The sequence below is a fragment of the Carassius gibelio genome, chromosome A7 (assembly GCF_023724105.1).
Source record: "Carassius gibelio isolate Cgi1373 ecotype wild population from Czech Republic chromosome A7, carGib1.2-hapl.c, whole genome shotgun sequence".
Classification (NCBI taxonomy): Eukaryota; Metazoa; Chordata; class Actinopteri; order Cypriniformes; family Cyprinidae; genus Carassius; species Carassius gibelio.
The window spans coordinates 5864242-6151991 of NC_068377.1; the positions used below are offsets into that span (position 1 = coordinate 5864242).

Genomic DNA, 287750 nt, shown 5'->3' on the forward strand with positions numbered 1-287750 from the left:
GGCCCAGCGTGGCCTCACCGTCCTGGGCATGAGAGTGAGATGGCGCCCCCTACTCTGGTTCTCATTAACCGTAGAGGCTGAGCTCCATGGGCTTTTCTGAGCGACCCAGGCCCAACGTGGCCTCACTGTCCTGGGCATGAGAGTGAGATGGCGCCCCCTACTCCGGTTCTCATTAACCGTGGAGGCTGAGCTCCAGGGGCTTTTCCGAGCGACCGAGGCCCAGCGTGACCTCGCTGTCCTGGGCGTGAGAGTGAGATGGCGCCCCCTACTCCGGTTCTCATTAACCATGGAGGCAGAGCTCCAGGGGCTATTTCTAGAGCCCCTTTCACACTGCCATTCCGGCAAATACAGGGGTAAAGCGTTCCTATAATTGTTCCCTGGTCGCTAGATTTGGCACTTTCACACTGCCAGTGATGACCCGGTATATGTGCGCGCTTTCACACACAACCCTTGAAGATCCTGTAATGACACGTGACATCAGCGCGTGACGTGTAATGTACGAGTCGACAACGCTTGGCACGTTATACTTTAACTGAAGCAAGCAAACGATCTCGGCGTCAGCGCGGAAAGTGAGGAACTAACTGATTTCTGCTTCATTACAGTTTGCACATATGTTTTCGTCGCAAATGTTGATCTTCCTTCAAAACAGCCGGTAAAAGAGTCGCGCGATAACGCGCGTCATCACTTCGATACGGAATTAGATCTGGCTTTTGTTCACACAGCGCTCGCTCCGGATCGATTACCGCAATGTTACTAGGTCCCCGACCCGGGTTCAATTCGGTAATCAATTCCGGGACGTGGTTGCTTTCACACAGAAGGCGACCAGGCAATGTTACGGGAATATTGCGGGTCCGATGTGCAGTGTGAAAGGGGCTTAGCAGTCTGCAGCGAGGGGTGTCTCCAATAGGATGGGAACCGACCCAAACTGGCAACACTGTGCAGGTTACATCTATCCACCAGTAGGGGGCGACAAAGTGACCTTCTTTATGAGTATTTTCAAAATCTTAAGTGTTCATCCATGACACATTATAACAATTGATAGATGTAATAATAAAATGTATATATGATGAAAAATACAGCACTACATAAAACTATCGCTTGACTTTTGATATTTTTTATAAGATTGATATTTATTGTATAATATATTTAATACAGAAAACAACAGTTTTTTTTTTAAATATAGAGATGTTGATTAATATTAGAGCATTATATTATTATTGCAGATAGGCAAGTATTGTGTTTTAGTTAAATATCAGTTTGGCATTTCTTTGTGATCATGGGAAGTGTAGTTCTTCGCTGGTTATTCTGTTATTATACATTATTATTATTATTATTATTATTATTATTATTATTATTATTATTATTATTATTATTATTATTATATAATTGTGAAATAGCAATCACACTTTGGTGACTGCCAGTGAGTTCAGACAGAGCTTTTAAAGGACTTGTTTACACAAAAATGAAACATATGTCATCATTTACACACCCTCGTGTCGTTCCAGACCTACATGACTTACTTCTGGGGAATATTTTTATCCATACATTGAATGGCTGTACAGTGTTGTTTGGCCCCCAGCATTTTTTATATATATATTTAGTAAATCAACTTTTTAAGGCTGTGTTTGTCCAAAATGTTTGTATAGGTCAGTCTGGAGTAAGTCATTGTGCTAGTAATATATTCTGAAGTTTTTGGAAATGAAGCCTACAGTAGCAGAGGCATAATTAAATGTGCTGTATTAGCACATTTATAAAAAAAGAAAAAAAGAAAAAAAATTCACAATATAACAATTTGATAGTTTTTTTTTTAAACAATGTAATAGTTTCAAATATTCATCCCACGTAAATCTCCAGATTCAGATCTAAGTTCATTAATCAAGGCAGTGTGCTGAACTTCCTTTGAACTCCGTTGTTCCAGAAAAGAAACTGAAACTCATTCCATAAATGCTGACAAATTAGAACATTTAAGAAACCAGATTCCCGAAAACATGTCCTTACAGTGAAACATAAGACATGCAATAGACACTAGTCTGCACAAGTGAGTGTCGAAACAAACAGGATTACGTTATGCTGTGTCTTTGTTTCTGGCACTGGGCGGGAAATGACAGCCCACTTGCAGTTTCTAACATATAATACCTGTAGAGATTGTTGCATTAGCTGAGATCATCAGTGGGTTTTAACAAAACAAGTGTTAAAAGCAAATGAAAGGGAACAGTTCACTCATAGGCCAGAGCTGGTAACAGGCCTTGACACGTCAGTAGCTGTAAAAAGTAGCTTTAGAAAGACAATTCTGATTTAATTTTTTTTTATTTTTAGACAAACTGTCCCTTTAATTAGTTCTTTATTTATATGGATTATTATTTTATTTGAATGTAAAGAATATCCATATAGGATAGCTTGAGGGAAAGTAAATCATGGTGTATATGGCTTTCTTCTTTTATATGAATACGAGTTATATTAAAGCATGTCCTGGCTCTTCCAAGCGTTATAAAGCTGTGAATGGGTGGTCGAGATTTTGATGCTTAAAAAAGCACATCCATCCATCATAAAAAGTACTGTTCGTGGCTCCAGGGGGTTAATAAAGGTTAACATTTATTGTATAGTATATTTAATACAAAAACAACTTATACTTAACTATATATATATATATATATATATATATATAGATGTTGATTTATAATCACTATATTATTATTGCATATATGCAAGTATTGTGTATTAGTTAAATATTAGTTTGGCATTTAACCTCCTGATTGGTCAGTTTTTCTTTGTGATTATGGGAAGTGTAGTTCTTCGCTGGTTATTCTGTTATTATACATGATTTATTTATTTATAATTGTGAAATAGCAATCGCACTGCCAGTGAATTCAGACAGTGAAGTTCACGAGTGGCATAATGATACAGTTGTTAGCAAGTGATTTGCACCCACACAGATTCCAGTGAACAGTTTTTAAAGGACTTGTTTACACCAAAATGAAACATATGTCATCATTTACACACCCTCATGTCGTTCCAGACCTACATGACTTACTTCTGGGGAATCTTTTTGTCCATTCACTGAATGTAAATGGCTGTCCAATGGTTTTTGGCCCCCAGCATTCCATGTACCATCGTGGAACGCAAACAATCATATCATCAAATTATGATATGAAAACATTACAATGGGTGTTGTTTCAAGTTAAAACATTAACAATCACCATAACCTTATCCTCATATGAACCTTATCCTAACTAGCGTGCACATACACACACACAAGGACCTGCATGTACACAAGCAAATACATACAATCTCCTTCCTCACTAATGGCACCAGCTGAGGAAGCAATTCCTCTCAACACATTTTGAGCACTGCACTTTTACAATGCCTGAACAACCGGGGTATTTGCATCTCCCCTTTCTTTCAACCCAAACAGTCCAATGATCGGTCCGAACAGTGAGAACCAGCGTTGATAGTCATGGTTCTACATAGGTTTTTGGACGCTTTTCAGGCTGTTCTTCCTCAGTGTGCGGTGATGGTCTCCCTCTTCTCTTCAAGGTCTTCTTCTCCATACAGAAACATCCTGCAACTTCAGCTTTGAATTTTGCAAGGCTGCTCACATCCTTTAAGGGGATGCCACAGTCTCTGCTGTCTCTCCGGTAGAGCAGCCAGGCCTCAACAACAGCAAAATCAAACATGTATCACTCTATGATACCACTTTTTGGATTGAATCTTTGTTCTGTAGAGGACAATGAGGGAGTCTAGTAGATCAACCCCTCCCATACTTTTGTTGTACTTAGTGACAATGCTTGGGCATTTCAACTGGACTGTTGTTTTCTTTTTTTGTCCCATCGCGTCACAGTGGTTGCTGGAGTCTCTGAGGCAAAGGTGGAGAGGAGAGTGACTGCTCGATTATCATGCCATTTCACAGCCCTAAGGGTAACCCCATTATATATGGTCTCCTTTTCCTCAAAAGCCCCCCTTCCTTTCCTTTTCATGTCCTATGTTACCACTAACACCTATGTCAGGCTGCATATTGCAAGGAGAGATACACCCAGTGTACAACTCAAAGTTGTAGACCATGCCACTGCTATCAGCAAGAACAAAGACTTTACATCCCCAGCGTTTTGGCTTCTTGGGAGTGTACTGTTTCATGGGGTGTTTCCCCTTGAATGGCAAAATTTTTTCGTCCACACAAAGATTTTCATCAAATGGGGTTTCTTGGAACTGCTCCAAGAGGGATGTCAGCAGTGGGCACACCATATACAGCTTGTCATAAGCTGGTTCTCCAATATACTTGTATTCAAACCTAGTATGCCTGGTATGGCCTTATGTGATTCCATTATGGTACAATGTTGCCTCAAGGCAACATGCAGTTTTATGTAATTTCCTATTATATATTTGATGATATATGTAAAGTTTTTGAAAATACTTCTTTACTTACCAATGAAGGTGATTCAGATTTTTTGAGAAAATATGGAGCCATGGGACATGTGCATGTGTGCTGAAAGAGGGAACAAAATGGACCCATGTGGGTCATGTGACCACTCTTTTGCATTTTCATTGGTTAAATACGAGTCCCCCCCCCTGCCCCCCCCCCCCCCCCTAGAGAGCATTGACCATTTACATTTTATATATAATGTAAATGTTACATATATATATATATATATATACAATTTATTATTATTTTTTAAAATATAAATTTAGAATACATCTATCTTAGTAATAAATAATAAAAGTCAATGGTGAGTCATGATCTGTTTGTGAAAACGTCCATTTGTAGACTTCACACACAAATGTAAGCATATGCACACTTAGTGAATGAGATCCTTTGTTTGGACATATTGGATGCCAAAAACAAAAGAAATGGGAAATGTGTCCTCAAGCCTATTTATTTTGCCACCTTATGCACAAAACAAAGCAAAACTCTCCAAGTACTTGTTTTCCAAGGGCATCAAAAAAAAAAAAAAAAAAAAAAAGCAATAGTGCCTTTAAAGGGTTTGTTTGCATGACTTGCTGTCGTTTAAATGACATACCTCCAGGCCTAGTCTTACTCAGTGACAGATGAATGAATCTGAGAGCTGCATCCTGGTGGTGCTTAAGTTTTCCATAAACTATCATTCTGTTTTTCTCCTCAGAAACGTGATGACTAAACTGACAGACACGTGTGAAATGACTTCACATGCTTGGGTTTGAAAGCACAGTTTATTTTACAAAGTGTATTCATGAACAAATCTTTTTTTTTTGTTGGATGTTTTCTTGATGACTTCATTGTTTAGTGCTCATCATGGTCTGGGCGGGTGGTAGATTTAACAGTCCATAATCCTGCTGGCTAAATGATATCAACACATGGGCCTTCACAGATGACTGACACTAAGTGAAAGCCAACAGTGTGTGTCTGCTCTAACTGCCTCTCGCAGAGGGAATAGCTCTTCCACAGTATTGTAAATTAACCCCCTTTCTCAGGGGTCCATCAGTTTGTGACTCTATTTAGGTCCTTTCTTATGAATTTAGCATCGCCCAACACTGGCGATTCCAATCTTTTCCAGTTTTGCTGGTGTGTTTTACTCATTCAGTGGTGGCATCAAGCATAACCAAACATCCTTGATTGTTGTTTTTTTTGCTAATGTGCCTTTGTTATGTGGCATGCACAGATGAAAACTAATGTCATTTCCATTCCCCTAACAATAGCAGTAAAGTTTTTTGCACACATTTCTCCAAAACCCTAAAAATTAGACAGGTTTCTGTATAAGTAATCGAAAATTTAAATGCTAATAGAATTGCAGAGTTTTGTCAGGTTATATGCGCGACGCAGAGAGAGTGGAAAAGCAGACGTGGTAATTAATTATTGCTATTTAAATATATGACAGGCTAATAACACGCAAGACATGGGAAACACAGTTGCAAATGGATTATGTCACAATTTTTTGCATCCACATCTGAAAAATCCAATTGAAAATCCAATTTGCGATTCCTTTTGAAAATTGTCTGGAATATCCTTCCATAAGCCTTGCTTTTGAACTGACGAATCAGAGATCTGCAGTGCATTTCCGACTGAAAACTGTGTACTACAAAAAAATAGCTACCAAAAATGTATCTTTAATTTAGGCTATACACTAAAATATGCACTGTTTGTTTACAGTGCTGTACCTGAAAGTTACTGTTAGACAAAATCTGAACTGTTTAAAATGAAGAACTGTTTATTTTACTTAATTTATCTGTGCCTTTGCCTGTAGTTTGATTATTTGTTCTTATTTCTTTATTCTTATTTGACCAGTCCTTTATTCCCTGAACATATCGAACAGAATCCGTGACCCTAAAACAGTGTCCCGAAACAAACTGCAATTTGAACAGTTACACCCCTTAATTCTGACTCAGATTATCAGGGAAAGTGTTTTTGAATAAAGACTGAAAGAGCTGTTGTTAAAGGTGGTGCAGTTTGTTCATAGGCTAAGTTTAGGGTTTTGTTTCTGTCGACTGTATTTAGGCTTCAAAATTAAAGTTTTGTGATTTGTGATTTGTGATTTGTGAAGGTGACCATGATGAACAAAACATGGTAAAGTATCTTTCGTCGGTCACAGAATTTATTTTCTGCAATAATCCAAAAGCCAAGCTACTGGATTTTTGTCGAGGGTGAGGCTAACTTCAGGGTTTGCCTACAAAAACACGTCATAAGCTAGTGTTACCAAACCACGGCTATTTACCAGCTAGCTAGATAGGGTGCTAACATGACGCCATTGAGCATATAATGAGCTGTTGATTCTTTTCTGGTAACAGGAAGTGGAATGACGTGACCGATCTTTGGAGCAGGTGTGATCTCCACATCAGTGCCACCTGCATTCAGCCTACATGTAATCCCCTTTCTGCATGCATTTGTCACACTTGCATTGTTCACATTGTTGATTTGTGAGCACTGTAGTGTTTCGACAAGAACATCTGCCATGTGTGACGGCTGCCAACAAGAATCTGAAGGATCTCAGACAGTCGGATGTGCTCTGAAATTCAAGTTAAACTATGACCAGCCAGTATTAGCGCCCGGAATAAACAACGAGCGCTTGTGATAAATCTACATAGACCTCTAAAAGAGTAAACAGTTTAAAGTATGATTCTTTAAATAAAATGTTGATCTGTTTTAGGGAAAAGGATGTTTAATGTCTATATGAGCTCACAGTTCTAAACAATCTGCATGGGAAGAGGTCACATTTAAAGCATTTATGAAAACGCTATGACTTCAAGTCAACAGATTCACGAGTCTCCTGTGGCGGCCAGTTAACTGCAATTCCTCCAGAGCATCCCACTTGTCCCATTCCAAGCATTCTGGAGGGATTCCCTCTTCCGCTGCTTCCCTCTCTAATCCTCCACTCCAGGAGGCATCTATATTTGGAGGGAATTGTAGAGAGCTCCAGTCCAGATGTTTTGCTAGGCCAACACCTGCTCTCAATACAAGTCAGCTGGGAGCAACTATCCCACATCAAGCACGTCCCCAATGCTCTTGCAAACCTCAGTCCCATTGGCTTTTTTTCTCGGAGCAGAGCGGCGCTGTAGTGTCTCGCCTCAAAGGCGCCTGTGGCCTCTTCTACTCATCCATTACTGCAAGTGAGACCACTTGGCTCTGATGGTTAGATGCGACCCGTTAGGTGTGTCCAACAAGGATTTGTAGACGTTTCATCTTACTCTTCATTAAGTGAGATATCCTGTCCAAAATCCTGGGAGAAAGGCGAAACTTGTTGTTTCCATGTTTTTCCTCAATGAAGGCACATATTACAAATTACTTGGCTGAATCACAATGTGTATCAAATTATACAAGCTGCCAACTGATGACGAACTCGAACTGTCCTGGCCTCTAAAGAGACAAATCTGTCTACTGAGGTCTGAAGAGAGAAGCAATTATTGACACTTAGCATTCCTTTACTCTAACATCTCTTTGTGGCACATGAACAAACAGAGATTGAACAGTATTTTAAAGTTGATTTTAGTAATCTTGTTGATTAGCACAGATCTTCAACTGTGTCTCTTTTGGGATGTATTCTTGTGAATAGAATGTCCTGTTGACCTCATTCACGAATTTCCATGCAAAATGTAATTTACCTCAATCAATTCAATGCGACAATTGATGTAACAAATTATGAATGGTTTACACAAAATTTGGTCTTGTTTTTTTTCAACAGGGTCAAGAAGTTGACAAACAAAATCATAATTCTTAATTATTTACCTTGATTATCTGATCACAGGTATTAATTGTGCATGCTGTAGTCTTCGCCACATCCAAAACAAACCAAGCAAATGTTTTGATGAAATTTTACTTTATTGCTATACATATTTAAATTGACACTAGCATGAACACACATACTGGTAAAATGTATAGCCTGAATGCACTGTAAGTCACTTTGGTTAAAAGCATCTTCTAAATGCATACATTTATGCATTTTTTTATAAAAAGCTAACAATGAAAATCAAAATTTTAATGTGTACGCTGTAAAACATTATTGTGATTTTAACAGTAAAACTAAAAATGCTACAGTAAAAACCTGTTAATTGGTCATCAGTAAGCTCCCATACTATATACAGTGAATAAATTAATTATATTTAATGTAATTTTACGGTAAAAAAAAAAAAAAAAATGTTAAAATTATGGTTTTTAGAAGTTAAAAAGAAAAAGTCAATGTATAATTTACAGTGAAAACCCATAAACTGACACTCCCAGAATTCCCTGCATTACTATATATAGTTGAAATAACGGTTTCTTAGTTTGTTTCTTGCTAATGAGAGCGACAGTGCTAAAATAACTGCAGAGGAACTAAATTTAAAGCCTCTAGTTTCAAGTCTGTGTTTTATCCAGGCTTTATTGCACTTGACAAAAATCATTTGGACAGGGTAAACCAAAATGATTTTGGTACATGAGGGCAAGCCAGATCAAACCCACGATTTGGTCAGCACATTGCAAGCATGCAGTCCTGTCTCATGGCACTTCTGTATTCTTGCATTACTGTGGCTGTGACAATCCACGGCACTCAGATAGAGTTACTTCCACGTGTCAGTGAGGTTTAACCTGAGGTGTCATTATTAAGGTAGTTAACTAAAAGCATACTGACAGTTGAGAAGTGTGTGCTGTTTCTACTGAACTGCTGTTCTGCCTCGACAGCTGTTGACCTGAAAGGACAAAGAGTTTACTCTAATGGCCACTACAATCCTCTTATGGCAGCGCTAAGAGTACAATGGCAAGACTTGATTATAAAGGTGAGTGAGGTTGGGCTAGGAAACAGAACAGACACTTAACAGTATTGATGATAAATCAATTCTATTACAGTCAACATTATGGAATAGAGAAACCTGCTAATTTTAACATACGGTCTTAAATTCACAAAGCTCATGCCACAAGACAATGAAAAACAGAGTGGCCAAAGTTGGCAAATAGCTTGTATTGCTTTCTGTGTGACAGTCTGTAATGCCAAATTTCTATGCCTGGGAAATCCGCTATATCCTTTACAAATTGCTGTAAATCCATGTTGTATCAAAATCAGTATGTTGATTAAACAATCTCGTTTTTGTGACATATTAAAACCCACTATTGCTGTTTTTTTCCCCCTTGTCCATTAATTTTTATTTTTTTTACATTGCAGGATGCAACATGTGCTTTTGTGTTCTTACATACTTTCATTGCATACCTTCAAGGTCTTATTGTTCATGCATAATTTAAGATATATAGTCACAAAATTAAACTTCTCTAGATTTATTTCAAATAACAGCAAATCCCCACATAAAATACAACCAAAAACAGTAAACAAACCAGAAACATTAGTAGCACTAGAAAGGATTGTAAAACATACAGTAAAGTCATTTTAGGTTCAGCAACATCACATCTTGTCTGATATTTTTTTCATGTTTCTTAAAACTTTAGAGATACGCTACCAAAATAAATGGATAAAACCTTAGTGCCTCAAAAAAGCCATCAACATCACATGTAACCTCACAGAGAATGGAATAATATAATGTTCTTCCCTTCATCTCAAACAAAACGGCTGACTGATAACCATCTCAGGCAGGATGTGCTTTGCTTGGTCCGTAAATTGTCTGTAATTAAGTATAAATATGAGTGTTTATTTCAAGTTAGACTAAAAGGTTAGAAAAACATACTTAACAGCATATTCAGCAGAATACAAAAAGCTGGAATTGTAATACATGTACATAAGACTCTCCATTCAACAAAAACACACAGGTGACACTTTCAATGTTTTAAAAATAATTTACAGTATATGAGTATAACATTCAACCTGACAGAAAGTTTATATATCTAAAAAAATACTTTGCACACTAGAGAATGAAGTTGTCTGCTCCAAGCTTTTGTGTGTAGGTAAAACATAACGCCTTTAGCCTAAATGTTCTAGCCATTAAAAATCTATTTTATACGGAGTGCATATCATTAAGTGCAAATCATTTGACTGTTACACATTGTGCATCTTTCTTAATATTTGTCAGTTTGGCAGTTGTTTTGCAACAGCAGCAACAGTATTTTTGTTTTGCAGAACATACCTCTCGTCACTGCTATTTTGAACCCCGAGTTTAAGATGAGAGCTATTGCTTTGTTTAGCAAATGTCAGAGTAGTGCATTGCATCGTTTTCATTAGCACCTGAACATAAGCTCAGGATCAAGTTTTTGAGCGCAGGTAGTGGGACACAGTAAATGCAGCTCCACAGACAAGTGAACAGAGCAGTGTTTTTGTACGTCACTGTTCAGGTGCAGTGTTTCTCAGGAGTCTTTTGGATTTCAGCAGGCACTGAAGGCTTTAATACGGGGTGCTACTAATTACACAGTGAGTCTCCCTGCAGTGAGGTGATGCTGATGAGGCGTGTAGAAGAAAAAGGCTTCATGCATCTGAGATGCAGCTCTGGATCTTATCAATCCATAGCTGGGCACTCTGAGCATCTGCTGCACAGAAGTTGTACACTCGTTTAGTGGTCTTCAGCTGCAGGGACACAGAAAAAGAGAGAAGAGATTTTTGTGTACACTCAAAAAAATTTACTTTCACCTTTGATTACTATTGAAATTACTTAAAAAAGTAATTTTATATTAATAGTTATATTAATAGTTGTGGTCCTGAATGCTGTCTGACATAAATGCTGTTTCTTACGCTCAAATAGCATTAAAAAAACATATAATTCAGGCCAGCCAATGCAATATGAGTGCACCGTCTTGGTATCTCTTATCTCGGACGTCATGCCCACGGTTTTATTTAGTGAAATAAACACATAAATTAAGCAATAATCTACCACAGCCAGCAGTGCAGACTGCTTTAAACACGGGCAGATGGATTTCTAGTACTTGGACAACAAATTTACACTTCTAAAACATTTTATTTGTGAAAAGAATGGTCTGTCTTTAAGGATCAGGGTTTTTGGAAGAACATCAGGACACCCACAGGGTCTGGTAACATAAGACTCAGAGGCACATCTGAAGGTCTTTGTTAAAGCACAGCCTCACGCACTGTGTTGCTTCATTAATACTCACATCAAAGAAAGCCTTTTCGCTGATGTGTTTGGGGGCTCCTATAGTTGGTGTGGCAATCAGGACAGATTCCACTTCGGCCAGGTCAATATAGCCACGACAGCTTGTGTCCACATCCGTCTCATAATACCTCAGCTACAGGGTGTGGCGAGATTGCATGAGAAATAAATGAATAAATGAAGGTAAACACCAAAGTGCAAAAATGTAATAAACCACTCACCTGATGTTTTGTTATGTCCAGAACAAACCACCTAGCTTTCCAAGCCTTTAGTAATGCCCCTCGCTTGTACAAGATTCCCTCAAATGATCTGTGCAAACAAAAGATATGACGGCTTGTTTGCTTTGTCGATAAACTTAGGTGAACCGTATCAATGGTGTTGTCTGTCATTGTTACCTGTTGTCTTCATTCTTTGGGGTAAACTGATTGTAGAGCGTGGCTGCCCTGCGATTAACCCCGTTGACTGCAGTGGGGCTGCTGTCCTGTCCGAGGCCGCTGTCAGGTAGGTGCAGCATGGAGTGTCGCTGATAGGCCTGCAGGTTGGAGGTGGGGACCAAACCAGAGATGGACACTGACTGTTTCCGCAGCTTTGAGATTAACAGAGCAAGAGATGAGGCCAGTTTATCTGGAAAAGACACTTTGGTGCTTGCATAAAGTCTACAAACATGGATGCTGCTTTTTAAGGCATGTTTCCCACCACATCCACAAGGCATGCAACTACAAAAAAAAAAAAACTAAAACAAAAAAGCTTAAAAAAAGTTTTTCATCCATTTTTTTTTTCATCCAAAATTTCATCCAATGTCCCCTTTAAAGCTGCGGCTCTCGTGATATTGGGGTTACTATATATAGTGTTTCTATTAAGAATCCCATCAATAATATGATTTTTGAGAGTTGGTCCATAAGAATCATAATAGATCAGTTCTGGAAATGTAATTTTAAGGGTACATTCAAATTGAAATGTGCACAGAGTAGAATCCAAACCACCAAGAGTAGCTTTAAAACAAATGTTAACCTGGGCTTGAAATAAATATTCGTTGCATACGTGCCACTTGAAATGCCACTCGAGGCAACATTTGTGAAGCACAGCGGTACTAAAATAGCTGGAAAGAGAAACAGCACTCACATTGCCTTCCTGTTTGAGGTCTTCTTGGATGCTGTCTCGCACCTTCTCCAGCGTGGTGTGCCAGGGCTCAGACGGCTGTCCCAGTTCTTCCTCCAGCCTCTCAATGTCCTGCAACCATACACATCCATTTAAAGACTTCCCCTCTTGCAGGTGCCTTTGATCATCCAGGAAACCTTTGGGTTCTGCTTGGACATTTTTGTCCTTCCAAGTAACAGTTAAAGGCACAAGTTTTTTTCACAAATGTTAGTTGTTTATAGTGTCTCGTCTAAATCCTGCTCTTCGCAGATAACATCAAATGTGGATGAGGTGAGACAGATGGCATTTGAGATGTTCAGAAACACTGAATATTAGTCATCCAAAATATCTGACATGGCATAAAAAAGCATGGCATAAATACTAGGTGTGTTTTTTTTTTATTATAAATGTTTTATCTGTTTGGTGCAAACGGAGAAAACTACTAGTCACTGTTTCTGATTGGTTGCAATTTTAATGCATTATGCAGCATTTTCAATTTAATTGTGGGAGGAAAGGTTGCTCTTTTGTCCTGATGAGGGCTTGGTGTGAAACTATTAAAGGACAGAGACATATGGACTCACAGCCAAGAGTTTGGTGATGGCATCAGGCTGGGCCCGGCTGACGCTGCTGTAACACGGCCAGACGATCCTCCTCTTGGTGGTGGAGATGGTGTCTGGCTCTTCCGTGCTCTGAGAGCGCACAGTGGGCATACACCAGTCATAAGACGGGCCTGTGGACAACGTCTCCTCTGTGTAGAACTCCCATGTCGTCAGATTGGGGATAGAAATGAGTGGTTTCAACACTGCCTAAGGGGAAAACAAAGAAACAATCATTTGTTGGATTTTTCGGTTCTGACTTTACATAAAGGTGCTGTAAGCAATATTAGTCACTGTAGAATTTCTGCTAGAATTAGCCACTGAATTAGTCACCCTTGCTCTTTCCAAATTCGTACCGTATGGACCATTAAGTATGTTAACATGCACTCATTATTCATCAGTCGGAATTTATCCGATCCGATTTCAGATTCTGAAAGGTCAGTTTATGTGAATGTTGCAATCTGACTCGCAAAGTCATTTTTATGTGCATTTCAAGTATTCTAAACAAAACGTCAGCGCATGAACGGCGCCCAAGCAAGAAGAGCTTGTTTAGCAAATGTTTAGTAAATATTCTGTCTCCTTAACTGAACAGTTCAGAAGATGCAAATAAACATTCATACATTTGTAAGACTGAAAATGTGTGCAAAACGTTTTTTTTTTTTTTTTTTTTTTTTTTTTTTTTTATCTTTAGAATAAGTTTCCAGTAGTTAATGTTAGTTAATGTATTAATTAACATGAACAAACAATGAATAATACATTTATTACTGTATTTATTAATCTTCGTTAATGTTAGTTAATGAAAATACAGTTATTCATTGTTAGTTCATGGTAATTCACAGTGCATTAACTAATGTTAACAAGCACAACTTTTGATTTAAATAATGCATTAGTAAATGTTGAAATTAACATGAACTAAGACTTATAAATGCTGTAGAAGGATTGTTCTTGCTTAGTTCATGTTAACGAAAGTAGTTAACTAACATTGACTAATGGAACCTTATTCTAAAGTGTTACCTTTTTTTTTTTTCTGTTGATTGGACTATCCCAAATCTAAAATACTTTTAACTTCAAAGAAGCATGATGCTTGTCCGTTCCCAACGTTAAAATATCCCAGTCTCAAGATTATACCGTGCTGCCCTTTCTCCAGTGCTTGGTTGTAAAACAGGAATGTGGAAGAAAGAAGAAACACTTTACTCTCACTAAACTTCATGTTTTTGTTGGGCTATGGCTGACCTGATTCACTCATTTTAAAACAATGTCAGGGGACGACTGCCAGTGAGAAGATCCCCATGTTAAAAACAACATTTGCTGGATTTTTTAGGATGGGGCACTTTCCTATTCTAGCTTTGTTTTTATACAGACCGTCACACCACCCGACTCACTGCTTTATAAGGTCAAAGAGGCTGTTTTGCAATTGTGAGGAACTATTCTTCACTGTGAATGAGATCTGGCAAAAGACATCAGCATGTTTGGGACTGGTAGTCAACATAACCTCTAAGCAGAGTGCTGTAGGGTAAAGGCCATTAGAGCTGTCTGGTACCTCTGCACACACTCAGATAGACTCTTTACCTCCGTCTCTGAGGGACTGTAAAGGTAGTTGAAGAAGAGAGGGCTCTTGTGGTGCATTCGGCTGATACACTCCCAGATACAGATTCCCCTCTTGGACGGCTTTTCTCCTTTGTCCTCAAACAATGTGCCTTTAGTGAGGAGACACAAAGAAGCACTTGTTAATCGCACATTACTCAGAGTAATGTGATAAGGTGTGAAACAAAATATCAGAAGCCAAGTCTGATAAGACTAGCAGCACTTAAAAAAGTGCTTCCAAAGGTCATCAGGGCTGCTACAGGTAGGTACAACTTTTCTGAGTAAGACTGCATGTGTTTGTTGTAATATTTTACAGCTATTCATTGCCTTGTTTATTTGAAGAACACAGCTGAAAAACATTTGCACAATAATGTAATTATGGCAATGAAAAAAGACAAATACTGTGTTGTGGAGGACTGTGAGTTTTGTTTTAAAGGACGACATGAGGAGTTACACACCGTGCTCCAGCCGCTCGTAGTCCGAGTCCAGAAGGAAGTTCTTGAAGCGATTGGAGATGTAGTGGTATGCCAGGAACCTCAGATAGTATTGATTAAACTCAAACTCAAGGGGGTACTGGTTATGAACCTGGAATAAGAAAGTCGACGCGTCACACTGGAGAAGCTGTTTGGCCACATTTCAACAAATTCAACAAATATGAGCAGGATAGCATTGAGACTGCAGTTCAAGAAAACGATTAGTAAACGCCCAGGAAATGATTAGTTAAAGGGAATTTAAAAATAACAGCATCAGGAGAGACGTAATGTGATAATGTACGGCCAACAGGATCTAGACAGAAGAGCTTGCAAAGTTCTCACACTCCAGGCCACCTGCACTTCCTGGCAAAAACAACAGCTGCCTCTAAGATGAGATACTTCTATTTTCAGATGCCTTTTGCTTTATTTCTGTGGCCTGAGAAATTGCCGGACCTCCACTGGGTCATTCAAGCGCTCTACGCCTTCATTTCATCAAATATGCCTAAAGTCAGTTTGTTTCTGTAAACGCATGCGAGCGGTGCACATTGTCTCTAGAGGAAGGAAAAACTCTTCCTGCCCTTAACTTAATGTAGCACAGACTGAACAGAATCCCCGAAATTGCAGTTTTCCACTAAACGTGCCGATGTTGGGAGGTGATGGCGAAACACTCCAGCAAGGACAATGCTGGCTGCAGGTTGAAACACCATCTGTGTGCGATCATTTCAAAGGAAGCTGGGGGTAGGTAGATGTGCCGAAGGAGCAGCTCTGTCTAAATTGCTTGCCCACCATGGGGATTGCAAAAGGAAAGCTAAAGCATGCATTCTGACAGCTGAGTCTTTCTCGGCCTCCTCCTTCTGGCTGGACGCTGCAGGAAAGCTGTGAGCTCATGGACGAAGCACGGTGGGAACAAGAGAGGGGTGGTGTGAGAGACAGAGATTGGGAGTTATGAAGTGATTCTGGGCAGTGTGTGAAAAAGAGAGATGGAGCAATTGGTTATTTGTTATGTAGCAGACACTTCTCCAAAATGAACATGGACAGTCCCATTTGGTGCAGCCTGGGGTTAAGGTATCTTGCTCAAGTGCAAAATGGTCATGTGGTTCAAGAGTTATTCCATCTGTGGTTTTGAACGTTTGGGTTTCCAGCCCAGATCTTTAACCACTATGATTCCACCACCCCAGATAACAGAAAACATCAGACGATAAAGTCATAAAGTCAACTTGCCTGATGAACACAGTCAAGAAACTGGAGGAAGATGGGAGTGAACCCGCTGCCCTGGCTGCTGGGGGTCAGGTTGCCACGTTGGCTGAATTTGTGGCCAAAAGACAGCCACTCTTTCTCCAAAAGCACCTGAAACCCCTCTAAGGTCCTGTAGAATGGATCACTGAGCACTTGCACAAGGGAAACCACCTGCAGGAACAGAATGAGAGAGGGAGAGGGTTACAAAAAGGGGCCGATGCTTGATACGTGCCCAGTGCAGGGGCCAATGTTGGCCCTATTAGATTTGACCCTTGATGATCCAATTCATAAATCGAAAAAAAACATACTGACCATTAGAATTCTGCCTAGGAGTTTTTTTCTCTGCCCAAAAATAAAGCCCCGCATTCAATTCAGCTTTCAATTTCACTCCGAGATGCATCAAAATGCTAAAGTCAAAATTAGTTGCAACATGATTCAAATTTAATTTATAATCAAAAATGCATTGTGAATACCACTTCAAAAAAAAAAGTGTCTGCCAGATAATAAGATGTAAATGTTACATAAAAAGCATTGCCCTAACCAAATGTAGAATTTCTACAGAACCTATTTCCAGGAGTTACAGATATAAATAGAATGATTTAAGAATTATTAGAGCAATATCACAAAAAAAAACAAAAAAACAAGCAATATCACAACACCTCCCAAGACTGAAAGCATGGTCACGTGACAACAACGTGATTCTGTTTTACTCCTGAAGAGCCAAACATATGGAGCCTATTTAGATGAACATATCAGATCAGGCCAACGGAGAGGATGGCAGAATGGACAAGAAGCAGGGAAATGAACAGGAATGGTCTTGTTCAGAAACGTGCCTGATTCTGACCACAGGCTAGATTTAACAACCCCAGCGGACACTCAGAGAACACAATTCTGTCTCTCATAAACAGATCTCATGAAGTGGGCATGGAAAACATAAGCTGTGCCTACAAAAATGTCTCTACTGCACTGGCATAAAATTCAAGTTTCAACGTTTTCAAATATTCTCCAAGCCAACTTTATTGTGCAATGACAACTGTAAGGCATTTGTAGATTTGCGGTGGCACTACCTGCTATAAGATGTTTCTCAGGATATTATTATTATTTCTGTGTTGAACGATGAAAACTGATTGAAGGTGTATTGGGTATCCTGTATAGAAACAATGTTGGCATGTACATGTATTGCCTTGTGATTAATATTTGAATCAGACAACGGCCGAAGACAAGGCTCTAAAACAAGCATCTAATAAGCAAAAGGAGCAGGACTGTTTAATTGTCAACATGCAACAGCACGTGTGTGAGTTTGAGATGATGCTCACCTGAGTGGTAATGTCCCAGCCATCTTCAAGACTAACTAGAACAGATGATCCACAGTCCAGCAACTCCAGCACAACCAGAGCCAGCTGCAGAAGCTTGTGTAGCTGTTAAACACGCACATACAGAGTACAAAACAACACATTCTAAGTTTAGCAGTTCCTGTACATTTACTGTAATGCACACTGCTGACTAAGAGCTCTCGGCGGGTTTTGGCAAGGATCTTTACAGATTATATTGTTTTAGTGTCTGAGACACAGTGGACCATAAGGCCAAAGGGGTTTGTGAGTGCATGGCTTTCAGCATGGTAAGCAACACTGTTTTGCTTTAATTGTGTCGTGCAATTTTCCCATCTTTGTCTTGCACAGTTTCCCATGGGTGACTAGTTTTGAGGAAAGACTTTTCAACAGGGTCAGAGTCACACAGGCCAACCTGTTTCTGGTTTTCTCAAGATATAGGTCACTTTGAGTCACAATAGAGGGAAGGTCCAGGGGTAGTTTTGATACAGAACAGGGATCTGCTGTGTGTGTTAAGAGATCGTGCTAACCTGTAGCATCCATTCGCTCTCCTCCAGAGCCTTAAGGAAGGAGTCCTCTGTGTCCGAGGACATGGAACTGGGCGCACACGCTCTTAGAAGCTTCTTGAAGGAGCCCTTCACCTGCCTTGTATCCGTAAACTCTACTGGCACCACTTCACAGTTCAGCGCTGAGTCCAGTCTTAAGCCCTGTTATTGAAAAGCATTTGGTACAAGCTTTTAATTCTGTTTTGTTTAATTCATGGAAAAAAAAACAGAGCATAGAAACAAACATTTGGATTGTGCCTCTTGGAAAAAAGTTGTGTAGAAGCTTTGCTTGTTTACAGACCAGAGTCACAAATTTTATATCTCAAAAAAGCTTTTATTCTATTCTATCCAAGGCTATAAATTTGAGCAGACCAACTTTACTATTAATATGGATGAAATTAAATTTTCACTTCACAGGCAACCCCGAAATTCAAAACAGACAGTTAATGTAGTGAGAAGGATCCGCCAAATAACTGTCAACCGTACGACTGATTTATTCCAACTGTTAATTTGGAATACAAATTTTACACTGAACGTTAAAGAAAAACATTATCCATAAGGTAAAAAGCAGCAAAAAGTTCCTTCAGGCATCTAAATGTTATACGCTGTATACAGTAAACTACAAAAGCAGTCTTAAGTCGCAATAGCCAACAAAAACATTGTCAGGGTGAAAATTACAGATTTTTCTTTTAAGCCAAAAATCATTAGGATATTAAGTAAAGATCATGTTCCATGAAGATATTTTGTAAATGTCCTACCTTAAATATATCAAAACTTATTTTTTTATTAATAATATGTATTGCTAAGAATTCATCTGGACATCTTAAAAAGCGATATTCTCAGTATTTTGATTTTTTTTTTGCACCCTCAGATTCCAGATTTTCAAATAGTTGTATCTCGGCCAAATATTGTCTGATACTAACAAACCATAAATCAATGGGAAGCTTATTTATTCAGCTTTCAGATGATGTATAAATCTCAATTTTGAAAAAATGACACTTAAGACCAGGATCCAATATCTCTCCAGCCAAAAACAAACCAAATGTGTCAATAAATCAGGGCTTTTATAAACGCTATTAAGAGGTCCTTGTCTAGTCACAAATGTATTGTGTTTTGGAAAGAACACTGTCCAAGTATTTCAGGGTGATATGAACTGGTACACTTCAACACATAAATGTTAGGCCTCCTTTCCTGTAAATGGTTCATCATACAAGGTCTGCATCAAATCCTTAGCTCCTTCTCTCGAAGAACTCATAGTGAGTGACAAAACATCTTTACCCTGAGGTGAGACTTTTCGCCAAAGATGTAGAGAGCTGCTTGATGCTTGAGGAGTTGGGCCTGGAGGTTCTCAATGCCTGTAGGGGGCGCCAGATCCTTGCCAGCCAAGCGCGCGCCCATATCGACAGCGGCGGGATGCTGGCTGAATCTGCTGGTAGAGCGCAGACTAGACCACACACCTTTAGGAGAGAGGGGATACAACAGATGAGTGTGAACATCAGGTTAGGCAGGATTACAAAAATCTCAAACCGACTTAACTAATATCAAGGACGGACAAACTCGGCAATGCTAAATGTGCTAAAAGGAGCTTAGAGTACTATACACTTACTGGTACCTGAAAATAATCAGATTAGCCATATAAACATGTTCAACGTGTAAGGGTTAGGGGATGCGAAGAACTTTAAATGATTTCTGTTCACACACACACACACACACACACACACACACACACACAGTGCTAAACTTTAGTCACAGTAATGCTAAAATATAATTGTTGTTATCCATGAATTTTTTAATTTACTGTTTGACAACAAAGGCAGACAAAAATGGTAAAACACTTTATTATAATGTTTGAATTCAGATGCCCAATTACAGTCAATAAACACAGTCTGACAGCTGTATGTACCTAACAAATTTATTAGACCACCTGTCATCATAAACAGAAAACACAAATATTTTAGCAAATATAAACTGTTACGCATTAATGCCTTGTTGAATATAAGTATTCATTTCCATATATATTTTTATCTTGCTAACTCCAAACCTTTGAACGGTAGTTTATCATGGTTTCCATAAAAATATTAAGCAGCACAACTGACATACAACATTGCTTAATTCTTATAATCAGAAATTATTCTTGAGCACCAAAATTCAGCTTTTTCGTCACAGGAATATATTACATTAAAAAAATAATAATAAAAATAATAATATTAATAATAATATTTAATTTATATATATATATATATATATATATATATATATATATATATATATATATATATATATATATATATATATATATATATATATATATAACGTAATCATGTTATAATGTAATAACATTTCACAAAACTGCTGCTTTTCCTTTATTTTTGAAAATAAAAAAGAAAATAAAATAAAATAAAAACAATATTCCAAACCTTGGTCACTAATATACTGGCCAATGTCCAAAGTAATAGTCTCAATAGTATGCAACATACTACCATGGAAGCACATTATCATATAGTTTACTGACCACTCGCCTAATATTTGTCCTCATGAGTGCTGATTCAGAGCTTTGTCATTAGTTACTACCACATACTAAACATTCACTAACAAACTGTACCACTGAACCTCAAACTGCAGTCACTACAGACCTGCCAGAACAAACTACAACACAAGTGCTCTTGTCACGCTCTAGTTTACTTCAGGAAACCAGAAAAGTCAGAGGTAACCTCATTGTGGTGTGACTTTCAGACACAACAGAAGCATGGAGAGAGGTCAAAGAGATGCTGAGAACACTGATTAAGTCAAGTATGAATTAGCTTAGTAAGAATGAGTAAGACAACAACTATACCTTGATTGTGAATTATTCCCTTAGCTGAAGTTTTTTGGTTTGAGTGAGTGAATAGTTTATACCTATACCCAAGTACTGGTAGATTAAGGGTGCAGGAATTGGTGGTTGGAACAGAAACGGGAAATAAGAACAGAAAACTAAATTCACACACATGCAACAATCACCCCCTTTGATGACAGACAGGACAGTCATTAGCAGCTCATCTTATTGAGACAGACGCGAGAGAAATGCTGCAGGCCTGTATAACATCAGGATTTTAAGATAAGAGGTCGACAGATTTATAGTTTTTAGCCAAATAAACAATATCAATAACTGCTTTTGGAACTGAATATTAGAAAAAATTGTTTCATTATTTGTATTTCAATAGATTGACAGATTACTGGTATTACTGTACATTCATAGTGTGCAAACAGAAAACTGAATAGAGAAGGGTTTTTATTTTAGTGCTCATCTCCATCTCTCACTCATAGCAAACTATATATATATATATATATATATATATGTTACGAAAAATGAGGAAATGAGAAATCGGTAAAAAATTTATGTGAACCGCGCATGATGGGAAATGTCTTAGCTTGCACCTGCTGGAGTATATTTGGCTGTGGTGAGATAAAGACCTAATTTCATTGCATAACAACAAAGAAATGAGTCTTCAGCAGCAGCTGTTATCTCTAACCCAGATTTCCAGAAATATGACAAGAAACATTACTGAATCATGATGTCATCTTAGACCCATCAGCTGGGACTGGCATCTATTAACCAATCTCTGTTCAAATTATGAGCTCTTTTCCAAGAACTCAACCCATCATGACCCGACATGTTTTATACTAAGACATGATGTCCAAAACCAGACAGAACCAACAAATACAATAACAAGATTTTATAATGGGGTTTAAAAAAATAAAAAGATGACTAGTTCATCCAACACTGTCTTTGAAATTCTGAAATTCTGTCTTCAATTACACACACTCAATTTGTTTTCAAACCCTTATGACTTGAGTTCGACCGATGTTTCCGCTTTGCCGATTAATCGGCACCGATAGTTGGTTGCCAAAATCCACGCCGATAGTTTTTCCAGGTTGCATACATTGCTGGAGCAGCTGAGAAGGTCTGCTGTCATTATAAAGTTAGAGAGCGAGAGCAGTCTCTAGAGGTGGAATCACTGACACCACATGCAGTTTGTTTTTACATGTGACACTGTGCACTGCACAGATCGGGACAATTCGGATGCAGATTTAAAAGAGACAACGAAACAGCGTATACAGTACACTATAGTGCAGGGGTCAGCAACCTTTTCAGCATGATATGCCATTTTACATTTTTCTGGTTAAGCACTGGGAAAACACCCCCACTTTCTCTTTTTTTATGCATTCTGTATTATACAGAATACATTAATGTTTTATATAGTACATACAAATTTTTTTTAATGATACGATAAAATAAAACAATATTTGATTTTCATGCAAATAGATTCTGAAGACTTTTTCATCCATTTTTACTTTTCAAAAGTTTTTTAAATAACAGATATACAGTGTGACTGTACTGGACATAAGGCCAATGCATTAAAAACAGCGCTGCTTTAATTGATGCGCGGAAGCAATCTGAAGCGCCTACAACATGCTTTGCTTCTGTGAACAGTAAAACCCCGTCTACTTTGATTTGATTAGCCATTTAAGTCATTTTGATATTAATGAGCGCTGGACGACCGCTGAGGCTTTGATCTGAAGTGCCTAGTATGCACATCCGTAGACTAGCGCAAGTTAATTCTCACACTTTAGTAGTATTTATAGCTCCAACAAGCTGTGCGACTATAATGAGCTATTACCTCAAAATGTATGTCAGTATGCAGTTTTCCCATTATACACAATAACCATATGTATGTAATTTCAGTGCTATAGCCTTTGTGTAGGTATTTAAAGATGGCCAATTAGTTTGAGTGTGTTAATTTCAACTAATACGTTTTGAAGTTGCTTATGTTAACATTTGGTAATGAACTACAGTATGAACTAACGTTAATGATTAATATATAATTAATATTTAAGACTTATGTTTTTATTCATGTACAAAGTATGGCTCAATACGTTTTTTATTTTTTTTTAATAGTAAAGCGTAGTAGTAGTTTTCACTCAGTATCCATTTTAAAAACTATCAGTTGATTAATCAGAATCAGTTTGGTCCGACCTAGCTATTGGTATTGATAAAATCCAATTTTGGTCGACCTCTACATATAACTTTGGATAGTTAGACTTTCGTATGGGGTTGGAAAGACATGATTGAATAAATTACTGTACACAATGTAATTTAACATAAAATCCTCTCGCAGATGTAAATTACTCTACATGTGTCTGAGGTGAGTGTCTGGTAATGGGCCATTTTCAATTCAGAAGATGTGAAAATCTGAATCTTAATCTTTGTAATATTAACTTCCGTGATGTACAAAAAAAAAAAAACTGTTTTAACAGCAAATACCTTCCTGCTTTTAATATCACATTCAATGAAAGTGTGCAGATATTGACCTAACTGGGTAGGTGGACACTTCTGCACCACACACCACAAAATCATTCACAATAGGCGTTCTGAATCTATCTACATGGCTAGCTTTTTAGATTTTATGAAATACTCTCTGTGCTTTGCAGAAATGTGGCAACAAATATCTGCAAGTTCAGCAGAACCATCACCGCAAAAAATGACAGAGCAGTCCAAAGTCAAAGCAGTATGAGCGTGTGTACGTGTGTGGGAAGACATGTGGTCTGTGACAGAACACAGATAATGAGATATCAAGACCGAAGACAGTCAACTAACGATGTCAGATGAAATATGGGGAATTAGTTTGATGCTAAATATCTCCTTGGAGTCGACGGAAATGAAGAATAGAGGCCCACTCACCTCCTCTGGCGAAGCTATTGGTGAAGGAAATGTCCAAATGGACAGGGGCCATCTTTGGTATTCTTGATGCCCTTCTTTCACTAGCTAAACAGATAAAAACACACAATCACACACACCATGCATCACGTGCTAACACAAGCAAATAAGGCATCATAGCTCTTTACAAACCCTAGGTAGCTGCCAAATACCAATATAGATAGCATCCTAACATATTGGCACCAAACACTGATCAGAAATTCTCTTCGTGGGTCTATCAAATCACTCAAGTATCATGCCTCACCTGAAGCACAGACTTAATTCGCAATTTTTATGTAAGAAGCATAATAATATCTATATAAAATACAATTGTTTGATAAATCAACAAGGCACTGCATTCTGCAATGGCCTCATCCAATAAGGAAACGTGAAGGCAGGACACATTTGCTGACTTGTTGTTTGAAAAAGCCTTTGCGTTTGAACATGGCTATGATGCCTAAACGCTTTCTAGACAGGCGGATAACTAGGTTTTGGAACCAAACACAACAGACATTAATGCTTGTAGTTAGTAAACATCTCAACCCAACCACTTCTGCAGGGCATAGCAAACGTGGATTAGTATGAATCAATCTAGCTTATGGATGTTGCGGTGGCCTGTATGCCGAGAAAGATCAGTTTCAGGGTCCAATTACACAATAAATGTTTTGAAGACACAACACTGCTCAAGTCAGATTTGGGTCTGGTCTCTTGCTGTAACGCATCTTGAGTATCAACGTCTGTTTTGAATAGAAAGAACTTGAAGCTGCCATGTAGCACTATGATCAGAACTAAGCTAAGCTATTTGCTGGTGAGAGGAGGCTGCTTTTTACCCAGCAGGTGGGGATAAATGGAACATTATGGTGGCGACACAGCATAGCTTACGGGGCAGGATCTGTGTGGTCTGAGCAATCTGCAATACGGCTGTGGAGAGCAGCGAGTGCAAGGAGAAAGATGGATGGGAGGTGACCTCGACATGTCATGCTCTCCTTACATAACCACACAATTGTTCTCCAGTTCCTTTGGAAATCAGCCCAAAACATAAATAACATTTTGTGCAACCAAGAGGAAACCAGGAGGAGATAAGAGCCTTGAAGAACACAAAAAGGTGCAAAAACAAGTCTAAACAAGAAACCGAAGAATCAGCCATTGAGTGAAGGATGCACCTGATATCTTTGCAGTACCTGGGGACAAGCCGATGAGGGAACGGTTGGTGAGAGTGTTGCTGCCGTTGGGTTTGAAGTAGATGGGGATGGAGCGGAGGATGGCCTGCAGGTATTTCTCTTGCTCCAGACTGCTGGAGGTCTCTGAGGAAGTCGGAGCTGGTAACAGCAAGAGAGCATCTTAAGAACAGTCTTTTCTCTCTTGAAAAGTAATTTAGTGCTTTTCAACCAGGACATCAAAGAAAACATCAAAGGGGAGCACAGGATGAATTAAAATATATATCATTTTTTAATCCCCTTCAGTGACTATTATTTGTATTGAAAAACATACAAAATATTATAGAATCCCAATCCCATCAATACTCCCAGTTCCTGTTAATAAAAAAGTTTTGAAAGCAAGCAGCTTTGTCATAATTAGAGCAGACATCCTAGAGGGAATATCTTATGACGCCAATATTTTGGCAGCATTCTGTAAAAAATGTTGAGAACAGGACTAAGTGGCCAAAGGTCTGGTCCACATTGCAGCTTATTCTGGCCAAAAACCACCTACGACAGGAAGACACTGAAAAAAGACCCACCACAGTTTGTTTACTTTATGTTCCGTTTAGGGGCGAGTATTTCTGAATATAATAGACAGCCATGAAGAAAATGTAACTAATGGTAGTTTCAGAGAAAAGTCTGGCTATCTTTGTCAAATCCAGTGATTATTTCATCTTCAAAAGAGCTTATTGCATCAAACTCGTACTTTGTAAAAAAAAAAAAAAAAGTATGTAAAAAAAAAAAACACCTTCTCAAAGGTTGCATTAAGTCATCCAATCAAGTTGAGTGCTTGCCAGATCAAGTAATCACTGTCCAGTGTTATTTGCAACATGCATTAGATAGTCAGTGGCTGTGGGCATGTTATCTCAAGGCTGGGACTAATATTTACTAATATTTACAGCCCTGTCTGATTGCAAACCATCCCCAAGACTGCTTGATTTAATATGAATATTTTACTGCACAAACATACCTGCTGAAGAAGTGTTCTGAGACTTGAAAAGTCCAACCACACTCTTGCTATGAAAACCACCCGAACGAAGTAAAACAGCTTTGGTGCGAGGGTGTTTCCAACACACCACTGGCAGGCGGTTTTGCCGGTAGCAGCGGGACACCTTATCGAGACTGCTGTCCTGAACGGTTTGAGGCACCACCAGGAGACCAGGGTAACTGTAAACCATGGATATTATCACCATTTAAAAAAAAAAAAAATCATGATTCACAAGTTGTAGCTGAGAGATTACTTTGAAAAATGGTACATTAATTTCTGTCATTGTTTTTCACAGGGCACTCTGTTCCAAAACCTAGCAAGCTACCCTCTTAAAATCTAGACAACTTTTAAAAGTTGCAATGAAAAAGACGTTTCAAAAGAGCTGTTGTTTTCTTATTGAGACGTACAGCCAAGCGAGACAGATTATCCAAAAAAGTAAAATGTAATGTAGAGACTAGGTTTTATGCATTGACTGTTGATTGGGTTTTCAGATGTGGGCATTGCACATAAAAGTGGAGGTAGATGAACGTGAGCTTTTTGATTCAACAATACAAGGCAAAATTTATATATGTAAAACAAAGAAACAGATGAATTGTTCACAATAAAATCTATAAAATGCATTGCCAAAACAGCTAATTATCATTTCATGCTGAGTTTAAAGGAAAACGCCACTATTTTTCCATATTCCACTATGTTCTTCATCAATTTAGAAGAGTTGATACATACCTGTCCCGTCTCAGTGCATGCACACAATCACTGTAGCGCGCGGCACCACTACGCTAGCGTTTAGTTAAGCTTCATTCATTACTTAGGATCCAAACAGGGATGAATTTAGAAGCTATCAAATAAAGCACTACAGCGATTGAGCGCATGCACTGAGACGAGAGAGGTACGTATCAGCTCGTTTAAGTTGAAGGAAGAACATAGTGGAATATGGAGAAATGGTGGCATTTTCCCTTTAAGGCATCACAGTGTGTCTTGACACAAAGGCTATTCCAAATATATGCAGCAAATCAAGGGGCTGTTTAAACTACAACATTTTCAGCCAAAAACAGGAAACCTTTTATGCACTTTGTTTACATAACGCTGTTTTGGGCACTGACAACACATATTTTTGAAAACGTGTTTCAAAGTGCAAGTTTTTGAAAATGGCACCATTATCTTTTCCGTGTAAACACCCAATAAGGGAATCTTTGAAAATGGTGACGTAATGCACGTGCATAGTGCATGTTAAGTATGTGGAAATGCGCAGTACGTATCGCTTTTAAAGGCAAGCGCAAAAAACATACACAACAATGGCGGAGTAAACGGTACTGTTGTTGCTGCTTAAGAGTTTCTTATGAAGCTGGTGAAGAGCAATATTTATGCAGCTTGCAGAGTTGCCATCTAGGTAGGCAGTAGGCAAGGCTGCTCACTAGGTTTTCAAACAAAAATCTAGGAGTTGGGTTGCTTCTTGCCTGCGACACAATGAGTAGAGTCTGTTGACTGCAGTAACACGGAACTGCTCTCCGCTTTTAGACCGTGTGAAACTAGTGCTGACAGTACCCAGACCCAGCCTCTGATAGTCACGGAAACAGGCTTGCTCCACTAACTGCTCCATAGTGGACTTCTCTGAGGTCTTCAGTGTGCTGCTGGCGGGGGGCTCACCATCATCTGAGACTGAAACATCAATATCACACAACTGAAGGGCAATGACTGCTGACATAAGACATTTTTCTAACATTGTGAATTGTGAACTTACTTGAGATCTCATCATCCTCATGCCAGGTCATGCGACTGCCCTTTTCGTTTTTCTTCAGAGTAGACTGGCGACCCATTGTGATCTTGCCTGCCCTTTTAGCCCCTTTCACAATGGACTTAGATAGTGTTCTACAAGAAACAGATTTTCATTTAATTGAACAGTACACCCAAAATTTGGTCATTATTTGCTCACCCTCATGTTGTTCCAAAGCTTTATGACTTATTTTCTTCCATGGAACACAACAGGACAATTTAACAACATCTTGGCCACTCTTTTAAATATGATGAAACTGAATGAGCACTGGGGTCAAAAATAAAATAAAAATATCATTAAAGTAGTCCATATGAGGTGTGTGCTAAATTCGGAGTCTGCTGTAGTGATGCGATAGGTTTGTGCGATTAACAGAATGAAAATTAAGTTAACTTGACATGTGCTTTATCTCTCCTTGGTGCTTTTAAAAGAAATAATTAAGTAGTAATGTCTAATCAATTAATGTGATATTTTTTTGAGTCTGATTTCGAAATCAATGAATCTGTTTTTATATTAAATGTATGCATTTAGCAGACGCTTTTATCCAAAGCGACTTACAGTGCATTCAGGCTATCAATTTTAACCTATCATGTGTTCCCGGGGAATCGAACCCCCAACCTTGCGCTTGATAAGCAATGCTCTACCAATTGAGCTACAGGAACACAACATTATATATGTTGAAAAACTGATTTATTTATGAATTGGACTGATCCAGTTCTCATGTTCAGCTTGACTCAGTGATCCAGTCATAGCACTTAATAGACCCATGAAAAGATTAGCAGTATATCATTTTTGTGTGACAAACACAATAAAACCACAAGCACTCTGAAGATCTGGAATATACAGTGCACATCCATATTGAATTTTAAAGTGCATCTTTTTAAAAACTTGACAACTTCAGTCATCCTTCAACCCTATTTGCACTGAAGAAAGAAAATCACATGGGTTTGGACTCACATCAGGATAGATAATGATAGAATCAAAAGTTTGAGGTGAAGCATTGCTTCAATGTTGTATTTCTGATCAGGATATCAAGGGGTTGTTGCAGCCTCAACAATAGCAATACAAGCAACAACACAACTCCACATTGAATCCTAAATTTACATTATGAGAAACATATTGCACTGACCGAAAGCCTGTGTTTCTCTCTTTCTGCTTGGGTAATATTAGCTGTGGTGCAGTTTGTCCTGCTGCAAAAGCAAAGGTACTGAAGATGGATGGTGGGTAGCGGATCCGTTGCAGGTGTTTCCTGAAGATCTCTACCTTCTCTGAGCTCACCTCCTCATCAAACGCCACCTTAATTAGCTAAAACGAAGCAGGACATACAGTCAGACCAGCTACTCAACTACCTTATACAGAGTGATTTAACTAATAGTTTAGTAAAGAGCCGCAACACCTTCATGGCGAGAAAATCTGCAAATAATCATTTAACATTTTTGGGGGCAAATCAAATGACTTGCAGAAGTGCTCTGAGCTGGCTAGCAGTATGGAACAAGATCTTTTTCCACTTTTCTGGGGAGAACATTCCAAAATGAGGTTTGGCTGTGCAAACGCTTGTCTGTGTGACCCCGTATCCCCTCTCCACCTCCCCAGCACTCCTCTATCTCTGCTCCTCAGGGGTCTGACCTGATCTCTAGTGTGGACTGTAGGTCTTAATGAGGGGCTGATAATGTACCCCAGACACCAACTGCTGGCAGCCACACGTGGGCAGACCAGCACAAATGACCCTCGCTTCCATACAGGGCCTGATTTTACAGCTTAAGTTTGTAAAACGATAGGAATGAGCCATAAAATCTTTATGGCTCTATAGTGCATGCATAGTGAAGACCACAACATGTGTTTCTCTTGCTCTGTCCTCATCCATGAAGAGACTCCATGATAATGAGTCAGAGAGAGACGTCTGAAACATGCACATTCCTCTTTTCAGCAAACATCACTCCTAATCGGGTTGTTCCTTTTATAAATAAGTGCCTTGGATGGTGAGGCAAAAAACCGAGAAGTTCAAAACAAGATACGGGCAATAGGGAAAGTTGACCACTTAAAATAAACCTCTTAAAACTAACGGTATGTCTGCTGTGGTCAAGTGACACAACTTGCCCCATGTTAGGGGTAAGCTGTGTCATGTCAAGAATTATTGAGGAACATCCAAACAATATGCATTTCAAATAAAAATATATGAACAAAAAACACATTTTACTAATGCTCAGTGCCATCTCAAAACCAAGTCTTAACTTCACTGCACATTATTTGCATCTTCTTAAAACAACCAGGAAAAAGTTTAATATTCAACATATCTGGACAAGAAATATTTAGATTGAAGCCATTTAATTGGCTGCATAGCATATTTTGTGTACCAGTACCTGGAAAGAAGCAGATCTCAGCTGAAGCCCCTCCTGCATGTTTTGCTGTAGCTGGTTCTGAATGGTGATCTTCTTCTCCCTAGTCAGAGTGGATACTGGAAAACTCCTGATCACGGCCTGTTCGCCAACTGTGCACACACAGACACGAATATAAACACATGAATACAGCAGGGTAAAACCATCTAAATATAGAAGTCAACTCTCAACCTCTTTCAAACAAAGTTATTTCACCACCTACTCACGCAATGTTGATCCAAACCCATATGAATTCAATTAAAAAGATACAAATGCATTTAGTCAAATGTGACCCAGGACCACAAAACCAGTCTTAAGTATAAATTTCTCGAAATTGAGATTTATACATCATCTAAAATCTGAATAAATAAGCCTTCCATTGATGTATGGTTTATTAGGATCGGACAATATTTGGCCGAGATACAACTATTTGAAAATCTGGAATCTGAAGGTGCAAATTAAATCTAAATACTGAGAAAATCACCTTTAAAGTTGTCCAAATTAATTTATTCTGAAGACATGCTCTCATCAGTGTTCTATCAGCTCTTACTTTTATTAAGATTATTAAATAAACATGTAATAATAGGCCCCTTAAAATGATTCCCATGCTTTCATAAATCATTTCCCCCCCCTAACATTATCAAATGTATGTCATCTTTCATCAGTAAATTGATTTAGAATAATAAGACACTACATGGATGTTATCATTTAAACAAAATCAAGTATCAACGAAATGGAAACAGAAGCTGCTTCAAGTGGCATTTAGGTGCTTTTACACTGGATGTTTAATGAAGCTCAGAGGTAGCATGAATGCATTTTAGGGATGTAACAATTAACCAGGAACCAGTCTAAAATCGATTTAAATATGTGAAGATTCAAATTGGTTGAGATGCCAAACAAATTTGTGATACAATAAGAGTAGGAGTTTATATGAATGTATCTCTAAAGGATAAATTATCTGTAGAAAAGTATGTATGCTATATCTTTGTTTTGGATCATGATTAAAATCCAGTGGTTGCCTCTAATTTTAAATGGAAAGAGCACATACAAAGCCTTAGTTTGTTCATGTTAAGAGACTTCTTTTAGTTGTGTAACTTGTTTGACTTAGTTGTGTAACATGTTTGACTTAGCCTTGCTATATTTAAATATTACAAAGAAACGTGCAGCAAAAGCTTAATAACACCACACCTTTTCATTTACTGTATAATGTCTTCAATCTCATCTTGTAAAAAGAAAATAGTGAGAAAATCGTGAAATCTAAATTGTGAATAGAATCCTGAGATGAGTGAATTGTTTCATCCCTAATGCATTTACATTGGAAAATTAATAATGTTCTGAGATTAATGGTTTATTTATTTATTTATTTTATATACAAATATGAAATGTTGAAACTGGTAGATGGTGACAAGAAACTGTTTATAATTTAGTCACTACAACCAGTTTGTTTAAAGAGCGGATAAAAAGCAAATAACGAATGGGTCATTGAATCATTGACTCACCCGATTCGTTTTAAAAAAGCTGAATCATTTAGTAACGAAACACGGGTGCGGGTTTCACAAAGATGCATGAATGCTCTGCTATAATCTTTGTTTGGAACTATTTTCTGCAGTCAATATTTTGTCTAAAACATCAATTAATATTAATTACTTGTTAACGGAACTGTTAACATTTGCAGTTATTCTGATATTTGGGAAAACAGGTCACAAAACCCAAGAAGGAATTCCAGAAAGTCACAACATTGTCTTTACCTAGTGGGTCGTGAGGAGTGCCCTTGAAAACGATACGGTAAGTGGTGATGAAGAGTGCTCCCTCTGCTGGCAAAATGTGTGGTCCTCCCAGAAGGCCGCCGGTGGTCTCCTCTCGACCATCTGGGTCTAAGACAACCCGTAGCCCCTCGGACACCAGCTCCTCTCCAGGCAACAGGGCAGGCCGCAGGATCTTGGGCTGCAGAAAATAATTGTCGTTAAAAAAATCTCCGTCCGCTGAAGACAAGGAGCAAATGCTGTGCTACATAGATGATTAAATTCACAACATTTCCTCTAAACAGAAATATAAGGTTACACTGTTATTCAGTTTGTACCATAAAAAAGCCAAGTCTTTGTGGTCTGCTTTTTGACAGACAACAAACGATTGCTTTAATAACGGAGTAAGCATAATTTATTAGGTTTAGTTTCAGGCACAGCAATCACATTCAAGCCTCGTCTGTTTACCACCAGAGACACAACCCATCAATTTTGACACAGTCCAGGCTGCATGTTCTTTCCTGGCCCCGTCCTGGTGTCATTATCTAGCTCATTAGTTGGATTCAGAAGGGTGACAAAAACTGAAACAGAGCCGACTTAAAAAAAAAAAAAGAAGAAAAAAAAAAAAAGAGAATACAGCAAGTATTTGTTTTGTGGAAATCTGCCGTATTAGAAGAACAGTCCACCTCACACTGGGGATGCCAGTTGGGATCTCCATCAGTTACTTCCCTGGATTTGTACACTAATAAACAATCTACCGTGGTTTCTTCTTCCGAAAAACAAACTTGGTCCTCTGCAGAAACCAGGAATTTATCCAGCCCAGAATTCCCTCTTCAACCAAACAGTTTAATACTGAAGTCAGGCAGAGTTTACATAAACGATACTATTTTGGTGTAATACTAATACATTTTAATGTTTTATATATCTAATTTATACCTTAAAAGATTTCATACAAAATGGTTCCAAATGTATATCTTTAAAAAAAAACATTGTCTTATGAACAACTGTACAGTGAGTAGGGAAGCATTCAGTTCTTACCTTCTGAATGGGAGGCAGTCTTCTGCTTTCTCTATGAACTGCCTCTAGAGTCTCCATCTGCATTGCCACAAGACCTGAAGAAACAGATACATACCATGATACAGGAAACTTTGTGAACCGGGTCACAATACTATGCATTTCAGTTTCAAAACCAGCTAATATCTTTAATTGTCGCTCATTGTGTGACACCAAAATCCATCTACTATATAACTACTCTGAATTTAATTATTTTCCAGGCAGTTTTGACCAGAAATACATTAAATTCTCACAAGAGTACCACTGACATCAACTAGTAAAAATGATGGGTACTTAAAACCTTTGAAAATATACAATTTCTCTTGTACATATACAGTACAGACCAAAGGTTTGGACACACCTTCTCATTCAAAGAGTTTTCTTTATTTTCATTAATATGAAAATTGTAGAGTCACACTGAAGGCATCAAGGGCTATTTGACCAAGAAGGAGAGTGATGGGGTGCTGCGCCAGATGACCTGGCCTCCACAGTCACCGGACCTGAACCCAATCCAGATGGTTTAGGGGTGAGCTGGACCGCAGACAGAAGGCAAAAGGGCCAACAAGTGCTAAGCATCTCTCGGGGAACTACTTCAAGACTGTTGGAAGACCATTTCAGGTGACTACCTCTTGAAGCTCATCAAGAGAATGCCAAGAGTGTGCAAAGCAGTAATCAAAGCAAAAGGTGGCTACTTTGAAGAACCTACAATATGACATATTTTCAGTTGTTTCACACTTTTTTGTTATGTATATAATTCCAGATATAATTCCACATGTGTTAATTCATAGTTTTGATGCCTTCAGTGTGAATCTACAATTTTCATAGTCATGAAAATAAAGAAAACTCTTTGAATGAGAAGGTGTGCCCAAACTTTTGGTCTGTACTGTATATACATTTTAACCTATAGTACAATCTTAATGTCAATGTCAATGTACAGACTGCTGCAATGAGTTTTTTTGCAGTGTTTTACCTGGAATCATACTATGCAGACTCTTGATGTGATCCTGTGTCACTCCACTCTCTGTGCACACTTTGTCAATGAAACGAGAGATGAACCTCCCCACAGAGTTGGCAACATCACTGGTCTCAGAGTCTTCAAATCCGCTCTCGGCGTCAAAGCTCTCAGCTACACTCCCAGCAATACTGTTTAATGCACGACACAAATTATATTGCAGATTTTAACACAACACAACCAACATAAGCAATGTTATTCTCAATATTCTTAAAATAACACACAGCTATTTAAAGAGGCTTTGATGCCCCTCTGCTACTTTAGTTTACCGACCCATCACAATTCGATGTATTGTTTAGTCTGTTGCACACAATTGGTCTGAAACACCACTGTTAGGAAGCGGACGGCTCTGATATCTCATGGCCTCAGTGCACACTGTGCTGGTGGAAAAGCAATGTAATTCCCTAACTGTTTACAAATATAAAGTGAGAGCAGCTCCTGACATTTCAGGCAGAAAATCTATCAAGTCTATAGTAAAACTAGGCAGTGCAGATTTTCCAAAAATCAAAGCATCTTTTGCAGAAGAACTACTTTTCTTTAAAAAGTTTTGTAGGAGATAATTACACATTGCCCACACATTGCTATTCCAAGGGTGTTCTGAGTCAAAACCCTTAAATCTATGGTTCTTCCTAAAGCCAAAAGTATCTATCCCTTACTCAAGTTCAGCACCAGCTCTCGTACAATCGTGATGAGATTTTCATCAAGCACAGTGATGCTGAACACATTCATACGGTCACGGTCTGAGTATAGTATACTTTGAAAGGATTGCACACATACAGTAACTTAAAATAAATAAGGGGCTGAGCAATTATCATGATTTAGCGGAGTAAAAATCTAATGCAACTGTATAGTTTACAATTTATTATTATAGTAATCTAATTTTTTTCATTATACTTTAAATTGCAATGAACAATAGTAATATATTTTTATTTTGACAATTACAGTTCAGCATTAACTCTATTACTACTAAGCAATAAATAGTGTTAATAATAGGTACAGTGAAAGTGCCAATGTGTTGCTGAATAGAAAATTATAATCTCGGGGTACTTTAATTCAATTTTGTTATGTTACGTCTCAGCAGTTTGGCTGACAAAACAAGTTTGGAAACTGCAGCCTTAAAGGGTTTTTCCTATTTTATGGTCTGGCAGGTGAAAATCATAAGTCTGATCACTTAGAAAAGTAATTGGATGCTTCTCAACAACAGACATCATTTGAGAAGTCATTTACGAAATTTCCTAATCGTAGGTGCAAGTGATAGTAAAATGATACTCTTGCCATATCAAACACCACTAATTAAAAGAAAACGTGTGTCATCTGAGACAAGCACTTAAAACTCTCAGTGTGCCGTTATTGGCCTTGAAATCTTTCAGAGGAAGAGAAAAGGACAAGAGGAGGGAAAGATCAACTCTGGAGACATGCATTTGGCCGAACATCACCCATTTTGACTACGAAGCCTCCCAAAACTAACACATATTATTAATATTACTACAAAGCTCTACGTCCCCATCCCTCCGTCTTTTTTTGGTTATGGCAGAGTGCTCCTTCGACAAACAGCCAACTCATTTCATCGTTCTGCTGAAGCAGAGCAGCATTCAGGCTACCGGAGGGGCCGGGAAGGATGTGGTGTATAACTAGATATGACTCTGGAGGAAATACACCGGGCTACTTCTACTTGCGTTCTTGCTCACTGACTGAACCATCTGTACGATTTTCTGTTGAAGATGTTAAGAAACAATCAAGCTGATTTATTTGGAAAGCGTGTTTCGTAACCAAGGTGAAAGGACAACTGTCAGCCCCTGCTGTGCGCCTTTTCCATTTGAACTGATCTGATGTATGCCAGATGTACTGGAGCACCAGCGACCTGCAAAAGTGTTTAAAACCGTAGCCAATTCTCTCACTTCACAGGACTACAACTGACACATTGAAATTGTGCTTCTCTGTGACATTTTTATGTCAAAGCACTGCTTTTAATCACAACTGATTTTAATCACTTTCAAATGATTATGTAATGCTATAAAGCACTCTGTGCTTGGAATATGCTGTTTGCATTAGCATTTTAAGAACAACCTTTTGAAGAATTATCTCTATTTTTAACATTTTGGGCAACTCTTCTGCTCAGCTTAGCTCCAAGCCAGTCAAATGAATGTGGTTCAACAATTCTCAAATAGTGCCACAAAATTTTCTTTCACAAACTCCACTGTTAAAGCAGTAATTGATTCCAGTTTCTCCAGGGACTGCATAAGACAGCCAGATCCAAATAAACATAATGATTTATACTGTAAGGCTAAGTTTTTTAATTGCGAAAAAATTAAAAAAGAGTGTTTACCGTTTACAAAGCCTAGGACTTTTACTTACCGTATTTTTCGGATTATAAGTCGCACCTAAGTATAAGTCGCTTCAGTCCAAAAAATACGTCATGACGAGGAAAAAAACATATATGTCGCACTGGACTATAAGTTGCTTTTATTCAGAACCAAGAACCAAGAGAAAACATTACCGTCTACAGCCGCGAGAGGGCGCTCTATGTTTTCAGTGTAGACTACAGGAGCAGTGAGCAGCATAGAGCGCCCTCTGGCAGCTGTAGATGGTAATGTTTTCTCTTAGTTCATTTCTCTCGGTTCATGTCGAATTAATTTTTATAAATAAGTCACACCTGACTATAAGTCGCAGGACCAGCCAAACTATGAAAAAAAGTGTGACTTATAGTCCGGAAAATAGGGTAATAGTATGCACTATAACTTTAAACAATTCACATTCTCATAGCATGATGCTACAATCCCCATATTTGACTATATTTATTGTGTTTATGACTTGGTGGCAGCATTCATTTACCCAGATTTCATATCTTATTTGAGCACAAAATGTTCTCCCACATCTCTACTATCATGAGTTACAATTAAGTCTTTCTTTCATGTGCTTCCTTTTGAGCAATGACTTATTTTGTTTCAATCCTTGTAAGCTTGACACCTGGGCTGCTGAATTTTTAATCTTTACTGAATCTCTGTCATATGATTACTGACCTCTAAGTGCGTTCACCTTGATCGCACAGAGAATTTTGAGCGATGACCTTCATTAATCAGTGTCTGGGTGGTTTGATGTAGTGATTTGGACAGGAAACGCATATTTCCTAATTTATGCCTTTCGCTCTAACTTTATATTCACAACACAATGACCCATTAACTTAGGGGATTTTATGCTGAGAAAATGTGGAAGATATTTTAATCATTTGCAGGGAGAGGTCAACTGTAAGGCAAATGTGCGTGCAGGTTGCATTGCTTATGAACTTAAAAGTTAGGTATTATTATACTTTGTTTTTATTTTTCAAATGAAGTAAGCAGTAGGATATGACACTAACTAAGATCATGGGTTCAATTTCCAAGGAAAGCAAAATTTATAAATATGTGTACCTTGAATGCAGTAAGTAACTTATATGTAACTGTAAATACACATTCTGCAAAGCATTGTAGTCTCTTGCCTGTTCGTGAGGATGCTGTTGCTGTCCCAGTCAGTTGCAGGTGTGGAGCGCAGCAGCTTGTTTTTGCTGGTATCCAGCGGTACGAGCAGGTAGACCATCAGGCTGGCATAGTGGATGGCCTGGCTGAACACTGTGCTCGCCTCGTTCTTCACCAGCTCCTGCTGCTTCTCTTTGCTCAGACTGGGCCAAGCATGCAACTGCTCCGCTGCGAGGTCCATAGCGGTTCGTTCTGACTCACTGGATGCTGTGGACAGTGTGCTCTGTTCCTTATGACAAAGAGATGGGAAACAGGGTTAAATAATATCCCTTTTCTACTGAATTGGTGCCAGAGTCGATGCTTGCTAGGGTCAGTGCCAATCTCTAACAAAACCAACCACATTCTGTCTGACTTGAACAACAACCAAACTCACAAAGCTACTACAAAATGTGCTCATAAACAAACAAGGAACACTAGCTTTAGTTTAAAAGCCTTACTCCTAGTGAGATTTATTGTATTTATTATCTTGTGATTAATTATAAACATAACTGCAATCATAAATCACTAATAAACATTACTACAATATTTTGTGGGTCAATAAAAATATGATTGTCCGAGACAGAGATCTAGTTTGAAAAGGGCCAATTCCTAAAAATTTAATATTGTGTTCATGTTGGCTTTGATATTTTTTTTTTGACAAAAAAATGACTAAGGGTCATGTGGTGTAACCATCAAATAAAAATACCTTAGTACACACATCTTAATTGTTTTCAGAAATGTTATTTTCATCAATATTTTTTCAAGGTAAGCATATTAAGTAAACTGACCAATTATAATACATAAATAACAGGGTTGCACCATATGCCCTAAACCTGATCTAACCTTCTCGTCTTGTCATAAAAAGTCAAATTATCTGATATGTTAAGGTAAAACTTTTAATTAAAAATAAATTAGATTTCAAAGTTTGAAGGATTAGTCAACAAGTAAAAAAAAAGTCGACTTCAATACTTTACCTTGATTTTGGCAGCGATGAGTTGTTTCTCCTCAGGGGTGGTGAGGTAAAGCGCTCTGATCTGGTTTTGCACCTCAGAGTAGAAGGTAGCCTCCCAGAACTGCTGACTGGTCCAGATGGGATGGTCTTGTACGCAGGTGTAGGCGAACTGGTCCACTCCAGCTGCTAGTTTCTGTAGGTAAAAAGATGGATCAGCGGACAACGAAATGTGAACCAAACTCTGGCAGCCTGCTAAGATAAACAGTGCCTGCTACTGTCTTTATAACAGGTCAAGTCAGCCGAGCTGGGGTCCTCACAGCTCATGAAACCAACTGGGCTGTACTGAGCTTGTAAAGGAGTCCATTAAAAAGCATGGTGAAAACAGGAAAGTAACACAATGTTGCCAATGGTTTTAGGAGCAATCCGTCATTTTTAGTGGTCATAATGTTCTCAACACATACAGTAGGCCTCATTGAGAGAGATTGCAAAGCAAGACTTTGAAAACATGACCCTAGTGTTATTCTGTGCTTTCCAGAGCAATCCAGAGCAAACCAGATCACCTGTGGCCTAACTCTAAAGGACATCTGCTAAAGCTATGAAGGCTGTATTTATTGTATTTGCACATACGGATGTGATCACACACCATGCATAACGTTTTTCTCACTTCCCATTGGTCTGTACAGCTCATACCTCTGATGAAATTACCATCTAACGTCTTCTTCTTAAAACTCCTGAACATAAGTTATGACAAACTGTCTTTGCTACTTAAGTTTCCCTACAGCTAACCAAACCGCAATCACAAATGAAACAACAGATGGACAGAAAAATTAGGAGTAATAGAATTTCTTTGCTATTTTTAAAATAGTCTTAAGAGAACCATCAGAACTTCCTTTTCCATATCGCAACAGGTTGTAATTAATGTTATATGAACAAGAATACATGGATCCATTTGAAATAGTACACCATCTAAGCTTCTTAGCATACAGTTTTTACATGGTTGGGGTGTACTAAATAAAAAAACTTTTTGCATCCATGCCCAGAATAATCTCTGTCATTCATTTCACCTCAAATCACAAACGTTGCACAGAAGCTGATTAGACAGCATGATGATTGCACAGGTGTGCCTTAGGCTGGCCACAATAAAAGGCCACTCTAAAATGTGCAGTTTTACTGTATTGGGGGGTCCGGGGTGGGGGGGAGGGGGTCAGAAAACCAGCCAGTATCTGGTGTGACCACCATTTGCCTCACACAGTGCAACACATCTCCTTCGCATAGAGTTGATCAGGTTGTTGATTGTGGCCTGTGAAAAGTTGGTCCACTCTTCTTCAATGGGTGTGCGAAGTTGCTGGATACTGGCAGGAACTGGAACACGCTGTTCATACACTGATCCAGAGCATTCCAAACATGCTCAATGGGTGACATATAAGGTGAGTATGCTGGCCATGCAAGAACTGGAATGTTTTCAGCTTACAGGAATCATGTACAGATCCTTGCAACATGGGGCCGTGCATTATCATGCTGCAACATAAGGTGATAGTCGTGGATGAATGCCACAACAAGGAGCACAATAACGCCTCAGGATCTCATCACGGTATCTCTGCATTCAAAATGCCATCAATAAAATGCACCTGTGTTCGATGTCCATAACATACACCTGCCCATACCATAACCCCACTGCAACCTTGGGCCACTATATCCACAACGTTGACATCAGCAAACTGCTCTCCTACACGACACCATACACACTGTCTGCCATCTGCCCAGTACAGTGAAAAACCGGGATTCATCCGTGAAGAGAACACCTCTCCAAAGTTCCAGATGCCGTTGAATGTGAGCATTTGTCCACTTCAGTAAGTTGAGACGGTTTCGACAGTTTGTGCAGAAATTATTTGGTAATGCAAACCGATTGTTGTAGCGTCTGTCCGGGTAGCTGGTCTCAGACGATCTTGGAGGTGAAGATGGTGGATGTGGAGGTCCTGGGCTGGTGTGGTTACACGTAGTCTGCAGTTGTGAGGCCAGTTGGATGTACTGCCAAATTCTCTGAAACGACTTTGGAGATGGCTTATGGTAGAGAAATTAACATTCAATTCACGGGCAACAGCTCTGGTGGACATTCCTGCAGTCAGCATGTCAACTGCACGCTCCCTCAAAACTTGCAACATCTGTGGCATTGTGATAAAACTGCACATTTTAGAGTGGCCTTTTATTGTGGCCAACCCAAGGCACGCCTGTGCAATAATCCTGCCGTCTAATCAGCATCTTGATAGGCCACACCTGTGAGGTGGATGGATTATCTCGGCAAAGGAGAAGTGCTCACTAACACAGATTTAGACAGATTTGGGAACAATAAATGAGAGAAATGCGCCTTTTGTGTACATAGAAAAAATCTTAGCTCTTTGAGTTCATCTCATGAAAAATAGGAGCAAAAACAAAAGTGTTGCGTTTAGAATTTTGTTTAGTGTATTTACGATACACTGAATGACAGCAAATTGGGACACAACCTCTGAAAGCAATCTGTTTCAAGTAGAGGATCTTGGGAAGCTCCTTTTTGCCGTTTCAGTAAATCCAAACCCAATCATGTATAATCCCTGTATAAAGGCTGTTTCATTTTGACATACATTAACTTTCCCACTCTCTATCACTGTGAAATTACCAGCAAAGACATTAATGTGAAGGTTTGGTTGGGCAGTTTATCTTTCCCGGTGTAGTTGAAAAATTCTAATACGTATTTCAACACCGGGAGACCCTATAATACCGACTTATCTGTGTCAAGCTGTGCTGATAAATTCAGTTTATCCATCATTCTTGCAGAGATAGCTAAAGCTGGCCTGGTTGAAGCTTTGAGAGTTTGCAGATATTCTGAAGCTGGCTAGACCCCATTTCGTCAAGGCTGACATACAGATAGAGCTGAGTGGAAAAAGTGGCAAGAAATGCAGCAGGAGAAACAGTGCAATTGTTATTCTAGGATGCGGACCAGGAACGGAATGCCAGAGGAATATTATTTGTCTTCAACATGGTTGTGCACCATCTGACTGACAGCAGATGGGGGGTGGATGCATGTAGATTTGCTGGTTCTCCAACAACAGATGTGAGGGGGTCAGTTTGACCTCTTCCAACTGTACAGCCTTGACAACAGGAGAGAAAGATATGTTGTGGGCACATGTCAAGATGGGAGGAATATTTTTGATCAGACTTTGTGAAAGTGTTTAACTGTGGCCAGGAGATGTGTGGCGAAAACTGACGCCTGGAATGAGCAGATTCTTCTAAATATTGGAGGTCTTAACTGTTGGCTGCCAGAAGGAGTTTCTGCTCAACTTTTACATACTAATGTATCAGGTGGAGGATCATGCGACCTTGTGTCTGCACTCCTGTTGGTAACTTTGTTTAAGAACATGGTGACTGGTTTGTATTTGGTCCAAGGTAGGCTATTAGCTCCCACCACCTTGACCAAGAAAGCCCCAATTGGTAGTGCAGCTGATCAACTAGAAAACCATTACAAACTGTTTTAGGGATCACCGATAGGGATGAAAAGTAAATGTGTCAGAAAAAAAAATATCTCATTGTGATCTCTGAACAGCACTGGGTAATGATTTACCAACATTATGGAACAAATCCCTGCTTACTTAATTCTAAGAGACATTCCATTTGCAGAGCCAGGAAGAAATCAAAACAGCACGGTTTAAATGCATTATGTCGTAAATGACATAAAATATTCATGTCTATGTGACCTAAAAGACATTTAGGATTAAACAGCACATTTATAATTATGATTTATGTCAAACAAGAAAAGCAACAAAGAACATCAGGGCCAAATGTTGAATGTTTGGACAAACAAAGCCGTCTGGTCCATCGGTATGCAGGACATGCTGTAATGCAAAGTAAACATTGGAAGGGTCAAGCTATGGTCAGTGAGAACCATAGAGGGGTTATGCTAGCTCGTGGATTGACAAGAAGTTAATGTAACGCCTCGAGAACAACAAACAGCCCAAAATCCATTTCTGCTGAACAGTGGCTGAAACACTTGCCTGCAGTAGATAGTGCCAGAGACATTAATGGAGGTTTCAAATCACAATTGTATGCCCAAATGACCGTTATTTATAATTTCAAGCAGGTACCTGATACTTTACATAACAAATACTGACAAACAATACGGAAAATCTCTCCCTTTCCCATTATACAGTCACGTGGATCTATGCAGTGTGTGATGCAGTCTACTGTGCAAGTGGTGCGATGGCCAAAACTGGATCACTTCTGTTGTCATATGGCATATATAGAGCTATATTTTAATGTATATTTTTTGGGATTTGGTAAGGTGAGGCACCACAGGCAAAAACACAGTTTTGTCAAACATCTTGCAAATTTGAGAATTTTTTCTTCAAGGTTTTTTTTTCAGACTAAATGAAAGCATCCAAAATACACAAAATACACAAGGCCTAATTGTTTCTTTTATAGAACTTTACATTGTCTGTCTGCTTTAAACTGTTGTAGTCCCCCCCCCAAAAAAAAAATGCAAAATGTTTTCTGTTTTATTTAATTGCAATTTAGTTTTTGTTTTTCTGAGCAAAAAATAAATATCATAGATTTTCCCTGATTTACAGAAGACACGCAGTAAAATGTCATTCAGTGTAACAATCTTGTCAGGCATATTTACAACAAAAATCTATTTATGACATATTAAAAGACTAATTACTTTCACCCCAAATACTAATGAGTTGTAATTTTAAATGTTTAACATTTGCCACTATCCTAGGTTTTGCCCATTTGTCAGTAAGAATTTTTTACTAATTTAAAACACAATAAAATGTAGTATGCGCCATTATTCTTTTAGATATTTTAATATTAAAATAAAATAAAATAAAATGCTCTACCACTTGAGCCACAGGAACACCATACATTAATACTACTACTAGTTTGAGAAGTACATTCTAGTGTGCAATAATACTATTATTTTTGTCACAAGATCATTTAATGCAAGTCAAACGAAACATTTATTTTGACAGGTGGTCGTAAAACCCTACTCTTAGGGTTTTTAAATGGTAAATGGCAAAAGTGATTATGTGATTCTCAGGGCAGCTCTGGAGATGAAGTTCATGTTTTCATGTCCTCATAAAGTGAGATGGCAGACGCTGAAAAAACAGCAAGGGTTAAGCTGCCTTTGCACGGTCTCTGACATTTGGATGCCATTGTTGCATTTCTCCCATTAGCGGCAGTTGCACAGAGCTTTCACATTGGTCATGAAGCAACTGTTACCCTCGGCTTATTCACCATGGTAAAATGAATGACTTTAATGACTATAATGAATGTATGAATATATCCACACAAAACAAATGACCCCACAAATAAAAACATAGTAGTAGGTTGTATGATTTCCGGTCTATTGCTTGTCATTTGACGCAGATGGTGGAAAGGCGGTTTCACATTTTTTTGAGTATTTGTTTAGAAGACAAAACGGTGCAACTCATTCACGCTTCATTCTTCAAAAACAGATTTCTGCTTGATCTTTAAAGGTGCTGTATGCAGGATTGACACAGAGTGGTTGAACTAGGTATTGCAGTCCATATTTAAAATATCGGAGAGGGTTTTTTTCACCCCTTTCCACCTAAGACTTGACACACACACAGGTTGCCAGATTGATGATACCAACAGGAAAGAACACACTTGACGATAAATTAAATTAAATATGCTGTGTTTTCGGCAAATTGGCAACTCAGGGTTCTGAAATACATTTACATTTCTTCATTTAGTTGATGCTTTTATCCAAACCAACTTAAAATTGCTATATGTCGGAGGTCACACGCCTCTTGAGCAAGTAGGGGTTAAGTGTCTTGCTCAGGGACATATTGGTGTCTCACATTGGATTCGAACCCGGGTCTCTCACGCCAAAGGCATGTGTCTTATCCACTGCGCCACTGTAGCATTAACTTGGCATGTTTCTTAAAAATTTGGAAACATATTATGGTATTTTTATGCTTTAGTAGAGTCAAAAACGTAGTTACAGAACCTTTAATATTCACAGACCACATCACGATTCGATTAAGTGTACAGCCCCACTTTTGATTTATTCATCCAAAATTTGCTGAATTCTGAGACATTATACTGTAAATTCTAGTTTTATTACTGTGCACAAGTGCATCAGTGACAACTGACGAGCAACAGGATGTTTTGACAGCTGTATGAACAAAATTACGATGGTATTTTGCAGGGTAGCCAAACCCACTTTTAAATCTCACTGACCTAAAATCCTGCTCCAAACTGATTATGAAACATAAAATGTGCTTTGAATGGATGTGATTGTGACTCGTCACAAAGAAATAATTTGATGCTCGAAACCGGTTTATACAAAGAGAAATTACCCAAATTCAATAAATAACGAAAGCCAGACTCTGACCTAATTTTGTCCATATTGAACATCCCCTACCAAAACACATGTAAACTGTCTTTACATTTCATCTTTAACTCTTCCGTGAGCAGGGAGGCTCTATTTGAGTGATGATCTGTGAATGACTGCCCAGCATGTCAATGACCTTGCTTATGAAAGATCAATTAACTGCCTGGAGGCTCAGCACTTCCCAGAAGAAAGAGAATTAATCAGCACTCAAAGGCTAAATGAGATGCATGCGATCACCTGCTACGGCAAAACTGACCGTGTGTGAGTGCGCGTGATTTCTCACAAGTAACGTAATAACATATCAGGTGTCACCAGATGGCATAATTAGTTTTTTTTTTGTCCTACAAAATCTCATTTTGAGGTGACTTAGAGGTATCCATGGAATAACAACATTCTCAAGCAGAGGAACAATGAGCTAAGAGTTATTCGGGTTATGTAAAAGTCCTCATTTGCAATGCTGAAAAGGGTTTAGGTTATAAATCAAGGCAAAGAGGTAGTTGTAAATGGAGCGGATCTTTGTGGGAATTGTATTGTTGACTCTGTGGTCGAGTCTTGGCCCAGAGGTAAAAAAAAAAAAAGAGGTGTTTGCTAAAACAAGTATCACAGTTACTCAGGATTAGGGATTGAAACAAATCCTTATCCCAGATGCATAACTTATTGATCATTCATATTCAGCCATTTGCACTATGAATGTTACCTTGAATCATGCAGCTTGTAGAGAAGAGTTGTGCTATTTTTAAGAGATCACACTTGCTCTTCAAGTATGCAAAGGCTACACTGAGCTCTAGTGTGCGTGCGGTAATGTCCATACTTCAGTTGGGTCATCCTTAAGTAGAGTAGCGGGAAGCCTTTATCTCCTGCCAAGCCTGCACTGAGAACCTCAATAACACGACATGTAGTGTGGTTTAGTACAAGGCTACTGGGAGCGAAGAGGAGGGCATGGGGATCACAGTCTCATGGAAGAATGCATGAGGGTTTAAATGTGGTGCTACACAGGGATCATCTAAGGATAGCCCTGAATGCAGATTAAAGCAACTCCACAGCATCTTGCTGGTGTTAAAACTGATTTCAGGTGATACGTGGAATATAGGAGTTCAGTTGACCTAAAATAATGTAGCCTTTGCTTTGCGTGAAATCAATGACATTCCTTCTGGAGTGCTGCAAAACAAACAAGGTTTCACTTATCTCTCTTGTTGAATGTGCTGTTTATCGCAAGATTGAGGGCTACACAAATCTGACTGTCAGCTAATTTTAGTGTAATGCTTTAATCAGGATTGGCTCTTACATAAACATGGCAAATGTGAAACAGAAAAACTGAAAAAGGTTTGAAGAAATTGCTTTCAGATGACTTAATGAAAGACTTGAACTGTTTGCCTCAATGCACAGAATTTTCAGCTCTCCAAAACGGTTTGTGGAAGTTTGTGCATCTCACCAATTCAAATGAAGAATGCCTGCGGAAACATTTCTGATCACTTATCTCTACAAACTAATTAGTGGTGCTCAGTTACTACTAACACTGAGTATTAAACTTAACCAGTGACTATTCAGCACAGTTTGTGTTACACAACATGCAGCTTATGATTCATTGTTCAAAGTAAAAGAGCATCTGAGGTCATTTGGACTACCACCTCAGGTGTGCATCATTTTTCAATAATTTAGGATCCCGTCTTCAATTATTCCTTACATACAGTATGAACTGGGTGTTGAAGAGAGAAGCACAACATTTTGTTCTTTTACATGCGTGCAGCTCATGATGCTAAATGCTGCTCCACATGAATGATTTATACATGGGCTGCAGGTTTTGGTCATAATGTGAATTTGGGACGATTCTAATATGCATTAGAAAATATGCCAAAAAATTCCCCAAACCTTTAATGAGAAGTGCTTAGAAAACCAAAAGAGGAGCTTTAAAAGGCACTCTTGGGTTTCTGCCAAAATTAAGAGCTAGGTAGTTTGACATAATGAAAAATAGAATGAATGAATGAATGAATGTATGATAGATATATAGATGGATAGATGGATAGGTTGATAGGTTGACAGATAGATAGATAGATAGATAGACAGACAGACAGATACAGTAGGTACAATAAAAAGTGAGACAAATATACAAATTATACATTTTGTTGTTGCAGTAGGTTTTAACAAGAAAATACTACTTCAGTTTTTTTTTTACTTAAAAATTTCATGTTACCTGCTGCTTCTTTGCAATTATATGTGAAGTTTGCAAACAATTTCTGAAAGAAAATAGTTTCAAGTAAATAATATATATTTTTATTGAATTTTATCTTACAGTAAAAAAAAAAAAAAAAAAAAACATAATTTTTCCTAAATACACATTTTTTTCTACAGTGAAATTTTACAATAGTTACAATTCAGTTTAATATTTAATAGTAACAACAACAACAATAAATAAATAAATAATAATTATTATTTTTATTATAGTCATATTGATATTGCAAATAAGCACAGCAAACCTGGAACTTTAAAAAAAACAAACGCTTTTTTTTCTGATAAAAATGCGATAGCAATTATATTTTTTACCCAAATCGTGCAGCCCTATCCAGTATGCAATAGTATGAAATATATAAAATTATTTCCAGTATGCAGTTCAAGTTCTTTTCAAGTGCTGTCTTTCTGACAGTACTTTCTTATAAACTGCAAACCGTTATTTTTAGAGTGACAGTTTCCTGCAGGTCATTCCAATCCCAAAGGAATTTAAACCCATTCCTGGGTAGGAGAAACAGTCTTATCTATAAGAGTTTGGGTTACGTTGACCATGCAAATGTACAATGTATAGTGTTACAGTTAGGTGTGCAAGGCTTAGACAAGTGCTATTATCCCAGAAACAAACATTAGGGTCACCAATGTGATATCTGATTACATCACATGTCTTCTGTGCACACTGTGAGTCACTGCAGACAAATCGCAGAGCAGTCCACCATTAAAAAGCAACACAGTCAGTTGTGTCTGTCTCTATGACAACAATAATGTGGGCATGTGATGGATCAGTGTTGAAAGCCAGACACTCTCCAAATCCCTGCAGCCCTTACCCCCCCATTCCCCCTGCACCACAGTGAAACTGAACTGGGTTCGAGTTACTGTCACGCTTCATAGTGGTTTCCTTCAGCGATGGCCTCAATGGAATGGATCACAAAGCCTAAATATACCCACAGTGAAATTATGTTAGAGTTTCTGCTAGTGAGCATCTTGATGCTGCAATTTCGAAGGGAAAATGATTTCAAAGTCAATCCTACCAAATATTTTTCATTGTATAAGTACTGTATTTTTACAGACGTGTTCTGAAAATAAATGCATTTTAATTATTTTTCCTAAAAAATAAAATTCTACAGTGAAATATTACAATATTTAAAAAAAAGATTATATTTCATTTAACATTAAAAGTCATTATTGTTAGTAGTCCTATTATTATAGCAAAATGTACTTACATTTTGGACAAATTGTGTAGCCTTAAATCAAGCAAAATGCCAAGCCTCTAAGAGTGTTGTTTATGTGAATATGGTGTTGTCAAAAGACCCGGTACTTCGGTACCAAGTCAGTACTAAAATTTTTTAAATGTGACGGTACCTTTAAGGTTTCTTTAAGTACCGGTAGTACCGAGGTCCCGTTCAAACCCGGTGAAGAAGAAGCGAAGCAGAAAACGAGGACGGAATCTCAAAATCCAGTCATGAAAATTAAACTTACATTTTAATATGGACAGTCATTGAATTTGTCAAAGTCAGCATAAATTAAGCAAATCAAATCTCCATATGGACCAGTATCTGTAAATGTTAAACCGCAAAAGTTGTTTGAAATATGAATCTGTGTTCTGCGCGTCTCTGTGTGAATTAATGAATGGCAGAGAAGTGCGGGTTTGTTTACTACATAGACTGAATCGCATTTCATTTTCATTATTTTTGTGTTTTGCTTTGGTACCAAAATTGGTACCGAGAACCGTGGATTTTCCCTGGTATCGGTACCGAATACTGAAATTTTGGTACCGTGACAACACTATATGAATATATAAATATGTGCTATGAGTTTTCCTCTCAATATCAAAATAAACATATTAAAATGACTGCGGTGAGAAAGCAGCAGTTTAGAAAGCATCTGATCATAGCGATGTGGATATGGTTGAACCAGTTATGCAATTAAAACAAGTGGCTTTACAATATTTAACAGAAAACAATGTCAGTGTTGTTTTACCTGGAGTTAGATCCCTACTATAAAGCAGCTCTCCAGTGTGCTCTTGGTTTTACTTGGGGATGTCTAACCTCAACGGACTGAACAGAAGAGATTAACCAGAGAATATATTGCATAATAGCCATGGATCAATGAAAGTTAAAAAACTAAACTAAATTATAATGAACTCCAAACGAACTTCATTTTGGTCGGATTAAGCAGTTAGTTCGTCAACTTCACTTGAGTATATCATTGCCTTAGGAGTTAAACTGAGCAGATGGAGACAGGTGGAAATTGTTCCCTTCTTCCAGCTTTAATGAACGCTGGTGCCAATGTTGATGTGTTGTGATTAAGATCCAGTAACTAAAGCTGCCAGTATGCCTGCTGTCAGCCTGAGCTCAACTCTTACTTACCCGGTAGAAGACCGTTGTCAGGGGCAGTAAGGCGGCGGCTACAGTGTATTCCTCTGAGCTGGAGCAGTCCTGCGAGTAAACAGAGACAGGGAGATGTTAGATGATACCACTGAAGAATATAAACTGATGATAAAAAAAACTTTGGCCAATTGTGCAAAAAAAATGACATCACTTGCTATTTTCCTATGTTATATAAGTGTTATTACCAAAGCATGACAATATGTCATAGTATTGGTTGCATGTCCACGCATAACATTTTTGTCTTAATGAATATGGATAAAATTATTATATATGGAAAAACAAAGAAGTCATGCTTATTTTTGGCTTGGCATCCAAGGACTTTATTTTTGGGTTGGCTTCCATTCAGTTGGTTTCCAATGCTTTTGAGTCATTTTCATCCATATGCTTTTAATATGTTATATAATCATGTAAATTGGAAAAGCCAGTTTTCAGGCTGTTTCAATTATCGATCTAGAAGCAATTTCATATTGTAAATTCTTAACTGACATGGCACTGTCATATTATAACTGGACTAAGCTATTGAATCAAAATTGTTGCATAAAAAGATAAACTGGAATTGGATTGACATTATAGTTTATTAGGACCTTGGAAATAATAAAATCCAGATGACTCGGCTTTTAAAGAAAAAAAAAAAGATTGGTTTAATAGCTTCATGAAAAGTCCCAGATTCATGATTTGTTGTATATGATGTGGCACTTTGTTAAAACCTCTATCTACAATGAAGGCACATTTATTTATCAAAGATTCGTCACTTTTATGCATTCTATATTTTCAACACCAGGATTATATTTCTATACAAAACCCAGTTTCCATCTCTGTTCTCTATCCTGGCATAAACATCTGAATGTTAAGACAGCGGTAAATCTAAAACATCAGTTCCTGCATAGATCTTGCGTTCCTGACCCCCATGGATGGTGCAGCATGCAGAATTTCTCTTTCAGTTCTTTCACATGTTTAGAATGAATTGTGTCATTTGCCAGGGGTCTGGAACATTCCATCATTCTAAGCTTCTGTACACCATTAGATCACTGGAATGAACTTGGAGCAAAGTCTGTAATCCTTAACCATCAAATGATCCCAATTATTCTGTGGGGAGACCTTATCCTCCTCTACCGAAGAAAACATTTGTAGTGTTTGTCTGTGCAAAATTTATCATGAAGCTCAATTGTTGTTTACAGGTACAAGTCAGTAGAGCCCTATCAAAAGAGTCTCTATGATATTCTGGTCCCCAGATATGGCCTAAAGGATGTCTACCTTTAGTAAGAAATTCTCAAATTTGTTGACTAGAACATCACAAAAAAAAAAAAAAAAAAAAAAAATATATATATATATATATATATATAAAAATAATAATAATTCTGGAGACTCTTACTATGTATGTCAATGACCAATATGACAGATCCTCAAGTTATTACATATTCAGCACATTTAAATAATTTGTTTTTATAAAGAAACACTGTCCAGCAGCGACACCAGCAGGTAAACCAACAGAGGGTGTCCATGTCTCTCTCGCCTCCCCTGAGCCCATTGACTTTTAACAGACCCCCTAAAGCCTGCGGTGAGTTTGCTGGGGGGTAACTGACAATGAATGGGGGAAAGTCATGTGAGAGGAGGCAATGGCTCCATCGCGATATCATTGAATATGATTGGATATTACTGGCTGTGATTGGTTCATGTGATAGATCTTGTGTCTGTACACATTCACTAATCTGTCTGAATGAACAATATAACAGTGTTAATGGGAAAACTAATTTAAAAAAGTAAATAAACAAACAACAACTTTGTTACATTAAAATAAGATTTAAAATGGCATGAAAACAAACCTGATCTATGAGAGCTTTTAGTGAGTAATTAGCTTGGAGAAAATTCAAGTAAACCTCTGTGTCTGTGACCAATATATATCGAGCTTTGACGACTGATAATCAAAAATAAAAATAAAAAAGAGTCAAAAGTTAACTATTAAAAAGAATAGCTGAACATAAGTTCACAAAACAAAATATATTGTTTAAACTGTTACTGCCTTGAGTTATTCTCATTTCAGAACAACACTGAGACTGAGGATTCTTTGATGAATAAAAATGACAAGCATTTATTCAAAATATAAATCTTTTCTAATAATGTAAACCTATGTTATCACTTCTTATCGATTTAACACATCCTTGATCAAAAAAAGTTTTTATTTTTTATAAAAAATAAAATAAAAAATGTTTTAATTGTACTGACCCCAAACCTTTGAATGGTAGTGGTTAGTAAAGATTAATATTTTAAATAAACGCTCTTCTTTTTAACCTTTTATTCCTCAAAGAATCCTGTAAAAAAGTATCCCAGGTACCAAAAAAATATATAAAAAAAATTAATCAATATTAAGCAGCAGTGCTGATAATAAATCAGCATATTAGAATGTTTTCTGAAGGAACATGTGACACTGAAGACTGGAGTAATGATGCTGAAAATTCAGCGCTGCATCACAGGAATAAATTAGATATTTATTCATTTAAAATAAAAAATAAAAAAACATTATTTTACATCGTAATAATATTTCACAATATAAAACCTTTTCCTGGATTTTTAAATCAAATAAATGCAGCCTTGATGAGCATAAGAAACTCCTTTTAAAAAACATAATAAATAATGTATCCCAAAGTTTTAACAGTAGTATTATATTTGTATATATATATATATATATATATATATATATATATATATATATATATATATATATATATATATATATATATATATATAATAAAAACTATACTGAGGTTATGTATATACACACACACACATAAAACCTCAGTATTTAGCTTATAAACACATTTATTTAGTCTAAATAGAACATGTCATTTGGCCTATATTTCATCACTCCTTTAATTAATACATTTAATAGGCTGAGACTTTAAATTCATCCACAGGCTGTTTTTGGCCCACGAGCCGGACTCTGGACACCCTGATGTACAGAAATCACACATATACACTTACATGCCAGTAATGAGACTTGTCATTCACAGTGGGTAAATTATTACCAAGAGGTCAAGACTTCTGGTCAGTAGTGTGTTGTTTGTCTGCTGCAGGACAGCACGTATGTAACTCTTCACTCATCCTGGAATGCTGGAGGATGTTGAGTGACTGTGACTCATCACAAACTATACGTGCTGCTGCACTTGTGAGCAGTCTGAATGATGTCTATGGAAGTGCACACGGAATATGACACGTCTTTTCCTATAGTCCAGTCTGCTATGGGATCTGCAGTCATATGATGTGACTCAACTGCATCCTGTTTTACTCAAATTGTTGCTCTAGCACACTGTTTGCTGAGGCAGGAAGGGGAACGCATCAACTTCCTATAAAACAAAAGCTGTATTTTAACTGCTTTCTAGGAATGGTTTCCAAACAATATTGCTTTTCTCTAAAACAGAAGTTGTGATCAGCATAAATATAAAAAATGCACGGTATTACGACTCCTCATAATAAAGGTTAGGGAGAGGGAGAGAGAGAGAGAGAGAGAGAGAGAGAGAGAGAGAGAGAGAGAGAGAGAGAGAGAGAGAGAGAGAGAGACTTTTATTTAGCACCAACACACAAAATCCAGGATTCATCTAATTCTAAAAAAAAAAATAAAAAATAAAAAAAATTATATATATATATATATATATATATATATATATATATATATATATATATATATATATATATATATATATATATATATATATATATATATATATATCAGAACACCCAAACAACACCATAGCAAACACCCAGAACTCTTTATCAACCATACAGCAATCATCAAAAATACCCTAACTGTGTGATCACATTTATATGGACAAGCATTGCTCGAATTTTCTTTAGAAAATTACAAAATCCAGTTACTTTTACTACAGAAATGCACTGTATCTCAGCCACTTGTTCAGTCAGTAAATCTGAGTCAAACAGAAATCCTGTGACCTCCTCCTGTTTACCTGGCCTCGTGGGAAGGTATCCTGGGGAAGCTGCACTTGTTCAACATGGGAATGATGCACTTCACATCTTCCCAGAACATTTATTTCTGTAGCGTTCACAGAGCGTTGCGTAAGCTCATCTGACTGCAAAGTCAGATATCATCCATTGAATGCTCTTTTTACAAGAAAACCAATTGAGCACAATGGGTCTCCTGCTCTAGCAAAACAACTGCAGACAAATGAGGAAAAGAAATGAAATCAGCAGGTGGTTCACCTAGACCTAGACTTTAAAAAAATATGGTGTGAGACCCATAATTATCTGTCAGTCACAGAAAAGAATGTGCAGAAAACAAGCTTACTTTCAAGGGATGTTTCATCCAGAAATGAAAACGTTGTCATTGTGTATTCACCCTCATGTTATTTCACTTATAATTGCATTTTTTTTAAAGCGGATTAGTGCCATGCCATCAAACCTGTTGCAAAACATTTTGATGCACCAAGTATGAATATGCAAATGCACTAAGGCTGTCATGATTACAAATTTTGACTGACAATTCTTCAATTAGTGTTACATAGGTTAAGCCTTACACACATACACCTAATTTACACACATACACCTAGTTTATATTTAAGTTGGAGTCATATAGTAAAGAAAATAATTGCTTATTTAAGGACTTATTTAAAATAACTTAATTATTCCAATATTATTTCATTTTTAATTTTTTTATTAATTGGCAACAAGTCATTTGCATGTGAACATATAAACAAGTTCAATTCAGATGAAATCCTTTGCTAAAACTCACTTTTATGAGATAAAAAAAAGAAAGAAAATTGGCCAAAAATATCGGCATCATATATCGGCCATCGGCTGCCCTGATTTCTAAATATCGGCATCGGCCATTGAAAAACCCTTATCGGTCAACCTCTAGTAATGAGAAGAAAAAAAAAACACACCCGGTGCATCTGTGTTACTCAGACAATGAAAGAAATTCATGTATTTGAAATGACATTGGGTGGTTAAATGAAAAAGGACTTGAATTTTCAGGTGAACTATTCATTTAAATGGATGATTACAGAGCTCAGCAAACGGCTGCTGCACTGTATTGCTCCCACTGCCTGTAGCATGGATGTGCAAAGCTCTGATCAGCTTCCCTTTACCCTCAGGACAGCATAAAACAAATGTGTGACTGACAGGCTGAGTAAGTGTTTGCAAGGGACCCCTGCCGATAAAGTAGCCAGAGCTGGCCTGTAACCCTACGGCACAGGAAATGACTGGGATGCCATAGTGCATCTCCACTTCATCGCATTCCAGACCACTGCTGGGCTTGCACAACTTTCAGCTCCAGAACCCGCCGCAGCTGGACGAAACACACAGCAGAAGAAAACAAGACTTTGTAAATTAGGCTTATTAATGGGATTGTTATGAGATTGTTTTAAAAACGATAAGGTCTATCGTATTTATTGTCTAGCGAGATAAGTACAGTTCACTAGAACTGACTCCAGCTCCATTCTTACGTCTGTATTCAAACTGGGAGGTGTCCTTTATGTTAACGGTCAACAACAGCAAACACCTGAAGAATGCACAACAAATATGTGTTAACAGCTCTCAGATTTTCCGAGAAGTTGCGTAAAATCAGGCTAACTCCGCTGGGATCGCCAGTTTTGCGAAGGAGGGATGTGGTACCACGACTCTGTCTTCATCCACATCTGTTGTACGAAACTGCCGACCTCAAACAGATGGAGCCAGAGTCCAGACGCCTGAGGTCATGTGCATGTTTGGATGACAATTATATTGTCTACATATTATAACAAACTCTTGGGGAAAAACAATAAATGTCATCTAGCTTTAAACAAAACAACGAACGGATGCCACAAGCGTGTGTCAGCGTTGGTGTGCATGATATATTCCGATGGCACTTGCTGATATCAGAAATACAAATGGAATGCACACAGATTTAAGCTTTTGCATATCTTGATGTTTTCCTTCCTTTGTGAATTAGGGCTAGTCCACATGAAGCCAAAGTTTCCCTATCCAATCTTTTTCTCAAGAAACATCTGCATCCACACTAAACCACAAAACCGACACAAAACGATTTACTGTAGTATACATGCCCGACCAGTATGTGGCGCTGTAATTCTGTCACAGAGATACACAAAAAATGGAGAAGGCAGCTTGGACTATGCGCATAAACCTTGTGCGCGGTATACAAACAAACCTGGAACAATATATTTATTAATATGTGTTAATGTTAGTTAATAAAAAGACAATCGTTCAGTGTTTGTTCATGCTTTTGCTGCGGTTAATTGTGATGTAGCAGTGCACGTCTAGGGGCGAGTCGTGGGCTGATGACGTTATCGTTTCAGAAAATATACGGATTCGCCATCCACACAAGGGTGGCGTTTTCAGATTTATCCACTCTGGGACCGGTTAAAAAATATATATTGGTTTCACTCTCCCAAAACGCCAGATCCGTGTGGACGAAATGATATGCGTACAAAATGTATGCGTATACAACGAAACACGTCTCCGTGTGGACGGGGCCTTAATCAGATTAATTTATCAAATAAATATTTGCTTATATCCTTATGCTCTTCTTCATGATTAATTAAAAATAGACTTTCTTTATTAATACCTTTTGTGAATCAATCGGATTAATTTTCCAAATAAATATCTGTAAATTCTGATGCTATCCTTCTTTCAAAAGCAAACGCAATTTAATGATTTTTATTTTTGCTTAATTTACCACAGAAATCCAGGGCAGTCTAGCATCAATATAGTTAAATATATACACTCTTAATTAATACTGTGAAAAGTTGATATAAATATGTCTAAAATTTAATTGGGAAAATATTTAGAAAATTTTATGTTAACTAATATTAATATTAAGTTACATAATTTTTACTTATTATAGTATTGAACTGGATGATATTTACTCATATACATCTTTTAAGATTTCATCTTTTAATCTAATTTGCATCTACTAAATTGTTATTTTAATCATATTTTTATTATTTATTTGAACATTTTTTACACTTTTTCTGTAAACTTTTCCTTAACCCCTTACAACTCACAGTTTTATAGAAATTGTAAGAAAGGAGGACCTTGGTGAAACCCCCTTGTCACAAGGCCAGGTACAATAATAGCTCTGATTAAATGTAATTAAATATTAATTTTACACCGTATCTTCGCGGTAAGAAAGTAACATGCACAACACAACTAGATTAAACTAGGTTGCGTAATGTGGTGCAAGACTAGACAGCTTTATTATTGCTGACTATACTTTGCAGTGTAGAACATTGAGTTCATAAAGGGAACTTTCTAGTTGTTGCATCACATAAAAATCAAACACAGCCACTTCATGAAAAAAAAAACAATGATGTAATGTGTCAGAAAAAAAGAAATCAAAAACAAGACCAGATTTATGTTAAAAACATCTGTGTGTCTTTGCAACTGTACCTCCAGCTATTTATAGTGCAGATGTAAAAACAAAAAACATTACTGGAATAATCACTGGCGTCTCTGCTGTCTCTTGTAGCTCTTCACTGAAGGCGATGAGAGCACCCACAAAATAATATGAAAGCAATTAGGGTGTCCAGGCAATCTGCTATTTTTGTTTGTCTTACAGTTCATCTGAGACAAATCCATTGACCTCGGCGCCACACATGAGATCAAGTCATTGACAAACTATCCTGAAAATGTGAAGAGCTTTTATAACGCTTGTTGCCTTTGCACAATACAGCAGTGCTGAATTACCACATGAAAATGATTAACAAATTCTTGCAATGTTTTCCATGAACTTACAAGAAAGATTATAAAATATTTCGGCTATAAACTCACATTATTTGCTCTGTAATTGGAATTTTGTTCTTCGAAAACTGTGCATACCTATCAGGAACCTAAAATTTATGTGAATTCTCCCCGACAAATCTCAAATACCAAATGCTTCAAGGAGAATGAATTTTTCCACTGGCTTCTCCGCAGCCACATCTGAGGTGGAAGATTTATGTCTTACATAAAACATACAAAAGTTTCTGACAGGTACGGTAGTAACACTGTCATTCTGATATGATGTTCTCTATTACATCCAATGAGGAGGAGAATACTCCTTCAAGCCAAGTCATGTCATGTTGTAAAGGTTAACACCAAAAACTATAACTGTGATAAGTATATTAGTGTCCACACCAATGGATGATAACATTCTCTTTATTATAAGTGCACGCCACAGTTATGTCACTGCTGCTTTAAATACTCAAGCTCTTTAAAACAGGATGGATTTCCAATGGCTGTTGTTTTACTTAGCTTGGGAAAAAATCATTCTTAAAGTGATTCCCATAGTGTTGCTCCTCTGTGCAGTGATAGCCATGCTTGTGGTCTCTGCTATCCTTTCAGACCTTGTGCAGCCCTGAGAATCTTTAACCTAATTTGATGTTCCCAATCAAACAAGACTGGCCTTTTAAAAAATTCAACTTGCTATATTATCTCTAAAACTTGTCTCTGATCTTCATGAAAACTTGTTTTTTTTTTTCAATCAGCACAGGTTTTGTATTAGTTTTTGTAACCCATTGGTCATAGGCCTCAATGATCTGAACATGTGCACCTTATTTTTTGAGTGACATTATATTAAGTATTATATTTTGGACAATTCTAGCAATTTTTACCCCAAAGCTGAGGTGCATAAGCTCAGATCAATGAGGCCTATGATAAAAAAACTAATACTAAAACATGTTAACCTGTGCTGAAAGAAAACAAGTTATATATATATACTGTAACTTGATACACAAAAATGACAATGGCCTACAACAAAAAATAAATAAATAAAAAACAAATTTTATATATATATATATATATATACCTAACAGAAAATTAAAAATGAGCACTGACCTAAATATACCAATAACAACAAATGCAGTTTTTAAAATACAGTTATATATATATATAACTGTATTTTAAAAACTGCATTTGTTGTTATTGGTATATTTAGGTCAGTGCTCATTTTTAATTTTCTGTTAGGTTTAAAGCAAAAACCAATGACTTTCAGAAAAGTGGATTCTCCATCTGCTCTTCATATAGCTTGTCATCTTCAGCCCTGTTCCATGTCATTTTGTTGCCTTTCTGTGTCAAAAAAAAAAACCTGTCCTTGACACCGTCTCTGGAGATCTACATGAAATCACTCTCGCTTGGGCTTGTTTCTGTCTCTCATCTTGATTAACAGACTCTGATAACTGATAGCATGTGCATTTCATATTTTGAAAGCTGCTCCACATATGTCTCTCATATCCCAATGGAAAACAATACATTACAGACCTGCATACAGCTTAGCGATCAGATGACACAGCTATACAAACCATTTCAATGCATTTAAATGTAGAATTTTGGTTAAATTTTGCTTTCAAATTGTTTTGGTCTGAAAACCCTTATCGGCTGCAGATGTTGACATCCACGGCCCAAGCTGGTCTGTATTATTTTGACAAAAGTATGTTCAGAATGTCCAGTGACTCTATAAAAGTTGCTAGCTGTTTAAACTGCACAGCATGATTAACCCCCCCCCCCCCCCCAACCCCCACCACACCAATGTGAAGTAGTAAAACACAAAGAACTACCAGTGGGACCCTACTCCAGATTAATGGCAATATGACTGTTTATAAAGGAATGTGATGGAATAACACAGAATAAGTCATGAAGTGGTATGACAAAACTGACACAGTTACACAAAACCTAAACAACTTAACACACATCAAACGTCCCTCTTACAGAAAGCACCAGACTTATAGATCAGTAAGCTGTACCAAACTGTCACAAAAGAATAATACTTTACTGAAGGAAAACAGTATTATATCATATAGTGTAATAAATCAGTAGTGCAATAAGTCATGCTGGCAGAATGCAGGCTCAGTGCTGGCTGGAAAAATCTGGAACTTTGAAACTAAAAGGTTCATTTCTGTTTGCTTTGTCAGAGATGTTTGCTTAACACTAAATCTGCTCTTACCTTTCTAAAAAGACTCCAGGCTTTGCATTTAATTAACAACCCACTCTACGTCACAGATCCTATCAGGACGCCCCATCGGCAGGATTTTAAAAGGAGAACAAAGGGAAGCAGATTTCTTCTACATGGAAAATTATGGTTTTCCCTTAATATACATTTAAGAGACTCTGTCCACGACACAGAGAAATAACATTCTACATCCCCTGCTAACCTGTACAATAACGATACAGTGCATGATATGTTAAAACTAAAATTAAATTAATGAATTTAATATTAAAGTGTAATTAGTATTTTTATGTAATTAACATTAAAATTGTGCATTGATTAATGATGATATGGTATTTTCTTCTAAATACTACAGTTTGAAAATAAGCAGTATTTTGCAAATATACAATACATCATATATATATACAGTTGCACTCAAAATTGCTCAACCCCCAGAGACTGCAGTACTTTACAAATACAAGCTTTTCTGAAAATCCAGGATAAAATAAAAATTGCATCTATAACAGTTCACTGGCATATTAAAAGTGATATTGTCAATATATAATGTAATAGTTTTGAGTTATAAGATTTTTTAATAATACTGCTATGCCACAATTATTCAACATTGCTGTTTTAAAATCACTTATTTGCATGGTGAGGAATAAAACAGTCTCAAAACACAATTAAGCTTTTAGAAACTCTATTAAAAATTAAATTAGCTTGACCCGTTACACATACTGTTAGCCCATGCATGTGTTGAATTAAATAGCAAATATATCAACAGAGATCTCACAAAAGCTAAAGAGAATAAATATTGTATTACTTTAGAAAGGCTAAGGCTATATGAAGATTTCTAAGACATTGAAAGTTCCTAGAGACACAGCTCAGTCTTATTCCTTAGCTTAAAGTGTGTTTTACCAGAAACCCTTTGAGGGTGTTGAAGAAAAAGCAGAAAATGAGAAAAACCTGCAATGTATAGCCAGAGACTTGCAAGATGACCCGATGAAAGGAGGAAAACCATTTCAATGCAGTGTGTAAGAAGAACACTAGACAAGTATGGCCTTCATGTTAAACATCTCAATGAATACCACTCTTGATCAAGAAGAACAAAAGGCCAACTTGAACTTGATAAAATACATTTGTATGACTTGTGGAGCTCTGGAGGAATGTTATATGGAGTGATGTGACCAAACTGGAACTTTTTGGACCCATGGATCAGCGGTATGTCTGCTGCAAAAAAGGCAAAGCTCATAAGCAGAAGAACACCATCTCCATCCTCAAACTTGGATGTAGATCAGTCCTGTTATGGGGTTTCCTTACTGTAGAAGGAAGTGGAAATCATGGCTGTATGAAGGACATCATGGATTCTCTGAAGTATCATGCCATTTTGATAAGAATTGTGATGCCTTTGGTGCAAAAACTGAAGCTGATGATCAATGGACTTTCCTGCAGGACAGTCATCCCAAAGTACAAATCCAAATCTACTTCAACTTGGTTCAGGGATCGGTATAGAATGTACTTGATTGACCTGTTCATTCTCCAGGCTTAATTCTCATTGAAAATATCTGGTTGAATTTGAAGAAAGCAGTGGCAATGTGAAAACCAAAGATTATCAGTGATCTGGAAGCTTTTTCAGGTGAGGAATGGGCCAAGAGTGTAGTAGAGAGGCGACAGAAGCTTCTAAGCACTTACAGACAGCATTTATTGGTGATTTTAGAGAAAAAAAGATTCTGCACAAAGGGGGTTGATTAATTTTGAACATGAATGTTTAGAGCCAATTTGAATTTTATCATAATTCATCAATGTTCCATTCTCAGAATCACTCAAAAGTGTATTAACAAGCTTTCTCTAATACTTTACTGATGCCTTTGTTGAATCGATTTCATTAAATGCTGTTCTCCGGAGCAAAAAGTCTTGCAAGTCAGAAATGGTTAGGTTGAATAATTTTGATTGCAACTGTATATATCTATATCTATATCTATATCTATATCTATATATATATATAAATGCATTAGCAAACACTGAAGAAAACACTTGCCTGAAAAAAAAAAAAACACTAAATAATTTTTAGTGTTGCAGCATTCCTGTATTTTGTAATCTGGAACACTGACAGGAGTTATTATATTACTTGACTAACTGCTCTGGTGCTTTTGCTTTTAGGTCGCTTTGGTAATAAATTCTGGTAATATCGATGCCCACCTGTAGAGCGCAGTTCATCATGCGAATGATATGATCAAACTGCTGGTGGTCCAGGATAGCACGGTTCTGCTGCACATGGTGGCTGAGCTCTTCGGTCAGGCACTGGCGTGCTGCTTTGCCTTTCAGGGCCCGAAGAGCCGCAGGGAGTGCCTGAAAGAAACAGCAGCGTCAAGACATTACTAAAACATATGCTTTTTAAGCGCTCACATCCACCTAAACCAGTCTGGGCTTGTATACATGCATGCAAAGAGCACAATCGCTCCAGCTAAATCCAGCCAGTTGACCTCTGACCCATAGTTAAAATTCCAGAACGGTTGTTGTTGTTGAGATTTTACGTCTAGACGGAGACAGCACTCTCCGCTCAGGTTTACTCGGGCCGATGGAGTAGAGGTTGTGTGGAGGTGATGTCTTTACTGGCTCAGAGAAACCATTAAGCTACAAGCACAACATATTTACAACTGTAAAGGGATGCAAGCTTGCATTGTATAACCTACAATTTAAACTCAAATGTATGCAGGTAGCTGGCTACCATTCAAATCCAAACACACGCATGCGATGGCAGGCTCCAAACATCCTCAGTGAGTAGATTTCCTTTGCCACAGGTAATTTGCACAAAGTTATTTAGCCTTAAAAATGTTAAGATGCTTTAGACAAACACCAGACATGGTTAATGTTAGAATAATATTGGTATTAGTGATAAGGGCAGGGAAATTAGAAGAATATGCGTGACTGTTTGTTCACCCCTTTCCTCCTACGTTTGTACGACTTGCAGCTGTAGAGCTTTGCTTATCGTGCTGTGAATGCCATCACTAACGCATGCTAATCTGCATGCTCTCTTTTTCCAGATGTGCAAGTGAATGTGTGGGTTTAATCCTTCTGTCATCACAGAAATTATTGCATCACCTTCTCTGTCTCCAGAGACTTGTTGTCGAAGATGAAACCGATGCACGTCCGGACCACCTCCAGTCTACGAGCGCTGTTAAAAACCGAGCTGGGCTTGTCCATGATAGACACTGCATAAAGAAAATAAACATTAATAATGCATTACATTGACTAAACCATAGTTAAGCGGTAGCATTACACGCAACACAAAAAGGAGTGTTTATACTGTAAACCCCTTAACTGCGACAAAAATAATTGTTACACACCATCTCAAGTGGCTTATTGCTATTATAACAAAAATAAAAACATCAATGTACAAACCCAATTCCAAAAAAGTTGGGACACTGTACACATTGTGAATAAAAACAAAATGCAATGATGTGGAAGTTTCAAATTTCTATATTTTATTCAGAATACAACATAGATGACATATCAAATGTTTCAACTGAGAAAATTTATAATTTTAAGGGAATATGATTTTAAATTTCATGGCATCAACACATCTCAAAAAAGTTGAGACGAGGCCATGTTTATCACTGTGTGGCATCCCCTCTTCTTTTATAACAGTCTGCAAACGTCTGGGGACTGAGGAGACAAGTTGATCAAGTTTAAGAATATGAATGTTGTCCCATTCTTGCCTAATACAGGCTTCTAGCTGCTCAGCTGACTTAGGTTTTCTTTGTCACATCTTCCTCTTTATGATGCACCAAATGTTTTCTATGAGTGAAAGATCTGTACTGCAGGCTGGTCATTTCAGTACCCGGAACCTTCTTCTACGCAGCCATGATGTTGTTATAGATGCAGTATGTGGTCTGGTATTGTAATGTTGGAAAATGCAAGGTTTCCCTGAAAGAGACGACGTCTGGATGGGAGCATATGTTGTTCTAGAACTTGGATATACCTTTCAGCATTGATGGTGCCTTTCCAGATGTGTAAGCTGCCCATGCTACACGCACTCATGCAACCCCATACCATCAGAGATGCAGGCTTCTGAACTGAGTGCTGATAACAACTTGCGCTTCTGGATCATGTTTAGATATGGCTTCTTTTCTGACCTATAGAATTTTAGCCATCAACGGCGAATGGCACGGTGGATTGTGTTATTTTTAAACCCAATCATGTTTCCAATTAACCTAATAATTAGTAAATTGGTCCTCCAGTTGTTTCTTATATGTACATTTAACTTTTTTCGGCCTCTTATTGCTTCCTATCCCAACTCTTTGGAATGTGTAGCTCTCATGAAATCCAAAATGAGCCACCTAGATAACATTTGATGTGTTATCTATGTTCTATTGTGAATAAAATATAAGTTTATGAGATTTGTAAATTTTCCCATTAAATTTTTACTCACAATTTTGTAAGTAAGTGAATAAGTAATTAAACAAACTCCTTTAAAAAAATAAAAAAACAATACAAGGCCGCTCTATAATACGAGTCGCTGATCATTAATGTAGAATAAACCTTGACAGAGGTTTACAGCATTAACCAAAATTAAACTTAACCAATGTTACCCTGTCAATAAGTTAATTTTCCAAAATCTTTATCTTTATTTGGTATTATTACACGGCTCTGTGGAATACTTGATTCTGATTAGTCAGTCATGATATTCTGAGGTATGTTATCCCTGGATAACGACCTGTAAAAGCTAATAACACAGGCTCATCCAGGTAACAGCAGTCTGCGCTGTACTCTTGCTTGAACTATTTTTTTTTTCTTGGTGGAAGCTTTGCGTTTGTTTAGCTAATAAAATATTAAAACTCGATTTAAAATGGTGTACAATTATTTAATTATGTCATACTGGTATCGCGGAAATAGGTTTAGGGATATGTAAATTGGTAGGAGATGGATCTCGAGTTGGAGTTGGTGCACGACTGTAATAGCAACTTACAAGTTAACTCTTCAGGAACTGTCCGCTTAATATAAAGTGTAACATCCTGAACACTAACCAGACTTTATATGTAAAGCCTAACTTACTGGCCGCTGCTGTGTAACATCAGAGTAATATGTGTATATATACCAGCAGTATATATATCATAGTCTATAAAGTTATGTAATAATATTATTTTCACTCACCCACAGGGGGTCCAGCGGGCACCACACACTTCCTCTCTGGGTGGGGACTGATAGGGGTGGGGTGTTGCTTGGTCAGGCCCTCATGTATCAACTCCTCCACCCTCTCCTCCTCCAACAAGGGAAAGGGCACCACATGCACCCGCAGATGTGAGCCCTCAGTGGGCCGGAGCACTTTCTGGAAGGCCATGTGGGGGTTCGGACTCTCCTACAGAACACACGACAAAACAACTGTCTAAATTCAGCATTAAGAGATGCTTTCTGGAGTTTGCAAAGACTGGAAAAAGTCCACCATCACTCATCAGGAGCATAACTCTGTGAGTACTACAACCTCCACTGTGAAAATGTGCTTTTCACAGTCATTCCTGCTGTTGTATACTGTGAGTGAAAATTTCCAACAGCCAGGATAAACTGAGCAGTATTTGACAGATCATGTGATCTCAACACGGTCGCTCCAAAAAGGTGACCCGCTCTCACGTGGGTGTACATCATTCACAAAATATTCCTCAAAAGTACAATTCAGTCTTTAAGTGTAAAACTTTTTAATGAGGAAAATGGCAGAGGCCAGGTTTAAATAAGCCTTGGCTCTCAATAAAATCCATTAAATATGACAAGAGAGAAGTCTTGGCAAAAACTGAAGGTCAACCAGAAGGACAGAAAATACATGCATCAAGCAGCAGCCAATGGATTTCAAGAACCTGAAGGAACTGACATTAGAGATGGCGTCATGCGCTTACATTTTTGTAAAGCTGCTCGGACAGCTCTCTCAAGCGCTTCTGGGACTTGACCAGGTTCTCTTCTTCCTCCTTTAAGCAGTCTACATCTAAGGCCACCAGCTACAGGACAGAAAAACAGAGCAGTTTAATGCAGGGACCCATGAATCTGTGGTTACAACGTGCACAAGAAATCAGTTTTTCCACCTGTAATTGATTCAACACTACCCAGAACAATAGCTGAAGTTTCACTCAGCTACACTGAGTCACGCATGTACTCTCTTCCTCTTGTGGAATGATGTTAGGAGTAGGAGAGTAAATATTTGCTCTAACAATGATTCGATCTTATTACAGTTGTTTACTGAATCGTGCCATACAGTACATGATGAAACATTCACACATTTCATTTGGATTCCATCTGAATTTTTTGGTACAATTCATCCTTATTTTCAAAAGTATTCTGAAGACACAAATGCATCCGTTGAAAATAGGTTCTGTTTCAAGTTTGCTTGCTGTCTACTGCCTGCATAGGCAGCATCCTAACTGAAATGAATCATATCAGAGGAGGAAATGAATCATATTAGAGGACACATGAATCTCTAAGGATTTTTGGTGCATCCCACTTTGCTTACTCATGCACTATTCAGTGAAGTAGATTTTATTTGCAATATTGCCTGTTTTGCTCTTTTCCACCTAGGGGTTGGCAATCTGGTGAATTCATACCATGATCAATCTTTTCAAGTGAAACTACAGCAATAACTGCACATTAGTGGGACAAAAATACTCTTAGTTCAACTAATTTCATATAAATGTAAACTATTATGCATTTTCATTTAAATGCATTACATTACATTCCTTTTGCACATTTGTATATTTTTTTAAGGTATACTATATCTTTAAAAAGTAAGTATCTTAAGTACCATTCTATTTCTTTTTTTTTTTTTTTTTTATAAGGGTTTTGCTTGTATGTGAACATCTTTTTGGAAGGATGATAAGCTAAAATGCTGGGACATAAATGTATAACATCATACTAGGGCCGGGACTTTAACGCGTTAATTGAGATTAATTAATTACACAAAAAATAACGCATTAATTAAGATTAATTAGTTACAGAAAAAAATTTCTCGCATTTTTAATAACTTATTTTTGCACTGCGGAACGTTTCTCACTGGATGAGTTTTGGCAGACCGATTATACTGAAGCACCAACTAGCGTTCGCATATCACCGCAGCACATGATCGAACCTCAAGTATCACCTCAACGCAAAACATATAGCAGCTAGCGTGGACTTTACACTTTATGTTGAACTATGTATTATTTTGTTGGTGCAACAGTTTATGTCATACCTGTCAAGTATCCCGTTTTGGCCGGGAAAGTCACGTATTTTACCCTTCTTTCCCGCCGTCCTCCCGTATTAGTATTTTCCCGTAAATCTCCCGTATTTTTTTTTTTTTTTTTTTACCTGCGTTATTAATAAAATAATAATAATAAAAACATTCCCAATCTGAGCTCTGTCACTAGTCTCGCGATTACTCCCACCTGTAGTAGCCTGTCGCGAGGGGTGTGTGAGGTCAGATGACATGAGTTATAACGTGGGAAAAACAACAACAACAAAAGAAAAAACAGAGACGGATGATGGATGCTACAATAGAGAGTGAAGGCACACCTGCCAAAAAACCAAAACCCATGTGTAAATACCGTGATAAATGGGACAGCGAAATTACTTTTTTTAAAGAATGCAAAGTCTGCAACAAATTGGTACAACAACTCAGAAAAGTTATGTGAAATAAAAAGAAAAACTGTTAAAGAAAAGCAATATGAAATGAAAAGAATGTGTGGAATTAAAATAAAATGTAAATGTAAAGACATCAATGTTAAATTAACAGAAAATATGCAAATAAGCCTTTAAATAAATGCTCTTCATATATACCCTTTTGTGTTTTAATTTGGGCTATAACACCTGTCTTAAAATGTAAGGGATACTGGAGCTTTGTTGGGGTGGTGGGACTGCTTGCAATGGGCGCTGGAAAATTTCCCTTATTTTCAAATCCAAAACTTGACAGGTATGGTTTATGTTGAACTCTTTATTGTTTTGGCCAAGGTTATTGAGAGTTGGACTTAGTATGTTATGGCCTCTGAAGCAACAGAGAGATGTTTTCTAATAGTCAGGGTTTCCAATGTTCTGAATGTAATTGACAGTATTGTGTTTTACTTAAAAAAACACTTTACAGAAGGTTCCAGCACCTATAAGCTTCCTGAATTTCTGAAATGTACTATTTCTAAATTGTTTCTAAATATGCTATTGCTACACTTAATGGCAAAAATTGCACTGGTCTGCTAGACTTGGTTGAACAAAAATAAACAATATTTTGTTGCTTAAGCTTATGTATTCAGTCATTATTCAATGGTATACTATAAATCCATGTGAAAAAAATTACTTCTCACTGTTCTCAGGTCAAATATTTATATGCGATTAAAATGCGATTAATTTCGATTAATTAATTACAAAGCTTCTAATTAATTAGATTCATTTTTTTAATCGAGTCTCGGCCCTACATCATACATTTAATTGTATTAGAAAAGTTGCCCTCATAAAGGTAAAATTTCAATTTAATATGTAAATCAATTTAAGGGGCCAAATATTGTATTGGATGCTTGTAGGTTTGGAATTATTTTTCAGTTTTGATTTTTTTTTTTTTTCTGCTTCCACCACCATCTTGGACAGATTTTTCTTGCATTGTATTCTGGGATTGCCTTTTTCACTGTAAATGACTATATTTAACTTAAAAGGCACCATTATCATGTTTCCTAAGGGCCCATTAATAATCTATTAATTCTACACCTCTGTTACATAGTTGGCTCTGATAAAGACGTACTGCACCTCATCGAACAGATCGCAGGCTCTGTATGGAGGTCCCCGTTCAGACACGAATCCTGCGAAGGCCATGCCATCCAACACCTTGGTCAGGAAGTCATTTTCTATCAGGCCCCGCTGGCCCAGGAAGGCAGCCTATCAGGGAAAAGAAGGTCAACGATCAAACAGAAATCATGGCATCTGCTAAACTTCCACTTCAAACTCAGCAGCCAAGTTTAATTTAAAAGTTGCAGAGATTTTTCTTAACAAAACAACTTCCAGAAGAAACAAAGTCAGACGTCTGTTATCTGTATCCCCAGCTACATCAAATGAGATGGGCATATGTATATTTTAAACTGATCCCCTGCAGCATCAGCCAGTAAACTGAAGAACATTTGGCAGGAGAAGTTGCTCAGTTTCGAGATGTGAAGCATTCTTGTACCATAATCTGAGCCAGGTGGGGTGCTTTATTAGGGTCGTATTGAGACATTGCCACAAAGACATCGGCCGACACAAAACAAAAACAGGTTGGGGGGTGAAATAACACTTGCGAATACAAGTTTGATGCTTTTCATATGGCTCATTGCAAGGACAATCCGACGGACTAAAGTGTTTTAAACAAACTAACCGCAATACCATCGGCATGTGCGCTTACGTTTGCACCCAGGCACTTCAAAGCGAAGCGTGGACGAGGCAAAGCTCAGTGCTTATCTAGCGAGTTCATTGAAATTATTCTTTCATTCTCTGGCTCTGACCCAAACCCACTGTGTTTATGAAAAGGCAGGTGTTTGTACAAGTGCAAGCTGCCTTGAGTTAAGATAAGACAAACAATGCTGTGTTTCAAACCAGTCAGAGTTGTTTGTTTCCGACTACTAAACACGTCATATTTACAAGTCTGGTAGTCATAATTACGATGCCAGGTTCAAATCACTCAGAGTAAGATGGCAATGTATATAATTACATAACTAGAATTCCACGAAATGTACAAACAATACACATCAGGTTTGTTATTCGGGCCCTATTGTTTTTCTAAGGACTTTGCAGATTATTTATTTTTTGACTATTTGGGGCTGAAGTTCCTGAAAATCGGCATATGTCGAAATCTGCAGCCATCAGGAGATCAGCAGGAAGTCACATGGGGTAGTCATCGGCTCTTTTATAAGGCCATTTTCAACCAGCTCTGTAGCACACCGACAGTGACCAAAATTCATACACATATAGATCTTATCAGCCCGAACGACTTCAGTGCTGACAGTCAGTTTTCCACCCAACAGCAAGTCAGGTATTGTGAATTGTTTGAAAAGCTGTCGACATGATCTCAAGACACTAAAAATGCAAAATATGAAGGGATTTTTGATACTTTTATGGTGAAATATAACAAACTGGAGCTTTCTTATAACTTCGGCATACACTGACTGATTTTGATGAAACTTCAGCAGTTTGTTCGTTGTATGAGGCTGATCATGAAGTTATAGTGCCATCAATTGGCAGGAGGAAGTGTGTCATTTTAAAAACTCTACGAAAACGCGCTCTTATTTGCTACATATTTCATCTGAATATTATCAAAGCTTAGCCGATGTAAAACTACGAAGGGATTCTTGAGATCTTAAATGGAGCGTTGGCAATGCCAAGACAATGCTTCAAACTTAGGGGTGTAACGATTCACTCGTTTTCTCGATGCATTGATTACAAACCCTGACGATTCATATGCATTGATCTTAAAACATGATTTTTTAATCGTGAATCGCCGATCTCGGACAGTAATCGATTCAAAACGATAAGAATCGAATGAATCACGATTTCTATAGCGATTCAATTCTTTCTAAATATATACACATTAAATTACTATACGCACAAATTAATGGAGACCTTGAAGAGTGAATCGTGCTTCTAATCTGTCCTTCACGCGCTCCACTCTTTACCACCTGAGACTGTCACAGGATTGCGCTCGCGCTCCGTTCGTCTCTGACGCAGTTGACGATCTATAGGACTCGTGGCCAGTAATCCTAACTTGAAGTAGTTATACTTTTCTGTAGTTGGTCAATGGCTCTCTGCTTCTTACCGACGGCGTTACCGGAGCAGTCAAAAGCTGTATTTATTGCATGGACGGAGCAGAAATTTAAGTGTCTAAATCATACTCACAGATCTACTGAATGATAAATGTGTTTAAACAATGCTGATGAACCGAATGTATGAAGGAAACTGTTAAAATAAAAACAGCATTGATGACGACCTTGAAATAAGAGCGTGAGGTTTGTCTGATAATCAGATGCATGAAAGTAGCGTTTGTAGCTTTAGCAAACAGACAACGGGTGCGTTTTCTCTAAGAATAATTCTCTGATGGACAGGAAAAGTTAAATAGCTAGTCTACTAAAAAAATTTATTTTGTAAAAAATGAGATAAAGAAGTTCACACTGAAAGAACTCTTAGACGTGCCAGGCTTTTTCTTTAGCTAAACTGAATAAAAGCAGAATGAAGAAAAAAAAACACAATAAATAAAATGTATGAATGATGTGGTGCTAACTGACGTATCATTTATTACAGTACAGAAACTATAAATTATATTTCTACCTTATTCTGTGCAGAAAATTTTAATAATCGCTAATTAATTGTAGCCTAGTATATAAAACAATCATAAAATTGCCATTAGGAAAAACAATATCGATTACAAATGATTGATTACTGTCCAGCAGTGTATTTGATTTCTTACATCTAATTAAAGGTAATAAAAAAAGAAGAGAATTCCTTGTAAAAAAACAAAAAACTAAAAAAATTATAATAATTATGATAATACATAGGCTACATACATAAAATGATTGAATCGTTCTAAATTTGCAAAAATCGTTCTTGAATCAAATCGAAAACCTATGAATCATGAATCGAATCGCTGCCTTCCCAAAGATTCACAGCCCTATTCAAACTTTCAAATTATTCTTCTATATACTCCTCCAAGTGCTGTCATATGATTTACACCAAACTTTGCCAACATGATGCTAAAACACTGAGGAACCTAAACTTTGAATGGTTTTCGGATGTTCATAAACAAATCATTGTATTGATATTTTAGTAGATCACTATATAAGGTTCTCCAAACTGGTCAAGACTGTTAAATCAATCAAAACACTACATGTGAATAGGATAAAAAAAAAAAAAAAAAATTTTTGTAATAATAATAATAATAATAATAATAATAATAATAATAATAATAATAATAATAATAATAATAATAATAATAATAACATACTTCCACGGTCGATTAATCACAATACATTAAGACAATTTTTTTTGTATTTTTTTGTATTATTTTATGTAATAATATGCATATGAGGCATTATCAAATTCAATATTTATTCTTATTATATATTAATTTGCATACTTTCCAGAAAATAAATCTGAACAATGAATATAAAGCCAGGTTTAAAAATAAAAAATTGTTAAAGGTTTATACATATCTTTAAATGTATGTACGATAAATCAAATCTACAGATGCAAATAGATAGTGTGTCATAAAATAAAAACTTAAATGTGTGTTTTCTTTCCACAGTTACTGAAGCAAAATAATCCAAAATCTCAAAATTGACCAGTACAACGGATTTTCATTTAATGTCTTGCTTTACATTTTGGGTATAGCATTCAACTTCATCAGATAAGAAATATAGCTTATAAATGGTATGGTTTATGTTTGTGATACATATTCATAGTGTTTTTTTCCATCCTTATATGCCTGAAAGCACTTGGTTCCTATTCACTGAGAGACTAATGCTTTTCTCCTTTTGTGTTCCACAGAATCAATTCATAGAAACCTTGAAACAACATGAGTGAGTAAAATAAAGGAAACACTTGTGAAAACACATTATCTGTTTATCTGTCCACAAACCTATGCTGAACTGTTTCGGACCCCTCGCTGAAAACCCTGGACATAATTAGTATGAAGGTCCTTCTTGAAACATTATGCAAGCACTTGAGAAGTGTTTTGCCAGTTTACTGGACTGATCTGGCACAATGACAGTAATTGCCTTTAATCACTTGTGGGCTGGTGGGCTTAATTACTCAGCAAAGAGGTTTAACATCATAAAGTTGCAGATCAGCGCTCTGCTCTCACCTTGTGAAAGTGAATCACAGGTTCGGAATGGATGCGAATGAGCTGCAGACAGGACCTGTAGCCCTGGAAGAGTTGTGCAAACAAGCGCAGGAAGACCGCCCTCACCTCCTTATCCTGTCAAAAACAAGAAAGCCAGAATAGAAGCGACTGAGAGACATTCCAGATAAACGTACGAGGATGGAATGAGTCAGAGTGAACATTTTCTCGCCTCAAAATAAACTGTGTACGTGATGGGAGTTCAAACTCTTTTAATGAATAGATATTGCAGCCCCCTGAAGACCCAATAAAAGACTCCCATACTGGCCACATGAATGCCAGCCACACATTTCACAAATTTCATTACAGATTGTAAAAGCAAAAATAGACAATCGAGGCTCTTACCAGCAGTTTGAGGTTGGATGGAGCAGAACGAGGGGGTGGGAAGGCATTATCTGCTCCTTCCAGATCTGGGTCCAAAACCTGCAGACAAAGAAGGTTTTTACAGTGAGGAAATATTCTGCTATCTGAGGGAACAAGACAAATGGTGCAAATATAGCTTATGAAATGTCTCCAGTCAGAATCATCTTTCAATCCCATGTATATATATATACCACAAGAGGTTATGTATATGTTGAAAGAACAGATTAGCTACTGAAGAAGAAAGTTTATGAAATTGGATGATTTAAAGGTGAAGTATTACATTTTTCTGCAACATTAGTGGAAGCAAATGGAAATAGCTAGTAATTTTTAATAAAATAGAATGGTGAATTCTTAGCAAACATGTCAATCTTGGTATTAAGGGGTTGTGAGGGCTTTGCTACCTGGGCTTTAGTGGTTGTTTATTGGCCCAAATCAAAAGAGCTCAGTCTCAAGTATGTATAGTATGATCTGGCTTGAGTCACATCTTATCTTAAAATCATTGCTGTCAGAAGAAAAACACATATCTCAAAAAAAATAAAAAATAAAAATCCTCATGAGCATAACCAACCAAACCAAATTAATAAAAACAATGTAATTAGTCACTTTTAGCACCATTTGACTGTAAATTTGGGTTACTTGGGTACATGACAAATCTTTTTTTTTTTGTATGTGTTGTGAAATACTGAAAGTAAGCTGAGATTTCACTTACTATTTTTTTTTTTTCACTTTTCATTTTCCACTGTGTAATGTCTAATAGAGCAGTGTTTATAAGCGCAGTGCTGTTTTGTTTACAGAAGTTACTGGGAAATAGCTCTATTTCTGCTTTTTCTTAAGCGCCACCTGCTGTTGGACAATAGAGTTGCATTTTCATTCAGCCTGTCTGCCATTTTTGTTCAAACCAATTGAAAAATCAGACAATATTTGTGTTGTAAATCTTAACTGGTTAATGGAAAATAGACTACCTTGCCAAGTGTGGAGATTTTTAGAATGCATATTATATTTTTAGAATGCATATTATATATATATATAGAATGTATATTATGTTTATGTAAACTGATTTATGGAGCAGATAAAATGTAATTTATAATTTTCTAAAAATAAAAATAAAAAAAATAATGAAGAAAAATGTGGTCAAAACTTTATTTGAACTGAATGTAGCACATGTTAGTAGATAAAATCTGTTTTTAATGTTTTTTTTATTTCATGTGCTTGCAGACAAAAAGTGCATAGTGCTGCTAATTTTAATTGTTGGTTTTCAACATAAAATGTGAAATTATTGAATTGTGTATATCAGTAATTTTTGAACATTTCCAGCACATTTTAACTATACAGCATATAACAGTTTGGACTGATATATTATTTAAGAGCTTTAAGTATTGTTTATCATGAGTAGCTCTCAGTCACTCTTATTGTTAAAAGGTAGCTCTTGACTGAAAGAAGGCTGGAGACCCCTGAACTACAGACAGTTAAGAAAACCAGAACATGCATGGTTTAGACTAGTGTTGAGGGATATGCTCCATAGTCATATGGTCCAATCTTCAGCCTGTGAGATCGCTGATACACATTATCATGCTAATTTTATTTAATTATTTACTTAGTTTCACAGCCAGAAAGTAAACCAACTCCAGGATAAGACTAAAAGCAGCCTAATGTTGGTATTATCAATTATCTACAAATTATATCTTCTTATTCAAGTAGCATATGAATGTCATGGGTTTTAATATGACTGAATTTATATTTAACATTATTACAATTTAATACAAACATTGCAAGTTACTAAGTTATGCTAACATTTTCTCATGCTAATTAGAAAATAATAAGAGCCTAATTATACCATGGACAGTGCTTTTTGAGTTTTGTGCAACAGGGGTTCGGGGAGCTGGGAGAGGTGTATACACTCCGGTATTTTAATTGTTCCTCCGTCAAGGTCAGCAATGATCACATCGAGCTGTAAACAGAAAACAAAACCTGATCAGAAATTACTGAAGGAATCACGGAGCACCATTTCCAGAATCTGACCACATGTTTTAAGGCAGACTGAAAACATTTTTCTGGAAAGCCTTGGGCTCACCAGCTCTTGGATCTCACTCTGGAACATGGAGTGCACGCCGATGATGAAGGGCGTAGGCGAGCTCAACACCTCCAGCAGTCGAGATGGGAGGACGGGAATGTAGGGGTAGCTGTGGTCCAGATGAGAGTTATGCAACCACAATCATCACGTCGAGCAATGTCGAGACTTTTCTCATTATATACTGAGCACAAAAATAGTACATACTGTTGCAAAAGACTCTAAAAATAGAGCGATTTGCTAAATTACATGCTTATTATTTCTAAAGAGTGCACATTAATTCAATCTTTTTTTGGCATATTTGATATAGCAGTTTTATGCTAGTTTTATAAGTAGTTTTTATGCAATGCACTTAGTTGAACTAGATTTGCTAATAATGTAGCTAATGAAATAAGATGCTGTTATCAAGGCAGCTGAAGGTCAGTTATTCTGGGTATATCAGTAACAGTTAATGTTGTTGTCTCACCTGTACTTAAGAGGAAACATGAGGGACTCTAAGGCACGGCAGGCCTCTCCTAATCTCTGATAGCTGGAAGAGTGGAACAAAACCTTGTGCTCTGTCAGAACCGCACAGAAGAGACTAAGAACATTCTGCATTCCTGGAACATATAAAAACACCACAAACGCACAATTACTCATACATTTTTTAAACCACTTCTAACACTTCAAAGATTATTAGCTGGACACTGTCTGCTACTTCACAGAACAACACTTAAACTGATCAATACAATATACTGCAATATATCAAAAAAACATTATTATTATTCAGATTATACTAGATCTTGATTATTCTAGTATAGCTTTTTTTATTATTATTTAAATGTAATAAAAGTGCAAACTCTACGAAATAATAAATGATACCCACTGAGGACAAGTAAAAGCCACTTATTTTTATTAAAAAAAATTCTATTTTATTGTAAGTATAAAACAAAAAGCTGGATGAGAGAGAACTAACAGATTACCATTTAGCATTGTTTTGCTGTTTAAATAAAAAAATAAAAAAAGAATAATAATGAAATGATAAATGACTCATATTGAGGACAAACAAAAGCCCTCAAAAAAAGTAATAAATAAAATTCAAGATTAACTTTATTGCGAGTATAAAACAAAAAGCTGGACGAGAGAGAACTAACAGTATGTTTTCTTATTAGTTTTATTTATTTATAGTGAGTATAAAACAAAGTGCTATATAAAGAATTGATTGTTACTGCTTGAAACAATGATGAATGTTTGAATGTAATACAAGTAAACTAAATTAAGTATTAATAGCAAGTTAAAAACTAAATTCAGAATTAATTTTATCGTTAAGTATAAACAAAAAAGCTGGAGAGAATTTCGAGGAGAAATAGAGAGGGAAAAAAATTGATATAAAACAGATGTTACATCTTAGCATAGATGTTCCTTCCAAACATGTTAGCTAACCAGTCCATTAAAAAGATTGTAAGTTAATAATAATAATAATAATAATAATAATAATAATAATAATAATAATAAATAATAATATATTTCTGAACTCTTCATCTTGTTTCTTGGGCTACTGTTATAAGAAACAGTTGTTGTTTTAGGAAGATTTTTAAGTTAATCTACAAGTAAAATAATAAAAGTAATTAATCTTATTTGGCAAGTAGCTGCAAAATAAACAAGATAATGTACAAGCCTCTGGTCATTATCAATGTGTTCAAACTGGGACTTGGGAAATCTGGGCTTGTCTCCATTCTTTTACGTAATTTCATCAGTGAATCTGGTGCTAAAACAACACCAAGAAGGCAAGCAAATAAACAATGCTATCAGCGGGTGCAGTTCATTTGCATATCTGTCTCCATCATGATGATAGACAAAAGTCCTGAGAATGGCAAGTATGTAACGGCGACATAAACTATACAGCAAACTCCTCAACGGGAGTCGAAGAAGAGAGCGAGAGATAAAAGTTTACAGTTCCTGTTTTTGTTTGTCATCAACATACCACTGAGGCTATTAATCACAAGCTTGGCAAAAACGGAGACAGCCAGCCATTACCAGACGCATCCGCAGCGCTGTTGGGGTCAGCGTTCCCATTATGTCTGTGTCAAATTCTGATATGCACCAATAAACAGGAACAAGATATGAAAATTCACACTGTCTGTTCAACAATGAGCAAAGAGAGGATGAAATATTTAAGAACATTGCGATGCTTGTCATTCCATTCGACCTGTTTTAGAGACGCAGTAAGTCATTGTGAATGCTGAATCGTCATGTTCTGAGTGGTTTTAGGGTGCCTACAGCTATGACTACATAGTTTCTTCAGAACTTTCCCCAAACTTTTGCCCCAAAAATACAACAACACATTTCATAATCTTGTTTGCAAGCCATCCAGTAACTCTTCCTGATATTGTGACACTGACTTATCTTTTGGAACGGCTACACATTTCTGACCTATGCACAGAGAGCCACAGAAAAAGCTGCAAACAATAAACACTGAGCCTTATGATGGGCAACATGCTCCTTTATTTTAGGTAGGGTGGACATTTCTATAACACCAAAATGGAAGACACTTTGCAGGATAAAAACTGAGAAAAAGAAAAAAAACCTTTATAAAGGCTTTCTAACCTGTGTCCCCTTTCATTTGTTTATTTATTCAATTCAATGAGCATAAGACATTATAGAGATGTTACCAATCAAATCAAATCAGCGAAATCCATCTTTGCACTGCAGAGGTGGTATAGAAGCTGCATATGAAATGGCATTTAGATGTTAACAACTGCAACTATATATATATATATATATATATATATATATTTATATTAGTGTTGGGCATACAGTAGATACATTTTTTTTAATCAAGATTAATCTCAGTGTAATCTTGGAATTAATCTAGATTAATCTATATTAAAATGGCTCATTTGAATTCTGCCAAAGGCATTCAGAATTTGTGTGCTACCCAAATAAAATAATGACTAAAAGTAAAGTTAAGTCTTTTGCACAAAAAAAAAAAAAAAAATTCACTTTAAATATGAAACTAAAACCGCCAGTAGGTGGCAACAAGTCTAAAAGATTAATTCATTCAACCTATTCATTCTAAATGGCTGATTCTTATTAGAATAGATTCTTATTCTTAATAGTAAATTACTATTTTTAGTAATGGGTAACCAAATCACTGCTATTTGTTAAAAAAAAATGCTGAATTATTCAAGAACAAAACACCTGGATATTGGAACTGGATATTGACAATATTGTGTCTAAAATGTATGTTACTTAATATTAGCTTGTTTTAATCAATTTATCTTTTTAAATGATACATCATTAAATTAAGCCTAAAATAGTTATGATCTTAAAAGGTAGACAAATGAGCATCTGGCTTTATAGACATGGTATTTAAAGGGATAGTTTAACCAAAAATTAACATTTGGTCACCATTTACTCATCCTCAAGTTGTTCTAAACCTGTATGAATTTATTTCAGCTGTTGGACACAAAAGAAGATATTTTGAAGAATGCTGGTAACCAAATGGTTGATGGTAGCCATTCCATACTATGGATGTCAGTGGCTAATGTCAACAGTTTGGGTACAAACAACTTGAAGGTGAGTAAATTATGACGAATTTTCATTTTTGGGAGAACTATCCCTTTAAATATCACATTAATCTTCCACTGCAGCCTTGAGCAAGATGCTCATTTGTCTACTTTATAAGACCATTACTATTTTATACTTTATCCAAGATTATAGAATTAATAAAAAAAATTGATTAAAGCAACCTAAAACTACACAGATGGCCACGCAGACAGGCCTCACACTAAGACAAAGGAAGTGTGGATAAAGTTATTGGCAATGATGTCCTTTTACAGCCTGTGAAAGGAACCACTTTTGAAAAGCACTTGAAGCTGAGTGTCATGTTCAAGATATTATTGCCACACAAAAGACTAAACAAGTGCGTGAATCCCCGGTAAAGCATAAATGAATGGCAGACAAGAACGGCATTTTAGAATGCAGCTTTTTATCGGTCCCTAATGTTGACATGATTCATTTGAAAATATGCAGTCTAACCAAGGACAAGATCTGAGCCAGAAAGGCCTGATCATTGATAAAACTGTTGTTGACTCACAGAGGACAAAATTGGAGATGAAGTAGAGCATAAATTATACAAAGAATTCAAAATGACATTTTTATAAGCATAAATTATACAGAGTTCAAGATGAGATTTTTTATGCTCATGTAGGTCGGCATGTTGCTGGGATAGTAAAGGCTTGGGTAACCTTAAGATCAGTCCCAGAAGTGCTGTGTATCTGGGAGAATGAGACATTGACATGATGCTCTTATCAGAGACCATGCACTCAGAATGGTATTTGGGATGGTGTTTTCTCCTCTGCTGGGTCAAAGACTCAGCCTTCTTACAAACCCACTTGTAAACTTTCTATTGCAGTATGAAAAGCAGGTACAAATGATCTAGACAGGAATCTAGGAAGGTTGTTTGTTTCTCAAAGATGTCTTGATACATCTTGGAAAACAAAAGATTGTTTTTATCTTTTACTTGAATGTGGTCTCTCTCTCATATATATATATATATATATTTTTTTTTTTTTTTATTTATTTTTTTTATAAATGTATATATATTTATGTAAGTAGTCAGTAGTAAGAATGAGCATAATTTTAAAATGCTTTTTCCTGTTTGGGGCAATAAGATTTTGAGGTGAAATATTGATCTTGTTCTTGACGAGCTTAGTGAGATTCACCCTTTAAGATGACAAGGCGACTGTTGCTCGAATCAAAAACACCATGCTGCTTTAAGGGTCAAAAGGTTTATTAAGAAACTGTCACGGTGCAGGGTGCTGTCTCAGCTTCCCCTGCGGTCTGTGTTGTCCTGTCTGTTCGGTAGCTCGTGGTCTGGGCAATCAGTGCTGATCGTGGTGGGGTTGTGCAGATCACGAGCTGATTCTTCCCCACCGGTCGCTCATTCCCCTACTCCCTTATATGTCTCTGCTTTTCTTTCTGTCATCGTGAGTAGATTTGTCTTTGCCCATGTTTTGTCTTTGTCCATGCTTTGTATGGTTCCAAGTCTCAGTCTCACCTTCTGTTTTTCCGTCTAAGGATCCGTAGTTCGGAGATCCGGCAGTGCGAGTGGTCCGCAGTGTGCCGTCCAGCTCGGAGATCTCTGTGTGCGCCAGAGCATTTTATTATTGTTTATGTTATTTTGTGGCGAGAATAAAGATTCTCCTTTTCTCTACTCTGCTTCTGAGTCCTCTGTCTAGTACGCACCCTGACAGAATCTACTCACCATAAATGGATTCAGCAGAGGAAACGGAGCTGTGCCAAGCTCTTCTGCAGCAGGGCTCTCTTCTGGGTCGACAGCAGGAGGAAATCGCAGCTTCTTGTCACGCCTACTCGGAGATCTCTCTCCAACTCAACCAGCTAGCCGAATGGCTTGACCAGTTGCAGGCCAGCCCTTCGGCTGCCCCGCCTGTCCCGGCCTGTCTGTACCACCTGTTCCTCGCCACGTGGAACCGCGACTCAATCCACTCGCTCCACACTCGGGTGAGCCCAACTCATGTCGGTCATTTCTGTCCCAGTGCTCGCTGACTTTTACTCTCTAGCCTTCCTGTTTCCCCACGGAGCAATCCAGGGTGGCGTTCGTCATCACTCTCTTAGTTGGTCAAGCGAGAGAGTGGGGAACGGCTATGTGGGACAGCAAGCATGTTGTGTGTCGTTTGAGGCATTCTCGAGGGAGCTGCGCAAGGTGTTTGACCACTCGGCATGCGGTATTGAAGCAGAGAGAGCAGTCGATGTCCGGTTTCTCCATTCAGTTCCGCACGCTCGCCGCGTCTTGCAGCTGGAATGAGAAAGCTCTCTGGGATCACTTCCTCCACGGCCTGGCTGAGCAGGTGAAGGACGAGATCTATTCACCAGAGCTGCCCCCTGGCTTGGATGGGCTTATCGACCTTGCCATTCGGGTCGACGACCGGATTACTCTCCGTTCTCAGCAACGTAGAGAGGGGATTCCCCATGAACATGTCACCGGGGTCCCGTATGGAGCAGCATGTGACACGATGTCTCAATGCCGCATCCTCCCGGAGGAGGACCCTATGCAGATTGGGAGAGCACGGCTGACAATAGGAGAGCGAGGCCATCATTTGGATAATCAGCTCTGTCTATACTGCGGTGAGGCGGGTCACGTGGTAGCGGCATGCCCTGTGGCAGGGTGATGCAAAGGGGCGAGCCGCAAAAAAAAAGCCATTGCCATTTGCCCATTAGCTCCGCCCACTACCGGAGAAACTGGTATGTCTTCTGCTTGTTCGAAAATGAATATGAATATTTCTAAATTTAATCCATTATTTTGACAGGAGAAGACAACAAAGAATAGTTTACATATAGCGTGTTGTTTAAGCGTGGTAAGACTCACGTTCTCTCTCTCTTTGCATGTGTGAGAAACAGCGCTATCAGTAAAGTGACGGTGAGTCGTGCGCCTTCACAAAGAGTTTACGGAGTGTCAAATACAGGTGCGCTGTGTGTCCATTGAGATTAGCTGAAAAGTTCAGATCGCTTGAAGGAGAGAGAACTCTGAAGCTCAGATGCTGAAATTAATGCAAGCGTCATGCGCTTCAGTCTATGTAGTAAACAAACCTGCACGTCTCTGCCATTCATTAATTCACACAGAGACGCGCAGAACACGGATTTATATTTTTAACAACTTTTGCGGCTTAACATTTACAGATACTGGTCCATATGGAGATTTGATTTGATTATTGTATGCTAACTTTGGCAAATTCCATGACTGTCCATATTAAAATGCAAGTTTCATTTTCATGACTGGATTTCGAGATTCCGTCCTCGTTTTTTGCTTCATGGAAATCATAGAGCAAATTTCAAAGCCGCACCCGCCCGCCATGCGCTGCTTGTTTTGCGGTCTATGGCGATGCAATGCTTTGCTGATGCGAGCCGCAAAAAAAAAGCCATTGTCTGTTCTAGAAAGGATGCAGCAAAGATATTTAATGCTAAAGTATGAGGCATAGGCCTACGCTGAGTTTCATTTACGATGAGATGTGCTCTAGGTCGCAGTGCAAGTGAACGCGGCGCGCTGGTGCTTCCATGTCACGGTTATCATTGTCTGCTTTACTTGCTTTTTATTTATTAAAATACATGCAATTGGTTGATGAAACATTTATTAAAATTAAGATAAAATTTGTACAAAACGAAATTAGTTTTTAAGAAAGGTTTTCTACAAAGCAAAATTTTATGAAGTGGTAAATATCATGTCTGACGATTTACAAAACTTCATTAAGTGGTAAAAACCATGTCTCCCGATATATTGCGCATCTTATGATCTTATCTAAAAAATGAAAATAATTTTTGATAAAAAATGATTGTAAAAAATATTTTAATGACACGGTTTTGGCGGTTATAGAGTTCTAATGACGGTGTTCAACTATAACCGTCGGTCTCACGGTTATATACTAACCGTCACACCCCTATGATTCAGTTCGATTTGGTGAACTGAATGATTAGTTCGCGAACCGGATATCCAGACTGTTTTGATTTGAACTCTCTCTCACAACAGACACGGAAGAGAAGACAATGCTGAATCAAGTCATCGTTTTTGCTATTTTTGGACCAAAATGTATTTTCGATGCTTCAAAAAATTCCAACTGATGTCACATGGACTACTTTGATGATGTTTTTCTTACCTTTCTGGACATGGACAGTGTACCGTACACACAGCTTCAATGGAGGGACTGAGAGCTCTCGGACTAAATCTAAAATATCTTAAACTGTGTTCCGAAGATAAAAGGAGGTCTTACATGTTTGGAACAGCATATGGGTGAGTTATTAATGACATAATTTTCATTTTTGGGCGAACTAACCCTTTAAGAGTCGTTTTATTTCGGACCCCATTTTAACGACCCCTGACCCATCTCGTCAGTTCATTGCGGAGGTGGATGCGTCAGAGATGGGGGTTGGGGCAGTTTTGTCTCAAAGATCAACTTTGAACGAGAAAATACATCCCTGCACCTTCTTTTCTCATCGTTTAACCCCCGAAGAATGGAACTATGACATTGGGAATAGGGAGTTACTAGCTGTCAAGCTGGCCCTGGAGGAGTGGCGTCACTGGTTACAGGTTGCGCAATTTCTGTTTATCGTTTGGACTGATCATAAGAATCTTGAGTACATTCGCACCGCCAAGAGAATAAATTCTAGGCAGGCTTGCTGGGCATTATTTTTTGGGCGTTTCAGGTTTACCATTTCTTATCGCCCGGGCTCTAAGAATGGTAAACCTGACGTGCTGTTGCGGGTTTTTGAGGCTGAGGCTAGTCCCACCCTCCCAGTGGCCATTTTGCATCCCAAACGGGTTGTGGCTGCTGTCACCTGGGGGGTGGAGTCCAAGGTTTGAGTGGCACTACGCGATGCTTCTGTTCCCACTGGATGACCAGAGGGTCTGCTCTTTGTACCAGAGTCAGTCCGAACTAACGTTCTTCAGTGGGGCCACTCTTCTAGTCTAGCTTGCCACCCTGGAGGGAATCGTACTTGTAGGTTAATCAAGAAGCATTTTTGGTGGCTGTCCGTGGCGCAGGATGCTCGACGGTTTGTGTCAGCCTGTCCGATTTGTGCTGAGGGTAAGGGATCCAATCGACCCCCAGCAGGGCTACTTCAGCCGTTGTCGGTCCCTTCGCAGCCATGGTCACACATAGCGATGGACTTTGTGACTGGCTTGCCTCCATCTAGGGGCAAGATGGTAGTTCTCACTGTGGTGGACAGTTTCTCAAAGGCAGTCCATTTTATTCCCTTCCTCAAATTGCCATCAGCGAGGGAGACAGCGACTAAGGTCTTAGATCATGTTTTCCGTAAACATGGCCTCCCGGTGAACGTGGTTTCTGGCAGAAACCATGTTTGTGGCTAGGTTTTGGACAGAGTTCTGTCGACAGCTGGGGGTGACTGCGAGCCTATCTTCCGGTTATCACCGACAGACTAATGGTCAGGCCGAGCGTGCAAACCAAGATTTGGAGAGAGTCCTGCGCTGTGTGGCGTCTGCTGAACTGTCATCTTGGAGTTCCAGGTTGACCATGGTAGAGTATGTGCATAACTCCTTCCCGGCTTCATCTACAGGTTTGTCTCCCTTCCAGTGCTGTTTAGGCTACCAGCCACCTCTATTCCCCTCTCAAGAATCTGATGCAGTTTTTCCCTCCGCGCATGCATTTATTCAGAGATGCATCCATACTTGGAGGATTGCCAGAGAAGCCCTCACTCGGACTGGCGACAGGAACAAGGCATCGGCGGACCGTCACTGTACTAAGCCCCCACTTTACGTGTGTGGTCAGAGAGTCTGGTTGTCTACTAAGGAAATTTACTTCAGTCTGCCCTCACATAAACTGGGACCCAAATTTGTTGGACCGTTTATCATCCCCAAGGTGCTTAGTCCGGTGTCTGTACAGCTCAAATTGCCCCCTCAGTTTAGAAGGATCCACCAGGTGTTCCAAGTTTCTAAGATTAAACTCGCCTTTCGCTCCCCGCTTCTGCGCCTGACCTCTTTCCCTCCGCCTCCGAGGCTCATCGAGGGGTCGCCTGCCAATGCGGTACGGCGGCTCATTGATGTGAGGCGTAGGTGTAGAGGTCATCAATATCTGGTAGACTGGGAGGGTTATGGTCCGGAAGAGAGATGCTGGATTACGGCTCGCAATATTCTGGATCGCGCTCTCATTGATCAATTTCATCAGCGTCATGGTGAGTCCTTCGGGGACACCAGGAGGCGTCCCTGAGGTGGGGCGTACTGTCACGGTGCAGGGTGCCATCTCAGCTTCCCCTGCGGTCTGTGCTGTCCTGTCTGTTCGGTAGCTCGTGGTCTGGGCAATCAGCGCTGATCTTGGTGGGGTTGTGCAGATCACGAGCTGATTCTACCACACCTGTCGCTCGTTCCCCCACTCCCTTATATGTCTCTGCTTTTCTGTCTGTCGTCATGAGTAGATTGTTTTGTCTTTGTCCATGCTTTGTATGGTTCCAAGTCTCAGTCTCACCTTCTGTTTTCCCGTCTAAGGATCCGTAGTTCGGAGATCCGACAGCGCGAGTGGTCCGCAGTGTGCCGGCCAGCTCGAAGATCACTGTGTGCGCCAGAGCATTTTATTATTGTTTATATTATTTTGTGGCGAGAATAAAGATTCTCCTTTTCTCTACTCTGCTTCTGAGTCCTCTGTCTAGTACGCACCCTGACAGAAACTCTTGGGGATTGTTGAGGATGAGGATCATTAATCAGAAAGCTACATAAATTCTTTAAAAATGAAAAAACCTCAGTGGACTGTAATGAAAATCTCCAAATTAGTCCCCTTCGAAGTTAAATAGTTCAAGTCAAATTCTGGCCAAAATAAATCATGACCAATACTAAAAATAGTACACTATAGAATTATAAAATAGACGATATTATATGACACGAAACGGGTAAAATGTGGAAAAGGGTAAAAATACTTCCAGTTGCAAAACACAAGGTGAAGAACACACTGAGTGCCAAATTAAATATTCTGATTTTATTTGACAGATTTTGAAAATGTGCTCTGTTTGTTCAATTTGAAAAGTTTAATCTTACATGCTGACAAATGGCCTTAAGGACGTTAATGTGGTGTTAATTAGTCTCAGACTGATTTGCAGCTGATAGTACGACATAATGCAATCTGTTATAATGCGTGCACATCTGTCTAAATGCTACGTGCTGTATTCCAGCTGAACATGGGACAGGACATGCACCATTAGTACATTCCTCTGCAGGTCACTACTTAAGACTGCCATGCAACATAATTCTTTCACAATATGCAACTTATTTTCATCTTACTCAATTAAAACTGTGTATGTCATGAATTAATTTTTTTTGCCTTTGTGTTTCAAAATCTGACACATTTAACTAATCACTGTACCCTTTCAAAAACCATTTGTGCATTCATAGATTGTGAAAGCTCTTTGAGAAAAAAAACAAAACATGCTTTTACTTTAGCTTTTCTGCATACAGAACGAAGCTGCAGCCAATGTGACTTAATTACAGTTGTGCTACATCAAGTAATATGCAAATGGGAAAACAGACTTCAAATCAAATCAAATCTGTCAACAGGATTTTTTTATGTACTTCATTCTTCAAACTGAATACAAATGTTTCCATCAGCAATTATATTATAGTGAGTGAAAGAGCTGAAATGAAAACAAATGAATGAAGTTTTTTATTATTATTATTAATATTATTTGGCATGTCTCCCATTTGATTTAATGGCTGAAATTAACTTTGGGGCCGGATTCACAAAACATTCTTAATCTTCTTTTTATTTTTTAACTTAAGAAAAAAGATGAAAATATTTAGATTTCTTCTTAAGAATGTTCTTATCATTGTTTCTTAAGATAAAAACTTAAGAAGAATTCAAATTCTTGAAAATAATATTCTTAAAAATCATCATAAACAACAAGCATACCAGAAGTGTTCACTCGGAAGAGAGTGCAAAAACAACACAAGAATGAATGAATCCGATCGCTGCAGCTTGAGACAGGCTCTGTAAACTATTCAAATATCCGCGCATTAAAAACGCGAAGCCAAAAATAATGTACACATAATATAAGTTTATAAATGTTTATCATTGCATCTTCAGCCATGTATTCAGTCTGATAAAGACTGTTATTTTCTTCTTAAGAAAAAAAAAAGTTTCTTAAGAATTTTTCAAGAATTGCACTCAAGGACATTCTTAAGAACTTATTTCTTAAGAAGAATTTTTATGAATCCTTTTGTTTTCATAAATACAAAAGGATTCATAAAATTGTTGAAATTGTTATAATGTCACAATTTAAATTTTTTTCCTGAATTTTTGATCAAATAAATGCAGCCTTGATGAGCATAAGAAAGTCCTGTAAAAAACATATATATATATATATATATATTATATATATATATATATATATATATATATATATATATATATATATATATATATATATATATATATATATATATATATATATATATATATATATATATATATATATATATATATATATATGACATTCATATTCTCATTCTGGCACTCTCACACACTTACATTCTTCTTTCACATACATATATTCTTGCTTTCACACACTTACATTCTCCATTCACATACATATATTCTTGCTTTCACACACTTACATTCTCCATTAATATACATATATTCTTGATTCCACACACTTACATTCTCCTTTCACATACATATATTCTTGCTTTCACACACTTACATTCTTCTCACACATGCATACATTTCTACTCTCACACACACATACATTCTCCTTTCATATGCATTTATTTTTGCTTTTACACACAGATACATTCTCCTTACAAATACATATATTTCTACTCTAAGAATGTACCTATTTTCCGGACTATAAGTCACACTTTTTTCATAGTTTGGCTGGTCCTGCGACTTATAGTTAGGTGCGACTTATCAAAATTAATTTGACATGAACCCAGAGAAATGAACCAAGAGAAATGAACCAATAAAAAACATTACCGTCTACAGCTGCTCAGTGCTCCTGTAGTCTACACTGAAGACATAGAGCGCCCTCTCGCGGCTGTAGATGGTAATGTTTTCTATTGGTTCTTGGTTCTAAATAAGTGCGACTTATATATGTTTTTTTCCTCATCATGACGTATTTTTGGACTGATGCGACTTATACTTAGGTGCGACTTATAGTCCGAAAAATACGGTATGTAAGAGAGAGAGTATGTATGTATGTATGTTCGAGAGAGAGTATAGTGGAAACGGAAGGCGTTTAGTTGAAACGGAAGACGTATAGTGGAAACGGAAGGCGTTTAGTTGAAACGGAAGACGTATAGTGGAAACGGAAGGCGTATAGTGGAAACGGAAGGCGTTTAGTTGAAACGGAAGGAGTATAGTGGAAACGGAAGGCGTTTAGTTGAAATAGAAGGCGTTTAGTGGAAACGGAAGGAGTATAGTGGAAACGGAAGGCGTTTAGTTGAAACGGAAGGAGTATAGTGGAAACAGAAGGCGTTTCGTTGAAACGGAAGGAGTATAGTGGAAACGGAAGGCGTTTAGTTGAAACGGATGGAGTATAGTGGAAACAGAAGGCGTTTAGTGGAAACGGAAGGAGTATAGTGGAAACAGAAGGCGTTTAGTTGAAACGGAAGGAGTATAGTGGAAACAGAAGGCGTTTAGTTGAAACGGAAGGAGTATAGTGGAAACAGAAGGCGTTTAGTTGAAACGGAAGGCGTTTAGTTGAAACAGAAGGAGTATAGTGGAAACGTAAGGCGTTTAGTTGAAATGGAAGGAGTATAGTGGAAACGGAATGCGTTTAGTTGAAACGGAAGAACTATAGTTGAAACGGAAGGCAGGTTAGGCGCAATCAGGCTCACTGGTACAGGTATTGATCAGCATAGCTGATGCAGATGAGGCAGTCGTATTTCAAGTATTTCAGCAAGCTATCTGGGTTTTAAAAAATAAATAAATAAACATTGTCATCGTGAAAAGGTTACATGGCCTCGTCCTTTGAGTGAGTTGTGATTAAGGATGCGAGCTCAGCCTCAGTCGTGTTGCCAGATAGACGATAGATAGATTTAATTTAGGAAGTGAATTAAGTGGGAGGTTGCAAGTTAGGGACAGCGATATCTTTATATTATTTAAATAACTCAAGACTCATAGCGGTTTATTTATTTTAGAATTTTATTTACTTATTTATTTTTCAATTGCAGCTCTACGTGCAGCAATAACTCAGTGCTAGACTATAGTGATGTGTCGTTCTTGAACGATTCGTTTATTTTGTCTTTAATGTGACTCGGGAAGAACGAGTCGTCTCAGGGGTGATACGTTCAGTCACGCATGTGCAATATTCAATAGGTTGTATGTATGTGAATGGAGAATGTATGTGTGTGAAAGCAAGAATATATTTATGTGAATGGAGAATGTATGTGTGTGAGAGTGCCAGAATGAATTATGGCTTGTACAGCCCCTCATATATATACAAATACACACACACACACACACACACACGTTTGTTTTTGTGCAAAGTGGGGACATCCCATAGGCGTTATGGTTTTTATACTATACAAACTGTTTTTTTCCTATGGCCCTACACCTAACCCTCACAGGAAACTTTGTGCATTTTTACTTTCTCAAAAAATTTCATTCTGTATGATTTATAAGCGTTTTGAAAAATGGGGATATGGGTTATGTCCTTATAAGTCACCTTCTCCTTGTAATACCTGTGTCATACCCATCTCATTATACAGAGTTGTGTCCTGATATGTTAAAAAAAAACAAGAACACACACACACACGTATAGATATGTTGTTGTATTCGAGTTGTCTGGAAATGTTATGTTACAAAAAAAGTTTAAATTGCCCTTGTTCTCCTCTATTATTCTCATATTACTTCTCTGTACAAAACATGTTTACAGGAAGGGACATTAAGCGGTACTACAAAGGACAGGACATATCTGCACAAATACGGAAAAAAAATAAAAATAAAATAAATACGCATCAGAGACTAGTTCAGAACTGACATGGAAGAAGTATCCTATAAAATATTCACTGTATACAGTATACTACTGGTCTACACCAATAAAAGTCACAGATACCCACCTAACTGTTGGAAGAGGAGCGCTACACTTTTCCCGCTGACTGGCAGAGTGTCATTGAGTGGGGTCTGGATGAGCTGCCGGTCCCCCGCTCCCAGTGAAAAGAGCTTCTGAAAACATCAACACAAACCAGGGTTATTATACTTTTGCATTTTCCATTAGTTTTTATTTTTATTTCATTTTGACTTTGTTTTCAAATTCAGTTTAGATTTTATTCATTTTAAAGGTTGTTTTCTAGTTTAGTTTAGTTTTTATTTGTTGAAAATGCTTAGTTTTAGTTTAGTTTTTATTAGTTTTAGTCTTTTTTGTGATTTGGGTTATTTGTCAGGGGCAAGATTCCATAAGGTCAGAAAAAGTATTGTGTAATAATAACTCAACAAAAACATCATACAATTTTAGAAAATATTCATTCAAATATAAAACCAGTAACATTGCATAAAACTTTTCTGTCGGATTATCAGGGAGAACATGACAAATAACAAATAATAATAAAAAATAAAAATAAAAAACTTTAAAGACAAAGATGAAAACTAAGGACATTTAATCTATTATTTTATTTTAGTTAGTTTTGCCAAACACACATTACAGTTTTGGTTAGTTATCGTTTTTTTTTGTAATGCCTCGTTTTTATTTTTATTTCAGTTAACGACAATTGTTTTCCTCACCTAGTTTTAGTTTTTTCGTTCATTTTCATTAACAATTGTAAACTTGACACAAACATTCTGATCTAGACAAATGCATAATGAAATTACATTAATAAACACCAAAAAACACATCAGAGTTACACAAAAAGTACAATACTGGCTGAAGTATTTTGAAAATAAAAATTTTTAATTGTTCATTTCATCATTTAATATTAATTAAATTTTCACTAACCTTCACTTAAAATGTTATTAAGGTTATGGGCCCTATTTTATGCAAAGTGTAAAGCGCACAGCGCAGGTGCACTCAGTGCGTGTCCAAATCCACTTTTGCTATTTTAACGACGGAAAAATGATTGGCATGCCCGGGCACATGGTCTAAACGGGTTGTCCCTATTCTCTTAATGAGTAATGGGTGTTTTTTGGATGTAACGTGTAATAAACCAATCAGAGTCTCATCTTCCATTCCCTTTAAGAGCCAGTTGTGCTCGTACCATGACGGATTTGCTAATTTACATGGCGGAATTTGGCAAGGGCAAAGACAGAACGCATCTCCAAGATGAAACAGAGCTGCTCGTGTGCGAGCAAACAGATAGCCTAATTCTGATACATGCGATGCCTGGGAATAAATATATATTCCCAGGCATATATTCCAATTCCTACAAAAAATTCTTATGCATTGCAATCCTTAAATTTTTGGCATGTTTGTGTGCTGCTGTGCATCCCTGTGTTTAATAAGCAGTGTGTACGTGTGTTGCGGACCATCCTATACTAACACGCTAGAGAAAAAACATTGCGCCAGACTTTAGACCAGGTTTGAGTTGGTCTATGGCGCAGTTTATTTTTAGCTCTGTAAAATAGCAATGCACCAGAAATGCGCCTGAACACACCTTTTTTTTTTCAAAATTCGAACGGCGCCGGACTGAAACTAGCAAACACACTTGCGTTGCATTGCGCAGGGTGTATTATAGGGCCCTATATGTTCCTACTTTAGCACTTTATTTTTATTCTAATTTATTTTAATACTATATATTTTAATTCTAATTTATTTGAATAATAATTCTAGTCACTATTATATATTACTATTAGCATGCATATTACTACCATATTGGATGTTTATTAGTACTTATAAAGCACGTATTAAGGCCTTATTCTGCATGACCATATTTTAGACCCCTTAGAGCCTAAACCTAATAGCTACCTTACCAACTATTAATTAAACAGCAAATCAGGAGTTATCGATGTAAACTTTGTAGTTAAGTAGTTAGTTAATAGTGAGAATTGGTACCCAAACTAAAGTGGGACCGTTTATACAAATCAAGCGTAGCCTTAGTTCTGTCATGTCATGTCATTTTGAGTCATGTCTACCTATAGGGATCCGACGCCTATCACAGCATCCATATATGAGGTCCTTTAGTATTATCAGCAGCTTTTGCTTTGCTCAATATAGCTAATTACACTCCTCTATCCCCAGCTCCTCTTCTTGTTCAGTCAGGATTTGGCATTCTGATTCCCCTTTAAATCAGACTCATTTAAAAAAATGTGTAAATTAAATTACTGAAAATTAATAATATCTGCAAAACATTTATGTTGGTTCTGTTCTGTTTACCCTAAGGGGATATCAGTACTCCCCCTGCTCTTATCCATGCTAAGCTGCATGGATGCACATGGAATTCTTGCCCAGAACAGAACCATATCGCCAATCCAAACCGTTTGTTAATTGTCAATCATCTTTGATGAAAGTGTTCCTGACAGAACTATATTCTTAAACACACTCAATATAAAAATGACCTGTGTGAACTTTTGCAAATGAAGGATCTGTCAAGTTCAAAATCTAATAATACACAGTATATACTTTTTATTGTGCATATGTGTGGGTGTGGGTGTGTGTGTATATATATATATATATATATATATATATATATATATATATATATATATATATATATAAAAACTTGATACAGTATATACATAAACCCTCTGGATGAAATAGAACAGCGAAACAGCTCTCTAGACTTTAACAGGTTAACTAAGTTTATTTATTTGTTTATTTTGCAGATCTTGGCTCTTGTATCTTAAGAAACAGCAGACGTGTACACAGAGTCAATAAGATGCACATGGACTGTTTCATGAACAGATGCTTGCTGAAGTCTCATGACACATTCCAAGGGGATAGAGTTAGACTCACCCTGGAAGATGAATATATACCTCTCCTGGGGTCTGTTTATAACTTACACCCTGTTTGATCACCATGATGCTGCAGTCCAGCTGGGAATAATACTTGTTTCTGGTCATTTATTTATTTATTATTTATGTATTGAATTACATTAAAAAAATAAAATAAAATCAATACGAGAGCCTGCAAAACTCTGCGAAACCAACTTCTAGATTGTTTAACAATAATCCGTTTGGTGATTTATTAATTTATCTTGATTTATATGAGTGCAGGGTACATAAAGAGTGTATTTAGAAACTGTGAGAGAAAAGAGAAAAAATAATATCAATGACAAATCTGCTGTTTTATAAAATGAGACGCACAAAAGTGAAGAACTGCGGCGCACAAACCAGAACACGAGTGCTACATTTAGTAATATTTTAGCTCTGTTTAACAAAACAACAGATCTCTCACTGATCCCTAAAGCCCTTTCCACATCTCAGGAGTCTCCTGAGATGCAATATGAGACACCCTGCTCTCCTCAAGGTACACAGGTACACATATGAACCCTGGCTAACCCTCTGTGTGCTCAAGTATCCACAGGGGTCAGGGTTCGAGACAGATGAGGAATTCTTTGGTTAAGTAATGTCTGACCTGGGAACCTCCACCTAATGGGACCAAGCATGTGAAGAGGTTTGCCACCAGCCCTTCCAGAGGAAAGCTCAGACTGTCGATGTATACGGTGTAGATCAGTCCCAAGCAGCCCTAAGAGAGAGAGAGAGAGAAAATAATAATATTCAGCTAGTCCCTGACACACAAACACATGTGAAACACTTCCTGACACAAAAACAACGTGAGTGGTGCAAAAGTCACTGCAATAATACTGGTGTTGACCTAATAACTTGATTCTATTGCTGGAGTTGTTCTTAATGGTTGATATGGTGTTGCTAGAATGTTCTGTGGGAATGCTGTGATTCTGCTATTGCATTCTGGGTGATTTTAAGGTTTCCTGAATGGTTTTTAGGGTGTTGCTAGTGCTCTGGGTGATTGTTAGCGTGTTGCTATAATTTTCTGGGTGATTTAAAAGTTTTCTGCATAGTTTCTAGGGTGTTGCTAGTGTTATGGGTGTTTGTGGCAGTATTGCTAGAGTTCTAGCTGATTTATAAGGTTTTCTGAGCAGTTGATTACAGATTAAAGTCAGTTGGTCCATATTCTAGTCCCTCCTTAAATGAAACTCTAAGGTTTTCTTTATTTTATTTGTTTTTATTGCATGCTCAAGTGAAAATCATAATTCTTATCAACATCTTACATTCCCATCTATCTATCTATCTATCTATCTATCTATCTATCTATCTATCTATCTATCTATCTATCTATCTATCTATATGTATGTATATTGTATGTATGAGAAGTCCTTCTTAAATGGGAACAAAGAGAAAGTAAGGAATATGGTCTGTGACCATAAACATTTGGTCTTTTACCAAGCAATACATATAAACTAATTTATTCCCAGGCATAACTCACGCCAAATATATAAATGTAGGCCAAAAGTAAAACAGGCAGTCTGCATAAATCTTTGAATGAGTGGATTTCCTGCTTTAACACTCCTATTATATTCCTCTCAGTCTTCCAGTAATCCCTCCCTGTTTTTATCCCATTGGCAGACAGAAATCTTTGACTTTAATTACTTAAAAGCGGTCAATCAATATCATTCTCAAGCCAGTTATGGTTTTAATTATACCAAATCCAAGTAGAACTCCAGCATAAAAATTCCGAATGGATGATTCACTTCAAAAATGTGAGTAAAATGTATTTTGCTAACTGAAGTTACTGGTCACTTAGGAAATGGATGATATTAAATGACATGTTAAAGAACAGCTCAGTCACTAGTTGGCTGCTCTTTTCTGTATCTTCAATTTTTAACTCAATGAAAAAATCAGAAGTTTAAGCATGCCATTTTTTTTAACTACACATTACAGGCATCACTAAAATATATTAGGAACAAAATGTTTTTGTATTGTTTTATCTAGAGGTGGCGTTTCTCAGAGAGAATTCATAAAATGTAATGCACAAACAGACGGACAGGCAGACAGATTTTAGATTACCCTAAATATTTCTGGGTAATCCAGCCTGGAGACAAGAATCAAACTTTTGGGTGCAAAGATTTGAGCTGGCTGGATCAAACCATCCTCTTCCTCATCCACATCCTCCGCTACATCCCCATCTGCCTCCAGCGTCTTTGAGCCCTGAAATGGAAAACAATCTAAAATCATTTAAAAAATCTGGAATAAATTAAATTCCATCAGGCTGAGGTACTCTTCGAGTTGGCGGACAAGTACAGAACAATCATATGAGATACAGTCTGGACGTGATTACGGAAGAACCCACATCTGGGTCAGATTCCGTCATGATTCTTTGAATTAAAACAATGTCATTTGTTATTTGCTTATTTGTAATAAGTCTTTATTAATAAACCCCTAACAATAAAGATGTGTGGTGGGCTTCTAAAATTAGGAGTTTGAGATTTTTCATGTTTAAATTGTTATATTAAATAAGTTATATTTCCAATTGATATTTACACAGTTTTTGGGTTAAATGCATTCACTTTGCTTTATCTAAATGCAATCTCTATTATTAAATTCCATTATATGTATTTATATTAAATTTTATTAATTTAACAGGTTAATTAGGTGTAATGAATTATGAAAAACATAATGCTATAATTATTAATCCATTAAATGCACCACGCCCAGCCACAGACCTGTATGTCATCTTAGACTGCATGCAGTTGCTGATGAACATGATGTACGATGACGACTGACCGTACGATGACGACTGACCGCATGTGGACTATTAGGGGTGCTCCGATCATGATCGGCTGATCGTTAATGCGCATCTCGTCAGTAAAGCCGGTTCTCTAATCAGCAGTTAATTCCATCAGGTGCGTGATTTCACATAGAGCAGCTGTTACTACACAGAGCCATTGTTAACTGAGAAGATGCGCCAAAAAACGCTGAAAATTAAGTGGATTTGCGCATCTTCTCTATTAACAACGGCTCTGTGTAGTAACAGCTGCTCTATGTGAAATCACGCACCTGATGGAATTAACCGCTGATTAGAGAACCGGCTTTACTGACGAGATGCGCATTAACGATCGGCCGATCGTGATCAGAGCACCCCTATGGACTATTAGAAAGCAGTTATATGCCAAGAAAATTCAATATATGAGGGCAATAAATATAGGTTGTATAGGTTTTTGTCTGATATATATTGTTTATGTCTAATATATTTATATAATATGATACATGCAAGAGTGTTTTTTCCCCAAATATCTGCACAATGTCTGCACGTGACATAAATTTTTTACAACAATAAACAAGAAGTAAATACTGTTTTAGACACAATATTTTACGTTTTGCTCATTTGGCCAATTAAAATAGTTTCAAGCAAAGCCATGGCAGAACCATTATGCCTTTCCAAGCAACATTGAGCAAGTTTTGTTAATGAATCCAAGTTTTTGAGAAAAATGACAGAGCAAAGGATTCAATGTCCCTTTCATAAAGACAGTCATTTGATTAGTTCCTGAATTCATCAGTAGTTTGAAAGAATCATTGAATGAATGACTGAATAACTCATATGAGTCATATTACATTGCTAAAAAGAACATTATTTTGTGTACTTGGTGTAATGTAATGTGTTTATGCGGTTTAAGGTTCAAAATCACATTATTGTCCACATACTGTTCATTATTGTTTCTCCTCTATGTCCCGCTTTTCTTAAACACATCGATTTTTACAAAGCTCATCATTCTGAATAACGAGGTGTATGCTGATTGGCCAGCAATCCAGTGCGTTGTGATTGGCTGCATTCCTCAAGCGTGTTATGCCCCTTACCATACTGTGATGCCATGTCCCGGCATGACGAAATAAAAACAATAAAACCCATTATAAATGGAGGCATTTGTTGCATCCTGTGGGGACATGACTTTTGATTATAATGACTTATTCTGTCTTTTTGCGCGTTGCATTGCATATCACGCTGCGCAAACATACAACCATGTCTGGAGAAATGACAAACAACAAGCACTACTCTACACGGCTCAAAACTTGTGTTTGAATAATCAGTGGCAAATTCTTTAGATATAAAAAAACGTACTTACAGGCTCTGAGTCAGAAGCACCAGACTGTCCTTGCAAAGTTAGAACTGTTCTGGAACAGTGTTGTAAATACAACTTAACCACTGATTTCTAGTTGTGTCCTCCTTTGGAAGGCCAAACAAAGTAGATTCGCTTTCACAACGAAACACACAGCGTCTCCACAACATGGCTCTGCTAAAATTGAGGAATTTCATTTGCAGCACATCAATTAGATTACAGATTTCAATTGCTCAACAATTAATTGCTAATAAATATTATAACTTATTGAAACCAAGCAACATAAGCAGACTCTAAAATGGTTCACTCACAGAGCATCATTCTAAGTTAATTTAGATTTGTGACCAAGAGTAGTGCTGTCCGAGAGGACGAGTTGTTTACTGCCTGACAGTGGAAAAAGAACAGCAAAGAGCGAACACTGAAAATCCTCTGTGTGAGATGGACAGAGTGTCTGATGGAGGATTGCAAGGCTCTGTTTCTTAATTTTTTGTTATTCACCACTGATAAATATGAGTTGAGTGAACACTAGAAAATAACGCATAAGGATCACATGAATCACTGATAAAGCTGAGCTTATGTAGACAAGCTTAGTCTGTATAAAGTGACTGTCGCTCAGTATTCAGGCTCAATCCGGTTTCCTCAGAGAAACAAAAAGCAGAACTGCACTTCAGTATACGTCAAATGTGATAGTAGTCATGAGTTCAGCCAAACAGTGCTGCCTTTTTTCAACAAGTAAGAGAAAACGATAACAGGAGCAAATTAAGTAAGGGGGTCCTGCACATCTATCAGATGAAAGTGTCACTGCGTGTTGACAGAGTTAGTGTCAGGACGGAAAAAGTTAAGATGGGCTCACATGATGAATAAAGGGGTGACCCATGCTGGTTGTTATGAAACCACAAAGAGAACCTGGAGCAATAACAGAGATGCTGGTATATTTATAGATTTTGCTTTAGGAAATTGGCTGGGTTTTGAAGTTGTTGTTTTTTTTCCCCAAGGGCTAAGATGCTTAATGAACTGGTTTAGGCTCACATTACAGGTCTTGCTTTAGTGTCTGAGTTAAAAGTGTGTAAATTGTCTCCATGTGAGTATTTGGAAAAATTCAATTTCCTAAATAATCACGTCCAAAGATGCAATCACTGAAAAAACAAATCACAGTAATTACACCATGTACAACCCAAACCGAGTTTATGGGACAACGAGAGGATTAAGTCAATGATAAACTATAAATTTAGGCAAAAATGTAGTAGGTCAAGCAATACATATCAAAATTAAATGAATTTAATGGTTCTTAGAAATTTACTCTTTGAATTCATGAGGGTTTCATTTGGTTTAGAAAAACATTTTCAGCAAGATTACATAAAACAACAAAATATCAAGTGGTGTAACCATGAAGTGAAATGTATTAATAGAGCTTTGGAAAGTAAAATCACAATATTTGAAAACAAATTGTCCTTCATTTATTTTTTATACATACTGTACATGCCAAATTATGTTTTAACAACATTACAAGAGATTTAAAGGATCCTCTGCAGTGAATGGGTGCCATCAGAATGAGAGTCCAAACAGCTGATAAAAACATCCCAACGATACACAAGTAATCCACACCAAACCAGTCTAACAGTTAATGTAATTTAAAGTAAAAGCTGTATAATTGTAATGAACTAATCCATCAAGTTGATTGTAACTTCAGACTGTCGAAGTTAAAATTTGAGTCCACTATCTATAATATTGCTTTTTCCAGTGAAAAGTTCCATCCACTGTTGTCCTCTCACATCAACATATGATGATATTTGTTTAGATCTGCTTGGACTGTTTTCGCAAGTAAACAGCCCTTGGTCTGAGCACATTTCTCTCCTGATTAAGATGAAAACATTTCTAAACAAATATGTCAGCAGATTTTGAAGTAAGAGGACAACAGGGGAAGGTTTTTTTTTTACTGGAAGGAGGGCTATTAGGGATTATTGACAAGCATTTTGGCCAGAAGGGAAGTTTTAAAGTTAAATCACCTTATTAATTATACTTCACAAGACATTAACTGATGCATTGTATTCATGTGGATTACTTGTGGATTATTCGGATGTTTTTATCAGCTGTTTGGACTCTCATTCTGACGGCACCCATTCACTGCAGAGGATCCATTGGTAAGCAAGAGATGTAATGCTAAATTTCTCCAAATCTGTTACAATGAAACAACTCTCATACATCTTGGACGGCCTGAGGGTAAATAAAATTTCAGCAAATAAAATTTTTGGATGAACTATTGATGACAAAATGGAGACTTCATTATCAATATTATCATTATCATACAGCGTTAGGAAGGAGAGGTTTTGCCAGAGTCACGTCCCACTGCTCTCAATCTGCTTTTAATTGTCTCGTTTGAGTCTGTGTCAGGCCTGCGAGCTCATAACGATGCACACTTCTCAAACCTTGCCGCCTAACCCCCAGCGCTGAAGCCCGTTTGATTTGCTCAGACAGTGTAAACAAGCCACAAGATCTACTGCATCTTATCAGTGGGAGCACAGGATTAAAATACCCCCACAGATGAGAAACACATTTCAATTTTATTGGGAGGATTTGGTTCAATTATGCAGAAAAATACACTCCAGTGTTGCCTCTTCCAATCTGATAAAAGACAAATATATTTTAGTGTGACATGATTTTATATCAAGTGGGTTAATGATGTGGCTTGAGGCAAGGACACAACAACTGAAATGCTGGGTCCCTGCAGATGTGTTAAAAACAATGAATGTATAAAAACAAGGCCATTAAATACAGTGAAAAGGAATGGAGAAAATTTTGCACTTTACTCCAAGGCTAGCACATACAGTTAAGGAAGCTTATCCGAATGTTTGCATTTTTCTTTCTTGTGGGATACCATTCCCATTGACATAAGTGGATTTGTGGTTTCCTCTTAAATAGTGTAACCACAGACTGTAAAAAAAAAATTGTCTCCACTTCCTTCCAATATAGAAAAGTAAAGTCAAAACATCGCAATATGGCCACTGTCATCTTGTGCTAATGACGTTACTACACTACACTGCGCTGTAGTGATTCATTTGGAGCCAGGGTCTGTCTCTCTCTCTCGCGCTCGCGTTCTCTCTGCCCTGTTAAACTCACAGGACTTAAAATTTCAAAACTGCTTTGCAATTAATCCGCGAATCACATTCGTCAAGGGCCGTAAAGTTAATGAACAATGGATCAACTACGACAGCCTACATCGCACATCCTGCGATGTGACTATCGTGGATTCGTACATCGCGATATTGATGCTTAAACAACACATCGTGCAGCCCTAATACAGAGGGTGGGATTTATGACCTAGCCTATATTGCAGCCAGCCACCAGGTGGCAATCAAAATGTTTTGGCTCCACTTTTCAGGACATGTTCGGTACACTTGAGCATAAAGCATACAGTAGATGCCTTTAGTATGTACAGCTGATTAACCCATCGCTAAGCTCCACTCCTTTTGGTTACTGTTGCTAACTTGGGAGGGCATTTTCTCAACACTGTTTAAACTAAAAATTTAAAAGCCGTTTCGCCCGGTCATTTACACAACAACAGCATTGAATTTTTTTTTTTTTAGTGTTTGAAAGTGATACAACAGTTGTTTCAGAGTAGACAAACACCCCCACAAATTTGTGTAAATGGTGACATCATGTGTACGTGTATTATGTGTTTAGTATATAGGTACAGTGAGAATTTGACAACCATAATGTTTTTAGTCATTTTAGTGGCTTCATGTGAAGAGTGATCATTTAAATGTTGTCGTCTGTATGTACACATATATCACTTGTATCTTCTCTACTTTGTGTCGCCATTATAAGTGCCCTAGCAACATCTGACAGAAATGTTGAATAATTTGTTTTAAAATTAGTGGAAAAACTATCCAAACGTTTGATTAATTTACTCTACAGACATTAGGGAAAGTTTGAGAAAATGACAGACTAATCAATGATATTTGTGAGGCTGCACTTAGCCAAGGGCCAATTGTACTAAACATAGATTGCGTCTAAATACTTTTTTTGTGATAATTGTGTTTTTAATGAACCATACTGTTGTAAAAAAACACTTTTTTTGTGCTAATTCATTTGTGCCCAAAACCTTTTAGAGTGTGCACGGATCTGGACTTGGGTACCTTTGGGATACTCATTTCAACATACTATTGCTAATTTTGAATACTGTTTAGGACAAATAGTATGGGAATTTGGATGCAGTTCACTGGGACAAAAGGCTGTCTATCATCAAGTCACCCCAAAATAAATGAATGTAAGGAAAAACCGTCCCAAAAGACATATCGCATAATGAGATAATGGACTATCATGATCATTACGTGCAAGAAATCACTCTGCATTAGGAACCTCTGGATAAGCATATCAAAGAAAAACAGTGAGGATGTGATTAAAGCAGACAAACTGAAAAGACCTTTCTAGAGACCTTAAGACATTGAGCCTGCGATTAAGAATGATGCGTCAGTCTTAATGTGCCCGATGACACTGTGAAGTACTCTTCATGGGTGGCCCTCTCTCTAAATCTCCCAAGAGGCTCAGTAGTAGAGGACGCGATATAAATAAAGATGATTAGCAGTCTCACTGTGAAAAAGAGAGACAGTAGACACACATTTGACTCCATAGAGGAGGACAGCGCCAGTCGACAGCTGGGGGTCATAAAAGCTCAAAGACATGACGTGCTGAAGTTCCTGTCATCCAGTTTTGTAACCTTCTGGAACCACCAGCCTTTAAAGGCAAAGAATTCCTCCTTTTATTAACCATTTAATTACACATTCTTTATCATGTCATGGGTTGGTTTATTTGTACTCAGCCAGTAAAGCAACAGGAAGTTGACAGTAAGACTACATGCTGGCATCCATGTAGATGCTTGTGATAAACAGGCTGATTCATAGTGAATCAGCAGAATTAACCTTCTAGGCATTTGAACAGTAAGTGGCCTGCTTAATAAATTAATATGACTCACTGCCATTGAAATGCTTCGTTTTGGGTCCTGATGACCACCACATCCCGAATACTGAATTAAGTTAATTACATGAAATGCCACATTGCCGGTACTAGGATGCTGCTCTCAATATATGTGGAATGTTGGGATGTGATGAACTGGTTCTCCTCACAATTACATCATTTCCACAGGTAAAAAAAAAAAAAAAACCTAAATACATTCCAGGGCCACATGATTTCAATTATTGCAAATAATTCTCTGCTCATAATGTGGGAAATTCCCACAAACATTTACTCACTATGTAGTTTGAAGGAGTAAATTAATCATCAAATATGATCAATCAGTAATTTAAAAACTTTCTACCAGTCTGTAATTTCACAAACAGTGATTCAGTGCACTGCACCCTCTCTCTGTTGCTCTCAATCTAAATGGAGTTACAACACTACATACAAAATGACATTCAGGCCATGAATTCTTTAAAAAGTTTTGGTGACTAAAATCTTTATAATAAATCCAAATGTCATTCAGTGGTCTCTACAATATTGATGACTCCCATCTTACCTGTTTTCTGATGAACAAGAGCCTGTTGCAACATTATTAACTAAATTATTCAAAGCTGTGGACAAAATTTCCTTGGTAATCCACTGCTCTTTAGAAGGCATTCCTGAATTTGTCAACAGCAGTGTTGCATTTGTCGACAGTGGAATGAACTTTAACTGAGTAGCTTGACTAATGCAAATAATGACTGTACTTGGAATCATCATCTAATTAAAAGCCTTTTAGGTGCTAAGACGTAGTAAGCATGAATGTGGCAAAGTTTATTGACATGACGCACAAAAAAGCGAATGAAATGCATAGCATTAAGGAGAAATGTGTATGGAGGCAGCAGTACAGTATATGAAATGAGCCTGTAATAATATCCTGTAAGAGCCAAAGGACATCAAAGGTACAACCTTAAAATGACAATAAGTGGGATCATTTGAACCTACAACCTTTGGGCTATTACACCAAACCTGTGCCACATAACTGTACTGAATTGGACAAACATTGTAACAGGAATGGCAACAAAAATGACTGATATGAAAACATACAGATCTAGGTGCTGCCATATTCTCCAGTCAGAGGAAGCAGGATGATATGCCAATGTTAACAACATGGGCTAACACACCTTTCTACAGCTGAAAGCTAATAAAATCCAAAAGTGCTTTTGGCTAACAGTAGGTGCGCACAGCTGTGCTCATTGAAAGCTGTGTGCGCTATCAGAAAGACAGTTCATATGATGATATACTCATAACATTCCAGGTTCTGTAACACCTAGTAAGCAGTGTAATCAATGATGGTTATCCTTCACACTCTGTGATTGCAGAAGTAAATGATTGGCAAACACTTAGATAAATATAGCCACATGTGACGATAAAAAGGTTCCAAGCAGCTGGAATAAGACTGCAATTGGCAAACTGGCAGAACAGATGCTATTGATACAGTTGTTTGAAAAGTTTGAAGCCATTTTATATTGATCTATATTGAGGCCTGTAAGAAATACAAATGGCTGATCAAATTTAATTGGCGGACGGCATTCTTGTTCAAATGTCCAACTGATATTGCAGTTTATCAGCGCTTGCAGCAAAGAAAACGTGTGTCAAATTTTTATTTCCTTACTCCAGTGGTTTTTACGAGATTCTTGTTACAGCCTCAATCTAATATTGAAACCTGGCATGTGTCCTCCGAACAACCTGGTGTCCATGTGTAACTTATTTGGACATTCAGAAGATGTAGGTCTATTAGTCAATATGGGCCCATTGTCAAAAATGTATTGACTTGTTTCTGCCAAACAATCGAACCTGAAAAACCTAATTTTCAGAAAAATGGCACACTTGAAACTATTGAAACTATATTTATCCCAAAAATGGACGCATAATGTCCTTATTGCCAACATTGCCCTAATACAGTATCATCTCAGTCAACAACACTGGCGTACTGGTTCCTTGCACTCCAGGACTTCCACTTAATGCTAAAACATCTCAGCAAAAAAAAGAAAAAAATATGTGTCTTCTCAAAATGAGAGACAACTGAAAATCTTCTACAGAAGCTGTTCCTCTAGCCTCATTATCACTTGAAGCCGCTGAGGTTGGAACCCTGATGGGCGCTGGGCAACAGTCAGAAAATACAGCTGCATTCTTCACATAGCTGTCCTCCAACCCCAGGTCCTTGCAGACCTCTTCTTTCCTTCTCCACTCAGGACAGTGAACTTCAAGATGCAGCAGTCCTATCCTGATCGCAGCAGCCATTACTGAAAGGTTCTCAAAGTGGTTGAATGGTTGAAATGCTTACTTTCAAGACCCAAATATCCTTAAGATATAAAAAAAATACTCTGCTCTTTCTGAGGTCATTAAAACGATTTCATTATATATAGAACTCTTTTTTGCTTTGCAATGCAACTGTGAGCATTTAATTAAAAAGTTATGTCTAGGAATAATTTTAATTAATCTTATTCACTATTGCCTCAAGTGTGCGTTTGAAATGTGTGGGATTGGTAATGTCTGATTAGCCAAAATTTTAATTGGCCTGTATCTGCTAAATGATGCAGCATTTCAAATTTTGTGTGATATGGAAAAAGCATAGACAAAAAAAAACAAATATATATATATATATATATATATATATATATATTGCAAAATGTTTCTGACAATAAAATAAATGTTGGGAACTATCTCATAACGTTCCCAATTATACAAGCAGAAAATAATGCTTTATGGTCTCTGACACCTTTCTTTCTAATAAGGAAGAAAGAAAGTCAATGCAACCACAACAGCAGAGATGCCCTGACCCCTAACTAGACCATGTAATAAAAACATGGCCTTAATCTCACCTGAAGGTTGACCTCTGCCTCAAAGAAAGTCAGACAGGAGCAAAAGTGCCGTTCTGAGTCTATATCTGTCAGCACCACTGTGAAAAATGTCGGGAGTTTTCTCTCACGAGACAGCATCCATCCACCAGGCTGGCAGAACTGTAAAAGCACAAAAAAACAAACAGTGTTAGACATGACTCTAAAAGAACCTGATATTACCAGAATATCCAGTCAGCAAAAAAAGCAACCAGTAAGTTCAGGTTACAATAAGAGGTGACATCATATGCACAGAGAAAATCACAGGAATTGAATTTGAGGTTGTTGAAATTCATTTCAAACTCTTTTCATTGTTTTGACAGGGCTTACTGGAATGCAGTATGAGGCTGTTATGGCACAACAGTGTGCAAAAGGGATAGTTTGTGATCAAATGCAGGATGTGTCACTTCAGATAGCACATCCTCTCATCAGAAGGCAGGAAACACCACTTACTGACTCAGTGCCCTTCCAAAAGCCCCTCCACATCAATTCTGTTACATAGAAAATCCTAATAAATAAACCTGGATAATATCCTGTAGCTGGCTGACTGTCCTGCCGCTGAATCCAAATTCAGTGTCCCAGCAAAATAAATGATTTACAGTCAGCTGTAAGTTTGAATGTGTTTTGAATGTGCTGCAATAAAAAGAGTTGAATCGAGTTTCCAGTAGCTAAAACTAGTGTCACAGTGGCAAAGTTTCAGTACTTGGTGCCAGTAAAATCTCACGGTTCTCTGTCGCATAGCAAAAACTATTGTATAATAAAACTATTTTAACAGTTTTTATTTACCTATTTGAAAATAAAAACTTTAAATTAAATTAGTTGATTTTATATATAATTAATAATTAATTCTAAGTAAATAACAGATTTAAACATTGGCATGTAGGCTTCATTTTTCTGTTCAGTTAAGCAAACACTACATTAAACAGATCAAGTGAAAAGTTAGTGATAACATTTCAAACAAATAAAGGCATTACAGGTAACAGATAAAAGTGTCAGGTCTATTGCACTTTGCAAGATTTATGGTGTATTCAAACCAGGAAAGTCAAGCGTACATCAGTATGTGTGTAGTAAACGAAACTTCGCACCTGTACCTTTCATTCACACATGGTCACACAGAACATGGAGGATTCATATTTAAATAGTCTTTTGCTGCTTAATATTTACAGACAGGACCTTGAATTATTGGCCAAGCGCCAAATATTAGTAAAAATTTGCGTTGGCGAGTCTATGTAACAGTGTCAGTCGCCAGTTTGCGGGTACAACTTTTACAAATTAACGAACAAAATGAAGTGAGAACAACAGCCAGTTTTTAAAGAGCTTCGCTGTTTCGGACAGAAGCAAATAAAAAGAATATTTTCCGGAGACAAGATCATCGTGATTAGCTGTTCTGTCATAAGCGACAACAAGAACGAATCAAATAATAGGATACAAACGGACTGATGGTCAGAGCAGTGATGGCCAGCTTGTCCCTAGACACGGTTCTAATAACTTGTACCTGAGAAGATATTGCTGCTTCATTTCAGAAAATTAACGTTTGCCTTCTTTATTATTTATAACCCAAGAATGCGATGATGCAAACCTGGGGTTACGCCGCCTAAACACCGCAGTAAATTATAATTTGAAAGGCTGCGCATTTGGCTTTTACACAGACGCTGATCCGCTTCAGACAGTACACCAGTAGCACTTCAACAGACTAAGACACACACTTTTGTCTAAATACACAGTTTTGGAGAGCTACCATGTAAACGTTGGCTGAAAGGAGTTATAAAGTCTTAAATGACCGTAAAGAGTTGGGAGAAGATCGGATATGTGTGAGAGCCGTGTCATGTGCATCAGGTTTAAAAGAGACAGCGCTGATTTTAAAGTGAAACCGCTCAAGTCTGTCATTGATGTAAATCAAAAAAACTAAAGAAAAAGAGAAATCCTCGGACTGTTCAAGTCACTGATTAACATTTATAGTTTGAATAAAGATTAATCTGTATAGTTTATGCATATATAATATAGATTATGTGAAGACTTTTTTTAAAATCACTTAAATTAAAAGATGTTATATATTTCAGAGCCTATTAAATATTTAAAATAATGGCATTCAATTATACTGTAATGTTAAATGGCTATAATAAATAGGGAAAATTGAGGGAAAATGCTCCAGCAGGACAAATTAAAAACATTGTAAATATGTTTCATGGCCATTGGTAGTTGTGGCAAAAAGTTTTAGGCCGTGTTTATAGATACTAGTCTGTATCGCACTTTAATTTAAATGTAATGACCTAGTTTTGATTAATTCACCTAAACTGTGCAAATTCCATGACGTTCCATGACATTCCATTTTTCTGACTGGATCGCAGAAATCATAGGGCCCTAAACGTGCCTTGGCAGGTACAGTGAGGCTGGATCACAAATGGCGGCCTGGCAGGAGAGAGATGAGGAAGAGGAACAGAGGAAAGTCAGGGACAGAGATGAAAGAAAGAGGAAAACTACTGCATTCTGCACAAAGACTAGCATTCGACAGCTATTAACTCATGCCTAGGCCAAAGCGATCAGATGAGTGGGTGGAAATGAATGCGAGAGAGAAAGCGAGAATGAAAGACAGAGCTATAGAGAGCGTGTTGGATTGACCTCAGGGCTTGAACCAGGATGTTAGCATCCCGCTGCAGCCACAATAGAAGGCAGGAAATCTGGAACGCTGGCAGGCGAAGACGGAAGAGCGGGATGCTCCTTCTTCCCCTTGTCAGATTGGGACAGCTTCCAGGAAATTTACAGAAAAATATGAAAATATTCAAAGTATGCGATAAATTCCCAGCCAGATCCAGATAAACAAATAATGAGAGTGCGTACGTGGGGTTGATGATGTGGGACGGCAATGCCACACAGACCAAAAATGGACAGGAAAGACACGGTAATTTGATGCAAATATCAACCTATGCACGAATGTACTGTGCTCCTATCCCAACAGTCTCCTTTTTATTTGCCTTAAATTTAATGTGACTAGGTCTGCAATTATATTATTAATAACCTATTATTATAATAGGTTGTGTATTATTACGCTTAAGCTCCAGCAATAGCTTTATTTCCTAAGGCTGTTATTATTCAAGTGGCCAGAGGCTTTTCAGTCTGGCATTCAGATAAATACTACAAAAGCCAAGCATCAGTCTGAAGTGCTCTGCACAGGCTTGGTTAGTTCACAAGACAGAACATCCAGACAGACAAGAACTGTGGATAAACCCGACATGTCTGGTCACATTGGATGTGGGGGGGGGGGGGTACTTTTACAGTAAATATTAGCTCAAGTTTGAGATTTAAGAGCACTGAAATAGTTGGTGGATGGAGGTACAGGACAAGATGTTTCACACAACTAAGTAATGCTACAATATGTTATATTGTTATAATATTGTTATTGGATTCTGTTATCTGAGGACAAACATAAGAATGAAACACTATGGAGCCCAAACAAGTGATCGAAGGTAGCAAGGGATCGATTTCTTAATCATGACTGTGATTAGAGATCTTTGCTTCTGTACACTCCAAACAGGCCTTAAGTACAAAGTACAAAAGGACAAAATTGGGACAACAGACCATTTGTGTTTATATTCCGGTTCATATGCATTATTAATGCATTCAATAACTCTTTCAGTATTGTCAAGATTTTTTTATTTTTATTAATATGATTACATTGCCAAATTTGATTTTGATAATTAAAAAAGTAAAGAAATAAATCAAATCTTGCAAAAGACTAAAAAGGCTGAAACAAACATATAACATTTTTATTCCTTTTTTTTTTTCATAAAATACTACTGTCAAAACTCCTAATGTGCCAGATTTAAATCTCTTGAGCCACAAGTTGTATGTATGTCAATAGTTCATGAATCAGATTGACTACACTGCTGTGATGGATGATTCAGAAGAATTAACCAAAATAATCTAAATATTTTAGGTAAATCCGCCTTACACTTGTTGCAAAGTACTGTTTGTTTCAGAAAAAAAGACAATCAGTTGGACTTCACTGGTCAAGCTGTATGGTTTTATGTGAAAAAAGATTGCTTTATGAAGCATTTCAAGGTTAGCACAACAATGGCACTATTGTAATATGTATTAATTTGCATAGAATATCCAACATTTAATATGCTGATTATTCTATAATCATTTTCTGAAGTCATGACATGTTTTCTAAAAAACAACTTGTGTGTTTCCATCTTTTCAGATGTATACTGGCACCAATAAGATGAAATTTCCCACTTCCAACCTTAAAGGAATTCTTTTACCTCCCCCTGAAAATAACCAATGTAAAATAATTTTATTCACCACCATTTTGGAAATGATGTTTCTCACTGTATAGATTAGATTAGATCAACCTTTATTTGTCTCACAGATGAGAAATTTCAACATTTAATATTAGCTCAAGTATATGAGGTTGATCCAGTGGTGCCAATGGTTATTATTTCCACATAGGAGGATTCCAAGTTTGGAGTTGTCTGAAACACAATATTAATGATATAGAATAATAATCATGGCTGTACTTTGTAGGGTCAGTGAATACAGACTCAGAGCTGAACTTTGAGCTTCACATTACAGTGCTTCACCTGCTGACAACAAGTTAGCTTGCCGCTTCGCTCCAGTGGAGGCACAAGTCATGTGAAAGGTTTTCAATTGCTCTCCAAACTGTGTGCACTCTTGCAACCATGAAACAGCTGAGTCATATCAGAGAAGACAGACCTTTTCCTTAAATTAGCTCTCGGTCAAGTGACAATGTCACTCCATAGTGTTCTAGCAGCCGTGATGTCAGAGGGCTTTCGGTTACACTGCTGGCCTGTCAGTGAGAGTTCCTCATCATGTGAGAAATGAATGGTACGTCCACTCCGCAAACAAGACACAAGATCTCCAGCTTGACCTGTTAAGAATCAGTTCAGCGGCTGAAAGCATGGAGGACAGAACAACCATATTAGATCTTCGGCTGCCTGGTACTGTGTTCCGTTACTTGCATCTCTGTTTAATGACAGCCATAAAAGGCAGAGGACAGCTGCTCCAGTTAGAGGACAAAGAAAGAGTTGCCGCTCTGATTTATGTGAGTTGTGCAACAGTGCCAGGTTCATAAGGTACATGCATAAGCTATCACAGCAGAAAAATATTCATTGAGATTCAAACTGACCTGATTTCTATGGGCTACTTAGAAACACTCTACAATTAATCGAATATTGAAAAGGCTCAATTAAAGAAGTAATTCACCCCAGAAACAACAAAGCTATTTCAAATTCATGGTGGCCGGCCACCACTGGTCACCTCTGTGCCATTCAGAGCTTCACACTCCATTCCAGTAGGTTGATGATTGGCCAACCATCTTTCTGGAACGGACTGTGAAGCACCAGATGGTGCACAGGACAGCAACAGAGTACTGCAGTGATTACTTCTTTTTCTTTTCTTTAATGCCAGCTCATAAGTTTGCATGACTTAGGTTCACTTCACAAAAAGTAACAATTTTCCCATTAACTTTTGGATTATAGCAGAAAAAGCTCTGTGACCAAAAAAAAGTTAATAATTGAAGGTTTGTGTTAAATGAAGGCTATAAGCCAACTATTACATGGTCACAAGATTTCAGCATCACCAGTGCCAATGTTTTCTTCTTTGGTGTAACTGACCTATCGGAAAGCCCCTCCCCTCGAATGCTGATGAGCCAATGGCAGTCGAGTATCAGTTGCACATGGACCGGAACTCGGACATCTTTAGGTTTCAGCACCATAGAGAAACATTGGAAGATCCGAAGCTCGCTTTGGCTTAATGGTTTTAACTTATTCCAGTTATCCTTATAGGATAGGCAATTTAATTTTATTATTATTGTTTTTATTCCATTACCTAAATCCAACCAAAACAGAGCAAAATGTGCCTAAGCATTCAGCCCCAATCACAATAAAGACAAAGCGTTAATTTTCTGGTCATCATACTCCCATTAAGTTACACTTTTTATCTGCTCAAGCAGAACGTTAATGTCATCTTGTGCTTTAGCAATGTATCTCTTGCTAAAACCAGCTAACATTAGCATTGAAATTAGTGAATCCATGCTCACATACAACCCTAAATTGCAAACTGTTCTCACATCATGTACCGTGCAGTGACTGTCAAAAAACACATAAACGAAGGTCTATATGAGAGTGCTTCTCCATGTTAATCTGGTTAAATATAGATTATTTTAATTTTACTCTGCAGTATATAAAGTGTGTTGATCCGGGATATTGTCATTGTGATCGTGATGACCATAACATAATTCTCCCGTTTAAACTGTGATCTGTATTTTTACATATTTATTTTAATATATTTTATATTCACATAGCATATTTAAGTCCCGGTTGAAGGTCCATCTGTGTCCCCAATTTATCAGAAACACCTTGGAAGAAGGTTTTGACTGAGAGCTGTCATTGCAAGACAGTGAGCAACTCTGTTTGTTTGTCCGAGTGAGCAACAATCGTGTTTAATCAGTGTCCCAGAGAACTTCTGCAGTCCCATTTAACCACTTGTTTGCAACTGTTTATTATATTGATCATGGATCTAATGACGTAGACAAGTCCTTACATGAGCACTTCTCCTGGAAAAGCGCGCCTATGCACACATACCAGAGAAGAGAGAGACCATGCACATCAACGCGCTTCAAAATCGTTGGCAGCGCTGCATAGGATGTGTTCGAGAATGCCTTCAAATAGTGCGTTTGTGTGTGCTTGTCATTTGAGTGACGAATGTTTTATAAACAAGGCCCAAGTCGACGCTGGATTTGCACATCGTTTGCTATTAAAACATGGAGCCGTCCCTGCGATAAAAGACCCCATTCATGTAAGAACAACTGCATCAGATTTCTGTCTTTTGTTGGAAATCAGCACATAAGTGAAGATATGTTAATGGCAACAACACGAAACATCAGTATTATAGCTCCGCTCACGGCGCGCCTACAGGAGCTCGGCTTTTTCCAGAAAGAATCGCAAAGCTATATTTTTCTTTTATAAATATGATAAAAATAAATACTTTTTGGATATATGAAGGATGCAGTACTATTCTATAGGTACTCAAGATTAACATGAGATTAGGTGAAACTGTGTAAGTAATGTACACTTTAACTAATCATTAAAACTTCATTGCGCGGTTTAATTTTCAGAACAGGCTTCTGAAGCATATGACTGCAATGCTGCCTTAGAATTTAGCCAAAGCATAAGTATTTTTAAAACATAATTGAGCCTTAGCACTGGAGGTGAGCATATGATGCCTAAAAAAAGCTGTCCAAGTAATGCCGCTCGCTAGGTTTTGGAACACAACTATTAACAATGTGTGAGGAAAAGAGAGCGGGTGTGTTTTCATAAAGTGTGAGAATATAGGTTATAAATGGAATAGACGCTTCTTGGCCCATCATAACCTTCACGTCTTGGTGGACAACAGCTGAAAATCTCTCAGGAAGAAGAACAATAACACAGGGGAAAGAGCTGTCAGCACTGGGCTTCCTCTGTCAACACTGAATATTTTTATCAAAATGGACAGCAGCTAATGCAGAATCCAAATATGGGACATGCTATATCTGTCAGCCACAGACCAAGGGTAGGATATGCTCAGCTGGGCCAAGAAGGAGACCCCATTCTTCTGAATGTGTTCAGCTGAAGGAAACCTGGAATAACATGTGACGCAAACACTTCCTGAAAACATCTTCAAGGTCAAAGGAAATTGAAAAAAGTGTTTTTATGGATCTACCATTTCAGAGAAACTGCTACCAGAACTAAATGATCCCCAAAACTGAGGTAACCCAAGCAGTGTTCAGATTACCAATACGACATTGCGATGGTCATATTTTGTATGGTCATTTATGCAATACCGCATATATGATTAACTTTAAGGACAGATATTTTTAGTTGGTCGACAGGGAAGCTCATAATTTACCAGAGTGGGTGGAGGGTGAGTAATGTGGAGATGCTAAAAATGCCAAACAAGCAACACATTGACCGCCTCGTAATCTCATGACATGTAATTTATTGAGTTGATGACAATTCATGCATGTCAGAAATGCTGAGGAAAAGCAAATGACATGTCGTCGATCTGGTGCGAATATAAAGGGTCAATTACTTCAGCCGCACATTTCCCATCAGTGGCTCATACAGCTGGATCTGTGCTCTTTTCTAGCATGCTCCTCTGGGGAGATTTCCTCACTTGAGATGAATTTTTCAGCTTTTTTTTTTTACTGTATAAATTGAAAACACACAGACATTTTAACGGGTGAATTTTAGCCTGTAATATATCGATCCTAACAAGACAAACATGCAGCTGTCCTCAGAGAGTTGAGCGATGTTTCACTCTATAGATTTTGCTTTCAGTTTGTATTCCCAGACCAGCAATGGGGGAAACACTTTGGAACTTCATTGGAACTTCCCAGCAGTGCTCGGAATCCAGCAATAAATTTTACTCAAGTGTAAAAAAAAAAACAGTTATAGGGCAGGTGGTAACATGTTCTTTACAAATACAAAAAGGTCAGTTAAGGTCTTATGGGATGTTTACTAGCTCCTTTCACTGATAAAGCAGTTTAATCCAGAGGGTGGAGCTCAACCTGAACTTCAATGTTTGGTATCCGTGAAGTAGTTTAACTTAAACAAATTACAGAGAAACTTCCACTGAAAAAAAAAAATGTCAATAGTAATTGTATAATCATGCCGTTAAGATGTTGCTATGGTATTCTGAGTGTTTTTTAGTATATTGTTATGTGACTATGGTGCTCTAAGTGAGAATGTTGGGCAACACTGAATTTGCGCGACCAACTTCTCAGTGGAGAACTTCAACATCACATAAGCAAAAGGTAAATGTGATCACACCTTAAGGATGCTATAAAGCCAATTATTTTAAACAATCATTCAGCTACAGTAGTTAATAAAATAACCTAAACCTAGTTTTAAGACACCGAGTCTTCTGGAAATTATAATGATTCCTCCATGGACTTGGCAGTCCATTCATTGTGAAAAAAACCCCTTATGAATTACCATGTCACATGCAAACATCAACAACAACATCGGGACTGTTGAACTTCACAAGCTATACAACAAACAGCAGTTCCGTTATAGCATGCTTTGACTAGTCGAGTGCAAACTAAACACCTTTGTCCCAGGACTGGGCTGAGGCACAATACAGGTCTACATCACATTGCAGACCCCTGACTGTGTGCTCAGCGATAGAGAAATGGGCACAGGTGTTTCCTGTGGTTTTCAGAGAGACCGTCACCACTCATATTTTCCACCTTCCAATAAGCTATCAGTCTTCTGTTTATGTTTTCAGCTGACTAAACAACAGCTCCATGCTGCAGGTCTGGACAGCCACGTGAGTCGGCCTCTCTTCTATTCCAGCATGATGGAGAAAATGGCCCTGCTTTTGAATGAAGGGAGGGTGTCTTTTATTTTCAACACAATAGTTGTTCTTTACTCAGGACATATGGACTTACACTTACTATAGGTGTCGCACTGATGCTGATGACTAGGATTTTTCAAGAAGCAATTGGGTGCACTAGAATACCTTGATTTTTTTTTTTTTTTACACTGTAGTACAGGTAGGGCTGGGTGATAAAACAATAACGATAATTATCAAAATATAATTTTTTTTGATAAAACGATAACACGAGTTCGATAAATTTTCAATATAATATTTATGCTTCAAAAGCGGAACGAAACAGCAATACTCGATTTGAACCGTGCCACTCGAAGCATTTATCAACTCGGTTCAAAGTTCAAATGGTAGCGCACGCGAGCTCACCACAGCAGATGTGTTTACTCACTGATGAGTCTCAGTCACAAGAACACTAAGCAGTGCTGTGAGATCCAATGTGAAGCACTTCAATTCAGTGAAGAATACAAACGACTCCAGTTTAGGGCTGGATGAAACAGCGCTGACAAACAGGAGAAACATTGTGTGCAATGATACTGGCTTTTCAATCTACTAATCGCCATCATTTACCATACAGTAACACTAATATTGTGGCAGAAACGTGGGATGTTCATATAAAATGTTATTATATTATTAATGTAGACGTGTATTAAAGGAGTAATGGAATATAATTACAGTATTTTGTGATATATGAAATATATTTATGAAAAATATACTCAGCAACACAAACCTGTTTCATTATTTGAAACAATATAATTCATCTGAACATGCAAAAACAAAATTTTTTATGAAGATATTTATTTTGTTAAGGGAAAAATTACTGGTCAAGTGTAAATATTTCAAAAACGTGTAGTGTTTGTCATGTTAGACCATAAAGAGTAGTCTAGTTTAAGACCACAATTAACTCTAATTTTCAGGGTTTCTATTTTCTCACTGTTATACGTTCAGGTGCGTTATTACACATCTCCTGAATGAGTCTAGAATGTGTCGATCAAAAACACATGCAAGGAAGATGCGGTAACATGTGATCTTGTATGAATCCATAGGCATATGAAAAACAATGAAAACTGTCAAATGTTACAGAGTGAAATGTCGATCCAGCAAGTTGCAAAGGACTGTGAAGCTTTAGGGGTGTTGATGGAAGCGATCTACTGCATCTATGCTTTGATCACTGAACTGAACATGATCCTGATGAAGTCTTTGATAAAAATGTAATTTTCTGTGCATTTTGCTCAAAATTTCGCTTTTTTAATAAAACTTACCTATTTTAGTGAAAATCGTCAACAATGCTGGCGGTGACTGGCAACTTGTTTTTTAAAACGCTGGTGGGGAAAGAGTTAATGGTTTGCTTCCTAAACTTTCACTTAGGAGAAAAAAAATCTGCCTTTAAACTTTAAAGAAATAAAGATTTGACATTTATGGTGACAATTATAGATATCGACTGATATAAAAAGATTTTCAAGATCATTTTTTTGCCATATCGCCCAGCCCCAAGTACAGGTATAAGTAAACATCTGATCATTATCTTCAATCTTTTCAGTTCTGTTTTGCTGTTTTTGTTTTATTTTGTGGTGTGTTGTTTGTGTTGTAGCACAGGTATATGCAGACGCACATCCTGATTTTGCCACGGCTCTGATTGCGAGCTTGGTTTGGTTTTCTTCTGTTCTTCTTTTCATTTGTTGTCTGGCTTATTTGTGTTTTATTTATCACGCATTTGGCCAAATTATTTGGTGTCTCTTAGGGGGAACAATATTGTTTCCCAGGTTTGCTAGGATATGGCACACCCAGCAGTGAGTGAGCCAACATAACTGGTGGGCACTTAACCACATGTCAGAGTCAATAATATTCGGGAAAGTACTTCAGTACTTAGTGCGAGGAGACCAACTCTCAAGGAAAATACATTTGCAGAGTTAAGGGAGCCAACATTCTTCAAGAGAATTGTACATATACAGTAAAACAGTATGTCATGCTTACCTGATTACTTGGTTTTAACGGATACTTTTTATCAGAAACCACTCAAGGTTCCCAAATCACACTAAAAACAGTCCCATTAGGGCACCTTGAGGTTTAGAATTTGCTTATGAAAAACGATGATCATGGAGATCATCCTGTTCACACATTGTGATACAAAGACGGATTGCCACACATCCCAAAGTACCAACTAGTGTCTCTAGTATCCCCAGTTATCCAAAGCATCCACTATTTTAAAGACTTTTTAAACAAAAGAAATGGACAAGCCAGCCATCCAGAGTATTTCCTTGCCTACAAGCCAAGATGCTGGGATAGACTCCATCTTTCTCGCTAACCTACATCGGACAAGCTGTTTGGATAATGGACGGATTGAAGGACTAATGTGTTAGTGATGTACTTGCAATATATCCTTCTATAGAAGCAGCTCGTTGGGTGACTTCTGTTGACTAGCATCTATTCTGCGTCAGGCAAAAAATGACTAAGTCGACTAAGCAGTTGATGTAAACATTTATAGTTTCTGAAACGATTAACAGTGTTGTGGAAACATTCCTTGAATACATATAATTAAACAGGTTTACTATAAGAACTTTTTTACCCCAACCTGTTGTTTTGACTTCACTTGGAGGGACTTAATTAGTAGGGTAAAACCATTCAAACCCCTGTGTTTTCCACCAATCCACATGTGGTCCATACCTGGGATCTGTAACCTTTATATCTAGCTCAGACCCTTAATTACCTGCCCTCAGCCAGAAACTTGAATAACCAGGAATTGTCTGGGTAGAAGTAAGCAATTTGTTCCTGTTCTGTCTGAATGATGTTAACCAAGTCGGTCCCCCAGTGAGAATGAGACATTACGGGCTTGCCAGACAATCCAAAGCACTCGAGCTGCAGAGCCAAAGTCCTTTTTTTGTTTGTGTGCATCATTATCGTGTTAAACACTGGGATTTCACTGGCTCTTTTATTTTTTTAGCTGTGGGACTGGTATGGGCCCTTTTTTAACAGGTTTCCCTCTGGTAGCTGAGATGAACAGAGACAGCAGGAAATAACAACATCTCTTGGAGTATTGCTCAGCACCCTGGTCTTTTGTTTCATTATGTTTTGTCTGCCCTCTAACTACTAATCAATTCAAGGGGCCACGTAGCTCACAGAGGTCCTGTGTGCACTGTACACTGTCATTCATTTCCTTTTCATATTTATTATTCAAAACAAGTCTAAATGTTTCCATTAAATCAGCACCAAAATATTCTGGAAATCTCACAAATTGTCTTTAAAAAAATACTACTAATTTTCTTCCAGGCTCTCAGCTTACTTCCAAACAAAGACCCAAAGAAAGATCTGGATAGTGCCGGACCCTCCAAAACTCACATTTGACTAGATCTTGGTGATGTGTTTCCTGTGACTTTCAAGGAGTCGACAAGGTCCATTACTCATGAAAAGATTGTCCTGACAAACACAACATTCTTTTTTTTCCAAAATCTGGAAGCATGCTGGGATTCGGAATGTTTTGTTTTCTATTTTCCCCCTTTGTTTTACAAACACTGACTAAAACAAAATACGGTGAGACGTGAGCTTCAGCCATTCGTGCATTTGACCCTGGTGACACAACCGGAAGCCAGCAAAGCAAACAGAGTAGGTGAAATTATGAATCATATTCATATAATGTCATTCAAATTCCTGAAAAGGATAGTTCGTCCAAAAAAGAAAATAAAGACATCATTTACTCACCTTAGAGTAAATGCCATATGCCCTCCTTTCTTTTTTGGATCACAAAAGAAGGTTTTTTTTTTATGTCTTGCTCAAACGTTTCCATATAATGGCAGTGAATAGTGACCATCATCAAGCTTTTTTTTTTTTTTTAAATACAAAAGTATATCAGAACAACACGTGTCGCATACTCCAAGTGTTCTGGAGGTATACCATAGAGATTGTTACAAATAAATAAACAATAAAAACAAAATGTATTGTATTATTTAGCAAAAATCCTGACCTTGGCTGTTGGGTTCTGTGGATGACTGAACGTTCTTGAGACTCTATTAGCACTGCAGTTCACTCCAATACATTTTACTACTGGGCTGCGACAAACGACAATTTTGATCATCGATTAATCTAACGATTAGTCATAATAAAAACAGAAGATACTTTAAATGTGAAATTAAAACAGCCAGTAGGTGTCAGAAAGTCACTGTTAATAAGTGAGTCATTGCGATTGAACCAAATCATTTCAACGGGTGATTCATTCAGTAATGAAACACCATCATTGCGGAGAGATGCAAAATTCAGCTATGGTGGCTGTGTTTGGAATTATTTTTGTTTTCGAAATAGAGCAAAAACGGGCAATATTGTGTCTAAAACGCAAGTCTCGTGAACTTTTTATTTATTGAAAAGTTGTAAAAAAAAAAAAAAAAAAACTTCTGTATGTAATCGTGCTGAATATCGAAGGAAAAAACAGCACTTTTTGTGTGATATTGATTTACTACAGTATATGAAATTATATAAATATAAACATTTTCTGCACTTTTATCTTCAATTTTGTGATAATTCTAAATGCATTTTAACAGACTGATTCACGCAGTGAAAGAACGCACTCTAAAAACACTGGTCATATATACTAGACTTCACGGCACTCTGTATCAGTGTTTTGTTGGGTTTTTGGCATAATACCAATAAGGTAAAATCGCACATCTGTGATACACGCACAACGTGCAACGTGCAAAACGACACATTTTAAGATTCAATAGCAAATACTTATACTAATAACAAAACATACAGTAGCTGATTCAGAAGCGCCAGATTTTCGTAGCAAGACAGAATGACCTCCTCTCCTAGGATCACAAAACGGTCGTCCATAAAATGCATTGCTGTTCTGTTGTAAGTAATCTTAAAGCATCCCCCTGACATTACTGCTTCAACACTGACTAGGGTTACTGAAACCATGCCTTATTTCTTTGCGTGGACTTTTGGGAGGAATAACGCAAATATTAGTCATATTACTACATAGTGATGTAGACATGTGTGTTTGAATGAGCCATTTTAGGGGAGCGTGGCAGAGTGTTAACTTTGATAAATAATATCTCTTTGGATTGGAAACTTTAGTCTTTGCAACTTTACAGATCTTCTTTATGCACCAAGAGCTTGTTACACTCCGAAGAGAAAGGAAAAATTTAAATCGCATCATATGACCCCTTTAAATGTTAAAGCCTAATGCCTTGTTATATGTAGTGTTCCATTAATAAAACAGGGAAAGATGTGAAGTTACATAACACAATATTAAATGCTCCAATAGTGCCTCTGTTAGCTGGACAACCAGACGGTAGCTATTTACACATTTTCGGAATACTTTATGCGTCCTTCCCGGAAGTAAGAAGCACATTCCAAATTACAACAGGGATTTGAAGGAAAGGAAGAGAAGTTCAAAAAGTCAGAGCAACAGATGAGATAAATGACACAAACAGTTACGATCCGACCCCCCCAACCCCACCCCCTCCCATCATGGGAGTTCACATTCCTTCGTTATAGGATGTCAGGCTCCGATGAAGAATTTATTTTACTTCATCAATAATATTGACAAAAAAAACTTGAACAGTAGTTGTGAAATTGAACAGTAGTGTGCATATACACTAAAAAATAGATTTCTGATCAATTAGCCACTGCTAAATAAATAAGGCTATTACATGAAAAGATTTTAATGACTTACGTATATCAGCAGATTTGCTTTGTTATATGCAAACATAAAAAATAAAAAAAAAACACTTTCTTCCAACCTCTCAACTATATAGAGGAGCAGAGGAAGTATGTTTTTCTTCAAGCTTACAAGATTACGGACATAATCCATCTGATGCAGTCAGTAGAAATAAAGCAGAGGATTCTGGAGACATAAAACATTGCAGCCAGAAGCAATAAGGCCAATTGGCTTTAGGAGGTGCCAAGGGTCTATGTCCGCCTCAGACCCAGTCCCAGCACTGCCAAGTGGCTTGTGCTTTCGTGGGTGGTTAGATGAATGGGCCTTGTTGTTAGTTTAAAAGGAAAATTTCAGTCCATCATTCTGGCCATAATGCAAAAGCCTCCATGCATGCCAGAGAATGAAGATATCTGCAACAGCATTGCACACATTGCACCTTGTTCTCTTCTTTTTTTAAGAATATAATGATCCCAAACTTTAGACATTCTCTGCCGTTTATGGACATCTTTACTCTCAGGCATCACGCCAATTAAATTCAAAATCTATCACGCGCTATGGTGTGCTTCCTGAACATTGAACAACGGTCTGTGTGATCCCAGCGCGGTCTGTCAGATCCCTGCGCATATAGTGCGCGTCATAGGAATTTAACAAGGCTTCGAGGCAGAGCTTTTGCTCGAGGAATTTTTGTAATCGAGTAACTTGATGAATCATTTCAGCCCTAATATATATATATATATATATATATATATATATATATATATATATATATATGCACACACACATCGGTATCAACAATGGCTATCGGCCAAGATGAAGTGAAAATTATCGCATATCAGATATTGGTAAAAATCCAATATCGTGCATCCCTAAAAAAAAGCCTAAAATTAAAAAAGCTAAACAAAAGTAACATCAATAATGCATTTCTGATATACAACATTGTATTTTAGTAAGTCATTTTTATGTGAGCAGCACACACTGAAATGGAGTTACCCTGACTTACAGCATTGAATTTGAGCCATAGAAGAATTTACGGGATTCTTCAGCCCCTTATAATGTGACTAATATAGCTGCATACTCTGATTAAGTGCATGTTTGTATGAGAAACGAACATTTGTGTGTCAACATACCAAAATTATGATTTATGCTGGTTTATTAATGCAATATTTCAATAAGAATGACAGTAAATAATCTAGAAACTCAAGCAAAAGCATTCGGCTATTACATAACCCACAGCCCACCGTGATCAAAGAGGAAAACCATGAAATAATGCCAGTCATTCCTTAGCTATCTGTGAAGCATGTCAACTTTCCTCTGGTTGGAGATTCTGAGAATAAATTCATGTTGCAACAAAGATTTGTGACATGTAACCATAACGTTCCAAAGAACTTACAAACAAAAATAACCATGATCACAGTCATAACACAGTATAATTGTGTAACGCCTTTTTCTTTTTTCACAAAGCACAGAGCAAAATGAACCGAAGAGGATTAAAACAGACACGTTTCCTAACTGTAATCCATGTTTGTTATGAAACTATTTGGACACTTAAAATGTACTGTGTGATAATAAGCAATATCACATGACCAAGAGTGCTGTTTTTTTAAATATAAAATAAACATAAAATAAAACTGGCAGACCTAAAAAAACAAACTGCAACTTTATTTTAAGGATAACATTTTAGCTATTAATTAGTTAGTTGCTTATTAGCATCCCTTTATCCACCCATACCTAAATGTAACAACTACCTTAATAACTATCAACAGCAAATTAGGAGTTTGATCATGGAAAACTCTTAGTTTTTCTACATTAAATGCCAGCAGGTTTGACATTTTGTCATGAATGCAAAATCCCAATTCTTCTTGATAACACAGCATATAATGAAACCTGAAATGTTAGAAAACAAGCAGGGGAAATTTTAAAATAAACTGAGCAACTGTTAGTTTTATTACTGACTAATCCATCTTGTTTTCATGTTTTACACTCTTTGTGGGTCCTAATTATTTTCTTAATCTCTTTGAGGCAACCAGAGAACATCCCTATCTTAAATGTGTAAGACCTACAACTAACCCAGCCAATAGTTGTTATTTATGTGTTGCCTGACTCTAATTTTTGATAGCATTGCTCTAGTTGTGGACCATATTTAGACAAAATGTTCAATGTCCCCTCAAACTGGTTTCCCTGTACTGTTTTTCCAGTGTGATTTAAGCTTTAAGGAGCAAGTGAATCTGCATGAAGCTGAACCTTCATGTGAGGCAGGGTTCAAAAACAGCACGCAAGGAGAATAGCTGGCGAACTTCCTCCAAGATTGAAAACACCTTTGGAATGAGAGCTGTAAACACGATGGGGTGTTTTGCTATCCTTTTATACTTGAAACATCTGCGGTCATTTAGTTCGCTGGGGGTTGTTGTGATTAAGAAAGAATTTCTGCTGTTCCGAAACTGAAAACAGAGCGAAACAGAAAATCTGTAGATACATCAGTAAATAACAATAACTTGCATGCAAGACGAAAATCCAAATTGCCTGGCTGGCATTTAAAAGACAATATTCAATAAAACTACAAAAATGGGACTGAAGTCATTTCATTGTCGTGTGCTGGGGACATTGGGCGCACTTAACCCCAGCAATGTGCTTTTATGAGTTTGTTATTTTCATTATTTAACAATTCATCCAAAATAAACAGCATACCGGAAAACCCACACAACTAGACCAAATTGATTCTCCGTATAATTGGACTTTTCTGAAATAAGAGGAAAATTTGTAACACTATAAAGGATTACAGCCAACATATGTGTGTGCTCTGCTATTAATACACACAGATAGATGCTAGACGGCAACTGCACATAAGCATCGAAAGACTAGATAAAAGCGTACGTGAGCACCGTAAAAGAATCTTAAGACCACATAATTCAGCCAAAATTTAGGCAAGGCCTGCCCGCAGCTTAAGAAACACATTGGGCAGGGAGATCAGTAGAAACATGTGCACATACTGATATGTTTAAGTAAACTGACGGAGCAGAAACTATGCTGAGGGGGTCCTCCACATGTCTCTGAATGCTTCGGAGATGATGCTGTGAAGATGAACTCAAGCCATGTTCCCTGAAACCCAGTAAAACACTCTTCTGGTTCAATTCTGCAGTCTGCTGGGAGTACTGGCACACCCAATGACTAACCAGAAATGACATACAGCTCTGGTCTAATTTTAAACAATACATCGGTCACCCTATGCACTGCACTGTCCCGCAGTGTTCAAAGAGATGTCGATGTGTTTGATGAATGTTGTTCTATCACTTACTCGAAAACAACACGTGAGATAGGAAAATGGAAAAAAACAACAGCATTGCAATTAATCTTACATAAAACCACTAATAACATTTCAATGTGAATAATTCACTACAATGCAAGCTATAAAAATAACAACAAACGTAATTGTTCAAGATGATCAAAATATGTATAATACTACTGCTGCTTAACTAATGGAAATCGGTACTCAAACCTGGCTTTTCAAATCTAGTTCTTTTAGAAAATGCCCAGAAAAAAAAAAAAAAAACAGTTTGCGTTCAAGAAGATTCTGGTATGCTTTTGGTGAGAATACAATCTAATAGTGCCAAGTATTTATACAGATTTTATGATTTGATAAGTTCACAAGTTCTCCATCTGAAATGATTAAATATTGATTCAGCTGGATATATTTCAGATACAAGTAAACTACCCTGCAAGTTGATACATTAAGGTAGGGCTGCACAATAAATATTTTAATTGATTTAAGTATAATAGTCTACAAATATTTGCCCACTTGTTATTTAACCTTTTAGTGTTCCTGTGGCTCAGTGGTAGAGCCTTGCGTTAGCAGCACAAAAGTTTGTGGGTTCGATTCTCAGGGAACACGTTAGGTAAAAAAATTTCGTCTGAATGCACTGTAAATTGCTTTGGATAAAAGAGTCTGCTAAATGCATAATTCAAATTTTAACCTAAAAATGTTTCATTTAATTTTTTTTGCATTTTTACATTGGTAAGAAACCTCTACAAGCTTTCATGGTTGCGGTGACCAAATGTCAATAGTTTAAATCCTCAATCAACCATGCGCACATGCACATGCTACATTATGAAAAGTACTGTATATGCTGTGTGTAAATTTCAAATGTCTATAAAATTGGCATCAGATAAATATCTACAGTGAAACATCGCCATGCACGATGACATCAGCGGGGGAGTTAGGGGTTGTGCCCGAAGCATGAATATGTATTCAGAAAGGGACAGAAAATAAATGACGATTGCTAATTGTTGCCTGTTAAATTACAGTAGCTACATTAAATATCATGCTCTGTTTATTTCACCACATAAACAGTATAAGGAGAGATGACTGAGGATGATGGCGAATGTTGTGCTTACATCAATACACTTTTTGCACTTTTTGGTAAAAAGAACATTATTTTGTGTATTTGGTTTAATTAAATGTGTTTTTGTGGTTTAAGTTTCAAAAAACACATTATTTTCCACATACTGTGGATTATGATTTGTCCTCGGTGCCCCGCCTTTCTAAAACATGTAGATTTTTACATAGCTCATTGGTCTGAAAAGCAAGGTGTGCTCTGATTTGCCAGCTATCCAGTGCATTGTGATTGGGCGGACACCTCAAGCATGTGACGGAAATGTTACGCCCCTTACCATATTGTTTTGCCGTGTCCCAGAGCACATAGATAAAAACATTAAAACCCATTATAAACGAGGCTATTGTTGCATCCAGTGGGGACATAGTTTATAATGGATTATAATGACTTATATTGTCTTTTTACATGTTGCGTTGCATCACACCGCGTAAACATAAACCATGACTGCATTTGTGATTGGAGAAACGTCAAACAACAAGCGTTATTCTACACTGCTCAAAACTCGCATTTGAATCATCAGTGGCAAATTCTTTAAATATGTAAACGTACTTACAGACTGTGAGTTAGAACATCCGGAACTGAAGAATATCTATTTGGGGTTGAGACTTTAGTATTTGCAACTTTAGGGATTTTATCTATTATAAAACAGCTTGCAATACTCCAAAGAGAAAGGAACATCTCCTCTCTCAGTCTCTTCACATGATTGGTGAAGTCTGACTCACAGTGCACTGTGCTGCGGCTCCGCAGTGTGCTGTATGGAGCAGAGCAGATGCTTTGGAGCTGCGCAGACCATGCACTCACACAAATTTTAACTCGCACTTCCTCAAAAAAACTGTCGCTGTCTAAAGCCCTGCAACTGCTGAAGGACATTCCATAAAACTGCAGGGACTTGAAGAAGCCACTGATTCAGTACTGAATAAAATCCCTATGGAATGTTTCCAGTTCTTCTCAATACAAGCCTTCAAATATACAAACAGTTCATGAGGAAAAGGACATTCATTGTATTACACCAAATAATGTGACCGCTCAGTGCATTTCAAACCACGGAAATGGAGTTAAACCCAATTCCACTGTCTCTGATAGACAAAACAACCCTAATTCCTGGAGTGGGAAAAGATCATGTCCTCTTAGAATCACAAACATAAATCTGTAAGAATTCATAAAGTTTAAAACAACAACTAAGTCCAGGACTGACCCAGACTGCATAACCTGTTGGCTGACCAGAGACTCAACCACCTGCTGGGAAGATACTGACCCTGTGCTTCATTAGCCGATTCCTAGATGAAGGTTTAGATTCCAGAAACTACAATCAATTGGAGACAGTGCTCGTGGTCACATCTCAACAGTTGAGTATAAACAGACTCCAAATCAGTCCTCACACTGAACAATGAGCCTCTTACACTGAATAGCCAATGTCCTCTATGGATCTGATGCAAACTTTTTCTCCATGCAAATGCAAAGCCACGTATCATAAATACCATTGTTAACCAAGGATATTGTGTAACCAAGCATATTTATTTGGTGCACTTGCACGTAAATGACTAATAAAACACGAGAGCAGAGAGAGAACAGTATGTGTTTGGCTCAATGACAAATAAAAGTGTTTACGATGTTCCGAAACACACATGCCATGTTCTCAGAAACATCTTCTTTCTATTCACGTTGGTTCATAAACGTTTTTTTAAATGATTTTAAAAAAGTCATTTATTGTAAACCATACATTTTTCTTTACACCTTTAACGCATGCGAGTGTCCAGTATCATGACATTTTACAACCTTGTCATGGAAAGGTCAAATTATCTTATATTTTATGAGACTTATTGACCTTGACACACAGTCTTGAAATTCTGCAGGTGTTCTCTGTATTATATCACATTATTTTCTGCACTTTTTTTTTTTTTGGTTTGCAACATAGTATTTTTTTTTTTTTTTGGTCAAAACTTTAAAAATGGGTAAAACAGATTAAAATAATAATATAAGAGAGTCACACTCCTGAAAACACTGTTTTTCTCTTCACGAATGTAATTTCTTTTCTTCATTGTGATACGAGGACAGCTGCATTACCTTTGTGACTTAATGCTGCATCTACATTGGTGACTCAATGTCTTTCAAAATATAAAACGATCAAAATTTATCTTAATAGAGAAATTAAAAACAAGCTAAAAAAAACAAGCTCATCAGAAGAGGTGTACTTTGTATTAGAGTTTTTATATTTTTCATATCCTTTTTAGAATGATATGCTATTATAATTTTATGATCATTTATAGGAAGAAAGAAGAAAATTGTGCAGATCAGACTTTTGATTTAATGCAAATGTCAAAAATAATAACAAGTAAACAAACAGTAAACCAGGCCACAGCCCAAAAGATTGAGCTGGACTTTGACCTTTTAACTCAAGAACCAGGACAACTTTAAAGCCACTGTCACTGTGGGGATGTACAGCATGTTCTTCTCCAGCTCAGATAAGCAAATATTTGGTCAAGAGTGAAGTTGATATGTGTCTGTTAATTGGGCCAGAGTGTGTAGAGCAATAAATCACACAGAGGCACAGCAAAGCACTTCTGCACACCATTTAAGAAATGGACAGGAGATGGGCTTGGAATTCTCCAATTAGAGCAAATGGAGGCGACTGGGATCAACCTTCAAGTAAACAATAATTATGCATTTGTTGACAAAGAAAAGGCTGATATCAGAAACATACATACAAGTTTCTGAGGATGTGCACAGACGTATTCACAGATTTAAAAAAAAAATGCATATTCTTCAGCAATGTCACATTTCATCTATTTAAAATCAAGTGGGCGCAGCTTACCAAATGGCAAAAACTGAAAATCCATCATAGAGAACAACTAGGAAAAACAAAGAGGTAGAATATACAGTTTTTTTCAGTTCAGCTACTTCCAGAAAGCAGCTGTTTATGGATAAATAACGGGGCTACTTTTGGGTTTCTGTTTTCAGAAACAAAAAAGTTTTCTTACCATCTCCACACCCTGGGGAAACACCGTGCCATCCCAGTCCTTTTTAGGGAAGCGCTGAATGATCTTGCCACATCCTTCACCAGATCCTAAAATGTATAGAAAAAAAAAGACAGTTGTGCGAGTTCAGCACTGCTTTTTTTTTTTTTTTTTTAAATGACATTTTCGAAACAGCATGAACAGTATGGGGCATATCAGGACAATCCTGAAAAGAAACACAGTTAAACGTGATCACAATTCCAGGTGTCCTAACTGGCACAATAACTCCTCATGCATTCCTTTTGGGCTATTTGCCGTCCAAAAACCATCTTTCCTGGCCCATTTTTTGTTGACAAGGAAAGCAGTTCGTGCACTGGGCCAAGAAGGTTTGTCAATTAGCATTTACTAGTGTAAACATTGTAATGTGACAATACGGGTCCTTATGAACACAAATACCCCTGGCAGTAAACCAAAAATAGAGAATGTAGCACATAGTCAATAAGGGGTCTAAGTGACCCGGGCTATACTGATTCAAAAGTAAATTTAAGGCTCCATACCTTAACACAGATGTGGAGATAAAACATTATCAAACACAAGAAATTAAGTAATAGATATCATTCATTATATGGTACTGGATGAAAGTATTGCTGGACTGACGCATTTTTGGAATAAATGACTGATCAGATGACAGACAACTTCATAAAGATAATTCTTTTGGAAACGGGCTGTTAAAATTTCATGAAAATACAATTTGACTGTTTGGAAAACTGTTTGCCAAGACGTGTGAATGGCATTAAATGGATAATTCGTTGTAAAATAAAAATTTTGTCATTATATATATTCACACACATTCCATTCCAAACCTGTATGAATTTCTGTGCATTCTGTGAAATGGAAAAGATATTTTGGAGCGTCTCAGTGTTGGTTTTAGTTTTGCTTTGAGTGTATAGACGGTTTCATCGGGCGCACGCGCCTGGACCTAAGTTAACTTCCGGTCTGTGTTGTGTATATCGGTCTGGCTGCGGTGCCATCTACAAACGCAGTTAAAGCCAAGGTGATGAGTAGACTGAAGTTGGGCTCAGGTGGTTGTGCTGCGGGATGTGTTTCCCATACATTTATTTATTTTTGGAGACTCGCAACAATTTTAAAACTGATCGATTTTCAAAAAGGCTTCTTTTAATAAACATGAGCGACGTAACGTACTGCACGTTTAATAATAATAATTCCTTACATTTATGTTTAAATATCAAAACGAGGCACGGGTGTTTTTATATCGCTGTATTTCTGAAAGAAGACGTGCATGTTATATGCGTGATAAAGCAGCGTGTGAGCGTACCAGCTCTGCTTTGTTTACAGCTGTTACTGGGGAAACCTCTATTTCTCGCGCTTTATGTCTATGCTTTAAAACATCTCCTGCTGGCAAAAAATGAATTAGCATTTTCATTAAGTCCGCCTGATCCACACAGAAAACACATTTTGTTTGTTATCAAAAAATATATACTCTAGAGGGACTTGGCTGTTGTTATTGATTCTATTTGGAGTCTACCGGAAGTTAAGTTAGGTCCACAAAAGCGCTCACGCGCATTAACGTATGTTTATGTAGATGCCGTTGAAACCGTCTATACAGGAATAGTTTATGGGGTGCAATGTGGGTGAATAAATTATCACTTTTGCGTAAACTATTTGAAAAAAATCAACAAAAAAATCTTCTCTTTGATACAATCATAGAATTAGTTGACATGTCGCTTTTTTTCTTGGAAAACAGTAGTGCTGAAAGCCAACCTGCATCTAGATAAAATCATAGCTTTAAAAGTCAAAACATGGGCTTGAGCTACAGTAAACAGACTAAGTGTCTCTCATGGGTTTATGTGGACTGTGCAGAAAGATACAGCTCTGTTTTGATTCGCAGGGTCTCTGATTCCCAGTGTCTTCAAACACTTGATCTGCCGAACCAGATTAGAGATCAAGGATATACAGATTATGGATTAGGGATATACTTTCATTGTTTTATCTCCATTTACTTCAATCTTAACGATGAATTAGAAGCCACTGCTTGTCATTTCCCTTCAGTGAATGATTTGGCCGATGTGTGCTCGACATGCGTGTGATATCCAGAGCATGTGCTGTGTGTGTGTGTGTGTGTGTTAACTCTCTGGGTGCGTTGACACACGCAACTACACACCAACAGACATTTTTAGCTGAGCAAGCCAAATTAAGTGAGCGAAAAGACCATTTCGAGAGAAAGGGCAACGAAGTTACTTGCAAAATATTCTACGCGGTATTAAAATAAAGCAGTAGTGCAAGTAAAATGCAATATCACTTGCGATGCAAACATCCACAAGCAAATGAAAGGCACTTAGCAAGACATTATCGAAATTTCGATTGTCGACTGTTATAAAAAGAAGAGGGGATGCCACACAGTGGTAAACATGGCCTCGTCTCAACTTTTTTTAGATGTGTTGATGCAATGAAATGTTAAAATCAACTTATTTTCCCCTTAAAATGATACATTTTCTCAGTTTAAACATTTGATATGTCATCTTTGTTGTATTGTGAATAACTTCCACATCATTGCATTTTGTTTTTATTTACAATTTGTACAGTGTCCCAAGTTTTTTGGAATTGAGTTTGTATTTGAAAAATTTATTTTCCATCCAAGTCAAAGGACACAATTTGGTTTTAAAATATCTTCTTTTGTTTTCCACAAAGAAAACAAGGTTATTTGAAATGACATGAGGGTGAGTAAATGATAACAATTTAAATTTAGAATGAAAACTGGCTTGTAACAGTCACATCATAGCGTGTTTTATATATATATATATATATTTACACACAAAAGCCTAGCAGTCACTCCTGAGTTAATGCTAAGGTGAAATAAATTAGTATTTTTCATGTTTATGTGTGGCATTGAGCTCTGGTTAAATGGGGAGGGGCGGAGGAACTGTGCATATATTTAAGGGGGATTAGCACGGACTGATTTAAGTGATGCACCAAACTCATGCGGTGAAGACGCCACATAAATACGGCGCTGGGAATGAATTGGGTGAGTAATATGTGTGTATATATAGTCATTGTGCTGGGGTTTTCAAGTAATAAAGGGAATGGTGTGCAGTGGTTTTAAGAAATATGTATTTGTAGATCGTAAGCGCTCCCGAGAACCCCGGTAACCAGAGCAGCCTGGGTGTAAAATGGGTGTTTTAAAGGTATGATGTGTTTGTTTATTGAAGGGTTTAAATTATTTTTGTATGATTATGTGAATTTAAGTGATGTATGTGAATTGATTTATTTTTGTTTGTTTGTAATAGATTGCCTCGGTTTTGATTTAATTTGTCCTAATTTTTGGTTGAATAATTGGGTTATTCAGAATTGATTTGTTCTTGAGTTGTTTGTTTTTTTTTCTTTAAGAGATTGCTGTTTGTGTCATGCCTTCCTGTGGAAGGCGGATGTTTAAACTAGATGTTAGAGCCTTTGTATCAATAAAAGGAGTATTTATTAGGACCTTTGTGGTTCCTGGTGATTTATGAAAGCACCCACACAACATATGTAACCCTAAATTTGTGTATTATCATGTGCGCTAGGGCTGTCAAAAAAGAATTTGAATTTTGAATATTCGTCGAATTTAAAATAAAAATCCACATTAATTTTAGGTGTGCGTAAAGGAGGATACTTTTAGGCCCGACCGGGGGATACTCATAGACAGTAAAAGAAATGGACACAGCGACCCCATTGGAACTCAATTGAGACAAGTGAAGCCCGTTTTAAGCCGAGTTTTTTAGCACTTCAGTTTCTGACGTGCAGACTCAAACGAAGCTTGACGACATCAGCAACCTGTCTGACAGATGTAATTCTTCTATTAGCTGTGCGTGCAAACTGCCATCGTTAATCTTTCAGAGACGGCGAGCTTGAGCGGGGAGTTCTTTGGCGTGAGTGAGCAGGAGTAAGTATTCTGATTAATTATTTTGTATAGTATTTTAAAATGTAACGCCAGTACGCCATATTAAGTTAATTGCCTGCGAGCTTCTCCTCCTGTCTGTACGGTAATGCGACAGAGAGTCGAGTGGTTATGACGCATTAGTTAGCCTATTTTTACAAAAACTGTTTCTACGGGGCCATAATGTAACATAGAAGGTAATGGGGCCATTTATACATTGTCTAGTATCTTTAGAAATAAATAATGGACAACTGGAGTCTTTAAACGCCTCAGATGTAAAGTTATTTGCTGTCAAAGTGACGCCAAAATGAATGGGAGGTCAATGTGATGCTAAGTGAAGTTCAGCTACAAGATTGCGGCACCCGGCCCACTTCAACTTCCGGTTGACTTCCTTGCCGCCTGGGGATACTTCATTTTCCGCGTTCAGTTCCGTCTTGCTCACAGCAGCGTCCGCACAGCTTTCAAAAGGTGGACAAGCTCGACACGCAGTAGGGGTGGGCGATATCTCTATATTTAAAATATATCTATATATTTTTTTAAACACTATATGGATTTTGACATATCGTATAAATCAATATATTGTTTATACTTAATTCTGATTCCGCCACTTCGCGTGTTTGCCTTCTCTGTGCTGTGCTCGCACCCCGCCCCTTGATTTTGTTCCCCCTCCCCTCGCCTGTTGTCTCATTGAACATGGCGGCGTCCTCAACCAGCCCGGAGACTACAGAACTAGTATCAAAAAAGACAACTGGCTCCATTATATGGAGATACTTCGGTTTTAAGGCATCGGACGAACAGCAGGCACATGTCTACTGGCAGGACCCTATGATTTCCGCGATGCAGGAAAGGCAGACGGAATCGCGGAAATCCTGTCATAAAAATTTAATTTACAGTTTAACGTTAAAATTTTGAATGAATGAATCAAAAATAGGTCATTGCACTCACATCAAATTGCTATATGGACTAATATATGTAAACAAATCCGGAAAAAGTCTATTTAAATATGAATCCTGCATGTTCTGCGTGTCTGTGTTAATGAATGTCACAGAAGCGCATCTTCATTCGTTAAACACACGGAAGCGCACGTGACGCTCTGATGATTTCAGCGTCTTTCCTCTGACTAATAAAGACGTGAACACATGAGGAACATTTCCAGAACTGCAACATTTCCAGCGTCAATTCATGAGCATCTGACTGTTTGATTTGAGTAAAAGTGTTGCGTGGCTTTCCGCGAGCCCTATTGATGACGAAAATGACATAATGCAGATAGTGTGTGGATGTGGACGGCCAAAGTATATTTTGGCCTTTATCAGTGGCGCACGAGATGCATTTTTTTGTCAGCTTATCCAGTTGAAGCCACTAGATGCAGCGCTTCTTTGATGTTTTTCAAAGTATTGCGGAAAAGGAGAAGATCAATGTGGAGAAGATTTTGTTGACATCAAAACTGAAACGAGAACAGAGAACGCGTATTTTGCGCATTTTCTGGAGGGACATTTTCTTTCACCGTTGCACACGCGTCTTGCACAAGAGAGCTGCATGTTAAGAAAGCCATGCAAAATGAACTTGAGTTCAACTTTTTAAAAACATATCTCGAGAACTCCACTGCCTCTCATGTTTTTAAATTAAAAATGTACTCTGTGTGATTGGCTTTCACCCCTTTGTATTAAACTATGCATGCATACATGATTCTGTTTTGTTTATAGTTGTTTAAGTAACTTAATTATAATTCGTTTATAAACATTATTTTAAATATTCATTTCACAGTCATGTATTCTAATGCTTCGAATAAACATGCATTAGTAAAATTTTGCTCAATGCACCCTCTTGTGGCCTCAGGAGAGAAGCCAAAAGCTTTTCTTCACCCTAACTGAAATGCATTTTAAATATGAATATACTTTGAAGTACAAAATTCAAATTTAGTTTTTCAGCCATTTTGACAGCCCTAATGTACATTGTCTACATAATTGGAATTTCAATGAATACCCTGTAAAATCCACTTTGGAGACTTTACAACGTATCGAATAGCTTTAATGTTGCACTGTCTGTGTTTACCGGCATAGAGCAGCTATCAATCTCTGAGCTGGCAGGTTTCAGCCAATCAGCACTTGAGAAATCCTCACATTCCAGAACATTCTACTCTAATTAGTTCATATTTCCCTGACCGTTCATCACTGTATGACATTGACATTAAACGTAACTGCCGTGCCCTGATTCTGAACCCCACAACAGAACAGAAACACACAATTATAAGTATCCACTCAAAAACATCCTGTGGAAAACACTGTCAAACGGCATTTTCCAGTCCATATCTCATGTTGTAAACTTGTTTTAAGAACATTTCAAACAACTGAGGTCTTAAGCAAGTCATGACACAAACATCAAACTCAGCTAACAGAGTCAAATCTGGTCCTGACATGCGCGTATCTGCACTATGACCTGAAAACACATCTGACAGCAAAAACCAACAAATAGAAATCTTGTCATGAGGTGTGGCTCTATTTCAAATTGGAGGATTTCAGAATCCAAAACTGGAGTCTGACATTTACACAAACAACTAAAAGTTCCTTGATCTAGGGGTGGGCGACTTGACCTTTTGGTATGATCGATCCTGAAGGCGTTGATTATCTACTTTTCAAGTGATCCGTAGAGATAGTGATCTTACATCTTCATAAAAATGTTAAAACTACAGCAATAACTGCCAACTAGATGACTGAGACTGTCCAAATTATATGACGTGTCTCTATTATGTGTCATTCATGCGTGCTGGTGATAATTCATATCTTAGTTTCAGTTTCAATTTGAATAAAACGATCATTGTGCTAAATGCTATTCCTTTAATTTACTTCCATTCAGCAGTGCGATTTCACCATTTCTTAAAAGCCCAAAAAGCTCCAAATTGGTCAAATCATATCTAGTGTTGTATGATATACTAAAAAGGCATCTGACAATTTAAAAGTGAATGCAGCATGCATGAAAGAGAAATAAAGCGCAGCACAAGCTTGATGTTAAGAAGTGTTATTAAGAATTATTAGGCGGCCAAATATACACACAACTATGTTAAAATCCCCAAGTGAACAAACATTTAAGAAAGAAAACATGTTTATTAAATAAATTGGATCCATGCAGCTATTAAAGCTCTTAAAAATATTCCTGCAACAACAAAAAACAGAAAATCACTCACTGATCTTGACTAACTTTAGTAGCTTTAAGTAGGATCAGTGTATGGACGTTTAAATCTAGGACCCTAAGAAAATATCGATGCACATGATTATTGCAATTTATAACACGCCACTAATGTTAGCATTAATATAGTTCACTGCTAGTAAAGAAGGATGAAAGAATTGTTCCAGATCCCACCTTGGTGTACAAAGCTTAAGTATGCCATCAATTCGGCTTTCATTGCAGACCAGGCACAAAAGAGATTGACAAAAGTCATGCGGTGTGTAAAGTGTGCAATGCCAGCATCAAACTTTCGAAGAACACACGGGTCTGCGGCTCATTACGGCTCCACGGCCACCAGAGATGATCACGGCCACTTTAGTCAATGCTTGTGTGTTTACCCCTGCTCACCCCTAACTCAATCATATTTTACGTTTTTCTGAACAAAGCATCAGCTGTCCTTGAACATTCAACATATGATACAGCAATGCTCAGGAGCTGTAGATGGTTGCAAGGGCGTTGCAATTGCACTCCTCACCTCAAAACCTTTGATTTGGGGAGATATATGGCAAGGTTTAACACTTTGAGTTAGGGGTTTGTTCAAATTCAACTATAGAAAATTAAAGAAATGCAAAGACTTATCAAATTTATTTCAAATATTTGTATTTTCTGGTTACTTTTCTTATTAACTGGAAACCTGAATCCATCTTCAGGCATTCTGATCTAAATCAGACAGTAAAGACAGTAGAGACAGCTCGTTGCGTCACCACCACTTCAACATCTAACCTGAACCGGCTCATCACACAGGTGTGCAGTGGAGACCGAACACATCCCATCTGTTCTTGGCTTCGGAAAAATTCTGATGCCCGAGTTCTGCACTATATCAATTATGTAAAGCAAATATTTTTGTTCGCAAAACAAGTGAGTGTTTTTAAAAGAAACCCCAGAGCCATCCCACAATCGGCCTTAACAACGCTGTCCAAAAAACAAGATAGGCAAAGGAATATGCTATCATTTGCATGGTAAAGGGTATGAAAGATTAGAAAATTTGTGATGTCAAAACATCCAGATTCCAGGACGTACGCCAGTAGACCAGAGCAGCTGCGGAACTGAAAAATAAATGTCAGGAGCAAAATGTAACTCAGGGTTTTCCAAAGAGTTGATGCGCCAGAAATGAATACAACAAATAGTAAAATGACATAAGTGTAATTTATTTTGGCTGTCTGAAGTCAAACACACCGCGGGGTGCTCTGAACAAAGGTGCAAAGCAGTTCAGCACCAGAGATCCTCAAGCTCTTGTTGATGATCGTATTGTGACTTCTTATTACAATCGGTTTAACAAAATTGCATAGAATGAAACATGGTTAATGTCAGAGAGTTGGAGTAGAGGTCATCCAATCCAAACTGCACCAGATATTTCCATATTATCACTTATCAGGAAACTGAAAGTGATCAATCCAAGTTCATCAACAGTTCATCAGTTGAAACCTTTCATCAGCTTCAGTGAGAAACAAATGGACATGTAAAGCAGGCAAATCATTTGACAAATTCAATCATCTTTGTTTTTCCATTTTAAAAGAACTCTGAAGACATTTGCATTTTTTTTAATCTGCCAAGCACATTTTGTCTGCTATAATAAACATCTTAATGGCGAAGCCGAATGATCTAGGCCAAAACTGCAATCTTTTATTGCAAAACAGCCACTTTGACCAAAACAAAGTGTCACTTCCGTGACACAATTCCAGTCGATATCACCACCTTATCTTTCCGTGAAACAATCAGTCCTGAAATCAACATCCTATTAGCCATAAAACATTAAGAGAGGTGTTAAAATGAGATCAGTCGTAATAAACTTCAAAGATTTATATAGTCTGCCAATTGAGTTTTCCACTGTCCAGTGGCAGCAAAACATTTCCTCTGTACATCAGAAGTGTCATTTCTAGCCACAAGGTGCTCGTTTACGCTAGTAATGTTAGCATAGACTTCGCATTTGTGATTTTGCCAGGAATTGACTCTTTCATTTTAAAGGAATTCAAAGCAGGAAGCAGATACCAAATAACAAAACAGACATAAAAAGGAGGACTATCCCAACAGGATAATGCTGTAGATAAAAAGCTTCTTTAGATGACAAATAGTCAGTCATCAAGACATAATTCTCCAAACACAGGATACAAATCTTGTGTTTATTATTCCGATTCAGAGAGCAATTATACATTTTAAATGATTCATAATTCAATTTTGATCAAAAATGCAATATAGATAAATATACATATATGTTCTAAAACTAGCACTTCATAAATATTTTGGCAAAAATCACTAACTAAAAAAAATAAAAAATGTTGACAATACTGATGCAAAGGGAAACTGACTTCACATGCTGATATTATCAAAAAGGGACAAATATCAGTGAATTTATCTTCCTGCCTGTACATACAGAGTATAAAAAAGAATAACCCACCTCTATGTATTTTGTTGAACTACCTGTTGCTTTAATAACAACCTTTAGTCTGTTGGTACAGGTATGTGTCTGTACTAACATTGCACATCTAGACTATTAGTAATTATTAATTAAGAATTTGATGGTATTTTTCCTTCTATCGTGACAAGTGCTACAGACTCTTCTGGAGAGAAACACCCCTAGAACAGGACATGACCACCTCCATGCTTTACTGCAGGAACGCTGTTGTTTGGATGGTGAGAAGTACTGGATGTCCACCAGACATACCGTTTGGTGTAAAGGCAAAATAATTCAGTTTTAGTCTAATCTGCCTCAGGATCTGAAGGTGCGTTTTGGCAAACCTCAATCTAACTGCATGTGGCCTTTCTAGAGAAGTGGCTTTTTTCTTGAAACCCTCCCATACAAGCCACATCTGTGGAGAATTTTTAATATTGATATCAAATGCACATAATGACCACTCTTTGTCATAAACTGCTTAAGAGTTCACCCTGTTTTGCCCATGATATATTTAGTGTCCCACACCAGGTTTTACTCACATTATGCAATCCACGTTTCAACATGCAGGTCCAAATCAATACAGGATCCTATTAAGAAAAAAAAAGAAAGGCCTCTGATACCACTCAATTTACTGTCCTTTATACAGCAACATCATTTGCGGCCAATAAAACTGAAGTGTCACCCATTGTGAGATTAGCATTATGATTATAGCTTTATAATGTTTGTTCCTAACAAATATCGTAAGTCACCAATAAGATAAATACCTCTGAACATAACAATGCGTCATACAACAGCTTACTGCCCCTAAAGAACTTGGAACTTGACCTTCTTCAATTAAACACTAAAAACAATATTTTTAACAATGTTTCTGTCAATACGATGAAAGTCAGTGTGGTCCGAAACCATAGTGGACCCCACTAACACATTTACTAATACAGTAATACAGGCTTGAAACAACATGATGGTGACAGGATTTTCATTTCAAGGGTCAATTATCTTTATAAATTTGGGATAAACCCCAAATTTCATGGGGATCCTACATATTTTACTTTAATACACATCTGTGCATATGTCAGAAAAGCATATGCATGATTTGCGACATCTGATATCATCATTCACTTCAATAACATGAGAAAAGCATCTCTGAGCAGTTCTTCTAAATTAGGAATGTGCATTGCCTTCTCGTTTATTATCTTTATCTAAAGGGGATTCAAATTCCAGCTGTTCCAGTGAGGACGATGCATGAATTCACACAATCCCCAACAGACGTCAGGAACACTGAGTAGTACCCCAGCACAACACAGCCATTTATGCACTGGATATCTGTATGAGGCTGAAACAGGGGAAACTGCTCACCTATTCATATCCCATCATGAGTAACAGAGACGATTAAAGAGACTAGTCTGTGTCTCTGAGCTACTGAAAGAAAGGCCTCCCTCATTTGAGCTCTATGGACGTTTATCATTGCTGAGAAAGGCACAGAAACATCACCAAGAAGGCTCCTTCAAAATATAAACAGTTGGCCATTCAGAGAAGACACAGGCTATAATAAAGCCTGTGGAAATGACTGGAGTTCAACTCATAATTAAAGAATTTATGGGTATGGGTGTTTTCATACCAAAGTCCCTTTAAGGCATGTCATTTCACTCACAGCCATCTTTGAAACGCCTCTTGGGCATGCAAGTGCAATTCCTATCTCTCTGAATGGGGAAATCAGTCAAAACGTGCCATCGGGGAAGCACTAGCTTAGCCTAAATGTCACATTTTCAGTGCTGTCAAAATTTCAGTACATCACTAGTTTCAATAGTCAAGTCAATATACTTAAAAGTGGACTATGTATCGAACTATGTAGTACAGTTTTCTGTTGTTATATCATACCTAGCATGCAAGTTTGCAAGGTATTTTGCACAGCCACTTAACTAAAAAAAAACTCATGCATTCAATCATGACCAGTCTCAGCTACAATCTACAACAGTATGACACAAAAGAAGGTTATGGAATACCATATAATCTGACAAGCAAAAAATCATAAAAAGGCTGGGGTAAAAACAAATGGCACACACCAGAATTCAGTTAGTTCCTCCAACTCCTACTGATGTGAGATAAATGTAACATAATGTCTCTGAATATGTAATATGAAGGTCACACTCAATTAATTGGGGCATCGCTTTTATTCATAGTCCATTACTTTTGTTATTTATATGAAAATCAATGAGATCTCAATAACAGTATAGCAGACTACTTAAATAAATTGAATATTATAAGTAAGCATTAGTGAGATATTTAAATGGTTAGATTTATGATCAAAGATCTCATGTTTTTAATGTGGGGGACAAGACATATAATGCAATGAAAAGATAGATGGACAAAATCATTCCTCAAAAAACTGGTGGACCGTATTTGAACTTATATTTGAACATGATTTTTCAAAGACATATTGGATAATCAAGTTCCATGATAATCGTGTAATAGCATATTAATTACAATATAAAAGCTAGCTTACTTTTTTTATAATGCCCTACACCCATAAAGGCGGACATATTTAGAATTGTGCTAAAAGGTATGAACTATGAATCAGATGACAGAAAGCATGTAGTAGATGGAGTAAAACCGGTTTTGCTCCTGTTGACAGTTTAGAGGCCACAGCCATTCGTGTATCAAATATCATGCAGTAGAATTTTTAAAAATGTGTTTTTGTTACTTGTTCTGTCAACACTATATGACACTTCTTTTTAATCAAAGCTCGGAATGAAAAGACGTGCAAGAATGTGTCATTTCCCTCACTACAAGAGTTTTAAAAACAACTATATCCTGTGACAGTTCAAGAGTTAAATGAGTGTAATAAGGGCTAGTGAACAACATCACTTTGTTTTGTGCGCTTTCCAGGTGACCTGTTGCTTATTTCGGCATCTGTGCATGTAAACGTGATCATGTGCTGTGATTCAGAGCGCGTGGAGCGCCTGTAGACTCCACACGGTTGCGCACAGCTCGAGACACGTAAAGTCCTGTTTCCCCTGCATCCGCTTTCCACAACACAGGAAGAGCTCTCCGGTAGATCCTTATGAAAGCACACACATACAGAGAAAGAGAGAGCACCGGATCGCTCTCTACTGATCCAAACCTCACGGCTAAATGTGGAAATCAATGCGCGCTTAAATGGCCATTTAAAGATCGATGCGTGTGTGGCTTGGAAACATAGTAACAAGCAACCGCGTGAGTCACTTACCGCGCTGTTTACATGTACACGCGACAAATACAGTTGGTGTGTGCTGAGATTTACTCAGTGAATGGTGCTAAAACACTCATTTATCAAATAAAAAAATATATTATGTAGCATGTCCTCACAAAAAAACATGAGCGGTGTTGTACACACACATTAAGCACTGGCAAAAGGACCACAGCAGCGTTCTTTTAAACCTCCCACAACCAAACACAAGCACGCACTGCTTAGTTCTTAAGCACAATCAGCAACTGCCAGTGTTGTTCCCTTCTAAAACCAACACATACAGATTCCATTCAGAGTGAAATCCATCTGCTAATCCCTTGAACCACAGCAGCAGTGATATTGCTTGTTGCTAACGGCCTAAACAAATCACAGCACTCCTCCACACACACAAACACACACACACCGCAACTTACCAGACTTGTCCTGGTCGTATCCCACCACTATGAAGTAATCAGCCAGTCTAGCCATGGTTTCCTCTTTTGGCGAAATCCTCCAGCACTATTCAGCATTTTTCTTTCTTCAAAAGCACAGCCATGTTTGACACAGAGCGAGCCAGTGCGCGTGCGTTGACTCGCGTGCCTGGGCGTGGGTCCTGCACTGACCTGCACGAGCGATCATGAACATACTAACTACACACTATCATATATCATATCATATCAATAATTTTCCTTGACGTGAATAATGTAATATTATAATAATGCAAAATGAATTTATTTACTGTTTATTTATTAATTTAGTCTTAATGTGGACTATGCAAAAGTATGACGAGCACTGAAGCGTTATGCCCTTAGATTTTTTGTGTGTGTGTGTGATGCCACAGTATTTTAAATGTATATGTAAAAGTTTCAAAATAATATTTTATATTATATGTTGTAATAATTATAAACACAGTTGCCCTCTACAACTTTATTATATTATTATTATTATTATTATTATTATTATTTATTTCAGGTGGGAGATGTATTCCTGATACATAATCTAGATTACCAGCTAATGATCATACATCATCCGATAAGAAAAAAGTAATAACAGCTATGATTAAAAGGGGAACACGTGGACCATATAAAATCTCATTCATGCAGAATAGAACAGGAAAGTTTATATTAGAAAGTATGAGACTAAATGTTCATATAATGTACCATGAAAAGTTTTAAACACTATCCCACTCTAAAGAGACCCTCACAAATAATTGAATGACATTTTTTATTAAATGTATGTGTTTTTGTAATTCACCATCCAGTTCTCACTGAAAAACTAAAATAAACATTTCAAATGATTGATTTATATTCTTTATTCTCATTAAGAATAAACTGCTTTTCCATGTAAAGTGCCTAAAACCCAATTCACCTTTCTAAAACAAACAGCAATATGATAAAAATGACCTATGTTCAACAAATACATCACATTTCTTATTAAATAATAATGATTATCAGAATAAACTATTCTAATATAGTTCTTTAGCTTATCTGTACAACAATATATTGATGCATAACCTTTACAGAAAAAATGCTTTGTGATGATACTTTGTTATATGAATGATACTTTGATATATAAGATGTTACGGGTTGATTGCCATATGAAATTATTATTGTAATTTAGTAATATTGTATTTAACAAGGTTTGTTCAGACTATTCTACATGATCACTGTAAAACAACTAAAGTTTGAAATCAGGGTGTTACGTGACTCATTGTTAACTGTAGCATTCCTAGGCATGTACTGTAACACACAGGTAGACCTACGTCCTACCTGCATCTCAAGGTTCCTTCAACATAATTCATGAAATATCAACAATTCTTTGTGATGGCTACGATATGTTGATTTAGCAAACAATATTGACCATATTTGGACTGAGAAGCAAACAACTGGATGGTGTCAGTGTGTGGATGTTGTGCAATCTTTGACTTCCCATATAAGGTAAAACAGGGTTGCACAGTAATTAACATGAGCTAATGACATTTTGTTGGCTGTTCTATGAAAAATGACACAAATTAATTTTAGAATTTATTTTACCGGAAGAATTCAATTTAATCTAGTCTAAAGTAAGGGGGAAAACTAGGTCAAGGTCATTGGGCATTCTCCCAAAAATTTGAATGTATCCGTGTTTACTTATCTAGAAATAGAGAGTCTTACCTCTTACATAGAAAATCTGATGAGTGTAACTCAAAGGCACTTTAAAAGTCTTTTATCAGCTGTCAATTAGAAAGTAAACACTATCACTTTCAGCTTAATCAATATAAGTGTAATGGCCCTTTCTAACACTGTTATAATCATTACATTTTTCTTTCGATATCATAATAAATGAATAAATAAATAGTCTCTTTGTACTGTTATATAAAACTTTTCTGTTTTACATGTGATCTTTTTGGGCTATTAAAATTATTTTCTTTAATAAATAATGTTATTCTATTCTATTCTATTCTATTCTATTCTATTCTATTCTATTCTATTCTATTAATCCAGATTGATTGCTCTGGCCATTATTTTTATGCAGAATATAACTTTTATGTCAAGTTAAAGATTTTTGTCTTTGTCTGACAGATAACAGTTGTACCCCCAGGCAACATCCAGGGTAAAAAATCATGAGCAATGTCATATAAGAAACTACATTCATTGTAACATTGGGATTTTTCAAAACAGTCAAAGAATTCCCCAGACTGGTTATTATTTCCGGAAACAATCGATTAAGTAATTTCAGCAATAACCATCAATATCTCCAGTTTCGTTTTCTTATTCTCTTTCATGTTCTAATTGAGGTTGTCATAGAGAGGAAATGCTGGGATGAGAGAGCGTGTTCGATATGCTCCTCCCATCTCCCTGCAGTAGGCTATAAATGCACTTACGCCTGCTGTGGAGAGTCAGACTATTAGTAGAGTATCACCGCTGCAACAACATTAACTGTTAGCGCCTCTGGATTACTTTCTACACGGACTTCTGAAGCCAACCCAAGAGTACTTCAACACAGGTATGCATTTTTAAATTAAGCTTATATATTTCTGTTAGCTACTCAGTGTCTATTCTTTTAGGGTCAAGGCTCATATGCATAGGTTGTCTGTAGTTATATAATAAACTGAGCCCCGGTTTTGCATCTATAAACCAGGGAACTTGCAAAAACTTAATCTCATTTGAAAAGAATTTGAGTGACTTTTTTAATAAGTTGCTGATGGCGTTAAAGCCACTGTGTTTTGTAAAAACCGTTTTGTACATCATTGTCCCTTTTACTGCTTATCGGTGACCTGAAGCATAGTTGCAAGTTTACTTATTCATAGAAAGTGCGACCTCAGTTTGACATTGTAAATAAATGCATGATGAATGTAAATAGCGTGGATTTTGGACTCTTGTGCAAGCGTGAGCAAAGCATGGTTGGCACAGAGTAGGAGAGTTGCATGCAGGTTTCAGCTGCTTCCTTTCAAAGTGGATATCTAACCGATGAATCATTTGCTTTTTCCTTCAGGATTTCAGTCACGATGCAACTGATTCTGAAGTCTTTCTTCTGCTGCTGCCTTCTGGCCACCTTTGCTCCTGGTGTGGATGGAGCAAAAAATGACCTGAAAAGAAGGTAAGCTTATGTGTTGATCTGATCTAGGATTTTAAGTCAGGTTTGGAACTGGTGGAAAAGTTTCTAATGAACAGGTTTTCTCTTCTTGATACTTAGTGTCCGGCTGCAGAGATCAAGAAGGGATTTGAGCCTTGCTGCACTGAGGACTTTAGACAACAGCCTGTTTGTCAGACCGGTTGATGTCAAAGACAACTTAAGGCCACATTCCAGGTAAGAATTACCAAATTAAAATGATGTCATTGTTTTTTCTAAGTTAAATGTGGTTTCACATGGTTGGAGGAACATTAAACTAAAAGCAATTGCTCAGGAACTCCGGGCAGGCATTAATGTCATCTTCCCTTGTCTGCCTTTCCAGCACTGACATCAGCATAAGGACAAAACGCTCCAAGAACTCCATCAACCAGTCCAGGAGAGCGGGCTGCTCATTGGGCACCTGCACGGTGCATGTGCTGGCACACCGTCTCCATGATCTCAACAACAAGCTCAAGATCGGGAATGCACCCGCTGACAAGATCAATCCCTACGGGTACGGCCGGCGGCGAAGGTCTGTTCCAGAGAAAGTAATGACACTGCGACAGGAGGGCAGCAGGCTGCAGATGGTGTGGAGCAGCTCAAACTCTCAATCACAGCTGCACAAGCTGGAAGCACTGCTCAGACGGACGTGAGCGCACGGGGTGGGAGCGTTCGGGGACGCTGCGACAGAGGCTCGCCGGCCAACTATGAAATTCTAGAAATGCCTCGGACTCCTGCCAAGAGTCCTCCAGCGCATTCTTTTCCAAGCACAGGGGCTGGAAGAGCAATCTTGCCTTCTGAATGCTGTCCTCGGAAGAGAAATCAGGAAAGAGAAGTGCAGAAACAACAACAGCAGCTGTTGAAAATAAGGGTGGGATGAAGATGGAGAAACTGTATAAGTGTGCCTTGGATATGAGCAAGAGCTCATTGCACTGAATTGGACTGGCCTCAGGGAAAAGCTGAACCTCCTCTCCTGGGACAGATGGACTGTCCTGCTGGTGAACCAGTCGGTGGGATTATAGCCCCTAGTTTAGCTGTTCCTGTCCAGAGACTGTGTCAGAAAGTCTTTGGACTTCAAGTCGATTCAACAGGGAAAGATTCATGAATCTAGAAAGGAATACACAGATAGACTTTTAAAATTCTGATGAAGGTGTTTCTAATTTGGAATCACATTTTTGGACACTGTAAGCAGGATGAATGCTTTTGATTTTATGAACTGTCTGTGCCAGTCCAAAAGGATTGTATTCTACCTTACTTGAACATTGTTGTTGCTATAATTCGTATAGAAATATGTGCAATCTATTTCATTTTTTTTTATTGCAAGTATATGTATATTTGAAAAAAAAAAATATGGTCAAAGATATTACTATTTAATTGTTTTATATTACTTTATACTACTTACAGAGCTATTTTTGTACAGGAAAAACATAAGGGCATTGAAGGTAGCGTTATATCTATTATTCATTTATGTCAGTGATGTCTCAAGCTGTGGTATAGGATAACTTTTTATGCAATTATATATTTGTAAATGGGATCTGTTTTATTTGTGTGTTTCTGTGTGAAATTAATTAATGTTGTCATTCAATAAACTTTTGCATACAGTTAAAGCTGACGTCTTCTGTTCCTCGTCTGTTTGTTCCACAGGAAGTGAAGGTAGTAAAAGAAAAGTGACTCTCTATTGTTCCTCGTCCGGATTGCCGAGTGGACAGATGATTAGCACCTGGTCTGGGTTAATACATGTTAAAGGCCCTGGGGTGCCCGGGGAAAGGGGTGCCAAGCGCATTCCTTCTTTCCATTTTCCATACCCACTCACTTCATAGAAAATGGGTTATCTGCATTTGAAGGGGAACGGGCCAGGACTGTGTTTAATGGGACCTCTGCAGGGGGTGGGTTTGTGGGATGTAGAGCAGAGGTGAGGGGCGCTCCATACGACATTCCACTTAAACACATCATTTTCATTCCTGCCTTAATGAGATGGAACTTCCGAAATGCACTTTTTACTGTTGCACTCATATAACCCAAATATAAACGGACCACATGATGCTACTCACAAATGAACACATATACAATGACAGAAAAAACACTAATAGTCTTCCACTAATTCTCCATTGAATACAGGATGAAAAGGTAGATGTTTCTGATGCTGCTTTCCATAAATAAACGGTTTACTCCAAAGCTGCTTTGTTTTTGTTTTTTTGTGTTTAAGTGGCAAATAATCTTAATTATTTAGAGTGGTACTCAAAAAGGCCGGAAGGTTTGACACATTCAGAAAATTCCAGAGAGTTTAAATAAACAGCCAATGCCCACAACAGCAACTTACAGATAGGATGATGTTTATGCTTTTCCATTTTTCATCTATCTGAACGAAAACAATACTGTTACTATGGTTTACTCACCAGGCGAACACAATATCTGTCTTTACAAGGGAAAAATAGGCACTTTGGGCTATTTGTAACTTGTAATTTTGGTGGAAATACCTGAAACCCCAACCAAAGCAAATTTACTTGTTTTTTTTAAATGTGCATTTGAATAAGGAATTAAGGCTTTTTCATAGTAGTCAGACACTCTCAACTAGAATTTGCACCTTGCAGCTAAAAATAAAGGATTAATTCAGTCAAGCGTCCTCCTCATATCGTATTTTAATGCTATGGCTCCATCTTGTGGTGACCAATATTGAAGTTATCATTAATTTGCCAATAATTTCCAAATGTTTTCTGGGACTGATGCCATCTGCCTCACTCATCGTCAGCTTATAAATCTTCACTCCTGTCAGGACCAGCAATCAACACAATGATTCATTTATACTTCGGAGCATACATATATTCAGATTTCTTTCTTTTTGTTTGGTTAGTTTACTGACCAAATCTATTACTCCCAAAGTTTAAAGAGTTGGTTTTGGTGCACTTTGAATTTCAATGGCCAACTACCTCCCACATATTCAAATGCAAGCATTTTGCTAGTCCCAACAAGATTTTTTTTCTGTCTTGTTTACATATATTTTTTCTTGGAAAATAATGTGCTGTTAAATAATAAATAATAATAATTACCATTGTTTGATATTATGTTATCCAATGGCATCCATATTTTTCCGAGTTTCCAAATACTTATTGTGGCCACAGTGCCTTCTTGTTCGAGAACACATGGACACATCTCCACAAGGGGGCAATAATGAATAATAACAGAGTAAGAAAAAATATAGTATTTTTTTAAAATCTCTTTAAACTAACGTCTACTTGAATAATGCTAAACATCAGTGAAAAATAATAATAATAATAATAATTGTATAAGCCTGTATTTTGACTCTAGGTGACAAACGGACTCTGCTCCTTTCTCTCTTTGCTCAGTGAATTCCATGTGCCATATCTCATACATCACTGGGGGGCAGGATTGAGAGGTTTTTTTTTCTTCTTTCATTTCTTTCCTGGGAGAACTTCATGGGTTTATAATTGCAGTGCAGCTGCAGAGAGGACACAGAGTTCTGTAAGATCCGAGGCTAGGTAAGTGCTTCAATAAGATTAATAATATCTAGAATATTATGAATAAATGCATACCTTTCTTTCTCTTGATGAAGTACATACCATTGTCAAATAAAATAAAGTTTTGTTTATAATGATGATACATTTAGTAGCTTTGTGTTTGTTTAATGTTACCCTTTATCAGCAATTCTAATGAACAGTTATAAGTATATGCCTCTTATTCAACAAGACATCAAATCTGTTGCAATAAAGTAAGAAATACCCACAGATTATTTTTTTCCTTTGCTCTAGTCTTATCCTGGTACTGCACATGCTGCTGTGTCTTCTCTTTCTCCAGGCCTGAGCACACAGGAAATGATGCGGAGACTCCAGACGCCCATAGTGAAGCAGCTCTCCAGCCCATGTTTGGGAAAGGGTGAGCGCTTATGATCTGTTTCTCCCTATCCTGCAGAAAGAAATGGTCTAATGTCAATTTTAATATCAGTCTTTTTCAAATGGCTTTTTTTTATTTTTATTGCAGCACGTTTTTTTTTTTTTTTTAATCATTGAATTTTTCCCTGCAGAAATGTTTCTGATTCCCACCAGAAGGGGGCAACCAGGAATGCTATCCTGGGCCCTTAAAAGGGAGACATTGCAGAAACATTTACATTTGCTAATTTAGCAAATGGCTCTTTCCAAAGGAATGCAAGGGCAAAATCCACCTTAAAGAGACAGAAACATGGGAAGTGCTGCAATACAAACACCAATTCTAGTACAGGCAGAAGATGCAGGAATGAAATAGTAGATGCCAATTAAATACATTTTGTTTGTTGACTAATAAGGGTACTAAGATTCTTATGTACATCCCTGTCATGGTCTGTCTCATGCTCATTCCCTTAGGAAATGTGTGTTGCCACACTAAAGCTTGAATCTCATGAAGTTTTCATAGTGCACAGCATAAATAGGCAATTTTTGATCAACAGGAATGTTGAACTGAAAACTTTAAAGAGTTTAATTTCTTGACAATTAAATGTGTTATATAGCCCACCGAATCATTCTCAGACTTAGAGGGTTAGTTTACCCAAAAATGAAAATTAGCCCATAAATGACTACGTAGGTGTATATGACTTTCTACTTTCAGATGTATCCAGTCGGAGCATAGTCTTAGATCTTTCAAGCTGTTTCATGGCACTGCAGGTGTTTCATGCATCAGTCCAAAAGAAGTTAAATAAAAATCACCCATCCATTAAAAAAAAGTGTCTCATGCTGCTCCGGGGGTTGAACAAAGACCTTAAGTGAATCGATTAATTTTTGTAAGAAAAATATCCATATTCAAAACATAATAATCACTTGAATCTAGCTTGTGCTCTAGCTTGTGTTCACTGTTGTGAACAAAAGCAGGTCCGGGAGATTGACATATGAGTTCAGCTTTGCGTATGCGCTGCTCAAGAAGAGCCGAAAGTGGAAATGCAGGGGAGAGATCAAAACAAAAAAATGGTCACGAATTTGAAGTACAAAACAAGGATTTGTAAAGAAGAATATCAGAGGATTTTGATATAAGCCAAGAAGAGACTTGGGAAACTTTGCTTCATTTACTCCTGTTAACAAACGCTGGTTTTCACGAGACTGTGCATGTGCAAAACTGACCTCATACGTCATTTCCCCGGAACTGCTTCTGTGTACAACTGTTGGCACAAGCTACATTAAAGTGAATATTTTTATTTATCTTCTTTTGGAATGATGCATGCAACACCCGCTGAGTGGCAATAAACAGCTTGCATAAAGCAAAGACAATTTTTTATGTAACTCCAACTGGATTCTCCTGAAAGAAGATCGTCATATACACCTAGGATGACTTAAGGGTTAACTAACCCTTTAATGCAGAATGGAACCACTTGAGAAACTATCAGAAGAGACCTATTTCTTAGCACAAAAGAGAACACTAATACAAGAGAAATACCAACTCATTGTTTTAATTGTGAAAAAGAACAAAGAACAAAGAAATTAAAAAACAATGGCAAAGTGTGACAAAGTCCCTGAAGCCTTCATTTTAAGGTGTAACTTAATGATGAGTCTTTTTTTTTTTTTTTTTTGCTAGAAAAAGAGCAGAACAAATACTAAGCAAGTGTCTCAGAGCTGGCAACAGCTATGAAAAGAGAATCAGTCTGCAAAAGTGACATGCGTAGTTGTCCACAGTGGAACTACATACTGTAGTGCACATTAATGCTGAGTACTGTTGATCTATATATTTTATATACAATTACATATACATAGACTTATATGTTTACATCTGCATATGCATAAACAATTTATCATATGGGAGGCAGCAATTTTAGCAGAATTTCAAGAGTAAAAGAGGGTAGCGCAGAATATGGAGAACGAAATGCACCTACAGAAAAGTAGAAAAAAAATAAAGATTAAGAACTGTCATTATTTATGATTAAAACCTAATGGTGTCTTTTTTTCTATGTTTAAATATTTTCAATGACTATCCGATTGACATTACAACCTGATGTAAATTATCAGTTTGCAGTTACATTGTACACAGGGCCTTTCGATGGTGAAGCACCTCTTAGCCATCAAATAGAGCCATAGGTGCAAGAAAACAGAGTGATATTCATTCATTATTTACACAGGCATTTAAAGCCTCAATGAAGAAAGGCATTCAAAGAAACTTGCACAGCTTATATTACAGATCATGGCTCAGTAGCTTCGGTTTAGCTTCTATAATAATCAACCAAGCCATTAAGACCGGCCTGTACTACATTAATCTCCCATAAACCTTTGCACCACACAGACCCTCAAATCCCTCAGTCACATAATCCAGAGCTCCCTCTGATCGATATGAGGAAGAGAAAATGAGATGGGGAGATATTCAAGCTGCACCTTATTTCCAGCCCGACAAATCCACTTCCAGTTCCTCCCCCTGCCCTGTCCAAGCAGCCTGTAATAATACCCAGCACATCACTAGGATTGTGAGGCATCCACGTGACCTGTCTCCAAGTTTCAGGTCAGGCTGATAGGCGCACTAGATCTGAGAAAGAGAGTTGGGTAGGTTTCGCTGTTGGAGCTCCAGTCGGATAAGTTATTAGATAAAAACAGCTGTTACGGGAATATAAAAGACAACAGTCAGATCAGGTAAACCTACTTTCCCTTTGTCCCCTCACACTGAGATTTTATACATTGCTATCCATATCTGAGTATGAGTGTGTGTGTTTGTGTGTGTGCGTGCAGTGAATCATGCTGTGTTCTTCAAATAATCACTGTGTCTAAGATGACAAAGGGTGAGATGGTTTGTTTATTCTATGGTTTCAAATGGATGTGATACAAATAGATGCTGGGCATGCTCCCATGCTCTGGGACAACATGGCTCAACCCTTTCTGTCAACACCCAGTTTAAGCTCCGAAGCAACCAACAGGTATCAGTTTCAGGGGTGATTACCTCGGGACTTTCAGTGACATGATGCCCCATGCAGACCCATGATAATGGCCAGTAGGACTGTTTATCTGTGGCTGAAATGATACATGCCTAACGCAAGGTCGGAGCTGAGATTAGAGCTGTTCTCGAGTGGGGGGGTGGGGGGTGCTTATTTGGCCACAGGTTTTCGTTTATGTGGACACTTGGGTTTCAGAGATCAGCTCAGGGATTTATGGGCTGGATTTTAAGGGGTAGTGAGGGAGTAAATCCCAAAGAGTTGAGAAACCCGCGTTTGTATGTATGCATGAGATGGGCTGGGAGGATTAAGCAAGGTCCTGTTTGTGAGCGGTTCTCTGAAGGCTTCGGGGTCACTTTTTGTTGACAGGCGTTTGTGACATTTAAAGGATTAGTAGCTCTGTGGATGTGAGGCTTTCAACCTCTTAAAATAGAGATAGAGAGAGAGAGGCACTCAAGAAAACAAAACGGTAGTCAGACAACAGCAGTTTCTCAGAGTGTGACTGGACAAGGCCACCAAACACATGCACATGCAAACATATACCCAGTAAAACCTTCGAAGTGTGAACGCTAAGAACAGCCGAAGCCAAGATGGCGGTGACGGGGGCTGAAGGTAAGAATGGCAGTGGCCGTTCAGCTGTGCATGTCAGGACACCACAGACAGTATTATACTGTACTCATTTCAGAATCAGTCAATATTTTCAGACAGGTCTTGTAGGTATAATGGTAGTGTAGAAGGACTTCCTTGTCTTCGTTGAAGCGTTTGAGTGCAGTGATCCTAAGCAAAGTTTGGGGTGAAAATAGATGAATTGGTGAATCGAAACAAAAAGAGTAGGATGTAAGCTAAAGTCCTTGCTTTGAATCAGCATTCTTTTTTGGACAGACTCTGATTTGTGTGTTATCGTGAATAAATTGTAGTTTGTGATCTTCTGGGAGGAGTGATCATGATTAAATATTTATGGCAGTTTTATATATCAGTCAACAGAGCTAGATGGAATATGTTCCAGTTTTGTGTTAGATATCTACTGACTTGTTCTCAGATGTCTACGGTACCTATGGTAGCACACCTGGCAACAGTCAGTATGACGGGCACAATCTCTACTTTATATAGGAGGAATGGCTTAAAAGAATGGAAAACTTGACAAATGGATATGGTTCTTGCCAAGGATAGCATCTGAGGTGACCACTATGGACCATGTTCCTAACTGTTCAGGGAGAAGTCACACCCAGGGCTTAGACACTTGATCTGTCCTCGCACAAACATAACTAGTTTATAGGGCAGTGTGTCTGCAGCTGTGCATTGGCCTAGTGACTGACTCTGTAGGCCTGAATCAATGGCCTGGGAATGCACATGGCATCCCAAGACTATTTACAGCAAGCGTGTTGAAATGAGCCATGATACATGCATCAAAGTTACCCTGTTGTTTTGAGCAGTGACAACTTCTGTAAACTCTTAATGTTTAATGTTTCTAAAATATGCTTAATGTTTCTAAAATATGTTTACATTTCCCCCTATACAGACATGCCACGGCAGTTCCCAAAGATTGCTCTGAGTGATGTGGATGAGGAAGTTCGTCTGCTGGCAGAGAAAGTGTATGCCTCAGCACTGAAGGAAGAGGACACAAAAGATGCCCTCTCCATGTACACTGTCCCAGAGGACTGTCCAATAGGCTTGCAGGAAGCCAGACAGAGGGAGCTACTCAGAGAGCTGGCTGAGCAACAGTCAGAGGAAAGAGCCAAACGGTCAGCATCAATTAGTTCTTCAGTGCAGATTGCTGTCATTAGCTTCCCCTTGCTTGAAACACCAGGTCCTACCAGTCTATGGTGGACAAGCTGGTCTTTGGAACATGGTAGCTGGTTAGCTGTTGGCCCAAAGTGGTCTTTTACCAGCTTGACCAATATGGTCTACATAGGTGAAACCAGGTCCACCAACTGGTCAACTATGTAGACCAGTGTTTTTTACCAATCCTGCTTCTAGTAAGTCAAAATCCGGCATAATTCTGTTATAACCTGCCACTGCTTACCTCTGTATAACAGTGACCCTCAAGGGTTAGAAACCCTTGATCTAGAACAGCTTGGACCGTTTAATAACCTTAATTTCCACTTTGGACCACCTTGAAAACATGCCAAACCAGCTACCATCAGAAGCTGGATTTTGTTGGATTTTCCAGCAGAAAAATTAAGGATATGTAAAAAATGCTTAATGAATATATTATTACATTTATTACATTACATTTTTATCCTTTGTAGGAAGAAGAGTTTTAAGATGATTCGATCCCAATCTATGTCGCTGCAAATCCCTTTAATTACGGAGAATGTCATGGGGGTGGTGACGCCCCTTATTTCCCCTTCCTCTACCTGTTCCTCCATCTCACAAAATTTCCCAGAGTATCAAAGAGTCACCATAAGTGGAGACTACTGTGCTGGGGTGTGTAATAGAATTTACAATCAAGCAACTTTCTCTACTTCCTGTTATAATTTGTTAAAAGTTCAACCTCCAAAGGCACTTTTAAAAAATTACCATGTTTTAACAATAATGTTTTGTCTTACAATCACTGTGCTCTTACAGATAACAGTTGAGGACTATGAGCAGGCAGCTAGAAGTCTGCTAAAAGCTCTTTTTATTCGAGAAAAATACTCAAAACTGGCATATCACAGATTCCCATGGACCACTGCAAAGTTTCTACGTAATGCAGCAAATGAAATGTGGACAGAAGAATATGAAATCCTTCCAGGTACATCTGTATTCGCTTAGGGTTCATAACCAGACACGACATGGAGATCATGTTCTTTTTCTAGGTTTATTTTGGGGTCTAAAAACATTTCAGTGGAGTTTTTGTTTACAAAAGTCCCTGCCTAAAGTTCCTTCCCAAGACATCAATGTTGAACTAATTTTAGAAGACTTAAGTTAACATTAGTTATTTGTAGCTCGACTGAGAACTCTCATTGTGAAAATACTGCACTAGAATGGAAATGATTCTTTCCCCTCTGATGGGAATACCAGCATTTTTTATGCTGGTCACCAGCAAGTGATACTTACCTGTCACTGCTGTCTTCTTACTAGCTTGACCAATAAAATTTTTTTGGCCAACCAGCTTTACTAACTTTTTTTTTTAATTCTTGTGCTCTCCAAAGATATCTGTCCCTGCCCTGGTGAAGGACAGGACCCTTACAGTATGGAGAATATTCCAGACAACCTCAATTATCAGATGAAGATGAAGGATGGCATTATTTATGTATATGAAAACACTGAAGCTCTGAGTATGAACAAACCACGCTGTCTGCCTTATCCAGACCTAGAAACATTTGCCATTGACATGAGTCATGTGCTCGCCATGATTGCTGATGGGCCTACGTAAGTCTCCAACCAATATCACCACAGAAGTCAACAATTCTCCTTATCTACATATACTGTAATTCTGAGATCTAAAGCATTATTTCTTCTTTCAACAGTAAGACCTACTGTCATAGACGACTAAATTTCCTTGGGTCAAAGTTTTACCTACATGAAATGCTCAACGAAATGGCGGAACTAAAAGAACTCAAGGGTGTTCCTCATAGAGATTTCTACAATGTCAGAAAGGTATAATTTGGAACACTCATCAGTATATGCAAATGTAATTTCCCCTGCTCTCTAAATGTACATAAATGATAACTTACAGGTAGACACACATATCCATGCAGCAGCATGTATGAACCAAAAACACCTGCTTGATTTCATTCAAACAACCTATAAAACCGATGCAGAGAGAGTCGTCCTGGAGAAGGCAGGGGTTAAACTCACTCTCCAACAGGTGTTCAACAACCTGAATATGGACCCTTATGACCTTACTGTAGACTCCTTAGATGTTCATGCTGTAAGTAATGTCTGATCTATATATTATATATGTTACAGCCCAAAGATATGCTGATGGCTTGTACAGTATGCTTCATGTTTGTAATGTAATTACAGGGCAGACAAACCTTCCATCGCTTTGACAAATTCAACTCCAAGTACAATCCAGTAGGAGCAAATGAGCTACGGGAAATCTACTTGAAGACTGACAATTACATTGAAGGGGAGTATTTTGCCCGCTTGATCAAGGTACAGTAATTTTGTCATAACAAGTGTAGGTGTAGGTTCGGTTGGTAGGGACAAGTCAAATTATAGAAATGCACCATGTTTTCATCTACATAGATGTTATTATTACAGACATTAATGCATTTTTATGTACTAATTTCATATATCAGTGAAGAAGCAACATAAATAATGTTTTTTATTTGTTTTTTTATAATGTCTTTTTGTCTCAGAAACAGTCTACATATCAACTACTGTACTGGTGAACAATAGTTTATATGTTGAGGGTAAATGTAAAGTTCAGCTAACTTGACACTTACTTTGTTTATTTTATAACTTTTTTTAAATTTAAAGGCGATTTAATTTAATTTAAATATGCCCATTTAACAAAAGTTTATTTAACTCTTCAGGGCCTACATGAAATGTCTGTAACATACTGTAAGAACATAAAAACCTTCATGGTCAATGGAAGAAGGATGTGGGAACCGGCGGACATTTAAATAAAACTTTACTTACAAAATAAACACAAAACAGCCCCTCGCGGATGACTGCCACGCACAAACAAAACCAAAACACAAAATAAAACTCAGGCCTGGTTTTTAACTCTTTAACTTCTTATTCTTCCGCAGCTCCTCCGTGGGAGTTGAGCCCAGTGAGTGGCGCAGGTGTCGCTCATTTCCAATTACTCCACCGGCCTTGACCCATTCCCATGGCCCCGTCCTACTCGTCACAAATACTTTGGTTACAATTCCGAAATTTTAGCCATTTCAGTGCATGTCTATTTAAATGATAATGAGCTAACGCTCACCCCATCCGCGAGGCTTCGACAAAAGAGGAATATGAAGATACCCGTATATGGTTTGGAGGTGGTCTTATTCCAATAGCTAGCTATCAACGTAGTAGTCTCAGCCTCAGATGTCACGCCCACAGACCCTTGGAGTGTCAAAGTCGTCATTGGATTTGTTAAATTTTACAGCATTTCCACGAGACGTGTGTTGCATTCTTTAACATTCTGCCTGGAAACAAAAATACCGTGGAGCTTAACCCCATCACGAAAGAAGAAAGCCATAGTGTTTAAAACTGTGACAACGAGTGATTATCAGGATCAAATAAACGCTGGATTTTCAAAAGTATGTCAAATATTTAAAGTTCGCGGCATTGAATCCTTAAAAAATGTCAGAGTTTTACACACTGGTCTGTTATTGTGACGACATTTCCACGCCCCAAAACATGATGCTGAATGAAACTAACCGTGATTGGTTGTTTGACATGTCAGTCAAACGGCCTCATGGGCGGGCCATGGCCAATGAAATCTGCCTTGAATAATTCACTGGTGCATTCAAGTCTTCCTAGGAAGTTCATATTTACAAGTTGACAAGACGTAATTATGATGTCAAGTGCGTTAAAGTAACTTTGGCGATTTAACTTTTCTACCTAAAATTCAACGATTTTTTTAAACTCTACACCTACAAAATTATGAATATAGAATGTGCATAATTGTGTTTTTGCTTTTATGTTATAATTCAATTTATATTGAAGATGATGTAAACTGATATATTCTATGGTAATTATACAATAATGTAATATTTTGTATATGTAACTTTTAAAGTTTTATTGTACATGACAAAAAGTCATTTTATTCATTTCAACAAATTTATCTTCAATACAAACTTCAAATTTACCTTTATTTCTATGGTATGACATGTTTTCTCACTGTCACACCCCCAACTCGTAAACTCAGGGCTTAAAGAAAATTCAGAGTTTCCCACTCGTGATAATAACTTTGTTGTTAAAAATAAAAGAGCTTAAAAAAGTGCACATTTCATCCTGTATGCCCTTTAAGAGTCCTCTTTAACTCCGTCAGGAAGTAGCACATGACCTAGAGGAGAGTAAGTATCAGCATGCCGAACCACGACTGTCCATCTATGGACGTTGCCCCGAGGAGTGGGAAAGTCTCTCCCATTGGTTTATTCAGCACAAAGTGTACTCTCCAAACATGCGCTGGATTATTCAGGTGCCCAGAATATAGTAAGTAGCTTCATTAATTCCACATTTTCAGAAAGTATTAATTTCTTGTTTTACAATGGTCTTATGCTTATTTCTTCCAGTGACATTTTCAAGTCACGTAAGTTGATTCCTAATTTTGCCAAGATGCTTGAGAACATTTTCCTTCCTCTGTTTGAGGCTACAGTGAATCCTCAGAAGCACAAAGAGCTCCATGTATTTCTGAAATATGTAAGTTTTGAATCAGTGTCCTTCATGTAACACTCATGGAAATATTTTAAATGCCACATGGTCAGACGCAAAGTATGTGGAAACTCCCTTTTAATGAACAAGTTTGAATATTAAATCTTAAATGTTTATAGCATATTATAACATTCTTGAAACCTGTGTGCTTTCAACATTGTAAACAGTTCAGGGACAATCCTTCCCTGCTCCAGTATGAATAACATGACTAGTCTGCACAAAGACCAGACCTGAACCCCACTCAACATATTTAAGGATTATTTAAAATGACAACGGCAAGTCAGGCCCCATTAGCAAACGCCTGACCTCTGACCAATGCTTGACCTCACTAATTCTCTTGTGTCTGCTTCCGCAAATCCCTGCTTCCATGTCCATGCACATTTAGTGGAGACCTTCCCAGAAGAATGGAAACTGGTGTCCACATTCTTTTTTCCATGTTGTTTACGTTATATTTTTTTTGTTTTAGTTACTTCATGAATAATGACAGTTATTCCAATTTTAGAACATTATTTGACAGCATGCACTTCAGATCAGACAAAAACTCTCCCCCCATTTGTTAGGTGACTGGATTTGACAGTGTGGATGACGAATCCAAACATAGCGATCACATGTTCTCTTATAAGAGCCCCAAGCCTGAGCAATGGACAACAGATGACAACCCTCCCTACAGCTACTACCTCTTCCACATGTATGCCAACATCATGGTGCTCAACAACCTCAGGAAGTATGTGCTCCATTACATCTGTTCCACACACTAACTGGAAAATTCCATTAGTTGAAGAGAGAGGCTACATTTCCCATAACAATAGGACAAATGTTTGCACTGACGGAAGACGTAAACAGAGATTACTTTAATATTTGCAATAAAGATCTTCCACTATACCCCTAGGCTTTCATAAACCTCGAATAAGTACTGGAAGCCATTTTAGTAGAAAAGGTTTCTAATTGCATGTGTTAGTGTTTCACAATGCACCAGGACATCTATAAATACCACTGTATCAGTAATACACACATACTGGGTTACAGCTGAGATACTGTTTAAGCCTGTGGAATACTGTTAGTAGAACAAACTGACATCACCTTTCCACTTTATAATGATGGATTAAGGGTCAGTATCCCGGGGCCTCTGGATGCATTGAAGAGGTATAAATGTATTTACACAGGAATTACAGTTAAAGTTTCAGATAGACTCAATAGTGTGCTTTATTTGGTGACATCTTAATGCACTGGCTTGACTAAATAAAACAAAACCAATGGCATAAAAGGAAGACATTTTAGGGGATCCTTGAATAACAACTGCAAGTAAATATATATATATATATATATATATATATATATATATATATATATATATATATATATATATATATATATATATATATATATATATATATATATATATATATATATATATATATATATATATATATATATATATATTAGTGTATACAAGTATTAAACCATAGGATTTTTACCATGTCCCTGTGGCGACCCAATTAAAAAATCCATGCCAGAGGTTGTGAGTTGAGATTGTAGATGTTACATATAGACAGACAAAAAGCACTTGAACATATGTCAGTGACTTTTATCACAGTGTGAAATTGAAATAAGAAATGCCATCTATTTTGCCATCTGAAGCACTAAAGTCAGTTCCTCCAGGATTTTGCGATTTTGCAAAATCAAGCAGCTTGCATATTTGTCTTTATATACAATTCTGTACTTTTAGCAAAGCAGGGTTATGAATATTTATATGCTGGTGTCACAACTGCCTTGTAGGTTAGAGACAAGGACCCCAAATTCAGTAATAATGTACAAAAATAATACAGTCTCTAACTTTAATTGCATAAAAACATCATGATTATTGGTGCGTTTTCACTGTAATCAATGAAATCTCCACAACTTTTGAAAACAGCCACAGCTAAATCATTCATTTTAGGCCACAAAAATCAGAAGTCTTGGTGGGAATGAAAAGTGCCCCTCAAATGCACTTTGTCTCTTTATTAGTATATAGTATATTCACTCTTGTAACTGCAACTTTGTCTTTTCATTTGTTCTAATTTCTTGTTATTTGGATATTATATCTGAAATAAAAGAAGATGTATAGTTTTCATGTTGGTTGTTACAGTTTGTATATGTATGTGTGTGTTTTCACAGAGAACGTGGTCTTAGTACCTTCCAGTTCCGTCCACACTGTGGAGAAGCTGGTTCTATCACACACTTGGTTTCAGCTTTCCTCACTGCGGACAACATCTCGCATGGCTTAAACCTGAAAAAGGTTAGAAGTAGAAGATATGTCCAAACCCTTCAAAACTAGGAAAATTGGGCAGTATGCTTTTGAAATTTAGTTCAAGTTTTGATCTTATGATCAAACTGAACAAGCTATCTTATGTAACACATATGTGACCCTGGACCACAAAACCAGTCGCTGGGGTATATTTGTAGCAATTTTCAAAAATATACTGTACGGGTCAAAATTATCAATTTTCTTTTATGCTAAAATATATATATTTTTATTTTATGTTAAGATCATGTTCCATGAAGATATTTTGTAAATGTCCTAATGTAAATATATTAAAACTTTAGTTTTTATTATTATGGACAAATTTCTCAATAATATATTTATATTTTTTTTCGATTTTCAAATAGTTGTATCTTGGCCGAATATTGTCCGGTCCTAACAAACCATACATCAATGGAATGCTTATTCATTCAGCTTTCATTTGATGTACAACACCCAATTTTGAAAAACGTGAGACTTATGACTGGTTTTGTGGTCCAGGGTCACATACAGAATGAGTGCTTTTTTTCCAGAGTCCAGTGCTGCAGTACCTTTATTATCTTGCCCAAGTGCCCATTGCCATGTCCCCACTGAGTAACAACAGTCTGTTCCTGGAATACTCCAAGAACCCACTGCGAGAGTTTCTACACAAAGGCCTGTGTGTGTCGCTCTCCACTGATGATCCCATGCAGTTCCACTACACCAAGGTCAGACTTACAGCTAGACTACAATTCCCTAAATTTACCTGAAGTAGGCTACCCCCTAAAATTATGGAACTCAATAATGGATTTAATACCAGTAAAGTCTGCCCGTTTAATTAAACTTTAGACAAAATATTTTCATCAGATATATACCAGTAATGTTCATCAAAAAAACTTATTAAGAGCAATTGAGATGTAACTGTTTCTCATGGTGACGTAAGGTATTTTAAACATTTGCAGGGGGCTAGTCAGATGATTTTATTGCTGTCCAAATCCGTGTGTTTTTCACCAACATTTCTAAAAACTCCCAGATGATTTACCTCGTGTTTTTTGGCAAACACCAAAAACCACCCCCCAAAAATTACATGCTTTTCCAATACAGAAATATTGTGATTATTTTACTACTGCAGGAGGCTTTAATGGAAGAGTATGCTATTGCAGCCCAACTGTGGAAGCTGAGCACATGTGACGTGTGTGAGATCGCAAGGAACAGCGTCCTGCAGAGTGGCCTTTCCCATGAAGTAGTGCACATGCTCAGTTCATAACATTGGGTAAATATTTATTCAGCACAGCACTCAAGCCTCTTTGTCATTTTTTCCCAGGAGAAGAAGCATTTCCTTGGGGTCAATTACCTGAGAGATGGACCAGAGGGGAATGACATTCGGCGAACAAATGTAGCCCAGATCCGCATGGCCTACAGATACGAGACACTGTGTAATGAACTCAGCTTCCTCGTAGATGCTGTAAAGTCAGAGGTCGTTGGGTCACAGTAGCTGTCCCATGCAACTCTGCTAAGCCCTCTGTGCCCATATATGCATGATTGCTATTTTTATATACAGTAGGAATGGATGCACAGGGACCCAAATGTTATGTAGTTTTTATCTAGTCTCTCTATGCTTCTCAGATTTCTAATACCCAGCCTTCTCATAAACACTGTTGTCTGCCTATGCAATGACTTGAAATGGGCGTTTCAAAAAGGGTTTGGCATGCTTGACATTACATTACATGGGCAGTGTCTCCCTCCTGTGGAACTGTATCCTCAAAACATTTGTGTGCAGCAGAAATAGGCAGACACAGAGATAAATGTCTGGAACATTCCGCCGTTGCTCTGCTGAACATACAAAGAAGAACTCCTGCAGGATTAGCTTAGGTGTGTATAACAGAGTCAAAATTTTGGTTTAGGGTCGGAGCTGTGGTTTGTCAGGTAGAGCATCATTTGTCATAATTTCCTGTCCATTCTCCACTGTCCTTTCAGTGATAGAAAAACTTTAATAAACAGAACAAGGGATTCTGAAAACATCGAACATGGTTGCAGTTTTAGTGTTTAATGTTTGCAAAAAGAGAAAAAATATCACATTGTTTGAATTAATTTCTTTGAGAATAGTTCAGTGTGAGAAACACTGGTTACATTTATTTGATGGAGTGCCTGTACTGTATGTTTTTCTGAGGCCCGCATGTTTATTCTTTGAATTAACTTAGAAAAAATCAAAATGTAGCTTTGACCCAGTTAATTATTTTCTGTTTTTATGGTTCATGTGTAAAATAATTTTGTAAGTGGCTAAAAAAGTAATTTAGGAAATAAGTTATCTCTGTTTTTGTGTGCTTTTCATTAATGTCCTACTTTGTCATGTAATCTTTTTCTGCACGTCAATTCCATACTCTTAACCCTTTACGACAAAACCAGGCATAAGGATACATTTTTCAAAATTGAGATTTATACACCATATCAAAGCTAAATAAATAAGGAAAATATTTGGCAGAGAAACAACTATTTTAATATCTGGAACCTGAAAAAAATAAATAAAAATATTGAGAAAAATCACCTTTAAATGTATTATCATTTAAAGTTATCTTGGAGAAGTAATGTGTGTAATTCGCAACATCTAACTACTGGGGTGCCTCAGGGCTCATATCTTGGACCACTTCTATTGTCTGTCTACATGGCATCATTAGGTTCTGACATTCAGAAACATGGCTTTTCATACCACTGCTATGCTGATGACAGTAGCTACTCGCATCTCAGCTTGTCTAACAGACATTTCTAGCTGGATGAAGGACCATCACCTTCAGCTCAACTTTGCCAAGACAGAACTGCTTGTAGTTCCACCAAGCCCATCATTCCATTATAATTTCACTATTAAGTTAGGCACATCAATCGTAACTCTTTCAAAAACAGCCAGAAGCCTTGGAGTTATGTCCTGCAGATTTGCTTTATTCAACATCAGAAGATCATGCCCTTTCTTTCTGAACAAGCTGCACAACTCCTTGTTCAAGCTCTTGTTCTTTCCAGGCTGGACTATTGCAATGCCCTCTTGGCAGGTCTCCTAGCCAGTTCTATCAAACCTTTACAATTAATCCAGAAAGCGGCAGCAAGATTCATTTTTACTGAGCCAAAGAGAATACATTTCACAAATCTGTTTATCAATTTGCACTGGCTACCAATAGCTGCTCGCATAAAATTCAAGTCATTGATGTATGCCTACAAAACTACCACTGGCTCTGCACCCATTTACCTAAATTCATTACTTCAGACTTATGTGCCCTCTAGAAACTTGCGTTCTGCAAGTGAACGTCTCTTGATTGTGCCATCCCAATTAAGCACAATCAAGAAGTCACTTTTACGGACTTTTAAATTAAATGTTCCCTCCTGGTGGAATGACCTTCCCCAACTCAATCCGAGCTGCTGAGTCCTTAGCCATCTTCAAGAATCGGCTTAAAACACATCTCTTCCATCTTCCATCCTCTAACTTTAGCACTCACTATTCTAATTCAATTCTTAAAATAAAAAACAATGTCATTTATTATACAATTAACAAAAGCAAAAATAGACCTCTAACACTAGCTTGCTCTATTCCTTTTCTATTCTATCTGTTTTCTTTTATTTATTATATTATTTAAAAGCCCTCGCTATGTGTACTGCATTAAGCTAATTGAGACTTGTTGTAGCACCTATATATAATTTCTCTCTTGTTGATTTTGATTGCTTCCATTGTCCTCATTTGTAAGTCACTTTGGATAAAAGCGTATGCTAAATGACAAAATGTAAATGTAAAGGTTTCCAAATGAAGTTCTTAGCCATGCATATCACAAATAAAAAAGTAGGACATTTACAAAAATGTCCTCAAGGAACATAATCTTTACTTAACATCCTAATGATTTTTTTGCATAAAAGAAAAATCAATAATTTTGACCCATACAATTTATTTTTTGCTATGTTATGCGACACATATTCTTTCCATAACGTGAAGGAACTTCATTTTAAAGTATATTAAAATGCTGTATTTTCATTAAATAAATGCAGTACTGGTGTGCAAAAGAGGCTTCTTTTATAAACCTAGAAACATTATCTTTGATCAGTCAATTGAAGGTGTCCTTGATGAATTAAAATCGAGCATCGCGTTAGTTCAGTCAGGCCACGTCAGTCATGCTTGCATCTACTGACAGTCAGCTGTTCCTGACATGAATCAAACTAGTCTTGACACCTATCACATGCGGTCTATTTAAATTCCCATTCTTCAGTTTCTCTTCCATCGCATTGCTGCTTGCAATTAACTCCCTCCTCCAACCCCAACTCCACCAACTCAACACCATCTCCACCATCGGTTAACCCTTTATTTTGATAGTCCACTTTAGACATTCTACTGACTATAAGTATCTTTGTAACTACATGTCACTTACATATCAACTAAATCTCAGAAATTTGCAACTACATGTCTACTAATTCTCAGAGTAGACTGTTAGGGTAGGTTTAGGGTTAGTGTTTGGGGTAGGTTTAGGCTTAGTATAAGTTGACAATAAGTTGACAAAGAAAGTGTTAGAAGATATTAAGCAGACAGTCTACTAATACTCTACTAACTGCTATAGTTGACATGTAGTTGCAAAGTTACTTACCAAGCATGGCTGCATGGACAGGCGTGTGGAGTGTTGCCCAGAACACAACCATACCGCCAACACAAACTGTATGCAATATAATTGTAATAAAATATACTTGACGGAAGTGGTCCTGATTGAAGTACAGTACATTTGTTTGGAACTTTTTGAATGAATATAAACCAGTAAAGTTACACACAAAGTAACACTTTGTATTGTTTTCAGAACTATCCATTTGAATTAAAAGTCCATTTAGCAAAATCAGGAAAATAATTGTCAAAAAAAAAAAGCATAATCAGAAGCCAGCTTACATATAAATACAAACATCAGTCTTGGTTGTTTTATTTTTATTTTAATTTTTATTTTGTTTGTTACAAAACTACAACATAGTGACACACGCAACCTCTTCGGTCTCAGCCATCCCATGCTGTCTCGATATTTACAGAGAAGTGTTAGTACTGGTCTTTAGAACTGCTGTTGTTGTTTTCTTCCTCGTTTTCCTCCACATGCATTTCCTGTGGATTCTGTAGGTCTTTCTTACTACAGTGCTCCCAAACCTCTGTCTCAATGTTCTCCTCCTGCTGCTCACTATCTCACTTACTTGATGGAAATGCATTTTTTTTAATTGAAAGTTTACAGTATTCTTTTAAAGGTCCCGTTCTTCGTGATCCCATGTTTCAAACTTTAGTTAGTGTGTAATGTTGTTAGAGTATAAATAATATCTATAAAATTATAAAGCTCAAAGTTCAATGGCAAGCGAGATATTTTATTTAACAGAATTCGCCTACATCGAACGACCAGTTTGGACTACATCCATCTACTTCCTGCAGTAATGACGTCACTAGAACAGATGGAGGAAGAGTTGTGTTTGTAGAGTGTGTTTGTAGCCATGTCGTCAAAACACTGTTATTTTCATCTTGGAGTCCAATCACCTTTGTTTGGCCTTGGGACATTGTACTTAGAGATCAATGGTTACAAATTATGTTTAACTCGGTTCCCGGAAATTATAATCCACATGATAAACTATGTGCAGCACATTTTGCTGAGGACAGCTTCCTCAATCTCAATCGGTTTAATGCCGGATTCGCTCAAAGATTATTCTTGAAAGACTGATCAGTTCCCTCTTTGTCTGGAGAAGGCGTTGTTAATGGACCACAACCGGTAAGTGTATTTTATTATTTAAGTTGGTGCGTTTAACAGTTTCTGTAACTTATTACACAAAGGGCAACGCTGTTTAGCTTTGTTAACTAGATGGTAGGGCTGTCCAAAAAAATTCGATTTGTGAATGCGTTTTTCATGTGCATCTCGTCAGTAAAGGCGTTCTGTGATTAGAAATACATCTCCAGCATGTGCGTTCAGATCAGGATTGCCAGGTTTTCAAAACAAATCCTGCCCACTTGCTTCTCAAAACTAGCCCAATCGCATTTCCAGGAGGGTGACGTGGGCTCAGCTGCTGGCGAATCACAACACAGGAACCGCTGGCAACGTTACGTATTTCTGAAGGAGGGACTTTATAGAACAAGGAAGTCATCAGCCTGTTTTTATGACAGTGAAAACAGTGGTATACAGATATGGGAAAAATACAGTTTTTTTACACACGAAACATGAACACATGTTATATTGCACACTGTAAACACAATCAAAGCTTCAAAAACTCCCCCCGAAAAACGTGACCTTTAATGGTCCATACAACATTTATACATTGTTTTTACCTGTATTTCCCCAGACCGTGTTTCTGAGCGTCTGCTACTTCTGCTTGATGCTCAAAAAGATCTCTGGTGCTGACGCATTTAAGGCATATTGATTTCCAATGGAAGCTTCATTCACCCCATAGATGGCTTGTTTAGGGTTCACGGTTCATCAGAGGAAGAAAAAAAAAAATAGAATACTTAGTTCACAGTCAAATTTTTCTCAAATTAATATTATTTATAAGCAGTCAAATATTCAGTCAAAAATGTGATGAAAAAAAAAAAAAAACTTACTATACATCCCCTGAAAAATAAATGCCCATGAGGGACCTATCTTTACCAAATGGATGTCAAAAAGTTAGGCTAGACATGAATAAACCACTGGAAACGCATTTTGATTACATACGGAAAAACGTCATAGTTATGACATAAACTGTTGAAATTATGAGATTTTACATAAAAAGTGAAATCTTAAGATATTATAAAGTTACAATTATGAGGAAAAAATGTTGGAATTATGACTTTTATGAATTTTTATCTCAAAATTGTCTTATATTTGTATATCGTATATGTAATGATTATGATTATCAAAGATGTTTAATATCACATTATCAAAATAGGTTTGCATGAATATAAAGAGTACAGAAAGTAATATAATTTGATCTTGGAAAAAACTGATGAGACTTCTAACTGACACACTCTAATATACTGATATATTGTACAAATATAAGACTTAGTGTGAGATTTCTTCTAAACACTAGAGGTGTCACAAGTCAGTCAGGCTCACCACTCAGCCAATCACAACGCACCCCCTCCATGTACTAATCATCAGCACCTGATCACGATTACCTAATCAGCTCACCACCACCACTAAGCACACACATCAGTCTCCTACATTGTCCGATTTTGTAACTTCAATGTGGAACCCTATCTGTTACAAGCTACTTGCATAGGCTCTCTACTAACATCGCTACTTACCTCTTTGTCAGCCCTAAACTCCTGTGTTTCTCCAGTGTTCCTCCATCGTTCTTCCTGTGTGCCTCTAGCAATCCCTCCTCCAAGACCTCCTCTCTTGCATTACACCTGAGGTGTGTGCAACGAATTCCCCATACTGGTCACCCCACCGGCACTACGGAGTACAGCCATATCCAATCCAGTCATCCAAACCCTGCTGAACGGTTCCCCCGGACTCTCTCACCTGCCTCTTTCCAGTATTATCCATATACTTGTTTATAAATTAAACCTGTTTAAATCTGACCTTCTGTCCCCGAGTCTGTGTGTTACAAGAGGATGTACTGTATATGTGAAATTACTGGGGGGTTTTCTTGATAGAATAGTTTAAGCAGGAGACAAGCAAATGTTTCATTTGAGCAGTCACAATACTGTTTGAGGGATTCTATTGACATATGTGTGGCATTAAGCACACATATTACCCAATAGCCAGACTTATTCAGTAATATTATTTTTTTTTTTTTGAATTTCTATAACGTAGCCAATTAAATCAAAGTCTGTAGTATTTTGTGTGACTTTATAACATTAATCGATTTGCAGAAGGGGGATTTGCAGTAATAGCAAGTCAATGATGACTATCAAGTAAATCTGAATGGACTGTTTATGAAGGAGGCTTCTAAATAGACGATGAGCTCAAATCTTCTGTGTCATTTGTTTGGCTTTGCTCTTTTAAATGGGCATTTTCCTCCTGTTCCCTTCTGCTTGCTTATTAATGGGCCGATGTCCATCTTACTTTGTGTGATAGAACACAGACAGAGCAGCTCTATCCCACTTATTCCGGCAAATCGTGTCTCTAACGCACACACACAAAGACACTCATACAACATCATCATCTCATTGCCAGGAAGTGACTTGAAAAAAATAATAAACAAATTTCTTTGGAAAGTACATATTTTATTTGAGTAATATTTGTTAATACTGTGTCAAGTGCAAGATTGCTGACGATACTTTGAAATATATGAAACCTGTCAAGAACCTTTTGTCCCAATAAAGAGAATATAACAAGCCAGCAACTCTGCTATTGCTGCAAGTACAAAAACTAGCTGGGGACTATTTTCAGGTGAAGCAAAATATCAATGCGCCTGCTGGACCCATGGGTACGGCAGAAAAGTTCCTTGATTATTACGCCGGAGTGAGAGTAGTAAAGTACAATAGTTCCTATCCATATTGTCCTAGAAAATTGCGACTTTTCATTTTCCGTCAGTCTTAGTACATGATGTAATTTCAGAATAGTCAAGTTTTAAAAAAGAAAAATGTAGAAACTTTGGTCATTTTTGAGCGTGATGCTAACGGTCTAATCAGATTCAACGACCAATGTTAAGCTAAGCTAAGCTAAAAGTACTACCGCCAGACCCGAGGATTGGCTGAATGGATTTGAAAATGGTAAAACTCAACTGTTTAATTCTAGGGGAGGGAAAAATTAGCATATTTTCCAAAAAAGTGGATTTTCAACTCTTTATCACAGAAATTTTTGAACTTACTGGAGAAAGATTTTTTTTGTTGTTGTTGCCAAAAATCTTGATTGTCCTAAAAAATGACAAAGTTAAATGAGATAAAAGTAAAATCTAACATGCACTGAAAATGAGATAAAACGTCAATTTTACATGCACTGAAAATTAGATAGAAAGTAAATTACTAAGTCTTAATTATGACGTAAAAAATATTAGATAAAAAGCCATAATTACAACACAAAAAGTGCAAAATGCAGATAAATATAAATATATATATATATATATATATATATATATATATATATATATATATATATATATATATATATATATATATATATATATATATTATGAGATAAACTAATCACCATGGAAGCCTAATTTCCATAACTATGATTTAAAAAGTAAAAAGAGAGAGTAAGTAAAAAAGGCTTCGGTAAAATTATTACATACATTTTTTTTTATGAGATTTGAAATTATAAGATACTAAGTTGTCATTATGAAATAAGAAGTCATTCTTATTATAATGGGATAAAAGTCATAAGACAAATGTCAAAATGTTTCAGGTTATTAACTCTAATGGTACAATTAATTGTAATAAAAAATAGGCTTAATTTTCTACCACGCATTGCATAGCACGTGTACTCTAGAAACAACCACAAGTGTTTTTCAAACACCTTTATTACAAGGTGAAGTGGCATAACAGTAAACACAAGCACACATGTGCAAATATGAATTCTTTCATGCTAGTTAAAAGTGCTCTTCCAAATTGTGAAAAATTCTGTATTATTAAAACCAGTGCTCTGAAGGCACAACCCCACACAACCGGTTGCAAAATATTGCACTTTAGGATCTACCTTGGAATGTCAATTCAAATAAACAACATAAACAAAAGACTTTAAAACATACTGTACCAAATTTTCTATTAAATATTGTTTTAATATATCAAATATATATTTCACAAAACCTGAGAAGTTTAATCATATGGTTCGAGTGGTATAATCTTATATCAAATGTTTCTCCGCAAAAACAAGAAATCCCAACTTTCCCAACCTCAAGTATTAAAACGTATCAATTTAGTTTATAAAGCAAATCTGATTTCTCATCTAAGCACACTTGGTCCCTAAACAATAACAAGTAGTTCTGCTATTTCCTAAATGCAGTGTGAAAGACTGGAGAAACAATATGAGCTGTTTGTTAAAGAAATTGCCAGCAGAATTCCCTTGATCTGTCTCTCCATGATGGAAGAAAATAATGTCATTCTTGGGCAGGTGTCTTCGACCCCACATTCAGTCCGAAAAACTTCTTGCCCGGGACGGTGGACTTCTCTGCAGGCGTGTCTCCGCTCTCACTGTAGCAGTTACTGAAGAAGCTTATGACACTGACAAGTATGAGTGAAGTGAAAAACAGAGTGAGGACGATCCAAAGCACTCGATTTCTTTGGAAGAATCTTGGGAAAATCCGGTCAAAAACCTCTAATGCCTCCTCAAACCTGCTGCAATAGGACAAAAACAACATGACAACTGATTCACTGACAATGATTTGACAGGCAGATACTTTGAAGCCAGATACCTATTAGTCTTCATGTCTTTATCAGTATTTCCTCTTGCTTCCTCCTCAGAGTCCTTCTGCTTCTCTTTGGCTTTCTCTTCCTCCTCCTTCAGCTCTTGAAGTTCTTTAAACCTCTTAAGTCCTTCCTGGTATCTACAGTGAAGTTGATTTCCTTTATTAATATACAGTAGAAGCACAATGTCCCTTCTAAAACCTTCTTAAAAGCTTTGAAAAAATGTGATTACACAAGATCATTCCCAAGAATGTCTATTCAGATTTTCACATACAAAATTTAAAAATGAAACATTAAAATCAAATGATGTGAGTATCAAGCAATTCGCCAATTTCGTGTATCCTCATTATCTATATTTTTTTTATAGTCTACCTAAATTTAGCTTTTAGTCCGATCAAAGGATCATGCTTTTGTTTACATAGTGTTTTTTACTTTCCATATATTTTTTTTTCCTATTATACTTTGACATTTCACATAAAAAAAAAAAAAAAAATTCTAGGACTGTCAAATCGATTAATCACACCCCAAATATATACTGTATATAGATAGATATGATTCGATTGATATTATATATATATGTGTATATATATATATATATATATATATATATATATAAACTTGATTAATTGAATTAAAAAAAATGTAAAGAAAACTTGATTTCAATTTCTCAGTTTTAATTACGGTAAGACCTATACATTTTTTTTTTTTTTTACAAAAGTAACAAAGGGAATTCTAGAAAAGATTTGTTTAAAATAAATGCTGTTTTTTTTTTTGTAATTGTAATTTTTTTTTATTTTTTTTTATACATATACAAACAACATCAAGGCACTATTTGTCGTACTGAAGTCATATACAGGGTTGAAATAAATCTAGTGCTATAAAGGTTGTAACAACATATTTAGGACAGGAGTATATTGTTTAAATATCACCCATTGGAAAAACCCATAGTTGTTGACAACTAATCTGAATATTGGGAAGAAAGAATCCTAAACTATGTTGGTCACCAATGTTTCCCAAAAAACGTTACCTTTGAAATTATACAGCTTCATCAATATAACTAGTCATCTAAATAAATCTAAGTGTCTGTTGTTTCACGTGCACGGTCACACAGATTTATTTAAGTGTTCAGTAGTGCCAAGCCTATTACCCTTTTTTATACGCTTCTTCTTCAATCTTGGCTTTGATCTCTTCTGTAATCTTGTCTGAACTACAGACGACTTTGGTTGGCGTTGCTTCACTTTCCTGCTCCGTCAAAGGGTTCCCACTGCTTTGTATCCCATAGGGAAAAAGAGACAGAAATGGCGTAATAACAAAGTTAACATTACGCAGATGTGTGCAAACTGCAGAACTGTCTCTCTCTGTTCATAACCACATGTAATAACAATAAAAACCTCTAAAAAAAACTTTGCCCTATGGATGAGACAAAAATGCCACAGAAAGGAACATGGCACACATGTTCTACATGCTCTGACAGAAGTGAGACATGAGATATTTAAACATGTCCGTTGGAAGGTCTTTAAACATCACGTGCTTTAGAATAGCACACAAATGCTCCCAGATTGTTATTGCCTGTCTTTGAGTTTAAAGTCTGATGACAAGCTCTTTGCCTTTTCTTCCTAAAACTGTAGAGATGACTGGTTTTTGTCAAACTGTCCTTTCCAAATGTTTAGATCTAATCACAAAATAGGATGTAAAAGTGAGTGCAGATGGGATTTCAGGTGGGATTCTTGTGCTATTTTAAGCACATGGAAAAAACTAGAAGGTAAGTTATAATCTTCCAAAAGGGCCACGCTCTTAAAAATAAAGGTTCTTTAAGAAACTTTAACAGCCATGCAAACTTTCAACTGCACAAAAAGGTTCAAAGTTCAAAAATATATTACCTAAAATATTGCTTAGTTTAGAAATATCAGTACAAATGTACATCACATCCAGTCTTTTTCATAAAAATATATAAAAAGTCTATATTATCAGCTATAATACACTTACCAAAATAACAAAAGCAGTCTGTAACACTTTAGTTTAGGGACCCATTTTAATTATTAACTAGTTGTTTATTAGCAAGCATATTACTAGCATATTGGCTGTTTATTAGTACTGATGAAGCAAATATTAATGCTTTATTCTGCATGTGCATATTGTAGATCCCTTAATCCCATCCCATACCTGAACTTAATAGCTACCTTACTATTAATAAGCAGCAAATTATGAGTTTATTAAGGCAAAAGTCTTAGTAATAGTTAATAGCTAAATTAGTTAATAACTAAAGTGTCAACCAGTCAAATGTCAGAAATTTTGAAAATAAGTATTTAAAGAGTGGATAAATATGTTCAAATACTCCATTTAATGTTAAAGTACTTTACATAAACAAGTTTATAAAGCATTTTTCTTTTTACTAAATCTGTCACTGTTTGGACAGATAAAACACACAGATGTAGCAAAAAACATTTGGGTCACTTAGCATTTTCTTCTGTCAAATATTTGATGACATATTTCTCAAATCAGGAATAGGCATAAAATAATGTTTTCAGAATCATTCATACATATGAAAAACATCTGAACTGAACAAATCGTTGTAAACTGGCTCATAGAAGAATAGGAATCACTTCTTTGTGGCAGTTTTTCTTGTCATTAAATGATAAAACAAGCCTTTACGAAACAAATGGTTATTGAAATCAGAAATGCTAATAAATGCACATAATATCTTGTGGGAAAGTGTGATGTGCCACAACTGAACGAGCATTATTTTTGGAATCAGCACCTCAGAATTACTAAGAAACAAGCATTGGGTTTATTTCAGCAAATATAATACTGGGAAGTGTAGGGTTCTTTTAATAACTGTTGACTGAACGGTACTCTGGGGAACCAAAAATGGCTCTTCTATGGCTTCACTGCAAAAAACCCTTTTAGAAGCCTTAAATGTTGATAATGTTTCTGCCATGCAAAAATACAACATTCTCCGGTCGCATATCTTAGAAGTCTTCCATAGTTTTAAGCAAACTGAGGTGAAATAAGTTGTACTAATACATTTCCAAAGCATTACTTGATGGACGTGTGCTCATGTACATAGTTTATGAGGAATGTGGCGGCACAGAGTCGAGAAAGGCAATCACTTACGATTTGTCAGGCATATCTTGTTGTGTGGGGTCTGAGGAACTGCCATTCCTAATAGTGTTCACCTCACACTAAAAAAACAACAGAAGAATACAATCAAGTAAAAACAAAAAACAACAAGCTCTCATTTTGATGAACTGGTCATCTCGATAAAATGCTACATGTAGGAAACTTATAAATAAAGCATCATTAGTTACATCTGGCTGGTGACAGATAGGACTCACCACCGCAGAAAGTGGACCAGCGGAGATGCTCGTTAGATTAGGCCTGGTAACAACAGCCACACTGAGTCTTCGTCTGGGCGAAGCCTTAGAGACACAAGGACACACTGTCTGAAATGAAATACTTCACATGAAAACATTTTATCTGTATATAGTCAGGTTCTCTGCTTCTCTAATCTGTGATATGGATGTTGTTGGTACAATATTAAAAATACAGGATTTTAAAAGGATGTTTGCAGTACCTTAGGTCCAGCAATCATATATTCACTGAAATAACCATATTTTGGGAAATATATGATTCTTGAGATGATTCTATGAAGATTAAAAAGGTGTTTGATGTTATTTTTCATCATTATTAATGTTTTCTAAAGAGCCTGTCCTCCAACAAAAAACGACCATATAGGTCGTTTGTGCAAGCATTTATTACGACCTATATTTACGTTTTAAAGTTAAGCGCCCTCTAGCGGGCGTAAAAATAATGACAATATTGCGTTGCGTCTGTCATCATGAATTGACGTATAACGTCATTACCAATCAAAACGCACGTTTATTTAAATGCAATGTGTGGGCGTTTTACACCAATCTCACAGTATTTCCTACATATTTTACTACTGTAGGTGGCTTATTCGTTCGAATGACCACACCTAACCCCACCCCTAAACCTAACCCTCACAGAAATCATGCTAAATTATGATTTACTGAGCATATACATTTTAGTGCACATCCATTCCCTGGGTTCAAACCCATGATAGCATGAATACATATCAAGGTATAACGCAATAATCTACTAACTGAGCTACACGAAACGCAAACCAGAGGGCAAGTAAAAGAGTATAAAACAATAATATGAAAACAACCTTTTGCCGATAGGGGTGCACTTGTAGTATACGCTCTGATGGGTCGTATTTCAGGGATTTGAAACGACCTATACAAGTGTATTAGTTGGAGGGCAGGTTGTTTTCTAACGGACCACAGAAGTAAAAGAAACCAACATTTGCTGTTTTTAGTCCATGTTTGAGTTCAAGCTTCGAAGCCATCTCCAAAACTTCAAATGTTTGGGGTCAGCTAGATTATTATTAATTTATTTTTCACAGATAATAGCAAGGAATGTTTCCTGAGCACCAAATCAGTATACTAGAATGATTCCTGAAGGATCATGTGACATTGAACAATGCTGAAAATGCAGCTTGGGCTATATTAAATCCTTTAGCAACAGATTTGTGCCTACCCTTCCCAGTTGCACAACCGAGGGTCTAAATGGACGTGGAACACCATCCTCTGTATGAAACACATAAGTAAGAGATGAAACATAAGCAGGTATGTCTTGGGGGGAAGGTGGGGGGGGGGGGGGACCGTAGATTTGATGTTTCTGTTTACCTCCAGGGTCCACTGAGCCCACATGACAGCGGCTGGAGTTTTGGCTGGCAACCTTCTTAAACTCCATCAGCTCAGCATGGTCCTTCTCATACGTCCTTTTCAGATTCTCCACATACTGCATCATCACCTCAGTGGCCTTGTTCATTCTCTTCTCCTGGAAGGAGACAACACAGGAGTTACAAATGATCATAGACGTCTAAACTTGAACTGATCATAATGTATAGTACCTCTAACATCAGAGGGAACAATCAAAACCTAAAGCTACTCCTAAATTCCACAGTATTACAATTATTGGATTCTCTCATAAATAGTATTCTTAACATGCCCAGTAGATTAAGAAAGTAAATGGTTACTAGCTGTAGTACTTGTGCAATCAGTCCATTAGATATGGTAGCACTTTATTTTACAGTCCTGTTCCTCATGTACATACTATGTACTTATTATAGTAATTACAATAACTATGTAATAACTAGGTACTAACCCTGAACCTACCCCTAAACCTAACCCCACCCCATTGTAGTTACCTTGTGTTACCAGAACTTTCTTAGATAAATACACTGTAAGTACACTATAAGTACATGTTAGTACATATACTGTACAATAAAGTGCAACCTATATAATGATAGTTCGAATTTAGTTGTTTAATTTACTTATGACCAAGAGAAAACGTTTGGTTTCGCTACACTATTGACAATTATCTTTTTTTAGTGAAATTTCTTTAAAGGGGGGGGTGAAATGCTATTTCATGCATACTGAGTTTTTTACACTGTTAAAGAGTTGGATTCCCATGCTAAACATGGACAAAGTTTCAAAAATTAAGTTCTGTTCCAAAAATACTCCTTCTGGTTTGTCACAAGTTTCGGAAAGTTTTTTCGAGTATGGCTCTGTGTGACGTTAGATGGAGCGGAATTTCCTTATATGGGTCCTGAGGGCACTTCTCCTGGAAGAGCACGCACTCCCGTATAGCAGAGCAGAGAGAGGCTATGCACAGACAATCACTGATCAGAGCGAGAGCGTCGCGAAATGTCACAAAAGGAGGAGTGTTTTTGGTTGCCAGGGCAAGACAACCCTGCACAGATTACCAAAGAAAAAACAGCATTAAGGGACCAGTGGATGGAGTTTATTTTTACAGAGCATCAACGGAGTTGTGCAAGTGTTTGTGTTTGTTCCCTGCATTTCGAAGATGCTTGTTTTACAAACAAGGGCCAGTTTGACGACGGATTTGCATATCGTTTATTTCTTAAGGATGATGCAATCCCAACGAAAAAGGGTCACGATCGTGTGTTGGAACCGCAGGCGGTGAGTAAAACTGCTTCAAATATCTCTGCCTCCGTTGAGTCGTTGCTGCTGATGCTCTTGTTCAGTTTCAGCCTCGGGATCTGATTCTGGATCATAAATAAACGGCTGGCGCTCGTGATTCTTTAGCTCCGCCCACACGACACGCCTCCAGGCGCTCGTGTTTTTCCGGGAAAAATCGGTACAGACTATCTTTCTCTTATAAATATAATAAAACTAAAGACTTTTTGGAGTTATGAAGGATGCAGTACTACTCTATAGGTACTCAAGATTAACAGGATATTAAGTGAAAACGAGCATTTCACCCCCCCTTTAAAAATTCTGTAAAGTTACCCTGACGCACTTTTAGTAGTTGACAGGAGGTTATGATGAAGTTATAACAAGCATCTCACCTGCCGCACGGCTCCCACCATTTCAGCCCTGCTGGAGAGGCGGTTGGTCAGGCGATTCAACAAAGCAATCGTTTCTAAGATATGCTGGTAAAACTCCCGCTGCTCGATGTTCTGACCCACCGACACAGTGTTCTGAAATGGTACACCAACAACAATTCCAGTTATATTCCAGTTTATTCCCAACATGTGTGTTTCTGCGGGCTGTTTACATTGGGCTCTGACCTTGAGAGCATTTTTAAACTCTTCCAGTTCCTTCTCAGCGTTTTCCTCAGTCAGGTTGCGCTCTCTTTCTGCCTGTTTCAGCCGCGACTCCAGCGTGTAATTGTCGTTGCGGAATGCTAGGGACAGCTGCACAAAGGCGTTCTGCAGGGAAAGACGAGATGCATCAATCATCACTGTGAAAGTATTTGTCATTGTGAAAACACTTGAATCCAACAGTTTTCACCAAACGTCAATAAACCTTGGGCACAGTGGAAACGATAGTAAAAATTATACGGAAATTTAGTTATTTTGTAGGTATTTTTGTAAGTGTCATTCTCAGGACAGTGCTACGTATGAGATAAACTTAATTTAGTAACATTCATTATTTCATTTATATAGTTTTAATGCAAAATATTTTTTTAACACAATATTGATTTTGTTTAATTGATTTCACAATATTTCAGCAATATTAAGATAACTTTACTGTCAGGATCAAAGAGTGCAGTACAGCTAGTATTGTCTGAATATTAAAGAGACAAATACGTCCAGCCCTTAACCTTCACTTGCATCATCCGGGGAACAGACTGTATTGAATAAGGCATGTTTGTTTCCTCACAGGGGACAGGAACTCACTAAAACCCATCGAACTGCCATGTCCGAAGCCAGGCTCAACAGCACAGACAGCAATGGCCTTTGTGAACATATCAAAACCACCTAATTCTGGAAAACACTACTGAACTAGAGCAGATATGATGCAGATTCATGTGCAACTGGACTGATCTTTTCTTTATTATTTATGAGACCAAAAACAAGGGCCAAATACAAGTAACAGAGTGAAAAATCTATCAATAAATCAATAACTAAATGCCATTGTCATTAAGGATTTTATCATTTATCTCAATTTATTTATTCACATGAAACTCAAGAATATACACACCTCAACTTCCTTCTCTGAGAGCGAGGGTCCGCTGGAACATAAAAGAAAGGAAAAGAAGAAAAGAGACATGTTACAATTGAAAAGGTTTTTTTAAGGAATCGATCAATCAATGATCAAATGATGGTTTTGTGAGCGCACCAGCCAGGTAAACCCCTGTGCAGTTTGAGCTTGCGTAGCATGATGTCTGAAATGTTGGGCAAAGAATCAGGTTTCTCTTTGGCCTCCTCTTCACTGGTAGAGCTGATAAGTGGAGAGGATGGACCTGAGAGATAAACCAATTCCTAAGATTTAACAGCATATTTAAAAAACAGTAGAAGGAAATCATTACAAGCACTATGCGACACATATGGTGCAACATAGTGGTGTAAAAATTACATTTTAAATGTATTTCATGCAATATAACAAAGTGGAACACAACATAAGTTATTCTATAAGTCTTATGTTTGTGTCCATACACAAAATAAAAATAAAAAAATGTTCCAATGTTGTTTTGACTCAAGCTTTCATCAAAATATATTATTTTGTATTGCAAAGAAGAAGAAGAAAGTCACCAGATCTGGACTGACTTGAGGGTGTGTAAATTATTCTAAAATGTTGTTTTGCCATTTTTGGAAGAACTATCTCTTCAACAATAAGCACAGACTGAATCAAGATGATCACACAGTTCATACCTTGCTCCGGCTCCATTTCGCTCAGGTCAGGAAGCTTTGGGCTGGAGATGCTCTGGTTACGCATCAGTTTGTGTTCCTATGGAATGAAAACCATAGTGATTTTACTAAATCAATGACATAACATTCCCTTTACTCTACCAATTGGGCTCAAATCTCAGAGAAAGCCATAAAAGGAACATTAAACTACTAACACAGCATGGTTACTAGGATGGCCAAAGACAACACAGGATTACCTCGCGCAATTTGGACAGTTTTTTAACGCTCCCAGGTGGCACAGGGAAGTCCTTGTACCCGGAGGACTTATATAGAGACTCCCTTGATTTGTCAGAAAGACTGTTTTCCCCTTTGGGAGCTGCATTTGTCATGTTTATGGAGCCTACCGTGTCCCAGGAGACTGCTCTCATCAGAGGAGGGAAGGCCCGTATTGTTTTGATTTCGGCCGTGCATGGGGCTTGCTGTGTGGGTGGCCGGGGGACGGGTTTGGCTACCCCTGTGGCTGGAGGCTGACTGATGCCACAGCCAGAAGTCCCCTCCTTTTTCTGGGCTGCGTGTTCGGAGTTCTTCCCCTTGTCTGCTGTTGCATGATGGTCTGACTTCTTCTGAACCACAGAAGGATCTCTGGCTGGTACAGAAGAGGAATAACGCAGGGTTAAAGTTCCTGAAGATACCTTTCTCTGGTCACAGGGCATCCAATCTACTAGCCTTCCGAAGGTCTGAGGAAGAACAAGAGAGTGAGTGAGTTTAATGATTACGAGAAAGAACAAGTGCAATAAAGCGTTCAGTATCACTTTTCAATACACCATTACATTAGTATTATGCATTAAAGGATGAAATAAACTCAAGCATATATTTATCTAGGCTAATGTTAATTAATATAATGTAAAATATGTTTTATATTTTATATATTGTTTTCTATATATATTAAATATATGAATTAATATAACATAAAATCATGTTTATTAAAAATACATACACACATACTGTATATATATATATATATATATATATATATATATATATATATATATATATATATATTAGGGGTGTAATGGTACGTGTATTTGTACCGGATCGTTTCGGTACAGGGCTTTCGGTACGGTGCACGTGTGCAACGAATGACTGAATGCAATATTTTGTGTACGGAACATATACATTTTCGTGTTTCCAAACGAACATATTAAGTGGCGGAAGTCTTCACGTTCATCGCAAATCCCCCAAATCCTGACGAGGCGCTGGCGCGCTGCTGCTAATGTAGGTGGCATAGAGGGAGCCCGCCGACAGACCAGGATCTTGTCTTCACGACAACAATATCTATATTTCATGTTGAGCGTAAATATAAAGCCTACTGATAAAGGACACAGTCAACAGTATTGACGGCAAAATAGTCACCGGCCTAAGGTTTTCAAAAGGCATCACGCGAGTGTAAACATCACTACAACTAGGAAAAAAAATGATTGTAATTCAAACGCAGCTCCCGTCGGTATTTAAACAGACCTTTATTCCGATCAGTCCAACGCAATAACGAAATCTGAGCAGGTCTAAAAACTGAAACTGTTGATGCTGCACTTTACACTTTGGAAAAGTGATATATATTTTTTTAAATATGAGCAGGCCTACAAGCTGGGATTGGTAATGCTGCACTGTAATCATAGTTATTTATTTTTATTTTTCATTATAGTTTATTATATGATATTGGTTTGAGACTGAGAGTATTTTATTTAGTGGAGAACTTTGCATCAGTATTTTATTTCCTATTCTTTTTTTTATTATATATATATTTTATTAAAAAGTATTTTTAAAAAGTGTAAACAAATTGTTGAAAAAAAGTTTATAGTAATAAACAACCTGCAGTTTAATGTTTGCATTTCTTTCCCTTACTGTACCGAAAATGAACCGAACCGTAACTTTAAAACCGAGGTACGTACCGAACCGTGATTTTTGCGTATCGTTACACCCCTAGCACATATACATACACACACACATACTGTATATGGGTATATGGGTGGGTGTATTTTAATAAACATGATAAATGTTATAAATGTGTAATTACAAATAGTATTTAAAATCACATATATTGCAGCTCAAATATTACAAATGTGTTTAGATAGAAATTAATAATTTAGCTATTATATATTATATAATATTTATTATGAAATTAAATATAAATATGTATTCAAGTCTTACTTAAATGGGTAAAAAAAAACTATAATACATTTTTTTAAAATTGGAATTAACATACGTTTAAATGTCTTAAAACATAACATTCACTTCAAAATTAAGTATATTATTTAAAAGTATACAATTTCTATAAAATTATCTATAAATATATTTTTCTAAAGTGTAGCCTACTTTTCATAAAGGACCTGATCATTTGGGTCCAACAGTCTAAACAACGGTCATCAACTACAATGTGACTGTTTGTGACAAATTTTAAGTAAAAATAAAAGGAAAAAATATTAATACAGGCCACTTTAAAATAAAACACACACACATCTGATTTTTTAAATATCTGAAACACCAAAGAAGGAAGATTACAGCGAGAAGAGCAAAAGACATAACATCTGTTACACAAACCTCCTGCTCTGGCTTACTAGTGCCCCCTGGATCAAGAGTTGATGGTACCTCCAGATGCTAAACACATACACAAACATAAACAATCCAACATTTATCATCACCAGGAGGACACAACATCAACACTATACAGAAGGGAATCTGAAGTGGAGCTCACCTTAGTTATGGAGGGACTTGCTGGAGGAGTCGCGGTGACCTCAGGACCTGGTGGAGAAACAAATCCATTTAGTTTAGGTCAACCATGGCAGGGATCTCTGCAGGCAAACATGACTGAAAGCAGAGCTGGTACCTAGCTGTGACGGTGAGGAGAGGGAGTTTCTGGATGGTCTGGGGGAGGAGCAAGGCGTTGTGTTCGGGGAGAGAGCTGTAACCCAAAGACACTGTTACCCATTTTTGGACACACACTGATTATCATGGTTTCACTTTGCTTTATCTCTCATCGGCCTGTGGATATACTCCAGTCAGTAAGCTAAAGCTGGTGTGCAGGATAAAGGAGCAATTCGACTGGCACACAGGTCATTTGAGGAAATGCAGACATGTACGCGATGTTATAGCCCAATAAGCAAAGAAGTCACAAAAGCTAAAAACAAACAAGTTGCTTCTGAAATAAACATTTCAAGATCGCAACAGAAACAATAGTATTCACCACTTGAAAGAAGTTATTCTTCATTATTAATATCAATGGAAAGATAGTTAACAATGTGACATGCTGTGAGTTACCATTGACAATAATTCAGAGATTTTTTTTTATTTTATTTTGTTTAGAGTATGGCACTTACAATGGAAGTCTGAGTGGGATAAACGACATAAAATAGAGATCTCAAGCTACAAAACAAGACTCGAACAATGTTAACATTAGACAATCTTTAAATTCCTGTCAAGATCATGTAAAGCTTGTAAGCCCTGTAACTTTCACATGTGCACAAGGACACTAAAAAAGTGATGGAAATTCAGCAGTACATCAGTCTTTTGACAAAAAAATAAATAAAATTGTCATCTTTTACTCACCCCCGCATCATGTCAGTCCAAACCTGTATGAGTTGCTTTCTTATGATGAACATATAATATTACATATAAGATATTTTAAAGGTTGCTGGTAATCAAACCGTTAGTGGTTGCCATTGACTTCCATAGCAGGAAAAGAAAATACTTTGGAAATCAATGGCACCCACCATCTGTTTGATTACCAGCAACTTTCAAAATATCTTCTTTTATGTTCAACATAAGAAGCAACTCATACAGGTTTGGAACGACATGAGGGTGAGTAAATGATGAAATATTGTTATTTCTGGGTGAACTATGCCTTTAAATGCCCTTTAAAACCCCTTTTTGCTAAGACACCCTGGTTGAGATCCACTGTCCTAGATGGGAAAGCATTAATGTTTCTAAAAATCTGTTGTACCTGTTGGAGATTCACCGAGACTACAGGTGGAGCGGCGGCCTCTGCGCTGCAGGAAGCGATCGCTGACTTTCTTGGCCTCCTCGAGCAGCTCCAAGTTCTTCTGACGATCGTCTTCAGATAACAGCAGCTCAGGAAGCCGATCCTTCACCAGGTCCAGCACGTGCCCATCATCGTCTCAAACACAAATACACACAAACACACAACCTAAACACAGCTGTAATACACACCAACCTGCCAACTCATCTCAAAGGAGGAAGAAAGTAAACAGAATCAAAGAGGAAACAACTCAGTTTCGCAAATGGTATTTTAAGCTTCCCTACTGCAGCTTTCCATAATGAAATTTGTAACCAAATTTACATGATTTTTATCTTATTCGATGCCATTTGAAAACAAATGTCTCTCATTTCTAAATAAGCATCAATATTTAAGCAGCTGGAGGTTGTGTGGTTGAACATACCCACTGTGGTGATGGGGCATGAAGATGCAGAGTTTCGGGAGAGACGAGGCCTAGGACTGTGCGATCTAACACACGGATAAAAAACAAACATCATAGCAACACATTTTCTTAACAAAACTGAGCAACTTTATATTCAGCGCAAGTACAAACAATGACTCTTCATGAGCTTTTACACTGCTTGAATTACTAAAACTGACGTTTAAGATTGGTAAATAAAGATTTTTGGGGGAATCGTTTAATGGGTCTCGACATCAATACCTTGCTTTCTCCAGAGGACAGGACTCTTGGTTGCTGACTTGTCTTGGAAGCACAATAGATGGTGAAGTCATGGTTACATTTACCATCATGCTTTCAACTGGAGTGTACTGCAAAAAAAGAAAAAAAAACAAGAAAAAAAAAAAAAAAACAAGATGCTCACTGGCTGGCTGTGGTGTTTTTGGTCACAATCTTGGAGAGCAGTGAGGCTGTGGGTCTTACATTTTTAAAACGCTTTTACACTTTTACTTTGCAGGGTTCAAAATATTATGCTAAATATTCACATTCAGACATAACGAATCCTTAACTGTATTATCATTAAAGGTTTGACATCATGTTCCAAATCTGTATGATTTTATTAATTTTTTTTGCTCTGTTGAACAGAAAACAATATATTTTGAAAAATGCGATAACCATACAGTTGCTGGTGCTAATTTTTTTTTATTTAATTCAGTTATACAAGTTTTAATATTGTATGCAGACTATCTTGCTTATTCAAGTAGATGTTTTGACCAGAAAACAAGACCAGTTATGATTTTTGGAGTGTAGTGTAGAGGCAAAGAAGAGCAATTAAAAGCAAACAGTGAAATGTGATGATTGTTTCAGCCTTGAGTCCTGAGGCAGTATAGGAAATTTCCCGGCTGTACTGTACTTTTTTTATCCCTTGCACAAACAATTTCAAACATGCCAGCTCAAAATACCATCCCATTGGGAAAACAACATGCTCTGATAAAAATCACTTTAAGAGAGGAAGTTAAATATTAGTCTTTGCAATTGTCCAATTACACTGTTGTGCTTTTCTTTATTTTATGTGTTTTCACTACCGTTTATCTATGTAAAAAATATATTTTTGTCAATTGTATATTTTATACGCTACGCATATTTTATAAGCACACACACATATGACGCGAATCACTCTATTATAAAAATATTTCATTCTCATTGAGAAAAAAAAAAACTCTTTGGATATCATCAAGTGCTCTCTGACAGAGATTCACAACATGGCATGTAACATAAAGTGCTATCATACTTTTATACAAAACAACTATCACGCAGCACTTAAGTCCTTGCTGCCATTCATTATATAATAGAAGCTTTATTTGTTTGGCCCTTATTCTGGGATTAGATTACTGAAGTGTAATATGATTTTAAAGACTGGTCTTATCTGAGTCCCATCCTTTTACGAGTCACTGCATGTACTCACTCAAGAATAACATAATGGTTATAATGAAACAACCCCTGACAGGCTTTGATGTTAAAGCAGTCGGCGGTCTCTAGAAAGATAACAAAAGAGTAAATCCTGAAGCTTGTCCTCAGTGGAGCGATAGTTCTTATCACTCACCGGCCATGACAGAGAGACATTCAGAAATATTAAATTAATATTGAGAACTGGACCTTATAATAAAGTGTGACCAATTACTCTTTCAAGCTACATTCTAGTGAATAAATGTTTGAAGGATTTTATACAGTAAAATATGTATTGATACATTGCCACCAAGCAAAATATTGTGAGACAATGTATCGATTGTACTGTGCCGATTTTCTCCCCACCCCTAATGGCTGTCATGTGAAGGATGTAGTTTGACTCACTGTGGAGGGCGAGCTGGATGTACTGTTGAGCTCCTCTGGAGAGTCTTCCTCATCCTCAGGAAGGGTTGGCATGGCAGGGATCAGCGGGGGCCGAGAGCGTGCTTTAGGAAAGATAAAATCAGTGACAGGCTCTGTCACAAAACTATAAGCTCTCTTTAGTGAAGTTTGCTCACCCCGTTAGCGTGTGAACTGACAGATAGCAGTTGGGTCCTCTTGGTCCTGTACAGACACACAATACAACACATACATGTATGAGGAAACAAGCTTATACAATACAGTTCAGTTTTTGCCAATGCCATGGTAGACTGAAGGAAATATCATGGTAATTAACAATTTCCATATTCAAATAAGTGCTACTGAACACCAAGGCACTGCAGCGAATACAATGAGAATAGTGTAAGAATGATTAATTGGGGGACATTTGACCCTTCTGACAATGATTCAGCTCTTAAACCGTAAGCCATTAACATGATTTTAATGGAACATCTTTGATGTGATTGAATAAAATGTAAAAGAAATGTTCAATTTAAAAAATAAATTGTTGTGTTTAAACTGTATTATACATATTTTAGCATTATATTCTCACCAGATCAGTGGTTCTCAACCCGAGGGGCTGAAAAACTACAAAGAAGGCCTCACGATACCTTACAATGGTTCAAAATAAGACAACACATTAAAACAAAACATCAAGATACTTATTTGAATTTATCCCCTGGGCATATGAGGTGGCCCTATTTTAAAAGTGTTTTCAAGACTTGGAATGTTAATTGTGATGATTTTGGCCCACATTTGACGAAAACGCACCGATTCACTCAACAAATTAAAATATGGTGACATGCCAATCAGCTAATCAACTCAAAACACCTGCAAAGGTTTCCTGATCCTTCAAAATGGTCTCTTAGTTTGGTTCACTAGGCTACACAATCATGGGGAAGACTGCTGATCTGACAGTTGTCCAGAAGACCATCATTGACACCCTTCACAAGGAGGGTAAGCCACAAAAAATCATTACCAAAGAAGCTGGCTGTTCACAGAGTGCTGTATCCAAGCATGTTAACAGAAAGTTGAGTGGAAGGAAAAAGTGAGGAAGACAGGCGAAGCACCAATCATTCACCCCAGGAGGAAGTAGCCGCAGTGCAGGCTTTCTGAACCCAGATATCAGGCAGATCTGGTCGGTGAGGAAGGAGATAGGGACATGCCATTCTCCATTCCTTCCAGCAGGTCTAACTGCAAACCCCAAGAATGCAGCCACCGCTCTGCCTCAGCAATAGCGGGACCAGCATCGCAAGGAACGATGTTGAAGACTCCATCGTCAAAGAGAGCCTTCCAGGAATGAAGCAAACGCAGTGGTAGATGCTCACAATGCAGACAGTCAGATGATAACTTGAAGTCATTACAAATCTTGAAGATAGACCTCTTGTGAGTTCCCAGGTCATTATATGATGACTTATGCTTTTGTTGAAGCCAACTCTTTGCATTATTAAAACTAATTTTCTAAATAATCGTTTAACAGATGTACGATGCTGTACAGACAATTCCACCAATCACAAAGTTGAAGCGAGCAAAGTGCACCAAAATAGCTCTGCATGTAAAGCCATATCCTATTTATAACCATGTTAACGTTTCCAATAAACCCCAAAACCATGACACCCATTGTACTTTATAGTTTGTAGTATAGGAACCCCTTAATTACAGTGTGAAATTTGCATGGCAAATATATGCATGTTTCTCCACACTGGCATTAGTCCTATCGTAAAACCCCATCTCATGTTCCTGCCTCTCAGAGGGGTTCAAGAGGAAATGATTCCTTTAAGCAAAATAACAGTTGCTGATGGCATCTCATATACAAAAATACTGCTACAGTGATGATTAGTCTTATTATAAAAATCTTATTTTCAGAATAAATGTGACCAACATCAACAGCCGAAGAGAGTGGACAATTTGCCTATTTTTATTACCTCTAACAGTTTATCTCTATCATAAACACGTCTAAAAATATGCATGAGTCATTAATGCAGCAAATTTCAATTGTGTAAAGCCATTTGTCTGTCAAGTAGTTGTATAAACATGCTTGGCCTCAAGAAACAGATTGAGCAGAAAGAAGACTCCTTCATTCTCCCAAAGGAACGCACGCATTCCACATTCAATGAAATCTCTTCTGAGAGATGCAAAGGCTATCTTTGGCTTCCTGTACACCCAAACAAAACAGGAGAATTTCAGAGTCAATGCTATTTTAGTGAATGTCTTATAAGGGAAGAGAACTCAACAGTGTTTACATGTTGTGAAAGACTCCAGCAGTGAATTCACATTTGAGTCACTATAAAACTAGACCCCAATTGTGCAGAAAAAATCGAATCATCATTAGCACCAAGTGCAAATAAACCTTGCATCACTCATCCCACACACCTCTATCACATATGAATCAACTAAATGACTAATGAAATATTGGCTGGAAATGTTACTGGATTTACAGCTGCATCACTAAACAGGTTTTTTTTTATGTTTTCTAAAGAAAATGTGAGTGGTGTTTGAATACAAAACTCACCACCACAATGCCACAATGCTATGCAATTCTGTTGTTATGTGGTTTCTAGGTTGTTCTGGCTGGTTGCTAGGGTATTCTGGGTGGTTACTTATTAGATCAATTCAAAGATCCTACCTTCAAGTCGCAAATAGAAAATAGAATTGTATTCATGTGATCCATCAGAGATTTGCAATGCAAAAAGGTGTAACATTTCCAGTAAATTTTGAATTTTTTCATTTCAGAATTCAAGATTTTTTTTTTAAACTTTCCAGGACTTTTTCTGAATATTCCAAGGATTTTTCGAAAGTTTTTGGAAATGTACCGGACATTTTTCATCCCTTTGCAACCCAAGCAAGCAATCAGCAGCAGATTCATGTTGCATTGAGAACAAAAATTGTACTGAAACATTTTCATTGAAGTCTTTGTATATTTAATATCAGAACGACCAGAGGAACATTTCAGATGCTATGCAAAGATATTGGCCAGCTGATATTGTCTCCTCTCAGGGGTGTCCAATTCTGGTCTTTTAGGGCCACTGTCTTGCAGTTAAGCTCCAACCCCAATTAAACACACATGAACCAATGTAATTGTCTTCAGGATAACCAGAATCTACCAGGAAGATTCCAGTTGGCACTAAACTCTGCAGGAAATTGGCCCTCCAGAACCAGGACTGGACATCCCTGTTACAGTATCTCAAACAAATTATTCATTCACATGACGGTTTGATGCGCATCAAGGATTTTTTTTTCTTTCTGTAAACTTGATTCCAGTAGTTTATGCACATCTTACAACAGCATAAAAAAAATATGTCAAATGAGCATATATGTTTTTATGCACATTTTGGACATTTTATTCACATCTTGGTGTTTCCGATGAACAATTTCCCAAAACTTGCATTGAAATTATGATAGAACCGATTTATCCTGGTCCATAAAAATGTTTTAGAATGCTTTGTTTTTCAAAAATCGTCCATGTTTCATGTTCTTCTAAGTGAAAATCATAATTCAGAGTACCTCTCCTCGACCAGCTGCACATTTTGAGGCGTCAATCATGTCTTTAGCACAACTGGGATAAGCTATGCATCTTATTTTAACACTTAAAAGTATTAGTAAAACTGATTTTGCTCAAACAAGTATCACTAAAACAAATGTTTAAAATGGCGTCAATAGAAGCACAAGCCAGGTCCGTGTCCAGGAAGGCCAACATTCTGCTGAGTTTAGCTCCAACCCACCCTTACACACCTGTCTGAAGTTTCTATTTATCCCAAGAACAGGACTGCCTACCCTGTCCAAGATTATACAAAAATACTCAACATCCCTTCCTCAATTGGGTTTATATTAGAACCAAAACAATGGAATGGACGCAAACCTTAAATGGGAAAAACATTATTGAGTCCAGGTTAAAAAGAAGGATGGAGTATTGATGGAGTGTAAGGGATGGAGTTTTTTTTAAAAGGCCATTGATTCCAGAGGCGTGCAGAGAATTATATGAAGGAATTCTCAATAAACAATGTGTTTTTATTAATAATAAATAATCCATTATTAATAAACTAAGGTGCACAGCTCATTATGGACAGGGAATTGGTACCACATGAAATTATATGGTTCAACAAACTGTTGATAATCAGTGGAACTCACCCCTGGAGTCTCAGTAAGATCTGCGGCTCGGACACTCTGACTCTTTGATGTGTCTGAGTCACTTGTTTTGGGCTCCTCTTGAGTCTCACTCTTCCCTGTCCTTGCTTGACTCTGTCCACTGCTCTCAGATTCCTCTTGACTCCTCCCAGTGCAATCTCAATTCTCTCTACCGTCTTGACAACTCCCAGTATCCTCTACTGGATCTCCCCTGATAAACTGAGTGCTTGATTATCCCAGAAGTCTGCTAACTTGGAAGTCCCCTTTTGGCTCAGAAGTTTTAAGAACTCTGTCCTACTGCTATGTTCTGATGTGTGGCACCTCCCAGGACTCTCTGTTTATCCTCTGCTGTTTTGCAGCTCAGTTCCGGCACATCCAGACTCTTCCTGTATTTTAACTCCTGCACGTTTCCTTGTTTATAGCTAAGGTATTCCTAATAGCCTCTGACTCTGAGAGGAAGCTGTCATTGCTTGCTGCCCAATCTAACCTGAAGGAAAACAGTGAACAAAACAACTTACTTATTGTCCATAACCTATGCACAATCTAGAACAAAGTAAGACAACAATATACTATTATTAATAAAATACAACCAGATTTGTATATTTTATGAAAAAAAAAAATCAAATATAATATCTTATTTTATTTTCAACAGAAGAAAGCAACTCATTCAGGTTTGGAACAACTTGAAGGTGGAGTGGAATGTTCATTTTTGGGTGGAATATCCCATTAACTGGAATCCCTTTAACTAGGTGCATATTATGGCATCCGTATGGTTGCTAGATGGTTAATAAGTAGTGCTATCAAAAGATTAATCGTGATTAATCACTTTCAAAAATAAAAGTTGTTTATGTTATATACGTGTGTGTACTGTGTATATTTATTATATTTAGTATATTTCGAAAATATTTAAATTTATATATTAATATTCATATAATTGATATTATAATATTTATATAGCTTAGTGTATTTATATATACATAATAAATATACACAGTACACACACATATTACGTAAACAAAAACGTTTATTTTGGATGTGATTAATGGCATTAATCATTTGACAGCATTAATAATAAGATATCTTGATGAGTATTAGGTTACTAGGGTGTCCTGGTGGCTGCCACTTGGTTACTAGAATGTTTTGGGTGGTTGCAAAATGGGAATTAGGGTGTTGCTAGTGTTAGTGGTTGCTAGTTAGTTATAATTGAGTTCTGAGTGGTTACTAGAGTGTCCTAGAGATTTGCTAGGTCATTATAGTGCTCTGTGTAGTTTCTACTGTATGTGGTTAACTACAGTGTTCTGGGTGGTTGCAAGGTACTTCTAAAGGGCTGCTCAGTGGTTACAAAGATGTCCTGGTGGTTCCTAATTAGTTTATATGGTGTTCTGAGTGGTTGTACGGTGGTTAATAATGTGTTCTTGTTGAATTTTCAATGGTTGATGGGTCCTATTATGCTTTTTTCACTTTTCAACTTTAGTTAGTGTGCGTAATGTTGCTGTTTGAGAATTAAACAAGATCTGCAAGGTTACAAAGCTCAAAGCTCAAATTCCACACTAAAATGGGATATTATCTTTAACAAAAAAAACAAACAAAAAAACACTTTCCGAAAACTAATGAGAGTGTTGAGGCAATAAAAATAAAATAAAAATAAAATAAAAGTTTATTTTTAGACAGCATTTAGCTAAACTAAACAAGCCACTCTTGCCAGCATTTAGCTAAACTACACCAGCCACCCTTTAAACAAACCTTGTTACAGTAGCTAAAAGTCCAATGCCCATAATGATGCTAAATGATTGGTAATCGTATATAAACATTTACAAATGACAAACTTTAGATTGGCTACTGCAAAGACATGAACAAATAATTAATAGATTATTTGTTACGATGTATAAATAGAGTTCTACACAACAAATAAAGACCAACTAATGAACTGAAAGTTTACTGACATTGACATGTTTTTTTCCAAAACATGGCAAACTCCATTCTCCCTTTTCTGCAGAATGCGATATATCTTCTCAACCAATCACAGCACACCATTCCACACACTTTAGACAGTAATTGCGGCGCTCTGAATACACCTGGCATCCTAGTTTTCCTCATCTACTTTGTACTTTGTGATCAACAAACAAGAGCTGCACAATAAATTGCATGTGATTGCTATGCACATCTTTTAGGTAAAGCCGGTTCTGTCATTAATAGTACCGGTAAATCTCCATCATGTGCTTTCAGATATAAATTATTTAGATGCATTTAAAACACAGAGCCGTAGATCACTGACATGCTACGCTATATTGCATTCATTATATGAATCACATTTGATTGTGAACGCGATATTGCATAGCTTGTCAGTGTTAGTGTTTTTATTAATGCCATTTATGTTTTTGTTAATACAGCACATTGCACTAGTCAACTAAATTAATTGAACATGGCAAAGGTAAATGCATTTTGAATATAAGGGAAATGTCATTTTGGAATTTCTGTGGTCTAATGTGATATTGTTGTTCATGTTCTTGTTCATGATGAAATGTTATTTTATTGCTGTAATTAATTTAAAGCATTAACAAGATGGCCCATTGAATTCATTTTTGGAGCAACTGACTGATGAATGTATTTTTAGTCCAGTGGTCGTATATATGATTATTATTGACCAAGTTCAGAGGCTGTCATGTGGATCAACTTACTATGTTGTGTATTTTTTTTATTTTCAGATTGATTCAATGGATTTATTGCATTTTAAGAAAAAATTGTATCATGGATTTATTGCATTTTGGGGGGAAAAATACAATTTTATAATAAATCTTTGAAAATCAAAACCTGGATTAGAATTTGTAATGTTATAATTGTGAAAGTTTGAGAAGAAAATAATGGTTCTCATCTTGCCACTTTCTTGGTAAAGAAAACACATTTTAAGTCAAATTAATCCAAATTAATGTATTGTGTTTTGGAACCAAACTCTTCATTTATTAACTAATGATATGTTAAGCATTATATAATGTTTGTTAATTGTTTATAAATGAAAGTTATTATAAAGTGTTAAAAAAGACTACTCTGAGACGTCCTGTAGAAACTGTGTTCTGCATGACTGTCACATTTATGGACTTCTGTTACTTTTGTATTTTCCATATTTGGTCACGTTCCGTTCCTGTCTGTTTAGTTCCCATTTGTCCGCTATTGATGTATGATACCCCGATTTGAATTTGTGTTTGAATGTGCCCTTTTCCCTCCCATGTATTATTAAAAAGCATTATTTGTTATCTCCTTCGGACAGAAAAAATGAGTTTAGTTGCATTTTTCTCTCCTTTTTGTTTTGTTTTCCCCCCTCCCAGTATGGATTTACCAGCTGTCCAACTCCTATGCCTGGAGCAGTTGGACTGTTCGCTGGAGGACCATACTAGGGACTTTTTCGATCTGGCGTGCTTAATCCACTTCACAAACCGCTTGCTCTGTGCTTTTTATAATCACAACGTGAGCGAGCGGTGTAAGGCAGGCCTGCCATCGAATGGTCCCAGAGAGGGTTTCGCCACTTTGGTGGAGTGGGTGCTTTAGATAAATGGATCTCCATTCACCGTCATCCTACTGAAGAGGATATCTCCAGCCCCTTTCCTGAACCAGAGATCAGCCAGCTGATATCCTGCTGCATGGAGGAAATGCCAGAGCCCACCTGCAGCTGCAGAACCAGAGCCTGCCATGATTAAAGAGCCTGTGCTATTCACAGCGACAGAGCCAATCATCGCCCCTGAGCTTGGACTCGAGAGCACTACTGACCAGGTGTGTGAACCGGCAACACCGTGCATTGTGGGAGTACTGGTGGAGATCGAGGGCTTGGAGGGAGGCCCCCTGAATCTCCTATGTCTCCTCTGGTTCCACCCAGCCCTAGATCTCCTGTGTCTCCGCTGGCTCTGTCCAGCCCTGATCCTCCTGTGTTCCCTCCCAGCCTCCCTCTCCCACCTCCTCCTAGACCAGTCAGTTCCTCTGCTCCAACTGCTGGTGCCTGTCAGCCCTTCGGCTCACCCTCAGTCAGCGCCATCTGGGCACTCTGGTCTGCCTCAGTACTTCCAGTCTCCAGCTCCGCCTTGGCGTAAGGATCCCCTGTCTCCACTTCCAGTCTGCCAGCCCTGGACTCCACCTCGGACCTCCAACCCATCGGCTCCACCTAGGCTCTTAGCACCATCGTCTCCACCGTGGTTCAGCATCCCACCAACTCCACCAGGTTCGCTCATCCCTCGGCTCCACCTTGGTCAGTTGTCGACCATCCGCCGCCTCGGGACTCCATCCCTCTGGCTCTGTCAGGCTCCTCCTTCCCTCTGGGTCCACCTCCATCCTCAGTCGATCCGGCTCCGCAGTGGTCTTCCAGTGCCCCGCCTCCGCCTTGGTCGCCTGAGCCTTCTGCTCCACCTAGGCCCTCCGGATCCTCGGTGTCACCCTGGCCTTACAGCTACTCTGCTCCATCTTGGGCTCCTCATCCACCGGCACAGTCTCTGTCAGTCGGCCCCCTGGTGTTGTCAGCTCCTCCTTCACCATGGCTCCTCCCGCCGTCAAATCCACCGTGGGTCATCATCCTGGCTGGCCTCTGGAGCACCATCTGGCTCCTCCCTGGCTCCTCCCTTCATCCACTCCACCCTGGTACTCTGCTCCACGCTCCCTCTCCATTGCCTGCCCCTTGCTTGCCCCAAGCCCGCCTCATAAACCCCCACCCTCCCTCTGCTGGACTATCTCTTTGGTGTGAAGATGCACCATTCCGGAGGGGGCAAACTGTCACATTCATGGCCTTTTGTTGCTTTTGTGTTATCCCTATTTGGTCACATTCCGTTCCTAGTGTAGTGAATTGATTAATCCCCACCTGTCCCTGTTTTTCGAATTACTTTCCTTGTGTTTAAATAACCTGTCTGTTTAGTTCCCGTTTGTCCGCTATTGATGTATGATACCTTGATATGGATTTGTGTTTTGATGTGCCCTTTTTCCTCCCGTGTATTATTTAAAAGCCTTATTTGTTATCTCCTACGTCGTGCACTTCCTTTGCAAACCCACACATATTACAATGACCTTCTTGTTCATAAACAATCTCAGGATCTGAACTGGGCTCAAACTGGTACACTCTCTCAAAAGGTACAATAGTTGTCACTGTGGTGGTACCCTTTCAAAAGTTAGTAATGTCTATATTTAAGGTACCAATATGCACCCTTTAGGGGTAAACAATGTACAGAAGTGTACTTTTGAAAAGATACCACCCAGTGACAGCTTTTGTAATTTTATATCTCAGAGTGTATGGCAAAATTGACGACATTGTTAATATTTACAGCTGAGCAGATCAAACTCACGGCTATGGTAAGTGGCTTGACATTTCCAGAACACGCTCTGAGCGGTTCTCCAATTACAATGCACTGGGCCAGCTAACCAATCAGAGCATATTTTGTATCTTGAAAGGAGGGGCTTCACTGAAACAGGATAAACAGAGCGTTTGAGACTGGGAAGAGCGATGCTGCAATGATGTAAAATATTTGAAAAATAATGCATTTTTGTAACAATAAAGCATGAAAACATCCCCAAAAAGCAAATCAAGACTTATAAAACACCCTTTAGGGTGTTCTAAATGGTTGCTCTGTGGTTACCGTAGTGATTGCTAGGTGATTGTTATATGATTAACTAGAGTGCTCTGATTGGTTGCTATGAGTTTTTAAAGTGTTCTAAACAGTTATCTGGTGGTTACAAAGGTGGTTGTTTGGTAGATGTTCTAAATAATAAAATAGTTAAATAGTTGATGGGTGGCTGTATACAGCACCCTGGGCGGTTGTTATGTAGTTTCTAGAGTGTTCTGGGTAATTGCTAAGTAGTTCCAAAGCTCTCTAAATACTGAGTGTAGCAAAATAATAATGGAAAAAGAAATTTTTCTCTGTTGCATTTCCCAAAAAGAATCTCTACTTTAGGTTTTTGGTCCATGCTAAAAGGGCTTACACGTACCAGTTGGGAGTCAAAGTAATTTATTGGGGCCACGATGGGTGACAGTATAAACTTTTCAAATGTTCCTGCACAGTCTCACCTCACGCTGGATGATCTTTGTGTGAGGATTTTACATAAACACACACAAGCCTTGTCCTGTAAGAAGTGAAGGAATGTAAACACTGACCCAGCTACATTCTCCTGTCTGTTGTGTGGCGTGGGCTCCTCACAAGCTGACGGTTCCGGCAAAGAGCTCTCACTACAGAGTAAAGCAGGACTCTGTAGGGTAATCGCTCCCACAGATGGAAGACCTGCAAGGAACCAGTACTGTTAAGCCCAAAGAGAAAGTTTTTTTTAAATATACGTACACTAGTATATGCGTACAGTTGAATGCGTAGCCTTTCAAAGAACACTCCATTTCATAGTGTACAGGCAACTGTTGCCAACATTGTAGAATAAATGATTAGTGCACAACAGATTTTATCCTGTACATGCGACCTGCATGTACAGAGTGAAAAATCAGGCAACGTTCATACAGAATTCTCATACTATTCTGGTGATAAAATATGCATCACACAGACTGTAAAAATGTTGTGAATAGTTGTGAAAGTTGAAAAGAGAAAATTTAATTAAAACTTAATTGCAGTTTGGGCTTTAAGTAAACGGTGAGATCTCCAAATTCCTCAATAAGGTCTGTGGTGCTTATTTGTCCTACAGAGAGCAAAGAAATTAAATCGAGATCAAATGGAGACTTTTGGAACCTACTGTACTCTACTTTAAAAAAAATACATGTTGTGTCTACTGTAAAGAGAAAAAAAGTACTATACATAGTTTAACCATGAAATCTGTATTAAAACTGTGGTTACACAATAATAAACCATACGCCCAAAAACATGGTTACAAAACTTTTACTACATAGAAACCGTAGTTAATTTTCAAAGGGGTTGGATGATTTTTGTATTTTATGACTAACGTTAGTCCCACAATGTTCTGGAATGTTCCAGAAAGCACTAGAATATTACAGAATGTAACAGAAACTTTTAGAATGTTCCCATCCTTGCAAAAGCAATATCTTGCATAAACAAATTAGTACAAAAATGTATGTGCATGTAAAACTTAATTAAAATAGTTTAGCCTTCTGTGTGAAACAACAACTGATAAGTTGGAATAGGCAACTGACTACATGGTGAAAAAAAATAAAATAAAAAAATAAACAAATAAATAAAAACACATTTGTACCCTGCAACTGTACTTTTGGCATACTGAAATGGTATCCTTAAAGTCTGATAAATTGGAACAACTGATCTTGTGCTTTAATTGTGAGGAAGTAGTGCTGAAGTCCATCTAAAGATATACTTCAGCATATCTGTGCTAAAGTGGAACTATTGCAAGTATACTTTGAGTACGCTTTAAATATCTTGCATTTAAAGACTAAAACCGAGATCATACGATCCTTATTTATAGTGATATTACAACAGATTTTAGGCATAATATTAATAAATGTGCATTGTGCAATAAAGAAATAGGCAAATTAAATGTAATTACAATTTTATATCAGTAATCTTAAGTGATATGTCAATAAATATGTTAATGTCTTTGGAGCATACATACTGTAGTACGGCAATTATGGCATGGGTTTATTTTACTAGGGAAGTAACCGGAACTAATCAAATAAGGTGTAATATAATATCTATTAGTGATGATGACATAATTATTGGCAATGTTTTTGTGATGCAACATTGGAGCAATACAGTTTTTTTTAACAGTGTGATATTTTCCAGTTAATTCTGTTATTAAACTCTACCTAAAACAAAAAAAACAAAAAGGGGGATTTATGTTTATTCAGCAAGGATGCATTACATTCATCAAAAGGGACAGTAAAAACTTTAACACTGTTTCAAAAAATTATATTTCAAATAAATTATTTAAAACTTTCTAGTCATCAAATAATGAATAATGCTTTTGACTATGATAAATATGAAAAAGTACGCATTTGATATATGTATATAAGTAGATAAGGCACTAGGAATGATTTCAGTGGTCCAGAAGCTATTAAAGGAGGCCAGACAGCAGGAGTCCTGCTGCACGTTCCCCTGCAGAGAATGACATGCAGATAAATATTGCAGTGTAATCCAATCATCCTGATTATTTCCTGCTGGCTACGAGTCTATGTTTGTGAGCTTTCGCTCTCTATAACTCGCCCTCCTTCTTTCCCTGTGGTCAGTGTGTATTCTAGTTTTATTGACTGGATCTATTTTTATTCGGCCTTTGACTGTCTCCACTGAGAAGAGTTCTACTCTTATAAATGTAAGGAGGATGGAAGGTCATCTTGATGGCAGGTCCCTTCGGGGCCCTGATGACCTCAGGGTTACCTCATGGCAAATGTTATAACACGGCTGCATGAGAAAGTGCATGTTCTGCCCCCTCCCTTCACTTGTTATGTAACACAGATACAGTAATTTGGTTGTGTGAAAAAGGAAGTGGTTTCTATACAGTCATTGTAAAAGAGACAACAGGAAATGGAGGGAGTGTTCGAGAAACTGGCAATTCAGGTGAGCATCATCAAAAACATGCACTCAAAAAAATGTACTTTCACCTTTGCTAATTTTACTTAATCCGTTCATGTTATGATTACTTAAAAAAATTTATTTAACAATGTGAACTTGATTTAATCTAGTTCATTCAACAAAAAAGTGTGTATTGTCAGCTTTACTTAAAAATTATTTGTTCAGCCAACATAACATTTTTGCTTAAAGGTAACATATTAGTGAAACCAACACAGACTTGCATCTCATTGGTTGAGGATTTCTGCAGTGTATTGTGGGTAATTGTTATTCTGTCACCCTCTTGGAGAAGTGTAGCACCATTAGATAGGTAGATGAGTAATACAATTTATAGCAATTAAGTTGTTCTAATAAGTTTTAGAACAAAACAAACAAAGAAACAAAAAGTTTGAAATGTTTCTTTGTAATTTAAATATGTTTGTGATATGCTTGATAAGCTGTAATTATAGAAAGGTTTGAATGAAAAGTAATTTTAATCAGCTGCTCATGATCCTAATGCAAGGGGGTGGCAATGGCATTATTCAAATTTTATGCCATCATTATTTAACATTTTCAGGTACAATTAACTCATTTGTTGTTTGTTGACTCTATTAAGGGTTGTTAAGTTTACTTAAACTTATTTTGTAAAATGAACTTAATTATTAAAAACATTGTCCAAAACATTGCAGATTAGTTGGGCTGACACTATTAAATTAAGCTTTGCCCAACCATAGTAAATAAGTTGAATCAACCTTAATAAATTAAGTTGACCCAATGTAAGTACATTAAATTGGAGTAACAGAATTGCATAATGCTGAAATAAAGCAAATTAATCATGTGGAAATCCTTTCCATGATTTTTTTATGTTCGTTCAAAGAGTTATTTTTTTGAGTGTGTCATGAGCTGGTGAAACTCATTTTCTTCATGCTTTCAGTACACGAAAGAAAAGTATGAACTGATAAAGCCCATATGCAAGACACAATATGTCAGCACTACAACATAACTTGAAAAAGATGTTGAAGAAAATAATTTCACATACAACGTGGTGCAAAAGTATGAGAGCACTAGTTGAAATTAGAGCTGAAACAATATTTTCAAAGGGACCAAAATCATCACGGCATATTCAATTCAATATTATTCATGGTATTGTTAAAAAGTGTTAAAAATGTGTTTAAACAGTACTGATACTCGTTTTTTAATCATTACAATGATATTGAAAAACAACAAACAAATAAAATTAGCAGAACTATGCACTTTTTGTAATATAATCTTTGTTGGATGGATTTTAAATAAAAAAAAAAAAATCAGTTGAGTGACAGTGATGTTAAATGTTCAATTAAAGTTTGGTCAAAAGGATTTATAAAATGAGTGCATTTGGATTTTCTTGGATAAACTTTTACTTTTTTTATCTGAATTATCAGCATGACTATTTGAGTAAAGTTGAATGGATTTTTTTTTTTTGAGTGTGATATAGACTAGGTATAAACAGCTGTGAAATTCAAGTTGCCTTTTTTTATTGGTCTAATTCTTGCTTTACTGACAACAGCATGCAATCTGACATGAATGCCACAAAGTTGTGTCAAATCTGATGATCATGCTGTCCACCGTGATTTGAGCATCATCCAGAGAGCATCTTGAGCTTCAATAGAAACAAGAACGTCTGACTCTCTGTCACATGATCAATGTCACAATTATGCTTACTCGATTAGCAATCTAGAAATAGTGCAGGAACTAAAACTTTATATCCAGGATTGAATTAGATGATGTTCGATTCCCAGATTTTAAATATGGTCTCAGACTTTCGAACACCACCGTATCCATGTCACCTGAACACTGCTCCTGAACAGAATGTGTGTAGCATACATTTTTTACATCATACACAAAACAACGTCACACCTCCTTGGAAACCATGTTGTGTACTTCTTTCTGGAAGTGTCCGCTGCAAGCTCTTGTCTCAAGAGAATAAATCAATCCATGCAAAGAAAAACTTGCTGAAACTCTACCTGTTTGGCCAACAAGGATGAAAGATGCTCTCTCAACAGCCCACTATTTCCTTCAAAGCTCTCTTTGTATTTGTGCTGTTGATATTTTTTCTCAAAGCTCCACAATCTTCAGCGTCCTCTCTCTTTTCCTCTCCCTGACTTTTTTCCCTGCACTAGCCTCCCTGTGACTCCTGGGAGCTTTGACCATTTAAGGAGAAGCCTTCTCGTGCGTCTCCGGGCCGTTACTGCTGTGTGTGTGTGTGTGTGTGTGTGTGTGCAGTTTCTGCCTGATGCTTCAATGAGTCTGTCCTCCTCAGGCTGTATGTTTTGGAACTCTGCCTCTTTTTGAATTAGATTTAGTTACTAAAATGTTCTGGAATTTTATGAAACGGGTTTCTTTTCAGCACACTGTTAATGGCAGCAATCTACTTTCTTTCCACTTTAAATATTACTAATGAACACACATGCACAAGTTTAACAAGAAGCATCCGAACTGCAGCAAAAACAGGCCACTGTAGAGGAAGTGATGAGTTTTTTTTTTTTTTCTGAATATGCAAATTCTGTGTGACATCTGAACTGTCTTCTTTAAAACAGCTGCTAAACATATATAGGCTCAGTGCTTTAAAGGATTAGTTCACCCAAAAATTTCTCACACTTAGGCCATCCAATATGTAGATGCATTTGATTCTTCATTGAAACAGATTTGGATAAATTTAGCATTACTTGCTCTCCATTGGATCCACTGCAGTGACTAGGTCCATCAGAATGAGAGTTTAATGATGACTTAAAATGATTTAAAATAAGACAAAACATGGTTTTAAACAACTAACACGTAAACCTTGAAGAACATTTAGTTATTAAAACAGATAGAGATTTCTGTTTGCTAAGTCAAAATAGGCCTGTGTAATATACTGGTCACTATATATCGCTTGGTTATTTTATTTAATGTCTCTGACAGGCAAAAAAGCATTAGCTCACCTATATGCGGCATGATTTTAGATAGCATTTAGACATCATTTGTACACTGCACAAATGTGCGGAGGAAGTGATATGTCAAAGTTTAATAAACAGTGATGTCTGTCTTAGCAATGACACAAAACTGATGGCACAAAAAGACAAGCAACCTGCTTTCGAGACGCTATCGATATTTCAATATTCGGCGTAAAAAAACATGGTCAAAATTAAAATGACAATAATGAAAAAAAGAAAGAAATCTATATATATATATATATATATATATATATATATATATATATATATTAATGAATGAAATTAATATAAAGAGCTTTTTACCTTCTTGCTGTGGTCCTCTGCTCGCGTGCACAGAAGCCAGCCACCTGTTTGAAAGCAGCAAGAGAGATCCAGGTTTATTTGCAAGTCATGGGTCTGTCATGCAAATGCACAAGTGTTATAATGCACATTAATAGTCAGCCATCTAACAGCATAACACACCAAAGGAAACATAGCGCTTGACTGACATCAGAGTTTTCAATAATTCTTTCAGACTCTCTCCCTCCCTCCCACACTGCCTCTATATCTAAGGGCAACAATAACCTGGCAACCATTTACATGAGGAGCTTGATCCTCTGGCTGAAAGCACTCGGCGAAGCACAGACTCATTGTTTCACTTCCTTTAAAAGCATGTATCAGTTGGACAGAGGTTGTAAAACGTTCAATGATGCTCTTCAAACAGCAATAATCTGTGTATAATACCATGAATTTAAATGCAAGTCCTGGTAAAAAAAATAAAAAATAAAAAATAACATTCCACATTAATTACATTAATTATTTATTACAGACTGTACAATGAGATTTAAATGAGCAGCTCAAATTGAGAACCAGACACAAGTGATACGCTGATGTTTCCTGTTATAGTGACTTCAACCAATGCATGATGACTTTGCTTTTGCTGGCAATGGACAAATTGATCTTATTTTATAATGTTGACCTTTAAAGTGTCTGTTCGATGGACAAATAAATGTCAATATGCAAGTATTTATGATCTGACCAAGACAAACTAAAAAGATCTTGCAAAAAAAGAGGAACTATAAAATTAATAATAATAATTAAAAAAATCAACTAGACCACAAGAGCTGAATCAAATGCAAATGTCCTCCCAGTTCTGCAGGGTGAAATAATCTGGTAAATGCTTTGCATTAACCCTCTCAGCCATACAACTTCTCGAGAAACTCATTTGGTTCTGTGTATGTATTTCATGCTGCAATATTTGCAATTAAAAAAAAAAACAACTCGCACAAGCAACCTCTGAGACGCTAAGCATAAGTTAATGAAGGCACTATAATTGTATTACTTTAAAATATAATGAAGTCAATTATTTTGGATAATACTTAAAAGATCAATAGTCAATCATTTACTCACCCTCATTGTGTTCCAACCCTGTATTACTTTCTTTCTTGTGTAGCGTAATCTAGTCGAAAGTCAAGGCATACAGGGTTTGATCTGAGGGTTTGATCTGAGGTGAGTGAAGAAACAAACACAACTGTTCAAAAGACTGGGGTCAGAAAGATTAAATTAATTTAAATCCAAATGTTATTCATAAAGGATGCATTAAATTGATCAAAATGTACTGTACAAAAAACATTTCAAATAAAAGCTGTTCTTTTGAACTTTATCAAAAATAAATAAATAAAAATACAGTTAAATCAAACAGCACAACATTATTTAATAGTAAAAACTATTTCTTGAGCACCAAATCAGTATTATAGAATGATTTCTTAAGTATCATGTGACAAAAAAAGACTTTAGTAATGGCTGCTGAAAATTCAACTTTGAATCACATAAAAATATATTACAATGTAATCCAGTTATTTTAAATTGCAATAATATTTCACACGTTATATATTAATTAATAATATTTATTATTACTGTGTATGTATTTATTATCAACCTGGTATTCATTCTTTTAGAAACATTCTTACCAACCCCAAACTTTTGAATGGTAGTGTATTCTTTAACTGTCAACAACTATTTACAATGAAGTCAGGTTTATCAGGTAAGATTGTTATATGTAATTGTCCTCTTTTGCTGAGAAAGTGTGACTAAACCTTTTTTAAACACTATACATGTACATAATGTTATCTCTATTAAACAGCTATAGACTTCAGCCATAAAATACAAAGCATCTGAGAGACAGGCTGCATTGTTAGTCATATTATTGCGTGTCTGTTTCAATTACTTCGGACTACTTATTTGATAAGCAAATGCAAGACTTTTTGTCATACATGAAATAAGCAGATAGAAAAAGATTGCACACATCTGCTGTTGTGTAGTGAGCAAACAGACACAGCAATTTATGCTTTTACACAAAGTCTACACTTATCACATGATTCATGCGATTAAGACCCTATACTGCACATGTGAACTGAGATTCTCTATTTACTTCAGCTCTATAAACAGCCCATGATACAGCTGCACTTGGGCCAAAGCCACAGAGCTCCCTACAGACACAGCCGGAAGAAGGTTACACCATGAGAGAACACACACAGAAATACTGCACACAGTGACATAAAAACATACACATTATAAAGAAACACACATTCACTGTTTCATTAAAAAGCAGATAACCATTGTGTACACTTTACATAATGATAAATAAAACTAATAATAAAATTAATACAGTACTTGATAACATGAAGGGTGTGATTTTTTTCTTTTTTTTATCAATTATATATATATTTTTTTACAATAATTTCTGTTTTACAAACAGTCTTATTTTAGGATTATATATATATATATATATATATATATATATACAACCTTCTCCCCCAGAAACCCAAATCTCTCTCCTGGACTCCAACCGCCACTGAAGCCTTCCAAGCCCTCAAGCAAGCCTTTACGACTGCCCCACTCCTAGTACAATCCGGTCCCAGATCGACCGTTTGTGGTGGAAGTGGACACCTCAACCACCGGAGTGGGAGCGATCCTTTCCCAGCAGCAGGAGAATCCCAGCCGCCTCCATCCATGTGCCTTCTTCTCCAGGAAACTCAACCCAGTAGAGGTAAACTATGACATGGGGAATCGGGAATTGCTAGCCATCAAACTTGCCCTGGAGGAATGGAGACATTGGCTAGAGGGAACCAAACACCCATTTCAAGTTCTCACTGACCACAAGAACCTGGAATACCTTAGAGCAGCCAAGAGACTCAACCCCAGACAGGCCCGCTGGGCGCTATTCTTCCCCCGCTTCCAGTTTACCATCTCTTACCGCCCAGGGGTGAAGAACATGAAGGCCGATGCTCTGTCCAGATGTTACGCTCCCGAGGAAAAATCGGAAAATCCAGGACCCATCCTCCAGGACGATATCATAGTCACTCCTATCACCTGGTCAGCTGAGACTCTTCCTCCTGCCGAACCTCCTAACAACACCCTGCCGGGTTGCCCACCAGGACACCTGTACATCCCCAGGACACGGGGCACTCCACTCATCCACTCCACGCATACATCACTTGGCACTGGTCACACGGGGGTCAATGAAACCCTCTCGTTGCTACAGGAATGCTTCTCGTGGCCCAACATGGCCTCAGATGTCAGAAGGTACGTGAGTGGATGTACCATCCGGATGCCACTGCGGTCAATGGTGTATCCAAGGAACTGCACTGAGGGCTAATGTAAGGAACACTTTTCGCTTTGAGATACAGCTGGTAGTCCCTCAGGCGTTGCAAGAACTCCGCAACATGGCGCTGATGTTCTGCCAGGCTCCGGGAGTAAATCAGGATATCGTCAATGTAGACTAGGACGGACTTGTGAAGTAAATCCCGGAGCACCTCATGAATGAAATCCTGAAATACGGAGGGGGAGTTAACAAGCCCATACGGCATGACACAGTACTCATAGTGGCCAGTAGGGGGGATGAAGGCGATCTTCCACTCGTCCCCCTCACGTATCCGGATGAGGTTATACACGTCACATGCTTTAAACGTAAACATATAAACGTATCACAATGCGGCAAAAAAGACCACCTTCAATGCTTTCAAGCAGATGGCAGGGCTCCACTGAGTATGTTCCAGAGTCGAGGGAAAGGCTTGTGATGCTGCATCCATTACAGCCATGATTCTGCAATACAAGACTGAAAGAGGGAAAATGGGGCCCACAGTCTGGGGCCCTGATGTCCAGTCAGCATCTCTGAGGCCATAGCCACTGAAAACCAGAGAAAGAAAACTCAAGAAACTTCGCTTTTCTGATATGTGCCCCTGGAGCACAGGGTTATATTTGTAGCAATAGCCAAACAAAATAAAATAAAAAATAAATAAAAAAAATAAAAAACATTGTAGGGGGCCAATATTAATATATTAATATTAATATATTATTTCTTTTATGCCAAAAATCATTATGATATTAAGTAAAGATCATGTTCCATAAAGATATTTTGTAAATTTCCTACTGTAAATTTATCAAAACTTAGTAATATGCATTGCTAAGAATTCATTTGGACAACTTTAAAGGTGATTTTCTCAATATTTAGATTTTTTTGCACCCCAAGATTCCAGATTTTCAAATGGTTGTATCAAATATTTGTATTTGTACCAAATATGGTTATATCCTAACAACTAATACACCAATGGAAAGCTTATTTATGCAGCTTTTAGATTAAAACAATTGACACTTAAGAGTCAAGACTGGTTTTGTGGTCCAGGGTCACATATTGTTGCTTCAGTGACATCCCCAATAAAAATGAACGATGAATAAAAATGAATGATGTGAAAAATGAAAGTAGTATCTAATAAATTATTTGGTAACACTTTATTTGAGGGTCTAATCAAATACTTTCATTTCGTTATATATTTATAATTTAATTATTATTTATATTTTTCTGCAATATGGTAATAGTAGTACAGAAGAATTAGTAATTTTATGTAAAATTATAATATTCAGAATTGCACATTTGTTATTTTTATTTATCTTTTTATGTTTATTCATATAAATTTAGATGTAAATATGCTTTTATCATATCATATGATATCATATCATATGTCTTGTTTTTGTTGTTTTAATTATTATTATTTTGTCACGCCATGCTCAAGCTAAATATACTTAAATTAATATTAGCATTTTTAATCATTTGTCACGCTACATGATAATTTAGTCACGACAGAAGAGTCATTAAAAAGTTGAAACAATAATTAGTGACCAGTTTTTGTTTGTTTAAAAGTCCGTATGCGCTTGTGTAATACATTTTCGAAGACTTTTAATTTGAAGCGCTGTACCGCTAACCCGGATGTGTAGGGTCCAGGTTCAGTCGGTGGTGAGTGTGTAGAGCTGCTGTTGATCACCGCTGGATCCAAACGAAAACAAACGAAAAGCTGCAGTATTGGGTTCCTGGCTTGAGTCGCAACCATGTCTCGGGGATCCATCGAAATCCCTCTGCGGGACACAGATGAGGTTTGCACTTGTTTTATCTCTGTGCGGCGCTGAATATAATTGGATTGCAGTTCTGCTATCATCTGCTAACATGCTATCATTCACGCGCTTTTAATAAGTTTACATAAAATAAATAAACTAACAGCGGCGAAAGACAGAAATACCCCAATGAGTCTTAGGATACTCAAATCATAAATCATACAACGAGAAACTCTGAACGTGTTTCACGAGATGTAAAATACTTCACCCGAGCATCTTTCAGTCTTTTTCTGTTGAGGTTCATGTCTGGGTTCAGTAAGATTTGTGATGTTTGTTGAAGAAGTCATCAAGGCTGCATTTATTTGATCAGGAATGCAGAAAACAGTAATATTGATAAATATTATGACACTTTAAAATAATGGTTTTCTATTTTAATATACTTAAAAATCTAATTTATTCTTGAGATGCAAAGCTGAATTTTCATCAGCATCATTAACGTTACTCCAGTCTTCAGTGTCACGTGATCTTTCAGAAATCATCCTTAAATGCTGATTTAATATCAGGTTTGGATAATTTTGCTGCTTAATATTATTTTTCTTTTTTTTTTGGAACCTGTGATTCTTTTTTTTTTTTCTTTTTTTTTTTCATGATTCTTTGATGAATAAAAAGTTTAAAAGAATTGAGTTTATACAAATCTAAAATATTTTGTAACAATATACACTGTTTAAAAGTTTGTGGTCGGTATTTTTTCCATCCTTTAAAAAAATAATAAAAATAATTAATGGTTTATTCAGCAATGATGTGTTAATTTGATAAAAAGTGAGAATAAGACTTATTGTTAAAAGAAAAGATTCCTAATTTAAATAAACCCTGTTTTTTCTTTATTTTTTATTTTTTTTTTTTTACTTTTATTCATCAAATAATCCTAAAGTTTCCAAAAAATAAAATATAATGCAGTCCAAATGTTTCCAACATTGATATTAAATCAGCATAGTTGAATGATTTCTGAAGATCATGTGACCCTGGAGTAATGGCTGATAAAAAAATCAGCTTTGCATCACTGAAATAAATTTATATTTTAAAGTATACTGAAATAGAAATCCATTATTTCAAATGGTAATAATATTTTACAATATTATTGTTTTTCTGTATTTTCGGTCAAATAAATGTAGCCTTGATGAACAGAAAAGACGTCTGTAAAAGTAAAACACATTAAAAATCTTACTGATCCCAAACGTTTGAACAACAGTGTATTGGTGAAATGTCCTTTATTGAAACCCAAGCAAATTGTATTAACAAACATCTCGGAAGTAAATAGAAGAAGAAACCATTGTACATTTTAAACAGCACCATAGTTCGTATTACATAAATTTACTTTTAGACTCCTAGTTTTAAACCATTCAAACATGCACGTTTTTTTATTTATTTTGACCTTATGAATATATGACAACGTGTCGACGTGCATGTCCAATACAAATGCTAGAAACACCTCAACATCTTCAAATGAACCGAATGAATCATAGCTCCTACCAAATTAACAATAATCCTAGCTTCATATATTGTAAAACAAATCAATTAAATAATTACCTCCAAATTAACTCCAAAAACTGTGTACCTGATGATATTCCCATATTAAAGAGCCACACAGATGGGAAATAAAAAATTACCTGTATTACAGTGTATGATGTAGCTGTCCATCAGTGTAAACAATGTGCAAAGTAATTAAACCAAAAAGTACACGATTTATAAACTTATTGGCTTCTAAAGTAAGGAGTTGACTCTGAATCGCTGAAACGAGTCGTTATAGATTTCAAATCTTTTACCCATCTCTATGTACGTCACTAGGAACACTTTGCATAATAATCTCCGCCTACCGTCTTGGGAGAAACGAAGCTCTGACCTGCCCCACCCCCCACACAGACGCTCTGTTTGGTGTGAGAGCATCATGTCGAGGAGACAGTGTGTTTTTAATTGTAAAGGCAAGTTTGTTTTATTTTCACTGCCAAAGAATGAAGATCAGAAGAACCAATGGCTAAAATTCATTTTCACCACAATACCAGAGCATTACAACAAATCCCTTTTGTTGTGTTCACAACATTTCACTGATGACTGCTTTTCTAATCTCGGTGAGAACAAGGCAGGATTTTCAAAGCGTTTGGCCATAAAAGATGGTTCATTACCAACTTTATTTAGACCAACGAGCATCTCCAAATCACAACGCGAAGTATGATTATGAAGTTATGTGTCTGTTTTCTCCCGAGCGTCTTATCAGTATGTGTGCTGTCTGCAGCCTTGGTCTGCGCTGATCGTCATGTACAAACACGTCATTAAAATGAAATGTGTAACTCCATGAATACTCAACGAAGAGACGTGAGAGAACTAAACAAGTGCTGCCGAAAACAGATATTCTGTGATAAAGTAATCCATATGAAAACAGCGCAATGTCTGAACTGAACTGAAACTGAAGCGCGCGGCTTGAATACACCCACACAGAAGAAAAAGCAGCAAGATTGTTCAAGTTTTTTATTTTACTGTTTGCATCGCGGTAAGAAGAATAAGACATAATTCACCCCAAACAGATGCTAACGCATTGTTTACCGTGAAGTTGTGTGTGGAACAACCAATCAAAACTATGTCAGTTGACCAATCAGAACACAGTATGCTACCGAAAGGTGGGGTTTAAGGAAAATGAATCTTTTGATCAGCTTCGCGCGAACCGTTTGGGGATCTCTGAGAATTGAGGTAATTTTAAAATGATATTTTGACAAAATGACAATGTTTTTTAACCTTGGATGGATTTAAACCTATTGTACAGGACTTATAAACAGTGATAGGAAGCTTAGAATTTTCATCTTACTGGCTCTTTAAATGACTAATAGTCTCAGGGGCACTTTTACACACATTCTTTCAGATTAACTGAAGCTGTATTTTATTGCATCTTATTAATAAATGATATTTATCATAGGCGTTAGAGCTCTACTGTATCACTGGAGGAGTTTTATCCTATGTTCATGATCTTGTCCTTGTTAATGGTCATTAATTTGTTTCTTCTCTCTCAGGTCATTGAGCTTGACTTCGACCAGCTTCCAGAAGGAGATGAAGTCATCAGTATCCTCAAACAGGAGCACACACAGCTGCACATATGGATCGCACTCGCCGTGAGTCACAAGCTCATGTACGGTGACATTATTAGAATTTCTGGTGCGCAGAAGTCTCACGACTATTTCTTTGCAGTTGGAGTACTACAAACAAGGCAAGACGGAGGATTTTGTCAAGTTGCTGGAGGCGGCTCGCATCGATGGAAACCTGGACTACAGAGACCACGAGAAGGACCAGATGACATGCTTGGACACACTGGCAGCTTATTATGTCCAGCAGGCTCGGAAAGAGAAGAACAAGGATGCAAAGAAGGACCTCATCAACCAGTCCACTCTTCTGTACACCATGGCAGACAAGATCATCATGTACGATCAGGTAAATGAAGGTTACAGTTTTCATAGTAATCTCTGTCATTGTTGTATTTTTTTGTTAGGTCTTTAGCCTTGTGATATTTTTCATTTCCATAGAGCCATCTGCTGGGAAGAGCTTGCTTTTGTCTCCTGGAAGGAGATAAGATGGATCAGGCAGATGCTCAGTTTCAGTTTGTACTCAACCAGTCGACAAACAACATCCCTGCACTCCTGGGTAAATGATATGGCACATGATCATTATATACTTAAGAGTCTGAACTTGAAATCACAGTTCACTTTATTTTTCCTAATACAGCAGAGTTTCTTGAAAAGTTTTAATTTGCCCTTTCACAAACTAAGGCCTAAAACGGTCTTAAATTGGAGCAAAAAAATCTTTAATTCGTAAAGTCATTAAATGTTGCAAATATCTGAACATTATTAAATCAAGATACATTTACTTGAGATGCAATTTGAACATAAAGTTTCGTTTTCTGAGAAAACAAACAAAATTAAGTACGTTTATGTTTAAAACATGAATAAAAATGAACTCGCTTTCCCTTCCAATCAAGTTGATTTTTCTGTGCCCAGTGGAAGGTATTTGTTCTTGTTTTGATCATAAACTCTCTTCATTTTGATCAATTTCTCATTAAAGATGACGATGACTTTTTTTCCTTATTTTTTTTTATTTTATTTTTAAACATGCAGAAAGCCTCTACGGTGTTCCTTTGAATCCTTTAAAAGTCTTAGGCTAAGTTTACACGACAACGGTGCAGTCAAAAACAGAAAAATTCCCTTGCAGTTTAAAAAAAAGTTTCACGTATACGCAACAACATTTTCAAAACGTTTCGCGTTTATACACATCCAGTCAAAAATGCTTTATTAAATGCCAGGCCAGTAGTTGGTGCTGTCACCTTGTTAGTAAACAGTACCTGTAGGAGTGATGAGTGAGAATTATATGATTCGTTTCCACTGTTGGTTGTTATGTTGATGAAGTAAATCCTCACTTTAGTGAAGAAGCGTTAGCAAACTCTTGACCAGCAACAACAGTACCATATACGCTGCTATTGGTGTGTATGTTGGTTCGTACTTGGCTTTAAAATCCACACGTATTGCACATGTCTGCATACCTAACACATACTACGCACGACGTCACCGTTTTCAACGATTTTCTTATTTGGTGTTTACACAAATTGATAACATTGGTGTTTTCAAAAACTTGCACTTTGAAAACTGTTTTCAAAAATCTGCGTTTTTAGTCCCGAAAACACCTCTGTCGTGTAAACGAACAGTCAAAAGGCATTAAAGTTTCCAGTTTTTGTCTGAAAACATTGTAGTGTAAACGGCCTCTTAAATCTACGTTCATAAAAACCTGCAGAAACCCTACAGTGTTCCTTCAAATCCTTTAAAAGTCTTAAATTCAGTTAGATCAAATTTAAGGTCAAACCAATGTTATAACAAAAGCCTTAACTTGAGGGAGAAAAAAAAACAAATATGTGGCCTAATAACGAAAGGGCCTAATTTGATAATTAAACTCCATATTAGTTAATTTAATTTATTAAATGCGATTGCTGCATGCTCAAATTCACAACAGCTCAATCTTGCACGTTCTACAGGATCAGGTTTCAGAGTAAATCGCAATCATTGACTATTGCACATTTATGCCAAGCGTTTGCTCTTAATAGATGTTGTCGTGTTATGAATGATTATTTATGTTTATGTCCTTCAATAGGTAAGGCGTGTATCTCCTTCAACAAAAAAGATTACAGAGGAGCTCTAGCCTACTACAAAAAAGCTCTCCGCACTAACCCTGGCTGTCCAGGTGAGTCTGTCAGATGTGTTTAAATACTATTGTCATAGTAGGTCAATGTGTCCTAATCAAATCTTGACAAAATAAACGTCAATTGAAAGATGAAGAAACGTCAAGATTTTAATACACATTTAGGCCCCTATGAAATCTGTTTTATTTTTCCTAAAATGCTGTGTTTTTAATCTTTCTGTTTTAATGGTTTAAATAAATGTGAATAATCAAAATGCAAGTTAAATCAATAGAATTCATAACTTGAGTATTACCGTATTTTCCGGACTATAAGTCGCACTTTTTTTTTTTCATAGTTTGGCTGGTCCTGCGACTCATAGTCAGGTGTGACTTATTTTTCAAAATTACTAAAACATTACCATCCATGCTGCTCAGTGCTCTGTAGTCTACCACTGAAAACAGAGCGCCCTCTCGCGGCTGTAGACGGTAATGTTTTCTCTTGGTTCTTGGTTCTAAATGAATGTGACTTATATATGTTTTTTTCCTATTCATGACGTAGTTTTGGACTGATGCGACTTATACTTAGGTGCGACTTAGAGTGCGAAAGATACGGTATTCAGTTCAGTCATCTGTACAGTCCTACTTTTGATATATTTATTCATCCAAAATTTGTTACATTGTCAAATTCCACATTTTGCTGTGAATTCCATTTTTATGATTTCATTCCGTGATTCTGTCTCCATTTTCTGCATCACCGCAATCTTAGGGCTCTTTATTTAAGCCACTGTAATCTCAAATGTTGTTTTCGGGTCCGTGTTCCAAACTGCTTGTTAACCGGTTAACCTTAACTGTTATAATTCACACGGAGCTTATTTCTGCGTAAATTGTCTTATTGCAGCCGAGGTGCGACTAGGCATGGGCCACTGCTTTGTAAAGCTCAACAAACTAGATAAAGCTCGACTGGCGTTTGGCAGAGCCCTGGAGCTCAACTCCAAATGTGTGGGAGCTTTGGTGGGGTTGGCTGTGCTGGAGCTCAACAACAAAGAGGCCGACTCCATCAAGAACGGGGTGCAGCTGCTTTCCAGAGCATATACCATTGACCCCAGTAACCCCATGGTGCTCAATCACCTCGCCAATCATTTCTTTTTCAAGAAGGTAAAGCTGGATCTCTCTTGTGATCTGCTGTTTTGAAGTGGAGATCTTGTACTTTATATGTGCGTTGTGTTTTTCAGGACTACAGCAAAGTGCAGCATCTGGCTCTTCATGCTTTTCACAACACAGAGGTGGAGGCTATGCAAGCGGAGAGCTGCTATCAGTTAGCTCGATCCTTCCATGTCCAGGTAACAAAGAGACTTCTTTCATTTGAAATAGTTGTCAGTCAGTATATTTTAGGGCTGAAACAATTAGTTGACATTATTAGTCGACAAATATATTTGTTGTTGAGTAGTCGTTAAATTCATATGATCTAATGTAAGAGCCTACAATAACGTGGTTTGACCAGTGTGGCGCTGTAGCGTGAGACTGTAATTTAGCTCTCCCGATGAAATTCAGGAGAAGACAGCGCTTCAGAACAAACGCAGCCAAATCCAAGGGTGCTGATCTGTGTTTAGATGATTGTTAATATTTGCTGTGCATTTTTCTCCCAATAACAAAATAAACACATTAAAAACTGACAGCGGTGAGAAGGCAGCATTTTAAAACGCATCTGATTAAAAATATGTGGATGTTTGCATGAGCTCTGTAGTTCAGTACTTCTGTAGAGTCCAATCATGGCACATTTATTTATTTAGTACTTTAGAACTATAGATAGCCTTAAAGGGTTAGTTCAGCCAAAAATGAAAATTATGTCATTAATGATTCACCCTCATGTCGTTCCAAACCCGTACTAGACCGCCGTTCATCTTCGGATCACAGTTTAAGGTATTTTAGATTTAGTCTGAGAGCTCTCAGTCCCTCGATTGAAAATGTATGTACGGTATACTGTCCATGTCCAGAAAGGAAATAAAAACATCATCAAAGTAGTCCACTAGACATCAGAGGGTCAGTTAGAATTTTTTGAAGCATCGAAAATACATTTTGGTCCAAAAATAGCAAAAACTACGACTTTTTGGAACGACATGAGAGTTATTAATGACATAATTTTCATTTTGGGCTGAACTAACCCTTTAAATCAAGCAGGTTTACAGTATTAAACATGAAAAAACATAGTCGCTGTCGCTTTCAGTTAGAATTACAACTTGATTTTCTGTTATAAAGCAGCTCTCCAATTTAAACTTATTTCAATAATCTAATATTTATCTTTAATGTAATATTTAATATCTCATATACTATTTATTTATATTTAACTGTGTTTTATTACAGCTTTATTTACCGAAATAAAGCTTTTTCTTTACTGAAAACTATTTTTAATAGTTGAATTAATATTCAAAACACTGAAGTCCTTTTACTGACCTCAACACTGACCTTTTACTTATTTATTTTTTTTACATGCTTTACAAAAAGTGAAATATTCAGTGTAATATTTACTCAAAAATGTTAAAGACTGATAAAATGGACAGAGGCCAAACATTATTCGACCTGGCCAATATATCAGCCTGTCAGTCAGCTTAAAATTCCTGCAGTGTGTATCACCAATGCTGATGAACGTGCACATGTGTTTGCTTTTAGGAGGACTACGACCAGGCCTTCCAGTACTACTATCAGGCCACTCAATTTGCGTCGTCTACTTTCGTACTGCCCTTCTTCGGCCTGGGCCAGATGTATGTGTATCGTAGAGACAAAGAGAACGCTGCACAGTGCTTTGAAAAGGTCCTGAAGGCTTATCCCAACAATTATGAAACCATGAAAATCCTTGGGTCTCTTTATGCCACATCGGATGACCAGGAGAAGAGAGACATTGCTAAGGTACGACATTATATATCAAAAACTGCATTACATAATAGATATTTATAAGTCTTCTGTTTGTTTGTTTTTTACTTGTAGGAACATCTGAAAAAAATCACAGTGCAGCATTCCGATGATGTGGAAGCCTGGATTGAGCTCGCCCAGATTTTGGAACAAACAGATATTCAGGTAACAGTTATTCCTGCACCTGCTTGTGTCTGGATTCATGCAACATATAACCATCTAACACCCATGTTTCCTGCAGGGTGCTCTTTCTGCATATGGCACGGCCACTCGTATCCTCCAGGAAAAGGTCCAAGCAGATGTTCCTCCTGAGATCCTCAATAATTTAGGGGCTTTACACTTCAGATTGGGAAACCTTGGTGAGGCAAAGGTAAAGACGGATTTTAGGCTCTAATTAAATGAATGTTGTATGGCGTTATTTCCCCGTCAAATGTCGAGAGTGCATTATTGTAGCGCGAAAGTACATTGATATAATGCGCGAGTGCAAATCTCTCTGCTCGCGCGCGGAATATAATGTGCGGAGCGCGAATCTCTTTCCTCGCGTGCGGGAACTGGGCGCGCGCTCTCAGATGTACGTTGCTCTTGTAAGAATTTTCAGTATCAGCCAATAAGATTCCATGTACGATGTCGCGTTTTCGGAATTGTGGGTGGGGGGAGTGCATGAACAGCTCTCTCTCCACCTTCAATACCACGACTTAGGTGCCCTTGAGCAAGGCATCGAACCCCCAACTGCTCCCTGGGCGCCGCAGCATAAATGGCTGCCCACTGCTCCGGGTGTGTGCTCACAGTGTGTGTGTTTGTGTTCACTGCTCTGTGTGTGTGCATTTCGGATGGGTTAAATGCAGAGCACAAATTCTGAGTATGGGTCACCATACTTGGCTGAATGTCACTTCACTCACTCACTCACTCACTCAATAAAACACCTAACCCTAAAAAAATTCTAAAAAAAGGTTTCTCAGCTGTTTTTTTTTAGTATTAGGTGTCCTTAATAACATACTAAAAGTTTACCAAAGTTTGACCACTAGAAAGGTGTAATTTTCAAGATGGCGTCCAAGATGGTCAGGGAGGCATTAAAATATCCTAACTCCTTCATTATTTGACTTAGTCAAGTAATCTTGGTGTCTAACCCCATGTTTTCTGGGTCTGTGAATCCATTGGACTTGTCTAAATTGCACTGACTTGATTACATACTTATGAAATACATGATTTTGTGAGAATACTGTAAGGTTTTATCATTGTTTGGGGTGAACCAGAGATGTAAACAATTTAGCCTATGTCATGTAACTTGTTTTGCTAAAACACAGACTTTACACTCAATGTAAAAGTTATTGCACCCAAAAGTAACTTAAATTGGAGTTGTATAACTTTGATCATAACTTTGATCATAAACAACCCTGCATTAGCCCGAACAGAGGCCTGTGTGTGAAACCTCTAAAATGGTCACTCAATATTCAATTTTAATAAGGTAATTAATATGTAATGCATCCTATATAGATGTTTTAGAGTATAAAGGTGGCATTATACTAAACCCAACAAACCTAAATTCACCATTTTCAGCAATTCAGAAGAATAGAATATTGACATTTGATATTGCGTGACTCATTGTAATGTTGTTGGCAGCACAGTGTTTACCATTTTGCTCAAACAAAATTCATCCTTGACTACTTAAAAGAAAAGTTCTTTATTTTTTGTAATTTAATTTAAAAAAGTAAACTTTTGTTTTTTTGTTTTAATTCTGTTTGTTACGACTTAAAGTTTAGAAAAAAAAATCAGTATCTCAAATTTTGAATATTCCATTTTGAGCTTGATTAGTTTTTTTAATTATGAGTATAAATACTGGGTACCTCCTGGGCTAGTTCAGAACATGCAACCACAATTATGGGAAAGACAACTGACTTGACTGTTGTCCAGAAGACAATCATCATAACCCTCCACTAGGAGGTTAAGCCACAGAAGGTCATTGCTGAAAGGGCTGGCTGTTCACAGAGTGCTGTATCAAAATATATTTATAGAAAGTTGACTGAAAGTAAAAAGTGTGGTAGGAAAAGGTGCATAAGCAACAGGGATGACTTCAGCCTTGGGAAGATTGTCAGGAAAAGCAAGAACTTGGGAGAGCTTCACAAGGAGTGGGCTGAAGCCGGAGTCAGTGCATCAAGAGTCATCAAGCTCAGACATCTTCAAGAAAAGGGCTACAGCTGTCAGATTCCTAAAACTAAGCCACTCATGAACCAAAAAAACTAAAACATCAGAAGCATTTCACCTGGGATAAGGAGAAAAAGAACTGGACTGTTGCTCAGTGGTTCACAGTCCTCTTTTCAGATTAAAGTTAATTTTGCATTTCATTTGGAATTCAAGGTCTGGATGAAGACTGGAGAGGGACAGAATCCAAAGTCCAGTGTGAAGTTTCTGAAGTCAATGATGATTTGAGTGCCGTGACATCTGCTGGTGTTGGTTCATTATGTTTTAAGTCCAAAGTCAATGCAGCCATCTACAAGGAGATTTTGTAGCACTTTATGCTTCCATCTGCTGACAAGCTTAATGGAGATGCTGATTTATATTTGCAGCAGGAATTTAGCACCTATGTCAGGGATCTATGAGGGAGGACCCAATTTCATTGGGAGGTAATAAGGTTTTATTGACAAAACAGAGTGATACAAGAGGGTAGTGAAGTGAACAATAGATAACACAACAGGATAACAGTTAACAGGAACAGCTAGGGGAGGCCACTGGGAAAGCTTCAGGAAACAACTGGCAGAATACTTGGCAACAGAGGGGGCAGCAAAACCAGGCTGATGGAGAAGACCACACAAGGCACCGTAGAGCAGATCTCAGACACTTGTTAACCACTGACTCTGAAACAGACCAAGTGCCAGGTAGGTAGAACCAGGGCAGGACACACGAGGACAGGTCAGGAACTCGAACACAAAACTAGACAGGACAAAGCTCCACAAAAACACAAATTAAACTCAAGACAAGGAAAGATATAAGCCAATGAACTAATAAAAGGTTAAGTAACAAGATAAGAAATTACCAGTTTAACCAACAAGAATCAAGATTAGAAAAGCCAAATAAATATTACAAATAAAAGCCAAAAGCAAGAACAAACAAATTGCTAAAATAAGGAGCAAGACAAAAACATAGAACTACAAGGACTAGACAAGGGTACAAGACCAACCAGACAAGGAGACATGGGCGCGTATTCAGCCACATACAGAGACAGAGAGGGTGTGAATGACCATGAACCAGCAAACAAAAAAGGGTAAGGGGCACTATAAATAAGGAAGAAAATACATAAGGGACAGTTGAGCACAATAAGACTGACCAGGCTGACGAGGGGGGTGTGGTAAACAGGAAACAAGGAGGAGGAGCTAAAGGAGCACATGGCCGAGAAAACAATTAACAAAGCCATGTGCTGATACTAGACACAAGAAACAAAACATAAAACAAAGTGCAAAACCATCACAACCTACCCACAGTGCCAAAACCACTTTCAAGTGATTTGCTGACCATGATATTTTTGTGCTTGATTGGCCAGCCAATTCACCTGACCTGAACCTCACAGAGAATCTATGGGGTATTGTGAAGAGGAAGATAAGTAACATCTGAAAAACAATACAGAGGAGCTGAAGGCCCCATCAAAGCAACCTGCAGTACCACAGACAGTAATTGCAAAAGGAGCCCTAACCAAGTATTAATAGCATAATTAAACCTACTTTGGAGATCTTGAACATTTCTGTTTTGTAAATCTTTTTTTGATTGATCTTTGAGAAAATATTCTAATTTTTTGAGATACTGAAGCTGTAAGTCGTAACCATCAGAACTCAAACAAAAACTCTTTACATATTTCAGTTTGTGCGTGTGCAATAAATGTAGAATATAAAATGTTTGCTTTTTTAAATTAAATTACAAAAAATAAATAACTTTTCCATGATATATATATAATTTTTTTTTTTTTTTTTTTTACATGTACCTGCATGTACTTAAGGGAAATTGTACATATTTTCCCCAAAAATATGCTTGTAACCAATTGCTTTAATATATAATTGGACTTGTAATCACTTATCTATCATGCAAATATGCTAGTTATAATATAGCATGGCAAAAACATGTATCAGGCACCAATATTTCTGGTCTAGGAGGAAAACCAAGGAGTAATGGTCATTTCAAGGACCTGGTGGCAACCATTTTGAAAAACGGGGCCTTTCTTGGAGTCAAACTTTGGTAAACTTTTAGTATGTTTTTCAGTACATTTGATACTACTGTAAACCACTGAGAAACGTTTTGTTAGATTTTTTTTGGGGTCAAGACATATTTGCAGCTGACTATAGAGATCACAATGCACCGAACACGTTTTAAGAGAAAGCCCAGAGAAAATTCTTACTAGAGCACCGTTTATCTGAGAGCACGCGTGCAGAGGGATTCGCGCTCGCGCATTATATTAATGTACTTTTGCGTTACAGTAATGCACTCGTGACATTTGACAGGGAAATAACGCCATAATGTTGCGGTTCTGCTGTTTGGTACTACAGAAAACACATCTCAATTTCTTTGTAGAAATACTTCTTGGCTTCTTTGGAGAGGGCAAAAGCTGAGGGCGAGCATGATGAGCACTACTACAACGCCATCTCAGTCACAACCTCCTATAACCTGGCCAGACTCTACGAAGCCATGTGCGAGTTCCACGAGGCTGAGAAATTCTACAAGAACATCTTGAGAGAGCATCCCAACTATGTCGACTGTAGGCATCATCATAGTGTGTCTGGGTTTGTAGTTTTCTTTCAGGAAATGGTCTGTTCAGCTGGTTTATTTGAATCTGTCACAGGTTACTTGCGACTTGGAGCGATGGCACGTGATAAGGGAAATTTCTATGAAGCCTCTGACTGGTTTAAAGAAGCCCTTCAGATCAATCAGGTATGTAGTTCTTATCCTTATGTGTATAACCAACAAATATTCTCATTCTTCTAGTTCTGTTTTAATGCAAATTAAAAAGCCAACAAAAAAGCAAATGCAAGATAAAAAACACAGCTTTACTGAGGAACAGCAAACATTTTGATCACAACATGTGACCTTCTGTGCCTAATTGCAATGTCAGGTCACATGGTAGTGCATAACGTGATGACCAAAAATCGAATGGTTTAATTAACACTGTCATGTTCTTTAGAATTCAGTAAGGCTCGAGTATTATTATTTTATTAATAAAATAATTCTCAGTTGATTAATCTATTTTCATTCACTAGCAGTTGTTTCATGTTGCTTAAAGTCTAATCATAATTCATTACTTATTATTTATGTGTCTAATGTTATCTGTTTTTTGGGGGACGGGGTAATCATGTAAAGTGTGCAACCTTGTCATCTTTGTTTTAAGGTGACTTCTAGTACTTTTTGTTGTAATTCGGCACTGAAGAAGGTTATGATCTAAACATTTTCCATTCCTCAGTAAAGCGGTGCTGTTTTAGTATCGTTGTTTTTATTCGTGCTGTCAAACAATTAATCGTGATAAATTGTTTTTTGTTTACATAGAATGTGTGTGCCGTGTATATTTATGTATATATAAATACACAAACGCGTATGTTTGAAAAAAATTTTGTGTGTGTGTGTGTGTTTGTATATATAATAATCATAATAATCATCATAATACATCTTATTTGTAATGTCCTTTTCTTAATACTTAAAGTGCTAACATATATTTATAAAATAATAATATATATAAACAGAACATTTTATGTATGTTTTTATATACATAATAAATATACACAGTTCACACAAATATTGTGTAAACAAAAATATTTAAGATGCGACTAATTGTGATTAATTGTTTGACAGCACTAGTTTTTATATTTTTTTTATTTTGTTACATTTTAAATTAGCGAATAATCATTTTCAGTAATTTTTGTATGACTATATACTTTTTGATGAATTTTAAGTTTGAATTGCTTTATTAAATCAAGTCAAACTGAAATGAGAAATATTGCTAGCTGAAATAAAGTTTTTATTAAGTAACAATTTATTTGTAAAAAAATTTTTTATTGTTAGTTAACTATAATAATGCTGCAGTACAGCTATAGATTTTATCTTGCACTTTTGGCTAACGCACCTAGAAATTCTAGATGTATTTTCAGGTTTTTGGTGATTTCTTCAGCTCTTTATTAATGAATTGTATTTTGCAGGACCACCCCGATGCCTGGTCTCTGATTGGTAACCTTCACTTGGCGAAGCAAGAGTGGGGTCCCGGGCAGAAGAAGTTTGAACGCATCCTTAAGCAGCCCTCCACTCAGAACGACACCTACTCAATGCTGGCGCTGGGAAACGTGTGGCTCCAGACACTGCATCAGCCCTCCAGAGACCGAGAGAAGGTGACAAACTGTCTTGTGTTGTCATTGTTTTTTCTCTTTTATTTATTACTAATTCTTTTGTTTGTTTTCGCAGGAAAAGCGGCACCAGGATCGAGCTTTGGCGATCTACAAACAAGTTCTGAGGAATGATTCCAAAAATCTGTATGCTGCCAACGGCATAGGTGCTTTATCTGCTGTTTAATTAGTCTTGTAAACCCTGTCCTGTAACTAGCAATACAAACCAACATACTGGCGGTTAACCGTCTTTCTTTCGTGTGGCACAGGTGCTGTGTTGGCACACAAGGGTTATTTCCGAGAGGCACGGGATGTTTTTGCCCAGGTCCGAGAGGCCACGGCAGAGATCAGTGATGTCTGGCTGAATCTCGCACACATCTATGTGGAGCAGAAGCAGTACATCAGTGCAGTGCAGATGGTGGGAGAATAAACTGAAGGAAAAGTCTCCTGAGGATGAGGGTTTTGTTCTGATTGTGCACTCGTGTTCTGTTTTTCTGTCTCTTCAGTATGAAAACTGTTTGAAGAAATTCTACAAGCATCAGAACACAGAGGTGCTGCTGTATCTGGCCCGAGCGCTCTTCAAGTGTGGCAAGCTGCAGGAGTGCAAACAGACTCTTCTGAGGGTGAGTCAATCTTAATACAACTTTGGAGCTTCTTTTCTCTACTGAAGGGTTTCCCAAACTGAGTTTTGTAAGTTTGTGAAAAAGTAATAACTGATTAAATCATAAAAAATGAAAACAAGTTATTTTAAATAAAAAACAACACATTTTATATATAAATTATAATTTTTGTCATGTGCCTTTGACAACATGGAGACACTACTTTAGTTTTAATTGATATTTTGAATCGGTATTTATTTTATTTTCAGGTTTCATTTATATTTTTACATATATTTATATATCAGTTTTAGTTAGTTTAGTACCATATTAGAATCGTTAAGCTGAATGCAAGAAATAAATTTAATCTTATAAGTTGTTTAAAAAAATCACATATATAAAAAAAAAAATTACGTGTGTGTTTTCCCAAGTCTTTTTTTTTTTTTTTTTATGGTTTCAGTTAACTATAATAATCCTGAACCATGAACATGTAAATGTTGTTGTTGTTGTTTTTTTATATATATACTTTTTTCTTATATGCTAAATCAGGCTGCTAGATATCATAATATGTCAATTAAATTATATTGTTATGCTAATATTTATATATATGTTGCATAATTCATTAGTATAGTATTAAAAATTAATTTAAATTTAATGTAACATATTACTTTAGTTATATTTTCAAGTGCAACCCAGTGTATTGGACTGGAATGTTCATATATTTAAAGCTGTTTCTCATCAAAAGTAACATAAGATTAATACCCATATATTTATTTTTATGCATATTTTTTATTATTATTATATTAATTATGATTCATTAACAAAAAGACAAACAAATGTGTGTGTGTGTGTGTATTAGGGCTGTCACTTTTGTGAAAAAATCATTTTCGATTTTTAAGACAAGTGTTCATTGAATCATTTGTAAAAACTATTTTCCATGTCTAAGAAAAAGATGTTTCCTTTTTCAACATCAAATAACGGACAAACGTAAAGAGGCACAAGTCAGCAATATTTCTTATTTGTTGGCATGAAGTTTCGGGCAGAATAACAAACAGCAACAGGAGTGCAACATTCTAGAAAAAAATATATACAGTATTGTTCAAAATAATAGCAGTACAATGTGACTAACCAGAATAATCAAGGTTTTTCGTATATTTTTTTATTGCTACGTGGCAAACAAGTTACCAGTAGGTTCAGTAGATTCTCAGAAAACAAATGAGACCCAGCATTCATGATATGCACGCTCTTAAGGCTGTGCAATTGGGCAATTAGTTGAAAGGGGTGTGTTCAAAAAAATAGCAGTGTGGCATTCAATCACTGAGGTCATCAATTTTGTGAAGAAACAGGGGTGAATCAGGTGGCCCCTATTTAAGGATGAAGCCAACACTTGTTGAACATGCATTTGAAAGCTGAGGAAAATGGGTCGTTCAAGACATTGTTCAGAAGAACAGCGTACTTTGATTAAAAAGTTGATTAGAGAGGGGAAAACCTATAAAGAGGTGCAAAAAATGATAGGCTGTTCAGCTAAAATGATCTCCAATGCCTTAAAATGGAGAGCAAAACCAGAGAGACGTGGAAGAAAACGGAAGACAACCATCAAAATGGATAGAAGAATAACCAGAATGGCAAAGGCTCAGCCAATGATCACCTCCAGGATGATCAAAGACAGTCTGGAGTTACCTGTAAGTACTGTGACAGTTAGAAGACGTCTGTGTGAAGCTAATCTATTTTCAAGAATCCCCCGCAAAGTCCCTCTGTTAAAAAAAAGGCATGTGCAGAAGAGGTTACAATTTGCCAAAGAACACATCAACTGGCCTAAAGAGAAATGGAGGAACATTTTGTGGACTGATGAGAGTAAAATTGTTCTTTTTGGGTCCAAGGGCCACAGGCAGTTTGTGAGACGACCCCCAAACTCTGAATTCAAGCCACAGTACACAGTGAAGACAGTGAAGCATGGAGGTGCAAGCATCATGATATGGGCATGTTTCTCCTACTATGGTGTTGGGCCTATTTATCGCATACCAGGGATCATGGATCAGTTTGCATATGTTAAAATACTTGAAGAGGTCATGTTGCCCTATGCTGAAGAGGACATGCCCTTGAAATGGTTGTTTCAACAAGACAATGACCCAAAACACACTAGTAAACGGGCAAAGTCTTGGTTCCAAACCAACAAAATTAATGTTATGGAGAGGCCAGCCCAATCTCCAGACCTTAATCCAACTGAGAACTTGTGGGGTGATATCAAAAATGCTGTTTCTGAAGCAAAACCAAGAAATGTGAATGAATTGTGGAATGTTGTTAAAGAATCATGGAGTGGAATAACAGCTGAGAGGTGCCACAAGTTGGTTGACTCCATGCCACACAGATGTCAAGCAGTTTTAAAAAACTGTGGTCATACAACTAAAAATTAATTTAGTGATTCACAGGATTGCTAAATCCCAGAAAAAAAGAATGTTTGTACAAAATAGTTTTGAGTTTGTACAGTCAAAGGTAGACACTGCTATTTTTTTGAACACACCCCTTTCAACTAATTGCCCAATTGCACAGCCTTAAGAGCGTGCATATCATGAATGCTGGGTCTCATTTGTTTTCTGAGAATCTACTGAACCTACTGGTAACTTGTTTGCCACGTAGCAATAAAAAATATACTAAAAACCTTGATTATTCTGGTTAGTCACATTGTACTGCTATTATTTTGAACAATACTGTATGCCAAGGGGACAGCTGCCATAACAAAATTAAAACATCACTGCAGGCTTCAACCCAGCTGCATTTATGATTTAGGCAATTAAAGAAATTTAAATAATGATTCAATCCATTTAAAACAACGGTTCAAAAATGAAACTTTAAATGTACTTGAGAACAGGCCATGTGTGTTTTTTTTTTATTGAACGTAACTGACACTTAGGCTAGGCGGCACTAGGCAGGCATAATGGAATGCACAAAAAGGCTAGGGCCATTACACATTTATTGGACAGGAAAACAAGTCGATCAACACATGTATATCCAGCTGTTGAGAAGACACGCTCTGACCGCACTGATGTCCCAGGGACACTCGGGTACAGCTGCGCAAGGTGTGGTAGTACTGCCAATTTTCCACCACAAAAGCCAGTCTCTGTCAGCTTGCAATGGTCCTTTACATATCTCAGAATCTCCTGTAGCTAGATGCGTGAATGAGGCGAATTCACGTCTACCTTGCCGCGAGACCTCCAGACGCGCTTGAACGCATCTTTACATTGACTTAATATTGAAATCATTTGCGCCAGACACTCTATTGATTCCCTATTTTCATTTTCGAAACTTTTTTTGGCTGGTCCGATCGATTGTGCAATCGATTTTCGAACTAAAAGTGACAGCCCTATTGTGTGTGTGTGTGTGTGTGTGTATATGTATGTATATATGTACAGTGTGGGGAACGTAACTTTAAAAAAGTAATTAGTTATAGTTACTCACTACTTGTTCCAAAAAGTAACTGAGTTAGTTACTGAATTACTCTATAATAAAAGTAACTCGTTACCAGGGAAAGTAACTATTTGCGTTACTGTAAAAAAAAAAAAAAGTTGCTACATGTCAGAGAATTTGTACATTTTTTTCAGTTTTCACAAGTCAGTTGAAATGAGTAGAACAGACAGGTACATAACTTTCAATATTTATTGCACGTCAACAGACATTAAGAGTTTTATCCTGCACTTCAAGTATTATCTTTGTAAGAAAAGTGTTTTTGGCCACTAGCTTTGTAGATGCGTGTCACACATTACATGTACACATTACATGCACGTTCTTGCCTTTGACCACAATGAATTTGAAGTAGTGCTTATATCTTCACCTTGAAAATGCAAACTTTTCATTGGATTGCTCCTGACTCGCCATCTCTGCTGCGAATCTCTGTGTAGCTGTTGCGTGTGTGTGTGTGCCGCGTCTGACGGCATGTGTGTAAAAACACTGGCTCTGATTGGCTACCATGAAACACATGACTGCCTTAGCCAATCATAATCGCTTATCTCGTCATTAACCCACCTGCTCACTCGCTGTGTGAGCCAGGGGTCCGTTCGGATTGCATAGTTTATTAAATCAATGCATAGTAACACACCGCATTTAACGTTCAGTAACATTAACTGCGTTGTAACGACGGGAAAAGTAATTAGTTAGATTACCGCGTTACTGAAAAAATAACGTCGTTACCTAACGCCGTTCTTTTAAACGCTGTTATTCCAAACACTGTATATGTATATATATGATTGTAACACTTTACAGTGCAATAAAGTCCCATTAGTTAATGCTAAGTAATGCATTAACTAGCAATGAGCAATACATTTATTGATCTTTGTTAATGTTAGTTAATAAAAGACTGTTTATTGTTCGTTCAAGTTAGCTTAGGTCCATTAAATAATATTAACGGGTTAGGGTTAACACAGCTTTTGATTTTAATAATTTATTATTAAATATACTTTAAAAAGTTCATCTTTTGAACCTAGATTTTATTCCTAGTTATAAAGTTTCTGACATCCTGCTGTTTTTCTTGTTTCTGCTTTTCTCTGGTTCTGTGACTCTCAGGCTCGGCACGCGGCTCCCAGTGACACGGTGCTGATGTTTAATGTGGCGCTGGTGCTGCAGCGCTTGGCCACGCTGGTGCTGAAGGACGAGAAGAGTAATCTGAAGGCTGTGTTGAGTGCGGTGAAAGAGCTGGAGTTGGCTCACAGGTACGTGAACTCCATGACCTCCAGCCTATGATGCACTACAGCTTGAAGCTCTCATACCTTTCATAACTTTGTTATTGTTCTCACAGGTCATTCAGCTATCTCAGTAAGGCTGGAGACAAAATGAGATTCGACCTTGCGCTGGCTGCAGGCGAAGCCAGGTATGCTTGTTCTTCCAAATATGGGATATTTGTTCTGAAATGAAAGTTTCCACAAATGTCCCAGTCAGGTGTGACCTGACACCCCCTGTGAAACTACAGGGAGTCATGAAAAAATCCACAGCCAGTCTAAAATTATTTGATGCTTAATATACAGTTATGTGTATAGTTTACCTATACATAATATTTACATTTTAAATTATCTAATAATTTTATTCAATTATTTAATAAAATACAGCATATATTTTTCTTTTTTTATATTTTAGATATATTTTGTAAATGTTATAAATTATATAAAAAATGTGTTATAAATCCAAATTAATGTTTTATAATAGTATCCTTTTTCATTTTATATATATATATATATATATATATTTATTAGTGGTGGGCCGTTATCGGCGTTAACGTCTTATCGGGCGGAAATTTTTTTTCGCAGTTAATCTATTCTCAAAGTTGGGTTGGCAGCAGGGTCTATACTAAGCAAGTTATGATGACTTTCACCTTTATATTTTATATAACTGACTGACTGAGGCCAGCCTAAAAAGATGCTCAGGACAGTTGTCGGGCCACTGCTGCGCATCGTCACAAAAGCTTATCTTTTTCACATGTTTTTACGCCTTACCACTTGTCGATTTAAACATTAAAGCATCCAAACACAAGACTGAAAAGCTGAACAGAGTAACTGGTTACTTGCGTGCTGTGTCGGTGCGGAGAGAGAGAGAGCCGCGTATCACAGACAGCAACACTGAACCGATCTCTCTTCTGCAAAGTTCTCCTCGAAGTCCCTCCTGCACCTGAACGAACAAATACAAATCGCAGTTTGAACAAACAAAAAGATGTGAAAGAACTCGAAAGTACTCGCGGTGTTCTGGTGTTCAGGGCTCATGCATCCACCTTGTTAATTATGCTCGAAAAAACTGTCAGTTATTTCTTAAGTGAAAGTAAACAGTTGAGGAAAAAAATGGGATGTGTATTATATTGAATGCATTCATCGTCTCTTAAAGTGACCGCGCCTAGTTTAGCTACTGGCTGCTGTAATGTTAATCCAAGAAAATGAAAGAAAATCACTCACTGCTCTTGCCTGAATTTCTTTGTAGTTTTAACAGTAAAACCAAAAATTATTCAAGCATCAGGTATATTTTTTCATATATATAGCAAAACTGTAATAATGTGAGAAATGTAGAAGGTGTCTAAATAAATGTAGGTTTGCTTGTATATTTCATTTTTACATTGAAGACTATCCAGTGCTATTTTACATTTAATTATTAGGTTTCTGTACCTTGACACCTACAAACTTGAAAACAACGTAAACATTGTTGTGAAACAGGCATAAGGTTGTTTGCACCTTGTGCAATGTAGAATTAGTTTACAGCTTTTTCAAGCACTTTGTGATGCATTTTGGAAACAGGAGATTAGATCACAGTGAGATTAATCTAGATTAAAAAAAAAATTAAAAATCTATGCCCACCACTATATATATATATATATATATATATATATATATATATATATATATGTATGTATGTATATATTGCATACATTTTTTGTATAGGCATACACTGTATATATACACATACATGCACATACAAAATGTTCTTTTTTTTTTTTTTTTTTTTCATTTTGGGAGGACAAGGCTTTTGAAGGACATAAGAGGAAATCAATAAATGACAGAATTGAATCATTTGAAGTGTATGTTTTCTCTTTCAGGCAGTGCTCTGATTTGCTAAGCCAGGCTCAATACCATGTGGCCCGAGCTCGGAAACAAGATGAGGAGGAGAAGGAGCACCGCGCCAAACAGGAGCAGGAGAGAGACCTGCTGCGGCAGCAGATGCTGAAGGAACAGCAGGAGAGGAAGAGCAAAGAGGCCGAGGAGCAGAAGAAGCTGCTGGAGCAGAGAGCCCAGTATGTGGAGAAGACCAAGGGCCTGCTCAACTTCTCCGAGTCCATGAAAGCAGCAGCAAAGGAGAAGAAGAAAGGAGGCAGTGGACGGGTGAGTTAAACCACTTCAACACTCTTTTTCACACCCCGTCTTTTCTAAAATGTAAATTTACTTTTTTACTTAGCGCAAGAAAGGAGGCGACTTTGATGACTTTGTCAACGATGACTCTGATGAGGACCTGCCGATCAAGAAAAAGAAGAAGAAGAAAGCTGGGAGTGGCAGTGAAGTGGAGGATGGTGAGGAGGATGGAGAGAAGAAACCCCGTAAAAAGAGGAGGAGGTAAACACTAATAACTCTATATATTTATATATATATATATATATATATATATATATATATATATATATATATATATATATATATATATATATATATATATAATGGAATATTGGTTTTGTTGTGCTAGTGCATTTTTTTTTTATTTGCATCTATTTTAATGAACAATTAATATAAGTTATAAAATGTAAATTATGTAATAGTATTTGTCTGAACACCTGATTGGAGTTAAACTGGTTTATTCTGGGTCAGGTTGAGTTTCGGTGTGTTTCTCTTGTTTCCTCAGACCAGCTAGAAGAGAAGATGAAGGTTCAGATGATGAGGAAGGAGGCTCAAGGCCTAAAAAGCAGCGCAAGCCCAGAGAGCGCAAGAAGATCGAGAAGGTAGCAATGCTCTGAGCACTTAACGTGAAAGTGTTACGTGTATGTTGAGATTTAGTTCTAATTGCTTTTCTCCCCTTTTTTTTCCCCCCAAGCCGGAGCGCATGCCGCCGTCTCTTAAAGGGAAGATCAAGTCCAAGGCAATCATTTCATCCTCTGATTCCTCCTCCGATGAGGATGGCCTGAAAATAGCAGAAGACAGGTGAGAGACGTCACTTGAGTTTGCTTAAAGTTTGCATGAGCTGGAATTTCACCCTGTCTATTATGTAAATGCATGTTTTAAAACCTATTGTGAACAATTTAATCGGTTCATTCATTTCCGGATCTTCCAGTGAAATGACAGACTTCTCTTTGGTTTTAATTTAATTTAATGTAATTTTTATTTGTAATATTTTTTTATTTATTTTTTACTTTACACTTTTCCTGTAAACATTTACATAGACTCCCTAGCATTTCCTGGACCTGTTTGAAAAACCCTTATCTGTTGATGTTGTAAAAAAATACTATAATAATTAGTTTTGTTACATTTGTATTACTTTTTTTCCATCATATCATAGTACTGCTATAGTATTTCATTCATTCATTCATATACTCTATTTGAATATAACTTGATTTTTTTATCGTTTTTTTTCTTAGACTTTTTCTGCACTCACACTTTTTCCCTTGTGGTCGTCTAGTTTGCAGTCCCCTTATTTAGTCTTAAAAGTCTTAAAAGCTCATGTTCATCTGCCTGTTTTTGAGTGAAACACCCGTGTCTCAAAATCGAATCAACAACTGATGCATAGAACCAAGTCCCATAACCTGTTACTCTAGGATCACAATATGGAAAACAACATGTGCTGCAATTTCAGTTTCATTAAGAATTTATTCATTTTTTTTAATTGTCTGTTTCATGTCCAGAAACCCCAGGGACAGCGGCTCTGGTTCAGACGAAGGTGAAGGCCACAGGAAACGCATCGCTTCTGACAGCGATTCCAACGAGGAGCGTAACCGGTCGGGCAGTGAGGCCGGCAGCCCCCAGCGCTCTGGACGCTCAGACGAGGACGAGTCTGGCAGCGATCGCCCGGTGAAGAGGAGGAGACCACAGCAGCAGTCCGACTCGGAGCAGTCAGACAACGAGAGCAAGAAGAGCCGCTCCGAAGGCTCTGACGACGAGTCTCAGGCCGGATCTCCAGCCGCCGCTTCAGATCGAGGCTCCGAGATCGAAGGCTCTCCGCAGAGATCCGATAACGACTCTGAGCCGGAGGGGTCCAACAACGAAGCCTCCAACAGAGGATCTGATGATGACAGTGACTGAGATGCTGACCATACGGTCTGTCGATTACAAAAAAAAACAAAAAACCTTTATGGTAATGTTCAGATCATAGCACGTAGTCAAGTGTCTTCCTGGATAATGTTTCTCCGATTTTACACAATGTTTTTGCTTTTATTTGTCAAAAATAAGAATGGTGTTTTCTGTTCAGTCTGTTGGAAACCTCTTCAGCAGGCACTTTACGTTGAGCGTTACAGCATACAATGTGCTCTGGAGTCTAAAGGGACAATCACAAGCTGATTCAGAGTCGGTGTACAATATGAAACACCTTTGAATAAAAAATATTTTGAATTTTTCTAGTTGAATATATCCACTCACCCACTGGCCACTCATTGTCATGTTCAATATGCTTGAGTTGATTTGAGCTTTGTGACATGGTGCACTATCCTGTATGAAGTAGCTATGACCAGATCGATACACATTGGGTGAACATGGTCAACAATAATACTCCGATGGGTTCTGTGGTTTAAACAATGCTAAATACTCTGTAAACCCTAGAGATGGCTGTTTTTTCAGAAAAAAAGCTGCAATTACTTGATCTGCAAATGTGACTTTTTGCGTACTTTATTAGAAAATGTTTCCAACATGGTATCAATAATACAATAACAGCCTAACTATGGAAAGCATTGCACAATATGAATGAGATACATACATACAAACTACTGAAAAACAAGATAATGAACATTTTTAAAAATTACATTAAGAAGCATCATTTATGGGTCATCTTGTATACCAGTACAGTATATTCTGATTTAAAACCAAAGCATTTTCTTAGATTTCATTTCTGATCAAGGATTTTAAGCATCGTTTTTTTGTTAATTCCTGAATAGTATGAAACATTTACAAATCACTGCATAAGTTTACATTTCCGATGTCATCATTCAGGGCCAACCACAACTCAGAAAGTACACAAGTAGTGACAGTCAATTCAACCGATACTCTGAAAAAAGAAAAGAGAAACAACCTGAGAAAAAAAAAGAAGAAGAACTGAACATTGAGGCCTGCAAGTGTAACCAGTAGTGTTATCAGTCATAAAAGTGATTCAGGTTTACATTTCCTCTCCAAAAACTACAAAATCCAGAAAAAATAAAACCCAGCATTGTCCATTTGTACTGGAGGCTGACCTCTGTTGACATAAATATTCTTTGTGTCACATATTCACACCAAAGCACATATGAAATAAGGCCAAATAAATGCTGGTGTGTAACTTTATTGAAAGCAACAGTGGCACACTGAACATTCTGAGCCCTTAAACCAACACTTTAAATAGCAAAACCACACGATCAGGTCATTATTTGTTGTCCTAACTAGTGATAAAGCTTTGATTTCCCCCTCATGATTAAATAAATATGTATAATATCCATCATGGGAAAGCAGTGATTTGTATATTGAACATGCATACCAAATTTCTCATCTCGTTTCATCTTTATTTTACCAATTAAAATGCATTAAAAATTACACATTTCTGTTTGGATCCAATTGTTGCATCTAAACAGGCTGTGTTTGGTAATCCCTGAACATGCTGTAAAGAAAAGAAACAATTTTCAAGTATCAGCTTGACAAGCGCTTATGGGTTGGAAAAAAAAAGGCTGCATAATTTCATCTCTCCCACATGGCTTTGTTCATTATAAGAAATAGTAGGGAAAAAAAAACACATTATTTTACAATCATAACTGGAAAGTAAACCATTTTTCCTGTTTCACAGACTCGAGCACCTTGCAGATCTGGAGAGTTTTTCCATTAGACTCCGTCACACACACACAGCACACTACACCCATCACTGTGAGGTATGAGAAAAAGCATCCACTAAACGTTATGGTAACCAATGACTACTGAGGATTCATTGTAACAAACAAAACTGAACATTGCAGCAACTCAAAATATGACACCGAGCAAAAGTGCATTTCTATAGTTTTGTGGTGAAATGAACAGCAGCAGAAAAGGCTCTTGCAAATACATGTTTTTAAAAGCAAAAAAAGAAATGCAGTTTCAAGCTGCTAATACCATTTATGTGTGGCGGGTCTGAACAGATGCTGGTCATTACATGCGTTACACAAGAAGGCCAAAGAGAAGCGTGAATAATACGTTGACACTGCAGGAAACAGCAGCGTGGAATGAACTGTGGCAGGTGAAAGGAGAGATGGAGAAACGAAAAGGGAGAGATGGCAGAGGAGAGTACATCAAGGCTTTGGCTGGTTCTTTAGTCCGCTTCCTCCTCAGACTCTTCCTCTTCCGCAGTCTCCAGCCACGTGAGCCACTGGTTCACCTGAACAACAAGGAAGAAAAAATTTGTAAATGTGATTTCCAAAGGAAAGGTGCTTCATTGTTTGCCGCAGTAGGATAGTTACCTGGAACAATGCTTTTCCCTTCCCTGGAAACTCTTGGGCAATATCTTCTTTCCATGCTAGGAAGGCCTCTTCTTCAATTATCTCCATATCATAGAAGTTGACAAAGTAGCGCAGTAACATTCCTAAAGAGAGAAGAGGCCATTAAAAGCCAGGAAAACATGCATTTCTTCTCAATACTTTAATGCCTTGGTAAACAAACTTCAAGGCTCCCACACCTTTAGACTAGGGGTGTCCCCGACTAAGGATTTTCACAGTCGAATCGGAATTTTCGAATCATGCTGATATTCAACTGATAGTCAAATCAGATGTTTGGGGGCGGGGCAAAATACATTGAGTCAAGTCAGACATTCGACATTAACACAGGGAAAATATCAGATACAAACGGGGGAAATAATGTTTTTGTGTTTTGATTAAAAGATAGTTAACACTAAACGTCAGCGAAACCTTAATTCACAATTGTTACAATAGTGCTCTCATTACAACATTAGCCTATGCCTAGTTATTAATGTTCTGCATTTCGGTTTTGAGCTGCACACACTGAAGATGACCAGTAGAGTGAGCATTTTATAGCAAGTTTTTAAACCAATGGGATCAATTTAATGTAGAATACGCTTCATTATTTATACAACATAACGTTAATATTATGACTTATAGGCTATCTGCAAAAAGAGCCAATTTGCAGAAACATGGCAGCTAAACTAAAAAAAAAAAAAAAAATTCACATCATTATAATGGTTTTCCCATTATAGTTCTATGTATATAATAGTCCCAGTCATAGTTATTAATATTCTGCATTGTAGTTTGTCCTGCTCGCGCTGTGTGCTGAAGAGACATTACTGTATCACTACAATGAAGCGCTTGTTTTCAAAACCAGATGCATCTTAGATCAGGTAAATAATATATTTCTGATATATACACTGGCTGAAAAACCCAGATTGAGTCTTGGTAAAGTTTTAAATCTCTGCCGCCAAGATGCTCCTCTGTTGGTCACGGATTATAAAAGTGAAACATAAATCTATAGGGGTGGTTGGATTAATTCACGTACTTTAAAATATTAATTTGAAGCTTCTTTTCAGATTCTTATTTAGCTTTATCATAATAGGCTGCATATATACAGTCAGAAGATTTTTAGCCGTACCTTTGGGGAAAGCATGGGCGTTGCAGTGGACTTGCAGTGCGTAGAGTGCACTGACTTGAAGGTCCACGTGTTCATGCAGGAACTTTTGCATCACCGGTTTGAAGCCAAGTAGCAGCTGTTTTTCCTGGTCAAGCTGCTCTTTCGTAGGTGCAGATAATTGGTCATCACCTTCAGTGGTATACATCTCATGGATAATGTACTGCAAAAAGCTAGAAGAATTTTGGGAGGGTTAACCAAGTGTCCATAGAGTCAACCTTCTAAGAAACATTCGGGCCAGCAAGCCCATCTTCTTACCTGGTCATAAGAATGTTAACGAAACCCTTATCAGTGTGCAGTTTTGGAGAAATGTTGTCCTTGATCCACTTGTAGATGGTTTGCGGGGCAGGATCTGCTATAATTTGTTTCAGCAGCTCCTTCTCCAGCTTCATCAGAGGGAATAAGAAGCTCAGGCCTTTCCCCTCCAGAATCTCCAACATACGATCTTTGTTTTGATCTATTTCTGTGGATAGAGACAGGAATATTGGAAATGAACACCAGTCAATACACAATACTGAATGGAAAGTTAACATTCATTTCTTTATAAAGTGATTAAACAACTTCTAGATTTTGCCAACTGAAAGTGTCAACCCTGTTACCTTGATTTTATATAGTAAACCAAGTGGACAAAACTGAAAAATTCTCTAAAAACTAAGTCAAAGTAAACTCTAGAATTATGGTCAACCAATATTGGTTTTCTGAATAGTGCCCAGTGTTTCCCATACATTTATTAATTTGTGGCGGCCCGCCACAATATCAACACTGACCGCCACGGATTGATTCAGATTTTTTAACTCTTTAATATGGGTACAATTGTATTTTATTGTAGAACTGCGCGCTGCTTTCTCCCTCCCTCTCACAAACTGACAACGGAGTCATGCGCGACTAGCCCCTCCTCTTCGAACACGATCTGAATCAAAACATGAGCATGCGTTAGTTAGAGGATGGATTGTTGCCGGTGCTTAATGCTTATTCCCCCAGTGAAGATTCCAGAATCAATACGGAGTTGAATGGTTAGTAATGAACACTGTTGCTCAACATAACTCTGAGAAGTTAGTCTATGTTAAGCACTGTCGCGTTTCCATTACAGAAACCTTGTGTTTTTTTTCTAAATATCGATAAATAACTATATGACGGCGTTTACATTAACCGATGTTATGCGACTAAAACGTCATTTTTTTTCTAGCCACCAGACTAGACATTATATTATTATCTCCAGGTTCAGGTTGGTGTGTGTTGGTTTTTGTCCACCTCAATCTCCAGGTTTGTGTGCATGTGTCAGAGTCTGTGTGTGTCCACCTCCAGGTCCAGTTTGGTATGTGTGTGAGCCTGTGTGTGTCTAAGTCTTTTTGAATGTTTGAGTGTGTGAGCAAGTTTGTGAGTTTGAGTGTGTCCGTCTCCAGGTCCAGGTTTGTGTGCGTGCACAAAATTTGCAACAAGAAGTCTGTGGAGCAGTCATAGCATAGAAAGTGTAGCAATGGCATAGCAATGTAGCAATAGCAATGTCTTTAAAGGGATCGTTCACCCAAAAATTTTAATTCTATCATCGTTTACTCACCCTCAAGTTGTTCCAAACCTGTATGAGTTTCATTGTTCTGCTGAACACAAAGGAAGATATTTGGAAGAATGTTTGTAACCAAACAGATCTCGGTCCCCATTGACTACCATAGTATATATTTTTTCCAACTATGGAAGTCAATGGGGACCGAGATCAGTTTGATTTTGTCATTCTTCCAAATATCTTCCTTTGTGTTCAACAGAACAAAGAAACTCATACAGGTTTGGAACAACTTTAGGGCGACTAAACTATGATAGAATTTTCATTTTTTGGGTTAACTATCCCTTTAAGGTATCTGACACTAAGTGTCGGCAATGGAAATGTGTACTTGTCACTAAAAATAAATGATATTTAACTTGGCTTCATGCTTTTTCCGCTTTTCTGAGCTGGCAGACACATTTAATAAAAAAAAAAAAAAAAAAAAAACTTCATCTGAGGTCCAATTCAAGTTAATTTACTTAAAACAGGGAGGAAACTGTCACACATACCTGGCAGCATCTTCTGCATGTTGACCTTGCTCTGCTGGAACAGGTCGGTCAACCACTCCCGATCTTTCATTTTGTTCATTTGCTGCAAGCAGAGGAGGAAAAGAGGAAAGTGGGTGCCGTTCTCCAGAGGGTGGGCCAACTCTGCCATGCTCACAAGCTCAGCAATGATCGCCCGGGCAGCAAACTGAGCCAGGTAAGACTTCACCAAGGGAACATCCAACTCTATCTTAGGACACTGGTCCAGAACATTGAGGAAAGCCTGAAAAAAAAAACATGTCATTTGAGGAAACGCTCAGTTCCGGTTTCAGTAAAGATGTTGCACCAGTGAAATTCACCCTCATAACATGTATACAAACCTGCATAAAGTTCTCCCCTGTGACCAGTCCCTCCATCCGGAGCATGTTGATCAGAGTGCTGACATGTTCTCGGTCCTCATCTGGGCTCTCCAGTGAGCACATGATCATCTTACTCAACATCTCCGGCAGGAAGTGTTTGGGAGCTTTCATCTCTCGCACCCCATTGACCGCATCGTTCATGTGTTTGCTGCTCAAGTAAGCGGTCACAACATTCTCCTGCAAGTAAATTCAAGGAACAGCTCACTCAAAAGTTTCTGTGAACCATTTTCAGCAATAAGAGTGGTACGTACAGTCATCTTAAGCAGTTCCTCCTTCGCAGGAGGTGGCTTCTTAATAGTCTTCTGTGGCTTCTCCTGAATTGGAGGTGGGTTGGTTTTCAGGCCAAGCTGCGGTGGCTATAGTAACAGAATTAAATCCACCTTTATATAAAAATAAAAATAAACTATTTTGTTCCCATGCATGAGCTACAGTACTCCTCACCTGTCCCAGCGGAGGTGTGGATGTGCGTGGAGGTTGAGCACTTGGAGGAATCATGGTAGGTATCTGCGGCTGCAACTTCGGCATTTGGTTTTTGTTTAAAATGAATGACTGAGCAGGTCTCAAGCTAATCTGAAATATGATGAAAAGAATCATTTAAGTCATTAATCCCACCAGTTCAAGAACATTTTCCTGTAAATTAAGACCAGACTACACAATACAAACAAATATTCAATAGCATTTTTTTCAGTACAGATTTGTAATGATGTCGGTGTATGAAAATTATCATTAACAAAAAAGAAAAAAAGCCCCTACCTCATCAGCATTCAGCTGTCCTTTCTTAATAAAACGTGGTGGCATATCCTTGGACTGAGCTTGCTGCTGAGATGAATGAGTCTGGTTCTGGAAAAGCAGATTCTGCCCCTTTGATAAAAAAAATAAAAATAAAAAAAAATAAAGACTTGTAAGTTTGACTAATATTTTGAGGTCTTAAAGCATTAGTTATTTGGTAGCTGGGCATTTACCTGGTTGGATTTCATGAAAGGCTGGGGTGCAGGGGCCATGTGGCCACCGTGACCGTTGAAAAGAGGGTTTGTGCGACGGCCCATGGTGGGGGAAAACCTGTCCTGAATGACCCCAGGGCCAGTACCAATCCCACTGCCTAACACCAGACAACAGAGTTATTAAGCTGGCGGTGAACCATAGAGCAAATCCAGTCATGCATCACCTGTCCCAGAAATGTCAATGTACACCAGGACATACCTGGCATCTGCCCAAACATATCTGCTAATCCCCCGAGTGTTTCTCGATCTGGTTTAATTCTCGTCGGCAAGAAAGGACTTTCTTGAAAGAAGTCAGTCCTAATTCCTTGAGACATTTGTGGAATAAAAACACCCAAATCCTGTGAGGAACAAAGAAAGAAATGTTGAAAAATTCTGACAGAACTACACATTTAGGAAGCAATGTTGATTTGAAACCGCAACCTCTAGCATAATATTCTGAACTGTGAAATGACTAAAAACTTAAACGTCACGGTTCAAATAACAGTTAAAAGGCCATGTTACAGGTTAACCACCACTTTCAATTAATGGGTACATAAATCACTCAAGATATGTATATCATTTTTAAAATGTCTCAAAAATGCTCTTAAAAGACTAGTTTAAGTTTTGGTATTAAGGTTTTTTTTTTTTTTTTACACAACTCTGATGACGTCACGTTGGGGAGAAGTGGAGGAAAGGTAGCTTCAGCCTAGTATGATGCCACATTCCGTAAATGATACAATCCGTAACCAGTGTTTTTCCAACCTTAAACCCGTGAAAGTGCACTGGAATGGCAGTCAAACCCGTGACTTCCCACTCGTGAACTCGTATCTCGTACCAGATCGATGTACTCCGAGTTCCGAGGTCACACAGCACGCGAAACAACGATGGCAGCCCCTACGAATAATCCTGCCTACGGATGCAGTGTTTATGCAAGTGGTACGTTGAAAAAATGATTTTAGGTCAATGTAACGTTGCAATAAAAAATAAATCCTATACCATTCAAAAGCTTGATGTAAATGATATAAATGTAACAAACAATGCTGGTCTTTAAATTTATATTAAATTATGTTATGGGATAAATATATTCTAAATAAACTACAAACAAAATTATATACATTTATTTTGTCCTCACATTCTCTCTTGTAACTCCTCGCTCTCAGTGGCACACAGCTGCCTGAAAGGCTCATTATGCAAGCCTTTGTCTCTCTAGGTGTAAATCACAATGATATTCATGATAGTTGACGCCTACTCCCATGTGACTTTTACCAAAAAAAAAAAAAAAAAAAAAAAAAAGTGGTTTTCACATAATTTAGAAAGAAATATTCTAGGCTATAAGCTCCAGTTCTCAAAAGTCCCGGGAACCAATGTTCTGTATGTGTTTCATGGCCTTATTCAAGTGATTAACATTTTTTGTTTTTCACTAACCAAGCATACAAATTTCTTTTTTCCTCAAAAACACAGTCATGAACATACATGCTGCTCACATATGATTATAGCCCAGTTTGTGCGGATTACAGTGAGATTAGACTTTAGCCATTTAGATGTTTATAAGAAAAAGAAGTTTATAAAAGCACAAAATGTCAGGGCATGACAAAACTTCTCCAGGCCCCAAAAATACTCTTAGACTCCAGAGGGTGAAGTATTAAAAAGGAAAAAGAAAAAGAAGAAAAAAAAAAAGAAAAAAAAAACCCCTCTTCACAATGTATTGAAATAAAATCACAAAAGGGCTTATGCCACATGTTATTAAAATATTATGGTATAATGGGCTGCATACGTGTAAACACACAGCTTTAGGCTGAATCCAAAAGAACATTATTTATCAGCAGTCCAAAATTAAAGCCTGGTTTACCATTTGAAAATGAAATTAAGACATTTTTTACTGTAAATTACAATAGTAAAATATGATTATTTAATTGCATAAATCACTAGTTACAGTAATACTAAATTGGCCAACAACAGTGTGAAATATTGCCTTATGAAAACTCAAGTGGAAAGAGACTTCTGAAAGGGTCAGTTCTTAATTAAAAAAATAAAAAAATAAATTCTTCCAAATCATTTAGCACAAAACACATTTTATATAATTTATTACATTTAAAGTAAAATTAATTTTAGATTTAAATTTAAACATTCAGAAAAAGAAAAAAAAGACTAAGCTTTATTTATTATTATTTTTATTTTTTTTGATGCAGATGCACTCCCCAGCAAAATCACCCCATTAACGTTAAAACGATTAAGCTTAATTCTTTCTATACTTAGCTATTCAGTCATCTGGTGAAAATTCCTTAAAGAGCCACACAGATGGGAAATCAAAAATTACCTGTATTACAGTGTATGATGTAGCTGTCCATCTGTGTAAACGATGTGCAAATAATTCAACCAAAAAGTACACGATTTATAAAGTTATTGGCTTCTAAGGAGTCGACTCTGAATCGCTGAAACGAGTCGTTATAGATTTCAAATCTTTTGCCCATCTCTATGTACGTCACTAGGAGCACTTTGCATAATAATCTCCGCCTACCGTCTTGGGAGAAACGAAGCTCTGACCTGCCCCACCCCCCACACAGACGCTCTGTTTGGTGTGAGAGCATCATGTCGAGGAGACCGTTTGTTTTATTTTCACTGCCAAAGAATGAAGATCAGAAGAACCAATGGCTAAAATTCATTTTTACCACAATACCAGAGCAGTACAACAATATCCATTTGGTGTGTTCACAACATTTCACTGATGACTGCTTTTCTAATCTCGGTGAGTACAAGGCGGGATTTTCAAAGCGTTTGGCCATAAAAGATGGTTCATTACCAACTTTATTTAGAACAACGAGCATCTCCGAATCACAACGCGAAGTATGATTATGAAGTAATGTGTTGGTTTTCTCCCGAGCGTCTTATCAGTATGTGTGCTGTCTGCAGCCTTTCTCTGCGCTGATCTTCATGTACAAACACGTCATTGAAATGAAGTGTAACTCCATGAATACTCAACGAAGAGACATGAGAGAGATATCTATAGAAAGCTTGACATGTCTACTTTAAAACTAAACAAGTGCTGCCGAATATTCTGTGATCAACTAATCCATATTAAAACAACGCGATGTCAGTTTTTCACGTCTCCCTTCGTTATATCTAATGTGACCACGCCCCCGCGCTGAACGCACTATTCAGATTCAAACTGAAGCGCGCGGCTTGAATACACCCACACAGAAGAAAAAGCAGCGAGACTGTTCAAGTTTTTTATTTTACTGTTTGATTCGCGATGAGGAATAAGACATAAATCACCCCAAACAGATGCTAATGCATAGTTTACCATGAAGTTGTGTGCGGAACAACCAATCCAAACTGGTTATGTTAGTTGACCAATCAGAACACAGTATGCTACCGAAAGGTGGGGTTTAAGGAAACTGAATCTTTTGAACAGCTTCGCACGAACCGTTTGGGGATCTCTGAGAATTGAGGTAATTTTAAAATGATATTTTGACAAAATGACAATGTTTTTTAACCTTGGATGGATTTAAACCTAATGTACAGGACTTATAAACGGTGATAGGAAGCTTAGAATTTTCATCTTACTGGCTCTTTAACTTTTGTTCCATGTTTCAATATATGTCAGACGAAAACCATCAGTTTCACAGAAAACCGTTCCCTTCAGATAAAAAACAAAACAAAAACATATAACTTGCCCCAAAAAGGTCAAAACATTAACTGGTGGGGTCTCACCTTTACTGCATCCTGGCGGATCTGGTTGATAGTCTTGGGTCCATTATCAATAAAAGCTTTCCGAGGAACCCAGTTGTTCTCTCGCAACTCCACGGTATCCTGAAGCAGGAAACGAATCCGAGCAGGCAAGTCCTTGTTGTTCATTAAGGATCGCATACGGCCGTAGTACTGATCCATTAAAGACTGCGAGACAAAGGGGTGTTAGGAAATACCATGGTCTTAATGCACCCAAAGTCCTGCTAGTCTTAAAGCAGCTTACCTTGGCTTTCTCATGATCTAGTCTTGGCCCCACAGTTCTCATTATCTGACAGAGGCACTCCAAATCCTCCCCCATATCCTTAAGTTGGACTCTTTTCTTCTTTTCCAGAAGCTTCAATTAGGAGAGTTCAAATGCAACAACATTAGCTTGGAAATCAAGTAGCAGACATCAATCTCAATGGAGGATTTATGAATAACTCACTGTTTTGATGCATTTATGAAGGATAGACTCATGAATGAGATCGAGTTTGCCAAGTTCTCCGATGAATTTGATGTTGCCCAGCATTTTGATCTTGGCAATGGCACGCTGCTCTTCCTCCTCAGAGGTGAGAGGGCTGTCAGTTTTATCATAGACTGGTAGAAAAAAATTAAATAAAAATCACAAGTAAAACATCAGGCAATTCAGTATAGTTGCTGTAATAATGTTAGCATGTCCACAGTCTACTTACGGTCAACATTTCGGGTGCGGTTTTCAAATTCATCCTGAAGTTTGGATATCAGAAGTCTCCTGAATGTCTGTAGGAGAAAAAGTGGAATAAATACACTGACATCACATTGTGCTGTTGAGCTTTTTGCAAATGAATAAAGAGGAAATTCTTACGGTGCTCTGCTTTTGTGATGACTGGATCTCTGTTGATGGGCCGTCAAAGTTTGGAGCATCCTCTGCCAGACGCAGACATAGCTGAGCATATAGCGAACTATACTTCGGCTCTTCAAGGGCTTTGTCTACAATCTGGTTGAAGTGAACAAGCAGATGGTTCAACATTAAAATGAAAGCCTTGCATTTAAACGCAGACCAGCCACTGTCCTTGAATGCTAATTTAATTGATTAATACTAGGGATGCACCGATCATGATTATTTATGGCCGATTCTGATACCGATTTTTTACAAGCAAACTGCAAAAAAAAAAAAAAAGCTCTTTACCAGTGAGACTAAAAAGTATGCTATATAAATACATTTTCCAAAATGTTAAAATCAAATAATGTTGGTGCGAATAAAACAAAAGATGCAAAGTGTTTCATTCATCCAATAAAAATAAAAAATTTAGGGTAATGATTCACATCTATATTTTTTTTACTTGAGACAATAAGTTATTTATTTTTCACTGGCTCAAGTAAAAAAAAAAAATATATAGATGTGAATCATTACCCTAAAATATTTTAATTGGATGAATGAAACACTTTTTTCAGTGTACTACAGCAGGTGATTTTTAAATTAAAATTAAGTCTATGCAATTTTAAGGTAAAGTAAAAAAATAATCATCCTAATGCAGAACTGACTTTATTTATGGCTTTTCAAATGTGTCTGCAAGTTCAAAAAAAAAAATCAGTTGTCACAGTTTAGTCCGTTTCGTTTCTCATCCAACACGTGAGAAGTTGAGCTGAACATCTCTTCACGGTATACCCGTGTTCAGGGCTCGGACCGGTAACAGTAAGCTCGCGCAGCTTTAGTGCGCGCAGGAAAGGGACTCTTATTTGTGCGTCAGTACACCAACGGCTGATCGCTTCCTGCTATTCGTGCCTCAGACATGAAGCTCTGCATTTCCAGTACTGATCGGCTGCTCGTGTCCTGCGCACAGATTTCAAAATACTCTTCCAAACAAATGACATAGCTAACGATTACAATGTAGTCTGTGCACGCGAGCGAACTTCCGGAACCGATTTATGGCAGGTCAACCGGTGCATCCCTAATTAATACTATATACTCCCTTTTATTTTAGGTGTTTTATGTTAGGCATTATCCATAGGGCTGTGCAAAAAAAATCAAATGCGATTTTAATGAAAATCGCATTCGATTTTTTGCACAGCCCTAATTATCCATGCAACTTTTTGCCAAACAATGGTTCTCAGGTGAGCCAATCCACAAAAGCTTTGGCACCTAATGCTTTATTTTTTTTATGACTCATTGTTGCATGTCCTCATGTGATGATCTTGCACAAGAAAAGTTGGCATTGCCAAGTTTCACCAGAACTCGACAACTGACACTGACAACTCTACATATATAACAAACAAAACCCTCACCAGCAAGATGATTCCTTTGAGGACGAGCTTTGAATCTACGCCCACATTCAGGAGCTCAAGGCATAGCTTGTCAAACTTTTCAGGGGCCAGTTTATTAAGTATGCTAAAATAAACAAAAAAAAACAAGCAAAGTTGGTTAGGTCTTCGGTGGCATCCAATGAAACAAACAAACAAAAAGCAAATTCAAGTACATAGTCATCATTCTCCAATGGTCAATCAGCACAAACTGAATGAGGAGACTCATTTCAGGCTCTTACCCTCTCACTTTTCTGAAGATTGCATCGTGTCGTTCTTTTTCGTTTGAGGAGTTGACATCTCGTCTAGTGCTTCGTGAAGGAACCCATCTCTGAACGCCAGGCCCCGGGGTTTTCCCCAGGAACTCGCTATAAAAAAGCAGAGCATAGCAATTTGTTTGGTCAAGCCTTTACAGACTTATTAATGTCGGTCATAGAACATCAGTACTGAAATATTTGTGTGTGAAAATCAGAAAAGATTCTGCCACCACCCTTAGATTACTAAAACCACTTAACTTAAATGCCTCAAATTCAGAACAAGCTACTAATAAGGTCTACTTTTAGAAACAATTGTAACCAAACTTAGACATTAAAATCAGGATGAAATGGAAGTTGAAACCATCTTTTCAATTGTGACCTCTCAAAGTTAAAGGCACGAACGGATACTTGATATTTTCCACCGAGAAGCGTCTCATTATTGTTTGCTATTGCTGCACTCTCTTGAGTGGCAGGTTGTGAACGGTGCACACTTCAGAGAGCACATTATTTTGATTAAGGATTATGAGGGGACATTATAAAATAAATATTAATAATTCTGTCTGTCTAAAAATGCAGTGCCAGGCTTCACATTTAGAAAAATTACATTTATTTCTATTTAATCAATCTTAAAACAATCTTGTTTTGTTTACACACTGTTGTGCACCTCGTAATCCACAACTAAATCAGTGTTTAAAATTATTAAGTTAATTACCAAATTATCTAAATGTACCTGTTGCCAACAGACTTGGGATAGTGCTGCGATGCACCCCTACCAACTCCTCCGCCCGAAGCACTATAAAAGTAAAAATTCGTATTCTGAGTTTTATTTTAAATGAACGCAATTCCTTTTCCAATCTTTATACCCCATCTCCCAGAAAGCTCTTTCTGACCATCAGCTAAATTAAAAAAGCTACTAATATATGTCCCTCCTTACTAATGAATCCTTAGGGTCTCCTGAGGTGGCATAGGGTCTACCAAAAACAGTGTTTGAGAGGTCAGATGTGTACCTGAAACGAGAAGCACCCCCCTCTGCGATCACACTCTCCACTTTGGCGGCTTGACAATGAAAGATCCTCAAAAAGAATGCGAGTGGAAGGGTGGGGGTGTAGAAACACGGCCTAAAAGAGAGGAAAATCGCTTAATTCATACACATCTTCACAATAAATGGAAATGACAAGCATTGAGCTTTAACCTAAATGTACATGAGAGATCAAATGGTTCTTCAGTCACTGTAGAAAAACGGTAATGCGGATAAATGTAACGATCAAATCTGAACAAAGCACAAGGCCTCTGCCACGAGCGCAGATTTCACAAAAGAGCCTTGATTTATTCACCAACACATTCGAGCGCCATTATAATTGTGTTTATGAAAAGGCTTAAATAAGAGTACATACAGACGGTTTAAATTAATTGACATTTTACGACAGAAAATAATTACAAATCACATAACGTTACTCAGTTGTTGTCATTCTCGTGTATTAGCATTGAGGCTAAGTAGTTATCACACAGAAGAAAACGGCTCGGATCGCAATATTCAACGTTTAGAATCAACTCAACAAACAAGTGGAAACTAAAACCAGTGATCACGTTTAATAACAGCTCACTTGGATCTGCTATATTCGTTGTTTTCTGGTCAAATGTGCGTTTTACCGGCAGATAACAGCTGATCTAATAAACGGACGCCATTTCCTCGTAAAGCGAGCCAGCAGAGCCGCAGCATCACCGTGTTTAAACCCTCAGGAGCTCACAAACAGGGCGAACCCTCCAAATAATACCCTTACCTTTTCTAAAACAACTTCAGCTTTGGTGGTGTTGGGGTAACCAGAACAGAAAACAGATGAGCAAAGATAAATAGTTTTATGTACACGTTATTAAGATTATGGTTCAAGAGCAGTGCCTCATGAGTATCGATGGACGCACCGGTGTGAGGAGGAGAACTGTGAGCTGACGTCATGAACAGCCGCAACTTTATTCATCGGACGCGTCAAACATGCTGGATGGTACGTCATCGTCAAGTTTGGCTGCAGCTAAGATGCCGGAGGGGGGTTCGATGCAACTCAGTGACTCGAGTCTTTCGAGCCGGCTCATCAAAAAGATTCAATGATTCGTGGTTCTTTCCCCGCAGTTTATCGTTTCGCCAGTAGGTGGTGACGAATCTTTTGAGCGAGTCATTGAATCATTTACTTCGTTAAAGTCTGCATGAAATGCAATCGCTCTATCTGTTTTCAAAATGTATATTATAGGCCTAGATCACCATTGTTTGTTTGTTTATTTATTTCCTAATTTTAAATTAAAACGTTGCATTGACAGACTTCTCTCTAGGTGGTCTACTCTTTTTGAGTGAGTCACTAGCCGCTTTCACACTAGTTAATTGCCATAAAATAACCTTTACTTTACCAGTAAATACAAAAATGCCTTGTTCACACAGGGAACAACGTTTAGTTTATTTTATTATTTTATTTTTTTACTGGCAAAGCACCATTCACACATCAGTTTCAAAATACACATATCTCTGCAAGATGTCTGTTAAAGGGTTAGTTCACCCAAGAATGAAAATTCGTCCATCTTCTACTCACCCTCGATGCATCCAAAGAATATGTGACTTTCTTCTTTCAGAATAATCCAATCAGAGTTATATTAAATATTGTCCTTCCTCCAAACCTTTCACTGGGGGTAAGCGGGGGTTTGTTGTCAACAGTTCAGAAGACGTGAAATAAAGCATTCGCATCTGTAATAAGATGTCCCTCACACTGCTCCGGGGGGTGAATAAAGCCCCCTATAGTGAATCCATGCATTTTTATAAGATTTCAAACTTAATAAACACTCTTTTTTCTCACTTCTGCTGACTGTGGGGAACCACAAGACGTGCAGGCGGATGTCGTAGTAAGTCAGTGCTGCGTGGTTAGTGTCGAGCACGTAGAGAGAATAAAACAAAACGCTGGTCACGAATTTTGAGCACAAAACAAGGATTTGGAAAGAAAAATGTCAGAGGATTTAGAAATTTTGAATTTGTTTCCTTTGCTCCTTCATTTTCCAGAGGCATGCGCACAACGCATAAGTTTAAAGCCTGCAGGTCTTCCGTGACCCACAGTCAGCAGATGTTAGAAAAAAAAGTGTTTATTACATTGACAACAAACACCAGCTTACCCCATTGACAAGATTTTGTATATTTTGCACTTTAAAATAAACTGTTCAGTAACAGACAAAACAATTTAGACATTGCGATGCATTTAATTAGCTGATAAAAATAATTTGCAAAGTGTTTTACTAAATACACATAGTCATCAATAAAATGTGCAACACTTTACATTTACAATTAGACGTGATTTCTAATTCATTTTACTTACTCTCAAAGACCTCCCTTAAAATCTTGCAGTTTTCAGAGCATATGAGCTCCCGAACATGTTGGGATAACAAGTTAATAATACCGCTCTCCTCTGATAGATAAATGACAGATTTATTGTTCATTAAGGTCACAGAGCTTTGTCATTTTAGTCTGACACACATTTATACACTCTCAATGGCCAAGACCGCAGGAGTGAATTTTGCTTATGATAATATAGTTTTGCCACAGAACCTACATTACCTTAAACATCAGTAGTGTCTGAATTACTTATTTAGGTTGACTTCAGGTAAATTAGGCCACATTTGTCACTGAGACTACAATTGTGGACCTGTTTACCTTATTTCAGGATGTTCCTGGACCAATTCATAGAGCCTCCACACTGCAAATATCACCTTTTTCTCATTGCACCATATAATTTTGAAATTTTCTAGCAAATTCAGAAATATTTTAGTCCTCTTCAATTTTTATTTAAATTGGTCATATCATTGCAGAAACAGCTAAAATGCTATGTCCAATGACAGCTAATTACTGCAGGTAATAAATGACACATTATAAAATATTTAATAAGACTGAAATTGTATACGCTCTTAAAAATAAAGGTTTCAAAATCTTGTTTTCACAGTAATGCCATAGAAGAACCATTTTGGGTTCCTCAAAGAAACCTTTAATTGTAGAGTTCTTAAAATAACTTTTTATTATTATTTATTATTTGAATTTTTTGAAAATCCTAAGAACCTTTTTTCACTATGTAGAACCTTTTGAGGAATGTTAAGTTTTCATGGATGTTAAAGGTTTTTCATGGAACCATCAATGCTAATAAAGAACCTTTATTTTTAAGAGTGCAAGGAGATCTGGACAGCAAATAGAAACTTGAGGGAAATCATTTGAATCAGAGATTGTCCATGTTTTTTTTTTTTCTCTCACTGATACATTGCACAATATCACATTGAAGATTTAAGATTACAATTTAAATTTTCTCCCTTTGATGAGAGCAATTCTATTGCAACATGAAGCCTCCTTAGAAAGTATAATGATCCTATTTTTAAATAAGGTTTTTGCACACCACAGTATAGTTATGGCTTCCACAAAATATGGATTCAGTTTACACTGATGTGCCCTCGAACTGATACAGCTACATTGCTAATGAACGTGTCACATAAATTATTACAAAGACAGAAATTTTATTTAAGCTAATGCACTTGCAAATCTTTATTTTTTATTTTTATTTTTTGTCTTGTGCAAGACTCTACGACATTCACATTACATGATTTAACTGATTTTAAAACAGAAAAGGCGACAGCACACCGCATTAAATTAAATCATCATTCATGTTTTCATAACCGCTGGCCAAATTCAAAAACAAAACAAAATTTAAATCATCTTTGAGAGCAAGGGGGCCCCCTGGTTCTTCGGGGGTCCTACGCAGCTTGTGTATTTTGCGTATAGGGAGGACCGGCTCTGAATGTGTTGCTTGGACACCTATGATCTGCTTTAAGTGCTGTAATGAGGTGCTCAGGGATAGCTCACTTTCAGATATTCAACTTTTTTGACAGTGGTAATAAAGATAGGCCATCAAATCCCACAATCATTTATTCAATTTGCTTTAACACAACAACCAAAGCTGATCCTCCCTATATGCAAAATACACCAGCTGCATAGGGCCCCAGAAGCACCAGGGGTCCCCCTCTCAAAGATGATTTCATTGTAGTTTCTCAAGAGCTTTCAGAGACCGCGATTCGAGGCGGAGGGAAACACAAACAAATGCAATTAATTAATCATTGATAACCACTCATACCCACTTCAATCAGAGTCTACCTTTCCCTTTAAGATTCAGTTGTGCTTGTGTCTGGTGTTGGATATGCTTTTTACACAGTGGAATTTGCAAGCGTAAATACAGAACGCTTCTCCAGAGATGAAACGGAGCTACTCGTGAGCAAGCAAATATAGGTAGCCTAATTCTGATACAAGCAGTAACTATCCATTATGACATGGAGGCATTTTATATTAATGTAGCTTACACAATAATAATCTTTCACATTGCAGTCCTTTAATTTTTAATATTTGTCATGCTTGTGTGCTGCTGTGTGTCCATCTGTGTGTAATAAGCCGACTGTATGAGCATTGTGGGCCCACCTATACTAACTACCTCCCCTTTGACTTTAGACCAGGTTTTTGTTGTTGTTTAATGGAGCAGTCTATTTTAGTTACCTCAAAATAGCAACATACAATATCAAACGTTTTAATATCAAATGCATTTGCTATTTAAACAACATGGCGCAGGGTGCGGAAATCACAATTGCGCCGAGCTGAAACTAGCAAAAAACACAGCATTGAGCCGGGGGTATGATAGGGCCCACTGTTTCTTAAGCGGTTTTTGACGGAGTGTGGTAACCACTCACACACATCAGCCCCCACCTCCCCCCCGTAGTGCCCCCAGAAGTCTAGGATCAGCTCTGACATCAACTGACACAACAACAACTGGTTGTTTGTCTATGTTTATTCTGAACTGAAGTACTATCACCATTCACCAGCAGATGGGGTCAGTGACTCTTTAAAGCTTTTCCTTCCTTCTTTATCTTCTCCTTTCTTATGTGAATGAATTCAATTTAAGATTTAAAAATTATTCTCAAGTCATTCTTATTGTATGAACTTCTCCATCATTCGCCTCTGTGAAGACAATCTGTGAAACGTACATTGTTTATCTGAATGAACGGCCCACTATAACTGTTTGAATAAATCTAATTTTGTGTTTCTGTTGTGGTCTTTCACTGGGAGATGATCGATGGATAGCAAGTGTTCAACGAGATGGGCCATCTATCTTCTCTGTAATGCTGTCAGCATGCTTACAAAGTGACCCTCTTTTAATTCAAGTCTAAGAAACACTATTACAAGCTCATAAATATAATTAGAGACAAGGGTTTATTGGTTTTGTGTCACAGTGGAGGACAAAAGAGATCAGATTCAATGAAACGAGTTTAAGCGGAGAAGCTACGGACACAATTAGGCATTAAATCTGTTTTTATTCTCCCATGCAAACATAATAAATGGTACTCACAGCTGCTTACATGAATTATACTCACTTCAAATGCTTTCCATTATGAATAATTTATCTTCAGCTGTATGGGTGAGAAGCTAAATCCTATGTGTTGTCACATATGATTAATTACCTTGCAAATTAGACAGAGCTTTATGCCAGCAGACAAACAGGCCTGTCTATAGATGGTGATCTGCTAGGACCTAAACGTTGCATAGTTATGATGATTTCCCTTGTAAAAAAGAAGTGTGCTTAATTAAATGTGCACTTGTAGTGTACTTTGAATCTCATAAAAGACTGTACTTGCAGGTAATATAATGTTAATTAAATAAAAAGCCACTTAAGTGTACTTAAAGAGAGTACACTTTTTCGTGACTTTCATTAAAGAGAGTTTTTGTTAAGTGCAAAAGAAGATATTTTGAAGAATATTGGAAACCAAACAGTTCTTGTCTCCATCGACTTCCATAGTATTCTTCCCCATACTATGGAAGTCAGTGGCAGCAAGTGTTTGGTAACCAACGTTCTTCAAAATAACTTATGTGCTTAGCAGGAGAAAGAAACTCATACAGGTTTGGAATAACTTGAGTGTGAGTAAATGATGACAGAATGCTCATTTTTGGCTGAAACTATCCATTTAAGTACTTTTTAAAGAAGTGCACTTTATAATAATGTCAAATTAAATGTTTTACTTGAAACTTGTACTTTTTTTGTCATTGTAATGTTTTATTCAATATTACATATTAATAAATTTTAAGTGTATTAAATTGCAACTTCTTTACAAATGTGTACAAATATATTTTACATGACAATACAAATTACATTAAAGTATATTTTTATTTTAGACTTTAACCATATTTCAAAGACACCAGAATTATGAAATTACATATAAAGATGTACTAAATGAGTCAAAAAACACTTTTAGGTTTAACTAATTGTTCTAACTAATAACTAATAATTAAAACTATAATATACATGTAAATGCATTATAAATCCACTGCAAATAACATGCAATTAAGTGTCTGAAAACATTACATTCAATTCACATTTATTTATTTATTATTTGTATGTTTTTTGTTGTTTTTTTGGAATAAATCCCCTTGTTAAAGTGTAAATGAGCTCATCTCCAGTAATCTGTGTGGCTTATCAAGTGTATGGGGGTCTTTAAATCACAGATACTAAGGAATTAATGACTTTGAATCACATTTTGAACCAACAATATTTCACAGCTCTTAGTTGCCTGATCAAGCAAGCTCGTATTGAGTAATGTTGCTGATTTGTGAACTCCCAGCATGCATTGCAGCATGACTAATTTATGCAGTTGGTGTTATAGGCTTATTCTTTTGCCTTTTGCTGCATGTATTATTATGCAGTTTTTATTGCCATCACAATTATTTATTTGCTGTGTGGTATGAGGTGCTGTTTGAGCTTATCTTTCACTTATTGAGGTTTGTGTGCTTTATCTATATAAACTTATTGAACATAATGTTGTTTGTAATATTCTGTTATTCAGAAAATTGCACTGCTCTCATATATACATCCTTTATATGAAATTATGAAAAATTTGCATTTCTTTCATTTCTAAATTATAATTTGCTGAAAAAGAAACCTGTGGTTGACTTGACAAGAATTTGTCAAAATTAGTTTTATCCAAATGAAGTGCAAATGTCATTTTGGGTTTCAAAAAAAAAAAAAAAAAAAAAAAAAAAAAAAAAAAAAAAAAAAAAAAATATATATATATATATATATATATATATATATATATATATATATATATATATATATATATATATATATATATATATAGTTGCCAATTTAGTTTAACTTGATGTACTAAAATAACTAAATTCATATTATGACTGGTCAAGGCCAGTTCATTCAAGTCCGAGTTCAGGTCGAGTCCAAATGCTCCTGCAAATATGGTCTTGGACTTGAGATGGGCTTGGGCCTGAGTCTGGTCTGGAACTACAAAACAGTTTTTTTTTATCTGTGTTGTAGTAAAGATGTTTAATAAACTGGCAACAAGAACTTAAAGAGTAAACTTAATGTGATTCATGAAAAATTTATGCACAGAGCAAGAGTGATACATAATTGTTGGGAAGTGGTACCAAGTTGCGCAAAATGCAAAAATACCTGTGCAATCATTTGCATTCATTTCATCATTCAGTAAAGAGCACTAATGTCTCCTCTGAGACAAGAGTGTGTGCCACCAGACGGCAAAACTGCATGGGTCATGAAGCAGTGCAGGATCAATACTGGGTACAGACTACACATTATATCTGAAGCCATAACTGCTGCTGTTGATTGATAGCATGGCAGGTTTTGGAATGAATACTGGGGTCTGGAATCCTTTATTGTACCCTTGCTCTTATATGTATTTTGTAAATATGTTGGGTTGTATCTCGACAGCGGGCCTAATCAGCTCATGTAATGTAAATATCATGAGAAAGACTGTAACAGTATGCTAAACTATAATTCTAAAGTAATCTGAAATTCATGTGCCAAATTAATTGCTTAAAGGGATAGCTGATCAAAAAATTTAAATAGAAATGTAAAATCAGATCACTTGTTCACCACTGCAGTGAATGGGTGCTGTCAGAATGAGAGTCCAAACAGCAATAAAAAAAACCACAGTAATCCACAAGTAATCCACATGAATCCAATCCATCATTTAACATCCTATAAAGTGAAAAGCTTTGTGTTTGAAATAAACTAATCCATAATTAATACAGAACAATGCTTCCTCCAGTAAAAAAGTCCATGTTGTCCTCTCACATCAAAATCCTCTGACATATTAGTTTAGAACTGTTTTGGACTGTTTCCTCTTGTAAACAGTGCTTGATCTGTGCATATTTATCTCCTGATTCAGACCAGGCAACCTTTTCACTGGAGAAAGCAGTATCAAGGATAGAGGAATATTTTGGATATTTAAGCCAGAAGTAACAGATTTAAGTTAAATATGTCTTTTAATTATGGATTTGTTTTGTCTTTTTCAAGTGATTATTTTGTATGTATTGCTAGTTTTGTCTGCATTGTCTATAATGTACACAACCTGAAGCTCACTAGAATTTGATTTTTTTTTTTGTCAAATTCTGATCTGATATTGCAATGACAATATTGATGCCAGGCTTGAATAAGTGCCTTGAGTGGATACAAATCACCGTGACAAAACTTCATATTATGGAGAACTCACCTAGCTCGAGAAAGCTAATTTAAGCCGAAAATAAAAAACCTGAAATAGCTTCATTTCATGAAAAGACGGAGAATGTTTTTCTATGCATCAGTGTCAGTTTTGAAAGGCAAGTTTACTCTGAGCTCTCTTGTGGCTTGTTATGTATGAAGTGTCAGCAGAGAGATTCTGAGTGCGTTGCACATGCTGAATTTGAAGGGATCTTTTGTATCATTGTAGGAACTGTACTATTTTTTTTTCCTGTTGGATTTATGGATTTATTTCATCTACAGACAGAAAAAAAACTGTCTGGTCGCTTTTCCATACATATGCCAAAGTATCATAATTGATCCATACCTTTGTGAAAAAGGAGTACACTACAGCATGCTTTTAAAAAGACTACTGCCATAAGTGACTTTTTATTTAATTAATATTACAATATCTGCAAGAACATTTTTTACTTTTAAGATGGGAAGTACACTACAAGTGCAGAACAAATAAATCTTCTGAAGACTTTTTATACTAGTCTAGGATCCAAGAACAAATTATTCAAGCATGTGGCTGCAGCGCTGTTATTTCAACAATGTGACACTGTGAGTCCAAAAATAATGTCTCAGATAGGTTTGGCTAGTACATCATGGACCCCTTTACAATTAAAGGTTAAAAGAGATGACTGAATGGTTTCATAATTGCTCAGTGACTGTGAGATAATGAGTTGCAAATGGTTTTAGTCACGTGCAGCCATTTACAATTATGTTTTCATTGCATTAATCAATTAAATTAATTCCTCTGGGACTTGAATGTAAATTTTATCTCTATGTTACTGACTAAAATTGTTGAATTTTAGATGTAGACAATTATGACCTTGTGGCCATATAACAGTATAAACAAATCTTTACACATTTTCCCCCTATATACTTTCTAAAATCATTAAAGATTTCAAGTAAAAAGATGTGTACCATGAGCTGAAGGTGGAATTTCTTTTAATCATACTAAAAGGTTTATGAACAGGTTGTTCAGCAAAGTCATGATCATGTTGGTGATTCAAAGGCATTGGGGATTCATATATTAAGTATGACACAGTAGGCTTTATAGGGTTAAACAATCATCCTTCTGGATAAAATGAATGGTTAACACATGCAACCAAATGCTTCAATGCCGGTTGGAGATGGTTCTTGGCCACAGTATACTGTAATGTGGATCAGATCCAATGCTGTTTGGTCAAGGGTTGGACATGGATGAAAACCTGCACTGAGACACTTAACCTAAGCTCCCAGATGCCCCAGATCCATGTATATTTTATAAAGCACCTCCACCAAGCTGTAAATGCTGGGCTAATAGAGCCATTAATGGATGCGTGTCTCCAAACTCTTTACAACAGATTTCAGCTAAGCTGTTGTTTTCCATTTCAAGGACCTGCATTCATTACCTTCCTCTCACACATATTCCAGGTCTGTCTGTGTTCACTCAAACTCTTGAGGTGGTTAGCTGTGTGAATTGCTCACCAGCTCTGGCAAGAGCACTTTATAAACACTTACTGTTGGAAAGCATAGGCTACAGAGCCATGCTCTCTGCTGAAACATAGTAGAAAGAATGTTCGTGGAGATCATGAGATGAGAAGATGTATTATTTTCTTTATTTAAAACGGTCATATGTAATTTGTTGCATGTGTAGTTTTTGATTCATTAAGTATAGATTAGAAATATATAATTTTTATAAAAATAAAAAGGTGTAATAGTGAAACAGATTAAAATAAAGCCACAATTATGAGAAATTAATTGCAATTGCAAAAAGTGACCTTTTCTTTTTTCTTTTGGGTGGATTTAAAGGGATAATCACTTACCTCCGTGTCATTCCAAACCCGTAAAAGCTTCATTCGTCTTTGAAACACAATTAAAGATATTTTGGATGAAAACAGGGAGGCTTGTGACTGTGTACACCATCTGTGTTTAGCTCAGATTTGCCAAAATAGTGCTACAAAGATTTGGAGAAACACAAAGGAGAGGAATTGTTGAATAAAGTCATTTCTTTTTTTTCTTGTACAAAAAGTATTGTCGTTGCTTCATAACGTTACGGATGAATCACTGATTCAATTCCGATGATGCTTTTCATACTCTTCTGGACCTTGACAGTGCTATTTATTTGGCAGTCTATGGGACAGCCACAATCCTACTAGTTTTCATCCAAAATAACTTAAATTGTGTTCCGAAGACGAACAAAGCTTTTACGGGGTTTGGAATGACATGGGGGTAAGTGATTGTAACGATAAAACTTCCTAATTACGGGAAGAAAGAGGCGGGAACCTGTGGACAATCAAATGAAAGCTTTAATAACAAAATAAACACAAAACAGCGCAACAGCCCCTCAAAGACGATTTTCACGCACACATAAATGGCAAACACAAAATAAATCCCAGGCCTGGTCCTCTCTCGTCCGTCACTGTCGTCGCTCCTGTTTTATATCCTTCCATCTCCTCCGTGGGACTCAAGACCGGTGGGTCGAGCAGGTGTCACTCATTTCCAATCACTCCAATGGCTCTCGTCCACACCCCACTTGTCACATACTCCCGAGACTGCGTTCTACTTCCCCCCCCCCCCTCCCGGGTGACCTGCGGGGAACTTGGGTTAGGACAGACGAGGCGAGAGAAAAGGAGATTGAAGGAGGAGCGACGGAGACGAGAGAGGGGAGAGAGGAGAAACATTTTTTTAAATCCTCCCGATTCCTTCACGGAGGCAGCAGGCTCCAGCCCCCTTGCGAACGGCGCTGACTCCTCTGTTCCCTCACGGACGGCAGCCGCCCCTCCACATCACGGGCGGCCGGCAGTGAGCTCACCTATCCCCGGCAACTCACTCTCTTCAGCAGCTGCAAAGCTTCCCCTCCTTCTCCCCGGTTTTGGCACCAATGTAATGATGAAAATTTAAAGTGGCTGATGACAAAATTGCTAAATGTGCCATAAGATATAATTTATTAGGTGCACTCCCTATTGATTTTATTTTTCAAAATATTTATTGTGTCTGGCCCAGCATGTGGTGTTCATTTGGACTCATCAAGCTCCAGTGAGAGTAGAGCAGTGTTGTGCCTGAACGCGTTCACTGAACGATAGTTCATGAACTCGTTCATATTTTGGGCGAACAAACTTTCACAACAACACTACAGCCATAGCCGAAGCCTAACTGTGCGTTCACACCGCCGGCGTCTAGAGCGTCAAAAATCGCTCTTGCCGGTCTGCTCACGACGCTGCAGAAAGATTTGTGAATGCTCAGACGGTCTAACCTAGATTGAATGCTTATTTTGTATTTAAAGCGGCCGCAAAGCAAACAAGCTTGTTGATCTCGTGCAGACTAACCACAATGAGTTATAAGTTAACCTCATTAAATATTGTTGTGGACGAAATATTAGGATCCTTTACTTAAAATGAACAATCTCTGACACCTTGGTCCACGTATCACTTTTATTTTATTTTTTATGTCCCTGTACGCAAACAGGGACACATCATAGATTAATACAAACGCTAAACAGCAATAATCAACCTGTCCTTTATTCTGCTTGGGAAATAATGTGCCAACTCTCAAGCATTCAGCGTGAGCGTGATTCACACGCAGTTTACTCTTTTCACACGCTTTCACGCCACACATCAATTTTTCACACACAGAAAAACCACGAAGCAAAGAGGACACGGAGACCAACATACTAGACAGAGCAGGTTAGTTATGATATAATAAAATGGGTAACGTTAAGTTATAGCTAGCTAATTATCAAATGCAGCTACGGTTAGCCATCGCTAACATTAGCACGTTTATCGAACAGCCTTCGATACATTGCTATGTTATAACTTCCTGAAAACAAATACACAAACATATAAAACAAACTTCTAGCGAAATACTAACAGCATCTAACTTAATGTTAGAAATGTTGCAAGTTCGGAGTCGAGCCTCATTTCTTTATGGTCCATCAGTTGTCTCCAGGGATTGAAAGCAGTGCCGATGTTTACTCTGGTTCGGCTCCTCTTCTTATCGGATTTGATTTGTGATTCCGAGCGCGGTTGGTTCCGGGTGGTGGTGGTAGGGGTCTCTTGCCAAGGGCTTGAAACATCATTTCTCTCTCTTCCCTGAACTGAAATGAAGTAGGGGGCTGTACTTTCCACACGATTGACATCAGGTTCAAGTATACGCCCACAAGCCGTGCGAGTTATTCGTGTATTGTAGGTTGGCTGGTGGTTTTGTTGCCCGCATACCGCCTCCCATGGCCGAAACTGGTATTACGACACCTGTCGGGCCGGGGCTAGTAATGCTAATGCTAATTAAGGTTGATATCTCTGCAGCACTATAACTTGAAATTTTTTTTTATGACATCATCGCCCTTATTTCTTCTCATTCTTTTGATGCGTGTAGGTCATGTTATGGATATTTTTACCTCAATTTTTGCATATGGCACCTTTAAAGCAACAATGGGGAAATGCTGTCCCCTCAATGCTAATGTAAACCCTGGTTGGATAAGGATTCAAAATTGGATATGAAGATGAAATTTGACGCATAGCTTCATTGTTAAAACTGATAAAATAATTGCTGTCTCTGATTCTATATGGGCTGTTGCAATAATTTTGAAAAATAATAACTCGCAGCAACATATGGAAAAAAAGAACTATGAACTAGTTCAGTTTTGGAACTTAGTGAACTTAGTTCAAAATTTTGTAGTTTGAACTAGTTCATTTTAAAATTTGTGAATTGAACTTTTAAATAGTTCATGTAGAAAGTGAACTTTCCCAACACTGGTGGAGTGGTGCATTTGCCCACTGAGAGAAATTTACTGTGCCACTGATTTTGATTATTTCATGTATTGTAACTTTCTGTATACCTCAAAATTCCATCATACATACTTCTGTTATAAATGGTTCTCAGTGTAAAAAACAAACAAAGACCATCACAGTGGTCAGCTTCTTGTCCTCTTTGCATCTGATATAGATAGCAAGAGCCCCACAGCTACTTTCACGTCAAAACAATGCCTCTGACTGAAGGACGATAAAGTAGAAGCAGGAGTTCGAGGTTTGGTCTGAGACCTTGTTTAAGTGAATGACAGAACTTTCTATGTAATGTATTAAACTTTCTGTTTGCAAAAACAAACTATCTTTTGTAGTTTGAAAATTTAAAATAAATAACTGTGAAAAACATAAGGAAGATGTCTTCAGCCTTCCATTATCTGAGTTTTAAGTACATGATAAAGTTGCCTTGAGATATAGCTCGAAGAAGAAATATTTAATCAAGGATCTCTGGGAAGCTCCCTGCTGATCTGTAATTTATAACACAGTGACAAAGCTGTTTGCAATATTAAAGTAGCTGGGTGGTAAACATCAACAATTTTATCATTAAATGTGTATATGCAGACATTTGAAATCATTACCCGTAGCCGTATGATTGAGGGTCTAAGTTTAGGCTTTGTTTATCCGTCATGTGAGCTTAATGTACTTGCATAAAAATGTGAATCTACCCTGATAAAGGTCTGGGACATGCAATGATCTTTCAAATGGATGACATTCCCTGCACTCTGTCTGTGAAAGACAGCATAATGACAAAATCCAGAGAACTGTAATATTCATGCTGGTAGGAAAACTGACACTGTCTGCCTCAATAACACTCAGCCCGTCTCCATTTAATTATTATTATTATTATTTTTTTTTTTCTCAATGCAAGCTGTGTTTGTATTTGTATCACAACAAATACATTTATGTTAAAGTATTGAGTAAGGAAATACAGTCTAGTTTTTAGACACTTTTGGGCACTGATGTTTCATTGCATTAAAAAGAACAGGATAAATGAAATGACACTTCCCCCCTGGAAAAATAAATCTAAAATGTATTATACATAAATATGCTCTTCTATGATGAGCATGGTTTTCATTTATATTTAAGTCTACAATGGCAAAGTGATACAACTGTCCTAAAAAGACTAATTTAAAAATATAATTTTTGGAAAGAAAACTTTATTAAATAAAAAATGTGGCTATGATGGACACTCTTATTAACTGTTTCTGTACCAAACAAAGTGGCATATGCAAACAAATAGTGCTAACTTTTTTCAAGCCATGTTTGAAATAAATTCTAGCCAACTGATGCAAAAGTGCATGTTTTTTTTTTTTACATTAAATTTCCCTCAAGTTCACATTAAACATATGCCGCACTTGTCCATGCTTTATTCCAATTTTTGCAGGATACTTGTAGTACACAGAATTTTCATGATCGCTTCTTTAGTTATTCCCTGCTGCGCTGTCAGACATAAATCACTAAACTCTTATCTTGCACAAATTTAATGGCAAAATAATTATGTTTCTTGCTGAGGCAGGAGTACGTTAAGCCCCAAAAGTAAATCGGCAGTTAAAGACGGAGAACAGTTCAAAATGTGTTCATACATCCATTCTGTTTGCTATCATTTTGTGTTGCAGACGTGATTTAAACAGACAAAAGACTCAGAAAACTGAAAAAGATCTTGCATGTAATTGAAAAATGGACTGTGTTATGTCAGAGTATCATGGACAACAATATTTGGCCATAAGGAAGTAAAATATTTTTGTAGTCTAATCGAGTTGTCATCCCTTTAATTGTTAATTTCAAACAAATCGGATGCGAAACTCATTAGTCAAACACACAAAATATTAATTAAATGTTAACTTCCCTGTAGCCCTATGGTTAAATCAATAGTCAGAGTTTTTTTATTTATTTCCAGTCTAGTGCAAAAATATTTTATTCCACAAAAACTGGCATTGATTTGTATGAGGATAAACACAGCATGAAACATCTCAGACGCTTCTCATTGTTTCTGTCTCCATGCATGTCAATGCTTGAACAGTATTTGATTATCATTTCTCAAAATATCTTTGAGTAACTGAAGATAGAATACATCAAACATGCTTCCTCAGAGCTGAATAAAATGTGGGAAGGATTTGGATTAAAAAAATATTATTATTGATTATTGATATTATTGATATTTGTAATGAGCTTTATAATAAATTAAGTAAAAAAAAAAAGTATTTAGATTTATAACAAATTTAAAGGGACAGTTCACCCAAAAAAATTACATTTGCTGAAAATGTACTTATCCTCAGGCCATCCAAGATGAGAAAAAGTTTCATGCAGATTTTCACTTCACAAGATAGTGATGTGGATTATTATGATTTTTTTAATCAGCTGTTCGAACTGTCATTCTGACGGCACCCATTCACTGCAGAGCATCCATTGGTGAGCAAGTGATGTGATACTAAATTTCTCCAAATCTGTTCTGGTGAAGAAACATACTCATCTACTTGGATCTTGGATGGCCTGAGAAAGGTGCACCTAAAAGGAATCAGTAAAAATTTTGTTGAAACCTGTTGAAAGGACAAAGCATGTGCTAACATCACTGAAGACTGCCACTATGTGCTCAAACCACAGCTTCAATTCAGCACCCTATCATAAAGCTGTCAGATCTATGTGGCGGTTGACATCTTTAGACTGCTGAAGAAGAAGACTAAGGTGAAATGTGAGGGGCATGCTGTATCTCACTGCATAATAAAGCATAAATATGCACGACGATTCATTTTCCTAGACGCTATTGTCAGGTCGGGTTGGGCTGCTAAGAGGAGGCTCGCTGTGAGACAGGAGCATGATAACATGACAGGAAGTTCAGGGTTTTTGAAAGGAAACACCCTTGGGATGCTGTAATCTCACGAGATGTTTCAATTTCCTCAAGCTCTTGATGCTGATTCAGGTGTGGCTTTGTATAGGAGATATGTCAACAAGACTTTTAGGGATAATTATGTTAATTAAATCGTTGTTATAACATTTATTTATTAATTTTTCCTGCAAAGTTATTTCAGAACGGTTGGAATGGTTTAAGTCAAAACGGGTCTATTTTGCAATAACAGTTGTCTGACAATTAATATGTGGAAATGAAATACTGATTTGAATGAATTATTTTTCACCTGCATACTAAGCACTAAGCACTTGATGGCATGGATGCCCTTGTGAATAAGAAATAAACTTTAGCAGCATGATAATAATAAAAAAAAGTAAACTTATAGCAGACATAATACACTATAAAATTCTGTCATAATTTTGTCATCACTTAAGCCCTCATTTACTCCAGTTGTTCCAAACCTGTTTGCGATTTCTTTCTTCCATTGTGCACAAAAGAAGATATTGTTTACCAACGTTCTTCAAAATCCCTTCAACCGAAGAAAAGTCCAGAACAAGTAAAGCATGAGTAAATTCTAATAGGATTTTAATTTTTTTGATGCAAACTATCACTTTATATGCAAACTGAATGTAATGTTTTCAGACGTTTAAAACGTTATTTACAGTTACATTTAAATGTATTATGGTTTAAATGCATATTAAATGGAATTAAATCAGCTTTAGAGTGCTTTTTGACACACTTAAGAAGGACTAAAGTACACAAGTTTTTAATCTGTTTACAAGTATAAAAGCATTTTAAAAGTTGTACTTGAGTGTGTCAAGAAACATTCATAAAAGTATACTCTCTTTAAAGGCATTTATATTATAATATCTTCAAGTAAAGTTTTTAAATAGTTTTAAGATTTGAAGTACACTACAAATGCACATTCATGCATTTGGGGAAGTCGTGGCCTAGTTCATGGGGAAGTCGTGGCCTAATGGTTAGAGAGTCGGACTCCCAATCGAAGGGTTGTGAGTTCGAGTCCTGGGCTGGCAGGAATTGTGGGTGGGGGGAGTGCATGTACAGTTCTCTCTCCACCTTCAATACCACGACTTAGGTGCCCTTGAGCAAGGCACTGACGCCGCAGCATAAATGGCTGCCCACTGCTCCGGGTGTGTGTTCACAGTGTCTGTGTGTGTTCACTGCTCTGTGTGTGTGCACTTTGGATGGGTTAAATGCAGAGCAAAAATTCTGAGTATGGGTCACCATACTTGGCTGAATGTCACGTCACTTTCATTACAATTACACACACTTCTTCCTCACAAGAGTGACCAATCAGAATCAAGTATTCCAGAGTGCTGTGTATTACGAAGTAACAACTACCACATTTGTGTAAACACAGAGTCTGTGTCTCTGTTGTGCTATGAAACATTTCTCTGTTTGTTTGATTATACCAACCTGTCCAGCATAGCAACATCAGCTCAACTGATTTTGCATCCAATGGCTTTTTTATTTTTTTATTTTATTCTAGTGGTGGAGAATTTACACACCACACCTTTAATACAACTGTTAAACATTTGTGTTAACGTCAGACAACGGTTCAGTGTTCAGATGAAAACAATTTCTCTAATAAATGGCACTATTTCGAAAGCATTACTATTCAAATCATGCCCTTGACGACAGCCTACAAAATGACAATTATTATCCCCTTCAAAAAGTCCTCGAATTTGAATGGTAAGCAATTTATGTAAGGTTTCATTGTTTAACAGGAGCAGAGAAAAAGATAATCTCAAATTAATATATTCAGCGGATGCAAAGGCAAATATCCCTTTATTGTTTGTTAAAGCAAGCAGGCAACTAGGGTTCAATTGATTCATTCTGTAAAGGGATCACACTGTGTCTGAGGTACCCCAAAGGCCCTCATGTGTGGCTTCAGTTTCCAGCAACTGCAAAGAATCAACATCCTTACATACAATTGCAATCAGTACAGAGGTGTCTAAGCTTATTTCATCTCTGGCTTGTCTCTACAGTGGATTACTGGCTCATACTCTGGCTCATGGGAGCTGTGCTGCTGATGTGTAAAGTCTGAGTCTTTTTTTTTATTTTTAGGTCAAGTAGTTGGACAAAACTAACTTTAGCTTAGACCAAAGGCCCTGTCTTCACTACTTTACCTTACACAGATTAACCAAACACTCTAAAATGGAGCTTAAAGGGTTAGTTCGCCCAAAAATGAAAATTAGTCCTTAATAACTCACCCTTATGCTGTTCCAAACATGTAAGACCTCCTTTTATCTTCGGAACACAGTTTAAGATATTTCAGATTTAGTCCGAGAGCTCTCAGTCCCTGTGTGTACGGTATACTGTCCATGTCCAAAAAGGTAAGAAAAACATCATCAAAGTAGTCCATGTGACATCAGAGGGTCAGTTGGAATTTTTTGAAGCATCGAAAATACATTTCGGTCCAAAAATAGCAAAAACAACGACTTTATTCAGCATTGTCTTCTCTTCCGTGTCTGTGTGAGAAAGAGTTCAAATCAAAGCAGTCTGGATATCCGGTTCGCGAACGAATCATTCAGTTCACCAAATCGAACTGAATCGTTTTAAACGGTTCGCATCTCTAATACGCATCAATCCACAAATGACTTAAGCTGTTAACTTTTTTAATGTGGCTGACACTCCCTCTAAGTTCAAACAAACCAATATCCCGGAGTAATTCATGTACTCAAACAGTACATTGACTGAACTGCTGTGAAAAGAGAACTGAAGATGAACACCGAGCCGAGCCAGATAACGAACAAAACATTGACTCGTTCACGAGTCAAGAACCGTTTCTGTCAGACGCGTCCGATTCGTGAACCGAGGAGCTGATGATACTGCGCATGTGTGATTCAGCATGAAGCAGACCGACACACAGAGCGTCTGAACTGAACTGATTCTTTTGGTGATTGATTCTGAATTGATTCTGTGCTAGTGTGATGGGCGCGGGTAAACCAAAGGCTTGAATCAAGGGCAATCATCGCCAATGACGCCATTACGTTGAGCGCAAAAGAGGTGGTGAACCGTTTTCTTCAACAGGTTTATTGAATCGAACTGTCTGAAAGAACTACTGGTGATCCGCACACCGATGCAACCGGTTCTTCTCTCGTGAACGAGTCAGTCTATTGTTCGTTATCTGGCTCGGCTCGGTGTTCATCTTCAGTTCTCTCTTCACAGTAGTTCAGTTAGTGTACTGTTTGAGTAAATGAATTATTCCGGGATATCGCTTTGTTTGAACTCAGAGGGAGTGTCAGCCACATTAAAAAAGTTAACAGCTTAAGTCATTTGTGGATTAATGCATACTAGAGATGCGAACCGTTTAAAACGATTCAGTTCGATTTGGTGAACTGAATGATTCGTTCGCGAATCGGATATCCAGACTGCTTTGATTTGAACTTTTTCTCACAACAGACACGGAACATAATACAATGCTGAATAAAGTCGTCGTTTTTGCTATTTTTGGACCAAAATGTATTTTCGATGCTTCAAAAAATGATCCTCTGATGTCAAGTGGACTACTTTGATGATGTTTTTATTTCCTTTCTGGACATGGACAGTATACCGTACACACAGCTTCAATGGAGGGACTGAGAGCTCTCGGACTAAATCTAAAATATCTTAAACTGTGTTCCGAAGATAAAAGGAGGCCTTACATGTTTGGAACAGCATAAGGGTTAGTTATTAATGAAATAATTTTCATTTTTGGGCGAACTAACCCTTTAAAGGTGAATCCTTACTAACCATTGATTTTGAAATCCAATCCAAGACTATGCTTAATCAGGAAATTAAAAGAGGAAATTATATACTTAAAGAGGAAATTATTCCTCTTCAAATGTTTTGGTTTAAAAATGGTCTTTAACATGCACCAGAACATTATTTTAATGTAGTTGTATTTTTTAACTTTCAGAATGGTGTCCTCATTTTATGCAACACAACATTTTATCAGTTTGATATAGCCTACTGATACACCCAGTTAACCAATTATATTTCTCTGTCAATAGAAGAAAATATCAGTATGAATGTGATTTAGCATTTTACAGCGTGAAGTAAAACTTTACCTAATATAACATAAACAACCTTTCAAGTGCTTTTCAAATTAGAGTAGTCTGCAGCAATGCATTTTGCATACCCTTGTTTTTTTCCTTCCTGAAGGTTCACATAACAGTCTTTAAGAAACAAAAAAGATAATTTAATATATATTTTTTTACTAATACTACTACAACTAATTAAAAATATATTTTTAAATACCACACTCAAAAGTTCACATACACTTGATTCTTAACAGAATAGAATAGAATAGAATAAAATAGAATAGAATAGAAAAATAGAGTCATTATGGATGGATGATCCACAGTATTTAGAACAACTTTTTTATAGTGTCAAACCCATAGACTGTTAAAAAAAATATGGATCTAGTGTCCGTGACGTCACCCATAGACTCATCAATAGCGGTTTTGAACATAGACAGTAAAAGAAATGGACACAGCGACCCCATTGGAACTCAATTGAGACAAGTGAAGCCCATTTTTAGCGTTTTTTAGCACTTCCGCTTCTGACGCGCAGACTCAAACGAAGCTTGACGACGTCAGCAACCTGTCTGACAGATGTAAATTTTCTAAGTGGCTGTGCGTGCAAACTGCCATCGTTAATCTTGCAGAGATGGCGAGCTTGAGCGGGGAGTTTTTTGGCCTGAGTGAGCAGGAGTAAGTATTCTGATTAATTATTTTGTATAGTATTTTAAAATGTAATGCCAGTACGCCATATTAAGTTAAGCTTCTCCTCCTGTCTGTACGGTAATGCGACAGAGAGACGAGTGGTTATGACGCAATCGTTAGCCTATTTTTTACAAAAACTGTTTATACAGGGCCATAATGTAACATAGAAGGTAATGGAGCCCTTTATACATTGTCGTGTATCTTTAGAAATAAATAATGGACAAACGGAGTCTTTAAACGCCTCAGATGTAAAGTTATTCGCTGTCAAAGTGACGCCAAAATGAATGGGAGTCAATGGGAATGCTAACGCAAGTGAAGTTCTGCTAAAAGATGGCAGCCCCCACTCGACTTAAACTTCCGGTCGAGTTCCTTGCCCCCTGGTTTTGAAGCGCAAAGTGTGCAGAGCGGGCCGTCGCCATCTTGGCAGCGCGTCACCGCGCGACTCTCCCGGATAATAGAAAATGGGCAAAAAGGCAGGAGCTGATTGCTGAAGCCACGCCCACCTAGCGCGACGGCATTGTCAGCAGCGGCAATCCACCTGTCACTCAAGTGGCCACGCCTTTAATTATGCAGAATTTTAAGTCTTAATATAATTTAAACGGATGAGTTTTAAAAAAATCCCCCCCCCCCACAGTTGTCATGAAGGGCAAAATTAGCAATATAGACCAAAATCATTTTTTGAACCAGGCTGTAAACGTTTTTTTTCTGCTGTAAAGTTGGGCATTTTAACATGGGGAGTCTATGGGACTGACTGCCTTTTGCAGCCAGCCTCAAGTGGCCAGTCGATGAATTGCAGTTTTTGTCACTTCCTTATTGGCTTCACAAGAGAGAGCGTGAGGTTGCCGCTCGGTCAAACCTTATAAAGCAAGATTGAATTCAGTGCCATGGGAGAGTCTGAATGTCAGGATTTATAGATGGTGCTCTAAAAAGAATAAAAAACACTCCATTCTTAATTATTTGTGGCATCCATGTGTGTCATCCAATCTGAACAGTAAAGTTTATAGGATGTTTGGACTGGTGGATAGAAACATGCTTGAATAAGCACTGTAATAAAAAAGTCAAGCATCAGCGCAGCCCTCACTTTACTTTTTTTTTCTTGTTTATCAAAGGCTCTTTATAAAATGTTAAAAGACCTCAAGTGTTTTATTTGAATCACTGTCACATCAAGTGCTCATTTCATTGATATAGGGTTTAAGTGAACATGTCATGGCTTTTTGGAATAGAATAACATCTGATATAGAGAAGATGTTCACAAGACGGTACACAAGAGAGGTGTGATTTCAAATGAAAGAGAAGCCAAAATCATTTTTTTCTTACAATATTTGAAAGTGTTAGTGATGCTTAGTCATATAAAGTTCATATGTCTGGTTAGGATGGCTGTCACGCTGTCAGTCTCTGTTTTCCTGGGTGTTCCCTATAGTGAGCTCACTTCTCCTTAGGCACTTCACCATAGGCACTTGAATTCCTCTAGTCTGGTCCTGTCTTCACAGTAATTGCACTCCAATTAAATCACACAGGTGCTGACAATCCTTTGTCATTAGTCTCCCTTTATAGAGCCTTCCCTCTCTGTTGTCTGTATGGAGTCCTTATCCTATGTGTCTTATGCTCTCGTCTCCCGAGACTTCCCCTACCTTCTTGTTCCTCCGAGTTCCCGTTTTCATCCGGTTCCCTTTTTGGTTTTGTTTGTCTCTCAAGACTGTTTATTTTGCATTTACCCTTCTGTTAATAAAACCCATACCTTGCTATTGGATCCTACCCTCTCCTTGTGTTTTTCCTAAACCCAACCGTCACAATGGCATTGCCACACAGTTGCAAGTGTATTTTGGATGGTGGCTAGGGCAATTGCAGGTTGTGGTACCAACAATCCCTATGGGTTTTCCACAATCTGGGTTTCCTACATATTTTTGATTTTTGTTTTATGCATTTAGATTCCTTAGCTGAAGCCAATTATTCAAATATTGTATGAAGAGAGATAAGGGTATTCATTTTAAACTTGTTTGAAAAATTGGACAATGTATACATATTTATGACATGGACAAGCTTATATCAGTGTGAAGAAAAATAGACCAGGGTTCTCATATTGAAAAATTGGACCTCAATTTATTGCTTGAGCTTTGTATTTAGTGAGAGATCATAAATGGACTTCAGCTTTTGGCTTCATTTCAACAAGACCACAAACAACATGTCAGTGCTTCACTTTCATTTTTTTCTATGCAAAAATGTGGAGACAAGTGGAGAATAAATGCTTATTTTATTCTCAGGGTGTTTTCAAGTGCTGTATTGAGGTTTGATTATAGCAACCATTCAGAGGTGGCATTTTCAATTTGGACGCCCATTTCAAAGAAACAGTTGGAGGCCTCGACCCAAACCTCCAGGGGGATAAAAAATAAACTTTGGACAAAAACATTTCATTCAATGGGACTGCAATTATTTTATAATCTCTGTTATATTTAACAGTGTTGACACAAAACTCATTCGTCATATTATCTGGTAAGATAAGTCTATTTAGAATTGCATTCTATCTCTTTAGTCATAGTGCAATGATAATTTTAAGCTAAACCATCAAATCCTTGTCTTTATGAGTAATTAGTCATTGATTGATTTATTAGAACGATTTTCCCGAAAATAATTGCACAATTCAGAACATTCGTCAGCCAATCAGATTCAATCATTCAATGACTCCTAGTATAAATACCAATAAAGAACCTTCATTGTTAAGATTGTTTTAACTAATACAAAATTTAGCAAGGAGATTCTTTGACCATATGAGACAAGTTAATAATTCCAATCCATTTACTCAGGTTTTACAAACAAGATTTGTGACTCAAATTTTGATGGTTTGAGCCCTACTGAGTTCCACAGACTTTCTATTTTCAACTCAGATTCTTCTGCCCTTGCTGCCTTTTGTCAAACCCCATTCAGGTTTCCTTCCCCTTCATCCTTTCCCCCTCCAGCGGAAGGTGCATTGTGTTTTTTTTTTTTTTTTTTTGTCATGCTGCACTGTATTTTTCTCAAATCCTCCATGACTGTCTTTCCAAAATACATGAATAACAGTCAATAGCTACATTCACATTTTTAATAACAATGTTTGTATGCATGCACTACAATTCAATAGTTAGGGGTCTGTTTCATTAATTTTATATGGTTGTGAATAAAGCCTCTTATGCCTATCAAGGCTCAAACACAGGAAAAACAGGAATATTGTGAAATATTATTACGATTAAAAATAGGTATTTTATATTATTGTGATATATTTTTAGATTTAGTATTCAGTGTCACATGATCCTTTAGAAATCATTCTAATATGCTGATTTGATCAGTGTTGAAAACTGTTACATTTTTTTATATTCTTTGATTAATAGAATATTCAAAGGAACAGATTTTAATAGATTTTTCTTATTTATTCTATTTTATTTTTTTGCTGTACCATACTTTCCTTAGAATTAAATTAATGATAAATGTTTTGAAGCAAGCACACCAGGCTAACATAAAATTGTAATACCATTCCATAAACTCAGAACAGTAAGCTCAAGACAAATATTACAAGTATAAATCATATCTGTGAGCAAAAGACCCAACGGCAGCCCTAAATGTGATTTGTCAAAAAGATCCTTTTATCAGAGTAATGGATTTTCTTATATTATAATTTCCGCATAATTCCAGCATAATCCACTGAAACTTTTATTTAACAGTGTGCATTTGACAGATGAATTATGCATGTCAAGACAGTGAAATATATCTTGTAACAACAAGAAAATATAATGACATCATTTAAAAAAAAAAAAAAAAAAAAAAAAAAAAAAAATATATATATATATATATATATATATATATATATATATATATATATATATATATATATATATATATATATATATATATATATATATATATATATATATATATATATATATTTAATTAATAAAATACAATTATTTCAAAATTAAGTACTGTATAGACACAATAATGAATTGTCAAGTATAAACAGATTGAACTGAAACTAGAACAAGGAACATTTACTTTTAGCTTTCATTCAATGTTTCTGTTTCTGCCACAAGCAGCTGTGTTTGAAAAAAAATGTTCTGATTTGGAATTTTCCCAGAAATGTATGAAATTACTTGATAAAACCACAAAGAAACAGCTTTAGCTCATAATTCACATGACAATTGGGAAGCATGAAAGGCCTGACATTTTCTGGAATAGATGTTAATAAATATGGCTGAAATAATAAGCCATTCTTCAACTGTCCTATACATCAACCACATTTTGTTTTTCCATTAAAATCCATATACACTCAAGGCGATTCCATATGACATTCAGCACTTTGCAATATGGTTTATGGAGGCACTTCCCTTGTGAAAAATAAGTGCACTTATATGTATTAAATGTGCATTTGTAGTGTACTTCAAATCTTAGAAGTACAGTAAAAAAGCAGTGCACTTTAATCATATTTCAAAGACAACAGAATTCTGAAATTATAAGAATAAATGTTGTTTTTCAAAGTCAATGTTAAGTTCAGTGTTTAGTATTGATATAAACTAGAATACATTTTAATTTAATTACAAATAAATGTAATTACATTCATTTCACACTTAAGCATATATTTTTTAAAAGAATACTATTTCCACAATTAGTACTCACATAACAAAACTGAAAATTTCCTAACCCTCAAGTTGTAAATCTGTAAAGAGTTTATTTCTTCTGTTAAACACAAAAGATAATTTAAAGAATGTTGCTAACCATACAGAAGCCATTGGAAAGGCATAGGGAAAAAAAATACTATGGGAGTCAATGGCTACCGTCACCTGTGTGGTCTTCTTTTAAAATTAAAAATAGAGAAACTCATATGGGTTTGGATCAGTTGAGGGTGAGGAAATGATGACAGAATTTAAATTTTTGGGTTAACTGTCCCTTTAAGGATCCTCAATCGTTCTTCTTTTCATCAAGAAGTATAATCAGAGTAACTTTGACCCTTTTTTTCTGCCCATCAGCTTGATATTGTCATGCTGAGTTAAGCCTGCGTCTAAACATACATTATTTTAATTAATTAAATGATTTAATTAGCTAATTTATTATAAGAACCGTTAAGTGGCCGCCAGCTGAACAATAGCACTACTCAACAGACTGACGTTATCTCAAAGCAACAGTCATAATTGTTATAACATAAATAGCTACATATCAGAATACCTCCTTTTTCCAAGGGCTTGTAGTTTTCTCATAGTCAGCTTTGGGGACAATAATGGTATTGTTGCAGAACTTTCACAGCATTAAATCGCTGATTATATGTGAAAAATCTGCATGTTTAAGCCAGACTCGCATGAAACGTGGAAGTGTGCTGTTTGGTTGAGTCTGTGAGTCAGTGCACAGCATGTTTCCCTCTCGTTATGTTCCTCTATGAGGATGTGGCTCTGCTTCAGCAGTCCAGGAGCAAATCCTACAACATGAATAGAGCTAGCATTACAGAAAACCTTTCAATACAATACAGGAGGGTAATATGAAATTAATGTGCAGAATAATTTGATTTATATTAGCATACGCACCAAAATAAAACTGCATCCCACTATAAATTTATGAAAAGACAGCTCTTTTCATCCAAAAATGGAATCTATTTATTCACTCTCTTTCAGTATATTGTTTTTTGAGAATGTTCATGCAGCTTGTCTCCACATAAAGCTCAAAAAAGGTAAAGGTAAAAACACCAGTGAAGTACCAAAATAGTGATTCATATGTCTTGTGTACCATATGCTATGCAATAGCTTTGTATGAGGAACAGTCTGAAATATTGTTATTCACTAAAAATGTTCCTCAAGCTCTTGAATGCCATTCATCATTCTGGATATTTAAATATCCTTTGCTGTGTTCGATTGTGACTAATGCTAGAATGTGGCATTGGGCTTAAGAGATGTCAAACCTGGCTCATTCTTTTTAAATGTGTGCACAAAACAGACTTAAATGCTTCAGCAATGGAAGATTTTCAGTAAATAAACACAATTTCAGACCGTTCCCTCTTTGTCTGGAGAAGGTGTTGTTTATGGACCACAACTGGTAAGTGTATTTTATTATTTAAATTGGTGGGTTTAACAGTTTCTGTAACTAATTACACAAAGGGCAAAGATTAAACTGCCAGCATTCTCCACCATAATAAATGTAAGGGAAACAGGTCAATTTAGCTCAAAGGGAATCATTTAAGATTTTAAAGGGAATTTGAACAGAATCACTGTTTCACGGCTGATCACTGAGATGCCCTGCGATTCACTGAACGAGCCGATTAACATCAAATCTGCACTGGATATTAATATCCAAAGTATAGCGAAAACACTGTCAATTAGCACAGTAACAAGATTGGCAGTTTAATACTAACTTGTAAGCACAAAATACAAGATTCTTCTCTTTTGAATATGAATAAGGCTTTATTAGATAAATCTAAGACATATAAACTAATCTAACACAAGCACACGCACTCAGACATTCATACAAGTTTCTGGAAGATAGAAAGTTAGGGAAGAATGAGTTTAAGAGAATGAAAATGTGGAAGCCCAAGTTTACAGCAAAACGTGAAATTGCATAAACATGGACAACCATCAATCACTTAATTAACCCTCGCATTGGGTTCCTCAATGAGGTTAAAATTATATTACACTGAAAAAAATGATTATGAAAAAATGATGGAAGTGGTTGCAATCAATTTATTTTAGCTGTATTTAATTAAATTTTTTAAGTAAATTCAATGAATCATTTTTTTTTCAGTGTATTTCCCATCATGCACTGCGGCATGCATAATTAAAAATGTTATATTTTTCATAGTTTACGAGTTGTATTTACACAGTTTTATGGTTGCTTTTGATGTTACTTTTAGTGACGCCTGAAGTTCATTTTCTACTCAAAATGACCCATTTATACTCAAACACTATTCACTGATTGTTACCGTCATTGTGTGTGGTGTACCATGTATTGAGGTCTCTGAGAAATTGTGACTACTGAGTTACAATACAGGCACTCTTGTTTGGGAGAGCAAAAATCTCTTGGATATGCTTTATTTTTCTGAATATTAATGAAAGATACAATAGATTAAAAAAAATATTGGATTAAAATAAATTTTAATATGTAGAAATTAAACGATTAAATTGATCTGGTTGCACAATTAATTTGAGTAAATTTTACTCAAAAATGTTTAGCTAAAATTATGAATATAATTAATCTGAAACTACTGAAAGAGATTAATAAACTCAATGTATAAAATATAAGTACAACGGATTTATAAAATAAAAGTAAATTCAACTTAAAAAATATATCTGGATTTAGATAAATTTATTTCGTGCAACCCCTTGATGTAATAAAATTAAGTAAATTCAACATAACATTTTTTTCAGTGATAGATACACAAGTAAAAATGTCTGGAGAAGTTACTTGCCACTCCTGTGTAAAGGGGGCTCCCTTTGTTGTCCTTGAAAGGGGGTTTCCCGATGTCGCTGATTGGCTAGAAGTTCAGTAGTCTCAGAAGTGACGTCTTGGGAAGCCCGTGGTTGGGCGTTGGCTGAAGACGCGTAGTTGTGTGGCTGGTTGAAGTTGAACGGGCACTCGAGGTCAGACTCGGAGACACAGAGTTACAAAACTCAACTCAGAACACGAAACTCTCAAACGGAAAAGAAAAGAAGTAAAGTTTGACGAGACTAGGTGGTGTTTCTTCTCATCGTGGCTAATTAGCAGCAGGCATGCAGGCCGAAGCACGCTGGAACCGTGCTCAAAGAACGCTAGAGGTGATGACTAAAAGCATGGCTAGTAGTAAAGCTAAAAGCAAACTAAAAGCAGTCATGACTAATAGCAGAAGCAAAGCTAAAAACTAAAAGCTAAAAGCAAACATGACTAATAGCAAAAGCTAAGAAGTAAAGCTAGAAGCTAAAAGCAAGATTTTATGGTGTCTGTTACAATATGTTCTATATTGTCAGAAAGATGTGACAGACCATGTATTGTTAATCTGTGAGTCCTGTGTTTTTGACGTCATTGAGATGCGCGAGCACGTGAAGTAAAGTGAGAGCACTGAGTAGCATGTGGTTGTGAGATTCCTTTATTTATATAAAAATAGAGATATTACCAGAGAGAACCAAGCATAACATGGTGGCAGCGGTAAAGTACGATACAAAAGTGAAACATTAAGTTTGCTATCGAGAAAGCAACTGCGAGAGACGAGGTCCGATTATGGAGGGTGCGTTCGGATTGAAACCGCCAGCAAACTTTGACTGGAATGCTACGTGCATACCCAAAGCTTGGAAAGCGTGGGAAGAGGAGTTTTCCCTGTACATCGATTTGTCGCTTACAGACGCGGACAACAAAACGAAGGTAAAAGTTTTCCAATATTTAATCGGAGAAACAGGAAGAGAACTGTGTAAGACGCTGAGCGCGGCTCTGCCGGCTGACGGCGAGCTGACGCTGGAATGGCTGTTAACCGCGTTCAGAAATCATTGCAATCCAGCACCGAATGAAACTGTGGAAAGATACAAATTTTTCTCCAGAAATCAGAACTCAGGCGAAACGTTTGACAAATATGTTACTGACTTGAAAGTGCTGGCTGACACATGCAATTTTGGATCGGCGAGAGATTCTCTGATTAGAGACCGAATAGTATGCGGCATAATGAACTCGCAAGTGAGAGAACGCCTATTAAGAGAGATGGACCTGACACTTGAAAAGTGTGTAAGGATATGTAAAGCATCAGAACTGTCAAAAGAGAATGTGATGACTATTGAGGGTCAGAAAACGGAAGTGCATGCAGTTCAGAGAGTTAGACAGGCCCAGAGTGCCAAACAGACACAACCAGCTAAGTGCAAATTCTGTGGAAAACCGCATGAGTGGAAAAAACTGAGTTGCCCAGCTTATGGAAAGCAGTGCAGGAAATGTGGAAAGCTGAACCATTTTGCAGCCACATGCAAAACAAAAGAGACCGTGCGAAAAGGAATACACAGTGTGGCAGAAAAGGAAGAAGAACCATATCAAGAAATCCTAAGCCTTAGTTCACAAAAGGAGGACAAACATGGAAAACAGCTGTTTGCAACCATGCTGATAGGCGAGAGGCCAGTAAAATTTCAACTAGACTGCGGAGCCAGTTGCAACGTCATACCCATTCAACTGTTAAACCCTGACACAGTAATGGAAAAGACTGAACAGATTCTGGTCATGTATAACAAGAGCACTTTGAAACCCATAGGGAAGTGCAGAATAAAAATAAGAAACCCCAGAAACAGAAAACTTTATCGTCTGGAGTTCATTGTAGTGGAGGAAAGCTCATCAGTTCCCCTGCTAGGAAACAAGGCTGTGCAAGCAATGGATCTGGTAAGAATACAGCATGAAAACATTATGGCAATTGATGATATTGTTACCACAGAGAGATGCAAAGAAAACGAAACGTGGGGCAAGGAAGACTTACAACGAGAGTATGCTGATGTATTTGAGGGAGATGGATGCCTGGAAGGGAAATATAACCTCGAGGTGGATCCTGAAGTTAAACCGGTGAGGCTTCCAAAGCGCAGAGTTCCGGTGGCACTAATGAAGCATCTAAAAGTTGAATTAGAAAGCCTGGTACATAGAGGCATCATAGCTCAGGTTGAAAAGAGCACAGAGTGGATTAGCAGCATGGTGGTGGTGAAGAAACCAAGTGGAAAATTAAGAATCTGTCTAGATCCAAGACCACTAAACAAAGCACTTAAGCGTCAACACTTTCCTCTGCCTACCATAGACGATGTTCTCCCGGATCTGACCAAGGCGAGAGTTTTTACAGTGTGTGATGTAAAGGACGGATTCTGGCATGTAAGGCTGTCAGAAGAGTCAAGTTATCTTACCACTTTCGCTACTCCATTTGGCAGGTATAGATGGATCAGAATGCCCATGGGGATCAGCCCGGCTCCAGAAGTTTTCCAGCACAGGTTGACTCAGGCGCTGGAGGGGCTCCCAGGAATCCGGATAATAGCGGATGACATCCTCATCTGTGGGGAAGGCGATAATGATGAGGCAGCGGAGAAAGATCATAACAAAAAACTGAGACAACTACTGGAGCGGTGTAGAAACAGAAACATCAAACTAAATTTCAACAAACTCAAGCTGAAACAGAAAGAGGTGCCATACATTGGACACAGACTGACTTCAGAGGGTCTAAAGATTGATCCAGAGAAGGTGAGAGCCATAATGGAGATGCCCAGGCCGTCAGATGTGAAGGGGCTGCAGAGATTATTTGGTATGGTGAACTATCTGTCCAAATTTTGTGCACACTTGTCAGATAGCTGCGATGCATTAAGACAACTGACACACAGAGATGTGGTTTGGGAATGGACTGATATACAGGAAGAAGCGTTCAATAAATTGAAACAAACGATCGCCTCTGCACCAGTTTTGAAATATTATAATCCAGAAGAAGACCTAGTTCTCCAATGTGATTCCTCAGAGACCGGGCTGGGTGCAGCACTTCTGCAGGCAGGACAACCAGTTGCTTTTTGCAGCAGAGCACTTACACCCACGGAAAAGGGGTATGCTCAAATAGAGAAAGAATGCCTGGCAATCCTGTTTGGGATGGAGAAATTCCACCAGTACACCTATGGCCGGAATGTAGAAGTCCATTCGGACCACAAACCCCTAGAAACTATCACAAGAAAGCCACTTTTAGACGCACCTAAGAGATTGCAGAGAATGCTTTTGAGGCTTCAGCGATATGATATCAATGTTGTCTATGTTCCAGGTCGACTAATGTACCTAGCAGACACTCTCAGCAGAGCGTACTTACCGGAGTGTGCTACAGAAGGATCCGTAGAGACAGAAATTGAGACGATTAACATGCTGCAGTACCTGCCCATATCAGAAGGAAGTCTACAGAAGATACAGACAGAAACGGCTAAGGATGGGACATCTCAGATATTACAGCAAGTGATAGTCCAAGGATGGCCGGAAGAGAAGATTCAGCTGAAAGAAGAGGTGAGACCATTTTTTTCAGTAAGAGAAGAGCTTAGTGTGCAACATGGTGTGATTTTCAGAGGAGAGAGAGCTGTAATACCAGCACAGCTAAGAAAAGAAATCATGGAGAGAATTCATGCTTCGCACTTAGGCATAGAAAGCTGCTTACGCCGAGCCAGAGACTGCGTATACTGGCCCGGGATGAGTGCCGCCATAAGAACATACGTAGGAAACTGTGCAGTTTGCAGAGCAGTGGATGCACGGCAGCAGAAAGAGACATTGTGCCCACATGACATTCCTATGAGACCATGGTCAAAAGTGGGAACAGATTTGTTTTCATTTAACAGCAGAGCATATCTCATCACAGTGGATTACTTTTCAAACTTCTGGGAAGTAGACTGTCTCACGGACACCAGGTCAAGTACAGTAATACACAAGTTAAAGGCCCATTTTGCACGACACGGGATCCCAGACACTGTGATCTCTGATAACGGACCACAGTACAGCTCACAAGAATTCAAGCAGTTCAGTACGACTTGGGAATTTAAACATGTAACGTCATCTCCAGCTTATCCACAAAGCAACGGCAAAGCGGAGTCTGCGGTAAAGACGGCCAAACAGCTGATGGAGAAAGCAAAGAGAGCCAAGACTGATCCATATCTAGCTATTCTGGAACACAGGAACACACCATCTCAGGGGTTCCAGGCCAGTCCGGCACAAAGACTCATGAGCAGAAGGACTAAAACATTACTGCCGACACATGACAGCCTCCTGCAGCCAGGTGTTGTAAACACAGAACACGCAGTAAAAGACAACCTACGCAAACAAGCATTCTACTACAACAGAGGAGCAAAAGATCTTAGACCTCTCCAGCAAGGAGAACACGTAAGAGTTCAGCTGGACACCAAACACAGATCTGACTGGACACCAGCAAAAGTGTTAAGAATTGCCAATAACAGATCATATACAGTCAAGCTGGAAAATGGAACTGTTGTAAGGAGGAATAGGAAACATCTCAGACCTGTGCCTGGAGGACCACAGAGAGCAGAAACACAAAACTTGAGTGACAAGATTGAACAGTCTAATCAGAAGATCCAGCGGGATGAGGGGCATTCACAGACAGTACCAGAGACACACACACGCACACAACATTCGGATAACAGCAACAGTGTTGTGACAACCAGATGTGGCAGAATAGTCAAGAGACCAACACACTTGAAAGATTTTGTTTAAATCTGTTAATTGTTATTGTGACACTTAATCGTTACTTTGAGTATCTGTTATATTGTTGTTCTTAGGCACAAGTCTATTGCATACAGTGACCTCAGGGTCAGTAAAAAAAAAAAAAAAAAGGAAGGATGTTACAATATGTTCTATATTGTCAGAAAGATGTGACAGACCATGTATTGTTAATCTGTGAGTCCTGTGTTTTTGACGTCATTGAGATGCGCGAGCAAGTGAAGTAAAGTGAGAGCACTGAGTAGCATGTGGTTGTGAGATTCCTTTATTTATATAAAAATAGAGATATTACCAGAGAGAACCAAGCATAACAGTGTCCTAAGTATTTAAACTGGCCTGTTGGCCACACCTCAAATGTTGTCTTGACCAATCAGATATTGTCTTGGCTCGGGGGTATCATAAATCATATGTTATCTTATTAAGCACGTGGTCCGAATTTCCCGCTCTTGCAGGGTATAATTTTGGACATGATTCCTATAACAAGAATATGATACATTTGACAAATAACTGATGGTCAGGAATGTCTCAAGCAAGCAGATTGAAGCACAAACATACTAAACATTGATATGAATCCTTAAGCTATCCAATAATTATTAAAAGACATACACAATAAGTGATAATAACATGATAGTCTAATATGTGGGTTAAATATAAATGAACATGGAGTAAAGCGATGGACTGATATTCATTTGTAAGTCATTTTAAGTTCAGTTTGGTCAATTTATATCTAGAAAAGACATTTTCTGTGCCATTCTCTGACATAAAGATTTCTGTGGAGACCAGAGGTTAAAAGGCCCCCTCTTAGGAATTTCAGTCTGGTTCTGGTAGATGGGGGAAGTCAATCCAAGGATCTTGTTTATTACTCTCTTGGGTTTACATGTGATGTCCGGTGTTGCATCTCAATTATTTGCCCCAAATTTGACAATCTCTTCTCCGAATTGAAATTGTCAATAATTGTTCTAGTGGTGTTAATGTTGAAAGCTGTTCTGTGAAAGAGTTGGTTGGTTGGTTATCTTGCTTCTGACTGTGGCACGGAATGATTTACAACCTGTTGTTGCCTTTCTGAGGACTTCTTTCAACCACAGTCCTGATCCACTATTTAATTTGTCTGGTTCGTGTCTGATACGCTACACAGTAGTAAATCCATGTTTACCCTGGACAGTTTGTCACAGTCAGTTCCTGTTGTAAACTTCCAAACTCAGGTCACTACAGTTGTCAGATGGTGCTGTACCAGTCTTAATATTCACATTCCTACTTGGATGTGTCTCTATACCACATCAATGGTTGCTAAAAACAATTCAATTAGAAACAAAACAAGTGAATGGACAGTTGAATCACTGCTCACATGATTCATTAAAAAACAGATTTAATCATGGAATGAAACATTGCGTTGTTCTACATATGTATTGTATAAAATTATTAGCATATTTATGTGCTGATATTCAGAAAAGTACATTGCTTGTGCAATTAATACAACAACATGAAAATTCTTACATGGGCATTTCTTTTTCTTTCATTGCTTGAATAAAATGGCCATTCTAATTGCATCCTAATGTGCTTCATCATGCAGCAAATTCTTCTGGATTCTCAAGATGTTTTTTGTGTGTGTTTTTTGTGTGTGTGTTTTTTGTAGGTGACATACTCCTCAGCTTTCATATCATCTCCCAGTCACACATACAGACAGGCACAATGACATAATGTCAGAAGAATTTCTTTAAATTAGAAATAGAATATTAATATGAAAAATATTATAGTTTTCATGATAATAGAGTAAAGTAAATGGTTTCCTTAACTGGGAAACTGTTAACATCATGGAAATGTATATATATATATATATATATATATATATATATATATATATATATATATATATATACCGAATTTATTTGTCCAGTTTGTGAAAGGAACGTCACGGCCAATGTTTCTGTGAGGTGACCTTGTGATAAACAGTCTTCTAAAAATATCCAAGTTTATTCTTTTTATTCTTTGGTGTCTTTTATTTAATACAAAATGTATTGCAGATGAAATATTAAGGACAAAGTTATAGGTATATGTTCAGAAAAGCAGTAAGCTATCTATTGTTTCTTTGATTTTTATACAAAACAAAGAGTGCTAGAGCATTTTTCTTTAATAGTTTATTGAATACATTCTGCTAATATCACTTAGTTTCATTGTTTCTTGTATAAAATTCTACATATGAATAACCTATGACATTACTCTTACAAACCCTAAGAAACCCTCTCACTAACCTCCTCTTCAAATTCCTTTGAAAATGAATGAAACTATGGATATCAGAGCAAAATACGTATATGGTGTTCATTTGCTCAGTTATGTTTTCAGAAAACACATAGATGCTACAAGTAGCTAAACAAGTTCCACATCACTAGGTTGTTTTATTGCTATTTATGACAGCTGAAATGACTTTTGTTTGTTCAAGGTAAATTGTTTCTCTGCATAAACATGCATCACAGAATAAACAAGTTGTGTTGAGAAGAGGGAACCTTTTGCATGATGCCAGATATGGTGTAAATAGTCAAGTAATCTGATTAAATATTTTTTATTTATTATTATCTTTTTGCCCAATATGCAGTAAATGCTCTGTATACAGTCTTCAGGCAATCTATTGCATCTAAGGCTAAGACTCCCTAAAAAAGCTTTGATGAAGGTCAATTCTGAGAAATGAAGACTTTTTAAGACTTCAAATGAACTCAAACTCCGTGTTAAAAATGCATCAAAATGTAATTTTAATTCTAGTCATTATCTTCAAAAAGCAGCTGTAAAGGAAAAAAAATAAAAAATAAAATAAAGTAATCAAGACCTAAAATAAACATGCACCATGATGATTGTGGAGCTGGAGATAGAGGATATTTGCTATTTCACAAGAGAGATTTTTTTTTTTACTTCTATAATCACAAAACTAGTTCAATTAACAGTGTATATTCAATTTGTTACATTGTTCATCTAACATACATGACTGACAGTGGCGTCTTCTTTGAGTGGTTTGTAAAGTTGAGGGTCCTCCACAGACTGCAAAACCAAACAGAAACATTAGTGCACTGGTCAGCTTTCTGAAATCACCATGATTACTGTAGTTTATCTGTTTTAACTGTGCTAGTAATACTGCACCTTCGCACTTACATTTGTTTCACACAATTCTTTCAGAGTCAAGACAGAGAAACTGAGGGTCACACAGAGTTGAAGAGCTGAAAAGATCATCATAGTGATATCCAGTGTTTCACGGATCATCTAGAGATGGGAAATATCAGTATGTCATGAAATAAAAGCAATTTGAATTTCTACACCAAGGGCCCTATCTTGCACCCAGCGCAATTGACTTTGTACACCGACGCATGTGTCATTCCTATTTTGCACCCGCGCAAAGCGCGCTTTTCCCTCCACAGAAGCACGTCGCTAAACTAGTGAATGAACTTGCGCTCCCTGGGTGGTTCAGCGCAAAAAAGGAGGCGTGTTCCGGCGCAAACAATCCCTGGTGCTATTTTGCTGTTCCATTAAACAATTGCGCCACTGACCAGAAAAAACCTAGTCTAAAGTCAGTGGCGCGTTGCGCGTTGTTCATTATGCTATTTTAAGGGCGCATGCTTGACCATAATGTATAGCGTGCACAACGCGCATACACTTTGCTCATGTAATCTACACAGATGCAACAGTTATTTTTGCATATCATAAATTGTTACACTAAAAAAAATATTAACACATGAGATGACGGAAATCATTGTGGTGTATTTTGGGTGGGTTTCTCCCATCCCCATACAACACAACTTCTCTGTCTTTCACTGCTCTTACAAGAACATCAGTCTCCTCGGCTGTGAACCGCTCCTGGCGTGCGCCTGGTAAATATGCCACAATAATAGCAATCCATAATGGAACTTGCGCACCTGCTTTTAAAGGGAATGTTGGATGACGCTCTGATTGGTTTATTTCACGTTACGCCCAAACCACACCTATGAATAATGAAGCTACTTCAGACCAACCCATTTTAGATTTGCGCCGAGCGCAAGAGCCATTTATCCCGCCGGGAAAATAGCAACAGCGCCGAGACCCGCCCACAAAGTTACTTGCGCTTCGCGCTTTGACACTTGCGTTTCAGATCGTTAAAATAGGGCCCCAGGAGTCTCAAATCCAACCCCCCCCCCCAAAAAAAGGAAGTTACATATCATTCACCATAACTTAGTGCACATGCTTAGCCAAACTCTTTTTGTTCCTCTTTTGTTTTGTGTTGTTTTTGTTGTTGAAACATACAATCTAGATACAGTAGTTTCAACTTTGTCCATTGTCTGCTCTATTTTTCTCCAGAAGTTATGATATAAAAATATATTTCTTCTCTTTTAAACTAAAGTTGTGTAAAGTTGTATCTCATAACCCTCTCACACAAGGTGTCTCAATTTGTAGTTGCTGTTCCATCTATTTAGTTTGGTTTTCTATTGTGAAACAACGGCCTTGGCCAGTGTTTGGCCACCAAATTTTTGCAATTATTGCATCTAGCTGCCGCTGATCACTGCGTGAGTATAAGAAGGCAGCAGGTGCAATGCATACCAGGTTTACGCTGAGGAGCCGAGCCGGAGACCTGGCAGCTCAGCAGCGGTACAGCAACCATGGTGACGGGACGTGGCACCTCCGTTCCCTCCTTCAGGGAACGAGGGTTACCATTGAGTGAGCTCGCAACCTGAACGGGCAGGGCACACCCTGAACCTGGTAAGCCAGGCTTATGGGATCCACAATCCAGTGGGCCATCTTCTGCTTAGAGACGACATTCCCCTTCTGCCAGCCTCCATAACAGACAAAGAGCTGGTCTGAGGCCCTGAAGCTTTGTGTCCGGTCTACGTAGCATCTCAATGCTCGGACGGGACAGAGCAAAGCCAGGGCTGGGTCTGCCTCCTCCAGGGGCAGCGCTTGCAGGTTCACCACTTGGTCTTTGAAGGGTGTAGTGGGAACCTTGAGCACGTAGCCAGGCCGGGGCCTCAGAATTACCTGGGAGTCAGCCGGCCCAAACTCTAGGCACGAATCGTCGACCAAAAATGCATGCAGGTCCCCTATCCTCTTGATGGAGTCCAGTGCAAGCAAGAGCAAAATTTTCAATGAAAGAAACTTTAGCAACACTGAATGCAAAGACTCGAATGGGCCCTGCTGTAGTGATTTAAGCACTAGAGCCAGGTCCCAAGAGGGTATAGAGGGGGGCCGGGAAGGATTTAACCTCCACGTCCCGTCCAGGGAGTTTCCAAAGGTCTGGACGTGGGTGCCAAATGGTGCCCCGAATCTGAGTCAGTAGATCCTTCCTTAAATGAATTGGCCAAGGAGGGGCTGCCGCGAGGAGCACTAGCTCGGGGAACCATACTTGTGTAGGCTCCGTGGCCAGCTGTGTGCCAGTGCAGAACAACTGGCATTGAGAGGTCTCTGGAGAAGCAAACAGGTCTACCTGAGCGGCTCCGAACCATCTCCAAATCAGCTGGACCGTCAGAGGATGGAGTCGCTATTCTCCTAGGAGCATTGCTCGAGACAGCTCGTTGGCTGTACGGTTGAGCAGGCCTGGAATGTGAACAGCACAAAGTGACCTCAGAGCCTTCCGACTCCAAAGGAGGAGGTGGTGGGAGCGAGTTGTGACATGCGACAGGGACGCAGACCACCTTGTTGGTTGATGTACGCAAAGGTCGCTGTGTTGTCCATTCAGACCAGCACATGCTTGCCTCGTAAGAGACCTTTGAGACGGTTCAAGGCAAGGTGCACTGCTAACAACTCTAGGGAATTGATGTGCCACTGCAACCGGGCCCGTCCAAACCCCTAAGACTGCATGCCTGTTGTACGTGGCCCCCCAGCCAGTGGTGGAGGCATCCGTGTAAACCATAGCATGCCTGGAGATCTGCTCTAGGGGCACCCCTGCCCGGAGAAATGCAAGATCTAACCACAGGATGAGGGTCTGGCGACAGGCCGGTGTAATTGGACCCAGTGAGTGCCGGCTTCCACGCTCAGCTCGGGACTCGGCCATAAAGCCAGTGCTGGAGCGGTCTCATATGTAACAGGCAGAGCGGTGTAAGTGCCACCGCAGCCGCCATATGCCCCAGGAGCCTCTGAAAAAGTTTCAGTGAGACCACTGCCCTGCTCTTGAACATATTCAAGCAGGCTAGCACCGACCGCGCACGTTCCTCTGTGAGGCGTGATGTCTGTTCGGCCGAATCTAACTCCATACCGAGAAAAGAGATCCTCTGCCTCAGCAAAAGTTTGCTCTTTTCCCAGTTGACCTGAAGGCCCAACAGGCACAGGTGCCGGAGCACCAAATCCCTGTGCTCGCACAACTGATCCCGAGATTGGGCTAGTATCAGACAATCAACTAGATAGTTGAGACCCTGCTCTCTGAGGAGACACGTGAGGCAGCGATCGTGACCATCACCCGTTGTCAGGTAACGACCGCACCCAGAAAAGCACGGGTGAACAAAGACTCACCCGTGAAGTTCTTTTAGAGAAATTTGCTCTTTAGGAAATGCTCTTTTAGTGCTGAGGCGCACAGGGGAATTGTCCGCTTGCAACACGACAGGGGTGCAATCTACTCGACACAGGAACGACTGCCGCTGAAGCGCCGTCTCGCAACACATGAAGCTTTCGAGAGCGTGCTGAACTCATAGTTCACAGCAGACACAGTTGATCAGAACGATACTAACGTTCGGCTCCGAAGCGAAACGCTGGTATGCATTGCACCTGCTGCCTTCTTATACTCACGCAGTGATCAGCGGCAGCTGGATGCAATAAATGCATGCCAATGTGCATTGCCTCATTTAGTTTACACTCAAAGTAGATTGGTCTATCAAAGCGATATCCCATTTTGCGTCAGTCACCGATGTGGCATCGAGAGTGACCGACTGAAAGGGAACTGATTAGTGCAAAACAAATTCAAAGTGCATATGCTACCTGAGCGTACAATGTATGTGCAGTTACAAAAATTTGGGGGTGAGTATAGGAGCTGTTCTGGTGAGTGTGCAAGGACCCTCGCATACGCATAAAACCCGAAATATACATCATGCTTTAGATTAATCTTAGATAAAGTTATATATATATATATATATATATATATATATATATATATATATATATATATATATATATATATATATATATATATATATATATAATTTGCCTAGCACTATACAATATATAAAAAAAAAAAAAAAAAAAAAAAATTAATTTCAAAGCTGTTTGATAGATAATATCTAGATAAAATTCTGCACTTTCCCCCCCCAAAATGCATGTTTTGTTTTATATATTTTATTGTTAAAACCTAGGGCTATCAGTAAAATAATCTCAATTAATAAAAATGTATCCATAATAATATGAAAATCACTGGAAAAAAACATGGAATATGGAATTATAATGGAAAAATCAATATATATATAATTATTTATCTTGAAAGTGGCTCATTGGTCATTCATTTGGGACCTGTGTCATTTTAAAGTAAACAAAGAATAATTACCTTGTCATAGTTCTTTTCGTCATAGAGCATAAAAGCCTTAAAGCTCACTAAGTCCCATGCGTACAGTGCAAGGCCTATCATAGCCAGCACAGCGCTGACTTTGTTCAACACTACAGTGACGAGCAGCTGTAATACACAAAATCAAAACACAATGAGATGGCATCTTAAAAAAAAAAAAAAAATCTGAATGCAAACTACTGTTTTTGATTATTAAAGGCTTACCAGAAAATAGCTGGGAAACCAAGCTGCAACAATAGACACCACTCCAACTACAAGGAACTAAAAGACAAAGCAAAGAAATAAAGGAATTCTTTACATTTGCCAATTGAAATAGATCGAAATAGACCAACAGATCACATACAATGAATAAGGGTATCAAAACCAACATTCTATAAATAAATAAATAAATAAATTCATGTCATCCACATTGACATTCACTCTGATTGACATTATGGACTCACTCATTTTACAATTTAGAAACTTAAGAATAATAAGAATCAGAATGAAGTATGTTTCTTACCACACCACAAAGCCAGAATGGAGCATTAGACGCCATAATGTAATCGTGTATTCCAGAGGTCATAAATAAAATCCCTGTCATTAGATTGAGAAGTCCTACTATAATCTGCATAATCTACGGAACAAGAGAAGAATGTTGTTTATACACCACATTACATTTTATTGCATTTAACTGAATAATAGTTAAACCACATTATATCTTTACATTCACATTATATCTTGGCCATTAAATGGACAGGGGTCAAGCTGTGTTAATACGGGCTGTGTGTGAAACTGAACTAAACGCAGATGTGAAGTATACCATTCCTTAATTTTAAAGGCATTTATTTATTTTTTTATTTTATTTTTTTAAATTAGTGTATCATAAGAATGATTTCGAAACTGAAATTTCAAGGTAAATACTTACAAACAGTTGCTTTGAAGACATTAGAAAGTTTTATGAAAAGAACAGACAGATGCACGACTTTTAATTAATCATGGCTTAAATTTTGTTCTGTTTCAACTATCACATGACTTCTAAAGACATGCAATATATTAACATACAAATCATATGGACTATTTTATGGTGCAGGCAAAACCATAAAAACCAAAAAAGGCATACATTGTTACCACAAATTGAAAATGTCAATTTAAAAAGAAGTGCAACCACATTTTTTGTACAAATACATAAAAATAGCATCGGATCAATGTCAATGCATTTGACAAGTCACCAGAAAAACACTTTTTTGACCATCATTTGATTAATATTATGGTTTAATGAGGTGGAATAGGCTACAGTAAACCTCTTTTAAAGTATGAACAGATTTTAAAACATTAGGCTTCAAACATGACTTTGTAAATGGTAACAGTGAATGGAATCATTGTCTAAAGCTAAAAAAAACCCATCATAAATTCTCCTATGTTAATGAGAAATGTGTCAACACCGACTGTCGGAATCTGCAGACTGCCCAGAAACATCATGGGCAAATTTCATGTAGTTTTATTTCAGTCTTTAGTTGTTTCCATGTGTATCTCACCCCAAGTGCCATATAGATGCCCATCATCTTCGCTTTCACATGCTGTGATACAGCACACACTGGACTCTGGCACAAAGAGCCCAGGATCTGACACACTATCGGCCATTTGCTTTTTAGGTTTGAGGTGATGGTGATCACTGTCACCCCCTCGCCATGAGACACTGCCAGAGACATCCTGCAACTGAGCAAAAATGATGTAATCATCACTGTTAGTAATAAGTTAATAAAATATTTAAACTCTAGAGAGAGAGAAAGAGAGAAAAAAAAAAAGCATGGTCCAAAAGAGCACAACTAACAGATTTATGTTCTGAGAACTTTTAAAGAACGTTAGTGAATGTTCTGGAAACGTTCCCTGTTAGCTGGGAATTGTACACTTTAAATAGGCTATATGCAAATATGTTTCTAACATTTATTTCCTCCTCACACAACAAGTAGCACATTGTTGACTAACTTCTTTATCAACGGCATTAAAGTTTCACAAGTAGGTTAAAGTGCAAAAAAAGATTACACTTTTCATCTGACTTCACCACTGACACAATTATTATTTACCTACATTTACACTAGCATGCATTTTACAGAGTGAATGTGAAAGAGTTAAACTCACCTTGTCCGTGATCGAGTCAGTAACAATATCAGTTACAAAGTTCCACACCCTTGTTTGTGTTAAATACTGAACTTTTTTTCTTTCTTTCTCGTCAATGACACTCCTTTCAGTTTAGGTCTATGTGGCAGAGGAATGGTGTTTGTCTAAACAACCCGCATTCTCTTAAGAGGAGAAGGAAGTTACGAGAATGAAAGTAGATGACTTGGACATTCACCTCCCACGAAAGAAAATATCGGACATAGGCAATTTGTTTAGCACTTTTGTAGTTTAATCTAAATACTTTAGAATGGCCTACTAATGTAACACAAAGGGTCCACCAAATATTAGACTTGGGTTGCCTCTTATTTTTATTTATTTATTATCATTGCTATTAGGGTTATTATTCTTATTCTTATTCTTATTTTTTATTAGTATTTAGTATTTGTATATTATTTATTATTAGCATCAGTTTTCCACAATATTAATTGAAGGAAAAGATGCAGGTAATCAGGAAAAAATAAAAAAAAATTATATATATATATATATATATATATATATATATATATATATATATATATATATATATATATATATATATATATATATATATATATATATATATATATATAATTTTTTTATTTTATTTTATTTTTCCTGATTACCTGCATCTTTTCCTTCGATCGTTTGGGACAATAATACAATGGGCCCTATCTTGCACCCAGCGCAATTGAGTTTTTACACCTACGCATGTGTCATTCCTATTTTGCACCCGCGTAAAGCGCGCTTTTCCCTCCACAGACGCACGTCGCTAAACTAGTGAATGAACTTGCGCTCCCTGGGCGGTTCAGCGCAAAAAAAGGAGGCGTGTTCCGGCGCAAACAATCCCTGGTGCTATTTTGCTGTTCCATTAAACAATTGCGCCACTGACCAGAAAAAACCTAGTCTAAAGTCAGTGGCGCGTTGCGCGTTGTTCATTGTGCTATTTTAAGGGCGCATGCTTGACCATAATGTATAGCGTGCACAACGCGCATACACTTTGCTCATGTAATCTACACAGATGCAACAGTTATTTTTGCACATCATAAATTGTTACACTAAAAAAATATTAACACATGAGATGACGGAAATAATTGTGGTGTGCCACGAAGATGTGAAACAATAGTCATAAATCTAGCTTACAAATTATTCATGTGATTATACAGAGTTGTGTCCTGATATGACACAAAAGCAAGAGCACACACACATCCACACACACACACACACACACACACACACACTCAAACACATGTGTATATGTGTTTGTGAGTGACACAGATGATGGCCCATTTTAGCTGAAACCATGTGGCCCATTTTACCTCAGTGGGTTAAGGTCTGTGTAGTTTGTCATAAATACAGTTTACAAAATGTCATGGAGGTGCAGTCGGTTTCCCTGTAACGTTTTCGTTCCGTTCACCCCAGTCACACCGCAGCTGTTTCTTCAAGCGGAAATGTAGCCCTTAACACACATAAATGCATACTTTATATAACGATCATGTTGCTATTTTCATTTGAAAATGTAACTTTCAATATAAAACATATTATAGTGTATGTGGCATCATACAGTAATGCTCAGCAATTATTAAAGACTGACAGACAGTAGCCTACTTCAGCACAGAAAAACGTTTGTAATAGAAATGCTGACAGTAAAATGTTGTGTTTGTACAGTAAACATGTGTGTGTGTGTGTGTCATCAGGAATACTTTGTTTTTGGCTTAAATTCTCAAAAAAAAAAAAAAAAACCCACCTATGCAATACAGTGGTATACTGCTGGTTTAGTACAACACCCTACCCTAGTAAAACATTTATTTATTTATTTATTTATTTTACCCTCATTGGGCGCTGAGCCCCTCTAATATGAAAATCTTGTTATATATATTATTATACATTTTGTATTTCATTACTCCTCAACCCTGATTATAGAACAGTTATATGAAAATGGTAGGTAAATGGGGTTCCTTGGAACATTGAAACCGTGTTAACATCATGAAAATTGAAAAAATTATTTATACTGAACTAAAAAATTAAATAAACACTATCCCTGTGCAGTTAGATTTTGAGACAGTAACATCACAACCACTGTTTCTGGGAGGTGGCCTTGTCTTTTATTTAAAAAAAAATAAAGAAAAAACTGTAATATTGTGAAATATTATTACAACTTAAAATAATAGTTGCATTTTCAGCATCATTACTCCAGCCTTCAGTGCCACATGTAACATCAGTCTATCACAGGATCATTTAGAAATAATTCTAATATTCTGATTTTTATGAGTGTTGGAACAGTTCTGCTGTCATATTTGATGAATAAAAAGGTTAAAAAGAACTGCATTTATTAATATATATATATATATATATATATATATATATATATATATATATATATATATATATATATATATATATATATTTATTAGGGGTGTAACGATACGCGTATTCGTATTGAACCGTTCGGTACGACGCTTTCGGTTCGGTACGCGGTACGCATTATGTATACCGAACGGTTCGTTGGAGTAATTAATTATATTTGAAAAAAAAAAAAAAAGAGAGAGAGAAATATAATGATATGCGTTCAACAAGGTAGCCCAATAACCCAAACAACGTAACAGGCAACGCCCCTGACACTCCCGAAGAAGAAAAAAACACCATCTTATATGTTTATGTTAGGCTACTCAGCAGGCGCTCGCTCACTCAGTACGCGCTGAAGGCTCGTTGCAAAATAGCCAATGCGTTTAACAGACTAGAAATGAGAAGATCCTCCAATAACCAACAGGTCTGGTTTTTGGGTGCACTTTGGATTCCCTTTAAGCTATAATGGTGATGGCAAGA

General features: G+C 37.4%; 7 protein-coding genes across 20 annotated transcripts; 3 read left to right on the forward strand and 4 right to left on the reverse strand.

The window, feature by feature from the left end:
* Window positions 1–8799: 8799 nt before the first annotated feature.
* On the reverse strand, window positions 8800–139985 carry LOC128016500 (myotubularin-related protein 13). 4 transcript variants are annotated; one of them, XM_052601033.1, is made up of 41 exons: window positions 139787–139985; window positions 126627–126712; window positions 104209–104346; window positions 94341–94481; window positions 92890–93000; window positions 89444–89549; window positions 75356–75488; window positions 74893–75001; window positions 74656–74769; window positions 72804–72881; window positions 72423–72536; window positions 68348–68476; window positions 65491–65589; window positions 64757–64961; window positions 62705–62814; window positions 61802–61951; window positions 49675–49743; window positions 38717–38887; window positions 37727–37992; window positions 34210–34382; window positions 33225–33298; window positions 32193–32388; window positions 30430–30557; window positions 29199–29374; window positions 28040–28167; window positions 27756–27957; window positions 26281–26477; window positions 25293–25430; window positions 24097–24180; window positions 19656–19834; window positions 18363–18539; window positions 17821–17922; window positions 16490–16675; window positions 15254–15380; window positions 14781–14908; window positions 13197–13421; window positions 12601–12708; window positions 11874–12064; window positions 11700–11787; window positions 11483–11614; window positions 8800–10940 (listed from the first exon to the last, which is right to left on the reverse strand). In XM_052601033.1, the coding sequence occupies exons 1-41, from the start codon at window positions 139839–139841 to the stop codon at window positions 10842–10844; spliced, it is 5622 nt and encodes a 1873-aa protein (XP_052456993.1). In that variant the 5' UTR covers window positions 139842–139985; the 3' UTR covers window positions 8800–10841. The 4 variants fall into 4 exon arrangements, with proteins under 4 accessions (XP_052456993.1, XP_052456995.1, XP_052456994.1 ...); XM_052601035.1 differs by having other exon boundaries at window positions 11874–12010; window positions 139787–139970; XM_052601034.1 differs by having other exon boundaries at window positions 37727–37986; window positions 139787–139969.
* Window positions 139986–142206: 2221 nt separating this feature from the next.
* Window positions 142207–144555, forward strand: LOC128016501 (pro-adrenomedullin). The gene is made up of 4 exons (XM_052601038.1): window positions 142207–142337; window positions 142827–142931; window positions 143028–143141; window positions 143287–144555. Exons 2-4 carry the CDS (start codon window positions 142840–142842, stop codon window positions 143594–143596), a joined length of 516 nt encoding a protein of 171 aa, XP_052456998.1. The 5' UTR covers window positions 142207–142337; window positions 142827–142839; the 3' UTR covers window positions 143597–144555.
* A 1803-nt stretch (window positions 144556–146358) lies between these two features.
* Window positions 146359–160418, forward strand: ampd3a (adenosine monophosphate deaminase 3a). 4 transcript variants are annotated; one of them, XM_052601039.1, is made up of 16 exons: window positions 146359–146440; window positions 146757–146834; window positions 151352–151574; window positions 152082–152259; window positions 152401–152566; window positions 152967–153186; window positions 153285–153414; window positions 153494–153688; window positions 153784–153915; window positions 155753–155916; window positions 155997–156123; window positions 156696–156859; window positions 158290–158410; window positions 158947–159120; window positions 159525–159635; window positions 159717–160418. In XM_052601039.1, the coding sequence occupies exons 2-16, from the start codon at window positions 146774–146776 to the stop codon at window positions 159885–159887; spliced, it is 2337 nt and encodes a 778-aa protein (XP_052456999.1). In that variant the 5' UTR covers window positions 146359–146440; window positions 146757–146773; the 3' UTR covers window positions 159888–160418. The 4 variants fall into 4 exon arrangements, with proteins under 4 accessions (XP_052456999.1, XP_052457000.1, XP_052457002.1 ...); XM_052601040.1 differs by having other exon boundaries at window positions 146397–146440; window positions 146711–146834; XM_052601042.1 differs by lacking the exons at window positions 146359–146440; window positions 146757–146834 and adding an exon at window positions 149383–149536.
* A 7379-nt stretch (window positions 160419–167797) lies between these two features.
* mrvi1 (murine retrovirus integration site 1 homolog) lies at window positions 167798–199243 on the reverse strand. Of its 6 annotated transcripts, none has more exons than XM_052601045.1 (24): window positions 199090–199243; window positions 193459–193582; window positions 187341–187824; window positions 183353–183398; window positions 183180–183280; window positions 181593–181699; window positions 181335–181399; window positions 180878–181051; window positions 179765–179839; window positions 179633–179679; window positions 179479–179535; window positions 177285–177617; window positions 176905–176980; window positions 176372–176495; window positions 176234–176264; window positions 175318–175458; window positions 175096–175227; window positions 173408–173561; window positions 173259–173308; window positions 172034–172117; window positions 171813–171880; window positions 169846–169965; window positions 168707–168838; window positions 167798–168629 (listed from the first exon to the last, which is right to left on the reverse strand). In XM_052601045.1, exons 5-24 carry the CDS (start codon window positions 183249–183251, stop codon window positions 168392–168394), a joined length of 2280 nt encoding a protein of 759 aa, XP_052457005.1. In that variant the 5' UTR covers window positions 183252–183280; window positions 183353–183398; window positions 187341–187824; window positions 193459–193582; window positions 199090–199243; the 3' UTR covers window positions 167798–168391. The 6 variants fall into 6 exon arrangements, with proteins under 6 accessions (XP_052457005.1, XP_052457009.1, XP_052457004.1 ...); XM_052601049.1 differs by lacking the exon at window positions 199090–199243 and adding an exon at window positions 197818–198014 and having other exon boundaries at window positions 169846–169962; XM_052601044.1 differs by lacking the exon at window positions 199090–199243 and adding an exon at window positions 197818–198013.
* A 4780-nt stretch (window positions 199244–204023) lies between these two features.
* Window positions 204024–228268, forward strand: LOC128016504 (RNA polymerase-associated protein CTR9 homolog). 2 transcript variants are annotated; one of them, XM_052601050.1, is made up of 23 exons: window positions 204024–204195; window positions 207213–207311; window positions 207388–207627; window positions 207720–207837; window positions 209332–209421; window positions 210257–210513; window positions 210591–210698; window positions 212026–212262; window positions 212341–212430; window positions 212507–212635; window positions 216820–217003; window positions 217088–217176; window positions 218433–218618; window positions 218692–218779; window positions 218882–219030; window positions 219119–219235; window positions 223766–223911; window positions 223998–224069; window positions 225774–226056; window positions 226130–226284; window positions 226568–226664; window positions 226757–226863; window positions 227562–228268. In XM_052601050.1, exons 1-23 carry the CDS (start codon window positions 204151–204153, stop codon window positions 227956–227958), a joined length of 3483 nt encoding a protein of 1160 aa, XP_052457010.1. In that variant the 5' UTR covers window positions 204024–204150; the 3' UTR covers window positions 227959–228268. The 2 variants fall into 2 exon arrangements, with proteins under 2 accessions (XP_052457010.1, XP_052457011.1); XM_052601051.1 differs by having other exon boundaries at window positions 204025–204195; window positions 223766–223915; window positions 224002–224069.
* A 253-nt stretch (window positions 228269–228521) lies between these two features.
* Window positions 228522–243229, reverse strand: eif4g2a (eukaryotic translation initiation factor 4, gamma 2a). 2 transcript variants are annotated; one of them, XM_052601053.1, is made up of 21 exons: window positions 243100–243229; window positions 242187–242297; window positions 241910–241972; window positions 241165–241290; window positions 240908–241010; window positions 239487–239618; window positions 239335–239401; window positions 239088–239239; window positions 238887–238997; window positions 238628–238810; window positions 235137–235275; window positions 234899–235035; window positions 234690–234797; window positions 234378–234506; window positions 234188–234292; window positions 233898–234113; window positions 233542–233800; window positions 231754–231958; window positions 231460–231668; window positions 230322–230443; window positions 228522–230239 (listed from the first exon to the last, which is right to left on the reverse strand). In XM_052601053.1, the coding sequence occupies exons 1-21, from the start codon at window positions 243186–243188 to the stop codon at window positions 230174–230176; spliced, it is 2832 nt and encodes a 943-aa protein (XP_052457013.1). In that variant the 5' UTR covers window positions 243189–243229; the 3' UTR covers window positions 228522–230173. The 2 variants fall into 2 exon arrangements, with proteins under 2 accessions (XP_052457013.1, XP_052457014.1); XM_052601054.1 differs by lacking the exon at window positions 241910–241972.
* A 34605-nt stretch (window positions 243230–277834) lies between these two features.
* tmem176l.3b (transmembrane protein 176l.3b) lies at window positions 277835–285074 on the reverse strand. The gene is made up of 7 exons (XM_052601055.1): window positions 284910–285074; window positions 284306–284486; window positions 283291–283404; window positions 282993–283049; window positions 282771–282896; window positions 278432–278539; window positions 277835–278320 (listed from the first exon to the last, which is right to left on the reverse strand). Exons 2-7 carry the CDS (start codon window positions 284477–284479, stop codon window positions 278255–278257), a joined length of 645 nt encoding a protein of 214 aa, XP_052457015.1. The 5' UTR covers window positions 284480–284486; window positions 284910–285074; the 3' UTR covers window positions 277835–278254.
* Window positions 285075–287750: the final 2676 nt, after the last annotated feature.

Excerpts from the sequence above, each read along its gene's own strand:
- LOC128016500 (XM_052601033.1), bottom strand. The coding sequence starts at position 139,841 with ATGGCTAGACTGGCTGATTACTTCATAGTGGTGGGATACGACCAGGAC. Across the intron at positions 24,181-25,292 it reads CCTCATCGGCTTGTCCCCAG|CTAGTGAAAGAAGGGCATCA; the intron begins GTACTGCAAAGA and ends TTATCTGTTTAG. Across the intron at positions 19,835-24,096 it reads CAATAGCTTCGCCAGAGGAG|GTGTGTGGTCTAGTCTGCGC; the intron begins GTGAGTGGGCCT and ends TCTCTCCTAAAG.
- eif4g2a (XM_052601053.1), bottom strand. The coding sequence starts at position 243,188 with ATGACGTACCATCCAGCATGTTTGACGCGTCCGATGAATAAAGTTGCG. Across the intron at positions 239,619-240,907 it reads TCAAAGGAATCATCTTGCTG|ATTGTAGACAAAGCCCTTGA; the intron begins GTGAGGGTTTTG and ends CACTTCAACCAG. Across the intron at positions 238,811-238,886 it reads TAGATCATGAGAAAGCCAAG|TCTTTAATGGATCAGTACTA; the intron begins GTAAGCTGCTTT and ends TTTGTCTCGCAG.
- ampd3a (XM_052601039.1), top strand. The coding sequence starts at position 146,774 with ATGATGCGGAGACTCCAGACGCCCATAGTGAAGCAGCTCTCCAGCCCA. Across the intron at positions 152,260-152,400 it reads GTGGAGACTACTGTGCTGGG|ATAACAGTTGAGGACTATGA; the intron begins GTGTGTAATAGA and ends GTGCTCTTACAG. Across the intron at positions 153,187-153,284 it reads ATGATTGCTGATGGGCCTAC|TAAGACCTACTGTCATAGAC; the intron begins GTAAGTCTCCAA and ends TTCTTTCAACAG.
- LOC128016501 (XM_052601038.1), top strand. The coding sequence starts at position 142,840 with ATGCAACTGATTCTGAAGTCTTTCTTCTGCTGCTGCCTTCTGGCCACC. Across the intron at positions 142,932-143,027 it reads AAAAATGACCTGAAAAGAAG|TGTCCGGCTGCAGAGATCAA; the intron begins GTAAGCTTATGT and ends CTTGATACTTAG. Across the intron at positions 143,142-143,286 it reads AACTTAAGGCCACATTCCAG|CACTGACATCAGCATAAGGA; the intron begins GTAAGAATTACC and ends CTGCCTTTCCAG.
- tmem176l.3b (XM_052601055.1), bottom strand. The coding sequence starts at position 284,479 with ATGTCTCTGGCAGTGTCTCATGGCGAGGGGGTGACAGTGATCACCATC. Across the intron at positions 283,050-283,290 it reads CATTCTGGCTTTGTGGTGTG|TTCCTTGTAGTTGGAGTGGT; the intron begins GTAAGAAACATA and ends TTTGTCTTTTAG. Across the intron at positions 282,897-282,992 it reads GGTTTCCCAGCTATTTTCTG|CTGCTCGTCACTGTAGTGTT; the intron begins GTAAGCCTTTAA and ends TGTGTATTACAG.
- LOC128016504 (XM_052601050.1), top strand. The coding sequence starts at position 204,151 with ATGTCTCGGGGATCCATCGAAATCCCTCTGCGGGACACAGATGAG. Across the intron at positions 204,196-207,212 it reads CTCTGCGGGACACAGATGAG|GTCATTGAGCTTGACTTCGA; the intron begins GTTTGCACTTGT and ends CTTCTCTCTCAG. Across the intron at positions 226,864-227,561 it reads CTGAAAATAGCAGAAGACAG|AAACCCCAGGGACAGCGGCT; the intron begins GTGAGAGACGTC and ends TTTCATGTCCAG.
- mrvi1 (XM_052601046.1), bottom strand. The coding sequence starts at position 183,251 with ATGCCAACCCTTCCTGAGGATGAGGAAGACTCTCCAGAGGAGCTCAAC. Across the intron at positions 173,309-173,407 it reads GGGCTCAGTGGACCCTGGAG|AGGATGGTGTTCCACGTCCA; the intron begins GTAAACAGAAAC and ends TGTTTCATACAG. Across the intron at positions 171,881-172,033 it reads CTGGTCCACTTTCTGCGGTG|TGTGAGGTGAACACTATTAG; the intron begins GTGAGTCCTATC and ends TTGTTTTTTTAG.